Source organism: Delphinus delphis, chromosome 15 (genome assembly GCF_949987515.2).
Source record: "Delphinus delphis chromosome 15, mDelDel1.2, whole genome shotgun sequence".
Classification (NCBI taxonomy): Eukaryota; Metazoa; Chordata; class Mammalia; order Artiodactyla; family Delphinidae; genus Delphinus; species Delphinus delphis.
In genome coordinates, this window is record NC_082697.1 from 13,346,626 (window position 1) to 13,590,418 (window position 243,793).

Sequence of the window (243,793 nt, forward strand, 5' to 3'; positions counted from 1 at the left end):
AGCGATCAAATCACCAGTCACTATCACTTACATCACCAATAATGGATCAAACTGAAATTATGCGTCTTCTGATATGATGCAGTGGGGAAAATGTAACGCCCCCTCCGTAGTATTGTTGCCAAAAAACAAAAAAAGCTAACCTGAACATAACTATGAAAAAAACAATTAGGCATATCCAGAATGGTGAGGCATGCTACAAAATGCCTAGCCTGGACTTGTAAAAATATCCAAGCGTGAAAGGTGAGAACCAAATGCAGGGCTTCCCTGGTGGCGCAGTGGTTAGGAATCCACCTGCCAATGCAAGGGACATGTGTTCTAGCCTTGGCCCTGGGAAGATCCCACATGAGGCGGAGCAGCTAAGCTCGTGCACCACAACTACTGAGCCTGCGCTCTAGAGCTTGCCTGCCACAACTACTGAGCCCGCATGCCACAACTACTGAAGCCCACACGCCTAGAGCCGTTGCTACACAACAAGAGAAGCCACTGCAGTGAGAAGCCCGCACACCACAACGAAGAGAGAGAAGGCCCACGCACGTCAACAAAGACCCAAGGCAGCCAAAAATAATAATTAATTAATTCTTTTAAAAATGCAATAGGTGGGCCTTGGCTGAATCCAGGTTTTGTTTGTTTATTATAAAAAGGATTTGGGGGGAAATTTTGATATGGACTGTATACTAGATAATAATATTTAATCAGTATTAAATGTCTTGAGCATGACTAGAATAAAATAAATAACCACTTGCTAGCTCCACCACCGCCATTTCCCACCTGGACTACTGCAGTAGCCTCCTCACTGTTCTCCCTGCTTGCATTCCACTCTTTCCCCTGGAGTCTATTCTCAACATAGCAGCCAGAGGGATCCTGGTAAAAACCAAGTCACTTTATGTCTGTCTTCCAAACTCTTTGCAGTTACCTGAAGAGCCCCATACAACCTGTCTCTGCCCTCCCCTCCCCCTTCTAAGCTCATCACCTGCTTCTCATCCACTCATTACTGTATTCCAGGAACACCGGACTCCTTGGGGTCCCTCCAACATACCTAGCACACTCTGGCCTTAAAGATCTTGCATTTGCTATTTCTTCTGCCTAGCTCACTTTTTTCCAGAAAATCCAAATCACTCACCTCCCCCATGGTCATTGTCCAAATGTCACTGCTTCAGTGAGGCCTTCCCTAATTTCTCTATTTTAAATTCCCACCTACTTCAATCCCAGCTTCCCCTACCCCTCCTCCTTGCTTCATTTCTCTCTGTAGCACTTTCTATCATTGGAAACACCAGGTAATTTTGTTTATGGTGCTAATTATCTCTTTTCCTCACTAGAATGAAAGCTCCGTGAAGGTAGGGCTTTCGTGTCTTCTGTTCTCTGATATATTCTTAACACCCACAACAGAGCTTAGCAATAGTATGGATGCAGTCAATATTTGCTCATCAAACAACAGATACCAAGTACCATGTTATATGTTGAGAACCCAGAGATGAAATACTAAGACCCTGGGTGACCTTTCACCTGCACAACTGCAGCTGTCCCCCAGCTGCTCTCCTTGCTTCTCTCATTAGTCATCCTATAAGCCACTCCCCAACTCAGCAGCCAGAGGGATCTTTCAAAAACCATACATTAAATTAGGCCACTTCCAACCTGAACATGTTCCAATGGTGAAACTGCACAACACAGAATGGGACTTGAACCTAGCCAGAACCCACTCTTTTTTTTTTTCTGGACTTTTGTTGGAAGATTTTTAATTACAGCTTCAATTTCATTACTTGTGATAGGTCTGTTTATATTTTCTATTTCTTCCTGGTTCAGTCTTAGAAGGTTGTGCTTTTCTAGGAATTTGTCCATTTCTTCGTGGTTGTCCATTTTATCGGCATATAGTTGTTTGTAGTAGTCTCATAATCCTTTGTATTTCTTCCGTGTCAGTTGTTACTTCTCCTTTTTCATTTCTAATATTATTGATTTGCATCCTCTCCCTTTTTTTCTTGATGAGTCTGGCTAAGGGTTTATCAATTTTGTTTCTCAAAGAACCAGCTTTTAGTTTTACTGATCTTTGCTATTGTTTCCTTCATTTCTATTTCATTCATTTCTGCTCCAATCTTTATGATTTCTTTCCTTCTACTGACTTTGGGCTTTCTTTGTTCTTTCTCTAGTTGCTCTAGGTGTAGGGTTAGATTGTTTATTTGAGATGTTTCTTGAGAACCCACTGTCTTTTAAGTGAGATCACACACCTGGTCTCAGGACTTAATGAAGCTCAGGTTCTTTATGTCTCATCACAGAAAGAATTTAGTGAAAGACAAAGTGATAGGTAAGAAGTGGATTTATAGAGAGAAACACACTCCACAGACAGAGTGTGGGCCATCACATAAGGTGAGAGCCCCAAAATATGGGATGGTTAGTTGTTATGGGCTGGGTAATTTCATAGGCTGATGAGTGGGGGGATTATTCCACCTCTTTTGGAGAAGGGGCAGAGTTTTCAAGGAATTGGGCCACCGCCCACTTTTTGGCCTTTTATGGTTAGCCTAGGAACTGTCATGGCGCTGGTGGTTGTGTCGTTTAACATGCCAATGTATTACAATGAGCATATAATGAGGCTCAAGGTCTACTGGAAGTCAAATTTTCCACTGTCTTGGACTTAGTTGGTTCTAACCAGTTTTTGTCGTGTCCTCAATGGCTATGTCATTCTTTTAGAGGTTGTGCCCTGCCCCCTTCCCTCCTGTTTCAATGGCATCCCATGGCATTTGGGATAAAACCCAGACCCTAACTGATTTGGTCTCTGCTTCCCTCTCTGATCTCATGTAATCTATGTCTTCTTTTTTTTTTTTTTTTTGATTTTGCTTTTGTTTTGCATTTTTTTAACATCCTTATTGGAGTATAATTGCTGTACAATGGTGTGTTAGTTTCTGTTTTATAACAAAGTGAATCAGCTATACATATACATATATCCCCATATCTCTTCCCTCTTGCATCTCCCTCCCTATCCCACCCCTCTAGGTGGTCACAAAGCACTGAGCTGATCTCTCTGTGCTATGAGGCTGCTTCCCACTAGCTATAATCTATCTCTTCATATTTCTTACCCCATGCCAGACACTAACATTCTTGATGTTTCCTGAACATACCAAGCATGCCTCAGGGCCTTTCACTTGCTGTTCCCTTTGCCGTCTGGAATTTTCTTTCTTCCTGTCTTGCTCCCCATTGTCACTCAGATCTCTGCTAAAATGTCTCCTCCTCAGGTAGAACTTCTAAAGCAACACACACACACACACACACACACACACACACACACACCCCAGAGTCACATAACCTTGCCTTAATTTCTTCATTATGATTAACACTATCTGAATTTTTTTTAAGGAAATCTTTTTTTTTTAAATACATTTATTTATTTATTTATTTACTTTTGGCTGCGTTGGGTCTTCGTTGCTGCACGCGGGCTTTCTCTAGTTGCCGTGATCAGGGGCTACTCTTCGTTGCGGTCCGCAGGCTTCTCATTGCGGTGGCTTCTCTTGTGCATCACGGGCTCTAGGCGCGCAGGCTCAGTAGTTGTGGTGCACGGGCTTAGTTGCTCTGTGGCATATGGGATCTTCCTGGACCAGGGCTTGAACCCGTGTCCCCTGCATTGGCAGGCACTCTTAACCACTGTGCCACTAGGGAAGTCCCAACAGTATTTCAATTTTTTTTTAATTATCCATCTCCCTCTCTAGACTGTAAGCTCCAAGAGGGTAGGAAATTTGTCTGTTTAGTTCACTGCAATGACTCCCTTACTTAGATTAGCATCTGACGTATAGCAGGCAATTAGTAAGTGTTTGTGGGGAAAAAAAGAACGAAAGAAGAAAGGAGGGAGGAGGAAAACGATGGGAAAAAGAAAGGAAATCAACCATTTATTCTATCAATACTAATTAATATATATGTTCACAGAAAGTATAAATGACATTAACAATAAAAAAAATAAGCACAAGTTGTTTGAGAACCCAAAGACGGACCTCTAACTCAAGGGGTGTTGGAGAAGGCTTCCAGGAGGAAGTGACTTCAGTGCTGACTTTGGCAAGGTTTGGATGGAACCTGTACGTGATCCCACACTGACACCTGGGAAACACTACTATAGACTTAAAATCTAAGGCGAATGAGTGACACGCTCTAGTAAAAAGTCTGTGAAGATGGCTGCCATCATTCCTTCCTCCTTGTTTGCACAAGCCACTCCTCCATCAAGAGGTAAGTCTTATTTCCTCTTCCTTGAGTGGGATTTGCCCCATGACTGACCACTGGAAATGGTGGATGTAACATGGTAGGACTTTCAAGCCCGTGCCTTAAGATGATTGGCAGCTTTCATTTCCTTCCTCTTGGAACCCAGCCGCCATGCTGTGGGAAGCCAAGCCACATGTAGAGGCCACACGGAGGAAAACTAAGGCACTCCAGCCCACAGCCCCAGCTAAGGTCCCAGGCAAAAGCCAGTAGGAGCTGCTAGCCACGTGAGTCGGCCTTCTTGCACATTCCAGTCCCTACAGCCCCTATCAGTAAGATCTGGAAAAGAAAAACCACCCACTGAGCCCAATCGACCTACAATATCATGAGAGGTAGAACAACCATGAAATGGTTGTTCTTTAAGCCACTGAAGTGTGCCATGTTTTATCACGCAACATCGATAAGTCAAACAGTCTACACGTGTGGACTTCTGTTGAATTGTCTTTGAGAACTTTCAATAAGCAGGAAGAGTAGTCTCAGATTTTGAAATTACCCCCAATAAAATTGTTTGGCCTAGGAGACACAGAAGCATAAACTCAGTGCAAATGGGCTTAGAAGCTCATGTCGCTAAAGCCCTCCAAAAATTAAGAGATTCTCCCTACCACATTTCTGACTGCACAAAACCTCTGCTTCCATGTTCCCAGGAGGGGTGCTCACTTCCTCGAGGGCAGCAACGCCAGTCAGGTCTCCTGGGTTGCCAGCAACAACGATAGACTCTGGAATGTAGTAAAACGACACAGAGGAACTCACAGAATCAAAGGGACAACCGAAGGCCCAGGGCCAGAAATGTCAAAAACTAGGGGAAACGAAGATCCTGAACATCTTATCTGGGACCAGCAAGTAAATCTAGAGATGAATCATTTTATCCCATCTTCTCGTCACCTTGTTCTGAGATTCAAATTCAAAAGACGAATTTGTTCAATTGGCCTAGCTTGGGTCACATGTCGTATGTGCAAGTAACACATTACCAGACTGATAATAATGCTAAGTAGCCTGCCTACAACTTACTCTCAAATGATTCACATGGGAAAAAAAAAAATACACACACACACACAGACATGCACGCATGCACACACAAAGTGCATGTAAGCAAACGCAACACAATTTTATCAATTAGTAAATCTAGTTTCAGGGGTACCTAGGTGTTTATTCATTATTCTTGCAAGTTTTCTGTAGACTTGAAATTTTCCAAAATAAAAATTAAAAGTTTGGGCAGAGGGGGAGGGGGTACTTATAGCAGCAAAAAGACTGTACTAGCCAGCACTCATAGAAACCCTATACTTACCGGGCACTATTCCAAGTCCTTTACATATATTAGTTCATTTAACCTTCACAGTAACCCTAACAATGGGCTTTTATTATCTCCATTTTACAGATGAGTAAAGGGGGGAATTGAACAAGGAATTAATTTGCCCAAGAGTATGAGCACTCATTGCTAGAGTGAGGATATAAACCAGAGCTCACAAGCTCATGTTCTTAACTATTATGCTTTACTGCCTCTCCAGAGACACAAAAACAATAAAGACATTTAACTGTCATACAAACTTGTCTAAAGGTAGAGTTTCAGAGTGTGTTCATCAAGGAACAGGATATTACAACTCTTCTGCTCCACCATCTTCAGAATATTTGCTTTCTGCCCTTAGTTCACAGCCTCATGGACACAAGATGGCTGCCACAGCTGAAACATCACATCAACTCACCATCAAGTCCAAATGCAGGAAGCAGAAGAGTGAATAGATGTCAAGAGAGACGTTACATCTCTCAATTTATTTTCCTATATAAAACTCTTACCCAAAATTACTCCCTTCCCTCTCAGTGTCCCCCACCCCCCAAACAAATATCCCCTTCCACCTCATTACAGTGGAGGTATAGGCCACAGGGTCACCCTCGCTGCAAGGGAATCTGGGAACCTAAGCATTTACTACTTCAGTGACAGGCTTTAAATAATTGGATGAGTGAATGCTTCTCAGTTGTCTGGTCCAGCCAGCAGAGGCTCTGCTTCTGTCCCTGCCTTTCTCACAGTCCCCTATATTCTTCCCTCTTTCATTTTATGACCATATAGCCTAGTGGATAAGAGTGTGGGCTTTAGCAGTCACTGCCTGAATTGCTTAGCTGGTTCTGCTACTTATAAACCTGTATGCTGATGACCAGTTACTTGGACTTTCTGTGCCTCCACTTCCTAAAATGGGAACCACAATGATAATAATAATACCTATTTCATAGGACTATTATGAGGATTTAAATAAAACAATACGGTAAAAGCCCAAAGAACAGTGTCAAACACAAAGTACACCCCCAATAAAATTTTTTTAAATGTATTTTATTATTATTATGGAGTTTTTTGGCTGCGTTGGGTCTTTGTTGCGGCGTGCGGGCTTTCTCTAGTTGCGGCGAGTGGGGGCTACTCTTCGTTGCAATGCGCGGGCTTCTCATTGCGGTGGCTTCTCTTGTTGCGGAGCATGGGCTCTAGGTATGCGGGCTTCAGTAGTTGTGGCTCACGGGCTCTAGAGCGCAGGCTCAGTAGTTGTGGCGCACGGGCCCAGCTGCTCCGCGGCATGTGGGATCTTCCCGGACCAGGGATCAAACCCATGTCCCCTGCACTGACAGGCGGATTCTTAACCACTGCACCACCAGGGAAGTCCCTCAATAAACGTTAATAATGATTATGGATGGCAGTTCCAAAGTTGGGGCTTGCAGGGATTAATATCCAAAGGTTGGGAACAATTTCCTCCTTTTCTCCCCATTTTGCCTCATTATAGTGATTGCAGTCTGAAATTTCCCTGCAAGTGAAAATAGATTGCTCGGGTGGATACCTAAACACTGTACATGCCTAAAACTGTTTCAAAATACTTAATCTGAAAATGAACTGGCACTGGCCCAGGCCCCATGCCCAGACTGTACTCTGAACTACTCCTCTCTCCAGGTAGGACACATAGCTGAAGGTACAGAGAGACAGAAGAGATTTAGAGGCAATGAATGCTTTAGTGTGTTGTTTTGCTTAAAAGGGGGGAAACACCTCTGTGAAGAATCACATTTAAGGCACATTTCTGGTAGTATAGAGCTGTCCAAGCCTTTCAATCCAGAGTAAACTTATTTATGCCTCTTGCTTTAAACCAAGATCAGGGGATGGCAACCTGTGATTTTTGTGCCAGAGGTGGCACAGGAGCCCGTTGAAATTGGCACCAGAGCTGGCTGCAACAGACCTTCCCCTCCCTACAACCTGCAAATGACTTTCTACAGCTAGAAGAATTTTAAGCCCAGCTAACTCTTGGCTTTTTTTCTTTCTGAGATTTCTTTTTTTTTTTTAATATATTTTCTTGGCCATGCCGCACAGCATGTGGGATCTTAGTTCCCCAACCAGGGATGGAACCTGTGCATTTTGCATTGGAAGCACAGAATCTGAACCACTGGACCGCCAGGGAAGTCCCATCTTTCTGAGATTTACTTCTTTTTTTTTTTTCTTTTTAATATTTATTTACTTTGGCTGCACCGGGTCTTAGTTGCCACATGTGGGATCTTCATTGCCCCATGCAGGATCTTCGTTGCAGCATGTGGGATCTTTAGTTGCAGCATGCAGGAACTACTTCCCTGACCAGGGATCAAACTCGGGCGCCCTGCATTGGGAGAGCGGAGTCTTGGCCACTGGACCACCAGGGAAGTCCCTGAGATTTACTTCTTAAATGCATTTGTTCTAGGAAGAAATAATTTGCTACCCTATGCTTAAAAAACATTTTTTAAGTGTTGGCGAGGATGAAAGGATGAGGAGAAACTGGAACGTGTAGACGCTGCTGGTGGGTCTATAAAATGGTGCAGCCGTTTTGGAAAACAGTTTGGCAGTTCTTCAAAATGTGAAATGTAGTGTTGCCACATGACCCAGGAATTCCACTCCTAGGTATATACCCAAGAGGATTTCAAACATATGTCCACACAAAAACTTGTACAGAAATCTTCATAGCAACATTATTCGTAATGGCCAAAAATGGAAACAGCCCAAGTGACCATCAACTGATGAATGGTTCAGCCAAAGTGGTCTCTCCATACAGTGGAATATTATTAGGTAATAAAAAGGAACAAAGGGACTTCCCTGGTGGTCCAGTGGTAAAGAATCCGCCTTCCAGTGCAGGCAACGCAGGTTCGATCCCTGATCAGGGAACTAAGATCCCACATCCCGTGGGGCAACTAAGCCGGCGCGCCACAACTACTGAGCTTGCGCGCCTCAACTAGAGCCCACGTGCCGCCAAGAACAGAGCCCACGCACCCTGGAGCCTGCACGCCGCAACGAAAGATCCCGCATGCCTCAACGAAGATCCCGAGTGCCAGAACTAAGACCCAACGCAGCCAAAAATAAATAAATAAATAATTTTTTTAAAAAATAAAGGAACAAAGTACTGATAACATGGGTGAACCTTGAAAACATCATGCTAAGTGAAAGAAGCCAGCCTCATGCTATATGATTCCATTTAGATGAAATGTTCAAAATAGGCAACTCTACAGAACAGAAAGTAGATTATTGGTTGCTAGGGATCAGAGGATGGGGGGCTGGTGGTCAGTTGCTGGGGGCAGGGTGCTGGGTTTCTTTTTAGGCTGATGAAAATATTCTGAAATTAGAAAGTGGTGATGGTTGTGTGACTCTATGGATATGCTAAAAACACTGACGTGTACACTTTAAAAGGGTGGATTTTATGGTATGTGAATCCTATCTCAATAAAACTATTTTTTTTAAGTACCTATTGTGGTTAATGCAATTGTGAAATTTTCCTATCTTGTTTCCTATCTTGTTCAGAGATACGAAAAAGAAGAAATTTTAAATAATGGTAAAAACTCAAAAGGTATAAAAAGGTAAACAGTGGAAAGTAAGTCTCTCCCACCTGTGTTCCAGGCACACCGCTGTCACCATTTCTTACTTGTCCTTCTAGAGACAGTCTTTGCATACACACAACCTTATTATGTGTGTTGCTTCTTGTACATACAAGAGCCTACTGTCCACCATGTTTCAACACTTGTTGTATCACTTAATAATGTATCATGGAAATTGCCCCACAAGGACCTTTATGGTAAGGTTCATAGAGAGCTGTCTGGCTTTTTTTTTTTTAACAACTGTTATAAGTACGTGGATGTTACTAGTAGACATTCAGGTTGTTTCCTTTCTTTTACTCTTACAGTGAATTTCCTTGTACCTCTCACTTTAAAACAATGTTTTAATAGTTATTAGTAATCACAAAATACAAAGAAGGAAGCAAAGATCTCACTAATAAACTCTTTCTACATGACCTCAATGATGTCAAGCTTAGGAGCTTCTCAGAACCAGCAGAGGAATGGGACCAGAGCGGGGCGTGGGGAGGAGACAAGGAAGTACGTTCTTTAGCATAATGGCAGTTGGTTTTCGCTGTTGTTGTTGTTTTGCTGTTGTTTGTTTGTTTTTGGCCACACAGCATGTGGGATCCTAGTTCCTTGACCAGGGATGGAACCCGGGCCCCCTGCAGTGGAACTGCAGAGTCCTAACCACTGGACCACCAGGGAATTCCCAATGGCTGTGTTTTGGATCAAGGCGGTTCAGCGTCTCAAAATGAAAGAATCACTGAGGCTGGAGCTTTGGGGCTCACCAGTGAAAGGACGTCCTTGAAGATGGCCAAATCAGTTTCTCCAAAAGGCAATACTGGAGTTGGCTTCATGAGAACACATCATGTTTTCCAGATGGTGGGTCAAAACCCATTCTTGGGTTTGGAAATCAATGTCATGGGATTGGCCCATTATTTTTCTTTGTTTTAATAAATTTATTTATTTATTTTGGGCTGCATCGGGTCTTCATTGCTGCGCGCGGGCTTTCTCTAGCTGTGGCAAGCAGGGGCTACTCTATGTTGCGGAGCACAGGCTTTAGGTGCCCGGGCTTCAGTAGTTGTGGCACGCAGGGTCAGTATTTGTGGCACGCAGGGTCAGTAGTTGTGGCGCACGGGCTTAGTTGCTCTGCGGCATGTGGGATCTTCCCAGACCAGGGCTCGAACCTGTGTCCCCTGCATTGGCAGGAGGATTCTTAACCACTGCGCCACCAGGGAAGCCTGAGTTTCTTTTTTTTAATGAAGTTGAGTTTTAAAGTGATGACAGTAAGCTCATTTAAAAGGATTAACCCCTCTTCTAATTATTCAGTAATTACAGAGTAGGAACATCAGAGAAATGGAAGTGTTGGGGCATAAAAACAATATCTATGCCGGGGTGAAGGGATAAGCCAGTTTAAGATTCTAGCTTTAAAAAAATAACCCTCTGCCTATTATTAATCAACTGGATTGCAGAGTCTATTAAAGGTAAATGGCCATACGTACCAATCATGATACCTGCCCCACCCACAGACCCTTCTAAAGGAAGGGCAGAAGTCACTGTCCTTGGTATTACGTGACTGGACACTTCTGCTCACACCACGGCTGACGGGATCATATACGGGCCTCAGCCCCAAAGGCAGCCAACGCATGGGCTGGTGAGTGATTTCTGATGTAGCTGGGTACAAAAATCTTTGGCCAAACAGCAAACAGGTTGACTTGTCAGATTTCCATTGAAGATGACTTTAAATCAGAAACTATAAAGTGAATCAGCTAGTTAAAAAAGGACTCAAAGAAACGATATGAAGAGAAGAAAAGTGAAGGCAGTTCTTTCCCAGCAATATAGCAGATTTAGATAACCTGAAACACCCTACCCCCTACCCCCGACTACAAACACATCTGAAAATTCTGGGTAAAAGATAACAAATATTCTTTCAAATGAATAACTGAGTTCACAAGAAAGTAAGGGAAACCCCCAGAGGCCAAAAAAAAAAAAAAAAAAAATAGAACCAAACCAGTTAAGTGCGAACTGATACTATGACGGCCAGGAGAGAGAAATGTCTCAGAGAGCAAGGGTCTCGGGTTGAAATGAAAATTCGAGGACAGGAAATGAGGGGTTGGGCTCATACAATACTAAATTACAACCCACAGAAACAATCTTTGGAATCAGCACACCAAGAAAAGGTGGTATTAGACCCCGGGAACTTCAGCAGACAGGATGCTAGGATGAAAACCATGGAAGAGATAGAATATCATTATTAAAGACAGAAGAGGGGAGGGAGAAATTGGGAGATTGGGGTTTTTCGTTTGTTTCTTTTTGGCTATGCCAGGTCTTACTTGCGGCAGGCAGGATCTTTAGCTGCAGCGTGTGGGATCTAGTTTCCCGACCAGGGATCGAACCCCGTACCCCTGCATTGGGAACTCAGAGTCTCACCCACTGGACCACCAGGGAAGTCCCTGGAGATTGGGATTGACATATACACACTACCATATATAAAACAGATAACTAATAAGAATGTTCTGTAGAGCACAGGGAACTCTACTCAATACTCTGTAATGACCGACATGGGAAAAGAATCTAAAAAAGAGTGGATATATGTGTATGTATAACTGATTCACTTTGCTGTACAGCAGAAACACAACATTGTAAATGAACTATACTCCAAAAACAAATTTTTTTAATTAAAAGAATTTAAATAAAGACACAGAAGTCACCAAAATATGTGAAAAGAAATATATATATATATACACACACAACACATATGCACATATATACACATATATACATATAAATATATATATAAACATCCAGCCAGTTTGACCAGGAACCAAGCAGAGTAGAGGGTAAGGGAAGCCAGTAGAGGGTAAGGGAAACTAGTAGGTGGCAGGAAGGGAAGGAAGACAACCCCTAGACACACCAAAATAGAGAAAGAAACGGAGTTTGGCTAAGGGCAGGGCTCTAACTTTGCTAGCGGTAAGCAGTGGCCTGCGACCGTGTCGTCAGTGCCGGCAGAGCTCTCTGTAGGACCTAAGTGTCTGTGAGGCCTTCTTCATTCATCCGTCTTTTTGTCAAGTGCTTATCGAGTGCTGTATTTACTTCCTACTGCTGCTCTCACAATTTGCCACAAATGTAGTGGCTTAACACAAATATATTATCTTACATTTTTGGATGTCACGAGTTTGGAATGGGACTTATGGGGTTGAAATCGAAGGGTGCCGTCCTTCTGGAGGCTGTAGGGAAGATGCAGTTTCCTTGCCTTTCCAGCTTCTAGAAGCTGCCCACATTCTTTGCCTCATGGCCTCCTCCTGTCTTCAAAGCCAGCACTCACATCACTCCCACCTCTGCTTCTGTTGTCATATCTCTGATTCTGACCCTCCAGCTTCCCTCTTACAATGACCCTTGTGGTTACATTGGACCCACTCGGATAAGTCCAGATACTCCCTCCATGTCAGAATCCTTGACTTCATTACATCTGCCAAGTCCCTTCAAGCATGTAAGGTGACATACAGCCACTTATTCCAGGACAGAAGATGGAAGGGTGAACAAGACAGGCCTGTTTGCAGGGAGCTCAGGTTCTGGGGGTGGAGAGACCGGGCAGAGGGATGAATAATCCCCAAGTAAACATATAGATAATATAAGGAAGTGATCAATGCCATGAAATAAATAATACAGGTGATCGAACAGAGAGACTAGAGACTGGTGAGGCTACTTTAGGAAGTCAGGTCAGACTCCAGAAAGGAGATGACATTTGAGGTGACCCACAAATGATGACAAGACAGCAGCCCTCCTGCGAGGCCTCTTTATTTGACTGTTGCTGGCTTTCTATAAGGATGAAGCCACAAGTAAGATTCCTACCAATATCCTTACCACAAACCCACCCTTTCCCAAAGTCCACTGAGTGAGCTTTCATACCTTGCAACCAAAAGCTCCGAAGTAACATAAGACACAAAATATTATGAGGTACAACTTAAAGAGTGCAGCTGCTTTGGAAAACAACCTAGCCCCTAAAAAGGTTAAACTCAGAGTTACCACGTGACTCCACAATCCACTTCTAGATATCTACCCAAGAGAACTGAAAACATGTGTCCACACAAGATCTTGGCCATGAATATTCATAGCGGCACTCTTCGTAGGAGCACAAAAGTAGAAACAACCCAAATGTCCAACAACCAATGAATGTATCAATAAAATGTGGTATATCCATCAATGGAATATTATCCAGTCATAAAAAGGAATAAAGTACTTGGGCTTCCCTGGTGGCGCAGTGGTTAAGAACCTGCCTGCCAATGATGCAGGGGACACAGGTTCAAGCCCTGGCCGCGAAGATCCTACATGCCACAGAGCAACTAAGCCTGTGCGCCACAACTACTGAGCCTGCACTCTAGAGCCCACGAGTCACAACTACTGAGCCTGTGTGCCACAACTATTGAAGCCCGCGCACCTAGAGCTTGTGCTCCACAACTAGAGAAGCCACCGCAACGAGAAGCCTGTGCACCACAACGAAGAGTAGCCCCTGCTCGCCGCAACTAGAGAAAGCCCACACACAGCAACGAAGACCTAACGCAACCAAAAATAAAAAATAATAAATACATTAATTTTTAAAAAATCATTTAAAAAAAGGAATAAAGTACTGATACATGGTGAGCCTTGAAACATTATGCTAAGTGAAAGAAGCCAGTCACAAAAGGCCACATGTCGTGATTCCATTTATGAAACGTCCTGATAAGCAAAACCATAGAGACAGAAAGTAGGTTAGTGGTTACCAAAGGATAGGGGAGGGAGAGATGGAAAGTGACTGCTAGTGGGTACAGGGTTTCTTTTTGGGGCGATGAAAGTGTAGTAATATTGTGATGACAATTGCACAGCTCTGTGAATACACTATAAACCATTTTAATTTTGTAAATATATTTTTTATTTGAATTTTACACTTTCAATGGATGAATTGAATGGTATGTGAACTATATCTCAATAAAAGCTGTTATGTAAAATATGATATACAGTCCCTGCCCTCAAAGAACTGAAAGTTCAGTTAAGGACAAAAAAGATCAGATATCAGTTGCCCCGGATGTACATGGAGTCGATGATGACTGTATAAGAGAAATGTTTGTAATCGCAGACACATTTCTTGAGTAACGCTAGGTGCCAGTCCCTGCCCCAGACACATGTGGCTGCAGCCCCGATTTTTTTTTTTTTAATATTTATTTATTTATTTGGCTGCACCGGGTCTTCGTTGCCGCCTGCAGGATCTTTAGTTGTGACACTCGGGATCTCGTTCCCTGACCATAGATCGAACCCGGGTCCCCTGCATTGGGAGCGTGGAGTCTTAACCACTGGACCACCAGGAAGTCCCTGCAGCCCCTATTACCAAAGCTCACAATCCAAACCACTTGATAAATTCCCAGTGAGTGTCCTGGAGAAATTCCATTCCCCATCCTGGCCTCATTGTCTCCACGTTTGAAATGAGCTGCTTGAATTAGACATTTCCCCATGGGCAGGTGAGATGATTCTTGTAAAATATCCAGGCATCCCTAAATAGCACTGTGAGAAAATCCCCCATTTTTCAATCACCTTCCAATTCTTCCACCTTTAGTAAGAAATCTCAGTGTAATTTCCTTTTTTTTTTTACAAAGGACACACCATCTGAAATGCTAAAGTTTCCAGCAGGCAGCAGTAGCTATCTAAAATGTAATCACATGTTGTTTCACTGCTTTTATTTTTACTCTACTTTTTGTTTTGATGCAAGTTTTCTGCTTACACATTGATAGAACATTTCCTTTTGAAATAAAATGTATATAACTAAAAATAAGTGAATTGATTTCAAGAAAAATACTAACAAAAATATTATTGGTAGGGAATTCCCTGGCGGCCCAGTGGTTAGGACCCTGTGCTTTCACCGTTGGGGCCTGGGTTCGATCCCTGGTGGGGGAACTAAGATCCTGCAAGCCGAGCGGCTTGGCCAAAAAAATAAAAAAGAAGAAAATAAAAATATTATTGGTGATCCAAGGATATGGCAAAAATCCTAAAGACAGCATAAGAAAGACTGAAGCCAACTTTAATTCACTCTGCCCATTTTGCAGGCAGGAAACCTAAGGCCTGATGCGGCAAACACAATTCCGGCATTATTTTGCTGACTCTGACATGTTCAAGCAGCCACAACCACTTGGCACGGGAGTTGGCAGAGGAAGTTCGGGCATTCAAAGTGCATTACACAGTAATGAACCCCAGCAGACTCCGTCCCAACAGGTCTGGAGCTCAGGTATGCAGGTTCTGAATACCCAGGTGATTTCATACACATTCCTCCCCACCTTGCCTCCATTTTACAAGATCCATTCATTCAACAAACATTTGTGAAGTTACTACCACCCACCAGGCACTCTGCTAACCCCTGGGAAGAGAATAGTGAGCCCCAGGGAGCACATTCCCCGCTCTCAGGGGGTTTGTAATCTAGTGATGGGGGAGGCGTGAGAAATAAAAGTTGAATATAGAAGCAAGTTAGTTACAGACTACGATCAGTGCTATATAAAAGAAATACATGGGGACTTCCCTGGCAGTCCAGTGGTTCAAACTCCATGCTTCCACTGCAGGGGACACGAGTTCAATCCCTGGTGGGGGAATCCTGTATGGCACATGTTAAGGCCAAAAAAAAAGAAAAGAAAAGAAAGGAAATACATGGATTATTATGATAGGCTAGAGAGCAATCAGAGAACTACTTCTTTAGTACATTTTTTATTGTATTTATTTCAATAGATAATATATTAATGAGGTTCCCTCCCTAGAGGCAACCAGGGTTACCCATTTCTTCAAGAGAATGGTTTGGTGTGCACAGGGCCTGGAGGACTCCAGCGCAGAAGTAAGTGATAACTCCAGGCAAGGAGGCAGGGGCTGGGACATGCAGGTTCTGGCTGGTTGTAAAAGAAGTCTGCAATTTATTCTAATAGCAATAGCCACTGACGTGTTTTCAGCAGAGTGACACGATCTGACTTGCATGTTTCAAAGATCACTCGGCCGCGGAGCGGCTGGGCCCGTGAGACATGGCCGCTGAGCCTGCGCGTCCGGAGCCTGTGCTCCGCAACGACGGGAAAGGCCACAACAGTGAGGGGCCCGCATACCGCAAAAAAAAAAAGATCACTTGGGCGACTGGGGGTTGGGGGCAGGAGTGGGAGAGGACACCAGCGAGAAAGTGGCTGCAGCATTCCGGTGAGAGGGGATGTGAGCCTGGACTCGGATGGTGTAGGAGAAAGGGACAGATTTGGGGTATCTATGCACGCTAGAACAGAGAAAACTTCAAGACGGATTAGATGTGGGAAGAAGGGAAAGTAGAGGTTTTGAGCCCCTGGGAAGAGGGCATTGTCAGGTTTTGAGGGTGTTATAATGTCTGTAATTTACTTTAAAATACTTCAATCGAAGCAGCTGGATATTACTTAAACGCCAGCTTAAGCCAGTAAGCCTTTATTTATTTATTTATTTTTGGCCATGCTGCGTGGCTTGCGGGATCTTAGTTCCCCGCCCAGGGATCGAATCGGGGGCCACGGCAGTGAAAGCATTGAGTCCTAACCACTGGACCGCCAGGGAAGTCCCAGGCCAATGATCCTTTTTTTTTTTTTAATTAATTTATTTTATTTTTCATTTTTGGCTGCACTGGGTCTTTGTTGCTGCATGCGGGCTTTTCTCTAGTTGTGGCAGCAGGAGCTACTTATTCATTGCAATGCACGGGCTTCTCATTGTGGAGCATGAGTTCTAGGCACGCGGCCTTCAATATTTGTGGCACGCAGCCTCAGTAGTTGTGGCACGCGGGCTCTAGAGTGCGGGGCGCAGGCTCAGTAGTTGTGGCACATGGGCTTAGTTGCTCTGTGGCATGTGGGATCTTCCCAGAACAGGGCTCGAACCCATGTCCCCTGCATTGGCAGGCAGATTCTTAACCACTGCGCCACCAAGGAAGCCCCAATGATTCTTAAAGTATGGCTTGTGGACCAGCAGCGTCTGCATCACCTAGAATATGTTAGAAATGCACATCCTCCACCCCTCCCCAGAGCTACTGAATCAGAAATTCTGGATGTAGCACCCAGCAATTAGTGATTGAACAAGCCCTCCAGGTGGTTCTGATGCATTTTCAAGTTTTAGAACCTTTGGTTTAAGCCACGATTCTGGGGATGGTTGCTAACTGGCTCTCAAGAATGCACAACACAGGAATGACTGACTAGCATCCTCACAGAAATGGCCATTCTATCAAACTAAGAGAGAAGTGACTCTCAGAGTGGACACAGATAAGAGACAAAGGGAGTGCTCTTAGCAAAGGAACCTTATCAGTGAAAGCGAAACAATGCTGGACGTGCCTGGAACAGCTCTTATAGGTGTGGTTCCCTGAGCCCTGGGAAAAAAACAGGCCTTATCTTGAAAAGAGGAAGAATTGGATGCAAAGAAGTTTGCAGCAAACAATAGCAGTCCAAGCCCTGTTGTGCGAAAGTAATGAGGAAAAAAGGTTTTTCTTGCTGTTGCTGTTGCTGTTTTTTAAAGCAGAGTTCTGACCAAAACCAAAAAAAGTATACCATGGAGGGAGGTAAAAAGGTCCATTTCTGGGCTTCCCTGGTGGCGCAGTGGTTAAGAATCCCACCAGTGCAGGGGACACGGGTTCGAGCCCTGGTCCGGGAAGATCCCACATGCTGTGGAGCAACCAAGCCCGTGCGCCACAACTACTGAGCCTGTGCTCTAGGGCCCGTGAGCCACAACTACTGAGCCTGCATGCTGCAACTACTGAAGCCCGCATGCCTGGAGCCCGACTCCACAACAAGAGAAGCCACCGCAATGAGGAGCCCGCGCACCACAACCAAGAGTAGCCCCCCGCTCGCTGCAACTAGAGAAAGCCCGCGCGCAGAAATGAAGACCCAACACAGCCAAAAATAAAAATAAATTAAATAAATAAATAAGTCCATTTCTAAGAACAGAGAAGACAGACCAACTACATAGGTGCAGAGGGACACGGAGACCAGAATTAGAGTCTGGGTTCACCAACAAAGGAGCAGATATGATCTTGACCAAGATACTTCTCCTTTCAGTGATTTCAATATTTTCCCCTCTAAAGGGGCTGGGCTGCCAGCTCTTATAAATTTAAAAATCATTCCCAAGAAGGACACACACACCATCACCTTTGTAGTATTTTGCCAAATATCTAACCTGAATCTAAACCTGGAAAAACAATCAGACAAATTCAAATTAAGGGACATCCTGTAGAACTGGCCTAGACTCTGAAAAAATAATAATAACTGTCTTGAAAGGCAAAGGAAGGCTAGGGAGCTGGACTACATCTAGATTAAAAGAGACACAAAGGAGATATGACAATTAAATGCAATATTTGATCCTTGACTCATTTCTTTTTGTTTGTTTTTTTTTAAAGCAGCTATAAAGAATTTTATTGGGACAGCTGGGGAAATTTGAGCATGAGAGGGCGTAGTAGCAAATAGTTTTATGTTCATGATGGATTTCCTGAACACGATGATGACTATTCCATGAGGTAGGGTAGGGCCCTCTTCCTCAGGAGATAGAGGCTGGGTTACTTACAGGTGAAGAGCCTCTCTGTGTGCGTGGAGTTCTCACAATGTCCATGAAAAAAGAACAAACCAAAAGCGTCTGAAAGAATAGAAGTGTTGCTTCTTTTAATCTTTGTCTTTTCTTTTTCATTTTTTGGCCACACGGCATGTGGGATCTTAGCTTCCCCATCAGGAATCAAACGTGCACCCCCTGAATTGGAAGCATGAAGTCTTAACCACTGGACCACCAGGGAAGTCCCTAATCTTTGTCTTTTGAAATTCCCCCCTCTGGGGACTTCCCTGGTGGCGCAGTGGTTAAGAATATGTCTGCCAACGCAGGGAGCACAGGTTTGAGCCCTGGTCCGGGAAGATCCCACATGCCACGGAGCAACTAAGCCCGTGCACCGCAACTACTGAGCCTGCGCTCTACAGCCTGCGAGCCACAACTACTGAGGCTGTGTGCCACAACTACTGAGCCCGCACGCCTAGAGCCCGTGCTCCACAACAAGAGAAGCCACCGCAATGAGAAGCCCGCGCACCAGAACGAAGAGAAGCCCCCTGCTCGCCACAACTAGAGAAAGCCCACACGCAGCAATGAAGACCCAATGCAGCCAAAAATAAATGAATTAATTTTAAAAAAAAGGAAATCCCCCCTCTGCCCTCTAAATCTGGGCTGGGACTAGGGTGAACAACTCATCCCTGTCTGCCAGGGGCCTTTCCTGGTTTTAACACTTACTTGCCAGAAACCCGCCTCAATCCTGGGAAAATCAGGATAGTGTATGGCCCTAAGGGAGACCCAAATATTCTCATCTCATAATGTTATGCCCAGCTAAAATGAAGGTATTTCGGGAGCTCCCTGGCAGTCCAGTGGTTAGGAAGTTCACTGCTGGGGCCCGGGTTCGATCCCTGGTCAGGGAACTAAGATCCTGCAAGCCGCGTAGCACAGCCAAAAAATAAATAAAATAAAATGAAGGTATTTCATTTTAAACCCACCAATTAGCTTCCCCCTGGTCTCTAGGATCGGGTCTCTACTTACCTGAAAATCCTTGGGAGATAAACAAAAACAGCAACAGCTGTGCTAATTTTCCAGTTACCAATAAACCGTGGAAACCAGGTGACCAGATCTGGGGCCTAAGCCTTAGTTAAATCCTGGGAAAATGTAAGAAACCCTATATTGAATTGTTAAACTCAAATTAGTGAGAAGTTTTAGCTCTGTTCCAAGCATTATTCTCCTAAGAAAGCAAACGACCACAGGCTAAATCCTATTATCCTTTCAGCCCTCAAAGAAAAATCCCAGGTAGCTCAGCTGCTGCCTCTTTCCTGCCTGTCCTGTTTGTGTTCCCATACCTTGAGTTAAGAGAGAGGACCGGCTAAGGGGCAGCCCCCAGAGCCAGACCATCTGGGTTCAAGATCTGTCTCAACTCTGTGACCTTGAACAGATTACTTAATTTCTCTGTGCCTCAGTTTCTTCCTTTGCAAAATGAAGATTATGATCCTGACAATAGCATAGGAATGCTGTAACGGTTAAATAGGTTAATATACGTTAAGTGCTTAGAATAGTGGTTGGCAGACTTTTTCTATGAAGAGCCAGATAGTAGGGACTTCCCTGGTGGTCCAGCAGTTAAGACTCCAGGCTCCCAATGCAGGGGGGCCGGGTTCGATCCCTGGTCAGGGAACTAAGATCCCACATATCACAGCTAAGCCCATGCACCGCAACTACTGAGCCCGCGAGCTCTAGAGCCCATGTGCCGCAACTAGAGAAGCCCGAGTACCGCAACAAAGACCCAGCACAACCAAAAAAAAAAAAAAAAGAGCCAGATAGTAAATATTTCAGGCTGTAGGCCCTAGGGTCTGTGGTCTAGTCGCCTCTGGAAAGCAGCTGTAGACGATATGTAAATGAATGGGTGTGACCGTGCATCAATAAAACTGTATACAGAAACAGGAAGTGGAGCCAAAGACTGGGACCAGCCCAGATGTGCTTCAACAGGTAAAGAGTTAAACTGTGGCACATCCTTACCACTGAATACCCCTCAGCAATAAAAAGGAACAAACTACTGAGACACATGATAATTTAGATGACTCTCCTGAATGTCCAGGGAATTATGCTGAGCAGAAAAAAAAAAACCCAAAGTTACATACTCTATGGTTCCAATTGTACAACATTTACAACTTTTTTTTTTTTTTTTTTTTGCCGTACGCGGGCCTCTCACTGTTGTGGCCCCTCCTGTTGCGGAGCACAGGCTCCGGACGCACAGGCTCAGCGGCCATGGCTCACGGGCCCAGCCGCTCCGCGGCACGTGGGATCTTCCCGGACCGGGGCACGAACCCGCGTCCCCTGCATCGGCAGGCGGACTCCCAACCACTGCGCCACCAGGGAAGCCCCTGTACAACAATTTTGAAATGACATTTTTAGAAATAGAGGACAGATTAGTGGTTGCCTGTGTTTAGGGATGAGGATTGGGGCATGACCTGGGAGAGAGGTGGGTGTGGTTATAAAGGGAAACATGAAGGATCCCTGTGGTGTTGAAACTGTGTGGTATCTTGACTGTGGTGGTAGATACACAAACCACGAGTGATAAAATTGTTTAGAATTAATCCACACACATACACACACACAAATGAGTACAGCAAGTAAAATGGTGGATTGTATTAGTGTCAATGTCCTGAATGTGATGTTATACTAGAGCATTACATAATGTTATCATTTGGGGAAAATGGACAAAGTGCACAAGAGATCTCCCTGTATTATTTCTTATAACTGCATGTGAATCTACAATTAACTCAATAACATTTTCAAAAACTGGGAGTGGGCTGGATTTGGCCTGTCGGTTACAGTGCTAAAATAGCGTTAAGTCTTCACAGATATAGAGAACAGGCTTGTGGTTGCCAAGGGGAGGGGGGAGGGAAGGAATGGGAGTTTGGGGTTAGCAGATACAAACTATTACATAGAGAATGGATACACAGCAAGGTCCTACTGTATAGCACAGGGAACTAGATTCAGTATTCTGTGATAAACCATAATGGAAAAGAATATGAAAAAGAATATATATATGGATAACTGAATCACTTTGCTGTAGGCAGAAATTAATACAACGTAAATCAACTATACTTCAATAAAACATTTTTTTTAAATAGGGTAAGTCTTGGGCAAATTGAAATGAGTTGGACACCTACTTAGATAAGGCTCACCCTCTGGTAAACCCTTCAGTCCTAGGGACACCAGGACAGTTGGTCACCCCACATGTGTTACCATTATTACCACTATCATTATTTTAACAACAATCACACGTCTGCGGTATGTACCTAAACTCAGAGCTCTGCCAGCACCTTTCCTTCTAACTCCAGTACTGCCCACAAGCCCTAGCACTTGCCCATGCAGTCAGAGGCAGCAGGTAGAAAACAGCAAACAGGAGCTGTTGTCTTTAAATAAAAGGTCTGACTGAGGCCCTGAATAACTCAGCATTTGTTTAAGTTTGTCTTTCCCATGCATAACAATAGCCCCTATATACTGGGCACCTGCCGCATATACAGTACAGTACTAGGTCCCAGGGCAAAACTATTTACGTATTTTATTTAAACCTTGACCAACTCCGCAAGCTATGTACTGTACATTATTCCCATCTTACAGCTGGGGAAAAGGAGCCCCTGGCTAAGCAAACTGCCGAAGGACACACAGCTAGAAAATACCAGAACCTGATTAGAATTCAGGTCAGAGGTCCTGACCAGAATATAGAACAGGGATACTCAGTACCGACCGTAAATTAGAATCACCTGAAGCACTGGAACCCTTCCAATGCCCAGGCAATCTAGTTTTACTGCTTGGGGTAGAGCCCAAGCGTCAGTATTTTTTTTAAGTTCTCCAGTTAATTGATTTCACGTGTAGCCAGAGCAGAGCTCCACTGCGACTCATGCCCTGACTCAGTTTTCCATACATCGTGCAAAGACTCAGTAATGGGTCTTGAAAGCAATTTAATCTTTCCAATGGGTCTTTTAAAGAGTAAATTAGGACAGGATAGGATAGGATAGGATAGGAAAGAAAAGAAAATAACTACATCACAAGTAGTAAAGGAAAGGATTCTGAAAACTTTCATTTCACGAGTGTCTGTGTGTACCACCATGATATAAAATGTATTTCTTGTAGTGAATCAAGATCAAAAATGTTTGAAGCTGCTCTTTTCATTTTTGTGTCTTTGTTTGTTTATTGGCTGCAAATTTTGTAGGATCTTCCCTGACCAGGGATCGAACCTGGGCCCCCGCAGTGAAAACGCTGAATCCTAACCACTGGACCACCAGGGAATTCCTTTTTTTTTTTTGGAAGCTGCCCTTTTAGATTTGGTCAAATCTAGAACACAGACATGTTCTGTTTGGCCCATACAATTTTTTAGACTTGTTAAAAAGTCTAAATTACTTGCCAGTATTTGAATATTTATAGATTTCATATAAGGATCTGACTTGCAGTCAACTTCTGGCTTCTTTTGAGATATGTATATGAAGGTGTGGAAAAACAGGGTCTACTTTCTTGCATGGCCAATAGGAAGACCAGGAGAGGGGCATGGGCTCTCCAGTTTGCCAGGTCCCCACCATTCCCCAATGTCGCCCAGACACAGAGGCTGACGGAAGGTTATCACCTATTGTCTTCACGGGAGCCAGCTCTATCCATCACATCCCTGGCTCCTACTGTGCATTTGAGTTTGTCACTCCTACCTAGAAATTGAACTCCATCTGAACTGAGATTATTACTGTTTTGGTTTTCACTACGCCCCAACAAAAAGCAGTGCCACAGGAAGTATTCAATAAAGTTTAGGAAGGAAGGAAGGAAGGAAGGAAGGGGGGAAGGTAGGAAGGGGGGAAGGAAGGAAGGGGGGAAGGAAGGAAGGAAAGAAGGAAAGAAGAAAGGGAAGGAGGGAGGGAGGGAGGGAGGGAGGGAGGGAAGGAGAAAGCCAGCCCAGCAGAGATTTGATTTGGTCACAGCAAGCCAAAGGATTAGTATGGGTTTCTTTTTCCTCAATCTCCAGGCATAAAAGATGGAGCAAGATCGTTTTTCCTTGCTTGCTACTCAAAGTGTGGTCCATGGACATGTAAATCAATGAAGTTAGAACACACCCTCACACCATGCACAAAAATAAACTCAAAATGGCTTAAAGACTTAAACGTTAAGACATGACACCATAAAACTCCTAGAAGAGAGCATAGGCAAAACAGTCTCTGACATAAATTGTAACAATGTTTTCTTAGGTCAGTTTCCCAAGGCAATAGAAATAAAAACAAAAATAAACAAAAGGGACCTAATCAAACTTACAAGCTTTTGCACAACAAAGGAAACCATAAAAAAAAAAAAAAAGACAACCCACAGAATGGGAGAAAATATTTGCAAATGATGCGACCAACAAGGGCTTAATCTCCAAAATATATAAACAGCTCATACAACTCAACAACAACAACAAAAAACAACCCAATCGAAAAATGGGCAGAAGACCTTAATAGACATTTCTCCAGAGAAGACATACACATGGCCAGTAGGCACATGAAAAGATGCTCAACATCACTAATTATTAGAGAAATGCAAATCAGAACTACAATGAGGTATCACCTCACACCAGTCAGAATGGCCATCATTAAAAAGTGTACAAAAAAAAAAAGTCTACAAATAACAAATGCTGGAGAGGGTGTGGGGAAAGGGAACCTTTCTACACTGTTGGTGGGAATGTAAACTGGTGCAGCCACTATGGAAAACAGTACGGAGGTTCCTCAGAAAACTAAAAATAGAACTACCACATGATCCAGCAATCCAGCTCCTGGGCATATACCCAGACAAAACTATAATTTGAAAAGATACATGCACCCCTATGTTCATAGCAGCACTATTCACAACAGCCAAGACATGGAAACAACCTAAATGTCCATCAACAAATGAATGGAGGGATTTCCCTGGTGGTGCAGTGGTTAGGAGTCTGCCTCCAATGCAGGGGACACGGGTTCAAGCCCTGGCCCTGGTCCGGGAAGATTCCATGTGCCACGGAGCAACTAAGCCGTGCACCACAACTACTGAGCCTGCACTCTAGAGCCTGCGTACCACAACTACTGAAGCCTGCATGCCTAGAGCCCGTGCTCCGCAACAAGAGAAGCCACTGCAAGGAGAAGCCCGCGCACTGCAATGAAGAGTAGTCCCCGCTCACCACGATTAGATAAAGCCCACATGCAGCAATGAAGACCCAACTCAGCCAAAAATAAAAAAAATTAAAAAAACAAATGAATGGATAAAGAAGATGTGGTACATATATACTATGGAATACTACTCAGCCATGAAAAAGAATGAAATAATGCCATTTGCAGCAACATGGATGGACCTAGAGATTATCATACTGAGTGAAGTAAGTCAGAAAGAGAAAGACAAATACTGTACAGTATCACTTATATGTGGAATCTAAAATATGACACAAATGAACCTATCTACAAAACAGAAACAGACTCACAGACATAGAGAACAGACTTATGGTTGCCAAGGGGTAGGCGGGGAGGGAGAGGGATGGACTGGGAGTCTGCAGTTAGAAGATGCAAACTATTAGGTTTCGAATGGATAAAGAACAAGTTCCTACTGTATTGCACAGGGAACTATATCCAATCTCCTGGGATAAACCAGAATGGAAAAGAATATATGAAAAGAATGTATAGGGATTTCCTTAGTGGTCCAGTGGTTAAGACTCTGAGCTTCCACTGCAGGGGGCACAGGTTCGATCCCTGGTTGGGGAACTAAGATCCCACATGCAGCTCAGCACAGCCCAAAAAAAAAAAAAAAGAAGAATGTATATTTGTGTATAACTGAGTCACTCTGCTGTAAAGCAGAAATTAGCACAACATTGTAACTCAACTATGTTCAATAAAAATAAATAAATAAAAACAAAGTGTGGAAATATAGGTTCTCAGGCCCCAACTCAGACCTGCTGAATCAGAATCTGCATTTTAAAAAGATCCCCCATTATCCAGATTTAGCAGTATGTTTCTCTTAACCAGATTTAGCAACCATGTTGTAGAATAAAGATGCATTTTTTTTTCTTTGTCAGTTTTCACTTCTCACCAAATTAATCCAAATGAGGTGTGATTTTAGGGAGACACTGGTGCGAACACAGGTGACAAAAGAAACATGCTTAAACTTCCCCTCTGGGGCTGGTGGGCACTCTTCCTGCCTGTCAAACGCCTCTGAAATAAATATCTGACGCTCCAGGGGTAAATCAAAAGTAAATCCTAGGTGACATGAGCCAGAGTTCCTTGAAATTAGGTGTTTATAATGGATGAAGCAAAAGAAGAGGAAAGAGGGACACACACACACAATCTTTCCGCCACTGAGTGGGATGTAAATCCGCCTGGTGAGCAAAGGCAAACTTTCTGAAAACAAACAAGCTAGGATCTTTCCAGGCCTTAGATTCTTGATGCCTCCCTGGGTCTTGCCTGGGCTGCTAACTTTTATAACTAAGTCTGTTTGGCAAGACTTCAAAAGCCAGATGCCTTGGCCACTTGGTTCTTGCAACTGGCAGTTAGAATACAAAATGCCTTCTCTCCCAAAAATGAAGGTCTTATTTTGAAAAAAATAGCCCCCCAGGTTTAAAGAGGCCATAAATAAAAGCTGTTTGGACTTTGAAGCTCCACCTGGAGGAAGCAGCAGCTGTCTGTCTTTGAAAGATTTCTCTAGCACCAGCTTTCATGCAACGAATCTTTGCCTAGCTTGTTTCAGCCAAATACACTCCAGAAGAAAGACTGGCTCTACCAGAGTTCCCCAAATTTCAGACGGTCATGGAACGCCGTTTGGAATTTTGCCATGGCCACAAATCACTTTATTATTAATTATTTAATTTTTTTTTCTTACGTTGATTCACCTTTTAATTTAAGTTTCTTTAAAAAAGGAAAGTTCATATGATCTGCTTTTCTTCCTAACCCAGTTGGTTTCCTTTGGAAGGTGGAGATCACATCCAGGAAGCATGCTGACCCTTTGCTACTTAGAGTGTGGTCCATGGAAACATAGATTCTCGGGTTCCAACTCAGATATGCTAAATCAGAATCTGAATTTTAGGGACTTCCCCGGTGGCGCAGTGGTTAAGACTCCGTGCTCCCAATGCAGGGGGCCTGGGTTCGATCCTCTGGCTAGGGAACTAGATCCCACATGCATGCCGCAACTAAAAGTTCACATGCCACAACTAAGGAGCTGGTGAGCCGCAACTAAGACTTGGTGCTACCAAATAAATAAATAAATATTTTTTAAAAAAAGAATCTGAATTTTAAAAGAACTCCCACACCCAACCCCCAGGTGTAAGCTTTAAGAAGCACTGGCCTAAGGAAATAAGTACAGAGGAACAGAGAACAAGTCTCATCCTCAGGTAGCAATCAGTGAAGGAACCAGAGAAAGCCTGAGGAGCTTCAGAACCCTGCTGCCTTGGTGCAAAGCGCATTGGGACCAGGAGGTGCCCTTAGGGTCATTCAGTTACTCAGAGTCCAATGTAGTAGCATTTTGGCTTCTTTTCCCACATTATTAATCTGTTTGGAGATAGTGATGTCCTCGCTGGTTCAAGAGGTAAGCGCAAGATTTAGGCTTGGCCAATGAGAGCTTGGGTACAGTGACTGGTTCAAGGACAGTGTTGTGATCCAAGCCAATTCTTAAACTTTTGTTAGAACAACTGCCTAAGAGTTGCTAAGTAGGGAATAAGCTTGTAGCTTCTGGGGCCATCACTTTATTCTCATCACCTGAGAATAAAGCCAGCACTCAGGAAAACAGAGACAAGAGGTGAAAAGTGAGCAAATTTTTTTACTTAATTTTCTTAGACATCTTTTCCATACCAGAAGACTTTTCTCTTTCTAAAGACTGCAGTATACCATTTCATAGACAGACCACCATATATTCGACTAAATCCCTGGGATCGAACCCAGGCCCTTGGCAGTGAAAGCACAGAATCCTAACCACTGGACCACCAAGGAATTCCCTGTAGTCGGCCTTTCAAAAGAACTAACCTATTATTTTTATTATTTTAAAAATAACACATATTGGGACTTCCCTGGTGGTCCAGTGGGTAAGACTCCGCGCTCCCAATGCAGGGGGCCTGGGTTCGATCCCTGGTCAGGGAACTAGATCCCGCACGCATGCTGTAACTAAGAGTCCGCATGTCCCAACTAGGTAGTCTGCATGCTGCAACTAAAAAAAAAAAAAAAAAAAAGAAGACTCCACACTTTCACTGCAGGGGGTGTGGGTTCAATTCCTGGTTGGGGAGCTAAGATGCCACGTGGCACTGCCAAAATTAAATTAAATTAAATTAAAAAATAAAATACATACTCATGGGAAAATGTCAATGTTCAGAATAATAATAGTGGAAATTTGTTTGGCATTTACAGTGTGACAGGGCACTCTTCTAAATGTCTTAGAAATACCTTAACTCATTTAACTCTCAAGTAACTCCATGAAGCAGACATTATGATCATCATCATCTCCACGTGAACAGGGGGAGCATTAAATTGCAGAGGAGGGCAGTCACCTGCTCAAGCCAGCAGCCAGTCAGGGGTCAAGCCTCACTTGAGCTCAGGCCACTTGGCTCCTGAGTTTGTGCTCTGACCTTAGTTACAACTCAGCTGTATCAACTGTTTGGCCAAAGAATTAGGTGGAAACTAAAACCCTCCTTGCACCCTTCCCCTCACCCTTCCGCCCAGCCCAGGCTCCATCCCCAGAGGTAACCACCGTGAGCTCAGTCTCTGCTGTCTTTCTAGAACATTCTTTGTGTTTAGGCAGCTGGGTTATAGATAATGAGGTTCAAAGGCAGCCCACACTTAGCAATGTGACCTTGGGCACATCTCTGAACTCTCTGCAGCTACCTCATTCCTAAACTGGGCATAGTAATAATACCCATCCCACAGAGGTGTTGCAAACACCAAAGGAGTTTTTAAGTATAAAGTTAACTCCAAAGATGTTAACTTCCAGTGTCTCCTAGCCCTTTAGGAGGCAAAAAGTGATTTCACACCTCCTTCTCTCCCCACTTCGGTCCCGAATGATAATGCAAGAAAGTGGGGCCCAGGGAGGCACCCAACATTAGCAAGAGAAAGAGGTGTGGGTCATACAAAAACATTCCCCTCTGAGGACTTCAGAAAGCTGTAACCTCCTGCTAAGACAGTTCCAATTGCAATCAAGAGTGTTGCCAGTTCAAACCACAACATCCCCAAGAACCCCAAGATTGCAAGCTCCAGGCCTGAGCTGGAGTCGGGGATGGGCAGAGAGAAGAGGGACCCCCCTCCCTGATCCCATCCACAGCACAATGTGTGTGTGTGTGTGTGTGTGTGTGTGTGTGTCCTTGCTTGGTCTCCCAGCCTACTCTTCCAGGCTCTGCAGGAATAAATGACAATGTTACAAATATGTGCTGGGAAAATACATTGTTTTTATACCCAACTGAAACACAGGGCATAGCCTGTTGTTTTGTTAATATTTATTTATTTATTTATTTGGCTGTGTTGGGTCTTAGTGGCGGCAGGTGGGCTCCTTAGTTGTGGCATGCGAACTCAGTTGCAGCATGCATGTGGGGTCTAGTTCCCTGACCAGGGATAGAACCTGGCCCCCTGCATTGGGAGCACAGAGTCTTAACCACTGTGCCACCAGGGAAGTTTTGCAAATTTTATTTTTTTTCTTTTTTTCAGTACGTGAGCCTCTCACTGTTGTGGCGTCTCCTGTTGCGGAGCACAGGCTCCGGACGTGCAGGCTCAGCGGCCATGGCTCACAGGCCCAGCCGCTCCACGGCATGTGGGATCCTCCCGGACTGGGGCACGAACCTGCGTCCCCTGCATTGGCAGGCGGACTCTCAACCACTGTGCCACCAGGGAAGCCCCTTGCAAATTTTTTTACTTAATTTTCTTAGACATCTTTTCCATACCAGAAGACTTTTCTCTTTTTAAAGACTGCAGTATGCCATTTCATAGACAGACCACCATATATTCGACTAGGTGTTTCTCAAACCATCAGATGATGGATATAGGGGTTGGTTATACTATTTTCCCTCCTTTTGAATATGTTTGAAATTTTCCATAATAAGATAATAATACAATAAAGGAAAGCACCATGCTGTAATAAAATTTTTCTGTGTAAACCTGTAAAGCTGACTTCCCTATCAAAGGCACCTTCCTTCATACAGATAGAAAACTACAGTTAAAAATCTAAGCACTATATATAAAATTAGAAATTGGTGAATTAAAGCTACCCAACCATGAACTGGGTGAGATTGCTTTCACTCTTGTTCGGAGCTCATCTCGATGGCTTCCTGATTCTCTGAAGACTGCTGGATAAGGCAGAGAACAACAGCTCTCAAAAGACCATGTGGTATCTTAAGAAAGTGACTCATTGGAAACTTGAAGTCAGGCCCTGTAGATTACTTATAATAATAGTTAACTCTTGGGACTTCCCTGGTGGCGCAGTGGTTAAGAATTCACCTGCCAATGCAGGAGACACGGGTTCAAGCCCTGGTCCGGGAAGATCCCACATGTTGTGGAGCAACTAAGCCCATGTGCCTCAACTACTGAGCCTGTGCTCTGGAGCCTGCGAGCCACAACTACTGAGCCTGTACGCCACAACTACTGAAGCGCATGTGCCTAGAGCCTGTGCTCCGCAACAAGAGAAGCCACTGCAATGAGAAGCCCGCGCACAGCAACAAAGGGTAGCCCCCGCTCACCGCAACTAGAGAAAAAGCCCACGCGCAGCAATGAAGACCCAATGCAGCCAAAAATAAAAATATAAAAAATAAATAAATAAATTTAAATAATAATAATAGTTAACTCTTATATAACAGTGATGGCATACCAACCCCTCTTGTAAATACTTTACACAAGTATTAACCCATTTGATTCTTTCATCAATCTCTAGACGTATAGTCTAGTATTATGCCTATTTTACAGATGAAAAAACAAAAGCACAGAGAGTTTTGATGACTTGCCTAAGGTCTCATAGCTAGTAAGAGGTAGGGCCAGGATTTAAACTCCACAACCATACTCTTCATCCTTATTTTCCACTGCCTCTCTATTAATTTGGTAATGCATCTTTAGCAATTTACTGAATATCAGATAACAGGGAATTGGGGATAGGTTGGGGAGAACCATGAAGATCATTCTGTGCCACTCAGTGGAAATCGGAGATGTCCCCATAGCAATAATAATCATCTACATGATTTATCTCCCATGGGAAAGCTATAAAATAATAACCACCATTTAGGGAACTTCTATTGAATACTATGTACCACAGCACTAAGAGAAAAGTACACTGTGATCATCTTATTTATGTCAACAAATATTCTATGTACCAGCTCTGTTCTAGGCACTGGGGAAACATCTGTGAAAAGACTGACATGATTTTAGGAACTTCCCTGGTGGTCCAGTAGTTAGGACTCTGCGCTTCCACTATAGGGGCCCAGGTTCACTCCCTGGTCAGGGAACTAAGATCCTGCAAGCCGCACAACATGGCCATAAAAAGAAAACAAAACAACAACAAAAAACCTGACATGGTTTAAACCTACAGTGAATGGGACTTCCCCGGTGGCACAGTGGTTAAGAATCCACCTGCCAATGCAGGGGACACAGGTTCTAGCCCTGGTCCAGGAAGATCCCACATGCCATGGAGCAACTAAGCCCGTGTGCCACAACTACTGAGCCTGCGAGCCACAACTACTGAAGCCCGCACACCTAGAGCCCATGCTCTGCAACAAGAGAAGCCATGAAAATGAGAAGTCCGTGCACTGCAATGAAGAGTAGCCCCCGCTCGCCGCAACTAGAGAAAGTCCACACGCAGCAACGAAGACCCAGTGCAGCCACAAAAAAAACCCAAAAAACCCTACAGTGACGCTCACTGAAACTTGTTTCAATCAATATAATGAGTAGAATGGATACCGTAAAAGGTCTAGAGCCTAGACCTTGCAAGTCCTTGCAGCTTCTATTTGCACTCTTTTAGAACTCTGTCCTGAGTCTACCATGCCAGCAAAAGCCCTGAAGGAAAGACCACAGGGCAAGAGAAACCCAGGTATCTGGCTGTCCCAGCTGACTCGCCAGCTGAATGCAGCTGCGTGAGCAAACCCAGGTGTAAGGGACAGAAAGTCCACACATCAGCCCAAAGACTCATAAGAAAACAATGATTGTTTTAAGCAACTATGTTTTGGGGTAATTTGTTACACAGCAATAGGTAACTGTTACAGTGTAATATAATAATGAAACCGAATAAGTACTATGCAGCAAAGCTACTGGATGCTATCAACTCATATAGTAGAAGAATCTGGCTTAAGCAGGGGATGGAGGAGGGCCACACAGTAGAAAGAACATGAGTTCCTAAGCCAGACAAACCTCCGTTCACACCCAATTTCATCATTTATGTGCTGTGTGACCTTAGGCAAGTCAGATAGCCTCTCTGAGCCTCATCTACAAAATGGGGATCATCAAACTTACCCCGTTAAATGAGTGGCAAATGAGATAATGTCGATATATACATACACTGTGACACAAGAAGTGTGCATTCAATAAGTGGTGGCCATTTCTTTTATAAAACAAATCACAACACACCATTCACTATCTACCTTGTGGGAGGTCAGGGAAACCTAATTTACCTCAGATCATAGAGATTCAATCAAAGAACAAAAGAGCTGGGTTTTTTTTGGTTGGTTGGTTGGTTGGGTTTTTTTGAGCTGGGTTTTTTTTGTTTTATTTGTTTTGTTTTGTTTTTGCTAATTCATACCTGGAGCCTCAAAAGTTAATAGATGCATTAGGATTCAAAAGCCAGCTTTGTTTTTCCTGGTGCATTAGGAAAGAAAACAAAGAAGAAAAAAATTGCATTTCATCACTTGCATGGTTTAAGAAGAAAGAGACCAAATAAGTCAATTAACTTGAAAGTGAGCGTTCCAATCACTGGGCCAATGGGCCCTCAATTATGGGAGAGCAGAGTCAATATCAGGAAGGTTTCACCTGATCATTGTCAAAATGTTTAAATACACCATCACAGTGTGCAAACAGGACTTTATCTCTTTGCCACTCCTGGAAACCTCTGGTTTGATTCTAGCAGTTTAAGCTTCCAAAGGAATGTTGAATGAAGGCAGGGAGGGAGGGGCTGCTATCTACATGGTGTCCCCCAGGCAGGGCAGGTCCTCAGCTAGCAACTGGGTCCTGCTTCCAACCCTGTATGCAAAATCTCTAACACTCCCAGTATCACAAAAGACAGATTTGTTTTAGGACCAGAGATGGACCCAGGTTTAGCGGGACCTGAAGTTTATGCTATCTGGGGGAGCCTTCTTTAAAAACAAGCAAACGATGGGACTTCCCTGGCAGTCCAGTGGTTAAGACTCCATGCTTCCAATACAGGGGGTGCGGGTTCGATCCCTGGTCAGGGAACTAAGATTCCACACGCAGCACGGCGTGGCCAAAAGATTAGAAAAAAAAAAGCAAATGAACAAAATAATGAGTACAAAATTAAGTATAAAGGTGCATACTGATTTGAAGTGAGAAAATTAAAAAAAAAAAATTGTGAGGGGTTTAGTAGCCAGACTCCTTTGCCCCCTGGCTCTCACACCTTTGTATAGCTCTCCCCACACAAAGACACACATTGCAGCGGGGTGGTCTGCAAGACCAAGAGAATTCCGCAGAAGTGATGATACATCATCACTTCTGAGATTAGATTATAAAAGACACAACGGATGCTTCTGTCTTGGTTGCTTTCTCTTTTTCTTAAATCACTTGCTTAGGGCGGGAAGCCAGCTGCCCTGTCAGGAGCAAGCTTATGAAGAGGCCGGTGAGGCGAGGGACCGTACTTCCTGCCAACAACCACGTGAAAAAGCTAAAACACCATCCCCCAGCCCTAACTGAGCCTTCAGGTGACTGCAGCCCCAGATGGCAGACTGTGACCACCCAGCCAAGCCCTCCTGGATTCCTGACGCACAGAAATCCTGCGAGAAATGTTTATTGTTTTGCGCTCATAAATTTTCAGGCCATTTGTTCCACAGCAATAGATAACTAATATAGTGGCCTTCAAGAGTCATGTTCTTTTCTTCTGAGGTCTCTGCAGGTAATTTACAGTAAACGCTCACATACAAAGGCTTCCTGTTTGCAGCCTGGCTTCCACCCGCGCTAAAATCCTTCTACAACTCCAAGCGCTATTGTGTGTCCCTACTTCCTAAAAGAGTACGGGGGCACAGAGCAGAAACTCCAACTGTATTTGTCGAATAAGTGAGTAAATAAGACTCTTGCAGGAGTAATATTTCATCCTTATTTTACATGCAGGAAATGGAAGCTCAGAGATGTTAAGTTACTAGCTGAAGATCACACAGCTAGAGACGGAAGGAGTCTTGATTCCTTAATGGACAGCCTGTAGGGTCCATTTCTTTGATGTTTTCCATAGTACTGAGTCCATACTAAGTGCTTAATAAATGCAGATGGACTGAAAGGGTTAATGATATGGCCCATCTTTCTCTCATTTGCGTAACCAAGAAACTGGAACAATTCGGGGTGGTGGGGGCAGAGAAATTGATGTTGCCTTCTTTATCACAGACAGTAACGGAACAATTTAGGACTTGGTGAAGCAAAGCCTAAAAAACTAACAAAACCACTTCAAAAGTATCCAGAGGGCTTCCCTGGTGGCGCAGTGGTTGAGAGTCCGCCTGCCGATGCAGGGGACACGGGTTCGTGCCCCGGTCCGGGAAGATCCCACATGCCGCAGAGCGGCTGGGCCCGTGAGCCATGGCCGCTGAGCCTGCGCGTCCAGAGCCTGTGCTCCACAACGGGAGAGGCCACAACAGTGAGAGGCCCGCGTACCGCAAAAAAAAATAAATTAATTAAAATAAAATAAAATTCAGAAGAAAAGGGGTTTGTGCTTCATTTAACACATTGTATTCAAAAGCTGGTTCTGTTGGCCTTAAAAGATCTACGTAAAAACAATACTTTGAAGGCTGTGTGAAAACAGTTCATTAATTTATGGTTCATGTTTCACTCTTTTGAACAATTACAAAATCTCCGGATTGACACACAGAGTTAGGGGGCCAGCTCCTCAAGAGTAACCATGGGCAACGCTTGGGGAGCACTTTCTTTCCTTGAAGTGGCCACTGTAGTCGGTCAAGTTCAAAAGTCAGCCATGTGTCCTGGGAGCCTGGGGCTGGGGGGATCGTGGTGAGTCATGGGACCCCTTTGGCTTCTTCTGAAGCCTGGAATTCTCTGAAATCGCAGTGATTTAAGAGGCTTATGGATATTCTAATTAGGCCATATGTAATTTAATTTTGGAGTGGTGAAACTGTCTCCTACATTGAATAAACAGGAAGCCTTTCAAAATTAATGGACTTGTCCACTGAGTTATTATTTACAAAAATTTCTTCAGCTCCAAGCACAGTCTCTGACCCATATTTGGTGCTCAATAAAGTTGTGGACTTGAATGGGAGTTCATTAGACACCAAAAGAGAATGCAGCAGTCGTCCACAGAGCTCCATCTCTTATATCACCTCCCGGCCTCTGGACTCTCTGCTCTGCCGGATTATAGGATCAGATTCTCCTCTTTGCCAAAGATAGTTGATGTCCATTGATTTAAGCTCCCAATATCCATTCTCCTCTTCTCAGAAACAAGCACTTATTTTCTTTCTAGGGGTCTACCTCTCCCCACCCCCATCCCACGTGCTTTTGGAGGGTTGATTCCACTCCAGAGACGGGCATGTACCTGAGCCTCATCAACCAGCACGCTCAGAGTCCTGATCACACTCTGTGGGTCAGAGAGAGACACATGACCTAAGTTCATCTAGTCCGTCAAACCCTCTGTTTAGGTTGGTTTGGTTTGGTTTTTTGATAGGCTTTATTTTTTTTAGAGCAGTTTTTGATTCACAGCAAAACTGAATGGAAAGTACAGGGACTTTGCATATACCCTCCCTCCTAATACACACATACATTCCCCGCCCTCAACATCCCCCACCAGATAGTATATTTGTTACTATCAGTGAACCCACGTTGACACATCATTGTCACTCAAAGTCCATAGTTAACCTTAGGGTTCAGTCTTGGTGGTATAGATTTAGACAAACGTAGAACTGCCTGCATCCATCATCCAGAATTGCTTCATGGCCCTAAAGATGCTCCATGCTCCACCTACTCATCCCTCCTTCCCCCAAATCCCTGGCAACGACTAATTTTTTACAGTGTCCATTGTTTTACCTTTTTCAGAATTTCATATAACTGTAATCATACAGTACATAGTCTATTCATTTCCACTCAGTAATATGCATTTAAGTCTTTCCGTGACTTGGTAACTCATTTCATTTTGGTGCTAAATAATATTCCGCTGTATGGATGTACCACAGGTTATTTATCCATTCACTTAACAAAGGACATCTTGCTTGCTTCCAAGTTTTGGCAACTATAAATGTTTATGTGCAGATTCTGTGTAGATGTAAGTTTTCAAATAATTTGGGTTAAATATCAAAAGTGCAATTGCTGGATTGTATGGTAAGAGCATGTTTAATTTTGTAAGAAATTGCTGGGACTTCCCTGGTGGTGCAGTGGTTAAGAATCCACCTGCCAATGCCCGGGACATGGGTTCGAGCCCTCATCTGGGAAGATCCCACACGCTGCGGAGCAACTAAGCCCGAGCGCCACAACTACTGAAGCCCGCGCACCTACAGCCCATGCTCCGCAACAAGAGAAGCCACCACAATAAGAAGTCCATGCACCGCAATGAAGGGTAGCCCCCGCTCGCCGCAACTAGAGAAAGCCTGCACAGAGACGAGCCCAACACAGCCAAAAATAAATAAACAAATAAATTTATTAAAAAAAAGAAAGAAATCGCCAAACTCTCTTCCAAATGGCTGTACCATTTCTGCACTCCCACCAGCAGTGAATGAGATTTCCTGTTGTTCCATGGTCTCATCAGCATTTGGTATTGTCGGTGTTTTGGATTTTAGCCATTCTAATAGGTGTGTAATGGAATTTACTTATGGTTTGAGTTTGCATTTCCCTGATGACATATGATGTGGAGCATCTTTTCCTATGTTTATTCGCCATTTGGATATCTTCTTTGATGGGGTATGTGTTCAGATCCTTTGCCCATTTTGTAATTGGGTTGTTAGCTTTCTTTTTTTTTTTAATTAATTAACTAATTAATTTTTTTGGCTGTGTTGGGTCTTCGTTGCTGTGCGTGGGCTTCCTCTAGTTGAGGTGAGTGAGGGCTACTCTTCGTGGCGGTGTGCAGGCTTCTCGTTGTGGCTTCTCTTGCTGTGGAGCACAGGCTCTAGGCGCACGGGCTTCAGTAGTTGCAGCACGCGGGCTCAGTAGTTGTGGCTCACAGGCTCTAGTGCACAGGCTCAGTCGTTGTGGTCCACGGGCTTAGTTGCTCCGCGGCATGCAGGATCCTCCCGGACCAGGGCTCTGAACCCGTGTCCCCTGCATTGGCAGGCGGATTCTTAACCACTGCGCTACCAGGGAAGTCCTAGTTTTCTTACTGTTGAGTTTTAAGAGTTCTTTGTCTATTTTGGATAAGCGTGTTTTATCAGATATGTCAATTTTCAAATGTTTTCTCCCATTTATGCCTTGTCTTCTCATTCCCTTGACAATTCCTAAGCTTTTGTTGGATCATCCAGGAAAGCATTATTCTCCCTACTGAGGTTGCTGAGAAGATGAGACAGAAGCTAGGAGCAGCTAGCAGCCATTCAACAACCATAGGGAAGAGGCGGCCTGAGATTAGAGTAAGAAAAAAATGAAAACAGCTCGCAGACAAAAAAAGGGCAAATGGCTCATAAACATATAAAAATAAGATCATCTCTTGTGAGAAATGTATTTAAAGCTATAAAGTGGCATTGTTTTTTCACCTATCAGATTGGTAAAATGAAAAAAATTTTAACAATAATTTTAATAATAAATTTAAAATAACTTAAAAATTTTAATGACTTTAATCATTTTAATTTAATGATAATTTTAATACATTTTACCAATTTTTAATTGGTAACATGAAAAATTTTTTAATTTGCTGAGGGTGTGGGGAAAATGGCACTGTCAACTGAACTCAGGTTTGGATACAATAACAGAAACATGACAAACTGGTGGCTTAAGTGAGGTAGACGTTTATTTCTTCTATCATGTAAAAGGAGTCTGTAGGTCAGCGGTCTGGGGCTGGTATTGTGTGTCCGTTTGCCTAAGGAACCTGGTTTCTTTCTGTTTGCCTGCTTCATCTAGCCTGCCATTCTTAAAGTCACAGGACTCAGGATAGTGGCAGGAACTCCATCTATCACATCTGCATCCCTGGCAGCAGGAAGCAGGGAGAGAAAGAGACAGGTACACCCTTTCCTTTCTGGAAGTCCGCACTCACTTCCACTTACATCCAGTTGACCAGAACTTAGTCATGTGACTATACCAAACTGCAAGGGAAGTTGGGAAACTTAACCATTATTCTAGATGATAATATGCTATAGTAGAAGTTGGTGTTCTGTTAATATGAAGAAAGACCAAAAATGGATGTTGAGAAGTAACTAGGCATTCTCATACATTATTGGCAACAGTAGAAGTTGATATGACCTTTATCTTCTTCCCAGTTGCTTTTCAATAAATTGCTTCACTTTATTCTCCTCACACTATCACTCCTTTTTTTCAGATAAGGAAACTGAGGCAACAACAGATAACTCACCCAAGGACTGTATGAATCAGGATTCTTGACAGCAAGTGACAGAAACCCAAATCAAATTGGCTTATGAAAAGAGAATTCACAGGTTCACTGGATTGCAAAGATCACTGATAGATTGCAAAGATCACTGATAGATTGCAAAGATCAGCTTCAGGTATGGATGGATCCAGAGGCTCAAACAGTGAGATCAGGGTTCTCTCCTCATCTCTTGGTCATTTCCTTTGTGTTGGCTTCATTTTTGACAGGCTTTCCTTATATGGTGGCCCACAAAAGCCCACAGCACATACAACCCTATATCCCATCATATCATGGTAGAAAAAGAGCACCTCTTTTCCAGGATTTCTAGCAAACATCCCAGAACTGACTCTCACTGGACTGCCTTGGGTCCCATGTCCATCTCTGAGCCAATCACCGTGGCCAGAGATGAGCTATGCTAGTGTCCAGGCAGACCTGAGTCATTTGCTTATTCCTGGAGCCCGAGGGTGGGGGGCAGGGGCAGGGGGCTGGGAGGGCAGGGTCAGCCCCATTATAAGCAGAGACCAAGTGGGGAGGGGAAATTCCCTGAGGAAACCTGGAGTGAAGTTTCTAGAAGAAGGAGGAAGAGTTGCTAGGTAGACTGAACTACAAACATCTACTACAGTCATGTGGTGAATTGGGGCAGGGCCACACCAGGAGCCCAGTTTCCCAATTCCTAGTTCCCTGTGCACCATAAGTACCCCAGCTCTGTCTGTTGCCTGGGAACTCACTTTTAAGAAATCATAAAATGTAAACACAGACTAAAGGAGAAGTAATCAGAGGAGAATCATACACGAAGGGGAGAGCTTGAGAAAGCCCCCGGAAAAACGTTCAACTTTTGTTCTCTGTTATATTCACCTTGTCAAAAAGTTTTCAAAACTGATGAATTACATTCCAAAGGACTGAAATAATTTGCAGATGCTATCGAGGAAACGCTGTCAGTAATCTTTGAGATATTGTGGAAAGTGGGAACGGCTAGAAGGTTGGACTTGGGCAAATGTACACAGATTCTAAAAGCTGAATCCCAAATCCTGCAGACTGATTGGTTGGACTCTGATTCTTCATCCTCCTGTCTCTTCCTGAATTCTCTTTTTTCATTTTTTAGACAGTTTTATTGTGATATAATTTACATGCCATAAAAGCCACCCCTTTTACACATACAATTCAATAATTTTTAGTAACGTTTTATTTATTTTTTAATATTTATTTGTTTATTTTGGCTGTCCTGGGTCTTTGCTGCAGTACTTGGGATCTTCACTGAGTCATGCAAGATCTAGTTCCCTGACCAGGGATCAAATCCAGGCCCCCTGCATTGGGAGCACAGAATCTTAACCACTGGACCACCAGGGAAGTCCCACTTTTTAAATTTTAAATGTTTACTTTGTTTTCTGAACAGGTAATTTACCATGGTTCAGAATTCAAAAGGTACAAAGAAAAATACCCCCCCCCCAACCCCATCCCTGAGCTACTCAATTCCCTGTCCCAGAAATAAGCACTGGGGTCTACTTTCTTGTGGATCCTTATATAGATTGTCAATAAATATACAAAGAAATTGTTTTTACACAGGTATTTTTTTCTTACAAATCCATGTTGTTCTGAACTTGGCTTTCTTCACTTACTCTTGGAAGTCATTGTATAGCAAGACATAGAAAGCTGTCTCATTAATTTTCAGCTCATAATTGCATTATATAAGTCAGAGGCTAGCAAACTAAGGCCCATGGGCCAAATCTGGCCATCGCCTGTTTTCTGTAAATAAAGTTTTATTGGAACACAGCCACGCCCATTTGTTTATACAGTGTATGACTGCTTTTGAGCTATAGCTGCACCAGAGACCTCTTGGTCTGCAAAGACTAGAATGTTTACTTTCTAGCCCTTTACAGAAAGAGTTTGCTGACTCCTAGGGTAGTGTTTTATAGTTTGTTCATACATCACTTGACACTAACATTTAGTGTTTCCAGTCTGTTGTGATTACAAATAATACTGCAATGCATAACCTGTCTATGCGTAATTTTCCACACACATTTCTCACCTGTATCCTAGAAGTGGAACTGCTGGGTCAAAAGGTATGTGCAGGGCTTTCCTGGTGGCGCAGTGGTTGAGAGTCCGCCTGCCGATGCAGGGGACACGGGTTTGTGCCCTGGTCCGGGAAGATCCCACATGCTGCAGAGTGGCTGGGCCCGTGAGCCATGGCCGCTGAGCCTGCGCTTCCGGAGCCTGTGCTCCGCAACGAGAGAGGCCACAACAGTGAGAGGCCCGCGTACCGCAAAAATAAATAAATAAATAAGGTATGTGCATTTGTAATTTTGATAGAAATTGCCAAATTATCTCCAAAGAGATTATATCCGTTTACATATGCTCCCACCAGCAATAAATGAAAGCAATAAATTTCCCAATGCACTTGCTGACTTAGTGTGTTATCAGACTTTTTGATCTTTATCAAACTGACAGGTTAAAAATGGTGTGTCAGTGTAATTTTAATTTTCATTTCTCTCATTATGAGTGTGCGGCATTTCCTAGAGTTGCAATGACAAATTACCACAAAGTTGATGGCTTTAAACAACAGCAATGTATTGTTTCACAGTTCTGGAGACCAAAATCAAGGTGTCGGCAGGGCTGCACGCCCTTCAAAGGCTCTACGGAAGAATCCTCCCTTGCCACTTCTAGCTTCTGGATGATGCTGGCAATCCTTGCTGTTCCTTGGCTTGTAGACGCACGCCTCCAATCTTTGCCTCTGTCTTCACATGGCCGTCTCCACTGTGTGTCTGTGCCTCTATGTCCAAATTTCTCTCTTCTTATAAACACACCAGTCATATCGTATTTAGGGCCCATCCTAATCCAGTATGACCTCCTTTTAACTTGATGACATCTACAAAGACCCTATTTCCAAATCAGGTCACATTCACAGGATCTGGGCGGGCATGAATTTTTGAAGGACGCTATTCAACCCAGTAAAATTTGGAATCTGTTCACATTTTACATTGCAAATGAACTGTGTTAATCAGACATCACTATTTAGATACCATAGGCTCATCAGATAGAAGTCTTTAGTCCCCCAAGCCTACTTTCTTTCCTAGCCCAACATACAACTCAAATAAAATTAAAACAGTGGCTCCAGGGGAGCTCCCTGGTGGTCTAGTGGTTAGGAATCAGCACTTTCACTGCTGTGGCCCAGATTCAGTCCCTGGTCGGGGAACTGAGATCCCTGTAAGCCACGTGACACGGCCAAAATAAAAATAAATTAAAAATAAAAATTGATGGTGGCTTCAGCAGATTCGATTCCAAGCACAAGTTTGGGCATCTAGAAAGGACTAAACCAGGGACTTCCCAGGTGGTCCAGTGGTTAAGAATCCGCCTTCCAATGCAGGGGACTCGGGTTCGATCCCTGGTTGGGGAACTAAGATCCCACATGCCGCAGGGCAACTAAGCCCGCGTGCCGCAATTAGAGAGCCTGGGCACCGCAACTACTGAGCCCATGTGCTCTGGAGCCCGCACGCCACAACTAGAGAGAAGCCTGTGCGCCACAATGAAGAGTCCACGTGCCTCAACAAAAGATCCCGCGTGCCACAATGAAGATCCTGCGTAAAGTAACTAAGACCTGATGCAGCCAAATAAATAAATAAATAAAGACCTACCGAATGGTTGTCAGCTTGGCAAACAATCTCAGAGACAATAGTGAAGCATTCTTTAAAAAAAAAAGGACTAAACCAATATTTGATGAATTGAATTGAACTGTGAGGAAAAGAAATTTCCTTCTAAAACAATAACAGCTAATATTATTATTATTATAATCATACTATTATTATATAATATTTATGAGTGTTTACTTAGAGCCAGGCACTTTTCTAAGCCCTTTACGTGGATTAATTCAGCTAACCCTTCAAAGATAAACCGAGGCACAAGGATTTACACCTAGGAAGGGGCAGAGGCAGGATTTGGACCCAGGTGATCTGACTCCAGACCACTCAGCTAAGCTTCTTGAATAAGCAAGCCTAAAAAGGAGGCAGAGGGCTTCCCTGGTGGCGCAGTGGTTGAGAGTCCGCCTGTCGATGCAGGGGACGCAGGTTCGTGCCCTGGTCCGGGAAGATCCCACATGCCGCGGAGCGACTAGGCCCGTGAGCCATGGCCGCTGAGCCTGCGTGTCCGGAGCCTGTACTCCGCAACAGGAGAGGCCACAACAGTGAGAGGCCCGCGTACCGCAAAAAAAAAAAAAAAAAAAAAAGGAGGCAGAAGTTTTCAATTTTAGAACTAAGAGGTTTGGGTTTTTTTTTTTTCCTTCCTCTGTTAGATTTTAACTTATGAGACACAAATACACTATATCACTCGGCATGTGATTTCGAACAGTTTCTTCCTGTAAAGAACATCTAGGATAGTTATCATCCTGACCTTTTATTTCCTTTTTTCTTTCTTCTTCCTTTTTTTTCCCTATGCTCCACTTCCTCAACACTCTTCCTTTACCCTAAGTTGCTATTTCAGATCAGGAAGATTAAGAGGCCATAAATAATTTTTCTATGAATTATTCTCCAGGAAGTTCCATCTGATCAGATCCTGCTTGCCAGTGGTAAAGCACAAACAAACAAATACAAAACCCGAGTCGCAGTTTCTGAGTACAAAGATGAGCGACAAAGTCAGTCCCAGTTCTAGCTATACTCTTTCCACAGAAACAGAAAGATCCAATGCAGAAAGTGTTTGAACCACTGAGTAAATGATCAGTTCCCCTGCTTTTTACATACAATGCATGACTGGAAAAAAAAAAGTGGGACATTTCAAGGATCAGAAGTTGAATAATGTACTCATGCATTACAAGAGACTTTCCAGTTCCAATGCTTAAAAATATATCACAAATCCAAAATTATATTTTCCTTTTACGATATAATGGACAACCTGCTGTATGTATAAATAAATAAATAGATAAAATTCAAAAAAAAGATATAACGGACAGCGATCCATTTTCAGCATTTATACATGTTCCCTGATGGAACCTCGTTGACCAGCTTTAAAGAGACCCCTTTAACACAAAGACTATCCAATATTTTTACATTCAATTATTTTTTGAGCACCTACTATACACTGGGAGGGAGGGAGGAGAGGTGGGAGGGAGGGAGGAAGACAGATTTTTCCATCTCTTCCTAATAAATGTATTCAATTGAATACATGTGCTCCAAGTTGGAATCACAGCTCCTGAAAACTACGAGCAGTCAGGCAGGCTGAAGCAGCTGCACCAGTTACTAGCTGTGCGCCTCTGAGTAAATTACTTACCTTCTTTGTGCCTCAGGGTCCTCATCAGTAAGTGGGCAAAATAACAGTACTTCTTTCATAGATATATGATATGTTATACTATATAAATATTATATAATACATATAAAATACATTCTAATATAATATAGTATATATTTAATCATATATAATACATAAATATATATAAAAAGCATGTAATGCTTGGCATATAGCGATGGCTCAATTAGTGCTTATTATTATATATTTATTATTATTATTATTATTGATATAGTAAAATCTCCCATGCCGGACCATGGCACTCTAATCCTCTGTCCCACTGTCACTGAAAATGGACCATTACACGGAGGAATGACCTTGTCCCAACCATGATCTTTATAGGGGCCTTTCACCTCACATCCGTATTTTTATCCAAAGAAAAAAGTTTTCTGAACAGAAGGCCTTTATGGACTTGTTTGAAGTACTTGTAGTCGAAATGTCTACATGTTTGGACTTGCTGCCTGTCAACTAGTCAAAAGAGTTTGCAGGCAGGCACTATAAGGTATGTAGCTTAGGAACAAGAAAGAGAGCAACTGAATTCATGCCATTAGGTTTAACATTCTATGCATTTTTCTGCTCCTTCAATGAGAGAAGCACACTTGGGGTAGGCATGGGGGTGGGAAAGTCAGAGCTCACTGAGATATAGTGTCAGCGGAGCCCAGTAATAAAAAGGTCAGGAAGCTTAATGCTTCTGAGCACCATTTTGAAAGGAAGGACACAGGTTACTGTCCTAGCTCCACACCTCACATCTTAGCTCCTGCTGTGGGACCTTCTGTAAGTTGCTTAACCCCTCTGAGCCTCGATCTTGGTCTTGGATCAGTTGCCCCAGGGAACAGTTCCTGGGAGGATGATTTGCAAGTAGAATGTTTACTGGGGAGTGTTCTTGAAAACAACAGCTACAACAGTGAACAATGACACGATTGCAACGATCTCAGCCAACCCCATGAGGAGCTCTGAAGCTGGGATAACCCTCAGAGATGTTCCGAATTGAGGCTGGGGGCCAAGCCTTTGGATCCCTGCATCAACCAGGCATTGGATACAGCGGTGGTTCATAATGCAGGGATGGGGACCAATTTTTCCCCCCAGGGACACTTGGCAAGGTCTGGAGACATTTTTAGTTATTGTAATCGGAGGAGGGGTATATCTACTGGGCAGAGACCAGGGTTGCCGCTACACACCCTCCAACACACAGGACAGTCCCCACCACAAAGAAGTATTGTCCCAAAGTGTCAGCAGCTGAGGTTTCTCAAAGATAAAGGCTGCCCTTGGAGAGTTCTCTTAATCTTGGGCAAGGTAGCATCCTCCAGCTAAGGGCAGCTTCTAAAGAGGGACACATCGGAAATGTGAGTCATCAGCAGCCAATACTCCCCGCAGCTGGGAGAATAAGTGACTGGGTCCTGAACGGGGATGTGGACAGCACAGCACTACAACCTTTGTAAACGATCAGTTTTTAGCTTCGCAAGTAATATCGCATCTCCTTATAAGAAGTAAAATGTTCTAAATCAGGGTTTCGCAGCCTCAGCCCTAGTGGCATTTTGGGCTAGATAACGCTCCTCTGCTGTGGGGGACGTCCTGTGCATTGTAGGATATTTAACAGCATCCCTGGCCCCCACCCACTAGGTACCAATGGCACCCCTCACCCCCGGGACAAACAAAAATATCTGGAAACATTGCCTAATGTCCCCTGAAGGACAGAATCGCCCCTGATTGAGAAATAGTCTTCTAGATAAATCCAAAATAGCCTTTGACTAATTTGCAGTCTGAGGCCCCTCCCCAGAAGTAACTGCTAATATAGGTTTGCAGGGGTTCCTTCCAGAATTCTTCGTATTAATTTCCATAGACATATATATGCCACCATCAGAAATATATAGTATTTTTTCACATAACTGTAAAAATTTAACTATAGAAATTTAACCATAGAAAATAGATCATATTTTCTTTGGAAAATGCTTGAATTTTCATTCTCATCACCACACTGCCCTTGCACAGCCCATGTATCTTTAGGAAAGCAGAGTGTACACCCACCTCTAGGGGTGAGCACGTAGCATAGACCCAAATTAATTCACACGAGCCAATATCCTGGCTACAATTCTCAGATCAAGGGTAGGTACATAGCTCAATTTAAGCCAATGAGAATCTAGATTTTCTGGGACATCTGGGAGAGGAACACTCTTTCTCCCTCTCTGAACATGACTGAGGAATCATGTAACTACTGGAGCTGTGGCAGCCATCTTGTGATCATGCGGTTGAAAGTCAGCTTTTGCTTATAGCTGCTGCCACAGGAGGAGATCAGATAAATGGAAAGAAACCTTGTCCTTGATAACAGCATCAAGCCCACTCCAGAAATTGAACCAAACACACACGTCTCTATGGACTTTCCAGGTTTGTGAGTAACTGTCTCAATGATCCCCATATGCAGTCTGAATTAGATTTTCTGTTACACTCGACCTAACATATTCTAAATGACCCCATAATCCACAACATGGATATGCTATAATTTATATACCCATTCCCCTATTAATGGACATTTAAGTTGTCTCCAATTTAACAATGTACTTTATATATATATATATTTACTCCTAATCACTGGGTCTTTATTCTTTTTTTGTTTTTTTAATAAATTTATTTATTTATTTTTGGCTGTGTTGGGTCTTCGTTTCTGTGCGAGGGCTTTCTCTAGTTGCGGTGAGCGGGGGCCACTCTTCATCGTGGTGCGCAGGCCTTTCACTGTCGCGGCCTCTCTTGTTGCGGAGCACAGGCTCCAGACGCGCAGGCTCAGTAGTTGTGTCTCACGGGCCCAGTTGCTCCGCGGCATGTGGGATCTTCCCAGACCAGGGCTCGAACCCGTGTCCCCTGCATTGGCAGGCAGATTCTCAACCAGGGATGCCCAAAAATGTACCTTATTTTATTTTATTTATTTTTGGCTGTGTTGGGTCTTCGTTGCTGCACGCGGGCTTTTTCTCTCGTTTTGGTGAGTGGGAGCTACTCTTCGTTGCAGTGCGTGGGCTTCTCATTGCAGTGGCTTCTCTTGTTGTAGAGCACGGGCTCCAGGCGCACGGGCTTCAGTAGTTGTGGCACGTGGGCTCAGTAGTTGTGGCTCGCGGGCTCTAGAGCGCAAGCTCAGTAGTTGTGGCGCACAGGCTTAGTTGCTCCGCGGCATGTGGCATCTTCCTGGACCAGGGCTCGAACCCGTGTCCCCTGCACTGGCAGGTGGATTCTTAACCACTGTGCCACGAGGGAAGTCCCCAACAATGTACTTTTGAATTCAGACATTTTCTTTAAATTTCTTTGATTTTGGATGATAAACAGATCACTCATTTATTCCACAAATATATTATGAATACTTACTGTACACTAGATACTGAGGCTACAGAGGTGAACAATACCCAACCGCTGCCCTCAGAGAGTTCTAATTCTTGTGAGGTAGATGACAAACGAATAAATAAAATACAATATACACGTTACAAAACGTAACACTATAAAATAATACAATGTAACAACACATAAGGATACAAAAGTACATATTACATGATAATGCAGCTATGAAGTCAGTGGGGCAGAGTGGTTGGACTTTGCCCATTGTGGCGTAAACGCTCTATTTTCTAGGGGGAATTCAGTAGAGAAATCTGAGTATATATGGCCCTCTTTACATGAGGAAAATCAAACCCTCAGTTTCTTAGAGCAGCCTCCGGGGTAACGTTTCAGGATGTGATTGAAGGTCGAAAGCTCCCAAGGAGGTGAACTCTCCGTGTCAAGCCATTAGCACTTGTTAGCACTTTTCCTTTTTATGAAAGCAGCCAGGGAATGGCTTAGGAATTCCCTCTTTCATTCTTTAAAAATTTTATTTATTTATTTATTTTTTGGCTGCGTCAGGTCTTAGTCGCAGCACACAGGATCTTTTGTTGAGGCACGCGCGCTCTTCAATGCAGTGTGCAGGCTTCTCTCTAGTCGTGGCATGCGGGCTCCATGGCGCGGGGGCTCTGCAGTTGTGGTGCGCGGGCTTAGTTGCCCTGCGGCATGCGGGGTCTTAGTTCCCCGGCCAGGGATCAAACCAGCTGGTGTCCCCTGCATTTCAAGATGGATTCTTAACCAATGGACCACCAGGGAAGTCCCCCCTCTTTCATGAAGTCTGATCATCATCATTAATTAACACACTCTGGATATGTAATCAGAGCGGTTTTTGAACCACAGATTGAGACAAGTTTAAGGGAAGGCTTTCAGATCAGATGTCCCAGTGGCTAAGAATGCATAGCCCTGGTTCTGGTTAAGACAAACTGAGAATGTTAACTCCATGTGGGTACAGGTTGGAAGTGGGAAATGTTAAGCCAGGGCTCTCCACGCTGTTACGTTGAAAGGGGTTGACGTATGTCTAGGGCTGTTGCTTATTGCTTATAACATATTATATTTTTCTCCAGGCTATTTAGCTCTTGACATTAAAACAAGAGTTCAGTTTGCTCTTCTGTCTGGAAAGCAATTGTGCAATCACATCAATGACCTTTGATAGATTTTAGAAACTGTTCCTCCCTTCTCCCCATCAAAACCACCAGTGGCATTATTCAGGCCTTAACTGTTGCTGGGATTTTGGGGGTCCTAAGAAGCAAAACCCACTTCTCTCACCCAAATTCAGAATGTTGTGGTGCTATATTGTAATTTACAGGAAAAATATCTATTTGGTCATTCGATGACCAATATACATCCACAGTTCCTGGCTCACAGCCCCCAAAGCCCTTGGAAATTTCTGAAAGCTAAGAACAATGGGATAATATTTGGGCTCTGGTCCTCAGTTCCCCACTCAAGGGCAGGGGGCTGGTTGCCAGGAGCACCAACCATGTGATCAGAAGGTTGGAACTTTCAGTCTCATCCTCTGATTTCTGGGGAGGGAGAAGGGACTTGAGGTTGAACCAGGTGCCATTGGCCGATGACTTCATCAATCATGACTATGTGATGAAGCCTCCATAAAAACCCCAAAGGACAACTCTGTGGTCCTTTCTCAGAGAGCTTCCATGTAGGGAACCAGAATGCTTCCACATGCCATCGTATGGGGCCCAACACTCCACGAGGACAGAAGCTCCTTTGTTTGGGACATTGCCCCATGTATCTTTTCATCTGGCTGTTGACTTATACCCTTTAATAACCTTTTATTTATTTATTTTTAAATTTTATTTATTTTTGGCTGCGTTGGATCTTTGTTGCTGCGCGCAGGCTTTCTGTAGTTGTGGCGAGAGGGGGCTACTCTTCGTTGCGGTACACAGGCTTCTCATTGCGGTGGCTTCTCTTGTTGCAGAGCATGGGCTCTAGGCATGCGGGCTTCAGTAGTTGTGGCGCACAGGCTTCAGCAGTTGTGGCTCACAGGCTCAGTAGTTGTGGCTCGCGGGCTCTAGAGTGCAGGCTCAGTAGTTGTGGTGCACGGGCTTTGTTGCTCCCTGGCATGTGGGATCTTCCTGGACCAGGGCTCAAACCCGTGTACCCTGCATTGGCAGGCAGATTCTTAACCACTGCACCACCAGGGAAGCCCTTTAATATCCTTTTATAATAAATAGGTAATTTCATGAGTAAATGGGTTTTCCTGGCTACTTCGTGACTCAGGGGTCCATGAGTGACTGCAATTTCCAGAGCCCCCCTAGAAACCAGAGATGGACTTGGAACCTGAGCCACCGAGTTTTGGGGGTGCCTACTGCACACATCTGGGATTCTCCACCTGAGAATGTTCTCTGGCATGTGTGGACCTGGCTCTGGGCAGGCGGGAGTGCTGGGGAGGTGTCCTAGGAACAGCCCCCAGTGACTCGGATGGCGCTCACCCCTCAGGTGGAATAAAACGGTGATACAATCGGTTCTACATGCCTTGGAATCTTCCAGAAGCCCCCAGAGGGTTTTGCATCCCACTTGCTCACTGAAGTAACCTGTTCATTAACACACCTGTGGTGGCTTTCTTCCCTCCCCTGCGTTACGTCCTCATTCCTCCATGGAGCCTCGTGGAACCACCTTCCAAATCAACCACTGCACTGGCATCTTTGTTTCTGGCAAAGAGGAGGAACCCAACCCAAGACACCATCTTTCCAAAGGTCCCACCTGCGATCTCACTGGGTGGCTGACAACAGCAGCTAGAACGAGGCTGTAGAGTAGGAAGTAGGCTGGACCTTCCCAGCTAAGAAACCAGGTGCTTCCGGATCACAGGGCCCCTCAGAGGTTGTGAGGCTCCCGATGGATGGAAAAGAAAACAGAAGAAATACCAGCACAGGGTTCCCATGCTGCTCTGACTGTCAATGCTCAGCCCTGTGCGGTGAGGTCTGGAGGCTGCAGCGGGAGGCTGGGCGGGGCCCCGTGCTAAGTCCTGAGATAGTTCATATTTCTAGTCCCTGTGCAGAGGGTTTGGTCTGAGTGGTGAGAGCTTCCACGGTGGAGAGGGAGGAGTGACAGGGAAGAGGTGCTGGGCGGGGCTGCCTGGACATCACTCCTTCCCCCTCAGCATCCAGGGCCCTCCAGTTAAGCTTTTTCACCTGATTTCAGCTGATAATGGAATTGGGGCATCCTTCTCTTCCTGCCTCTGGGCTCCCAGCACCCATGTGCTTCTGTGGTTGACAGGAAGGAAGCAAGGCCCGGGCTGTGACACACGGCAGCCACTCACAAGGTTGGTTCCACGCACCAGCAAAATCATCTGTCTTGAGTGGCGTCCTTGGTCAGGAACGACCCGCTCCTGACATCTCATAATAGGAGGGGCCATTTTAACCCACCCTGAACTCACATTCGAGAACCCAGCTTACTGCTGTGTCCAGCTGCCCCTGGAGCAGCCCCTCGCTGGAGTGATAACAGACAGCAGGGTTTGGTGCCGTGGCTCTTGTTTCAGAGCTGCTGAAATTGCTGCTGTTTTCTCCCCCAGTACTGTCTCCCTTTCCAGCCCCTACTATGTGGGGACAATTCACACACTAAGAAAGAGCTGCTAGCATTTCCCAGTGCATCTGAAGAAAGAAGGGAGGGAGGGATTCTCTGTCTTGCCTGGATGTCCTTAGGGCTAAGGAGGAAGGGTGCAGGGAATTGGATGGAAAGTCACTGAGATCCCAGGAGAAAAGTGCATCTTAAATCAGAAATGTTTTGTTTTCTGGCTTTTCATGCGAAGCATGCTTTACACAAAAATGTGGTGATTTTTCCTGCTGTTAAAGGGATCGAGGGGAATTCCCTGGCAGTCCAGTGGTTAAGACTCGGAGCTTCCACTGCCATGGGCCCGGGTTCAATCCCTGGTTGGGGAACTAAGATCCCACAAGCTGCACGGCACAGCCAAAAAACAAATTTTTCTTAATAAATAAATAAATAAGAAGAACCGAGTTCACAGTCAGATGAGGCCAAACTGCCTCTTTAACCTCCACAAGTACAGTCGACAATAACGGTGGGGACTTCTTGGTTTTTTCCTAATTCTGTAGCTTTCCTTTCCTGGGAGCACGAGATGGTGGTGGTTTGGGCAATGCAGAGACAAAGCGCTGTACATTGCAACATTCCTCTGCCAGGACCAAGAAGGATTTGATTTTTCCACAGAAAAGTGGTACTTATTGTAGCAGAAATCATCCTGTGGGGATTTTCTAATATTTTGGGAAGTTATTTTATGCTTTTCCAAGCCTAAAATCGCACCCATTTTCCTGTTTGATCCCTACCACACACAGGGCAGGAATCTCTGACCTTGTGTGACACTCTTTTACGTCAGCTGTAGGCAATACTACTGTCCTAGTGGCCAGGGCATTTTGGTATTAAACCCAAATCGGTGAGCACCTTATATGATTAAGAATCCCCCCCATGGTGATCATTTTGTAATATACAGAAATATCAAATCACTCTGTTGTACACTTGGAACTAACAGTGTTGTAGGTCAATTATACTTCGATTTTTTTTTTTAAAGAATGCCCACCGGGCTTCCCTGGTGGCGCAATGGTTGACAGTCCACCTGCCGACGTAGGGGACACGGGTTCGTGCCCCGGTCCGGGAAGATCCCACATGCCACGGAGCGGCTGGGCCCGTGAGCCATGGCCGCTGAGCCTGCGCGTCCGGAGCCTGTGCTCCGCAGCGGGAGAGGCCACAGCAGTGAGAGGCCCGCGTGCCGCAAAAAAAAAAAAAAGAACGCCCACCCTCGTAGTGCCCTGGTTTTACTTCAAAGTGTCCATAGTTTGGAAGAAAAGTCAATCAGCTACCCGGACCTCAATTCCTCCCCTGACCAACAAGTGTCTCCCTTCTGGCCAAAGCTTGTTCTGATTTCTTGGTACCAATTGGCTTTGCTCTCTGACTCCTGACCTGTGGAACCCTTTAGAATACTCTTTGGAAGGAGTGCACTGGTAAACAGGCTTTCTAGGGTAAGGCACAGGGGGAACACCCTGATTTATAGCATTTGCCAATTCCCGTGGTGTAAATACTTTTGCCATTACTGAGGGCAGAGGAGAGCAAGTTCTCTTCTTATAAGGACACTAATTCCATCATGAGGACCCCACCCTCATGACCTCATCTAAACCTATTACCTCTCAAAAGCCTCATCTCCAATGCCATCACATTGGGGGTTGGGGCTTCAACGTATGAATTTGGGGGAGGAGGGGAAGGCACAATTCAGTCCATATTACAACCCCTCTCTAAGATGTTCAGAAGTGTGGTTTATGGGTTGGTGCACCAGGGACAAGGGGACCCCTTGCCTTCTGCTGGTCTTTAGCTGAGGATGGATGGGTATCCTCCAAAGAGTACTGGTTGGGTCCCATCCCAGGACTTTCTCCTGGCATCTGCTGCCCAAGTCTAGGCTGTGAGCTCAGTCCAGTGCTGGAGACCTCCGTAAGTTTCTACTACAGCCTCCCTCCAGGCCCTGCTGAGGCTGCCCATCCCCATGGCCTGACTACAGGCTCACCTCCAGCCGAGCCATAATCTACCCCGTAACAGGCAGCATGCAGGAATGTCTTGGGAGTGCCTGGTGTCTGCCTGTCCATGCCTCTGTGCTGTCTTTCATCAGCAGAGGCAGCTTTACAGAGCTCCCTCCACTCAGAGTCCAAATCAGACGTGGGCGAAGGCCCTCCTCCCCTGTGTTCCCTGCATCTCATGCCATCTCCCCTCCAGGCTTTCAGCTCTCTGTCTATTCTCCCATCACAGCCCACTAAGCCAGAAAACTGGGACTTCAGGCTTCCTCTTCCCCTCTCTTAATTGTCTTCAAGCTTTTTGGTCACTCTTTTCCCCAAGGCATTTGGAAAAATTATGCAGATACTTGGCACATAAAAAAAAAAAATCAGATTTCCCTGGTGGCGCAGCAGTTAAGAATCCATCTGCCAATGCAGAGGACATGGGTTCGATCCTTGGTCCGGGAAGATCCACATGCCACAGAGTAACTAAGCCCATGCGCCACAGCTACTGAGCCTGCGCTCTAGAGCCCACGTGCCACAACTACTGAGCCTGCGCTCTAGAGCCTGCGAGCCACAACTACTGAGCCTGCGTGCCACAACTACTGAAGCCCCCACGCTCCACAACAAAGAGTAGCCCCCATTCACTGCAACTAGAGAAAGCCCGCGTGCAGCAATGAAGAGCCAATGCAGCCAAAAATAAATAAAAATTAAAAAAGAAAAATCAGTACACCTGAAACTAATATTATAAATCAACTATACTTCAATTACAAAACCAAATTGCTAAAATAGCTGAAAAGGATGTAATGTTTGCATACCATAAGTATTGCCATCTTTTTTAAAAAAATAAGTTTATTTATTTATTTATTTTATTTTTGGCTGTGTTGGATCTTCATTGCTGCACACAGGCTTTCTCTAGTTGGGGCGAGCGGAGGCTACTCTTTGTTGTGGTGCATGGGCTTCTCATTGCGGTGGCTTCTCTTGTTGCGGAGCACAGGCTCTAGGGCGTGTGGGCTTCTGTAATTGTGGCACATGGGCTCAGTAGTTGTGGCTCACAGCTCTAGAGTGCAGGCTCAGTAGTTGTGGCGCACAGGCTTAGTTGCTCCGCAGCATGTGGGATCTTCCTGGACCAGGGCTCAAACCTGTGTTCCCTGCATTGGCAGGCAGATTCTTAACCACTGCACCACCAGGGAAGTCCAAGTATTGCCATCTTGAGACAGTTTCATCACCCTGTAATTATCCCTAAAGCATATCAATACCATAATAATTTGATTTCCACCATCATCCATTAAAAAGAAGCCACGAACAACAGAATGGAAATTTTACTTCACCCACTGTGGTTCTTTAATTTGCATTCCACTCCCTCCACAAAATTTTATCCTAATGTATTGATATTATGTTTTTGGGGGTTTTTTTGCTTTTTTTTTTTTGGCCGCACAGGGTTGGAGAGTGGCATGCGGACTTCCCCAACCAGGGATCGAACCCATGCCCTCTGAATTGGATAGGAAGCGCAAAGTCCCAACCACTGGACCACCGGGGAAGTTCAGTTTTTGCTTTAGAGTCTCTCTCTCTCTCTTTTTTTTTTTTTTTGTTTTTTTGGCCACCCTGTGGCATGTGGGATCTTAGTTCCCCAACCAGGGATCAAACTCATGCCCCCTGCAGCGGAAGCATGGAATCTTAACCACTGGACAGCTGGGGAAGCCCTTAGAGTCTTTTATTGATCACTCTTCTGTCCTTGGAAATAATGTGTTTAAGGATTGAAATTAATTTTTAAAAATTTCCTGTGATCATAAAGCGTTCACATTTAGATGTTTTAAAATTTTTGTTCTAAAGCAACTATACTCCAATAAAAATTAATTTAGAATAAAATAAAATTTAAAAAAATAAAAATAAAATAGATAAACAAGGTCCTACTGCTTAGAAAAAAAAATAAAAAATTTTTGTTGTGGATTGATTAAAGGATAATAACGGTCACCAATATTTCAAGGTGCCCTCTGGCGTGGTGCCCTGGAAGTTTTTACATCTTGGGACAATGAACCATAATAAAAGTCAGAAATGAGGAGAAGTGTGACTTTCCTTTGTAAAGGGAAAGAAAGGTTATTGTGCAGGGGCAGTAGGAAAAGAACAACTGGAGAGAAAGGTACAAAGGGAAGCTGAGGAGCTGTAAACAGATTCCCTTAAACTCTCTTCACGACTCTTTTCCACAAGGGCTCCCAGCCTCAGGCATGATCCTGCTATCAGAGGACGAAGGCTTTCTACACCTTGCAAGGGACCCTGTGACCTCATTCTCCAGGCCAGGCTCTGGATCTTGGGCCCATGGAGTGTCTAGTCCTAGGACCCAGGTATTTCTACACATTGGTTTAATATCCTCCAAACACACACACACATACAGAGTTACACTTGCACACACGTAACATATTTCAAAAGAACACACAGAAAAAGTAGGGAATGACTCTGGTCATAGGGTCTAGGACTTTTATTTTTTAATTATGTAACTTTTTGTTGCAGTTTGAATAGTTTTCATATATATGCACACTTTTTTCATGGATAAATGAAAAGAAAAGCAAGCTTATAGACATATCAAGCAAAGAAAATGTGAGCTTCCTTTTCTGTTTTGCTTTCACACTAACGTAATACACTCATAGTGTGACAGTTAATTTGATGTGTCAACTTGCCCAGGCCATGGGGTACCCAGATATTTGGTCGAACAGTATTCCAGGTGTTTCTGTGAGGGTGTTTTGAGATGACATTTAAATTGGTAGACTGAGCAAAGCAGATTGCCTGCCCTTCAAAGTGTGGGTGGGCCTCATCCAATCAGTTGAAGGTCTGAACAGAACAAAAAGCTGACTCTCTCTCTCGAGTAGGAGAGAATTCTGCCTGACAGCCTTCAAACTGTGACATCAGCTCTGCCCGGTTCTGCAACAACCTGCTGGCCTTTTGACTTGAACCGGCACATCAACTCTGCAGATTTTGGACTTGCCAGCCTCCATAATCATTCCTTATTTAAAAATACAGGGACTTCCCTGGTGGTCCACTGGGTAAGACTCTGTGCTCCCAATGTAGGGGGCCTGGGTTCAGTCCCTGGTTGGAGAACTAGTTCCCACATGCATGCCACAACTAAAGATCCTGCATGCCACAACAAAGATCTCGCGTACCACAACGAAGACCCAGCATAGCCAAAATAAATAAATATATTTTATTTTTATATATATATATATATATATATATATATATATCCTCTTTTTTAAATATATTTTTATTTTTTTGGCTGTGCCACATGGCTTGCAGGATCTTAGTTCCCTGACCAGGGATTGAACCCGATCCCTCAGCAGTGAAAGCACAGAGTCCCAACCACTGTACCACCAGAGAATTCCCTATATATATCTTCTATTGGTCTGTTTCTTCGGAAAATCCTGACAAAAACAGATATTTTTTCTTTACATTAAAAAATATATATTCTTGGGGCTTCTCTGGTGGTGCAGTGGTTGAGAGTCCACCTGCTGATGCAGGGGACACGGGTTCGTGCCCCAGTGCAGGAAGATCCCACATGCCGCGGAGCGGCTAGGCCCGGGAGCCATGGCCGCTAAGCCTGCGTGTCCAGAGCCTGTGCTCCGCAACGGGAGAGGCTACAACAGTGAGAGGCCCGCGTACCGCAAAAAAAAGAAAAAAAAAAAAAAAATATATATATATATATATATATATATATTCTTTTATTTCCTCTCTCCCCAACTTTGTTTGAGATGTAATTTACATACAATAACATTTTAAGTGTACAGTTATATGAGTTTGTGCACCTGTATCCAAGTGTATAACTACCCCCACTATCCATAAAATATTTTTTTCACTTACATATATTTTTTAAAAATCAAGCAGAGCTAGGTATCAATTTTGACTCCCTTTGGCTGAGTGACAAATGATACAAAATAACAATGGCCTAAATAACAGAGGGAGGAGTGAACTGATACTGGGGACAGTCACAGTGCCTACCCTGGACGGTTGATGTTTCAAACAGAAAGCTAATCACTCAGTCTGCCTGCTCCTGAAGCTCATTTTGGCAAAGTTTTCTCATCTTAGGAGCGTGGATATTTAATTGGCTTAAAGTATAATCAATTTCATCAGACTCTAGAGAAGACGTCCTAGATGGTCCTGAGGCACACTTCCTGGGTGACAGTGAGCACAGCTATTTTAAGGACCTTTGACTTTGGAACGTCCAACCTCATGTCTTATGAGAGATTTTCAAATGTACCCACATTTTGCATTAATTTATTATGTTGTAGAGAATTTTGACTTTATTTTGTAGTTTAAATGACTAGATTATTATTCATTGAATTTGCTGCGGGCTGCACTTCTTGGCAGTCACCACACAACACTTCGCATTCTTGCGAAGTGAGGTCATCTAACCAACAAATTGCTTTCCATATATAGGGGCATTTTTATGAAGACTGAGTTTCACAATTAATAATGCTGCTATAAAATTCTGGTTTATAGTCATATTAATTCCTATTTTATGTTTTTCTTTTTTGTAGTTTAAAGTTAATACATTTGTCTCTTTTTTTTTTTTTTTTTTTGGTCACACCATTCAGCTTGTGGAATTTTAGTTCCCCAACCAGGGATCGAACAGTGAGGGTACGGAGTCCTAACCACTGGACCGCCAGTGAATTCCCCCACCATTTTTTTTTTAAGATCTCAAACGGTCAGAAAAGACTGTAGTACATGTATTAGGAATGCACTTGGTTGCAAGTAACAGGTAGCCCAATGTACAGTGGCTTAAACAAAAGAGGGTTTATTTTTCTCCCAAGAAATTAGGAGAAGGCAGTCCAAGCCTGGTGTAGTGACTCAGTGAGGCTATCAACGTCTCATCTCAGGTTCCTGCTTTCCTGCTGCACCATCTTTAACATGTTGACTTTCATATTCTGGCTTGCAAGGTGGCCATGCACCTCTGGTCATCACATCCACATTCCAGACAAGAACAATGGGGAAGGAAAGAAGGCCACAATAGTTGCATTCGTCCCTATTTATGTTGAGGGTTCTCCAGAACCCTTCAGCAGGCTTCCTTGTACAGAGCCACCCCTAGCTTTAAGGAGAGAAGGAGCTGGAAAATGTCATTCTCAGCCTTCTGGCCTCTAGGCAAGGGAGAAGAGTTTTGAGCATGGACGTTGGGAGAGCAGCCCACCTATAGCGGCTGCCACAGAAGCTATGGGAGTGATGGCACAAAACAACCTGAATGGCTAGGTTCAGCACCAGAAAAGGATGGCAGCTTTTGTAACTAATGAGCAACTTGCTCTCATTCAAATTCTCAGCCTCTAAGAGAACAGTTTCTGAAACTGAAATACCCAATAACTTTCTATTTTATGATTCAACATTAATATTCAAACTCGGTGGTTCTCAAACTTACGTGTAGATCGGCAGGCATCACCTGGAGGCCTTGTTAAAACACAGACTGCCGGGCCCACCCAGTAGACTGAGGGTGAGAATGTGCATTTCTAACAAGTTTCCAGGTGCTACTGCTGATCTTAGAACCACATTTTGAAAGCCACAATTTTGGGGAGGGAGGGAGACGCAAAAGGGAAGAGATATGGGGATATATGTATATGTATAGCTGATTCACTTTGTTATAAAGCAGAAACTAACACACCACTGTAAAGCAATTATACTCCAATAAAGATGTTAAAAAAAAAAAAAGAAAGCCACAATTTTTGCCAGTCCCTCATTTCAGTAGACATTTGTGCCATTTTCAATCTTTTGCCTCTTGTACCAAGCTACAAAGAATAACCCTGTTGTCATGGTGGAAAGTGGGGGAAGGGTGTTGCTGGCAGAGGGAACAATATGTATAAAGGGCCCGCCATGGACAACTGTCATTTTTGCCTGCCAGCAGCCATGTTCATTCTTTGGGTAACATCACCTTGGTTTCCATTTGGGGAACTCCCTGACTGCAGTGCTTGAGTTTCAGGTGGGGCAGATTTCTCCTCCAGTTCTGGTGGGGAGGGTGGGCGGTACGAGACCCTGGGTTGGCTAATCAGTGTATCCTGATACCTATTTACCAACGAATCATCACAGCGATTGGTTCAGGGATATCACTTGACCCTGCCTGATTCAGTAAGTGTTATCCACAGGCTCTTTTCTAGAGCCACTGGGAGCAAGTGAAAGTACCACTCTTTCCACTAGGGTGGCTACTTAGGATGCAAGCTGAGTCTTCACATCCCTTTGGGAGAGACTGAGAATGAAGATAATACAGTAGAGACCAGAGGCAACCAATGGGGATGAGGCATCCACTCTTCATTCCAACCTTCTCTGGGGCTTTTCCATCGCATGAGTCAATACACTCCTTTGGGCTTAAGCCAGTTTGAATTGGGTTTCTGTCCCTTGCAACTGAAAGAATTCTGACCAACCCAGGACAAACCCGGAAAGGGCTTGGTGCAAATTTGAGGAAGTGAAAGACAGCACAGAGACCAAGGGGGAGAGCAGCGCCAGCAGAGAGGCTGAGGGCTGGGTCACAGAGGCCTTGCAGGCTACAGTATATGTTTTGCATTTTTAACTCACTGAATTAGGAAGCCACCAGATGATCTGAAGCACGAGAGTCATACAAACATGGCTTCTTCAGGGACTGAAGGCATTGAAACATGCGGTTATTGTTTTCTCAGAGCCAACAAATATTCTAGGTTTCAACATGATGAATTGAAATTCTACTTTTTTTTTAGGCTGCGCCAGGTCTTAGCTGCGGCACTCGGGATCTTCATTGCGGCATGTGGGATCTTTCAGTTGCAGCATGCATGTAGGATCTAGTTCCCCAACCAGGGATCAAACACGGGCCCCCTGCATTGGGAGCTTGGAGGCTTACCCACTGGACCACGAGGGAAGTCCCTTGAAATTCTTTTTCTTTTTTTTTTTTTAATTTTTGGCTATGTTGGGTCTTCGTTGCTGGGTGTGGGCTTTCTCTAGTTGCGGCGAGCAGGGGCTACTCTCCGTTGCGGTGCGCATGCTTCTCATTGCGGTGGCTTTTCTTGTTGGGGAGCACGGGCTCTAGGCACGCGGGCTTCAGTAGTTGTGGCATGTGGGCTCAGTAGTTGTGGCTCGCAGGCTCTAGAGCGCAGGCTCAGTAGTTGTGGCGCACTGGCTTAGTTGCTCTGTGGCATGTGGGATCTTCCTGGACCAGGGCTCAAACCCATGTCCCCTGCATTGGCAGGCGGATTCTTAACCACTGCGCCACCAAGGAAGCCCTGAAATTCTACTTTTAAGGGCACTGACTGCTAGGATTTTTGTGTCCAAACACCTGCAGTGATCTCTTTGGATATGAGCCATTGGAAAAAGGCAGGATCATATAAAAATGTTTCAGGGATAATAGCTACAGGAACAAACTGATCTCATTCTTGTCTTAAAAAAAAAAAAGGAAGGAAGGAACTGTGTCTGTGTATGTGTGTCTGCATTGATTGTATTGACTGGAAGTACCACACCAAACTGATAACTCCTGCCATGGAGGAGTGGGTTTTCTTCTTTATACATTTCTGTATATAATTTTATCTTTACAACAAGTATATATAACTTTAATAAAGCAGGGATATTCTAACTGCTGGGAAATAATTATGTCAATATCTATTAAAATTTTGAAAACACATATCCTTTTCCTTTTAGCCAGTATCCCCATAGTGGGGACTCCATCTTATGGACTAGGGGTTAGCAAACTTTCTCTGTAAAGAGCCAGAGAGTGAATATTTTAGGCTTTGTGGCCCATCCAGTTTCTGTTTCAATGACTCAGCTCTGCCAGGGTACTGGGAAAGCAGCTATAGAAATTATGTAAATAAATGAGTTTCGCTGCGTTCCAATAAAAAACTTCATTTACAAAAATAGGTGCTAGGCTGGATTTGGTCTGTGAAACTTGGTTTGCTGACCCCTGCTCTAGAAAAAGAACATATACAAATATAGGTACCAGGATGTTTATTGCAGCATGTTTGAAGCAAAAAGGGGGGGGGGGAGGAAAAATGCCTGATAACATAAACATGCATCATTCGTTCATTAGTGGAATGGTTGATAAATTTCGGTATGTTTATAGGATGGAATTTTATGCAAATGTTCAAAAGAACCAGTGAGATCTGCACCTGCTGACCTGGATGAATGTCCATAAGGCTTTAAGTGAACAAAGAAATTTCAAGAATAACATAAATAATATGTATAGTAGCTTTTCACTAACCTGTGAGCAACTAGAACCATTGCAGGGCCTCCCACTGTGGGTGGAATGCACTGCCCAGTCCCAAAGCTGAGCTTGGCCACGTGACTTGCTTTGACCAATGGAATGTTAGCAAATGTCCTGCGAGCAGAGCCTTCCATGAGTTTGACTTGGCCTCAGGAGCTCCCGTGGGCGCCTGAAAAACAACATGTCTCAAGTAGTGACTGCTCCAAAGAGGATGAGGAACACGTGGGGTGACTCAGCCCAGCACACCTTCAGCCTGCAGCAGAACTGGCCAGCTGAGCCCAGCCAAGACCTGCAGACCCATGAGCATAACAGTAAAGGCTTATTAGTCAGGCTTCCCTGGTGGCACAGTGGTTAAGAATCCGCCTGCCAATGCAGGGGACACAGGTTCAAGCCCTGGTCCGGGAAGATCTCACATGCCACAGAGCACCTAGGCCCGCGTGCTGCAACTACTGAGCCTGTGCACCTAGAGCCCGTGCTCTACAACAAGAGAAGCCACCGCAATGAGAAGCCCGCGCACCTCAACGAAGCGTAGCCCCCGCTCGCCGCAACCAGAGAAAAAACCGCGCACAGCAACAAAGACCCAACGCAGCCAAAAATTAATTTAATTAAATAATTTTTTTTTAAAAAGGCTTATTAGTCTAAGGTTTTGAGGACATTTCTTATTCAGCATTAAGGCTGCAAATGTGAACTAATACAATATGATGGATAGCTGTCATTGGACATTGGATGGACATATGTTGTTTTTGCCACTCCAGCATCTAGTCACTCCTATTCTTATAGCCACACCCTGATTTTCCTCTAAGGAACTGCCCCTTTCCCACTCTCAGTCCACATGGATTGCACGGGGTGGTTTAACTGCCTGGGCTAAGGGGCGGACATGTGACGAGCACTAGGCTTGAGCTGTCTCCAACAGGCTCACAAGAGCTGCTGGTGAAATTACAAGAGTTTTGTGAGCTAGCTGACATCACAGTGGTAACTTGAATTGGCTATGGTAGGAGTATTTACACCACAGGACTTGGCAAACACTACAAATCAAACTGTTTGTTTTCCCCAAAAGCCAGTTGTTAGACATTTATCAGCACACCACTGCATGTGATGACTCAGGTTTGGATAATCAGAGGGCCACAGCTTCCCAGCCACAGAGGGCATGTAACTCAAGTCAGGCCAGGAAAGTCAGCTCAGGTGTTAGAAAAGAGGCTTTCTCTTCTGGGGTACCTGGACCGGTAGGACTGAGCCTGGAGCTGCCAGGAGTCCTCTGTGGAACATAAAGCCAACACAGTGTGAGAAGAGCTAAAAGGTAGTGAGAACCCAAGTTCTGTTGGCATGATTCTAGGTCCTTGATCCAGCACTGCCTGAAACTGGAATTCCCCCCATAGTTCCAGTTCCACAAACCGAAATATGTATTCTCTTTATAGCTGATGCTCTCAGTGCCCCATACCAAATCCTCTGAGGTGAGCTACAACTATGGTGGACAGCACTGGCTTGCTCTCAGCCTCCCACTTCACACACCTGGGTCTCCGAGCCTGCGGACTGTCTTCAGCACAGGCTGCAGGGCAGCCCAGAAAAAGCGCCAGGGACTTGATGCCACCAGGGGTCATCCTCAACTGATGGGATACAGGAGTCAGTGGACAAGTACCCCAGCTTCTCAGTCCCCTAGAGGGACAATTCTCAGGAGGTTTAGGGTTTTTGTTTTTTTGGGTTTTTCTACTTGCATCAAAAAAGGAATCTAAGCAATACACCCATCTTGCCATACCTTCTGCAGTTCAGGGTTTTTTTAGACTGGATGAGCTGCCCTAACCCAGATACATACCAGGTTTTATGACTCAGATCTTAGTAAAACTAAGCTTTTGCATTCCATAAAACCCCAGGGCATCGTGCAAGAAACGTCCAACCTGGGGAGGATACTCTGACCGTGGTTGATTTGCCCAGGAACAAATTCAGGCTGAAAATAGCAAACTAAAGTTAGCTGAGATGTTCTGCCTCCTTCAGAAACATCCTGTCCAGAGGAGAGGATATTTAAGGAGACACGAAGCAGCACAAGTTCACCTCAGCCAAGGGACAGAGGAAGAATATCTCAAACACAAAGTGTGCTCTGGTCTTTGTTCCAAAGACAGGGAGGGTGGGACAAACAACCATGTCAACAATCAAAAATGTCTTCAGATAATGACACTACCCACCCCCCGCAGTTGAGAACCACTGCACTAGAACATTATTTTAAAGTAACTCCACATTAATGAATGTGAACTGAGGAAATAAAAGAAATAAGCACATTGTTTTAAATACAAAGAAATGATGAAGAGAAGAAAATATGCCCCAAATAGCCAGTTAGCACATTATCAACTTCCAAGGTGAAACCAGTCAGTAAAAAATTACAGTGTTGGGCTTCCCTGGTGGCGCAGTGGTTGAGAGTCCGCCTGCTGATGCAGGGTACACGGGTTCGTGCCCCAGTCCGGGAAGATCCCACATGCCGCGCAGCGGCTGGGCCCATGAGCCATGGCCGCTGAGCCTGCGCGTCCGGAGCCTGTGCTCCGCAATTGGAGAGGCCACAACAGTGAGAGGCCCGCGTACCGGAAAAAAAAAAAAAAAAATTACAGTGTTGCACAGCAGCAATATTAATAAACAGAGATCCAAGGAGAAAAAAGAGAATAGGAGACACCAACATAAAATAGTGACTTCCATTTTGTGAAAAGGAAGGGGGGTTTTTAAACAAATTTATTAAGGTAAAATTAACATACCATACAACTCATTCATTTGAAATGTACAATTCAATGGTTTTTAGTGTATTCATAGAGTTGTACAACCAGCACCATAATCCAACTTTAAATCCAACCAGGTTTTGTAGATCATTCTCTTCAAACTTCTCCTCAACATTTTTAATTTTCCTTTTGCTTATTTTTCTCTCCTTTCATTTTCACTTCGAGGCAGCCCCCTTTATGGAAACTAAGCCTCAGAGGTTGAAGCCCCTTGACTAAGGAGTGGCGGAGCTTATATTTGAACCTGAGCCCCCTTTCTGCCAGGTTGACAGGCATGTAGTGGGTGACTAATAAATACTGTACATAAATAAATGAAGGGGCTTCCCTGGTAGCACAGTGGTTAAGAATCCACCTACCAATGCAGGGCACACAGGTTCCAGCCCTGGCCTGGGAAGATCCCAGGTGCCGTGGAGCAACTAAGCCGCGCGCCACAACTACTGAGCCTGTGCTCTAGAGCCCGCGAGCCACAGCTACTAAGCCCACGAGCCTAGAGCCCGTGCTCGACAAGAAGAGAAGCCACGACAATGAGAAGCCTGAGCACTGCAACGAAGAGTAGCCCCCGCTCGCTGCAACTAGAGAAAGCCCGTGCACAGCAACAAAGACCCAACACAGCCAAAAATAAAAACAAATAAATTAATTTTAAAAAATAAAAATAAATAGTGAAGAAAGTTCCAACATGTAGAAATCTACAAGAATTCTCCACCACTTGGAATTCATCTCAACTCCCATCTACAGCAAAAAGATAGTAATATTTAATATAGCAACACTGAGAATCAGATACTGTGTTTATACCCATTTTACAGATGAGGAAACCGAGAGTCAGGAAAGTTAATTCCCCCACTAGTCCAAAGGCATGGCAATGTTTCATTTTTGTTTTTGTTTTGGCCACACAGCATGTGGGATTTTAGTTCCCCAACCGGGGATCGAACCCACACCCCTTGCAGTGGAAGCATGGAGCCTAACCACTGGACTGCCAGGGAAGTCCCGGCATGGCAATGTTTTGTTTTGTTCATACCTCCACACCTTGAGCCTGGAGGTACTCAGTAAATAGTTCTACATGCTTGATCAAACTTCTCCAAGGTCATCCAACCAGTAGGTAATAGAGATATAATTTGAACCCAGTTTTTTCTGATTTCACTGCAGGCTATAAATCACTAAGCAATAACAAAATGCTTATGGAGCTAATCTAGGTAAACTGATCAGATCTCAGAAGCACAGCTGGTCAGAGCATTTTGCTACAATGCTTTGGGGTTTATATGAGTCAGGAGTCTCATTTGTAAGAAATATAAGCCCAGCCTAAACAAGCTTAAACCGGAAGTTGGTAGGACAGCAGATGTAGTTGAATCCAGAGGCTCAAAGCTGTCAGTATTCAGTTTCTCTATCACCTCTTGGGTCTTTCTCCCCATGCTGGCTTCACTCTCCTGAAGCGCTTTCTGCACGCTGCTTCCAGGATTATCTCCCACCAGCACAGCAACCCCAATGGAAAGAGAAAACCCTTGTTGTTGTTGTTGTTTGGCCACACCGTGTGACTTGCAGGATCTTAGTTCCCTGACCAGAGATCGAACCCGGGCCCCCTGCACGGAAGCGCGGAGTCCTAACCACTGGACCGCCAGGGATGTCCCAAGAGAGAACCCTTTTGACAATAGTTCCAAGAAAAGTTCTGAGGAGGGCTCTCAGTGGTCCAGGTGAATCATTCCAAGCCAATCACTTTGGCCAGTAAGACGTGATGCTCTTATCCATCAGGCCTGGGTCACGTGCTCACTCCTGAATCCTGGGGACAGAAGGCATCTTCCCAAACCACATGGACAAAGAGTGGAGAAGGGTTGGCTTCCCAGCAGAAAACTGGGGTGCTGTTGCCAGGGGAGGACAAAAGGGATGCTGGGCAGGCAAAATGAACAGACAAGGATTTGGGGGCTTCTTGTCAGCTGGCTTCTGAATTACTGCTACTGGTCACAAAAATGTCTATAAGAAGAAACTGTCAATGAGACCAGTGTAGAGCTATCCTTTTCACTGAAAGAATTAATAAATTCCTTGAAAGTAAGTCCTGGAGAGCCTAGGAGCCATTTTACAGATGAGAAAACTGAGACCCAACATCCTTGCTTAAATGCCACCTTCTCAGAGAGGCCATCTTCATCACTTTATTTAATATAGTTCCCACACACCAGTCCACCCCTGTCTGCCCCTCATCTGCTTCGTCTCCATGACACTCACTGCTGTTAAAAGATAACTCTGGGGCTTCCCTGGTGGCACAGTGGTTGAGAGTCCACCCGCCGATGCAGGGCACACGGGTTCGTGCCCCGGTCCGGGAAGATCCCACATGCCGCAGAGCGGCTAGGCTTCTCTGGTGGGCCCGTGAGCCATGGCCGCTGAGCCTGCACGTCCGGAGCCTGTGCTCTGCAACGGGAGGGGCCGCAGCAGTGAGAGGCCCGCGTACCGCAAAAAAAAAAAAAAAAAAAAAAGTGAGTGATATATTTTGGCTTTAAATTTTTTGCATTTAATTTTTTTAATAGAAAATACATTCATAAGGTTCAAAAAGCAGAATGATCTAGAAAGGCATACCTTGGAAAAACTGACTTCCACCCATCCCTGTCCACCTAGTTCCTCTCTCTCCCCCTTACCATTGATAAACACTTTTGTTAGTTTCTTGTGAACACTTCCTGTATTTCTTTAAGCAAACATAAATATTTAGTCCCCTTGTACAAAAGGTGGCATCCTGTACAGACTTTTTCTGCACTCTGCTTTTTTCTCTTAACATTATATCTTGAAGATCATTCAATATCAAGAAAAAGAGAGCTTCCTCATGTTTTTCTTTATCACTACATACTATTCCATGTGTGGCTATGTCATTCCCTATAGATGGAAACTTTGGTTGTTTCCTCTCCTGCAATGACTAATAATGCTGCAACAAAAACTTTGTACTCACTTTCTTCTGTATGTATGCAGGTGTAATATAAATATTTAAAAGTGGAATTGCTAGGTCAAAGGGTAAATGCCAGTATACTTTTAATACAGATTGGTAAATTAACCCCATAGAAGCTGTATCACTTTGTACTATCAATGTCTGCCAGTGTCTTTTTTCCTGTAGCCTCACCCACACAGTATGTGTGAGAGACAGTTCTTATTTTAATTACTGCTGTTCAATGCTGTTTGTGCAAAAAACTTTTTTGGCCATATTTTTTCTGTAGATACAAGCATAGTCAACTCCAACTTTATTTCAAGAAGTCACCTCAGAACAAGAATTTGGAAACTAAAAATATGGTTACTGAAAAAAATTTTCTATCCGTGTGTACGCTACAAAATAGAATAAACACGCCGAACGCAAAATTAGTGTTTAGAAATAGCAGGGACCTCCCTGGTGGTCCAGTGGTTAAGAATCTGCCTTCCGGACTTCCCTGGTGGCGCAGGGGTTAAGAATCCGCCTGCCAATGCAGGGGACACGGGTTCGAGCTCTGGCCTGGGAAGATCCCACATGCCACGGAGCAACGAAGCCTGTGCATCACAACTACTGAGCCTGAGATCTAGAGCCCGCGAGCCACAACTACTGAAGCCCACTCACCTAGAGCCCGTGCTCCCCAACAAGAGAAGCCACCACAATGAGAAGCCCATGCACCGCAACAAAGAGTAGCCCCCGCTCGCTGCAACTAGAGAAAGCCTGCGCGCAGCAACGAAGACCCAACACAGCCAAAAAATAAATAACTAAAATAAAATAAAAAATAAATAAATTTAAAAAAAAATCTGCCTTCCAATGCAGCGGCCGCAGGTTTGACCCCTGGTCAGGGAACTAAGATCCCACGTGCTACGGGGCAACTAAGTCTGCGTGCCGCAACTACTGAGCCTGCATGTCACAACTACAGAGAGAAGCCCGCACACTGCAACGAAAGATCCCAAGTGCTGCAACTAAGACCTGATGCAGCCATAAATAAATAAATAAACAAACAAACAAATAAATAAATAAAAGAAATATCAGGGCAAGGAAATCCTTCAGAATACAGAGCTCAAGTTTTTAAGCAAGAAAGTGCTTTAAACCTGTATTTCCATATCCAACAAGCATAACCCTGCTAAAAAAAAGTGAATTCAAGATATACACCAGAGGGACTTCCCTGGTGGTCCAGTGGTTAAGACTTCACCTTCCAATGCAGGGGGTGCAGTTTCAATCCCTGGTTTGGGAGCTAAGACCCCACATGCCTCACGGCCAGAAAACCAAAACATAAAACAGAAGCAATATTGTAACAAATTCAGTAAAGACTTTAAAAATGGCCCACATCAAAAAAATCTTAAAAAAAAAAAAAGATATACACCAGAAAATTGAAAGTGGAAACCAGAACAAGCAGGAGACACGGTATGCAAGAGTTGGTAGAATTAACCTAAGAATGCAGGACACAAGGGCACCAGGCCCGGGAAGACATAAGAACAAGTCATTAGAACATGAAGTCAACAGGCTCTATGAAAAATGCCATCAGGAAGGAAGATTTTTTTCATACAAATTCTATTATTAAAGACCTAGATCTTCTAAAAGCAAAAAGTAAAGAAATGCATCTCTTCTTTCAACAAGTTTAATGTCTTGTTAGTGAAGGCAGAAACACTCACAGTAGGAATCTGGTGTGAGGAATTGTTACACAGATGATGGAAGATCTGAGAGGCCAAAAGGAAACCAAGAGACAGCCAGGGATTAGGGACAGGACTAAGCAGCGATGTGCTAGCAAGTGGTCAACAACTGGCTCCTGGCAGGAAGCCCTGATTTGTCTTGTTTTCCAATTTGGGATGTAAATCCTCCTACCACGGCCAATTCCGAGCTGCCAACATGAGGTCACTGAGCATGGAGTTGGGAAGAGATGTGTACGATCAGTTTCTGTGAGCTGGTGCACGTCAGCTCCAGCACACCATTGGTGGAAAGGTACGACCACACTTTGAGACAACGGGATAAGATGTTACGGGAGCCTTGGGACCAGGGCCATGTGGTAGAAGATGGTACCATAGAGGAAGTTCCATTTCCCTTTATGTCGGTCCAATAACGTTGTTCTGCAGTGGAAAATATTTACATAACCATATTCATATAGACGTTGTTTACTAAAGTTTAAGAATCAATAACCATCACAACATAATCTTATTAAGCACCCTATTATGTGCTAGGCAGGCAAGTATCCTAGGTACCGGGGAGACAGACGTGAATAAAATAAAGTCCCTAACATACCATAGTTTGTTTATTCACTCACCAAGTGACGGACATTTGAGTTGTTTCCTGGTTTTCGCTATGATGGAAAGAATTGCTCTGAACACTGTTGTCCAAGCCTGTGTGGACATATGCACTCATTTATCTCGGGTACATATTTAGGAGTGGAATTGCTCTGTTATATGTTAGATGTATGTTTAACTTGATAAGAAAACAACAAAGAGTTTTCCAAAGTTGTTTTACCATTTATACCCCCATCACAATGAGGATTTTACTCACTCTGCACCCTCACCATTGCTTGTTATTGTCAATTGTTTTCTGTCTGTTCATTTGTTAGTTTTATTTTAAAGTTGTCAGGTTTATTGAGGTCCAATTTACATACAGTAAAACTCATCCTTTTTAGTTTCGTGAGTTTTGACAAATGTATATGGTCACGTAACCACCATCACAATCAAGACACAGAATATCTAGATAGGACTGCTAAATCATATGGTATCTATATGTTTAACTTTATAAGAAAATGCCGAACTCTTTTTCAAAGTGACTGTACCATGTTGCGTTCCCACCAGCAACGAATGAGAGTTCCAGCTGCTCCATATCCTTGACACCTCTTGGTACTGTCTGTTTTGCTTTTTTTTAAGTCATTCTAATAGGTACGTAATGATATTTATGTTTTTAGTTTGCATTTCTCTGAAGATCAATGATGTTGAATATTTTTCCATGTACTTATTGGACATACATAGATTTTTTTCTGTGAAGTGTCTGTTCAAACCTTTTATCCAGTATTTTGTTGTTGTTGTTATTGGCTGCACCATGCAACTTGCAGGATCTTAGTTCCCCAACCAGGGATTGAATCCGGGCCACAGCAGTGAAAGCGCCACGTCCTAACCACTGGACTGACAGGGAATTCACATTTTATCCATTGGGTCATCTTCGTTTTATTCAATTGTAAGAGTTCTTTATATATTCTAGATACAATTCCTTTATCAAATCTATGTATTACAAATATTTTCTCTAAGTCTGTGGCTTTCCTTTTCATTTTCTTTCTTTTTTCCCTGAAGTGATTTAATTTTGTTCTCTAGTCGTCTTGACAACAATATAATTTATAATATTCTATGTACTTGAGAATCCTAAAGTTTTACAATCAAGCAGTATGATACTTATTAAACTTTTTTAATTGGCATAAAATTCACATTACATAAATTCACCATTTTAACCATTTTAAAGTATACAATTCAGTGGCCTTTTTTGTGTTCTTAACAGTGAATTATAAACAGCAGAATTTTCTTAATTTCGATAAAGTCCAATTTATAAATTTTTCCTTCTAAGGTTAGTGCTTATGATGTCCTGTCTAAGAAATCTTTGTCCATTCCAAGTGGGTCCTACATTTTCTTCTAGGAGTTTCTTATTTTTGCTTTTATGTTTAGGCCTATGATCTATCTCAAAGATTTTTCATGTATGGTGTGAGGTAGGAATCGAGTTCATTTCTTTTCAGTATGAATGTCCAATTGTTCCAGCAACATTTATTGAAAAACAAAATTATTTTTTCCCCACTGAGTTACCTTGGTGCTTTTGTTGAAAATAAGTTTGCCATGTATGTGTCAGTCTAAACTGCCTCTCTAGTCTCTTCCATTGATCTATTGGTCTATCCAGACTTCTTCTACCTTTTGAAACATGCAGATTGGCTCAGTGTTCTCTGTCATGCAAACAAATAGGACTTGTTCCTACAACAAGTATTTTCTGAGCCTAGTCTGTGCCAGTCCCTAGGAATATAACATTGCTGAAGACCCAATGCCTTCTTTTTCTTCATGACAAGTGGGATAGTGAACATCTCCTGGTTTTGCCTGCTCAGAATCCTCTCCCCTTCTTCAAGTGACAGCTTCCCAATTCTCCACTGGAGAGCTCCTGCCTGTCCACTCTCATCCCATGTGATTCAGATGGGAATCACAATCAACATCCACTTCCTAAGGTGGACATACGACCCAGGCTTGGCCAGTAAGCATCAGCACTGGGACATTTTTCTAGAACTACTGGGAAGATATAGTTTTCTTTTCTCTGTGGGTTTTAAAGTTGAGCAGCTGAAGGGGGCCACTATAGCCTGAAATTTATGTCAATGTGGAGGGCATCGGAGTTTATAGCTAGAGACAGATAGATACCCAGCGTGTGAGCACCTGGTTCCAGGCCTGACGCTCGTGAAATTCCTGGGCTTTCCAATTCTGTGAGTCAATAAATTTGTCTTCTTTTTTTTTTTTCTTAACTTAAGACTGAGTTGAGCCTACTTCCTCCTAATAAACATAAAAATCACTACAGGGGCTTCCCTGGTGGCACAGTGGTTAAGAATCCGCCTGCCAGTGCAGGGGACACAGGTTCAATCCCTACTCTGGGAAGATCCCACATGCCGCGGAGCAGCTAAGCCCGTGCGCCACAACTGAGCCTGCACTCTAGAGCCCACGAGCCACAAGTGCTGAACCTGCATGCCACAACTACTGAAGCCCGCATGCCTAGAGCCTGTGCTCCTCCACAAGAGAAGCCACCGCAATGAGAAGCCTGCGCACCTCAACGGAAAGTAGCCCCTGCTCACTGCAACTAAAGTCCGCGTGCAGCAACGAAGACCCAACACAGCCAAAAATAAATAATAAATAAAATAATTTTTTAAAAAATTACTACAAGTAACAAGGAAAAAGGCAGGGTCAACACGGGCATGTCAGGAAATTTTTCTGGTCAGTTTTGAGACAATTCGTATTGAATTCCCTCCTCTTGTATACCTCGGTCCAGCCCCTCTATCCAATCAATCAACAGGTCCCTAGAGAGGAGTATTTTTCACACTGACGATTATGACCCATGAGTGATACTGAGTCATGAAATGAAATAATGGGTTACAGCCAGCACTTAAAAAAAAAGGAAAAGAGGGCTTCCCTGGTGGCGCAGTGGTTGAGAGTCCGCCTGCCGATGCAGGGGACACGGGTTCGTGCCCCGGTCCAGGAAGATCCCACATGCCGCGGAGCGGCTGGGCCCGTGAGCCATGGCTGCTGAGCCTGCGCGTCCTGAGCCTGTGCTCTGCAACGGGAGAGGCCACAACAGTGAGAGGCCCGCGTACGGCAAAAAAAAAAAAAAAACGAAATAGAATAGAAGGAATAGAAAATATCAGAGCGCACTGCATGCCGTAAGGCTAAGTATTACTTTACAAAACTTTTATTTCTGTTGTATGTATGTGTGTAGTGTATGTAAAATGTATTTCTTGGGCTTCCCTGGTGGTGCAGTGGTTAAGAATCCGCCTGCCAATGCAGGGGTCTCAGGTTCAGAACCCTGGTCCAGGAAGATCCCACATGCCGCGGAGCAACTAAGCCCATGCGCCACAACTACTGAGCCTGCCCTCTAGAGCCTGTGAGCCACAACTACTGAGCCCATGTGCCACAATTACAGAAGCCCTCACGCCTAGAGCCTGTGCTCCACAACAAGAGAAACCACCGCAATGAGAAGCCCGCACACCACAGTGAAGAGTAGTCCCTGCTCGCTGCAACTAGAGAAAGCCCACGCGCACCAACTAAGACCCAACGCAGCCAAAAATAAATAAATAAAATAAATTTGTAAAAAAAATAAGTAAAATAAAATGTATGTCTTCCTATGGATACAGTCAAATAAGTTTGAAAAACACTACTACAGAGTAGTTTGTGGCAAAGATTGTGGGTTGCCTACCCAATAGTCACTCTCCTTTCTCCTTGCTAAGAGAACTGTGATTTTGTTCAGGAATGGAAGCAGCCTTGCGTTATAGAAGGTTGAGCTGTGTGGAGTTAAGGGTGGGAGCTAAGCCGCTTCACAGCCCAGAGGTTTGATTGATCTAAACCAGTGGTTTTCAAAGTGTGGTCCAAGAACCCCTTCTAAGGGGTCCACAAGGCCTTCCTTTTTGCAACAACGTATCTTTGTGAGGCCAGAATTTCTTCATATATTTTAAGTAAAACAACATATCACAATGAATTGAAGGCAAAAGCAGAAATTAGAATCCAGCTTCTTCTATTAAGCCAGAAAGTCAAGAGATATAGAAAAATGTAAAATGATGCCACTTTTTTCACTAATTTTTTTTCTTTGAGAAAATATAGTATTTTTTTATTTAAAAAATGTTATTTATGTTAACATGTAAAGGGTAACTTTAAATGAACTAATAAACACATATATTCAAATTTTTCAGTTTTAACTTCGAATACAGCAAATATTAATTGATCCAACCACACAAACAAAAGATCTTTGGGGTCATTAATAATTTTTAAGAGTTTGAGATCACTGACTTAAGCCACTCATGGTTGTTTCCTTCCCTTTGCCAGTGACTTTATCAGGACTGTGATACAATTCTAGAAAATGGGACTTGAAGTCTGCTGAGGACTTCTGAGAAAGTTTTCTTTCTAGATAATAAAAGAAGAGCTGTATGGGAGGAAACAGCCTCTCTTCTACACCACTGGGTTAATGTGCATGCAATGTGATGCCTGGAGCAGTGGCAGCAGTCTTGCAACTATGAGGTTACAAGGCTGAGGACAAAGTCTACACACTGAGGATGGCAGAGTGAAGAGATGGAAGGAATGTGGGTCTGTATCCACCAGCCCAAGACCACTTATCTCTGGATTTCTTGTTTTGTGAGATCATAAATCTCTCCCCACTAGATCATAAGATCCATGAGGGCAGAGTTTTGTTTTGATTTGGGGGGTTTTGTCTGTTTTAGTCTCTGCCATATCAGCAGCACCTACACAGTGCCAGGAACATAGTAGGTGATAGGGAAATGTTTGTTGAATAAATGAATGACCCCTTAAAGATAGTCCTTGTTGGATCTCATTGTTGTTGTTATTTAAAGCCAAAGAATCCTAATTGATTCAAGTGTCCTACCCTACTCCAGCTTCCATCTGTGGGGATCCTTTTCGGGGATCCTTCTCAATTAGCCTTCATCAATGGACATCCCAGCCTATGCTGAGCATGACCTAATTTATAGCCCCACAACGCCATGGGGTTATCTTTATTTTCAGCACTTGTCACATTTTTTTTTTTTTTTTTTTTTGGAACTGCCTCTTTTGTTTCTTTGTTTCTTTCACTAGAGGTGGAGGTCAGAGATTTATTAGTCTGGGTACAATCCAGGCTTCCAGTGGCTCAGACAAAATCAAGTTTATTTCTCTCTCACCTAATCGAGACTTAGGTGGTTCTAGGGTAGAAACATTGACAATTTCAACACACAACCTCTGGGCCCAAGGTTGCTGCTCTAGCTCCTGCCAACAGATCTTCATCCCAGCCAGTGGTAAAGGGGAGGGCAAAGACAGAACATATCCATTATTTAATTTATTTATTTAATTTTGGCCACAGCTTGTGGGATCTTAATTCCCTGACCAGGGATTGAACCCAGGCCCTCAGCAGTGAGAGTGCAGAGTCCTAACCACTGGACTACCAGGGAATTCCTTCTCCATATTTCAAACAGACCTGGAAGGAGCATGCATCATTTCTGCTCACATCTTACATAAGCTCACATGAACATCTCAGAACTTAATCACATGAACACTTAGATCCAAAAGAAGCTCGGAAATGTAGCCATCAACTGGACAACCATGTGCCAAATAAAACTCATGAGTTCTATTATTAAAGAAAGAAGGGAGCCTTCCCTGGTGGCGCAGCGGTTGAGAGTCCGCCTGCCGATGCAGGGGACACGGGTTCGTGCCCCGGTCCGGGAAGATCCCACATGCCACGGAGCAGCTGGGCCCGTGAGCCATGGCCGCTGAGCCTGCGCGTCCGGAGCCTGTGCTCAGCAACGGGAGAGGCCACGACAGTGAGAGGCCTGCGTATCGCAAAAAAAAAAAAAAAAGAAAGAAGGGGAGGGGACTTTCCTGGCGGTCCAGTCGTTAGGACTCCGCGCTTCCACTGCAGGGGGCACAGGTTAGATCCCAGGCCTCGTGGGACGGCCAAAATATTTAAAAAAAAAAAAAAATTTTTTTTAAATTATTTATTTGGCTGCACCAGTCCTAGATGGAGCACGAGGGATCTTTAGTTGCAGCATGTGGGATCCAGCTCCCTGACCAGGGATCGAACCTGGGCCCCCTGCACTGGGAGCACGGAGTCCCAACCACCGGACCACCGGGGAAGTCCCACAAAAAATTTTTTAAATTTAAAAGAAAAAAAGAAGGGGAAAGGGAATACTAGTGGTCAACCAGCTGTCTCTACCATGTTACTTGGTTTGATCTGTATTTGCAGAGCCTCAAACAGGGCTTGGCTATAGTAAATTTTGAGGAAATGTTTAATGAAAGAAAGAACAAAGGAAAAACAAACAGAACCCAAGATTCCTGCCCACAATAGATGTACCGTTAATCTGGAGAGACAAACGGAACCCAGATGAAGCACTGATGGATTGCAAACAACACAAAATAATACCTGGTGAGCGTTAAATCACTTAATGTTGTCTCTCTGAGGTAAGTCTGGCTCCACAAGACCCCTCAAGCTCATTTCCACAGGAGCTAACTCTCTAGACTGTGATCCACTCTAAAGGACAAAATCTCCATGGCCCACCCTTCCCTGTGTCCACTTTCTAATGGACAGAAATACTAGTGACAACACTGGAGGGTAACTGGATAGTTGTAACCCTCATGAACTCACAAAAACAGCCTTGGAGGAGTCACACGTGAGACACACAGTTCAACAGCTGAAAGTAATTAAAAAGGAATCGCATTTCCCACCCCACCCCCATCTCTCAAGAACATAAAATGAAATTCACAGCAATACTAATTAAAAGTCCCTGTCGCCCTATGCCCCTCAGCTACTCTAGTGCCTGGCTGGCCAAGCCCCTCATTCATCCCCTAGCCTATGCTCTTCTCTTCCTTCTTCCCCTCAGCCCTCTAGTTGAGAGGTTCTCAAAGTGTGGTCCGTGGACCAGCAGTATTAACATTATCTGAGAGCTTATTTGAAATGTAAATTCCTGCGCTCACCAAGACCTATTCAGTGAGAATCTCGATAGTGGGGCCCAGGTGTTCCTTATGCACACTACACTTTAAGAAGCACCTTACCTGTGTCAGTAATTCTCAACGTTGGCTGCACATCTTGGAAGTTTAGAAAAATCTGGATGTCCGGTCCACACCGCAGGCCAATTAAGTCAGAATCTGTGGTTAAGCACCAATGCTTCACTACTATGAAGCCAGGTTTGAAAACTACTGGTCTAAGTCTTAGTCCTTCATCCTTCTTCCCTTGTCTCAGGACTCCTTCCCAGAACCATAAATGAATCAAACTCAAATTGGCTAAAGAAAAAAAAAAAAAAGAAAAAGAAAAAAAAGTGGGGGACGGGGCATTCATGACTTGTAGAACTAAAATAAAATGTCCAAAGTAGTCCTATCTTCCATCACTGGCGGATCCGGGTACTCAAAGACGCCACCAGAATCTTTTACTCCCTCAGGCTCTCAGCTTCCCTCTGTCTGGGCTTCACTCTCAACGAGGCGGCTAAACACACCCGCTCTCAGTTCCAAGAAAGGAGTTTCTACGATAGTTTCAGCGTCTAGGGGAGGAAGTGAATCCTCTGATTGGTCCAGCTTGGGTCAGGTGTCCAGCCCTGAACCAATCACAGTGGCCAGATGATTAACGTCCTCTGATTGGCTAGGCCTGTGGCACAGGTTCACACCGGGACTAGAGGGTCGCAGGTGTGGACATAGAAGAACCGGATGCAATGACAAGGAGGGTGGGATCATCCTCTAACGGGAATGCTCAGCAGGTGAAAATACAGACATCTCCATAGCTCCCTCTCTGTCTTCTGGTTTGTTGTCCACATGACAAAAGTCCAGGGAAACTATGCGGCAAAGACAAATCTGCTCTCAGGGCCTCAGTTGTTGGGAAGCCAATGACTGAATGCTCTTTTCTTTGGGGGCGAGGGTGCTGTAAGAGATTATATTAATTATTTAATCACATAAATTACTGTGGAAAATTCTGGATATATGTTGGGGGTGATTCTGAATAATACATATTTGAATCATAATGCATATATATTCTAATACCAGATAAGTGGAAAATTATACACCAGAAATAATATTCATGCAAATATACATCTTTACATTCTGCACGAAGAGGGCATCATGGACTGATTGATAATGCTGAAGCCAAAGTACCAGTAATTTTAATTTTGTATTAAGTTCTGCTTAATTGATTATAATGCATTAAAAGTAAGTTTTGATTTCACTTTTTTTTTGTTTAGTTTTGGTTTTTGTTTTGTTTTTTTGGCTGCGTTGGGTCTTCATTGCTGCACGCCAGCTTTCTCTAGTTGCAGCGAGCGGGGGCTACTCTTCATTGCTGTGCACGGGCTTCTCATTGTGGTTCGTGGGCTTTCTCTAGTTGCAGTGGCTTCTCTTGTTGCGGGGCACGGGCTCTAGGCTCACGGAGCTTCAGTAGTTGTGGCTCGTGAGCTCTAGAGCATAGGCTCAGTAGTCGTGGAGCACGAGTTTAGTTGCTCTGCGGCACGTGGAATCTTCCTGGACCAGGGCTGGACACCCACCCGTGTCCCCTGCATTGGGAGGAGGATTCTTAACCACTGCGCCACCAGGGAAGCACTGATTTCACTTTTTTATGTGTGTATATACACATGTATATAATTTTACATAAAATCATAGAGGTGACCCTATTGTATATATGGAGGTGTTTCCCGTTTCTAATGAAATTTCTTCCTTTTCTCCGGTCGGCTTCTCTCTCCCCTTTTCTCCTTTTCCTCTCCACTCCTCACCTCTAGTTGATATAGTCCTATCTTTTCTTCATGCTTATGTAATTTTTTTGCAAATACATATACACATATGTATTTGCGTACATATACATATACAAGTACATATATATATACTCACACATATGTGTACTGGATACACAGGAGTTTATATAAATAGGATCATATTGTCCTCATTTTTCTGCACCCTGATTTTCTCATTTAACAGTATCACATGGAAAGCCCTCCAGGTGAGATAGCAGAGAGCCTCTTAATGGTTGTGTAGTATTCTGTGGTGTGGCTATACCATAATGTATTCACCACTCCCTTTGGATGGGTATTTACTTTGTTTGCCATTTTTGCCACTATGAACAATACTGCATAAATCTTTCATGTATATCCTTACACATTGGTTCCTAAGAGTGGAACCTATCCCATAGAAGTGTCAAAATGTTACAAGATATTGCCCAAAGGCCATTGTAACAATATACAAGTGTATACGGATTTCCTCCATATGGCCACCAGCAATAGATGTTATGACTCTTTCTTTTTCTTTCTTTCCCTCTTCTGCTTCCTCTTCCTCTTTCTCTTTCTAAATCGAGGTGAAATTCACATAACACAAAATTAACCATCATTGGTATTTAGCACAATCACAATGTTGTGTAACCATCACCTCTATCTAGTTCTAAAATATTTTCATCAGGAATTCCCTGGCAGTCCAGTGGTTAGGACTCTGTGCTTTCAATGCTGAGGGCCTCGGTTCAATCCCTGGTTGGGGAACTAAGATCCCGCAAGCTGAGCAGTGTGGCCAAAAAAAAAAACAGAACTCATAATAAAAAAAAAATTTTAATAAAACATTTTCATTACCCTAAAATTTAGGAAACTCCATACCCATTAGCACCACTCCCCATTCCTCCCTCCTTCAGCAATTGTTAATCTGCTTTCTCTATATATAGATCTACCTATTCTGATCATTTCATATCAATGGAATCACACAATAAGTGGCCTTTTGCATGTGAATTCTTTCACTTAGCATGTTTCCAGGGTTCACCCATGTTGCAGCGTGGATCAGTACTTCATTCCTTTCTGTGACTGGATAATAGTCTGTTGCATGAATATAACCCATTTTGTTTATCCATTCATCAGCTGATGGATACTTGGATTTTTCCAACTTCTTTTTCGGCTTGTGTGAATAGCGCTGCTCATTATGAACATTCCTGTCTAAGTATTTGAAAACTTGTTTTCAGTTTCCTTGGGTATGTAGTCACCCCTCAGTATCCAAAGGGGACTGGTTCCAGGACCACCAGCACCCCCGCCACCCCCTTGGATACCAAAATCCGAAGATGTTCAAGTCACTAACAGTTAGCCCTCCATATCCAAGGATACAGATCTCACTGATACGGAGGGTCAACTGTATATCCAGGAATGGAATTCCTTGGCCAGAAGGTAATTTTATGTTTAACTTTTTGAGGAAGTACCAAACTATTTTCCACAGTGGCTGCACCATTTTACAGTCACACAAACAGTGCACGAAGTTCTGTTTTCTCTTCTTTTTTTTTTTTTTTTTTTTTTTTTGCGGTACGCCAGCCTCTCACTGTTGCGGCCTCTCCCGCTGCGGAGCACAGGCTCTGGACGCACAGGCTCAGCGGCCATGGCTCACGGGGCCCAGCCGCTCCGCGGCATGTGGGATCTTCCCGGACCGGGGCACGAACCCGTGTCCCCTGCATCGGCAGGCAGCCTCTCAACCACTGTGCCACCAGGGAAGCCCCCTGTTTTCTCTTCTTTTAAAGATTCCAGTCATTGAATTAGGACCCACCCTAACGCAGTATAACCTCATCTTTATTTAATAACATCTGCAATTATCCTATTTCCAAATTAGGTCACACTTCCATGGAGGAGGGTTAGGACTTGGACATACCTTTTTGGAAGACACACTTCAACCACAATAGGGCGTAATATCTTTTTGTATACAGGAAACAGAAGCAGCTATTGAGAACCATAACTAATTCAAGATAACTCTGATAACAAAGTGTCTTTTCCTTAAACTGTAGGAATTTCAGCTATTTGTGCAAAGGCAAGGCCACCAAGCGTTGAGTGGCAGCCAAATGGATTAGGCAGAACACTGGTGTGGATAAATGGGCTTATTTTAGTTCATGAATACCGCATTTTAATAACCCTTAATAACTCATGTACTGAATTACCATTAAGTCTCCTGGGGATGTATACACACATGAAAAATTATGGCAGTGTCCATCATTTAGGTGCAAGAACTGAAGGAAAGACGAGATTTCGATATTCCAACACACTATGGCTTTTTTATGTTTCTTGTGGCAGATGTAGCCAATTGGCTGAGCCAGCTACTGTTCCCAACCTCTGATTCTTTTCTTCCTCCTATTTTAGAAGCTGGAAAGATCTTTTGCAGCTGTGGTTGCCAGCTATGCTGTTGTATTTCCAGGAATACGTTTGCTTTCCTGATAAAAGAGACAGACGAAACTGGCTCCAGCCCTTCCCTTACTTCTTCCTGCCTTGAACACTGACGTGATGCCTGGAGCTACAACAGCCATCTTGTTGCAGCATGAGAGAAAGGCCAAGATGATCACAGAGTAGCTGGCTCCGTGTCATTCACCCAGCCACAGCAGCTACCTACTTCCAGAGTCCTTGTTTTGGAAGAAAATGTTTATTTATTTATTTACTTACTTACTTAGGCTGCGCCGGGTCTTAGTTGCAGCTTGCAGGATCTTTAGTTGCGGCATGCGGACTTCTTAGTTGTGGCATGCATGTGGGATCAAGTTCCCTGACCAGGGATCAAACCCAGGCCCTCTGCATTGGGAGCCCGAAGTCTTACTCACTGGACCACCAGGGAAGTCCCCACATATTACTTTTTTATGAATAAAAAAAAAATTCAAAGACAAAAATATTCAAATTTTATTTTTAGTTCAAATCATCGTCAGATGGGTGGCACTCGGGATTTCTTACTACCTATGTCAACACACTCTTCATAAAAGTAAGCACAAAGGACAACACCCCTGGAAAGCTGTAGAAGAGAAAGTCTTGTGCCTGCTTGTCTGGTCTCCATCCCTCTAGGTGGAATGTGGCTGGGCTTTAAGTTCCCTTCGTAGTTGAATGAGGATTACTTGATTGTTTAAGAGCAAAAAGAACAAAACTGAACGCAGTGCATGAGCTTACCTATGTCTTGTTTAGCTTTATAATTTGACTTTAGCAAAAGGAATTTTTTTTAAAGTCCGTTTTCTTATTTATGGGCCTTCCCAGTAGTACTACCTCATCTGAACTCTTGGAGAGCTCACGGGGGCTGTTTTTCATGTCTTATTTATTCCCACACGTGGACTCACACATTCATTCACCAAACATTTGTTCTCTGACCCACTGTGTGCTTGGCAACAGGATGGGTAGGGCAAGGGCTGTGAGTGAATCCTTTTGGCTGTGAGTAACCTGAGCCCACTTCAAATTGGCTGCAGCAGAGAAAGAATTTATTGGCTTATGTAACTGTAAGTTTCAGTGCACATCAGTTTCAGGCATGGTCGGTTCCAGGGGCACAAGCAACAACATCAATATCTGGTCTTCATCCCTCAGCTGTGCTTTCTTCTGTGAAGGCTGCACCCCTCAAGCAGCTTCTCCCCTAAGATGGTAGCAGTGATGATTAACCAGCTTAGCCACCCCCAGGGCAGGAGAGAGCGTTTTCCCCAACAATTCCAGTGGAAGTGCTCAATTGACTCTAATTTGGCCCAGCTTGAGTCAGGTGCCTTCACTTGATTGATTGAGAGACGCAACATGCTGACTGGCCAGTGCACAGTCACATGGTCAAACCAGGAAGTGAAAGAGTAAGGTCAGTTCCATCCGAATCACATGGATTAAGATTGGAGGTAGTTCCCCAAAGGAACACTAGGGTGCAGTGACCAGAAAAAGAAGAATGGATATGGCCATTAAAAAAACAACAGATGTCCAACTACACGTATAATAAAGATGAATAAAGAACTTCTGGGGACTGTAGAAACCCCCATGGCTGCTGGTGGGAGTAGAGACCGGGAGCAGCTGTGCTGGAGAGCAACCTGGGGGTGCTTGCCGCCTGCACACCCAAGGACCTGGCGTCTCCTCTCCCGAGTATAGCACCCACAGAGCTGCTTGTTTGCTCCAGAGGGGACATGCACAAAGATGCCCATTGTGACGACATGTGTAGAGATGGAGGCAGGGATGAGGGTCCATCACTAGGACAGTGCGTTGGTAAAATGTGACGGATGCACAGAGTATGGAAAAGTACTCAGAAGGAACGGACTAGATGTTCACAGAGACATGAGTAGGTCTTAAAAACAAAGTGAAAAAAAAATGAACTCTGTTACACAAGACTGTGTAAACGCAAAACGTATGCCGACACCGTTAGTAATCAGGATAGAGTTTTCCTTGCAGAATGTGACTAGAAGGAAGCACACAGCTGCCCCTTTAAAGACTACATTTCCCAGCTCTCCTTGCAGCTAGGCATGGCCACCTGACAAAGTTCCAGCCAATGGGATGGGAACAAAAGTAATGTATGCAACTTCCTGAATCAAGACCTTAAAGAAGACAGCGCCTTACCTCTCCCTTCCCACTTGGGAGCTGAAATAGCCATTTTGCGCCATCAGGTGGAAACCACATATTGATGATACTGAGCAACAAGACAGAGCCACCCAAACAGCCATTGACTCCTTGCATATGGACTATTAAGTGAAAAATAAAAATCTATATTGTTTAGTCTCCCATTCTCTTTTGGTCTTTGTGCAGCTATAGAACCTACGTACTAATACAGTGCTTAATAAGGGTTGTGAATTTCATATTATTATTATTGCTTTCTCCTCAATTATCATCATTATTATTATTTTATTGACCTAAAGCACTTCTTAGGTACAGCTCAGTGAATTCTCTTCGAACCCTGATAGTGGAGGCTATAATCCTTAGGGTTCTTTAGTTGCAAGTGACAGAGACCACTAAATTAAGCAAAAATAGGCTAAATTAAGCAAAAAAAAAAAAGGAATGTATTGCTAGGCTGTGGGGGAGTTCATTGACTCAAAAGAAAGGCTGAAGAACCAGGCTTCTAGAAAACCAGGACCTGGGGCTAGTCCAGGAAACCAGGTGGTAGGAACTAACGAGCGCTGGAGTAGGAGATTGTGTTTTAGGGAGCAGAGAGGCGACGTTTACACAAAAGCATCCGCTGGGGAGACCACTTTAGAATGAGCACCAGGGGAGGCCTCTCAAGGAGGTGACATTTAAGCTAAGACTTGAGGATGAGAAGGAGCTGGCCGTGCGAAGACACCGGAAGAGAGTATCTCAAGGAAAACTCCCTTGGAAGGGAATCTTTGAGAAACGCGAGGTGGGGTTAGTGTAATGGAGGCGGCAGAGGATGTATGAAATGAAATCAGAGGCCAGGGCGCCATCATGCAGGATATTAGAGGCCATAGAAAAGGGTTTCCTTCTCTTTGTTATGGAAAACCAATGGAGAATTTTCTTTTTTTTTTTGCGGTACGCGGGCCTCTCACTGTTGTGGCCTCTCCCGTCGCGGAGCACAGGCTCCGGACGCGCAGGCTCAGCGGCCATTGCTCACGGGCCCAGCCGCTCCGCGGCATGTGGGATCTTCCCAGACCGGGGCATCAACCCGTGTCCCCTGCATCGGCAGGCAGAATCTCAACCACTGCGCCACCAGGGAAGCCCCAATGGAGAATTTTAAGTAGCTGTCTGGCATGATTTATTTCTTCAGATCCACCTGACTACTGGGTAGGAAACTGCAGTGGGCGAGGGTGAGGCAGGGAGACAGAAAGATGGGGAGTGGTGGGGAAGGGCATGCATGGGAGCTGGAGCCCACAGGTCTTGCTGTTCCTGGATGTGGAGTGAGAGGGAAGAGAGAACAAAGACCAGCCCTCACTTTTGTGCTTATCAAAGCCCAATGGAAGGGGGCAGTTTTCGATGGAGCAGTCAGGCGTTCAAAATAAGACAGTTGACAATGGTTGGAGATACCAGTCTGTAGATTTGGACATGCTTAGGGGACATAAATAATGGGGAAGTCATCAACATCAAGATGCCAGTTACAATCTTGGCACTAAACAAAATCCTCTAGGAGGACAGGATCCAGGACCCAAAGCCTGGGGTCATCCAAGGTCAACACACACGTGAGTCCTTCTATGTGTCTCCCACCTGGACCCCTTCCTAGATGTCATTTCCAGGGACTGCACCATTTCTCTGCTCCTTATTTGAGTAAACTTTCTTGAAGACTTGTTTATAGTTCCTATCTCCCCCTTTCTCACCCCCTGTGCTCTCCTCAACCTGCCCTGATCAGGCTGAAATAAGTATTTATGTGTTGGAATTTAGTGAAAATCATTCCACTCATAACAGGGCAAGTGGTTCCTTGATATGAAAAAATATATCCCATTCTGCCATCAAGAACTTAGTCCAAGTCCTCAAACGTACATGCTTGCCCTGCCCCAGGGCCTTTGCTCTTATTACCATTCTCTCTTCCTGGAACATTCTTTCCCCAGATATCTGCCTTTCTCTCTCTCTCTCATGTTTTTGCTTAAATGTCATCTTCTCAGTGAGGTCTCCATTCCCCCTTTTAATTTTTCTCTTTGTGTTCTATTCATTCATTCACAGATCATTCTAGGGCTTCTATCCTGTGTATTTCTGTATTGCCAGAACCTAGAATAGTGCTGGCACGTAGTGGGCACTCAAAAAATATCTGTTGAATGAATAAATGAATGAACAAATGGACCAGATCAGGAAGTGGACACTGGCCTTCAGGGAACACGCCGGACTTTGATAACAACCCTAGGAGATTTAGTACTGGAAATTCCTCAGCAGGAGTCTTGGGGAAGGTCAAAAGGTGAAAGTCCAGATTGTTCTCAGCTGTGCTTTCACTATCTTCACCATTTTACCCCAACCCCCTGAGATCCCCAGGGCCCGGTCCACCGCCCTTCCTTCACATTCCTCAGTTCTGAAGTCCCCACCCCCTTTCAACACCCGGAGTTCTTTCTGTGGATGGAATGAACTGAATCATAGTTTCCATGTTAGTAATGAGGCCCAAGAATGCCGATGACTCAGAAGACCAGAGCGCCCCGTTAGGGGAGCGGAACGCTGCTCTCCAAACAGACACCAGGGGGCGCCATTCCTCCACGCAGTTCAGCGCTGGCCTCTCCGAAAGCAGCTGAATCAGGTAAGAAGCCCGGAGGGCTTTTGCCTATTGTAGCTTTGAGTGTGCCGCGCGGATTTCGTTATGAGCTCCAGCATCTAGTGGGAGAGCTTGCCTTGATGCCTGCAAAGAAGTTGATAGCACAGGGCCTCTCCTGCCTTTAATTACATAGACCAGCGTTCAAACCCAGACTTTGGCAACTTTCCAGCTGTGTGACCCTGGCCGAGTCACTTCACATTTGGGAGCCTGGGTTACCTCTTTCATAAAATAATGATAATCATGGGACCCCATTGCTGCATGGAGGGAATGCAATACACCTTGCAGGTGCCAAGGAGTGAGCCTGAAATGGGAGATGGTGACCTGATCAGGGACTGTTTATTACCGCGGCAATGCACTCAGAGCAATGATTCTCAAAGTGTGTTCCCTGGGCCAGCACAGCTCCTGGGGACTTGCGATTCTCAGCCCCAACCAAGACGTTTTGATTATATTATGGGGTGGGTCTTTCAGTGTTTAATAAAGTCTTTAGGTGATTTTCTGATGGTACTCAAGTTGGCTCAGAGAGGTAAAGAGATTTCCCCTAAATCACAGCTGTTTGAAAAGTGGAGCTGGAATTGGAAAAAAAAATCTCTTCCTGACTGCAAAGCTTGCATGGATATGCGCACACACACACACAACGCACGAGAGGCTGAAATTCAAAATGACCTCTTGGAGTTCTCTTTAGGGATAGCTTAAAAAGCTTTTTGTTCTCAACCCTGGCTGTACATTAGAATCAGCTGGAGCTCTTTTCTTTTTTTTTTTCCTGGCTGTGCCAAGCAGCATGTGGGATCTAGTTCCCACCAGGGATCGAACCCATGCCCCCTGCATTTGAAGCACAGAGTCTTACCCACTGGACCACCAGGGAAGTCCCTGGAGCTCTTTAAAAACTGTATCAGGGCTTCCCTGGCAGCGCAGTGGTTGAGAGTCCGCCTGCCGATGCAGGGGACGCGGGTTCGTACCCCGGTCCGGGAATATCCCACATGCCGCGGAGCGGCTGGGCCCATGAGACATGGCCACTGAGCCTGTGCGTCCAGAGCCTGTGCTTCGCAACGGGAGAGGCCACAAAAAAAAAAAAAAACAAAAAAAAAACAAACCTATATCAATGCGTGGTCCTCTCCCCAGACCAATTGATTCAGAATTTCCCAGAGCACCTGTGCTTTTACAAACTCCTCAGGTAATATTGACACCAGTGAGGATTGAAAACCCCCAACCAAGAATCCCCTAACTTGCTGTTTATAATAAAGCCCCCACTCTGGGTAGTTAGGAAAGAGCTGGAGTTAGAGGGAGGCCTGGGTTCAGAGCCTGGTTTCCTCATCTGTAGAATGAGAATTGAGATGCAGCTTCTCCTGGGTTTTATGAGGAAGAAACTAGAGAAACTCCAGATGGCTCCTGGCCTGGGCCTTGGCTATAGGGGAAGCAAACAGTTAAGCGTTTGCAGTATGCAAGGCACAGTGCAAATCCCCTTACAAACACCTTCTCACCTAATCCTCACCAAGACCCTCACTCGTAGTCTAAAACCCCCGTCACTGGGCTTGGCCACCTCCTGGTCTGTCACAGAGCCAGGTCTCTATAACCCTGGACTCCGAAAAGCACGCTGGGACTGGGGTGGGGTGAGGAGGCACCCAGAAGGCAGCATTTAAGGAGGTGCTGCCACTCAGGGTCATACGAGTGCTGAGTGGGTGCCTGAGAACAAGCGCCTCCTTAAATGTGAGGCCCTGAGCCTCTCTGGTCTCCCCCAGGTCCCAGCCCTGCTCCAGAGGCAGCCTTCCTAAGTCACTAGGGTAGATCTCAGTCAGAATGAAGGACTGCGAGGAGGAGGGGTGGCCAGGCCAGGCCAGGAAAAGGCAGCCTTGTTAAAAAAGCCTACATTTTGTTACAGCAACAGAATTTTCTTCCCCTTGAGCAGAGAACAAATTAATATACAAAAATAGAAATGCACACCAGGAAGGTGAGTTAATGATTAATAATGATGTACTGTGGACTCCGCAGTGTAGCCACTGTTAGAAATTTAAATTTGGGGCCCTTAAGGCAAATTTTTCAAAGTCTACATTCTACTGTCCCTAGAATGAATGAACAAACGAACAAATAAAGGAACAGTTTACTAAGTACCTAGATGTGAGCTCCAGGAAGACCCTTTCCAGGGCCCGAGAGCGGGCTCTTGTCTAACGCTCGGAAATGAATTGTCCTAGGAGACACAGGTGCTGACAAAGCAAGAGAATTTATTGGGAAGGGGGTGCCCAGGGGGAGAGCAGGAAGGTCAGGGACCTCAGGAGAACTGCTCTGCCACGTGGCTCACAGTCTGGGGTTTTGTGGTAATGGGGTTAGTTTCTGGGTTGTCTCTGGCCAGTCATTCTGACTCAGGGTCCTTCCTGGTGGTGCATGCATCACTCAGGCAAGATGGATTCCAGCGAGGATTCTGGGAGGAATATGGACTGGACATATGGACTGGTGTCTCCTCTCTTCCTTTGACCTTTCCCGAATTCTTCCCTTGGTGGTTGCTTGTTAGTTACATGTTCCTTACCAGGACCTCCTGTCTTAAAATAACTCATGCAAATGGTTACTTTGTGCCTGACCAGGGTGGGTGGTTTCAGTCAGTTTCCCCTAACAGAGGGAGAGAACAAAGGGACCCACAGCTGATGTCTACACTCAAGAAATGGAGAGTTTCTGGTAAGGAAAGCAGATTAACTCCGAGAACTCACGTGCAGGTTGAGTGTAGTTACAGAGACAAAGTAGTGGATCCTCATTCGAAATCCCTTTAATTTACCCAAACACATAGATCCGTACACTTTACAAAGAAATCTGTGTTAAATAACATTTTATTTCTAGCTAGGTGTATTTTCTTAAACAGACAAGGGACAGTGGCACAGTGGTTAAGAATCCACCTGCCAGGACTTCCCTGGTGGTGCAGTGGTTAGGGGTCCGCCTGCCAGTACGGGGGACACGGGTTCAAGCCCTGGTCCGGGAAGAACCCACATGCTGCGGAGCAACTAAGCCCGTGCGCCACAACTACTGAGCCTGTGCCCTAGAGCCTGCGAGCCACAACTACTGAAGCCTGCACCCCTAAAGCCCGTGCTCCGCAACAAGAGAAGCAACCACAATGAGAAGCCCACACACCACAAGGAAGAGTAGACCCAGCTCACCGCAACTAGAGAAAGCCCGTGCGCAGCAACGAAGACCCAACGCAGCCAAAAATAAATAAATAAATAAATTTATTTTTTCAAAAAAATTTAAATTTTGTAGTTGAGTCTATCCACCAACCCACTGGAGCTTGGGATCTGAGGAAGGCAGTGATGGACACTTATCCCCCTGGTCCTTGGGTCAGCCTTGATTTAAGTGTGCCTCTTCCAGGGTAGCTCTGTTTTAGGGTGACCAAAGGGTCCCTGTTGGCCTGGGACCGAGGAGTTCTCGGGATGTGGGATTTTCAGTTTTAGAAAACTGGGACCAAAAACAAAAAAAAAAAGGAAAAGAAAACTGGGACAATCCCAAGCAAACCAGGAGGAGGTGGTAACCTGAGTCCACTCCGTATAGTAAGTGAGATGCTAGCCATCAAAGATGCGTATTTGCATACAGTTTACCTCTGAACAACTGCTTCATCTAGAGCCCAAAGAAACAGTTATTTTGTTCTAATGGAAGAGGGAGAGCTGTCAGGTCTGGAGTAACTGAGAGGTAGTATGGACTCTCAACAATGGTGCCAGGAAGGGCTTCCCAGGGCAATTTTACAGGATATGATTTATGCTTAATATGCTGACATCAGCATCAACTGGCCCATGTGAGTTTCCTTCTCTATCAGGCAATGAATTGATTGGCGTAAAAGTTAGATTGCTCATCAAGGGACTCCAGCGTCGGCTTCTGACTGCTCAAAATAGTCACCAAAAAGCTTGTTGTTCAAGCCAAAGCACGGTGAGAGAGTCAGTAGTATCTCAGAAGGCAGAAGGCAGGGGAGGAGACTTACAGGATCGTAGGGCCTTGAACTGGGTGATTTCTCTACGGGTCTCGTCAGACAGGGAACTAGTTAGAACTGGCAGAGTCTGACATGAGAGCTTTGGACGGGTGGGCACAACGAAGCAAGGGTGAGTCTCAACCTTGATAAGGAAGCTAATTTAGTGTGTTCAGCCTTATATTCCAGGAGCAAGGATTCCCTGGAATCAGTCAGCTCCCAGACTTACTCAGTACAGGAGCCGGGCGGGATGCTGGTTTCATGGGAGCCTGAAGGGCAGCTCAACTCCACATGGCCACTCAGGACCCTCAGTTCCTTCCGTCTCGTGGCTCCGCCATCCCCGGGGTGGTCAGGGCCAGGCCATCCCCACATCCTTGGTCCACCCTGGACACAGTCAAGCAGGAGAGCACCTTAACGCTTAGAAAGGAGTCACGCGAGTTCTCTCCTTTGCTCAGGAAAGAAGCAGCTCTGCCCTGAATCGGACAGCCCTGGATTCAAACCCAGCTCAGGCACGTTCAGGCCATGTGACCTCGGGCAAATCACTTCCCTTCTGAGCCCAGTGACTGAGGTGGCCCTACATTAGTCACATGGTCGCACCTAACTGTGCATGGACCACATGAGGGACCTGTGCCAGGCCAGGGACGCCCTGCAAAAGGATGTGAAAAAGATGTGCAGAAAGACAGGTACATTTCAGAAGTGACATCCTGGGAGGGGGAGATTGAATTCCACGAGTTTAATTAATTAATTTTATTTTTGGCTGCGTTGGATCTTCATTGCAGCGTGTGCGCTTTCTCTAGTTGCGGCGACAAGCGGGGGCTACTCTATGTTGCGGTGCGCGTGCTTCTCATCGCGGTGGCTTCTCTTGTTGCGGAGCACGGGCTCTAGGCACGCGGGCTCAGTAGTTGTGGCTCACGGGCCTAGATGCTCCGCAGCACGTGGGATCTTCCTGGACCAGGGCTCGAACCCGTGTCCCCTGCATTGGCAGGAGGACTCGGAACCACTGCGCCACCAGGGAAGCCCTGAATTCCACAAGTGATCTCCCCAATGAATCGATGCTTCCCAATGTGGTAAGCACTACGAAGGAAACAAAAAGGAGTAAAGGGAGATTCAAACTGGGATGAGGCGGGTAACTTAGCTGGGGGCGGCCAGAGCAGGCTTTTTCGGGAGAATTCTGTGGAAGTTGAGAAGCAGATGAGTCAATGCACCCTCAGGCTCAGAGGGAGGCAAAGCAGGGCATCGTTCAGAGCAGAGGAAAGAGCTGGAAGGCAGAAGCAGGGGCTCAGTTTTAGGAACTAAAACTAAAACTAAAAGTAGCCCAGCTGACATGCAGGGAAGAGAGAGAGGCCAGCAGGGCTCATAGCAGCGGCCCTAAAGTCAAGAACCAGTGGTTCACGGGCCGGAGACGCCCGTGGAGCAGCCATGTAAATTTTTGCCTGTTCCATATTTTAAAAAAATGGACTGAGCTGGGTTTTTTTTTGAGTGGTTTTCCATAAAAATCTGAATTTCCAGATTTTCTTAAAAAAACATAAGATCTGGCCATATTGGGCTCACATTTCTGAGTAGCAGCGAACAGCTGGAGCTGAGGAGGGCTGGAGATGGAGCTTTAACTTATGAAGTTAAAACGGAGTTCCTCATTGGCCTTAAAGTGTTGGACCCCTGGGCAGGGCCTTAGAGGCTATGTCAGGAATTTTGGAAGAGATCCAAAGTGCAATGAGAAGGCAGGGTTGGTTGGCTGGTTTCTGGCCACGCCACACGGTGTGCAGGATCTCAGTTCCCTGACCAGGGACCGCGCTGCAGCCCTGGCAGTGAAAGCACCGAGTCCTAACCACTGGACTGCCGGGGAAGTCCCTGAAGGCAGGGTTGTGAGGTGAGGAGAAACCCAATCCTCAGGTCACTCTAAGCATGGAGAAGGTAGTATGGTTGGGGGATAAGCATGGATGTGAGGGAACCGGGAAGGAAGCCGGACATGGAGGTCCAGGCATGAGATGATGGTGGCTCTGTCCAGAGTGGGGGCAGTGGATGAGGTAGAGGCTCGCGGAGTGTCCTTAACGCTCAGACCCCTTATATGGAGTTAGGCTGCTTTTGGTTTTGTTTGGCTCAAAACAGCAGAAATGTATTCTCTCACAGTTCTGGAGTCCAGAAGTCGAAAATCAGTGTCCCTGGGTCGAAATCAAGATGTCAGCAGAACTGGAGGCTCAAGGGGAGAATCCGTTCCCTGCCTCTTCCAGCTTCTGAGGGCTGCTGGCTTTCCTTGGCTTGTGACCACATCACTCCAGTCTTTGCCTCCCTGGTGACATGGCCGCCTCCTCTCCATCTTCAAATCTCTCACTGCCTTTCTCTTAGAGGGACGGATACGTGGGGCTGCATTCAGGGTTCACCTGGATAATCCAGGATAATCTCGCATCTCAACATCCTCCATTTAATCACATCCGCAATCACGCCTTTTCCAAACAAGGTAACATTTACAGGTTCTGATATCTTTGGGGGCCATTCATCAACCTACTACACTTCCCCTCTCTGAACCTTGATTTTCTCCTCTGTAACACTTCATACAGGGTTTTATATATTTGGAGAATAGTGACCAGACAGAACAAGACAGCATGTTTTTCTTATCCTTACCCACCCCTCAGTCTAAACTTAACTCACAGCTCCCCTACACAACCCTTCACCTCAACACACTCACTCCCCCAGGAATGGAGCAGACACATGCATTCTTTCATTCCTTCCCGGAAACGTACCAACTCTCTACAACCTGCCAGACACATCCTAGGCCCTGCACATACAGCAGTGACCAAAACAGATAGAAATCCGTGGTGCTCATGGAGCTGGTCTCCCAGTGGTGGCGGAGCAGGTGGGGAGACAGACGGGAAACAAACAGATACCGAATAGGACAGATAGTGGTTAAGTGGTTCTTTTGCTAGGGCTGCCATGACAAAGTGCCACAGACAGGGTGGCTTAAACCACAGATATGTATCGTCTCATAGTTCTACAGACGAGAAGTCCAAAATCAGTGTGTGGGCAAGGTTGTTTCCTTCTGAGTGCTATAAGGGAAGGATTTTTTCCAGGACTCTCTCCCTGGTTTGTAGATGGCCATCTTTTCCCTGCATCTGGTTCTCTTTTTTTTTTTCGGCCGTGCCTTGCAGCATGTGGGATCTTAGTTCCCCAGCCAGGGATCGAACCCGTGCCCCCTGCAAAGGAAGTGCAGAATCTTAACTACTGGACCACCGGGAAGTCCCAGCCCTGCATCTGTTTCTATCATCTTCCCTCTGTGTGAGTCTGTCTCTGTGTCCAAATTTCTTCTTCTTACAAGGACGCCAGTCCTATTAGATTATGACCCACCCTAAAGACCTCATTTTAACGTGATGACCTCTGTAAAGACCCTATCTCCTAGTAAGGTCACATTTACAGAGACTGGGGTTAGGACTCCAATATATGAATCAGGGGGTGGGGGTGACACAAATCAGCCCGTAACTATAAGTATAGGAAGAGAAACAAAGCAGGGTGAGAGGAGAATGGAATGATGGGGTGGGCTGGGGGTGCTATTTTAAACAGAATAGCCAGGGAGGTGATTCCTGGGCAACAACCTGAATGAAGGAGAGAGATGCCAAGAAGTATATGAGAAAAGAGCATTCCAAGGAGAGTGAATGGCAAGGGCAAAGGCCCTGAGGCCTGAGGATTTCAATGTGGAGAAAGAACAGGTGGAGGCGCATCACGGAAGGAATGGGGTGAGCTGCGAGGGTGGGAAGGAGAGGACACCAGAGAGATGGGGCTTGGGGGACAGATCGTGTAGAGCCTGGGGGCCTAGTTTCTTAACTCGCGCAAACTTCCTTCTCGAGCGGGCTTGTTCCCGTCTGGTCCTCTTAGAGTTACAAGTTCAGTGGCCCCCACTTCTACAGTATAGAAGCTTATTAGTGTTTTAGCTGGACGGCAGCCAGCTTTCAAAATATTTGGGCAAATAATTTATTGACGTGAAACTCGCTTAACATTAACCATTTAAAGTGAACAATTTGGGGACTTCCCTGGTAGTCCAGTAGATAAGACTCCATGCTCCCAATGCAGGGGGCCTGGGTCCAATCCCTGGTTGGAGAACTAGATCCTGCATGCATGCCGCAACTAAGAAGCCCGCATGCTCCACTGAAGATGCCGAGTGCCGCAACCAAGACCCGGCGCAGCCAAATAAAGAAATAGTTTAAAAATTAATTGCTTTCGGGCTCCCCTGGTGGCGCAGTGGTTGAGAGTCCGCCTGCCGATGCAGGGGACACGGGTTCGTGCCCCGGTCCGGGAAGATCCCACATGCCGCGGAGCGGCTGGGCCCGTGAGCCATGGCCACTGAGCCTGCGCGTCCGGAGCCTGTGCTCCGCAACGGGAGAGGCCACAGCAGTGAGAGGCCCGCGTACCGCAAACAAACAAACAAAAAAATTAATTGCTTTCTAAAAAAATATAAAGTGAACCATTCGGTGGCGCATGGTATATTCACAATGCTGTGTACCCTCCACTTCTGTCTGGTTCTAAAGCATTTCCAGCACTTTCAAGTCACGGTACAGATTCTAACTTCACAGTGGGGTGGAGCCCCAGGCAGATTCTGATCCGAAGAGGGACCTGATCTGACTGTCACCGTGTCCGGAGTGTGGAGAATGGACTGTGGCCTGAGCAGGGGCGGAAGCAGGTCCGTTGAGGCAACTGACACCCTCACCCAGGCAGGCGGGAGGTGGTGATGGTGTGGATTGTGTTATGGTGGGGAGCAGGGAGGGTGCTGAGGAGAAGCTGGACTCAGATTGATTGATTGATTTTTATTGGAGGACAGTTGATGTACAATATTGTGTTAGTTTCAGGTGTACAGCAAAGTGATCCAGTTATACATATGTATTATGTGTATATATATATATACTTTTTCAGATTCTTTTCGCTTGTAGGTTATCACAGAATATTGAGTATAGTTCCCCGTGCTATACGGTAGGTCCTTGTTGGTTATCTTTTTTTTTGGCTGTGCTGCACGTCTTGCAGGATCTTAGTTCCCCAACCAGGGATCGAACCCACGGCCCCTGCAGTGGAAGCGCAGAGCCCTAACCACTGGACCACGAGGAAGTCCCCCTTGTTGGTTATCTATTTTTCAGATTTATTTTGAAGTGAAGGGCTTAGGATCTGCTGGTGGGGTGTGTGTGTGTGTGTGTGTGTGTGTGTGTGTGTGTGCGCGCGTACATGTAAGAGAGGAGACAAGGATGATTCAGGCTTTTTTCTTTAAATTGTGGTAAATATACACAACATAGATTTACCATTTTAACCATTTTAAGTTCAGTGGCATTAAGTACATTCTCATTGTTTTTATAAAGATTATTTATTTATTTAATATTTGGCTGTATCAGGTCTTAGTTGCGGCGAGTGGGCTTCTCTCTAGTTGTGGCGTGCGGGCTCCAGGGCACATGGGCTCTGTAGTTTGCGGCACGTGGGCCCTAGCTGAGGCTCTCCAGCTCAGTAGTCGTGGCGCTTGGGCTTAGTTGCCCTGTGGCATGTGGAATCTTAGTTCCCTGACCAGGGATTGAACCCGTGTGCCCTGCATTGCAAGGCGGATTCTTTACCACTGGACCCCCAGGGAAGGCCCAAGTACATTCATATTGTTATACAACCATCGCCACCATCCATCTCCAGAACTTTTTCATCTTCCCAGAATGAAACTCCAAACTCATTCAGTGTTCACTCCCCATCCCCCATCCCCCATCCCTCCACAACTTGGTAACTACCTTTTTACCTTCTGTCTCTGTGAAGTTGCCTGTCCAGGTCCCTCTTATAAGTGGATCACACAACATTTATCCTGTTTCTGCCTTATTTCTCTCAGTGTGATGTCTCCGAGCTTCACCCACGTGCTAGCACGCACACTCCCAGGTCCTGGGCCAGGAAGTGTTTCCATCTTCTGGAGTCTAACCTCCTGAGTGTCCCCTGCCTGGCAGGGGCCTCCTGGTACTTTCTAAGTTTCGAAGTCTGACTTGTCCTTCCCAGCTCAAGCGTGACCCACTCCAGGAAGCTCTCCTTGGATGTCTTTAAAAGCAGGCCTTGAGGCTTCCCTGCTAGCGCATTGGTTAAGAATCCACCTGCCAATGCAGGGGACACGGGTTCGAGCCCTGGTCTGGGAAGATTCCACATGCTGCAGAGCAACTAAGCCCATGCGCCACAACTACTGAGCCTGTGCTCTAGAGCCTGTGAGCCACAACTACTGAGCCTGCATGCCACAACTACTGAAGCCCGCGTGCCTAGAGCCTGTGCTCCACAAGAGAAGCCACGACAATGAGAAGCCCGCACACCGCACAGCCCCCACTCGCTGCAACTAGAGAAAGCCCGCGCAGCAACGAAGACCCAACACAGCCAAAAATAAATAAATAAATAAATAAATAAATATTTATTTAAAAAAAAAAAAAAAGCCCGCGCACCACAATGAAGAGTAGCCCCCGCTCGACGCAACTAAAGAAAGCCCGCCTGCAGCAACAAAGACCCAACACAGCCAAAATAAATAAATAAATTTATTAAAAAAAAAAAAAATACCGGGACTTGGTGTCAGAAAGAACAGTGTTCACGTCCTGATTCTGCCGTTTACTTGCTGGGCACCACTGGCTGAACTTCTCTGGCCCCCAGTTTCCCCATAGCTAGCTGGAGACAACAAGCGCTCCAAGCCTAGGGGATTGTCCTGACATTTACAGGAGATGACGCCGCTTTGCCTAGCGTAGAACAAATGTCACCTGTTCCTATAAGCTTGTACATCCAAACTCACCCAATTTCTTGTCCCCAAAACCTCCAGTATTCTGTGTCTGCTACTCAGTGGATAGCAGATGTGCATCCTGGCATTCTTACTGTTCTCTAGCTTTTAATCTAATTCCCATATTAACTTTTTTTTTTTTTTTTGCGGTATGCGGGCCTCTCACCACTGCGGCCTTTTCCCGCCGCAGAGCACAGGCTCCGGACGCACAGGCCCAGCGGCCGTGGCTCACGGGCCCAGCCGCTCCGCGGCACGTGGGATCCTCCCGGACCGGGGCACGAACCTGTGTCCCCTGCATCGGCAGGCGGACTCTCAACCACTGCGCCACCAGGGAAGCCCCCATATTAACTTTTGACTTCATCTCCTTGCACTACATGCTAGGGATTTTTTTTTGTCTTTTTTTGTTTTTTGCGGAATCTCTCTTTGCATGTCCTAAGGGCTGAACTCTGAGCGTATACAGTGTGAGTTTGGTAAATATCTATTCTGCTGATATCTTCTGCTGTCTTCCCAGCAGGCCTGCCATAGTTCTATCAGAAGAAGGAGCATCTGTTCCTTAGAATGTCCAGCCCCAGGCTGTGGACTTGCTCCAGAAGTACCCAGCCTCCTCAGGTCTCAGAGATTGTCACCCCAAATCTGCCACCACCCCAATACATACAAAAGGAAACTCCTAAAACATTGCCTTCACGTACCTCTCTCATACGATCGATGAAGTAGCATGCACATTGGCAATGTGGCAAGAACATCCAATTTTCAAGGGATTTCCCTGGTGGTCCAGTGGTTAGGACTCCGTGCTTTCACTGCCAAGGGTGTGGGTTCAATCCCTGGTCAGGAACTAAGATCCTGAAAGCCAGACTTCCCTGGTGGCACAGTGGTTAAAGAATCCGTCTGCCAGTGCAGGGGACACGGGTTTGAGCCCTGGTCTCGGAAAATCCCACATGCGACGGAGCAACTAAGCCTGTGCTCCACAACTACTGAGCCCGTGAGCCACAACTACTGAGCCAGTGAACCTAGAGACCACGCTCCAGGCCACCGCAGTGAGAAGCCAGTGTGCGCTGCAACGAAGAGTAGCTCGCTGCAACTAGAGAAAGCCTGCACGCAGCAATGAAGACCCAACACACCAAAAATAAATAAATTAATATATATATAAAAAAGAATATATATGTATAACTGAGTCACTTTGCTGTACAGCAGAAATTAACACATTGTAAATCAACCATACTTCAATAAAATATTAAAAATAACTAAATAAATTATGATACAGCTGCACAATGGATACGACTCCTTAGCCATTTAAAAAGAATAAACCAGGGACTTCCCTGGTGGCGCAGTGGTTAAGAATCCACCTGCCTGGGCTTCCCTGGTGGTGCAGTGGTTAAGAATCTGCCTGCCAATGCAGGGGACACGGGTTTGAGCCCTGGTCCGGGAAGATCCCACATGCTGCAGAGCAACTAAGCCCGTGCATCACAGCTACTGAGCCTGCGCTCTACAGCCCGTGAGCCACAACTACTGAGCCCACATGCCACAACTACTGAAGCCTGCGCGCCTAGAGCCTGTGCTGCACAATGAAAGAAGCCACCACAATGAGAAGTCCACACACCACAAGGAAGAGTAGCCCCTGCTCGCCATAACTAGAGAAAGCCCACACTCAGCAATGAATACCCAATGCAGCCAAAGATAAATAAATAAATAAGTAAATAAATTTATTAAAAAAAAAAAGAGTAAACCAGGTCTCTGGCTGTGGATAGGGAGCAATTCTCCAAGACAAACTGATGAGTGCAGAAAGCAAGGAGCAGAGCAGTGCAGGGGACGTGCCACTGTTTATGTCAACAGAAAGAGGAGGGGGAGGGTCTCATGCTGGGGAAGATGCACAGGTGCTTTCTGCTAACTGGTGCTAGTCGTTGCCTCTGGGGAGGGCAACAAACGATCAGGGATGGGAGGGAGACTTAGTTTTTCCCTGGATACCTTTCTATATTTTAATTATTTGCTATTTCCCTGGATATCTTTCTATATTTTAATTCTTCACTATGTGCATTCATTTCCTATTCAAAATCATTTAGATTAATACATGCATTATATCGTTGCCAGGAAGCACGAAGGTTTTGGACCTCATGCTAACAGCATGTGCCGTTCTTGAAAGGTTGAGAATTCTGTCTGTTCTCTGCCGAATGATGTCAGCAGAAGCTGAGCGACCTTGAGCGTTGATTTCAGCGGTGGTGTCTTTACAGAAATGCTCAGTCGGCAACAATCGCTGGCCCCTGTAAGGCGTTTACAGGGCTGAGAGCCTCTTTACTTATCATGATCTCATCTACCCTGACAGTGTTGGGGGTAACTGGGGCAGGCAGGAACTTGTCCAAGGTCACACAATTAGGAAATGCCCTAGCCAGGATTGAATCCACATCTCTTTCTCTACTTCTTTTACATGGCTTGAAATGCCTGTCTTTTGAGGATGTCTCAGACTTTCCATGAACAAAGATGATATCAAGTACTCCTGTGTGATGGTCACCTGTGACCACCCCGTTGCTAAGTCCAATCAATGGTCAGTTATCAGGCCTCGGCCAACTTGCCCGATCAGGAGCATTTGATGAGTGGTGGACGCCTTCCTCCTTCAAACATTTTCCTACCTAGGGTTCTAGGAAGCCCCTCTATCCTCCCACCTCGCCGGAGGCTTCTTGGAATCTTTGTGGGCCAAATGGTCCAACCATGGAGAGCCCCAGGGATTGGCCCTTGGACCTGTTGCTTTAAATTTATTTATTTTATTTATTTTGGTCTGTGTTGGGTCTTCGTTGCTGCCCGCGGGCTTTCTGTGGTCGCAGCGAGCAGGGGCTACTCTTCGTTGCGGTGCGCGGGCTTCTCATTGCGGTGGCTTCTCTTGTTGCGGAGCACGGGCTCTAGGGCTCTAGGCGCACGGGCGTCAGTGGTTGTGGCACACAGGCTCAGTAGTTGTGGCTCGTGGGCTCTAGAGCGCAGGCTCAGTAGTTGTGGCGCACGGGCTTAGTTGCTCCGCAGCATGTGGGATCTTCCCGGACCAGGGCTCGAACCCGTGTCCCTTGCGTTGGCAGGCAGACTCTTAACCACTGCGCCACCAGAGAAGTCCCTAGACCTGTTTCTTGTCCCTTAGAACCTCCAGTTCTAGGTGATCTCATCCCCTACCATGGCTTTAAGTCCCATGTATGTGCTGATGCCTCTCTAGCCCAAACTCCCCTCCTGCACTGGGCCATCCAACTGCTTCCTCGACCTCAGCTGGGTGACTGGGAGTCCCTCCCCCCCTCTCGCTTCCTCCCACTGCCTCCCCATCTCGGCCCCTTTGACTCCACCCTCCAGCAGCTCAGGCCCCCAAACCCTGAAGTCATCCAGACCTCTCCCACCCCACACGAACCCTGTCAGCTGGACTTTCCAAGCAGATCTAGAATCTTACCCCTTCTCTCCATCTCCTCAGTCTCCACTCTGGTCTGAGCCACCTTCACCTGGGGCCTGGAATATTCCAACAGCCTCCCCAGTGGTCTCCCTCCTTCTGCCCTCGTCCCTGTCATTTTGTCTCTTTTCAGCCCCACAGCCAGAGGTGATCACTCAGGACAAGTCAGTCTGTGTCTCTTTCTCTCTGCTGACAAGCTGCCAGTGATTTCCCATCTCATCTAGAGTAAAAACTGAGCTCTTGTAAATGGCCCCAAAGGCCTTCCTGTTCCTCCCTTCCCTGGTGCCCTCTCATCTCCTCCACCACTATTTCCTCCACTGATGTAAATCCTTCCAGCAGGGCGAGCCGAGCTCCCTGCCATTCCTCCAACATCCAGCACCCAGCACCCAACACATGCAGGCGTCTCTCAGCGCGGGGCTTCCTCTTCCCTGTGCCTTTGGGCTTCCCAGCCTCATGCTCTGGACCTTTGGGGCTGGCTAATTCGCTTTGTCTTTGGGGGCTGTCCTGTGCATTGTAGGACGTCAGGGCATTCCTGGCCTCTACATACTAGCCACCCATAGCATCTCCGTATCTCCAGAAATTTCCGAGTGTCCTCTGGGGGGCAAAATCGCCAGGCTGGGAACCAGGGCCCTACCTGTAACATGCTCCCCAGACATCCCTGTGCCTCCTCTCTCATCTCCTTGGGGTCTCCACTCAGCTGTCATCTCCTTATGGAGGCCTCTGTCCACCCCAAACTCCCCGTTTCCCTTCCTGCTGTATTTTTCCCCATAGCACTCATCCCCATTTCCTGTATATTATCTGTCTCTTCTCATTAGACCTTAAATTTCAAAAAGCCAAGGATTTTTGTCTGTTGCATTCATTGCTGTATCCCCAGCACTTACAGCCAAACCTGGCACACAGTAGGCACTCAGTAAATGCTTCTGGAAGAAACAAATCCATGCCAGGCTTTGTAACAGATGCATGAACGTTAGACCTTGACCTTGAGAGACCTGCATCCCAGGGTGGGTGCTGGGAGTAAACAGACAAATGAATACATGGTGTGGTAGTAGGTGGTAGTAAGTGCAAGGAAGAAAAGAAAGCAGATATCCTGGTTTCCCAGGCTGCCGTGAACAAGGTGCCACAAACTGGGTGGCTTACAACTACAGAGATTTATTGTTTCTCTGTTCTAGAGGCTAGAAATCCGAAATCAAATTGTCGGCAAGGATATGATCCATCCATCTGAAACCTGCATGGGAATCCTTCCCGGCCTCCTCCTAGCTTCTGGTGGTTTCCCAGCTCTCTTGGGCATTTCTGGGCTTGTAGAAGTCTCAGACCAATCCTCCGTCTTCACAAGGCCTTCTCCCTGTGTGTCTTCACACCGTCTTCCCTCTGTGCATGTCTGTCCAAATGTCCCTTTTGTATAAGGGCACTACTCTTATTGGATGAGGGCCCACCCTCACGACCCCATTTTAACTTGATCTCTGTAAAGATCCTATTTCCCCAAAGGCCGCATTCTGACCTAGTGGAGGATTCATTATGCTTCTTGGTGGGGGAGACAAAGTTCAGCCCCTATCAGCAGGGCACGGGATGAGAGGGTGCTGGGAGGGCCTCTGAGTTGATGGCATTTGAGCAGAGTCCAGAATGAAGAGAGGGGGTGAGTCCTGTGGCTTTCTGGGGGAAGGGCATTCCAGGCGGAGGGAAGAGCCAGGGCAAAGCAGCATAATCAGGGTACCTACCTCACAATGCTGGGAGGATTCAATGGCTTAATATCTGAAAAAAGTTAATTCTAGCCTCACCTGGAGCACAAAAAAAAAAAAAAAAAAAAAGAAAAAAAAGAGTTAAGAGCCCTGCTGAGTATATAGTTAGCAGGCAGTTAACATGAGTTATTATTATTATTACTATTATTATTATTCATCAGAGGAATAACAGGCTCTGGCTCGGTGTCTACTCTGGACTAGGCAGCCTTCTAGGGCTGGGGATCCAGAATGAACTAGCCGGACAGCGACCTGTCTTCCTGGGGCTGAACACCTAGCTGGGGGAGACAAAGAGACCAGCAAGTCAACAAAGAACAGCCTATGGTGTGATTGCTGACAACCACAGGGCTCAATACAACAGGGTGAGGTCATAGAAGGTGATTGCTAGGTGGGGCTGGGGCAGTGCCACTAGATAAGGCAATCAAGGAAGGCCTCTTAGAGGAGGTGACCTTGGAGCTAAAGTCTCTTTCCTCCAGGGGATGTCCGTGGAGAAAGGTCCACTGGTCAGGTCTAGATCCATGACTAGGCTGCCATTGGTCAAGGGGGCGGTGCCCCAAAGGTGAGAATTTAATGAAACTAAGAAGACCTGCAAGTCACTTCAGGTTAATTACAAAGAGCATGAATGCTGCTCAAATTGGTCTCAGACTCCAGACTTCTTTTATCATGCCCCGCGGCCATCCCATCCCTACCTCCGAATAAAGAAAACATTGGTGAGAAATAGAAAATAATTCCATAAGTCAGACCCCAGTGTTTATGTCGGACTTTAGGTCCAGGCGGGAGCAGTTAAGAACAGGTACCATGGTTGCCCCTGCATACCCGTTGGTGACTCTCAAAGAGAGTTAATCCATGTGGCCATCAGGTGGTTCCATATTCTCAGTGGGCTCTCTGGGTTGAATTCAACACAGCTCCTCAGATACCCTCGCAAATCCTTTTCTCCTGAAAATTCCTTTATCCCCTAATTGTTTCAGGGCAATTTGCCACAGGTGGGAAAGTATGGGGTGTCTGATGAACGCAGAATGCAACTGTGTTGGATCACGTTCTCAGAAGTCCTTTTTTCCCAGGTAGAAAGCAACCAAGGTGGCTGTTTTGACATTCCCATGGTCATGTTTCTTTTCTTCTGAATCTGCATTTTGTCGTTTTGCTTTGTTTCAGAAAAAAACCTGAAACCTGCCTTAAGCTTAATCCCTCTCCTCTCCCCCCACCAACCCAATGTAGTTGGGGCTATGGAGAAAGTACAGAAAAGCAGACCTGGGTTCCAGGTCCACAGAATGGAGAGAGAGAGAGAGAGAGAGAGAGAGCGCGAGAGAGCGCGCGCGCAAGCACACAAGAGCGTGCACTCTCTTACGTCATGAGGACTCCGGTGGATCTGTATTCACTCATTCCACAGATATTTATGGCGCACCTCCTGAGGACCAGGCACTGTGTTAGGCTCTGGGAGTTCATCGTCAGAACCAAGATGAGTCCCTGCCTTCCTGTAGCTTACAGTTTACTGTACGTTCACATCTGACGAACAGCCAAGAAGAGCCTTCCAAAGACCGGGGACTTGGCTTCTTGGCCCTCCCACTGATTAACTGTCCTCAGTTTTCCTCTCTGTTAAATGGGTCCAGCCACTCATGCTGTGTAACACAGAAGCTTTGTGGTGAGGCCCTAGGAGATGACATCCAGTAGAAGAAGAGCCTTACTGGTTGCTCTTTATGGCATCTGTATTGGGTGCTAAGAATTGGGTAGCTCATTTTCTTGGAGTCCCACCTCCACCCTGGGTGGCTCATGCTGTTATCTTCCTTACCCAGAGGCAGAAGCAGGTCAGAGGGGCTGAGTGACTCTTCCAAGGAGGCTCAGGACTCCAAAACAGAAAGGTAAGGAAGAGAAGACCCTGCTGGGGAGAGTCTGATGGGACCAGAGAATTAGGGGTGCCGGATTAAATACAGGATGGACTTAGACTATAAGACTGTTCAAACACAGTTCCACTTTAATTGGGTGTCCTCTATTTTTGTTTGCTAACCCTGGCCACCCTACAGAGGTTCTGATGTTAGGCTGATGGAGGCCTGGGGTATGGCTGGGACAAGAAGCGCTGGGGTGAGTCAGGGCTCTTGGTCCTGGTGACCCGGGGAGGTGGGAGATGGGGAAGAGGGGTCGCAGGGGTGTGTGTGCCGGTAACAGCAGGGAGAGGGGCAAGGATGGGAACACCCAAAACCCAAGTAACTTCCAGCCCCAGGGTAACACCTTTTTGCCTGGGGGCCTTCAGCTCCTCAGCTGCTCCTTTGTTTGAGCTGCTCTCGCGTGAATTCTGAGTAGTCAGTTTAGGTTGACCTGCCCCTGCACGCAGCTCCTCCGGCCACACCCACTTTTGCTTTACCTACCAATCACTGTAGCTTCCTTTTGTAACCTGGTTACCCCCCTGGCTGAGTTCAGTTTTCCTGACTCTTAAAAGTTGAGTTTCCGAATTCTTTGACGTGAGCACTGCGGGTTCAGGCGTCCTTATGGCTGATTCGTTCAGCCAGTCCTTGTTCAACATTCACCAAATTATTTTTGAGCACCTACTGTGTGAAAGGGAGGTACAGAATTGAACAAAACAGACCCTAACTAAGAAGTCAATGATAAGAATTTATATCCAGTTATTAAACTTGTATTACGTATTCATCTATGATTGCCATAGCAGCATGAGGGCAACAAATAGCAAGGGGCAGTCTGATTTATTGGGAAGTGAGTCCACGAAGGGTACCCTGAAGAAATGGATTTTGTGTTGGGTTTTGAAGGATGAGTAGGAGTTACCTGATAACAACAGTGATAGTTAAGTGGTGCCAGACACTGTGCCAAATAAACACTATTACTAAAGGAACTAATTTACTCCTGTCAACACTAGGAGAGGCCCAGAGAGGTTACGTTACTTGCACAAGGTCACACAGTGAGTGAATGGCAGAGTCAGAATTTGAATCCAGCCAGAAGCCTAGCTGGCTTCAGAGCCTCCCAAGCTGGCTGGGGTCAGGCTGGAGCTGAGACCCAAGCTGAAGTTGGGGAAGGGAATCCTGCAGACCCCAGAAGGCCCAGTTAAGAATTAAAGACTTTGGCTTGAGAACAATGGGAAACCTTTGAAGGGTTTTTAGAGGTAGGGGGCGGGAGATGGGGGTGTGTCCTGGTCCAAATTGAAATTTCAAAAGATCCCTCTGGCTGCTGAAGGTGGGGGATGGGAGCAGACTGGGGCCTGGGGGCTGGTGGGAGGCTGTTCCCTTCCTGCCCAGATAATAGCTAATGGTGGATCTGGAGCGGGCCACTAGCTCCGCAGAATGGAGTTACGTGGCCGGAATCTACAGTGTAAGACGCTCATAAGGTAAATCCCACAGGGCTCCGGGATGTGAGGTGGGAGAGGAGAGGTCAAGGGTAATGACCAGGTTTAGGGCTTGCAGAACTGGCTGGGAAATACGAGGTTTGGTGGCCTGAGAGCATCTGAGGATTGAGTGTTGGCCAAATCGCCCAAGTCTGGGATTTCTGCTGGGGCTTTGGTGTGCTTTTTTGTTGGGAAATTGGTTTCAGATCACCTTTGAGTGTTTCCGTCTACATTAGTTCCTTTTCTCCAAAGTATTTGTTTCTTGGAATATTAGAGGCTGAGAGGGCTTAGACTTCATTTTTCTTATGAATGTCTTCCTTTTTTTTTGAATGTCTTCCTTTTTCAGACGAGTACGTTAATCTCTCTGCGCCTCAGTTTTCTCATCTGTAAAATAAGGTTAATTATAGTGCCTGACTCAGAGTTGTTGGGAGGATTAATTAAATGATACATAAATTGTGCTTTGTACAGTGCTTGGACGTGGTAAACTCAGTAGGTGCCGGCCGCTCTTCAAGGTAAAGATGCTGCTGCAGACGCTGCTATCTTATGACCAGGAGGGAGGTGGACGCAGGGGCGGTTGTAGAAGGAGGTGAAAGCCCATAGAAGTGACTCCAGGGCTTCCCTGGTGGCGCAGTGGTTGAGAGTCCGCCTGCCGATGCAGGGGACGCGGGTTCGTGCTCCGGTCCGGGAAGATCCCGCATGCCGCGGAGAGGCTGGGCCCGTGACCCACAGCCGCTGAGCCTGCACTTCCGGAGCCTGTGCTCCGCAACGGGAGAGGCCACACAGCGAGGGGCCCGCGTACAGCAAAAAAAAAAAAAAAAAAAAGAAGTTACTCCAGCTACTCAGCAAGCACATGTTAAGCATCCTTCTGTACCCAGTAACAAGCAAACTGTTTAAACAGTGTGCACAGAAGCTCAAGGAATTTATAGTCACTCAAATGAACAAACATTGAGAGAGTCCTGAGTGCTGGACCTGCTCTGGACTCTGGGGTGACAACTGTATATATGAAAACAAGTTTCCTGCCTTGAAAAGCAGACACAACACTTAACTTTAGAATGTACTAAGTGCTGGGAAGACAAACCGTTGTTTGAACGTGATGCAATGATCCCAGAGAGCTTCCTGGAGGAGGTGACATTTGGTCCTGGCTTTGAAGCAGAAGGAGCAGGCGCAAAGGTCCTGAAGGGGCTTGGAACTAGTTTGACAGGAGACAAGTGGCACATTTCCAGGACCCCAAAGTAGGTAGGGTGGCTGGAGTGCAATAAACAGTTGAAGGGGAGAACTATTTCCTTTACATTTCTATGTATTGCCATAGACGAGATTCCTGGTGGTCAACTTTATTTGTATACAAATTATAACTCCATACTGTGCAAGATGGTTCAAAATCCAAATCAGGGCCATGATTGATCTACTGAAGATCTTGTAGAGAAACTACAAGTAAGAAGAAAATGCCATTCATTGGACAAATATTTATAGAGTAACTACTATGCCCCAGGACTATGCTAGCCTGGAGAACACTAGTGAACAGATTCACAAAGCTCTTTCCTTTGTACACAGACAAAAAGTAAGTAAACGTAGAAATAAGGTGCTTATGTGTGGTGCTATGTCCTAGGAAGGAAATAACAGGTGATGCCCCAGAAATGTAAGGGAGTTGGCATCAGATAGGTAATCAGAAAAGACCTCTTGGAGCTTAGAGATTTAGGGACTAGCCTGGAGAGGGCTCTGCAGGCCTTGTTCAGAGATAGGATTTTCATCTGAAAGGGGATTTGCAGAGGTTTTCTGTAAAGGACGAGATAGTAATTGTATTAGGCTTGGAGGGCCATATACGAACTCTTGCAACTACGCGACCCTACCACTGTAGCATAAAAGCAGGCCTGGACAATAATAAGTGGGTGCCCGAGGCTGTGCTCCAATAAAACTTTACTTACGGACACTGAAACTTGAATTTCCTATAATTCATGCTTGCGGTACACGGGCCTTTCACTGTTGTGGCCTCTCCCATTGCGGAGCACAGGCTCCGGACGCCCAGGCTCAGCGGCCATGGCCCACGGGCCCAGCCGCTCCGCAGCACGCGGGATCCTCCCGGACCAGGGCACGAGCCCGTGTCCCCTGCATCGGCAGGCGGACTCTCAACCACTGCGCCACCAGGGAAGCCCCCATTTTACTTTTATTTTTATTTTTTTGGCTGCACTACGCAGCATGTGGGATCTTGGTTTCCCGACCAGGGATCGAACCCATGCCCCCTGCCTTGGGGGTTCAGAGTCTTAACCACTGGACTGCCAGGGAAGTCCCTCAACCATTTTAAAATGTAGCAAAACTTTTTTAGCTCCAGGGCCAGACAAAAATAGGTGGTGGGCTGGATTTGGCCCCTAGGCTGTACTTTGCAGACTCTTGTTCTAAAGCCGTGGGAACCCGTTGGAGGGTTTTGAGTCAGGGAATGAAAAAGTGTGATTTAAGAGGGAAAGGTATGAAGACATGGTGTGATGCCAGAAAGTGGATGTAAGGAATCCATTCCAATCGAGCAATCAGTCATTCAACAAACACTGACTTCCCATGATAGTCATGGTGCCACTGGAGAGGACCCATGATCTGTAAATCACAGTTCTACACTGTGGACTTATAACAGCAGGAGAGATGCAAGAGCAAGACAGAAATACTGAAAGAGAGACACAAAACAAAAGTTGCATTGAAAAACAGCAAGGTGGCAGACAGGTGGCTGGAGTGCAGTGAGCCAGTGGCAAATTGGTAGGAGTTGAGGGGAGGGTATGTGGAAGAGTTGTGATTTTATGCTAAGTGGGATAAAAAGCTGTGGAAAGGGGCTTCCCTGGTGGCGCAGTGGTTGAGAGTCTGCCTGCCGATGCAGGGGACACGGGTTCGTGCCCCCGTCCGGGAGGATCCCACGTGCCGCGGAGTGGCTGGGCCCGTGAGCCATGGCCGCTGGGCCTGGGCGTCCGGAGCCTGTGCTCCGCAATGGGAGAGGCCACAACAGTGAGAGGCCCGCGTACCGTAAAAAAAAAAAAAAAAAGCTGTGGAAAGTTTTTTAAGATTGTGATAAAATACATGTAATGTAAAATTTACCATTTTACCCATTTTGGAGTGTACGATCCAGTGGCGTTAAGGACTTTCACAATGCTGTGGAATCACCACTCTCTAGCTCCAGAACTTTGTCATCACCCCAAAAGGAAAAGCCCAATACCCGTTAAGCAGGCGCTTCTCATATTTCCCCTCCCCCACCCCCAGCATCCCTCAGTGTTCTTTCTGCCTCTATGGGTTTGCCTCTTCCGGGTATTTCATATAAATGGAATCATACAATCTGTGGCTTTTTGTGTCTCGGTTCTTTCACTTAGCATAGGGTTTTCATGGTTCATTCATGTGTGTATCAGTACTTCATCCCTTTTTGTAGTTGAATGATATTCTACTGTGTGGATACACTGGATTCGTTCATCCATTTGTCCGTTGATGGACTGTTGGGTTGTTTCTACCTTTTGGCTGTTGCGAACAGTGCTGTCCACGGAAAGTTCTGAGCAGGCAGGTGATATATCTTGTTAACAGGATCCCTCTGGCTGCTGTGTGGAGAAGAGCCCAGAGAGGTTAGGAGGGGAGGCTGGAGATCAATTAGAACAGGATTCCTAGTCTTGACTGCGCAGGGTGAACCTCTGGGAGGTGAAACATGCACTCCCGCCGAACTGGAGCTGAATCCCCAGGTGATTCTAAAGGGAAGAAGGCTGGAGGATTGGTAACCACTGGGAAGAAGCTGTTAGAGGTCCTGTGGGTGAGCAGGGGCGATGATGCTGATTGAGGGGATTAGGTGACAGGCAGAAGAGCCAGGTTCAGAACACACTGGCGGGAGGGCGGGGGAGGGGGGATGGGACGGGGAGGCGGGGGCGGGGGCAGAATGCCCAGGTTTCTTGCTGATGGTTTGTCTTTTTTGTTTTTTTAATTTTTGGCCGTGCGGAGGGGCATGCGGGATCTTAGTTCCCCAACCAGGAATCGAACCCGTGCCCCCTGTAGTGGAAGCGCAGATTCTTAACCACTGGACCGCCAGGGAAGTCCTCTCTTGCTGATGCTTTGGATGAGGGTGTGTGCGGAAGTGGGGAGTTGAGGGTGGGAGTTTCAAACGACCAGTGGAAGGGTGATTCTGTTGACTCGGGTGGGGAGCCTTTTGGAGGAGCGGTTTGGGAGAGTCTAGAAGATGGGCTCGCCTTGTTCACTGGGAGGTCCCAGGAGCCCCACGCTGAGGAGTCACAGGCAGGGGACGTGGGCTCTGGTGTTGGAGGAGTTGGGGAGCTGAGAAGCCTCTCAGGTGAGAAATCAGGAAAGACCCTCTGGACATGAGGTGGCGCCCAGGGTGGCTGTTATGTCAACAAGCATGGAAAACGAGCCACAGAGCTTGAAAAATAGAGAGATGAGGCGGGCAAGTCAGGTATGGAGCCAGATAAAGGGGTGCTGGTGGGAAAGTCAGGGTTGCATTTAGTTAGTGGAGAATTGTTGAGAGTTTTTGGAAAACAGCAGTGAAAAGGATCGTAGCCAACGTCTGCTTTGAATGTTTTGTTTAATGGCAGGTGTTTTCATACCCTTTATTTTTACCTTTTTTAATCAATTTTTTAGAGTTGAAGGATAGTTGATTTACAATGTTGTGTTAGTTTCTGGTTAATAACAGCAACACGATTCAGTTATACATATATATATTCTTTTTCATTATAGGTTATTACAAGACATTGAATATAGTTCCCTGTGCTATACAGTAGGACCTTGTTGTTTATGTATTTTATTTATTTTATTTGTTTCTTTTTGGCATGTGGGATCTTGGTTCCCCGACCAGTGATGGAACCCGTGCTCGCTGCAGTGAAAGCTAACCACTGGGCCACCAGGGAGGTCCCTATCTATTTTATATATAGTAGTTTGTATCTGACAATCCCAAACTCCTAATTTATCCCTTCATATCCTTTAATTCATTTACTGTTCAGTACAACTTTTTGAGATAGGAAGTACTGTTCCTGTTTTAGAGGTAGAGAGCCAGGTGTAGAGAGTTATGGAAATTACTTGGGGTTTTGTCACTAGACAGTGACAGACATAGTCCCAAGGAGCTCAGGTCCTGAGTGTACATGTTCCAGGGGTTTCTCATTTGGGGTAGACTTGGAGATGGTGTGCACAAGGTGTGGATGTGTGAGTATGTGTGGAAGGGTAAAGAGTGTTCTGGAAGATTTTGCATCTGAGTAACGGAAGGATGACAGAGGAAGCAGTGAGCCTGTGTCTCACTTCTCCATGCTCAAGTACTGCAGCCGCACTTGGACTTCTTTTGTTCCCCTGAAACACCAAGCTCCCAAGCTCAGGCCTGCCTCAGGGCCTTTTTATTTGCTGCCAGCTCCACCTGGAAGGCTCCATCTTCTTCAGCGGCTTTGTCACAGCCTCACTGGAAGCCTTCCCCCACCTGTCTAAAGCAGACCCCCCCCATCCTGTCACTTCCCTATACCCTCACCCTGCTTTGTTTTTTCTTCAGAACATTCATAATTTGATATTTTATGTTATTCATATATTTAATAGCTCATTACCTCTTCTGCTCCGCTGTCAGCTCCTTGAAGACAGGAGCAACAGACAATAGATCTTAGAGGTACAAAAAGGGCTCCCTGCATATTTGTAGACCACCTGGGTCCATAGCAAGGTGCCTGCCCCGGGGAGAGGTTGGATCTGGGTAGTCAGATTCGGAATCTCCTGTGGCAGCAGATGAAATGACTGCATGAAAAGGTCTCGAGGAAAGAAAAAACGTCTAACATTTCTTGAGCCCGCATGCTGTGCCTGTGTTAAATAATCCTCACAATGTCTCTTAGGCGAGGACTATAATCCCCACTTCACAGACTTGGAACCAGAGGCGCAAAAACATGAAATAACTTGCTCAAGTTCTGTACGTAGGAAGGGAGGAATCTCGGAATGGACCCCTCTCCCCCAACAGGCTGGCTCTGGAGCCCAGATGAGGAGCATCGTTGGCTAGAAAGACAGAGCGGAGTCTGGAGTTAGAGGTGTCAATGCAGATGGAGAGCTGGTTGCTGGGAGGAGCAGTGGTTTGTAAACTCGGAAATGTCCAGCATCAAACGTTAGCGAGAGGTCAAGTGGACCCAGTACTAACTAGGCTTGTTGAAGTAGATTCTTGGAGGTCAGTGATGACTTTTAAAAAATTACTGCTCGGGGCTTCCCTGGTGGCACAGTGGTTGAGAGTCCGCCTGCTGATGCAGGGGACACGGGTGCGTGCCCCGGCCTGGGAAGATCCCACATGCGGCGGAGCGGCTGGGCCCGTGAGCCATGGCCGCTGAGCCTGCACGTCCGGAGCCTGTGCTCCGCAACGGGAGAGGCCACAACAGTGAGAGGCCTGTGTACTGCAAAGAAAAGGAAAAAAAAAAATTACTGCTCAAAAATAATACAAATATAAAATGAACACATCAGAGATCTTGTCTCACTCATTATTAATGAGGGTACTTGTAAGGTGTTTTGATCAATTCAAAGGTGGATTCAAAGTACTGCAAGCCTAAGGTAGGAATGCTGAATTTACAAATAGATGCAAAAACTGGCAAAAACTCAGTTCAGTATCCACCAGGCAATAATCAATTGCATTCCAGGGGATTACATTTGCATTTCTATGGAGAAGAGCCATTTGCATAACTATTCATCTTCTGCAAGTTACAGAGTTGTAAATAGCTCCAGAACCCTGAACGGGTGCAGGTAACCTAATGGGGAAGCTCCCCAAGCTCCACGTTAATCTTTTTTTGCCCATTTCCCAATCTTTCACAATTTTCCTAATATTACATTTATTAATTTTTGAAGAAGTAATATATTCGCATGGCTGAAATTCAAAAGTTATAATGGTGAACACAACATTGTAAATCAACTATACTTCAATTAAGAAAAAAAAGATACGGTGAAGTTTCCTCCCCCCTCCTGACCCCCAGACACCCAGGACCCCTTAGAGGCAAACATCGCTAGCAATTTAAGTATGCTTCCGAGAGATTCTGTGCATAATAAGCAAACGTGTTAAGAAAAAGATAGATACACTAAGGTTTGTCTGTTTAAGAAAAACAAATGACATTATATTTCGTGTTCTGTTCTTGTGTTTTTTAAACTCAACAATATGTCTTAGAGATTGTTCCATAAAAGGGCTCCCAGATTCTTTTTTTAAGATTAAAAAAAACCGGGAGTTCCCTGGTGGTCCAGTGGTTAGGACTCAGCACTTTCACTGCGGTGGCCCGGCTTCAAGCCCTGGTTGAGGAACTAAGATTCCACAAGCCGTGTGGGCTGGCCAAAAAAAAAAAAAAAACCTGCCAAAAAAAAATCATTTATGATTATTTTTATTGCAGTATGGTTGACATACAATGTTTTACTAGTTTTAGATGTACAACACAGTGATTCAGCATTTATATGCGTTGTGAATTGATCATCACGGTAAGTCTAGTTACAATTTGTCACCATACAAAGTTATGGCACAATTATTGACTATATTTCCTATGCTGTATGCTACGTCTCTGTGACTTATTTTTATTTCTTATTTTTTTTTACGCGGGCCTCTCACTGTTGTGGCCTCTCCCGTTGTGGAGCACAGGCTCCGGACGCGCAGGCTCAGTGGCCATGGCTCACGAGTCCAGCCGGTCCGCGGCATGTGGGATCTTCCCGGACCAGGGCACGAACCCATGTCCCCTGCATCAGCAGGCAGACTCTCAACCACTGCGCCACCAGGGAAGCCCTCTGTGACTTATTTTATAAATAGGAGTGTGTACCTCTTAATCCCCTTCACCTGTTTTTCCAACCCCCCCATCCCCCTTCCCTCTGGCAACCACCAGTTTGCTCTCTGTATCTGAGTCTGTTTCTGTTTTGTTTTTTTGTCCCAGATTCTTTTTTCACAGCTGTATAGTATTCTGTTGTGTAGCAGGACCATGTTTATTTAATCACTCCCTTATTATCTTTGTTTTTTGGCCGTGCCATGTGGCATGTGGGGTCTTAGTTCCCTGACCAGGGCACGAACCCGTGTCCCCTGCATCAGCAGGTGGACTCTCAACCACTGCGCCACCAGGGAAGCCCTCTGTGACTTATTTTATAAATAGGAGTGTGTACCTCTTAATCCCCTTCACCTGTTTTTCCAACCCCCCCATCCCCCTTCCCTCTGGCAACCACTAGTTTGCTCTCTGTATCTGAGTCTGTTTCTGTTTTGTTTTTTTTGTCCCAGATTCTTTTTTCACAGCTGTATAGTATTCTGTTGTGTAGCAGGACCATGTTTATTTAATCACTCCCTTATTATCTTTTTTTTTTGGCCGTGCCATGTGGCATGTGGGGTCTTAGTTCCCTGACCAGGGATCGAACCCGTGGCCCCTGTATTTGAAGCACAGAGCCTTAACCACTGGACCACCAGGGAAGTCTCTAATTACTCCCTTACTGTTGGCATGGTGATTTCTGAGTAAATTGTTAATTGAAAGGCATTAAGGAGTGGTGAGTAGTGAGTCAGAAGAGACTGGAAGAGAAGTTTTCTTAGTAGAATTGTACTGTTAATAGTTCCTACCTGAGTTTCATCACCTAGCAAATGGGATTGAAATTGATCATCAATTCTAATGGTGCCCACCTTACAGAGTTCTGAAGGTAAATGGGTTAGTTCACGTAAGTTGCTTCTAACTGTACTTGACACAATACTTGGAACATGGTAGCTATCAGTATTTATCATTATCCTCCTTGGAGAGTTTTTTGTTTTTTGTTTTTTTTTAAAACCACAACTTAAAAAAAAATGTATTTCTTTATTGACTTTTGGCTGCATTGGGTCTTCGTTGGGTTGCGCGGGCTTCTCATTGCAGTGGCTTCTCTTGTTGTGGAGCACGGGCTCTAGGCTCGAGGGCTTTAGTAGTTGTGGCTCTCGGGCTCTAGAACACAGGCTCAGTTGTAGCACACGGGCTTAGTTGCTCCCTGGTATGTGGGATCTTCCCGGACCAGGGCTCGAAGCTGTGTCTCCCGCATTGGCAGGCAGATTCTTAACCACTGCGCCACCCAGGAATCCCAGATCTGACTTGTTTTACAAGGATTCCTGGCTGCCTCTGTGTGTGTGTGTGTGTGTGCGCGCGCGCACACACACACGTTTGCAAGGGCAGAAGCAGGGGACTCAGGTAGGAGAAAGGTGCAGCCACCCAGGTGGGAGATGTTTAATTGAGCTCTAATACATATCGGTCACAGTGTTAGAGGGCACAATGTGTTAGAGGGCACAATGGTGAAGGATTCAGACCAGGTTTTGCCGTGTTGAAGGTCTCAGGCTAATGCAGGGTTTCTGAGCCTCAGCCCTGGTGACATTTGGGGCTGGCTAGCTCTCTGCTGCGGGGGCCTGTCCTGTGCACGGTAGGGAATCTAGCAGCATCCCTGATTCTCACCCTCTCGATGCCAGTAGCACCCGCTAACCCCTCCTCCAGATGTGACAACCTAAAATGGCTCCAGACACCGGCACTGGTCTAGTGGGAGACAGAAACAAACAGAGCAAATAAATATGTGCGCTTCTTTCCATAATGGTAATTGCTAGGATATAAAAAGAGCAGGTCAGGGGAGGTCCCGAATCTTTTTTTTTTTTTTTGGCTGCGCCACGTAGCTCGTGGGATCTTAGTTCCCAGGCTACAGATCGAATCTGCGCCTCCTGCGGTGGAAACGCGGAGTCTTAACCACTGGACTGCCAGGGGAGTCCCTCTTCTTCCTTTTGATTTGTGTTTTCTTGCGTCACTTACATCTCTTCCCACCCACACTGCCGCCATCTGCTTGATGGTCAAGTACCATCTCCTCCCCTCTTTCCATCTGCCCTTCCTTCCCTCCCTTCTCCATTAGCGTAATCCTGCCAATCCCTCCTAGAAAGAAGAAAAAAACAAAACAAAAACAAACTTCTAGAGGACACCTCTTCTCAAGGCAGGGACGAGTCCTAACTGCCTCTTTGTGGCTGTAACATGACTCGGTCAGCTCCGTGCTCTGAAGGTGAGCCCTTCTGTCACCGTGCCCGAAGTTGGCCTGGGTTCCAACTGGCCAAAAGGAAACAAAACAAAACAAGATATTTAAGACACTTCCCGGCCTCAGTCCCGGCCGTTTCACGTAACGGACAGAGAGGCCTGTTGCTTGCTGAAGGCAGATAACTCCAAGTGTGCTTATTTTCATAGTCAGCAGAACAGACTATCTTGGGATGCAGCTTGCCGAGGCTGCCGCTCTTGCTGCTGGTCTGGCTGCGGGCCATTTCAGTGGGGCCAGGCCTCGGCCAGTAAGATGCCTGGGGAAGGGAGGCTGGGGTCAGCCCTTTGCTCTCCTTGGAGGCCAGCTTTATCGCTGAGACACTCTGTCTGGCTTCCTTCAGACAGATTCTATCCCCAGATTCTCTCTGACTCCTGGAAATATTGAGAGACACGTATTAATCTATTTTTATGAGCTCATGGCTTATTCATATCACCACGGAACCTGCTTATTTAGGCCCTGTGCTGGCTTTGCTATCCAGAGGCACAATGGTCGGATTGTTTTCCTTTCACTGAAGCCAAGGTTTCCCACCTCGGCACAGTGGACGTTTAGATCACATAATTCCTTGCTGGGGGCTGTCCCGTGTGCGGTAGGACGTTTAGCAGCATCCCAGGTCTCTACCCAGTAGGTGCCAATAGCACCTCTCCCCCCCAAGTTGTGACGACCCAAAAGTCTCCAAACATTGCCATCTATCCCCTGGGGGGGCAAAACCACCCCTGGTTGAGAATCACTGATTTCAAGGAATTTTTATATTCCTGATTTTAGAGATGGCAACGTGTCCCCCTCGACATCTTGCTGGAGGTTTGTAGGGAGAGAGGAGCTTTCTCTGGGCCTTTGAATGATCCTGATCTAAAGATCTCCCAGGTTCATCATTCAGTACTTAAAACATTGCTGAAGGAGTCCAACTCCTAAAAGAAAACACAGTTCATGCAGTTGCCGTTAGTAGATTTCAGCCTTGTTTCTGCTCTGCTGGGTTGGGCTTCTCATTTCTTTCTTTAGAGGCAGGCAAAAGTACAGGGTTTAGGGATGTGGAGTCGTCGCTGGGTTGGAAGTCTGACCTCCGGCACTGGCTTGCTGTGTGACCTTGGGCAGCTCACTTCACCTCTCTGGGCTCAGTACCAGCTCTCTAACAATACTCCCTACCTCATGGAGTCAGTCTTTGTAAAGTGCTGATTTAGCCAGTGCCAGGCACGCAGAAGCTGCTGGGACTACTCTGTGCAGCGGGGGTTCGAGAGGGGCAATCTCTAGATTGAGGCCAGCAGCATTTGGTTTTCTTTATTCCCTGCTTATCAGCCACATTCCATCAAACCCAGGATTGGCCCTTAGTAGGCCTGCCTTGGGCAGCCTTTTTCAATCCGTGTCCCTCCCAGGATTCCATCTGCCACCATACCTTTGTCTCTGTCCCCAGCCGAATTGCTGTTTTCTAGATAACCTCAGACCTACCCGAATGCCAACAGCATTCCTCAAACAGAGCAGAGCTGCCAGAATAAGCCGCCAGCTTCCTGCTCTTTGCCCCAGAAAACATTTCAAGTGATCAAGTGATCAGGGGGAGGGGAAGAGGGAGGGGGAGGATGCTGCAGTTGCTTATGCAACCGGCTTTAATCTGGGGCTAAAATCCAACACGCCAACCAGCGCCGTATTTTATTTCCTCGTGGGCTTGGTCAGGTAGTTGTACACGAGATCCGCCACAAACTCATGCTATTTGTCCTCCCCAAAGCAGCACCAACAGACACAAACAGTATCCCTTATAGGATGGTGGTGCCGGGCCGCTGCCCCGCACTGCCGGGAGGGAGAGCGCGGTCTGATTAACTCTGACCTCCTGTCCCCCGTTTGGTCTCCCCGTACACGGTTCCACCCCCAGGAAGAGGAGGCCCCCTCCCTCTGGTGAGGCCCAGGCCTGTTGTCCTGAATGCTGGACCCCTGTCAGGCCACCGAGTGTCCCTCCCTGCGTCCCGGCCTCCTCAGCCGAAAATTCAGCAACAGCGGCTACAGAATCCTCTGCCTTTTCCTAGAGCCTGGGCCCTGCCCCTGCGGTACAGTGTGCTTGCATTCCTGCGTTGCTCCTGTTTGATACAAGTTCCCAGCCAGGAGGAATTTATGTACACACTGTGGGCATCTGTCGTCCACGTGGGGGTGGGCAGGGTGAGCAGGGCCTCAGCTCCACCGTTTTCTTTGTGGCTTCTTTGTGGCAACGAACCGTGTGGGATGAGAAAGCCCACGAGTCCTAATTTTAGGAGGAGAAGGGGAGACTTTATTGGGCCATAGTTTTACCTCCTGGCATATGGCCGTGTCACCTCTGGAAGCTTTCTCCAGCCTCTAAAGAATGGTGTTTTATTTAGCTTCTGTTGTTCCCGCTTGCTGTTTTTTAAAAAAACCTTGCTAATTAAGCACCTTGTCTTTAAAAAAAAAAAAAAAAAAGCATCAGCAAGTGAGCACGGATGCTTTAAGATCCTTCTGGATTTGCTTTTTCTTTCTCAGGCTACAGACCCACAACCAAGGCAGCCTGACGGAGGAAACAGGCAAAGACCTCCTAATACTATTGAAATGGGTGGAATTATAAGCAGTTCTGCAACAGTAGTTAATATTTTACTGGGGAGCAGTGCCAGAGAGATGGGGGTGGGGTAGAGCTGTGTGTGAAATAGCTGTTCCACCTGCCTTTGGGGACCCGAAGAAGCCGTTCTCTGTGGAAATAAATTTAAGCAAGAGTCCTTACAAAGCTCATGGGATTTTCTGCCACCGAGGGCCCAGTTTCCCAGGAACATCCTTACAGGGCTGGTTGTGTGGCAGGAAGGTCTAAGCAGTGGGTGTAGGCCTGACTAATAATGGGGGTTCTTGTTCCCTGGCTGAGTTTGACATCTTTCTTTCTCCCTCTGGATTTAAATGGCTTCTCAGCCCGAGAGGCACTGCCTGTGCCCTGGATTCAGAAGGTACACGCCTCCTTGGGAAGCCAAGGCGAGAGACAGCGGCTCTCTCTCTCTCTCTCTCTCTCTCTCTCTCTTTCTGCATCTGCCGGGAGAGCTGCCGCTGGTATTTTTCCACAGGCCTTTTCTGCGCTCTCAGGGCCTAGTTTTTCCCAGCCAGGCCCAGAGTCTGAGAGAGGGTTAATAGGCAGGAAGCTGAAGCCATCGCAGACTAATACGGAAGTCAGATTTTTGTTTAACTGACAGGTTTAGCAGGCCTCAGCGCTGGGGGAGGGGGCTGGGAGGGGAAGGGAAGTTTGTAGAGCTAGGCATGTGGCCTGCTAGGAGCGCCTTTGGCTTTTCTTAGGGTAAGGATGGGGAGGGGGGCCCCCTGGCATCCTGGCAGGGAGGCAGGAACCCATTTTGCTTTCCTCTGAGCTCTGGCTGGGGGTGGTGGGGTGACGACAGGTTCGAGTCTGGGCTGGGGCAGGCAAGTGGCTGTCTGGTCTGCTTTGTCCAGGAGGCATTTTGATAATGACGATGCAAACTTGACCACTGGGTTCCCCTCCTCCCCTCTCAGCCCGAGTGCTCTGTCCTCTGGGAAGCCAGGGCTGCCCTGGAGTGACTTGGGGGGCTCGCCTGGCCCGTCCGGTTTGCCTCAGAGGCCTGGCTCCAGCTTCTTCTTTCTCTTGCCCCCTGGGCTGTTTTCCCGGGCCTCCCTGCTCTTTGGCTTCACTTCCCCGCCCCCCGCGGGTGGTGGGGAGAACATTCTGCTGGATTGTTCTAGAAAAGAGCCAGCCTTCCTCCCAGCGAGAGGGCCGTTTCCGTGGGGGCAGATGAGGGTGAGCCCTTGCAGCTCACCCCCAAAACTCTCTTGCCTGTGGCCTCTGGGCCTCAGTCTTTGCTGGAGCAGGTCAGGCTGGCTGCACTGGTTTGCTCGTGCCGCGAAATCTAGCCAGGGTGTGGGAGAAGGGCGACTGCAGGCCCCTTTCGTAAGTTTTTCTTGCTGCAAAAGGCCTAGCTTAGCCTGTCTTTTTCTATGCACAGGATGGCTCTTGCTCACCAGAGCCTCACAAAGATAATCGCTCAGGAAGTGTTTCAGCCAATCCGGGGCCGCCTTACACTCCGATTTGCCGGGGCAGCCAATCGGGGATGAGCTTTTATTAGGCGGCCAGATCATCAAGCCGAAGTGCCAAACCCTTTTTCTGTGAGAACTAGGAGCCTGTCCTCCATGTTTTATAAGTATTGACATTACACAGTGTTAACAATGCATCCACAGAGGTAAGCTCGACTTTTTAACCATCTTTTCTCCCCCTCCCTCTGAGACATCCGCATTGTGGGCGAGCAGTGTGATTTCTCTGTGGCTGTCTGTGCCACAGTCACCCCTACAGCACTTAGGTTAACTTGGAACTGTTTAGAGAGATTTTTTTTTTTTTTTTTTTGCTTTCTTGGGTCACATGGCTAAGTAGCCATTAGCCAGAGCTCGGTTTTGCAAACTGGTAAGGGCCTGGCACACCTTTTCTTCCACCAGGACATGGTGTTTCTAGAAGAGTGTGAAGCTAGATCCTGGTATTGCCAAAAAAGAAGCTTTTTTTTTTTCTCCCCCCTCCTTCCTCTCTCTTTTTCTCTCCCTCTCTCTCTCTTTCTCTGAGCAGTTCCCCCCCCCTCCCCCTTGCACTCTTGTCTTCTCTTGTGTCACATGCCTGCTGGGGGAAGAAAATGGAAGGTAAGCAAGCAGGCTCCCTTCCAAGGAGAGCTCATGGCAGACAGCAAAGCAGGCAAGTTCACCTCTCCAAAGAGGTGCTGGGAAGGCTGGACTCAGTTCTGACCAGAGAGGACGTGTGTTTGCAAAAGAACCAAGCCCTCAGCAGAGCAGTGCTAAGGACAGATCCTAGCTCCTGGGGCCTAGGTGGGTGGTGGTGACTCCCCATGGTCTTTTCTCTTCCTACAGGGTTTCTTCACTTGAAACTACATTGTTCAGCCTTTTTTCCTGACTTCTATTGATACAGAGTGTTCTTCTGCAAAGCCAGCCTGCAGCCAGCAAATGTTTCTGAAAGTGTTTTCTAGGCTTTGGAGGAAGTTTTTGGAGTAGGGATGGGGATGGGGGGCGGGGGGGGGGGAGTGTAGGAGGGGGGGTGGGGGAGAGATGTTGGACAACATCCTGCAATAAATCTGAGGAGTCTTTTTTTGAATCCCTTAGTTTTCTCCTCTTGCATGGTTTTCAGTGGACTCATGTATCTTTTCTCCTTGTTTTCATTTTCCTTTCCCTTTTTTTTTTACATTGTGTCATCCTCTGTCCTCCTGTGTGATAGAGTGCAGAGGAAATAAAATCACGTCTGTGGCTCATGACAGCATTCCATATTCAGTGGTTGGGTTGTGTTGTTGTTGTGTGTGTGTTTTTAATAATCCCGTGTAACTGTTTAAAAAAATTTCCTTTTTGATCAAGTCCCAAATCTGCCAGCCTGTTCTCTCTTCTTAACTGTGGAAAAATGAGACGGTTGCTTGAACATTTGTTGGGTAAGTAAAGCAATCCATTTCTGTGACCATGTATAAAGAGTTTGGCGAACATTTGGGGTCTGTTTGTAACAGGGGGTCTTGGCTCCAGCCGTTGGGGGCTTTTTATGAGCAGGAACCCAAGGAGGGCTTTTTCATAGTGTCTTGATTTTAGGTGACTGTTTGAATCCACTGTTTTTCCTGATAACCTAGGGCTAGGATTGAAGATTATACTTCCTGTTTACCCTCAGGGAAGAAACGTTCAGTTCATTGTGACTTGACTGGAGACCTTGAATTGGGATTGTTTGGATATTAGATAGAAAACTCTGGGTAGGTGATCTGCTTGTGAAATGTAAGGAAACTGCTTGGTCTTAAGAGTCACAGAGCCTTAAACATGGGGGTGGGGAGGAGCTGGGGGTGGTGGTGTGAGTCCTTATGTTTTAAGATACTTACATGTCTGTAAAAATCCCACCCACCACCAAACTTGGTCTTGATTCAGGGCTCATACACAACAGACCCGGCCTTTTTCCAAGCCTGACCCACACATCTGTATGTGCACACTTACCTTTACTTCTGATTTATTTCTCACTTTTTACATTTCTCCTGATCTCTTAAGGCTGCAGCTAGAACTTCAGAGTGAAAAAAGTAGCTTCTTGTTTAGCATTTGCTTCAGCATTTCCCTAGAAGTTCACTGCATAAATTTCCAGCCTGGAGACCAATCCAGCAGGACTGTAAATGCTGGAAGTATATTCGGTTGCTGTGTTATGCCAACTTGATGGAGTCAATAATCTTTCTTCTTTTAAACTGGTGTCCAGCAACCCACCTTTGAGAACCAATTGGAAAAAGGGCTCATTTAATAATGAGGAATGTACCCAATTCTAAGCTGAGAAGTCTTTGCAAGACAGGCCAGCTTCTTAGAGTAAAGGGACAGGCCGTTAATGATGTAACATACTTAGAACTGAGCTGCTTGCCTGCTACTACCCCACACAAGAAAGTTCAGAGGCTTAGCTTTGTTTCTTTGTTCTTATCTCCTGGCTGTAAATGGAAATTACATATTGAGGTTCTTGTGGCCTCCTTGGAAGCAATATCTAATCACAAGACTCCTGCTTTGGTGCTGTCAGTGTTTGCATAATGGTGCATTTGTTGGGCTGGAAGGAAACCTAAGGGCAAGGCATTTGTCCTCCAAAAGCTTGCATTAAAATGGCTCCCACAGGTTTGCAAAGCCAAGATCTGTTTTCACATGTGCAGCCCCAGCAAGTTCTCAGCCCTGGAGCAAGCCAGCCACTTGCCTGTGGTCCTGGGGGCACCACCAAACATGAGTCTGTAAAAGTTAATGGCTCTCAAGGTAGCATTGTTTTCCAGTTTCACTCAGGGGGAAAAAAAATAAATGTCTGCATTGCAGCAGGACTAGCTAGGGACAGCAGTGCAGGCTCACGGTGCAGCCCAATGGGGTTTCTCTCTCCAGCTTTTGAACCAATAGACTTGGAGGAAAGGTTACAGATTGACAATGGCAGTGGCTGGACCGAGAGCGGGCCTTCTGGAAATTTCTACCATCTTTGTTCCTTTTAGGAAAAGCACATCCGTGGAGCTGAAGCGTCTCCCTACGTTCCATGCCTAGGGCATCTCCCCCCCCCCCTTTTTTTTTACATCAAGGTAGATGGTCCTCTCTCTGCCATGTTTGTAAATTGCAGAGGGAGGAACAGAACATTGGGCTGTTTTCCTTTTTCCTTCTGCCTCTTCAGCCCCCAAAGAGGATGCACAGCTGCAAGGAACAAACGCAGACACACTGGAGCTTTTGATTCCTCTCCTTTTTTTTTTTTTTTCCCTTGAAGCCCCTCCAGGATGGATTCACTTTCTGCTTTGGGAAATTAAGTGGCATTCCTGTGGGGCAGCAGGAGGAACTGCTTTTATTAGTGCCAGAAAATGGTCAGTGTTCCGGCTGTAACTAGGAATTAATTATATATAATCACTCAGTAAACTTTCTACAGAGTTTTTCTAATTGCTGCTCAGGAACGTGGTTTGCCTTCTGGAGCTGAGTCCAGTTACTTTTATAATTAACAGCTCAAAGATTTGAGTCAGAAGGAAAGAAACAATGGGGCCTCCTGGATTATAAATTAGGGATGAAAACAATAGCTTTTTTTTTTTCTTTTCCTTTCTTTCTTTCTTGTTACCCCTTTTCTTTTAAACAAAACATTCCCCCTTTCCTTTCCCCGGGAGAACAGTGGGGAAATGGCTTCAGGTCTTAAATAGGAGGCGGGGGGGGGAATGAGTCACCATTTCAAAAAGGGGAGGGGGTGACAGCAGCCCAGAAAACCCTGAAGGCAAAGGTAGGTTTTTCTTTTTTTCCAAAGTCCAGCCACTTCACGTGTGTGATCTCTTTGTTTCTTTTGCCTCCTTTCCCCCCCTTCTCTCTCCTGGGCAGAGGCCACAAACATTTTTCAGCTGGGAAGCCCTAGGTCTGGCTTTGCCTCTGGTTTGACCCTGAAAAGAAAGATACGTGCAAAAGTGCCTTGGCCACCGCACAGCCGAGGAGGAGGAAGGGAATCTGTGTAGCAGCCCTGCTCTTGATCTCAAAGGCAGAAACAAGGAAGGATTCACCCTTGGCTTCAGGTTGCTAAGGCTATGGACGCCCTTCCCCCTCCACCCCACTCTGCTTACTGATAAACAAGCAGGCAGGAGCCATTTCAGCACTGCAGCAAGCTGGGCTGCCAGCCTGTCCCTCGTCATCAAGATTACCTACCTACCGGCCGGCCGGGAGCCAGACGCCCGTCCTTGCCCTGGTGCAGCCTTGGGCACTCTGCCCTCCTTTCTCTCCTGAAGCTCACAGTCACCTTGAAACTCTCCACCCGCAGCACCAGGAGAGTTCTGAGGCCATGCGCAGACCTGTAACAGTAAATTACATTATCCACTATGAGGCTCTTAGCTTGGCCTGTGAAAGCGGGTTTTGCCAAACCCATGGTTAATTTTGAGGGCTCTGTTGGGGGTGGACAAAAATCTAATTTGTGAGTATCCTGCGCCTTGGCTGAGGGCGACGTTTTCCTGTTGTTTCTTCTCTGCAGACTCGGATTATCTTTCCTTGAGGTTAACTGTCTTAGGACTGGCTGGGTGTTTGGTGGCCGTTTTCAGGCTTATTAAACAGCCTTTTTATTTGACTTTGGCCTCAGGCTGGGGTGCAGCCCTTCAGATGCCTGCTGCCCTGGAAGCACTTTTCATTTTCCCTGGCTACTCTTTGGTAGGGATGCAGAGCTGGTTTCTCATCTACTAGAAAGGGGGAATGGGCTTCCTACCCCCCCCCCCCCCCAGCCTGCACCCTTTTAACAGTTTGGTGGTTTGCACAGACACCTGTCTGTCTGCACTTTATGCCAGAGGGCTGCCTAATTCCTCACCTTCCACCCACCTAATTCGAGGGCAAGGGGGCCTCGTTTTAGAGCCTCACGTTGACGGCTCAGGATCTGAAAGGGAAGGGTTTTCCTTAGGAACCTGTGACTTAACAAACTCCCCCTGTCACTGCAGATTTTTTTTTTTCCAGCTTCTAAACGTTGGGTTGTTGGTGTCCTTTGGTTGAGCTTTTCCTAGTTCTGATATTTAGGAAGGTGGCTTTGAAACTAGCAGGGCTGCTTAAGCAAGAGCTACAGCTATTGAACAAACTGCTACCATTTTAGCTTCAATACAGGAATGAGGCAGTGTTGCCAGACGCCATTTTAAGAATCCTGCATAAATAGCTTAGCTACCGATGACTCTGCCTGTTTTAGGTGAGTGCTTATATAAAGCTGCTAACCATTCCCTCCCCTCCCCCCAATTTTTAAAGAAATTAATTGCAGATTTAGGGCAGCATGGTGTTTTGATTTTAATGTTCACTATTTTGTGATCTAGAAAGAGGAAAGATGTTTGTGTCTTGGGGATGAAATATTTCTTACAGCCTGGACCACTTTGGTATTTTGAATGAAAGTAAAAAGCTGAAGGGAAAGTCCTTTTGAACGATTGCATGATTCTTGAATTGCTGTGTGATCATCCTCAGCTGTAGACCCAGACTCTTGTGCATGCTGGTTATATATTCTAGAGGGGTTAGATATTCTTGGTTAACAGTCAAGTAGGGGCACTTGGGGAAAAGAAATATCTGGGCATTGTGTTTCCAGGCAGTTTTGTGTCCAAACTAGATGTTTTCTCTTTTCTCTCTCTCCTGGAAGTGTTGAGGGGATGGGATTCCTGGGAATTTACGGACCAGCCTTGAGTCTTCAGAATTAAAAATCAGAAGGCTTAAAACATCCTGGAGGTGCAGTTCATCTGCAACTTTTAATTGCTCTTTTCCAGTGCATGCAGGTGAAGAAGTAAGCAGAGGTTTTCTTGCTCAGGCATTGGGGGAGAAATCTTTTCTTCTTTCTGGGACGCATGGGATGGTCTTGGTTGTATGTGCAGGCGGGTGCCTGTTATTTCTTCTTTAATTGCCTGAAATGTATCAGTTTGTGAAATCCAGGGGCAAGTGACTTAGGGGAACCCGTGAGTGCAAGAGGTGACGGGTGGTGGGAACATACAACGTATACAACTAGTAGATGGTGTATCGTCCTGTTGGGGTGAGATTTTTTAGCTAATTTTACCCTTTCCTTTAGCGGGCCCCAGCCTCCCCAGCTGACCTTAAAAAAAAAAAAAAGTAATGTCAGTTTGAAACAAGGGCTGCTTGTTCCATTGTTTTGGATTTAAATAATTGGGGTTGCTGGAAGCTAGCAGATATGGAAGGAAAAATGCTGTGTATTTTCTAATAGACTTTAATGTGTTAATGAGGAGAGTTCAAAGTCTTTTCTTCAGACGCAGCTGCTTTTTCTTTTTAACAATTATTATTTGACTGTTTTTTTTTTTTTCCCTCCAAATGACTGAACAGTTCTTAACCTAAATTGACCAAGATCTGTGGGGCATTCAGACAGGTACAAATCTTTTCTCACCACCACTTTTGATGTAATATTCATAGTTTTTTTTTTTCCCCTTAATAACATACTAGTACTTAACACTAAACCAGAAAAGAAAAAAAATGAGATCAGTGGTGTAGAAAAAAGGAAGTCCCTTTAGATGTGGCTATTCAAAATGACTAATTTTGCATTCTGGTCTTTGCTTTTGTAAATGAAGTTTTAAAAAATTTTTTTCCTCTAGATGCATAGACATTGCAATTTCCTTTAGTCAAATACAAGTTATTGTGTGTGTGTGTGTGTGTGTGTGTGTATGTATGTGTGCATGCATGTGCATGCATGGGTTCCCTTTGAAAGGGTGGCTTGCTGATCTGTGAAAAAGATGGGTTTTCTGAAATTGTTGTCCTTCAAATCCTTGGCTAAATCCTAGTGGTGCTATTGCTAAAGTTAGGTGATTATGGTGCCCGCTTTGTAATACTTGGAAAGATAAAACAGCTTAACTTTCTTTTCCTTCTTTTCTGCTCCAGAATTATCTTAAACTCAGCAGCATATAGCCACCCCATAGCTAGTTTGCATTTTCTTAGCCTCTCAGCAGCTTTCCTGCCTGAAGTATTCAGCCTCCTCTAGGCTGTTACAAGCCAAATAATTGTTCTCTTGAATGCAGCCCAACTCCATGATCTATACACCTTTGAATGTTTTCAGCGCTGCAGAAATCCTTCAAGTGGGTTTGGGGGAGTCTGTAATGCATAATTGTTTCTTTTCACTACCAAACATTTTGGTTGGATCCCAGATTAGCGTTTTCTCCATCACTCAAAATATGGGATCGGTTTCAAGAAGTTTAGGGTTTCACATACTTCATGCTAGAGAGGGGAGCAGAATTCTAGTTGCTGGAAAGATCAGGGTTGCTGTTTGTCCTTTTGAAGCTGACCATCTCCCCCTCTTTGAAGGGGCTGCATGGGGCTTTCTGTTAAAATTTATTTCCAGTCACCCCAAGCAAAAAACCATCAGCGGTATCCATTTGGACAGTCTGGGTAAGTTGCAGGCAGGGTGTGTTTCTGAGTTGAGCTTGTTTGCCTCTTAAGTTGGAGTAAAAAGTATCAGTGCCACAAATCACGGTTGTATTAGTGCACGTTAGCGACATGTTTAAATTTCAGAAGCAATGTCTTCTGATGAAAACCATTTGTGACAACATGTCTGTTGTTTCTTTGGTGATTTGTGTCCCAGGCTTTCTCTACAAAGGCAGTGTGGATGAAATTGTCAACGGGGTTCAATATCAGAGACCTAAATGTGTTAACATTCTGATTTAAAAGCACACTGCCTTTCTGTTTCTTCTCTCTGCTGGGACCAGTGAAGTTGGAGGCCTTTAAGTTCTTCTAACTTAATTGTCAGCTCTCATCTCTTCCTTTCTATCTAGTCCCATCAAATACGGAATTCTCCTAAATGCAGCTCCATCTGACCCTGAGGTTCCAGGACTTTTGGGACTTACCTTTTGTCTAGTCACAGTCCCAGACCACAAAACACAGAAGGGACATTCTAATCCTTCCTGCCTTAGGCAGCGTCCCCCCTGTCCTGGTTTTTGAGTCTTCCAGGTGGAAGATTTCAGCCATCTCAGTTGGAGATGCACCCATTTCTTCTTGTTGAACCACAGTCCGATGGAATTGCATCTAGAATAATTGCTCAGGTTCTTATCACTTCGTCGTCAGCCTAATGCCTGGAAAGTTCCAGCACCTCAAACTGTTGGCACTTAGAAAAGCAGAACTTTTCCTGGCTTGGCCTGAGAGGTGTGTGTATGTCCGTGGGGAAGATAGGGAATGGCCTGTACCCTGTTCAGCGGGGAGTTCCAGCCGAGAGAGCGAGAGAAGATTCTGGTGGCTGGCCCAGCGGAGGGCCCTGCTTTCCCTGCTTCTTATCCCAACCCCCAACTCTCATCCTGTCTTTTAAATAATCCTTCCTCATTCCACTTTTGTGGTGGGGGTAATTAGTCACAGCTCAAAAGAGTGCTGAATGCTTTCTCTAAGCCATGCCTGCTACAGGGAGGAAGTATCCCAGGGGTTGGGAGTGTGGAGACCCCAATCCTAATTCCTGGGCTAAGTGCTGCTGGTTTGAATGTTTTGAGACCAGGCCTTTTGCTTCTAGCCTGAGCATATTTTTTACTTTGTAGCTTAACCTATATATTTTTTCATGTTCCTGCCTCGTCGGGAAATAGTAAGATTTAGCCAGGAGGTCTGGGAAAATACTCTTTGCCTTGCAGAATTCAGAGATCTGAACTCCAGGTACCCCGAAAACCACCTCCAACCTGAGCCCGGTGTTAACAATGAGAAACTGATTTACTTGAAGCCTGGGGTTTCATTGGTCCATGGGGGTAGATGGTAATTGTGTGTCTTAAAAAAGCCTTTTGCATCTTCCAATAGCATGACAACTGGAATAGTAATTTGACTTCAAGAACAAGCTAGTGTTTAAAAACACTCCTATAGGACTCTTAACACTTTGTTTGATATCAAGGTGTGGGTTCCTTTCCCCCTACCCTTGGAAGATTGTCTGAAAAATGTGGGTTTGTTGTTAGAACTTCTAAATAACCGCCCCCATGGGGCAAATTCTCAGTCTACCTAAACGTGAACGTAATTTGCTCTGTTTCAGCTTGGCTGAAGAGGAAATAAAAACAGAACAGGAGGTGGTGGAGGGCATGGATATCTCTACTCGCTCCAAAGGTAAGTAAAAATCTCGGATTATCTATCCAGGGCACAGGAGGAAATTGGAATTTCTTTTTCTTGTTGTTCCAGTGCAGTGAAGTGTGGCTTACGAGACGAGGCTCTAACACTCCTCCGATTTTGAGAGGTTGGCACCTTTGATGAGTGAACCTCATTTATACAGAAATCTTTTGATTTGCTTTCCCTTGGCGTGTCTGTGTCGGTGTTCCAACCTGTCGGAAATTGTCCCGACAGTAAATTTTACATGTGAGTGTCATGACGGAGGGCGGCTGGCTAGCTCTCTGCAGGGTGACTTTCGGGAATCAATTTAAATAAAGCATGTTCTAGAAGCAACTGGAGTCTCCAGCCGCTGCTGGGTTTCTGATTTCAGTAACAGGCCTCTTTGGAAACGCAGAGGTGGAACGAAGGTGACCCACTTCCTTGGTAAACGTTGGTCTTGGTTAGAGATTAAAGGGAAACGTTAGATTAAGTGGAATGCTGGGGCCAGTGTTTGCGTGTAGGACAGAATTGTGCAAATCAGAGTAAACATGGTATGTGCTTCTATTCAGAATCCTGTGTTAGAGCTCCTCAGGGATCTTCTAATTGAGTCATTGGTACTTTCTGATTGGTCTGTGTGAGATTTCGCGAGGTTTCCCACAAGGAAGCAGTTATTCACATTTTGCCTTCAGGGTGCTTTTAGAAATGAGCTGCAGGAACATTTCTCACCTCTTTGGTTGATGAAAATGCTCATCTCCAAACTTAGTTGTTGTACCTCGGTGGTATTCTTTCAACAAGTCGCTTAGTACCTGTGCTGGGGTCTGCGGGGGGAGGCGGGAAGGACTAGACACAGGGTGAGTACAGACTCGGCCTTGAAAGACTCCAATCCAGCCCAAGAGCTTTTTGAGGATTTTGATAAGACAGCGTGTCGCTGTGGGCAAAGACGAGGGTCAGAGAGTGGTGGCATGGTGGTGACCTGGGAAGCAGGGGCTGGCCGTTGTTGCTGCCTGACTTGCCTGATGGGGGCCTGGGCCTGGTTCAGAGAGGAGGGGGGAGGCCCCTCAGGTGGACAGGCCAGGCTGTCCGGGTGGGTGGTCGGTGCCTGGGGTGCGGGGGGGGGCAGTCGGAGGGCTGCTCCCCTTCACCAGACCCCCACCCCCACCCCCCTGCCCAGGCTGGGCCCGCAGCACCTCTGATGGTGAGGAGAGCCACAGGGGAGTCTGAAAAGAGGTGTTTGGAGACAGTTGCTGATGGGGAAGGCTGTCTCAGTCCCCCCACTTTGGGGTCAGAATTGAGTGTGGAGAAGGGAGCCCAGAGAACGAGAGCTGGGAGCCGGGCTCGCGGTCCTTGCTCTGCTGCTCACTTGGCCATGTTCTGGTTCTGCCCCTGTTTTCTTATCTGTAAAATGGGCTGTCAGATGAGATTCTAAGATTCCTTCCACCTTGGGCTTACTCTTGTAAAGGTAATACTTGCTCTGGGATTTATGAAGGCTGTGCTTGTAGGGTCCAGGAGCCTTTTCTTACCTGCCAAGAGATGGGAGGTGGTGTTCCCATTTTGCCGTTGAGGAAACCGAGGCTCCGAGTGGTAATGTCTCCCAGGTAGAAAGTGCAGGATGGGCTCGAACTGAACCGAGGCTCGGACTCCAAGGAGGTGCTTCTTTCCTGAGCCCTCGGTGCCTGGAAGGCCCTGGAGCCCCGTTGTGGAGACTTCTCCAAAAGGGTCAGAATCGGGGACCGTCAGCCAGAGCAGGAGGCCTGTTCAGCTCAGGCCCTTTTCTCTGCGTGTGGAGACCCCTCTTCTCTTCCCCTTGAGCGTGGAGACCCCGCTTCTTGTCTTCTTTCAGACCCCCAGGTGCTCCTAGCCCTTCACCTTCTGTGTCTGGGCCGTCCGAGGTGTGACCACTCTGGGGTCATCATAATCCCTTATCCGCCCCACCGCATCCTCTCCCGACAGCAGGCAGGGCGATCTTGGAAAAACACCCCCATCAGGTACATCTCATCTTGCTGAGTCCCTCCACTGACCTTCCAGCGCCCTCGGGCTCCAGTCTGAAGTGACGGTGACCAACCTGCCTTGGCCTGACCCCTCCAGCTTCCTTCACTTTTGTTTACCTTGTGACAGACACTCTGTGCACCTGACCCCACTTGAGCTCCCCAGCCTCCCTCCCCTCCGTCCTCTCCTGGGGGCCCTTTGCCGGGAACGCCGCCCTGGGTCCTGCTGTCTGGTTCTCGTCTCAGCTTCTTCTCAGACGTCAGCTCCTGAGGGAGGCCTTCAGTGGCCACCCTGTCCACAGGAGAGCCATTCCATCGTTTTCTGTTATGTTTTTAAAAATAAACTTCTAATTTGAGAGCAGTTTTAGATTTAGATTTCCAGGTAAGTTGTGAAGCTAGTGCAGAGTGTTCCCATACCCCCCCCCCCCCCCCCCCCCCGACGCACACACACATAGTTACAGTTTTTGCCCTGTGTTAACACCATACATTGGTCTGGTCCATTTGTCACAGTTAATGAATCGGTGTGTTACTACCAACTAAAGTGGATGCTTTGTTCAGGTTTCCGTAGTTTTTCCACTAAGATCCCTTTTCCCTTCCAGCACCCCACCCAGGAGCCCACATGACATGTAGCTGTCGTGTCTCCTTAGAATCCTCATGGCTGTGCCAGTTTGTTAGACTTCCCTTGTTTTCCATGGCCTTCCTAGTTTGGAGGAAAACTGCTCAGGTATTTTGTAGGATGACCCTCATTTGGGGTTTATGTTTTTCTGATGTTTATGTTCTGATGTTTTTCTCATGGTTGGATTCGAGTAGGCCGGAATTACGGGTTTTTGAGAGGAAGACCTTAAAGGGCCGTTTCCATCACATCATATCAAGGGTATATATTATGAACATGATTTATCACTGGTGGTGTTGACCTTGATCACTTGGCCAAGGGAGCGTTTGTCAGGTTTCTCCCCTTCCTCTTTGGAAGGAAGTCACAGTGCCCGGCCCACACTTACGAAGTGTGGGAAGCCATGCTCCAGCTTCCGAAGGCCAGAGTATGTACATAAATTATTTCATGTTGTTCTATATGGGAGATTTGTCTTGTTTCTCCCATTTATTTGTTCAACCATTTATTTATATCAGCAAGGACTCAACTGTTTCATACTTTGGGTTTTGTATTACTTATTTTGTTGCTCAAATGGTTCTAGCTTTGGCCACTGGGAGCACTTTCAGTCGGCTCCTGTGTCCCTTTGACGTCATTGTCGGTTGACTGATTGATTGAACACTTTCTTAATTTCTGGCACTGCAGGATGCTCTAGGCTCATCTTGTATATTTTCCCCGAGGCCCCTGGTTGTTATTGGAGAATGGCCTTAGAAACCAAGATCTGGGTACTGGATGTGCTCATTGCTGCTGAGGTGATCCCACATGCCGCGGAGCAGCTGGGCCCATGGGCCACGGCCGCTGAGCCTGCGTGTCTGGAGCCTGTGCTCCGCAACGGGAGAGGCCGCAACAGTGAGAGGCCCGTGTACCGAAAAAAAAAAAAAAAGAAAACCTGGCTTCTGGAGTCAGACTCCCTGGGTTTGCATTCTGCCTGCCCTCTGCCTAGCTGTATTTGTGGTGCAGTTTCCCCTTGTACATGGAGATGATAAAAATGGAGGATTATGGTTGAGATTAAACTTGCTCACATGTGCAAAGCACCCAGAACAGTGCTGGGACATGGCGAGTGCTCAGAAATGTTAGCCACGATTAGAATCAGTTGAGCAGGGATGAGCTCGTGTTGATAAGCCTATCAGGTGGAAACCCTACTCACCAAGTTCTGCTTCTTTCCCTGCTTCCAGCCTCCAGGAAGAGGGCATGGAGGTAGTTAATGAAGAATTGTATAATCCAAAATATATAAAGTTTATATAACTGAATATCAAAAAAACAAACAACCCAATCAAAAAACGGGCCGAAGACCTGAATAGACATTTTCCCAAAGAAGACATACAGATGGCCAACAGGCACCTGGAAATATGCTCAACATTGCTAATCATCAGAGAAGTGCAAATCAGAACAACAGTGAGATATCACCTCACACCTGTCTGAATGGCTATCATCAAAAAGTCTACAAATAATGAGTGTTGGTGAGGATGTGGAGAAAAGGGAACCCCTGTGCACTGTTGGTGGGAAGGTAAATTGGTGCAGCCACTACGGAAAACAGTATGGAGGTCCCTCAAAAAACTAAAAATAGAACTACCATGTTATAGCAGTTCCACTCCTGGTTGTATATATATGAAAAAAAGAAAAGTAATTTGGAAAGACACGTGCACCCCAATGTTTGTAGCAGCACTATTTACGATACCTAAGACATGGAAGCAACCCGTGTCCATCAGCAGATGAAGGGTTAAAGAAGATATATGTGTATACGTGCGCACGCACACACACACACAGTGGAATATTGCTCAGCTATAAAAAACAATGAAATTCTGCCATTTGCAGCAACATGGATGGACCTAGAGAATATTAGGCTTGGTGAGATAAGTCAAAGACAATTACTGCATGATACCACTTACATGTGGAGTCTAAAAAAATAAAACAACTGAATGTATATAGCAAAAGAAATAGGCTCACAGATATAGAAAACAAACTAGTGATTTTCAGTGGGGAGATGGAAGCAGGGAGGGCGCAAGGTAGGGGTATGGGATTAAGAGATACAAACTCCTATGGGTAAAATACAATAGATAAGCAATAGGGATATATTGTACAGCACAGGGAATTGCAGTCATTATTTTGTAATAACTTACTGGAGTATAATCTACAAAAACACTGAATCGCCATGCTATACACCTAAAACTAATATAATACTGCAAATCAGTAAAAAAAAATTGAGCAGGGCACCCCAGCAGGCAGGTTCGGAACTGGCATCCTGTCCGCTGAGGCGTTTGAAGAAATCCAGTCGGCAGCCTTTTGGACTGATTTTCTCAGGGCCTTTGTGGAGCCCCTGTTCTGGTGGGGAATTGTGAGGGGGATGGCGTCACCTGGTTTCGAGGGAGACCTTCCTCTCTCTCCCCAGGGATTGTGTTGGATGGCTTTCTTTGTGTGGAAGTGAGTTCCTATCCTCCAGGGTCACCGTATGGCCAGGTGACTGGCTGCTCCTGTGTCCTGCGAACCTTTCTGATAGAACCTCTCCGGTTAGGTGAGGAAATCGCATAAGCAAAGAAAGGCCTGGAGTTATGCTACGGCGTGGCTGGGGTTCTGAGAGCTGAGGTCAGCCTGGTCCAAATGTGACCAGTGAGCAAAAGCTGGGGTGAAGGCTTATTTCTCTTTCAGTCCTGATTCTTCAAAATCCGCCTTGTGATGGTGAGGGCTCTGTGAACACAGACTTGTTTCTCTAGCCTGCTTTTCTCATGCTTTGGGACATTCAGTGCTTCAGCTCCCACCTGGTACCGTCTCATCAGGGTTCTTTGGTTGTGAGCAACGGAATCCGGTTCTGGTTAATTGGAGCAGGAAGGGGATGGACTGGAAGGTGGTCGGTTGGCTCATGGGCTTGAGGGAATGGGTGGAGGCCCAGGGCTGCTCTGGGGAGCGGAGCTAGTATGCAGCTTCCTCAGGGTCAATAGGGCAAAGTCCCTAGGGAGCGTCCCTTACCTAGTGTCATGTTTCTGCCCTTTGGCTGGGGAAGGGCCGGTATCTAGACATCTGGACCCCCCCCAACGTTGCCCCCACTGGGAAAGAGGTAATCCTCAAAAGAGGATGAGGTGACCACCAGGCTTCTTGGGAAACTGGCAACATCATTCCCTGCTTGTGGGTGGAGAAGAGGCCCCGAACTGTACTATACTTGAGAAACTTAGAAACTCTGACAATAATTGGCGCAGAGTTCTTTAATTCTGTTCCTACGCCTAGTTTGTGCGACCTTTCAGGTTCTCTAACTAAATTTCAATTTGTACACCCTCTTACCCCTGACACATACTCACTTATTAACTGAGTAATTCCCAAGCCAGGCATTGCCATAATGCCAGCCTTGACATTTACCGGGGCGTTTTAGCTCTCGGGAGACAGAGCGCTCACACTTTCGAGATGTCAGGTTGACATTTGTGTCTGGGGGTAATGATCTGCTGAAAGATGCTGAAGCAGAGCTCAGAAACACCGTCTAGGTGCCAAGTGTGTTGGCCTCGCTGATGTTTTCTGAGTACTTACTAGGTGCCAGGTATTCTATGCAAATTACTTCATTCGAGTCTCATAATAACGCTGTGTAACAGGTGTTTTTATTCCCATTGTATAGTTCCGGAAACTGAGGCTGAGAGAGATTCATGAAGTGCCAAAGTGGAGAACTGGGGTCAGGTTTTATCTCTGATTTTAAACCTTTGTACTCGGTCGTGAGCTCTACCCCAACGATCCCAGGTGTGATGTCTGCAGGGGCCCGCAGGTGGACCAGTGAGTGTAGCTGGCATCCAGGGGTGCTGGGGCCTTTGGTGAGTTGGAGAGTATCTGTCCTAAAGGGGGAGGGTGCCTCCATTTGATGACTGCTGAGCTGGAGCAGGAATATGGCTCACTGGGTGTCACCACCTGGGAGTTATTTTTTTGCCCCTGTAAAAACGCCTGGTTTAGCAACGTGATCCGTATAGCCCAGTTTCTGAAAGACCATGCATGAACCCAACAAAACACATCTCTGGGCCACAAGTGGTGGAGGGTTGTGGGTTTGCTTTCTCTGCGTGAGACTGGACACAGCACTGTTCATTGCAGGATTTTGGCCACACGATGCAGGAGGTCAGAACAAGCTCCTCCAAGGCCAGGGACTTAAAGTCTGAAAAATGATGGATGCTGGGAGCTCACATCTCCGTACAAAGGCTCCCCTGTTCGGGCTGCTTGCATCTTGATCCTACTGTGTGTGCATTTTGCAGTAATGATTGTGGTGTATGGATGCCAGGCTGCCAGAGCTGAAACCATTTTTAAAAATGTCTGTGTAATGTCACCCGCACAAGGGAACGAGCCACTTGGAAACCATGCACAGATGCAGCGGAAGCCCAGGATATTAAAATCTTGAACAGTATCATTCTTGCTGAGATTTGCCTGGGTATGGATGTTTTCCGAGACAGGATGCTGGAGGATATACAATTAACAGCAATTTGCTAACCAGCCCCAGACCTCAATTAGTACAGGATCCTCGTTCTCACTGTTGTATGTAAATTAAGACTGTTTCACCAAGGGATTGTTTATGAGGATGGCTATGAGATAGAGACCTTCTATCATTTTTTTTTCGCCCCAAGCAAACTGTTTAAGAAAATAAAACCGTAAACACTCTTAAATCACAGCACGATACGGAAGTGCTGAGAATTTTTCTTTTCAAAAATGAGCATCAGTATTTTTAACTCTGTTTTGGCTCTTCTACATCTCCAGCCCAGGAAGTACCATCCATGTACTGTGCAATGGAAGGAATTGATTTGCGAGTTAGGTAACTACCAGATTGTTCCTCTCCCAACAAGGTCTAAAATATCGCGGAACTCTGAGGATGTTGGCTACGGCTTTCCAAATGAGAAACCTTCTACTTTCTCTTCGCCAGCCTAGCATCCGTGCGTCTGTTCACGGAATCCTGTCGGCACATCTGTGCAATTTATCTTTGTGGTTTACTTGTGGAAAACCTTGCGTTTGCCCCAGTTTTGAAGCGTGACCCCACGTTACATGTTTATGTGACTACTGTTATGCCGGAAGACTGTGATCTACAATGGACCGTTTTCAACCATAGTTTCAAAGAACCGCCTCTTCTTTTTCCTCCTCCAAATGCCTCTAGAGTTAACTTCCTAGGTCTGAGGCCTTTTAGAGATCCTGGCACTTTTTTTTTTTTTTTTTTGCCTGAAAGTTTCCAAGAGTAGTTATTTCATTTTGCTCCACTGATGGGGGCCCCTTTACTGTTGGCTTGAGGGGAGAGAGTTTGGCAAGGCCACATCTCACAGTGGGGGTGTGCGCAGTATTACATATTCCAGGCCCTCCCCGTGCTCCCGTCCCTCCCCCTCCACATTCCCTCCACCTGTTTCCAGTTTTCTTGGAGCCCAGAGATCCAGCATTTCAAAGTGAACAGTGACATGTTTGTTTTTTTTAAAAATGTTGATCATCTTTATGTGTTTTTAAAAAATATTGTTTATTTGGTTCCGCCGGGTCTTAGTTGCCGCACGTGGGTTCCTTAGTTGTGGCATGGGAAGTCTTAGTTGCGACATGTGGGATCTAGTTCCCTGACCAGGGATGGAACCCGTGCCTCCTGCATTGGGAGCGCGGAGTTTTAACCACTATGCCACCAGGGAAGTCCCAAAAGTAACATGGTTTTTATTTATATTTTTAAAATTTTATTCGTTTGTTTTTTTGGCCATGCCGTGCGGCCTGCAGGATCTTAGGGATAGAACCTGTGCCCTTGTGTGGGAGCGTGGAGTCCGAACCACTGGATCGCCGTGGAATTCCCAGTAACATGGTTTTTAATCCGTTCACAGAATTGTGCAGTGATCACCACGGTCAATTTTAGAACATTTAACAATCACTCCCCATTCATTGTCCCTTTACCCTGACAACCACTAGTCTGCTCTCTCCCTCTCTGGATTTGCTTATCTTGAACATTTCACGTAAATGGGATCATTCAGTACATGAACTTCTGTGTCTGACTTCTTTCACGTAGAATAATGTTTTTGAGGCTCATCCACGTTGTAGCACACGTCACTTGATTCCTTTTTATGGATGAATAATGTTCCATCGGGTTATTCCATTGTCATATTTTGTTTTATCCATTCATCTGTTGATGGACGTTTGAGTTGTTTCCTCTTCTAGGCTGTTACGGAGAACAGTGCTGTGAATGTTCGTGAATGAGTTTTTGTGTGGATGTATGTTCATTTCTCTTGGGTGTAGACCTAGGAGTGTGGTTGTGGAGTCATGGGGGTTAGCTCTGTGTTTAACCTTTGGAGGAATGTACAGACATTTGCTTTTATTTTTATTTATTTTATTTTTTAATAGTTTTTTGGCTGTGCTGTGCAGCATGTGGGATCTTAGCTCCCCAACCAGGGATCGAACCCGTGGCCCCCTGCAGTGGAAGCGCAGAGTCTTAACCACTGGACCGCCCGGGAAGTTCCCTGTACAGACTGCTGTGAACATACTCAGGTCTCTTCCACATTTCCTCTCTTGACCTTGCGTCTTTCCTATTAGCAGTTCTGCTATTTCTGGCCCCTTCAAAGCCAGACTTCTTAAGAGGAGTGTCTGTACTCACGTCTTGGTTTCCTCACCTCCTGCTTTGTCCTGCCAGCTCCACCCAGACCCTCCATGTTAACAGTTATCACTGGGCTTCCTGTAGACTCCAGAGGATGGTGTCAGTACTCCCGTGTCTTGATCTCACAGAGGCATTGGATTATTTTTCTTGCTGATCACTTTTCTCCTGGAAACTGTCGCTTCCAGTGTTTTTCCTTCGATTTCCCTGGCTCCTTCTCTTCTCCATTAAATGTGGGAGTTGCTGAAAGTACTCACCTTGCCCAGCACGTTCTTTTCCTGGGTGATCTTGCCCACAGCTGTGGCTTTATGACTCACAAATATTTTAATTCCAGCCTGGATTTCTCTGAGTCATGATGCAGAAGGCCAGCTGCCCACCTGACTGCCCTGCCTGTTGTTCATGGGTGTCTCAGACTCAACGTGTCCAAAACCGATTTCACTGTCCACCTTCCCTCCTGCACCCCCCCCCCCCCCCCGCCCCCGAGCACCTGCTTCTCCACTATGATCAGTAAGCCAGGACTCTGCCAGTTGGCTAGGCCAGGGATGTGCGACTGATCCTGGATTCTTCTGTCCTTTGCCTTTTTGTGTCGTTTACTTAAAATAATATATCGTAAACATCACTCTTCTTCAGGTTATCACCAGTGAACTGCAGTAGTCTCTTTTTAAAAATAAATTTATTTATTTTATTTATTTTTATTTTTGGCTGCGTTGGGTCTTTGTTGCTGCGCGCGGGCTTTCTCTAGTTGCGGCGAGCGGAGGCCGCTCTTCGTTGTGGTGTGCGGGCTTCTCATTGAGGTGACTTCTCTTGTTGTGCCGTACGGGCTCTAGGCGCATGGGCTCCAGTAGTTGTGGCTTGCGGACTCTAGAGCACAGGCTCAGTAGTTGTGGCGCACGGGCTTAGTTGCTCTGCGGCATGTGGGATCTTCCCGGACCAGGGCTTGAACCCGTGTCCTCGGCATTAGCAGGTGGATTCTTAACCACTGTGCCACCAGGGAAGCCCCTGCAGTAGTCTTTTAATTGGTCTCTCATCTCTCTCCACCCCACCTCCTGATCTTTCTAAAAGGAATCTCTCTTCCGGCTACTACCTCCTACTTTAAACTCTTAGGGGCTTGCTTTTGGTTTTAGGATGATCAAAGTCCTAAAATTCTCATGTGCGGGCCTTGCCCGCCTTTCCAGCCTCCTGCCTCCAGGGCCCCCTTTCTCTCCACTCCAGCCACACTGATCTTCCAGGTCCTAAAAAGGAAGATACTCCTTTCTCTCCTAAGCTCCTACCCCCCTGGATGCGAAGGCTACAAATGAGGGTGGATCCTGCCTTTCGTTTTTGCACATCTCATTTTCTCCTTTTACTACCACTGTGCCTGTTCTACGTCTTTTGAATGAACGAGTGAATGATTTGACTTTGTCTACCAGATGGACAGAACTTTTTAAAAAAATTAATTTTATTTTTGGCTGCGCTGTGTCTGTTGCTGCGCGCGGGCTTTCTGTAGTTGCGGTGAGTGGGGGCTACTCTTTGTTGTGGTACGTGGGCTTCTCATTGTGGTGGCTTCTCTTGTTGCGGAGCATGGGCCCTAGGCGCGCGGGCTTCAGTAGTTGTGGCAGACGGGCTCAGTAGTTGTGGCTCGCGAGCTCTAGAGCGCAGGCTCAGTAGTTGTGGTGCGTGGGCTTAGTTGCTCTGTGGCATGTGGGATCTTCCTGGACCAGGGATCGAACCCGTGTCCCCTAACCACTGTGCCACCAGGGAAGTCCGGACAGAACTTTTCTCCTGGAGAAGGATGTAAAAGTAGCCTTTCAGCCAGAGTGGATGGCTCTGTTTCCAGCATCATTGGTGCGTGGAAGTAATTACCCAAGCTCAAATGTCTGCTCTCTGAAACGATTGTTGGCTTGTCTGTCTCCCCCCGCCCCACCCAGGGACACAGTACTCTTTGAAATGGCCCCCTTCCCTCTGATTTCTTTCCTTCCCCCGGTATTAAGACCACTTAAAAAAAATTAATTATTTGGCTGCGCCGGGTCTTAGTTGCGGCATGTGGGATCTTTAGTTTTGGCATGCAGGATCCAGTTACCTGACCAGGGCTGGAACCTGGGCCCCCTGCATTGGGAGCGTGGAGTCGCAGCCACTGGACCACCGGGGACGTCCCTAAGACCATTTGTGATGGGCCCTTTTCCCAAACACAAGTGCGATTGTTTTGCTCGCCTGCTTTGCGTTGCCAGTGGCTCCTGAAGACGACCCCAGTCCTGAGCAGAGATTCAAGCCCCTGCTCCATCTGTCCTTCCTGGCAGAAGCTGCCCTCCTGTTCAGCCTGCCGGGCCCGCATGTTGGTCCTGTGATGTGCCAGGTTCCTTCCTGCTCCTCGCCGGGTCGCACCTTTGTAGATCCTTCCAGGCTTCTCTCCCTGAGGACCTGCCTTTCCCCTGGCTTCTCCACATCCTTGGGGATCCAGGCTCCCCTCTTTCAGAGCCTTCATTTATACCTCCTACAGTGGAGTTCTTTAGCTTCCAAAGTTGAAATCGCCCCGGGGGAATTCCCTGGTGGTCCAGTGGTTAGGACTCCGCGCTTTCACTGCCGAGGGCTCGGGGTTCAATCCCTGGTTGGGGAACTAAGATCCTGCAAGCTGCGTGGCATTGCCAAACAAAACAAAACAGTAATCACCCGGAAAGTCCCTTAAATTGCCCAGGAAAGGACAGTAATCAGCTCTGATCAGACATTCTCATGCATCCTAGAGGTCTGAGTATTTCCAAGCTAGGCTAAAGGTGGCAAGTCCACGTACACATTTCTAGAGAGCAAATCATTACGCCTTGAAGATCCCTCCAGTAGGGGTGGGTGGAGGATTCTGAAGGGTGCTCCTTGCCTGCTAGGCTTCCTCCCTTGTCTGTTATATATTGAGCTTCTATAGCTATGCTTGTCTGATAAGGTAGCCTCTAGCAGTATGTGGCTGTTTTAATTTACGGTAATTAAAAAAAAAAAATGCCTTCCTCAGTTGCACTGGCCACTTTGCAAGTGCCCAGAGGCTGCACAGATATTAGACAGCACAGATACAGAATGCTGCCATCATTATAGAAAGTTCTTTTGGACAGCACTGCACTACAGCTTTCATATATTAATATGTCATGCTGGATGCAGTAGGTGGAAACACCTAGCCACGGATTGGCACAGCATAGAACATGCTCAAAAAATTACTGTATTGGTGTCTTAAGTTTCACTTGATTAGATTCTCCTGGGCCTGCTCTTTCTTTGAAAAGTTATGTAAAGAGAGAACACAGCTATCTTCCCATCTTCCCAAGTTGGCATTTCTTATCCAGGCCACACTGAACCTCCTTTCTGCCGGGCCCTTTGGCATCTTGGCACATTGGCTGGGGGAAAATAACCCAGAATGTGCTGGGCAGCCCTCTCCCCAGCCTTCAAAATGTTCTGCTGTCGAATTCATTTCCCTGTGTGTCTCCTCGCCTAAACTGGTAAGGGGACCAGGTCTCTCTGACCTTTTTAATGTGAGGCAAGTGATTTGTAAGTAGCTGCTCAGTAAATGCTTTTTGAATAAAGACTGTCTCCCAAGAAATAGAAACTAATTAAGGGAAGAAAATGGTTTATTGGATTTTCCTTTCCAATGATAAAATCAGTGCATCTCCTGGCAACAAACTAAACAAAGTATACAAAAAAAGGCTAAAAATTCTCTGCCAGGTAACCTATGTTAACAGTTTGATATACTTTTCCCCTCTCTCTTAGAAAAATATAAACAAACGTATATACCGTGTTGGGCTTGAACTGTCTAGATCTTGGCCATTCTAGCGAAGTATCCTTTATCTGTTATCCCTCTGTTTACCCTCGTGCCCTTCTATGCTTTACTCTGCCTTGAAGGGGTTTTCAAGGTTTAATTATCTTGACAGTTAAGAATGATGGAAACCTTGGCAAATGGGGAATTTCATGTTCCATCCTAAGGGTGGGGGAAACAGCCTGGAGGATGTACTATGTGGAAATGGGGACCTTGTGTGCCTGGATCTTGATTGTTTGTTTGTTTGTTTGTTTGTTTGTTTTTTGTTTAAGAGAAGCTAGTAATCTGGTTTTCCAGATGCAGTTTCTCCTAATTTTTAAATATTAACAACTAACTTAAATTTAATTAATTAATTAATAATAATTATTATTTTTGCGGTACGCGGGCCTCTCACTGTTGTGGCCTCTCCTGTTGCAGAGCGCAGGCTCCGGACGTGCAGGCTCAGTGGCCATGGCTCACGGGCCTAGCCGCTCCGCGGCATTTGGGATCTTCCCGACCGGGGCACGAACCCGTGTCCCCTGCATCGGCAGGCGGACTCTCAACCACTGCACCACCAGGGAAGCCCTATTATTATTTTTAAATAAACTTATTTATTTTTATTTTTGGCTCTGTTGGGTCTTTGTTGCTGTGCGCGGGCTTTCTCTGGTTGCGGCGAGCAGGGGCTACTCTTCGTTGTGGTGCGCAGGCTTCTCATTGCAGTGGCCTCTCTTGCTGCGGAGCACGGGCTCTAGGTGCACAGGCTTCAGTAGTTGTGGCGTGCGGGCTCAGTAGTTGTGGCTCATGGGCTCTAGAGTGCAGGCTCAATAGTTGTGGCGCACGGGCCCAGTTGCTCCGTGGCATGTGGGATCCTCCTGGACCAGGGATCGAACCCGTGTCCCCTGCATTGGCAGGCGGATTCTTTTTTTTTTCATCTGCAACCTTGGGTAGTTTTATTTTATTTTATTTATTTATTTATTTATTATTATTACTTTTTAACATCTTTATTGGGGTATAATTGCTTTGGCAGGCGGATTCTTAACCACTGCGCCACCAGGGAAGCCCTAACTTAAATTTTAAAAGAATTACCCAGCTGTGGGTGGACTGGATTCAGTCTGGGGTCCTTCAGTGGGCCACCTCCGGCCCAGGCCATGGCTGTCAGTTTCCCTAGATGATTTCCGGGCACTTGCTTCCCTTCTAGATCACTGGTTCATCTCATCGGCTGTTACTCGGGCCCTCTTCCTAATAAGGCTGACCTGGTTTTGTCTTTCACCTCCTTAACCAGCCTCTAGTAACTCCGCATCACCATACAGGAATGTGGGGACCGTCTTTCAAACCAGGCTGCTATTTCTTGGGTTGGGACCAGATATACTAGTAGTTGCTGAGAGTTGCTTGACAGATCTTTCAGTTCTAGACTCTCAAGCCTGGTGAGATGCTTCCCTCTGAGAAGCCTGAGGGAACAAGGATGGAGACAAGAAAGAGCAGATTTAATTTCTCTGGACGCTCGCCTTGTGAGTGGGACAGAGGGAAGATGAACTTGAAATGCCATTTTTTACTTTCCCTTTTTGAGGCTGAACCCATATTGCTGGCTTCACATGGATAAGTACCTGCGTGATGGGCCTCTTGCTTTATCCTGCTGCGGCAGCGCTGGGCAATCCAGGCAAGCATTAAGGGAGGTGTGGAAAAGAGAACCCCAGCCTTAAAAGGGTCTGATGAGAAAAAGGGCAAAGATGCGGACTTCCCTGGTGGCGCAGTGGGTATGACTCTGCGCTCCCAATGCAGGAGGCCTGGGTTTCGATTCCTGGTCAGGGAACGAGATCCCACATGCATGCTGCAACTAAGAGTTTGCATGCCACAACTGAGGAGCCTGCCTGCTGCAACTAAGACCCGGCGCAACCAAATAATAAATAAATAAATACAGTTGTGTTGCTAAAGAATTTAAAAAAACCCCAAAACTTAAAACTTAAAAAAAAAAAAGGGCAAAGAATCTGGACTAAAAGATTTGGTTAAATGGTCATCACAGTAGGGGGTCTCCCAGTGGGGAGAGCGTTTTCCCTGGAGAAAGTCATTCCTCTTTTCTAACGCTAAATCATTCTGCAACAGTAGCTCTCCCCAAGAAGACTGGGGAAGAGAGTTAGGAAATGAGTGGCCTGAGAAAACCCTCTCCTGAGTTTTCCCCCTTTGGTTTCTCAGTAATTGCGTTTAGCTGCAAGGCCCCATCACATTCAGGATATAAATCCTCACTTAATCGCCTACTTTGGCGGAAATGAGCTCTTTAGGCCAGAAACGAGGATGGCTGAGTACCTGTTGAAAAGGCAGTTTCCTCCTCTAGTTTCTTGCTGACCCTGGAACGGCCAGGCTCCCTTTTGTGTAATCTTCCCTGTCCACGTCACGACCCTACGGCTGTCTTGGTTTGCCCATCTTGGTTTGCTGGGACAAATTCTTAGACCTGGGAGGAAAAACTGGATTTTCCAGTGATCACACTCTCATTTAGCTGATCAGAGGTCTATTTGGGGGCTGCCTCTGAGCCAGACTGTGTGTCAGGCATTGGGCTACAGCAAAGAAAGTCAGAAAAACTGAGATCAAGGTCACATGCTGGAGGAGACCCAATGAACAAACGAACCAGCAAAAAAGAAAATAAGTCGCAACAATTTTCAGCTGGAGATGACCACAATGAAGGGGGAAAGAATCCTACTTTAAGATGATACCGTAAGAGGGCTGGAGACTTGGGGTGGCCACGGAAGGCTTCTCTGGGGAAGTGACATTTAAGCCAAAAGTTGAAGTTGTCAACTATGGGAAAGTTGGGCATACAGCATGTTCTAGATGGAAGAGTCAGCAAGGACAAATGAACTTGGCTCGTTAGAGGCTGTTTGTGGTTAGGGTTGAGTGAAAGGAGGAGAAAAGGTGGGCGGGGCCAGGTCCCTGGAGGCTTGGTAGATACTGATAAGATGCTGGGTGTCTACAGTAAGCCCCTCGGCGGGTTTTTAAAATTAATTAATTATTATTTATTTCGCTAGCTGCACTGGGTCTTAGTTGTGGCACGCGGGATCTTCGTTGTAGCATGTGGGATCTTTAGTTGCAGCATGTGGGATCTAGTTCCCTGAGCGGGGGTCGAACCTGGGCCCCCTGCCTTGGGAGCACAGAGTCTTAGCCACTGAACCACCAGGGAAGTCCTCGCAGGTTTTAAGTAGGGGACTACTTATTTTATTTAGGTTTGAAGAAGGCTGCTAGCAAGGGCAAGTGAATAGTCCCAGGGCTTGGATCAAGGTGGCAACTGTGAAGGGTGGACTGAACGGGAACAGGCAGAAGTGAGGGTGGGCAGGGGAGGAACAGCTCTCTGCAGAGCGCTTGCTATGTGCCAGATACCACGTAGGCACTTCCATGCCTCCGTCCTGACCCTGCCGGGTTCAGCATTCTTCACGCACGTTGCAGATTATGGGGATTCTGAGGCCTCCTCTCTCCCAGGCTTCCTGAGCCTCATTTGAGTAAGGAGGAGAGGGCATTAGGAGGCGTCCTGGGGTGGAAGGTCAATCAGCAAGGGTAGGGCTGGGTCTGTGGGCCACCACCTGGTGCTTGTGCTTTGATCTGGGAGGAAATCCTAAGCCCTGAGGGGATTTTGAGGCTGGCTTGGGTTGAACTGGTGCCAGCCTGGGAGGACTTACTGTGAAAGTTTGTATTTCCCATCAGTGAACCCCTTTCAGAAGCCGGTTGAGAAGGGCTGATCGGGCGCAAATCGGGGTGAAGATGCATAATGATTTGGGGAAACTGGTTTGAGATTTCTGGGTTAATGTCTTTTCTCTGCCCTGGTGCCTCCTTCCCCTAAAGGAGAATTACCTACCAGTTATAACTGGTGGTGCTTTGATGAGCTGTTCACTGTGAGTGCATTGCCTCCTTTATTCTTAACAGCCCTTTAAAGAAGAGTCAGTTACAGCTCTAAGAGTTACAGCTGAATTGACTGAGGCACAGAGAGGCTAAGTAACTTGCCGAAGAACACACAGCAGGCAGGTGACAGGGCTTGGATTCAGAGCTGGTGGCTTGGCTCCAGAGCCCACACCCTGAACGACAGCATTGTGTTGACAGTGGCCGGCACCAAACATGCCCTTAGTGATGGAGAATTACAAGGTGGCATCCCGGAACTCAGGGAAGTCACTTGACTGGTTTGGAGGGCTTTGGAGTGGGACCCAGCTGTGATGGAGCCCCCAGCATGCTGCTTTGACCTGCATGCCTCAAGGCCACGAAGATTTTGCCTCTCTGAGCCTCACCTATGAAATCGGTACAAAAACACCATCCTTGGACTTCCCTGGTGGTCCAGTGGTTAAGACTCCACGCTTCCACTGCAGGGGGCACGGGTTCGATCCCTGGTCGGGGAAGTTCTGCATGCCACGCGACGTGGCCAAAACAGGAACAAGACCCCATCCTTACGTCGTGGGATTTTGGGGAGGATTTGTAAGGTAGCTTCTTAATAAACGTTAGCTGTGAATCGCATGAGCCCAGTTTGAGAAGGAAAGAGGAGAGAGAATTTCCTGGCTCCCCCTCTCCCTAATGTGTATTCACAAATTCCCGGAATTTGTCCTGCTCAGCTTTTTGTCCATCTGTAATCAGTTTCTTATTCAGTATTTCTAGATTGAACAAATTCTGTATTCATCCTGTATTTACCAGCCACTTCCTCATGGGCTTGTTTCTCTCTGGGCCTCAGTTTCCTCGTCAGTGAAATGAGCAGTCTGTGGTCCTACCTCCTCCTCGAACTGTGGTGAGGAGCAAGTCCATTGACATTTGTATCGGGAACAGTGTCTCACAGGTGATAAGTGGTCAACAAAAGGTAGCTGTTATTACTATTATTTGTTCCTGGCTGCCCTCCCACGGCGGGCAAGGGCCCTTCCCGGGAGCCCAGATGTCTAGGAGTTGTTCAGTGACTATTTGTTGACTGACTGGTCCCATTGTTTTCTTCTTTTTGAAATCTGAAGTCAGGGCCGCCAGGTGAAACATAAGGCACTATTTTTCTCTTAATGGTTGCAGACGTCTCTGTGGGTGGTGTATTGACAGAAGGGTAGACCTGATGGCAGCTCGCTGGAAGTTTCTTTTCTCCCATGCACCGTGGGGGTGTTTAGCAGCATCCCTGGACTCTGCCCGGTAGATGCCAGGAGCAACCCCTCTCTCTTTGCCTAGGGGTGACAACCGGAAGTGTCTCCAGACATTGCCAAGTGTCCCCTGGGGGGGGGGGGACCGGCTTGAGAACCACTGTTTTTCACCGTTCTAGACACCTGAGCCCCTTAAAAGCACCTGATTGATGCTGGGGCGGGGTGGGAGGATGTGCTGAATTCCTGCTTGCTGGGGGCTGGGGATACAGACGTGGTCCCTGGCGTGTAGTGAGAGTCCCATAAATCTTGTTGCTGTCATCCATTTCTCCCCATAGTCATTTAAACATACCTTAAATAGTTAAATACGTGACAGGGATCAGAAAGAATTCAAAGAGGAGTTCAGTGTTGGCTGATTTCCTGGATGTTACTCCAGGCCTTTGCAAACCCAGAACCCATGCAGCTCTCACCCAGGTTCTATTTCTGGCCTTTTTACACTTGAATTTTGCCCCAGGCCAGTAAATAAAGACGTGATTCCTTCTCTGTTTCATTTTATGGCTGCATGTCAGTCCCCTATGGATGACATTGAAGTTACTTCTCCTCTTTGGCTTCCATCTCAGGTGTGTTGCAAGGGCTGTGATCATCCATCCTTCCTGCACTCTTAAGCCTGGGGACCTCCGTATCCAGGTGACGTTAAGCATCCTTTTGACCAGGGTAATTCTGGGCCTGAACATCTTTGCTTCCTCAAAAAAAGGCCATGAGGCGACTAGAGGGCCGGTCCCTTCTTCCCTGGTGTCTTTTTCTTAGTCTTCGTTAAGGTGACTCTTAGAGAGGCCCCGCCCAGGGCGTGTGGGGAACGTTGCCTGGTTATGAGCGGCAGCACCTCTTCCTCCATCTGCCCCCTTCCTTGCAGCCTCTTCATCCCCCTTTCTTCTCCAGCCCGCTTTGCTGCTTCAGCTGCTGCTGGCAGTCTTTTTGTTTTTGAACTGTCCCTCTGATGCTGTAACTCCCCATTGCAATTTGAAAGCCACCCACCAGCACCTGAACTTTCCAGAACCTGAGCTGAGTCCCTGCAGCCTAGATAATAATGCGCAGGGGCTTCAGCCACTAGAACCAGGGCCTCCTGCGAGCTTGCTCCTCCGCCAGCTACCGTAAAGGCCAAAGGCAACTGGTTTCTCCACATTTTCTTTGCGGTGATTCGGCAGAGTTCTCAGGGCCTCAAATATGTACACAACGTCGGATGCAAGCCTTCTGGGCCTGGACCTGCTGAACGGGTGGGTGGGGTGCAGCAGTTTTTCTTGTAGGGAGTTAGGCCCGGCCTCCCCCCCTCTGTGAAGACCGAAAGAGCTTGGCATTCTGGAACCAGGAAATTCCTGTTGAGATGTCGTCGTTTTTTCCAGAGGGCTTCATCCCAGCTGAGGGAGGTGCGGGGAGAAAGGGCTACGTGGTGGCAATTGCCTCTAGATGTTGAGGCCTAAACAGTGAATTCATTTGTAAATCAGCCTCTTCTCCCTCGTTGGAAGCAATTTCTGTCTTGCCTGGAGGGTTTGGAAGTTTATCTTTTACATATGAATGTGCCCATTAATCACCACTTCTGCATTATTGGGAGGGAGGGAGGGAGAGAGAGTGAGAGAGAGAGAAAAGTGGAGGGAGGCGGAGAGAGAGAGGGAGGGAGGGAGGAGAGAGGAGAGGGATGGGGAGGGGGAGGGGGAGAAGAAGGGGGAGGGGGAGGGGAGAGGGAGATTGAGTTTGTGTGTGTACAGTGGGAAGACGGTTGAGTTTGTGTGTGTACGGTGGGAAGATGGTTTTCTCATTTCTGGGAGAGGCACATCAGAACTAAAGATAATTGGAAACAATTATTTCAAAACACCTTCAAAATGCAAGCCATCCCAACTTCATCCCCCTGCCTCCACCCGCCTTCTGATATGTGCACTCCAGCGAGTAGAACCACTGCAGCTTGTTGTGTTTATCCACATCAGCGAAATAAATGGCTCTTCGGTGCTCGCGCTGAAGATTTTCAGCTCAGCCGAGCTGCCGTCTGCCGAGGGTGGTAAATTAGAGCCGAAAGCCCAGGGACGCGAAGGCACGTCGCCGGGCCTCGGGCTGCCTGATTGCAGGGAGGTGAGGCTGTCCTGGCCGCGCTGGTCAGCCTGGTAAGTGGTGACTCTTAGCCTGTCGGCAGTGCTGCTTCCTCCTCCCCCTGGGAGAGGCTGCTGAGGATCCGGAAGCAGGAATGTGTGCCGTGTGGGAGCCTCAGTTCTGTTTAAAAGAGAGGCTAGGCCCTCAGAACAGCAGAGCTTTCTCGATGGCAGGTAAGCACCCCATCCCAGGGTTACCTGCCCCTCGCTTGCTTGGCCTCTGCGGTACCCGGCTTCCTGGTACAGTGACATTTCCCCCAAGTTGAGAGTGACCCTCTTCTTCCCACTGCCTCATCTCCATTCCAGCCCTTCTTTTCCTGATCTGGAAGTTCACAGTCACATGCGGGAGACCTTTTAGGAGCCCAGCTTAGGCCAGTGCAGCTTTTTCCCCGGGGAGGCCCAGGCGGCGGCCCCGTCTTCCAGAGTCTGTGGGTCCAGCAGATGCTCCAAGTCAGCAAACTATTCTGAGAGTTTCTGTCGCTTACGTGTTCCTTGTGGCTTGGACATTGTCTGTGGCAAGAAAAATGATGTGCCCTCCCTGTCCCCATGCTTTGCTCCCGATTCCCCTCCTTTTCTGGTCCCGGGCCTGGAGGACATTCCGGGCTTTTGTTTCATTAGGATGTAATTACTGGCTGGAGAGGGCCCTACGATTCCTGGGGAGGGAGGTCTGTTAAGGTACCCGCTCTGTGTCTTTGGGAAACGCCTTGAAATGATGCACTGCGCTAGGCTCTGCTGCTCCTGGAGAGCAGCGTGTGGTCACATTTGGGGGAGGCCGTGGCGAGGGCTGGCAGTTACCCCGTGTCCTCGTGGCTGAGCCCGCACGGGCCTCTGCCCCTGCGCCTGCCTTGGCCGTTACAGGAGGAAACCTGGACTTTGCGCGGTCCTGTGGACGTGGAGAAATCGTGCCCTGGGCTGATTCCCGGCTCCACTTTATATAGGCTGGCGTTTCCGTAGCTGAAGGTGTAGCATTGATTTAACATGCTCCTCGGAGAACTCAGCTCTGCTTTTGGAGAGGGATGGTGGTGGAGGAGGCAGAGGGGAAAGAGGAGGCAGAGGAATGTGTGTGGCTTTAAAAAAAAAAACAGCTGCTGTTTATTGAGTGCTTCCTCTCTGCCAGGTATTACACTAAGAGCATCACATGAATTAACCCGTTTAATCTGTGGATAACTCCACGGGGTACCACCATCTCCATGTGACGGAAGGAAGAGCAGAGGCACAGAGAGGTTGAGGAGCTTGCAGGGTGGCAGCAGGACTAGGTCCTGACCACTCTGTATCCTCTGCACCCGGCCTGACTTCACTGTAGGGTGACCACTTGACTGTCCATCTTCAGCCAACCAGTGGTTGGTCACCCCACTTCCGTGGCCTTGGCTGCTGGTTCGGGCCTGTTGACCGAGAGTCTTTCATTCAGCCCCTGTCCATGTTGCCATTGAGCTCATCAAGGAAATTTAACACCCACAAAAACACAGCACAGGGCCGGTCCTCCAGGCCCTGGAGTCCAGGGGAAGCGCCCGGCCTTCAGCTGGGGCCTGTGCTCTCTCCGGAGGAGACAATTCCCTGTAACTGGTGTGTCATTTCCTAGACTCTGGAGAAGGGCGAGCGCTGTGACTCAGGCGCCGGATGTGAGTGGGGGTGGGGTGTGACTGGCCTGGATGGATGGACACTGGGAAGAAGTTTTGGAGGAGGGGAGATGGCCGTGCAGCCCCCCAGCCTGTTTTGTGGTGTAGACCAGCCTGTGGTACCACCAGTGAGGGTCGGGTGGTGAATCTGCTTCCTGGGAAGCGCCTTTGGGAGAACGACTTGCATCATCAGCAAGTGACACACCATGATTTTCCACTTTTCTCCCGGTTCCTGGAGCTCTCCAATCCCCCCAGCCCACCGTCTGCAGCTGGAAAGGAAAAAAGCAAAATGAGAGTGTACTCTTAAAACATTTTGAGACCCTGAATTAGGAAGTCTTTGGGCTGCAGAGCTGAGACAAACCTCTCCCTGGGGTGAGGCCACCCATTGGGCCTTCCGAGCCGCACTGCCTGGGGTCAAATCCCAGCCCGGCTACTTGTGTGATCTTGGGTGGGTGACTTAGAGGGAAGGGCGTGAAAGGCATTTTGAACAGGGTCTGGTTCATTGTGTGCAATACAAGAACATCCTAGCTGTTAATACCCGCGGCTCAGGGAAGCTAAGAGGCTGGGTTATCTTGAAGGAAGGCGTCCCTTAGGTCAAGGGACATCTAGGAAGGCCTGAGCGGGATTATTTCTGGCCTATCACAAGACACAGGTTCAGGGAGGATGTCGTCACACGCTTGGTTCCTAAATACTCAGTAGACCTCGCCCTATTATTAAGATTTCAGTGAATTGGCACAGGAGGGGAAAATTCTGCTGCTTCCTGCTCCATGCCAAGCTGTTTCCCTGAGTCACTGCTCTGGCCTTTTCTTCTAGACCGCTCTACTCCCTCGCCCACGTTAACTCCTTCAGAACCAGACTTATTTTGGGATGGAGGGGGTGGGCCAGCCCTGTAAGAATCCCAGGTCCTGCTACTTGCCAGGAAGGTCTTTCAGATCAAGGGTGAACCGTTTCCCTGGTGATTCACTGTCCAGCGGCTGTGTGTCATCATTCATGATTACACATGAAATGCGTGTAGAAATATGTCCCTGTCAGAATTAAATCATTAAAGAGGGGAGGGAAACCCCCCCCACAAAACCTTTGACTCAGCTTTCTAGAAAAGGTCCTCAAGGCAGCTTGTTACCGTGACTACAGCAAGGTTCCCACCCACCATTCTATCACCAGCAGGGGCCTAGCCTCCATTGGAGTGGGTAGGTTTTTAAGTGAGAATGCTGGCCCGCTGTCTCATATCTGGGAAGGACACTGAATCCAGCCAGCATTTCTCAATTTTTCTCCCTAAGAGGCTTCAGTGAAAGCCTCTGCTGTTGACAGATGTGTCTGTTGTGTGGAATCTATTAAATTTCTACCCCTTGGATACAGCCACTGAATGCTCATTAACTCTGGAGGGAGTCGGTGTGTTTGCAACCAGGAATGGAATTGGGGATTTTCTCTTTTGCTCAGACTAGAGGGTTGGGGATCCTCTTGGGTATGGGCAGCCTTGGGGCAGACTCCTCCTCTCACTGTGTTAGGCCCTGCTGCCCTTTCGTTTCCCGGTGGCCTCAGGCAAAACTGTCTCCTTGGCGCTCAGTGGCTTCTGAGTATATTCATTTCTAGGGATTCCCCCCGCCCCGCTTTCACACGGAATTAAAGAATTGCAAAGTTAAAATAGACTTTACGATCCTCTGGCCCTGTAGTTTTTTAATCTTTAGAGTTGATGTCTCCTGTGAGAAGGTGAAGTAGGCTATGGCCCCTCTTCCCAAGAAACTGTCTCCACGTACGGAACCTTGGCACGCGGATCATGGGGCCCTGAAGCATTTTCGTGGGCTCCGGGTAAGAACTGTTCTGTTCCTTTTCTCCGTCTCTCCTCCCATTTTACAGGTGTGTCCCTGAGGCCCTGAGAAGTATGGGGAGTCGCCTGGGGTCATGTGTTTAGCTGTTCTCATTCTTTCTCCTTGGCTCCTTGCTTGGCTTTCACTTCCTGGGTTCTGAACCAACCCTACAGGTAGCGCGATGAGGAAGGAGAGGAGATCAGCAGGAATCTCTAGGCTGGAGAACTCACACTCCATCCCCCAAACATACAACCTAGAGCATCTCGAATTAGCGTGCACCTTAATCCTCCAGAAGGCTGGTTAAACCCCCTGATCACTGGGCCCTATTCCAGTTTCTGACGCTGTAGATCTGGCGTGGGGCCTGAGAATGTGCATTTCTAGCAAATTCGTAGGTGTTGGCTGCTGCAGCTTGCGTGAGGACAGCACTTGGGGAACCATCATCCTAGATCTCAGCCACAGGTGAATGACTGCAGTGGGAGGAGCTGGAGAGCTTTCTGGCCCCAGGGGTCGACCAGGTGTGGGCTGGGCTGTGGGTTTCGTCCACTGTGCCCCATGCTCCAGCTCTGCGGTGCTCCAGGAGGCTAGTGCCACTCCTGGGAGGGATTGGGAGGTATGTGAGGCGCTTTTGGTTGTCACAGTGTTTGGGAGCATCAATGGCAGTGGGTGGGAGGGGGCTGAGGTTGTCCTGACAAGGAGGAGGAGCCGTCCCTGCCAAAATCCATTAGTGCTCTGTTGAGAAACATCGACAACACTACAGTTGACCCTTGAAGAAGATGTGTTGGAACTGCTCTGGTCCACTGACACGTGGATTTTTTTCAGTAAATAGAGTACCTGTGTTTTCATTTGACCGATCTTTAAGTGTAGGGGAAAGTTGGTGTTTGACTACAGACCACAGTATGTGGAATCACAAAAAAACTAGGGTTTGAGTCTTGATTCTGTCCAGACTGCTTGGCTTTCCACCCTTGGGTGAGTCCTTCATCAGTTCTTTTGCTTTTGAGGCAGAGATAGCAGTACGTGGATTTTCGACTGTGTGGAGGTCGAAGCCCAAACCCCTGTGTTGTTCAAGGGTCAGCATTACTTGTTTTTTCCCTGAATTTGTTCCTAGCTTTCCACTGGCCTGACGTTGCTCACGTGCTCTCTTTCAAAATCTGTCCATAAACGGAATAATACATGCGAAATCAAAACCTTGGCCCAATGGCTTTCCCTTTTTGCCTGGCTAGGGTGCCATTTCTTCTGGGACACATCTCCTTTGAGCCCCCAAAACGCTTTTCTTAAACGCCCATCCTCTGACACTTGAGCAGAGTTATCTGGGTTTATTAGATCCGCGTAGAACAAATCCCAAACTCCTTCCTGGGGTCTGCACGCTCAGCTGATCAGCCCCAAGTTTGTCCATTTGGCGACATTTTTTATCCTGAATCGGGTCTCTGTCATTTGCTCATTACTGGCTTTGGTTTGCACCTGCTGCTTTTTTATGTGATGCTGAACCTGCTAAATATTTCCTTTTTAATTTTCCTTACTTTGATAAAGTAGTCCAGGCACATGATAAATAAGGGCACATGGTGGAAAATAATCTCTGCCCCACACTTTGCAAGCTCTCCTCCCCTGAGGCAACCACCAGTCTCCGTTAAGAGCTTGTATTTCTTGTGTTCAACCAGGAATATTTTAGGCTTATGTAAATTATGAATATATATAAAACATCTTTTTCAAAAAAAATTTTAAAAAGGAAAAAATAGAAGACAAAATAGAAAGATAAAGACAAAAAAGAGAAAGACAAAACCCCCATATTTCTTGGGCTGTGTGTGTTAGTCTGTTAATGGTGCTAGACATGCATTGCTTTTTCTTTTTTGTTTTTGATAAATTTATTTATTTCTGGCTGCGTTGGGTCTTCACTGCTGCACGCAGGCTTTCTCTAGTTGCGGCGAGCGGGGGCTACCCTTCATTGTGGTGTGTGGGCTCCTCATTGCGGTGGCTTCTTTTTGTTTCGGAGCACGGGCTCTAGGCACGTGGGCTCAGTAGTTGTGGCTCGCAGGCTCTAGAGCACAGACTCAGTAGTTGTGATACACGGACTTAGTTGCTCCGTGGCATGTGGGATCTTCCCAGACCAGGGCTCGAACCCGTGTCCCCTGCGTTGGCAGGCGGATTGTTAACCACTGTGCCACCAGCGAAGTCCCAATACCATACTGTTTTGATTACTGTGGCTTTGTAGTATAATCTGAAGTCAGGGAGCATGATTCCTCCAGCGCTGTTCTTTCTTAAGATCGTTTTGGCTATTCGGGGTCTTTTGTGTTCCCATACAAATTTTAAAATTATTTGTTCTAGTTTTGTGAAGAATGCCATTGGTATTTTCATGTGTTGCTCTTTTAACCTGATGCAGAAGCTTGGAGATTGTCATACGTCAGTTTGTCTAAAGGTGCCTCATTCTTCTTCATGGCTGTATCCCGCAGTATGTTATCAGGCCAGCTCCCAGTTTGTGGACACGTAAGTCCAACACACAGTGCTGCAGTTGAATCATCTTGCATGTGCTTTGCTGCCCTGTGACCATGTCTATAGAACGTGCTTCTAGGAGGAGATGCTTGGGTCAAAGACCCTATAGAGAAAGTGAGAGTTTTTACGTACGGTGGGGAAGTGGGGTGAGGATCCCTGTGGGAATGAGAGGAGGTGCTCTCTGGGGAAGCTTGCCAATCCCAGGCTGCATCTTTTTAGTGCATTTTCCCACTAACTAGCTGTTGTGTGCTGCTGGGCCAACCCTTTGGGTTCTCCAGGCCGCTGTTTTGATGTCTGTGGGATGGTCCCCTGATTCTGGGGTCTCTTCTCCCTCAAGGTGTCTGTGGTTAGCATTTAATTTCCTCTCGGGGCTGTGTCTCAGTGCAGCAACCTGAACATTTGTTCAGGATTTTCCTGCAGTCTGCGTGGTGAGCCTGGGGAATTCCCTTGTGTAGTTTGGATTTTGCAGAAGTGGTCCATTGTCTTTATGAGCCTGCTGGAGGATGCTCCAGCTTTCACTCAAAAGTAAGCCACTAGGAGGCCTTGCATGTGGCCATTTTGGACCCTGTTGATCTTGCCCCAGCAGCTCCTGTCCAGACAAAGGGCTATGACACACAGCACAGCCTGTGTGCTGGGACTTGCCTGAGAGGTAACCCTGGACGGGGAACGTCATCAGGCCATCTTTGTGGATAGTCATCTTTCCGGACTCCGTGTCCTGTCTCATCACCTGTGCTCTCGGCATAGCTTTCTTCTCTTCTGGTGCCTGTAGCTTTCATTCCTCAAGGATAGAAGGTGCCCCTGGGCATTCCATTGTATCCTCCCTAAGCTAACAGGACAGCCATCTGGCATGGAATGGATTAAAATCTTCGCAGGTGAAGATTGGATGGTGGTGGAAGTGTGTTTTTTTTTAATTGCAATAATCTATATTTTTTGTTTTTTATCAATTTATTTACTTATTTATATTTGGCTGCATTGGGTCTTCGCTGCTGCGCACGGGCTTTCTCTAGTTGCGGTGAGCGGGGGCTACTCTTCTTTGCGGTGTGTGTGCTTCTCATTGCAGTGGCTTCTCTTGTGGAGCATGGGCTCTAGGCACGTGGGCTTCAGTAGTTGTGGCACGCGGGCTCAGTAGTTGGGCTTGCGGGCTCTAGAGCGCAGGCTCAGTAGCTGTGGCACACAGGCTTAGTTGCCCTGAGGCATGTGGGATCTTCCTGGACCAGGGCTCAAACCTGTGTCCCCTGCATTGATTGGCAGGAGGATTCTTAACCACTGTGCCACCAGGGAAGTCCCAAGTGTATGTGTTTTAATGAGATGCTGGGAGAATAAAAATAGAAAGGAATGGATTGACAAGGGTGGGGTTGGCATTTTTCAGATGAGAATCGGGTGAGAATGTAGTTTGCGTTGATCTCTTTGGAGGAGAGTCGCAAACATGATGCCTACTGGTGACTGGGCCACGGGGACTCTGGTGGGCGGGGTATATTTTTTTTTGCACAGTTATACTTTTTTTAACCTGCTAAATATGAATAAATGTTGTCTTCCACCACAAAGTACATTTGCCTTCATTTTCTTGAAGTGTGTGGCCTTCTTTTCTTGGTCTGTCTCTTATGGTTTCCTGCTTTTGCCATCAGACATGGGTGTGTGACGGCTCACGGCAGCTGGGTCATGGCCTCGTCAACAGGGAACAGTAGGGAAGGGTGGGGACTGTGACAAAATGGGGGGTATTTTCCCATCTAAAAAGTGGCTGGTATTCAGCTCTATCTGGTCCCATATGGCCCTGCAGACCCTGATTTTTTTTTTTAAATAGAAGCCCCCAATCTAGGATATTATGTGATGTTTCTTAATTTTTATATTTTGGCAGCGAATTAAAACTTTTACAGAAATGTTATGTCGGCTAAAGAAAGACCAACTGACCTCTGAGACAGGCAGTGAAGATGGGGGGTGTGGGGGGAGTATATTCTAGGAGGAAGGTCACTAAAATGGCATTAGGTTTGGGGACAAAATGGGTTATGTCCCTAACACCCCCTTCCCGTGGGGCCTGGTCCTCCCCGATCGCTTTAAAATATGTGGTCCTGTGTGTCTCTTTCAGATCCTGGCTCCACAGAGAGAACAGCCCAGAAAAGAAAGTTCCCCAGCCCTCCGCATTCCTCCAATGGCCACTCGCCACAGGACACATCAACAAGCCCCATTAAAAAGAAAAAGAAACCCGGCTTACTGAACAATAACAATAAAGAACAGGTAAAAGGCCGGTGGGAATGGCGTCCACACCCGGGGGACAAAGGCTGTCGTTTTTTCTCACGCCGTGTGCTTGGCATTTAGCAAGCTGCCTTGCTGCGGCTGTCATTTGCATAGGACAAGAAGGGCAGTTCAAAGGGGGCCTGTGCAGAAATTTCCAGTGGGTTTTTCAGATCTCTTTGGGGGACAAGGGCAGTGACCCAGATAGGATACTGTGCTCTAGGATTTGGGGATTTTCCTTGGATTTCTTTTCCCACACGTTAGGACCGTTTGCCCCTGTGGCCTGAGGGTGTTGCCCTCCTAGGCTGTTGCCCGTAGGACAGTGCCGAGCTCTGCCTGCAGGTGGTTGTGTGGCTGAGGCATGCTCCCTTCTGGTCTCAATTTTCTCATCTGTAAAAGAATGGTTTTAGGTCTGTGGTGAGAGACAGCTGCCCTCCTACCCACTGCCCACTGTGACTTGGGTAGTTGGTCACTATGCACCCTTTTCAGAGTGCACAGTCTCTGGCAGACTCCGCCCTCCCTCAGCAGCCAGGACCAGCTAACTAGATGCAAAAATCGATGCCATCTTGGATCTTGTCTCAGGAACCTTCTAGCTCTAAAATTCTCTGCTGCAGCCTAGCTACTCTTCTGACTTAAAAAAATGAGAGGTGTTTTAGTGGACCGTGAGCTCAAGTCTCCTAGCGGTGGAGGAAACAGGATGCCCAGCAGGTCTGATGCCATTTCAGCGAGGATTCATGGGCATGTATTCATCGATTTGTGCAGATGATGGATGCCGAAGTGTGGGCCCGGGGGACTTGAGGTTGAATAAAACAAGACTATTGCTTTCACGGGAAGAAACCTAGCAATGGTTAAATGACCAGGACTGTGAGAGGGGGACGTTTCTGTGCGTGAATCTATTTTCTCTCTCAGAATTACATAGGGAAGTGCCAGCTCTCCTGTTGCCTTGAGGCTGTGGGCAAGTTAACCTCTTTGTGCCTTGTCTTCTCATTTACTGAAATGGGAATAATGATCTTAGTGCTACCAAACTGGCAGGGCTGTCGTGAAGAGGAATTGATCTAAGTGACATAAATACTAATAAGCCAGGGCTTCCCTGCTGGTGCTGTGGTTGAGAATCCGTCTGCCAATGCAGGGGACATGGGTTCAAGCCCTGGTCTGGGAAGATCCCACAAGCCACGGAGAAACTAAGCCCGTGAGCCACAACTACTGAGCCCGTGAGCCACAACTACTGAGCCCATCTTCCACAACTACTGAGCCCACATGCCACAACTGCTGAAGCCCACGCGCCTAGAGCCTGTGCTCCACAGTGAGAGAAACCACCGCAATGAGAAGCCCGCGCACCACAATGAAGAGCAGCCCCCACTCGCCACAACTAGCGAAAGCCTGCACACAGCAACGAAGACCCAATGCAGCCAGAAATAAAATAAGTAAATTAAAAAAAAAAAAAAAGAAGTTAAAGAAGTTAAGCCAGAGTCTACATTAAGGGGAATAGTCGCCCAGACTATCCATGAAATAATTAAACAACAGCTGTGGAAATGTTCTGGGCCTGCACTGTACAGTGGGATAGTCACAAGCCATGTGTGGCCACTGAGCATTTGCAAAAGTGGCAGATGTGCCTGAGGAACTGAATTTTTAATAAATTTAAGTGGCCACCTCTGGTTCGTAGCTTCTGCGTTGAATAGCCCAGATGTAATGAATTGGGAATCCTATTATAGGAGGAAAAACTGGTGAGTTCTAAGTAAACTTCTGGGAGGAATTACAATTTGAACAAACATGTATAATAATAGTGTTGGTGAGAATAATACTAAAAGCAGAACTTACAGTGTGCCCATCCTGTTGTAAGCCTTTTTTTGTGTGTTAATGTTTATAATGATGCTGTGAGGAAGGGCTGCAGTTGTGTCCATTTTACTGATGAAAACACAGAGGTTCAGAGAGGTTAAGTCACCTCCCCAAGGCCTCACAGTAAGGAGTAAGAAGCTTACATCTGCCTGGCTGGCTTGAAGCTGGTGACCACCCACCCCTGTCACCCGGGAGCCATCCCATAGCTGTCGAGCTTGAAGACTAAGAAAGAAACATGAAGGCTATAAATAATCCTCAAACCTTAATTTACGGCAAACCCTCGCATACCAGTTGCCGTAAGTCATGAAGCAGATATTGTCCCCCTTGGACAGAGACAGTCTCCGAGTGGCTCCTCTGCGTGTGTGCACACATGTACCCGTGCTTTGTGACTTCCTCCTGTCCTTTTAAGAATTGGCTCACATTAAAAAAAAAAAAGAAAAAGATAAAAGACATGAAGAAAAACAAAGGATTGGCTCACATCTCTCTCTCTCGAAACTGATCAACTCTTTGGCAGATCACACGTTTTCTTCTCTCTCTTCCTCATCCACGTGTTCATACCACTTCTATGACACTTAAGCCTCGTGACCACAATGGTGTGTTTGTAAATCTCTGTCCCCCTCTGGTAGGAGCCTCAGAAAGTGGTCAGTGTCCAGTGGCTGCTTTCGCCCCAGCGTTGGACACAGGGCGGGAGCTCATGAACACAGAATGCACTGTGGACGTGGAACAGAGCAGGGGTGACCGGTCACAGGGCACCGTCATGCTTCTGAAGATGATTCTCCTATCTGCAGTACTGATAGAAGAGTTAACGGAGCCATTGGTCTGGAGGGAAGGGCTCCAGACCTGGAGACCTGACTCCTTCCTGTCCCACTGCATCTGGGAAACTCACTGTGGGACCTTGTCAGTTGCTTTCCCACTTCTGAGCTTCAGTTACCTTGTAAAATAGGGTTTGTACTAGGAACATTCTAAGGTTGATTGTAGGTTTTTGTTTTTCACATCTAAAACTCCCTGGGGCTGAATGGCCAGGAGTTGGCAAAGGAGAAATTACCTTAACTGTAAAGAAAAGAAATTCCTGACCTTTGACCCCATAATTCATTCCAGCTTGTAGTGTTTGCATAGAAGGGGACACTCTCCCTCAAGCACAGTCTGTTTTCCTAAGAGGAACTGAAATCTTAAAAAAAAATTCTTCTGTGCATGTTTTTCTTCTCTTCCCTTTCCCTTTTCTTTCCTCTTTTAGAGTATAGAATTGAAAAAAATTATGGAATTAAAAGCAAAATGTACACCTGCATATGCCGGGTTTTAGCAACATAATTTCTGTTAGTCACCAACGTTTGAAGATCATGAGATTTCAAATAACAACTTGTATTTCTGAGTTCCTATAAAAACTCAGAAAAATCCAGCAATAGCAGGAGCTGAGTAGAGCCTGCTCTATAGACACGGGGCCTGTGTGCTCGTTTTCCGCACTCCCCACCCCTCCCTTATGTGGCATACCCTGCCAGCTTTGCTCATGCCTTCTGCCTCTGGTCTTAGGCGTTCAGGTTCTTTTGCTTTTTGGCATACATCAAGAGTCTCCACCCTCTTGTTTTTCTTTATACTGAGGTTGTTCTAGTGTTCTAAAAAGAAAGCCATTCTAGCATAATAATCCCCCCGCCCCACCCTGTATTTTTCCATTTTTGGTAGAGACGTTTTATTATGAAGTGGAGATACAGGTTTTTTTTTTTTTTTTTTTTTTTTACTCACATCACTGTTATTGGTCAAATCAGTCATACAATCAACTGGGTCATTCCATCATTGGATGACTTGAATAATTTTTTTTTAATACAGCAGGTTCTTATTAGTCATGCATTTTATACACATCAGTGTATACATGTCAATCCCGATCGCCCAATTCATCACCCCCCACCCCCACCCCCTGCTGCTTTCCCCTTGGTGACCATGTTTGTTCTCTACATCTATGTCTCTTATTTCTGCCTTGCAAACCGGTTCATCTGTACCATTTTTCTAGGTTCCACATATATGCGTTAATATACGATATTTGTTTTTCTCCTTCTGACTTCACTCTGTATGACAGTCTCTAGATCCATCCGCATCTCTACAAATGACCCAATTTCGTTCCTTTTTATGGCTGAGTAATATTCCATTGAATATATGTACCACATCTTCTTTATCCATTCATCTGTTGATGGGCATTTAGGTTGCTTCCATGACCTGGCTATTGTAAATAGTGCTGCAGTGAACATTGGGGTGCATGTGTCTTTTTGAATTATGGTTTTCTCTGGGTATATGCCCAGTAGTGGGATTGCTGGATCATATGGTAATCCTATTTTTAGTTTTTTAAGGAACCTCCATACTGTTCTCCATAGTGGCTGTATCAATTTACATTCCCACCAACAGTGCAAGAGGGTTCCCTTTTCTCCACACCCTCTCCAGCATTTGTTGTTTGTAGATTTTCTGGTGATGCCCATTCTAACTGGTGTGAGGTGATACCTTATTGTAGTTTTGATTTGCCTTTCTCTAATAATTAGTGATGCTGAGCAGCTTTTCATGTGCTTCTTGGCCATCTGTATGTCTTCTTTGGAGAAATGTCTGTTTAGGTCTTCCCATTTTTGGATTGGGTTGTTTGTTTTTTTAATAGTGAGCTGCATGAGCTGTTTCTATATTTTGGAGATGAATCCTTTGTTGACTTAAGGTTTCACCCATTTTTCATATATTAGGAATTTGTTACTTTCAGGGGAATTTTAAGAAGAGGTTTAGAGCGCACTTTATTTTTAGGGGAAAGAATATTCTGAGGTTTATAATTAATTTTTTTTAAATTATTTATTTATTTTTGGCTGTGTTGGGTCTTCGTTGTTACACGTGGGCTTTCTCTAGTTGCAGCGTGCGGGGGCTACTCTAAGCTGCAGTGTGCGGGTGTCTCATTGCGGTGGTTTCTCTTGTTGCTCTAGGCACGCGGGCTTCAGTAGTTGTGGCGCAAAGGCTTAGTTGCTCCGCGGCATATGGGATCTTCCCGGACCAGGGCTCGAACCCATGTCCCCTGCATTGGCAGGCGGATTCTTCTTTTTTTTTTTTTTGTGGTACGCGGGCCTCTCACTGATGTGGCCTCTCTCGTCACGGAGCACAGGCTCCGGACGCGCAGGCTCACGGGCCTAGCCGCTCCGTGGCATGTGGGATCTTCCCAGACCGGGGCACGAACCCGTGTCCCCTGCATCGGCAGGCGGACTCTCAACCACTGTGCCACCAGGGAAGCCCTATAATTAATTTTTTACATCCTTTTTGTCTAGTGATTTTACCTCTTAGGAAAGGTTTGAAAACATATAGGTGTTTTTTTCTTGGGACTGCCGGTGGGGGACATCCCAAAGCCTGGAAGGCTGCTTCTGGCGTTGTGAGGAGGAGGATCAGGTTGCTAAATGTCCTACGGTAGATGCGGCAAGAAATACCTTGTCCCAAGTGATATTGGCCCTTTACTGTAAAATACCAATCTAATCTGTAGTTCTTGGGACATTTTGAGTTTGAGTCCTTTCGGGAGGTTCCCCTTCCCCTCCCCTCCCCTCCCCTCCCTCCTTCCATCCCTGTTTTCTTTACTTCTTTTCTTTTCTTTCCTTTTCTGTCTCATTAAAGGATTGAACAGTAATCTGCTAACAGATTTGTGCAAAATGGCCTTAGGTGCACCTTTGATGGAAAATGGCACAGAAATCACAGGGCCCCTCTTGTCTCCTCTGAGTACAGGGCTATACGTATTATAAAGAGGTGGGCCAGGACTTATTTTGCTGGGCCCATGCATTGTCTTAAAAACTGGGACATTTCACAGAAGTTCCTTGTTGGGTGGGGGCAGTGTATTAACAGCTGAGACAGGTCAGGGGACAGACAGCAGGATTGCCTGCTTTTTCCTGCGGCCAGGCAGCCCCTGGTGTGTGTGTCTGCCTGGCGGCCTTGATCACTGGAGCTGAGAGCCCTGAAGACGGGCACGTGCTCTGCCCCTCCCGCCGTCTCGCCAGCACTGGGGCTGAGTGTCGCATCATCCTCACAGTCCAGGGCTAAGCAGTCTCTTTATTTTGCAGTCCTTGTGCTTTTATCAAATGCAGGAGAATACAGGCCAGAACTAGGACTGTTTTCATTCATCTGTGTTCCCTGTGTGGCCCCAGCAGGAATTGGAGTCTGTGGTCCTCTCCCCCCAGCCCCTGGCCCCCCAGACATGTACCCTGTGCTCACACACAGCCCCAGAACCCATCCTCTGGTTTTCGCAGACCAGGTGCGGCCCAGAGCCTGTTTCTGTAAATAAAGTTTACCTGAACAAAGCCACGTCCTCTCAGTGACATCTCGTCTGCAGTCGGTTCTGCTTTCCTTTGACAAGAGTTGAGTCATTGCAGTAGAGACCACACGACCTGCAAAGCTTCAACAGTTTACTTACTATCTTTATAGAAGCCTTTTATAGAGAAAGTTTGCTGGCTCCTGGTGTAGACTGAGGTGTTCCAGAAGTGAATGAACAAGCCTGTCTATTTCTTGTTAAGCTGGCCTGTGGAAGAAGCAGGGAATGTGAACATGTGTGCTCACGGCCGGCAGTTAATCTCATAGCAACACGGGTTGTAACCTGCTTGCCTTACTAGCAGGCTGGGAACGCACCTTGTGCAAGTGAGGGAGAAAAATCATGAACTCATTCTACCTGAAATGATTTGCCTTTCCTTTTTTAAATGTTCCGTATTTGTTATCAGATTATTTTTACGGAGCAGGAAACACAAGCAGCAGATAAGGCAGGTGTCTGATGGACAAGGCTGTCACCAGGCAGCTAGTTCTCAGCAACAGCTGCTGTTTCGGGAAAGGATGAAACTCCTGAAAAGAGTAGGGGGCAACCTGGCCCTCCCTCCTCATGGTCCTCCCAGGAACGCCTACCTCTGGCCAGGTGAGGGTAGGGTCAGGGACAGGGGGCGGGGGAAGCTTCTCAAGTGGCAATATCCCGGCTTCTATTAGATGCAAAGGACTTAGGTTGCCGGCTAGGGAGCTGAGCTGTCATATTCGATTCTTCTAGTTTCATTTAGGGCTTAATGACTCTTCCTATCCTATTATTAACTTACTGAAAGGAAGTTGGGCCCTGAAATACAGCTTACAGCTATCTTGCAAAAGCCACAAAGCATCCTGGAAGACCCCACTCAGGTTAGAAATAGTTCTGCTTGCTTGATATGTACAGTTTATCTTTCAGTGGGCGTTCCTCCCCCTCCCCCTGCCCCCCCTCCAACACTCTCCCCCATAGAAACTCAAACAACCATTTTCCTAGGCAGATAGCACATCCTCTACATGGATGGCTGTCAACTGAGGGCAGTTGTGACCCCGCCCAGGGACACTGGGCAATGTCTGGAGACATTTTTGGTTGTCATAATTTTGTGCATGGTGGGTGGGGGGGCTGCTACCGGCATCTAGCCAAGGATGATGCTACACATCCTACAGTGCACAGGACAGCTCCCTGCAACAAAGAATTTTCTGGCCCAAGATGTCATATGAATTGAGAACTCCTTACTCTAGATGCTGTTATCTTTTTATGTTCCCTCTATTATGTTTTTAGCTGTCTTCTGAATTTTCAGATTTGTATTTTCCTCTCCAGCTTTTTGCATTAAGCAGAAGTTATTATTATTTTTAGAAAAGTTTTATCGGAGGATAGTTGATTTACAATGTTGTGTTAGTTTCAGGTGTACAGCAAAGTGAATCAGTTCTGCATATATATATATCCACTCTTTTTTAGATTCTTTTCCCATATAGGCCATTACGGAGTATTGGGTAGAGTTCCCTGTGCTATACAGTAGGTCCTTATTAGTTATCTATTTTATATATAGTAGTGTGTATATGTCAATCCCAATCTCCCAATTTATCCCCTTGCCCCCCATACCCCCTGGTAACTGTAAGTTTGTTTAAGCAGAAGTTATTTTGGATAACTTCTGAATGTTCTGTGAGGGTTCACTTAATCATCAGAATCTCTTCTGCATCCAGCATCATCTTCTGTGGGGCACAGGGATGAGAGAAAGTGCTTGGAGACCTGGGTGGGAGTCGTTGCTCTGGGCTTGGGGGTCAGATAAGTCTTTTTAACCTAGTTTTCTCATCTGTCTAGTAAGACTAAGTGGTGTCTCCCCTGAGTACCTCTCTTGGTGATGGTGAGGACAAAATGAAGATGGTGTGCGTGACAGTATGTTGAAAAATGTAACGTGGAAGGAATAGCGTAACGATGATGTTAATTCTCTGGAAACCAAGGAGAGCACTCTATTTTAAATGTTGAACTGAAACAGGGCAATAACCACGCTCACGAATTATGCAATTGCCCTTATAAGTCATAGCTGTTTTCTTAGTAGAAATGAGAGTCGGGAGGCTTAGAAGGATTGGTTTACAAATAACTGCTAAAGAAGCGTCTGTGGGGCTCTTTATCAAGGAAGGTGGAAGTAGCAGGCATTTTGAGAACATCAAAACTTCATAATAAAAACCAGGAGCGAGACGGGTGCCTGCAATCCTGGTTACTCTTCCTTGTTATCCTGGGGGTCCTAGTCAGTAAAATAAGGAAAGCAGAAAAGTGATGTAAAAATATTAGACACGGACAGACAAAACTAATGTTACTTAGAGATGGTAAGATTTTTAATCAGTACACTACCAGAACTGTTTATATATGAGGTCAGTCTTAAAAATCTATATACCAGCGCTTCTATATACCAACGATAACTATTTAGAAACTGTAATTGGAAAAGGTCCTATTCACAGCAGCAACAAGAATTATGCAGCCCGTAACCAATATATGAGATCTTTATGGAGGAAACTGTAATGTCTTACTGAAAGACAGGAGAAAGCTTGTTATACAAGGAGGTTTATTCAGAGGTAGGCCCTGTGGTTGTGGCTGAGCTGTTGCCCATGGAATCAAGGCTGAAGTGGGTTGAGTAGCTTTCTCAAGGTCACACAGCCAGTTACCAGGTCATTTTGACACTTACCACCAGACTTTCTCATACTTCCTAAACAGGATTTCTTATTGGTTTCCAGTAGGCATCTTCCTAACGAGTTTCTTCCGAGTGGTTGCGTGAGTTCGGCGAGTGGCTCTGCTGGATTCTATAATACATCACTAGGGGACCATTTCTCTTGCTATTTTGGCCATGAATTGGCCACCCCCCTCTCTCATCTTTCTGCCATTCTTGTTCGTTCTCAGTAGGAGATGTGGCTTCTCTGCAAACACCAGGACTTACCATGCTGGAGAATCATGGTTTTAGGAGAGCCTCTTGTTGGCTATTAAGTACTTTATGCATTGGGGGGTAGACTTAAAAAAATGAATGATCATTTTTGGTGACTCATTTCCAATGGATCTATTCGACGAAGGCCTGTTGTTGAAAGACTCCCAGGGAAAACGGCCGTACTTTTCTTGGCTTTGTACGTTTAGACTTCCATTTGTTGGACTTTTAACCGTATGAGCAACATTTGTAATGGCGGCGCTGTGTTAAATGCATGCATTATACGATCCCATTTAATTCCAGCCACGATACAGTGATGTTAGTTATTATCATCCCCATTTTACAGATGAGAAAATTGAAGCTGAGGGGTTAAGAGACTTGCCCTGGGTCATGCAGCTGGTAGAGCTAAATTTGAACCCAGGTGTGCCTGGGTTGTAACCGTTGTACTATCCTGCTAGGGCTGCCTGTTAACTCTTAGACACCAGCTTTTCAATCCATGGCCTCTTAAAATACAAGAAAGAAAAATAAATCTTAATATCTAACGACCCGCAAGCTCAGGTAGAGTCACCCAGGATAGCTTTTTAATGAATGTGTGAAATGCTCTAATTTTCTTCTGTTGTTATTGATGTATTTGTTCAAATTCCTTTTGAGAATGCACATTTGTTTTGAAACCAAACCTGTCTTTCTTGCCTACATTTCAGTCAGAACTAAGACATGGTCCGTTTTACTATATGAAGCAGCCACTCACCACAGACCCTGTTGATGTTGTACCGCAGGATGGACGAAATGATTTCTACTGCTGGGTTTGTCACCGGGAAGGCCAAGTCCTTTGCTGTGAGCTCTGTCCCCGGGTTTATCACGCTAAGTGTCTGAGACTGACATCGGAACCAGAGGGGGACTGGTTTTGTCCTGAATGTGAGGTTAGTTCCTGCTGAATGAATGCATTGTCTGCCTCGTTTCCTCTCCTTTCTTTTCTTCCTTTTATTTCAAAATTTTCAAATAATCCAAACACAAAGAAAAGAGAAGTTTCTTGCCTTCCATCTGCTCTATCCTGGTCACCCCCTTTTTTGGACCAACATAGGCAACGGCCTTAGCACTGCAGCTCTTGGAAAGACAATTGCACTGATTTTTTTCTTTTTTGGCCTCACTGCGTGGCTTGTGGGATCTTAGTTCCCCTAGCAGGGATCGAACCCGCGCCCCTGGCAATGGGAGTGTGGAGTCTTAACCACTGGACCGCCAGGAAGGTCCCCTGCACTGAATATTGATTTTGATTCTTCATGGGTCTTTGGATCACTTTGAGATCTGCAACCTTCTCTGATTCTCCTGTAATGAACATTCCAGAAGTTATAAACTTCTGACAAGTTTGTATGTTTTGAAGAGATCCCACGCTATTTTCTTCCTTCTTGGATGTCGTCTCCTGCTGCATCATTGAATCATCGGCAGTAGCTAAGCTGGGAAGACCAGTGTTGGTTGTATGTCCCACGTGGTTGCCATCTGATGCTTTTATTCACGCGACAACTGTTCCTCCCATGCCTGTTAGGTACTAGGGGTTCAACAGTGAACAAAAAGAGGCCTGAATCCCATTCTTTTCAGGAGAAAAGGACAAAAACCACAATAAAGTTGTATACCGTGTGTTAGAAGAAGAATGTTCTAGAGAAAATGAATTGAAAGTGAGGAATAGGGAGTGAGGGGGGTGCAGAGTGTCTCCATTTTAAATGATGAAGTCCAGGAAGTCCTTTTAAGATTTAGGAAAGACTTGAAGAAGGGAAGGAGTGAGCCGTGGGGCAATGGGGGGACGGCCTTCCAGGCTGAGGGGGCTGCAGGTACAGAACCCAAGGGAGAAGCACACGGGCATAGTGAAGGGAACGTGCGTATTTCATTTGTAGCAAAGCCTAAACGCTCTTCATGAAAACAATTATCATGGTTTCCACTTTTCTGAGGTGTTTTCTAGTCTCAGCAACTTCCAACTATGATGCTTTTTCAAAATGCTGAAAATAAGAATGTCATCTAGAAAACAAAAACAAATTAAAAACAAAAACAGAGCTTCCCTGGTGGCGCAATGGTTAAGGATCCGCCTGCCAATGCAGGGGACGCACATTCGAGCCCTGGTGCGGGAAGATCCCTCATGCCGTGGAGCAGCTAAGCCCGTGCGCCACAACTACTGAGCCTGCGCTCTAGAGCCCGCGAGCCTGAGCCTGCGTGCCACAACTACTGAGCCCGCACACCTAGAGTCTGTGCTCCTCAACAAGAAAAGCAACTGCAGTGAGAAGCCCGCGCAGCACAACGAAGAGTAGCCCCCACTAACCGCAACTAGAGGAAGCCCCTGCGCGGCAACGAAGACCCAATGCAGTCATAAATAAATAAATAGATTTATTAAAAAAACCCAAATAATGTCATCTACAAAATCCTTTAATATGGAATGTCACCTGGATTCAAAGGTATATTGGCATTAGGTCTCAAACGCGAGGACGCTTTCTGTGTAGGAATTGGAAAGCTCTCCCAGCTGTTGATAGTGGGGAAAAAAGCAAGCTTTAGGACAGTGTCAGTAGTACTGCTTTTGGGTAGTGGATGGAGTAAAAATCTGTGGAAAGAAAGTAGAGGCCAGGTCAGTATGATGATGACATTTTAATGGTGTTCTGCCTCTAAAATTGCAAAAGATGGTCACTGGTTTTCTTTGGGTTCCTATAGACGGAGACATTGCTCAGCAGTGCCCTCCTGTTCAGAGCCTGAACTCATCCTGCATTTAATGTGGGAACTGGAACCTTCATTTATTTTCTTTTGTCTTGATCTTCCCTTCCCAATTGTTTAATAATTTCGCAGAGAAGATAGTGGCTCAGATAGGATGCTTTTGCTGTAAATAATCTTGTTGAAAGGCAGCTGAAACCAGAGAGATTTATTATTGTGTGTAGAAAGAACCCAGAGGCAGGGCCAGGCCAGCGTTTGTTCAGAGCCAGACTCTTTGCGTTTCATTGTTGAGGCAGTGTGTCCCTCATGGCCGTAAGGTGGCTGCTGGGGGTTTTATCACGCGTGACTAGATAACAGTCCCCCTGAGTGGAGTGTCTCTTCTCAATCCTTTTGTTATCAAGCAGAAGACTTTGCCCATCAGCCTCCAGCTGACACGCCCTTGAGCTCATTGGTCAGGATTGGACCACCAGTCCCCACGCAGAAAAGGCTCAAAAATGTTTGTTTGGTACTTTCAGTCTGTATCGTGGGAACCGGCCATTGCCAACCAGGAGGACGTGGCCAGGGCTGTGGGAGAAGAGGTGAATGACAGTTGAGCGGGCGACCCAAGTATTGAGTGTGGATAGTTACCTGGAAATGAACTGGAATTCAGACAGACAGGTGTTCTATGTCTAAAATTGAGAGTCCTGAATTTCTTCTAGTGGTGAACTGGTGAGGTGGTCAACTGGGAAGACTTGCTATTACGGCTCTGGTAGCTAAGGAATGAGATCCGTGCGTCGCGGACTGATGTCAGCTTATGAGCGCCTCTTGTGTTGCCCTTTTTCTCAACAACCAACCAGACACGCCTGGAAGTTCCTTTTGGAGGATCCGGAGATCTGAAGAAGGGAAATGAAATCCAGATTAATTGGAGAAAACTTTTCTCAGCTCTGCCTACACAGATGGTTCAAGAGTGTTTCCTGATAGTATCTGAATTTACCGTTTTTGTTGTTCCTGCTACCTGAGGATTCCGAAGCTCTTAGATCAAGTACAGATTTACATAGCAGAGTCTGGTATCAGACATGTCTTTGATGGGAATTTCTCTTACAAAGTGACACTTATTTCCTACAGAGATAGACAGCTAGACTGCTCTGTGGGTAATTTGCCAGAAGGTCCTGAGTGGGTTCACATCAGTGGTGACGGAGAATGAAGTCATTTTTATTATTACTTCACTACCATCCCTTGGATTCTTTCTGCAGGAAAGATTGTCACTTTCCAACCATGATGTCATTGAATTAATTCCTTGTCAGTTTCCTGAAGGATAGCCCAGCACCTTAAGAGGATCAAGGAAAGTGGCTGATTCGTTGTGTGAAGAGATTACCCTGAAACCATCAGTGGCCTTTCATGTCCTATTCTTGAAACCCGAGGTTATAGCAATGACGATTTTTCAGGTCCTTGCCTACCCCACCCTTTTTTTCAGATTATATTGTCTACATGAGCTAAAAGCGGTTCTTAGTTAATCGACGGATCGGTGTGCTTCTTAATTTTTATCCACTGATCCAGCACCCGTGTCAAGTAGATTGGAGTGCTCGTCAAGCGAAACAACTGGTCTCATGTAGATGGGAATTATTTTTTGCGTGTGAACTTACTGGAAAATTAGGAGGAAAGGGAAATGAGTACATGGGATCGTAATTTTTTTTTTTCTAACTGGATATTTGTGTGATTTTGATTTGTAGAAGATTACAGTAGCAGAATGCATCGAGACTCAGAGTAAAGCCATGACCATGCTCACCATTGAACAGTTATCCTACCTGCTCAAGTTTGCCATTCAGAAAATGAAACAGCCAGGGGTAAGATGACACTTCCTCTTGTTATAAGTGTGAATGAGAATAGTGACCTTTGTTCTGTTAACATTTTTGTTCCTTGTAGTTGCCTGAGCTTTTCAGACACCTGTGCTTATTATTACTCTTTGGGTCTTGTGTGCCCAGATTCAGCGACCTGTAAATTAAATTTGACAACGGCATTAAGTTAATTCTCAAAAGTGAGCCCTTTGTGAGACCAAGGAGTTTAATCAGGAAATGACATATATTAGAAAGCTGGTGGGGATTTAAAATTCTGAGTGGTTGAGAAGTGAAACCTCAGACCGCATCGGGTAAGGGGGAGTCAGTAGAATTCCATTTCAGTGAGAGCTGAGTACAACCCAGTTTCTTTGTAATCAAGGCCTAATGGTGGAACCTTCAGGTAAAAGTCCACCAGTGAGATTCCTGTAAAGGGTGAGAATTTTGAAAGGGGATTTGATGTACAGCCTTTGCCCTTTAAGGAAAATCTGTCTGCGAAAGCAGCCCTGCCGCGTTCAGCTGGCAAGCGGTGTACTTCTCCGTGGTTTCCCTCCCAGAAGTCCCAGTCATATCATAGCTGTGATGGTGGTTTTGTAGTTTTTTGTGACAGGTTTCAGAAAGATGGCAGTAAAATACCTTGTCTTTAAAGATGATATGTTATGGGCTTCCCTGGTGGCGCAGTGGTTGAGAGTCCGCCTGCCGATGCGGGGGACACGGGTTCGTGTCCTGGTCCGGGAAGATCCCACATGCCGCGGAGCGGCTGGGCCCATGAGCCATGGCCGCTGAGCCTGTGCGTCTGGAGCCTGTGCTCCGCACCGGAAGAGGCCACAACAGTGAGAGGCCCGCATACCGCCAAAAAACAAAACAAAACGTTATGACAAGATAATCAACATATTATGACATTTTTCCTATGGAAACTTGGGTTCTTGGGTAAGGTTCTTTTCTGATTTACACAAAGGCACCATATGGGCTAGTGGTGACCCTTTGTGAAACTCTTCAGAGTTTGCTTTCTAAGTCAAATAAATGTATGAAATGTAGATTCTGAGTGCTTTTAGTAACCATTGTGGTTTAATTTCTTTAAAAAAAGTAGAAGCTTTAGTTTTGAGATTATATTCTGAAATTTGATATCATGATGAAAAAATTAAGAGCCTGCCAGTTGGGGGTTGCTAAATTGAGAACCTGTCTCTTTCACAAAATCTCTGTCAATGGAAGCAAAAGTATATAGCCTAAGTTTTGCAAAAAAACAAACTTTGACAAGGAGAATTGATTCATGTAGATTTGTCAACACTGTGGAATTAATTATAAACCAAAAAGAAAAATCAAAGAAGGTGTGAATTTCTTATGTAAATTGTTTGTTACAAAATCAGAACAGAAAGTTGCTGATTTTTGTGGAAGCATCCTTTTAACTTAAAATGGCCAAACTGATTCTGGATGAGAGAGAGCTTGGATGACTGCAAATGGTAATCCGTTCAGATGCCTTGCTTGAGCATAATTTGGTGTTTAATGAAATCTTTTAGATTTTTTTTTATTGATAAGCAAATAGTACCCATCAACAAACCAGGCCTTGCATTTTGAACTGATTCTTATTACTCCATAAGAAAGTGGATCAAGATACAAAACCTTTACACAGTCCCTGCTTTGTTTTGTTTCTGGTTTTTTTTTTTTTTTTTGCTGTGACACGTGGCCTGTGGGATCTTAGTTCCCTGACCAGGGATCGAATGCGTGCCCACTGCATTGGAAGCGCAGAGTCTTAAACCACTGGACCGCCAGGGAAGTCCCCACACAGTCCCTGCTTTGAAAGTAATTTGGCCCCTCAAAGGAGGAGCAAAACCTCACTAAAATTTCCGCCCATGTGTAAGATATCTGTTGGCACTTTAGGGGAACTTTATTTGGTGTGTCATCTCTAGGTGTAGCCAGATTTCACCCCCAGTCAGGTTTGATTATGGGCATTTTCAGTGTATAGATAAGCCTCCTTCAGAATTCAGGTCTCAAGTAATGATAGCGTGTTCTTGTCCGTCTTAATTGAAGAGGCCTGGACCTGTTACTTGAGTCTGTACTGAAAACAAAACAAATGACAAAACTGGAACCCAGCTGGGCCCATGATTATGGATAACCGGGCAGAATTTGAAGGTGAACCAGTTTGGAGCTTCTCAAGGGCCTATCTTGTAGAAAGTTTTAGAACTGTATGTTCTGGAAAGTTGTCTCGGGTTTAAAGTACATTGCTGGTATGAATGCTTGGTCTTCCATAGCAGTGATGGGTTTGTGTCTGTGTCTGTGCATCTTTTCTTTTATAGACAGATGCATTCCAGAAGCCCGTTCCGTTGGAACAGCATCCCGACTATGCGGAATACATCTTCCATCCCATGGACCTTTGTACATTGGAAAAGGTTGGCTTCCATCGAAAAGCCAATTGTCAAGATGATTCGAGATCCTCCCTCACTTCCCGTGCCCCACCTCGAGTTAGATGGTTCTGTGCCATTTTTATTTGGATGGAAGAACTCTCATTCCCCTAACTTCTGTAACATTTTCCCAAGGATTGCAGTGGGTGTTGAAATCCACTGCTTAGCTCCCAATAGTATTATACTTCTGCTGGTGATTCTAGCTTTTTATATGAGAAAGTCACAGCTTCTAAGAATTAGTGATTTGGTTGATTTGAGCCTTACCCTTCTTTTTCTTTTGGAGGTGCTAATAAGAGCAGCAGGAAGGAAGAAGAGAAAATTAAGTGTCTGGGAGACCTTCATGTTAGCCGTGAATAAGTGGCTTCTTAGATCTTGACTTATTTCACTGATAAGAGTATTTCTTTAATGCCTGAAAGCGTTTTTAAAGGTTCAAACTAAAATTCCATGCTGAAAAATTACACAGGTAACATTTTAGGTTGCGTATGTCATCCTGGTGCTGATTTTCAAATTGCCAGCACCAAAGTATGGTTAAAGAAAAGCGTGGATGAGGAGAAAACATGACTTTATATTGTATGCATTGATGATCCCCAAAACAGTAAATCCAGCCTGCTTTGGAAAATTGTACACACCCTTACGGTATTTAACAAAAGAAGGAATTCCAAAAAGACAAGGTTGGAATCCTGGCTTCCTAAATTATTAGCTTTGGAACTTTGAGTAGTTCCTTTAACATTACCATACCTCAGTTTCCCTGTCTGTAAAATGGGGATAGTGACTGCTTCCTTGAGTTTTCAGTTATGAGGCTTATGCGAGGCTGTACAATTAATAATAAATGTGTAAATATGCAAAATACCCTGGTTTGGCGGAAGAAGCTGCTTGATAAATGGCAGTGCTCTAAGATGAGAAAATTCGAGTTAGTGTGGTGAATTCAGGGAATGCATTTCTATAGAGTTATAGATCCCAACTATAATAGCATCTTGGGAAGTGAGTAGAAGCATTAATTAATTTGGCAGATGACTGCGAAGAAAATTATGTGGGGACGCAGGTGTTACTGATTGTGGCTTATAGAGACTCACTGGTGATTATTTTCTGTGGCTTTTCTTCCCAGAACGCTAAAAAGAAAATGTATGGCTGCACAGAAGCCTTCCTGGCTGATGCAAAATGGATTTTGCACAACTGCATCATTTATAATGGGGGTGAGTGGATTAGATGGCTCTTAAGAGTGAGAGTGTGCTGTGTGTGTTGCCCGTTCTCCTGCCCTTCATAAAAAATCAGGCTCTTTTTTCATGCATCAGGGCCAATAGCTGAGAATACTGGTGTATAGATTGCTGACGTGTGTGAACAGGGGGCAGTGACTACCTGCATTTTAAGGTATGAGCTGATGTCCACAGTGGCTTGTGATATAAGATGCTTTTACCTGTCCTTAAAAAAAAACCTTATTTTAATCGAGGAATAATTACATAAAATAAAAAGCACAGATTTTACAGGTGCATTCCATGAATTTGACAAATGTGTCACCACCTCTGTAACTACAACCCCAAATAAGATCCTAGAACATTTCTGTCACCCCATTATATTCCCAGTTGCCCCTCTCCAGTAAATCCACCCTCCTGAAAAGGAACTGTTCTGTTTTCTGTAACTAGAGATTCGTTTTATTCTAGAATATTCTAGAATTTCATACCAGTGGAGCCAGAGTGCCCGCTTTTATGCCTGGCTACGATGACACAGTGTAATATTTTGGGGATTCATTCATGTTGTGTCTATCAGTGGTTTGTTTCTTTTTATCGCTGAGTGGTATCAATATATATATAGTTTTTATAAATTATTTTATTTATTTTTGGCTGCGCTATGTCTGTTGCTGCGCACGGGCTTTCTCTAGTTGTGGCGAGCGGGGGCTACTCTTCGTTGCAGTGCGCGGGCTTCTCATTGTGGCGGCTTCTCTGGTTGTGGAGCACGGACTCTGGGCGCGTGGCCTTCAGTAGTTGTGGCATGTGGGCTCAGTAGTTGTGGCTCGCGGTCTCTAGAGCGCAGGCTCAGTAGTTGTGGCGCACGGGCTTAGTTGCTCCACGGCATGTGGGATCTTCCCGGACCAGGGCTCAAACCCGTGTCTCCTGCATTGGCAGGCGGATTCTTAACCACTGCGCCACCAGGGAAGTCCAGTAACAATATTGTATCAACATACAATTTATTCATCCATTCCCTTTGTTGATGTTGATGGATATTTGAATTGTTTTCAGTTTTTGGCTGTTGTGAATAACGCCACTGTGAACATTCTTATACAAGTCTTTGTATGGACACATGCTTTCATTTCTCTTGGATAAATACCCAAGACTGGTATTGCTAGATCATTGAGTAGGTTTAAATTTATAAGAAATTTTACCAAACTGTTTTGCAAATTGGTTGTATTATTTTACATTCCTTCTAGCGAGTATATGAGAATCTTTGTTGCTCCACATCATTGTCAACATTTGGTATTATCTGTTTTTAATTTTGCCTGTTCTTGAAGGCATGACATATTATGTCATGGTGGTTTTGCCTGTCTCTAATGACTAATGGTACTGAGTATCTTTTCATGTGCTTATCAGTCATTTGTATATCATTTGTTGGTGAAACATCTATTCAGATCTTTTGCTCATTTCAAAAATTGGGTTGTTTGTTTTTTATTATTGAGTTTTAGGAGTTCTTTATATTCTGGTTAAAGTTTTGTCAGTTGCATTTTTGTGGGTTAAGCCTTCTGGACAGAGTGGAGGAGAGCTCCCATTAAAATCTCCTCAATGGGCACCTTTCCCATTGTCCTGCCCTCTCCCACAATCCTCTCTGTCTACCTTCTGGCCAGGTAGATCTTTCAGGGTCCTGCCCTGTTCTCTTCTTCCTGTCCCCTGCTGGAACACTCTTCCCCTCTTTGCTTTGATGAGTTTTCCTTATCCTTCAGTCTCAGCCTCTCAGTCCTCTGAGGAGCCTTCCTTCATGACCTAGACCGTACTATGTGCTCTTGTTAAGGGCTCTCACAGTACCTGTACTTCCCCACGGCAGTATTTTGTCACACTTTCTGGATGGTGCTTTTTTTCATTTGAGTTGCTCACCAGGATGTAAGCCCTTTAAGGGCAGATGCCAAACTTGTTTCCTGTATACCCTTGGGCCTAGCGTAGACTGTTGTTAGCTGATGTTTGAGCAAAGACATATGAATGGATGGCTATCTGCTTAAAGTACGTGTTTTGCATTATTAACTCAGTAGCAGGGTTGGGGTGCAGGGAGGAGAGAAAGAGAGGTACCCTAGACATTGAGAATTTGTGTAAAGGTTATAAACTCAAATATATAGAAAGGGCAGTAAGATCGTATAAACAAGTGAATGAGCTCAGGTAGCAGAAAAATAACATAAGCCAGGGTGGCCACTGGCCATGGGGAGAGCGAGTGGCTGCGGAGAACAGGGAACTCCCGCCTGGTCTGGAGGGGTATCTCCCCTGGACACTCCAGTGCTTTATTGGATACAGAGTTCTTAGCTCTTCTGAGTTTTCAAGGCAGGCCAGAAATCTAGGTATTTGTGTGTGTGCGTATGAAATCTTTTTGCCACCAAATTCACAATTTCTAAAAATTGTCATAAGGTTCTAAGAAAACACGGCTTTTTGGCCATCTTGTTCTCTGGTTTCGTGTAAAGGCTCAGGGTTAAGAGTTAGACCTGGGGCCATATCCTCAACTCGTTAGCTAAATGGTCTCATATAAGTGATGACTCCTGAGCCTTGGTTTACTCTTCGGTGAAATGAGAACATTCATGCCTGCTTCCTAATAAGGCTTTTTGAAGAGTTAACAAGAAAATGTATTTCAGAGCACCAGGAACAGTAGAGTTACTCAATTAAATGTCTTCTTTCTCCTGTACTATTCTTGGGTTGGCGTCTGGGACAATGGACAGAAGAAGGCTCCTTTTCACTAATTGGAGCCTTGAGAATATAAAAGCATCTTTCAAATATTAATTCATGAGCTGTCGGAAACCAACACAAATTGTTATGTTTCAGAGAAGATGACATCTAAGCACCAAAGATTGGTTCATGGGAAAAGTCACCTAATCTGAACTGATGTTAGAAGCCAGAAATGTATGGTTTTTAACCTTTAAAAGGTTAATCCTGGAAGAAAGCAAGTTAAAATGTTGTAAGTGGAGGTATAATCCCAAGGCTGGGTATTTCTGTGTTTCCATTTGAATTAATCTTGTTTTCTTATTCCCTCAGGAAATCACAAATTGACGCAAATAGCGAAAGTAGTCATCAAAATCTGTGAGCATGAGGTATGTGTTTCCTGCTGTCCCCTTTTAAGTATACCTAGAATGAAGGCATGGGGTGATTGAAGTTTCCATTTGCGGAATCTCCCAGTGGGTAGCTCTGGTAATTTTGGAATTTGTTGAGGTACAGATAGCGCCCCTCTCTTCAAGGAAAGTAAAAGCAACAGATATGCCACAATATGTTATAAATCAACACCCTCATCTTAGCTCTAAGAGAGATGGGAGTTTTCAGCCTTGAGTCGTGGTCCAGCACTGCACATCCTGAGTTTTCGGGGTCAAATAGAGTTTATGATTGCTTTGCCCCACAGTCTGTGGCATCCCCTCAGGTCCCTTTCAGTCTTCTTGCAGAAGGTATTTGGGTTTTGACATTATTTGCAGGAAAGGTCTTGAGTTTCTCTGAGAGTGGCCCAGGTGTCCTGGAAAAATACCCCCTAGTTTTGATGGTGTGGATGAAATGAAGCTCCTGGGCTGGGTGCCCTGAGGCTCTAGTGGTTGCAGGACAGGCTGATGGCAGAAATGGTACAGGGGAGCCTTTCTTTGTTAGATCCCTGTTGTGAGCACAAAAAACTGAGATGCAATGGCCTTCAGCCTGTCTGCACTCTCATCTATCCATCCGTTCATTTGTAAAGAAAACGTTTGGATATCTTAGGATATGTCCATATCTATATATTTGTATAGAGAGAGTTTTATAATGTACATTTTTCACTCTGAGTGTTTTCCTAGGTAATTAAACAGGGAGGAAGAATAGAATTTATCATGGCTGTTCTGATGATTTATTTCCTTAGTGTAATTGTTAGAAATGCAACTACTAGGTCTGAGGCTGTCAGCATGGCTTTGGGTAGATATCTCTTGATTGTTTTCTGGAAATGCTACAGCGCTACTTACACAATGAACTGGAATGAACAAATGTGGTGGTTTTTCTGTGTCGTTGGCAACGTTGGAAGTTCCAGTTTGAAAACTGTTTGTATATATGTTTTTGCCCCAGTGTGATCAGTAAAAAACAGTGGCATCTCACTGTGATTGTGATTTTGATTTCTTTGATGCAAGTGGTGATGGACTGGTTTTTGATATGCTTGTTGGCGACTTGGAGTTGTCTCGGGGTGAGTTGTTCAGTTGTTTTCCCCTTGAGGATTCGTTTCCCTTGATGTAGGTGCTGAAGCCTAGACTTTTCATTGGTGGGTGGTCATAATGTAGCATTTATTGAACCCAGATGCTCTTTGTCTGGCAATTCTGAACCTACCTGTTGGCAACACAGTGCTGCTTCGTGGGCTCCATGCCAGGGCTGTCCTGGACTTGATGTTGCCGCTTTGTTCTACCCAGTACCTTTGGAATAGCTCAGAAGGCGAGTGGGTAGAAGGAAGAAATATGGTCCACCATTCACTCATTCATTCATTTACTCATTTATTCATTGCCCTCAATCGGTCAGTCCATTATAATTAGTAATCACTATAAAGTTATTAATTAATAATCATTAGTTGAGCACCTGCTATGTGTCTGGCACCTTGTCACTTGAAGTGCTTTACATTTATCTCATCTAATTTTTATAATAATTCTGTTTGGTAGGTACTGCTTTCACCCCCATTCTATGAGGTGAGGAAATGGACGCTCAGACAGTATAAGCAACTTTTCCTAAAGTTCTAGAGCTAGGATGTAGTGGAGTCTGAATTTAGATCCAAGAAGGGAGCTTCCAGGGCCTTTAGTTCTAAGTCATGACGGTTCTCTGGGGGGAATGCACTTTCTCAAGAGAGAGGACGGTCAGTTACAGAATTTTCAGTTATCCGTGGAAATAAAATAGAGTAACGTGGTATTAATTAATTGCTGTGCATGGTGTGATTAGAGATATATAGAATTGAGCATGGCAAGCAGAGGCCAGAGTTGAGGGAAGGGATTGGGGAGCTGAGACAGGTAGACTGAGGCCAGACCACGCATGGCCTTGAAGGAACTGACCAGGTGTTTATTTATTTATCTAAATTTATTTATTTATTTATTTTTGACTGCATTGGGTCTTCGTTGCTGCGCATGGGCTTTCTCTAGTTGCGGCGAGCGGGGACTACTCTTCCTTGCGGCGCGTGGGCTTCTCATTGCTGTGGCTTCCCTTGTTGCGGAGCACGGGCTCTAGGCGCGTGGGCTTCAGTAGTTGTGGCACTCAGGCTCAGTAGTTGTGGCTTGTGGGCTCTAGAGCGCAGGCTCAGCAGTTGTGGTACACGGGCTTAGTTGCTCCATGGCATGTGGGATCCTCCTGGACCAGGGCTGGAACCCACCTCTCCTGCATTGGCAGGCGGATTCGCAACCACTGCGCCACCAGGGAAGCCCTGACCAGGTGTTTAGATTTCATTGTTAGTTTCTCAACCTTGGCACTACTGACATTTGAGGCCAGAGACATCTTTGTTGCAGGAGCTGTCCTTGTACCATCATAGACTCCAGTCTCAACTGTCCACCCCCAGTTGTGATCACCGATGACCGACAATATCTCCAGTTATGCCAAGTGTCCCTGGAAGGGTTAAACTGTCCCAGTAGAGAACCACTGGTCTAAGGAGAGGGACCAGATGGGACCTGTGTTTGTAGAAGGTGGCTCTGGCTGCTCTGTCTGTGTGGGGAATGGACCAAGCTTAGGAAGCTGGGAGACATGGTCCAGCGAGAGATTATGGCTGCTGGGGCTAGGTGGGCCAGTCGGGGCTGGTGAGAAACAGTTGGACTGATGTCCAGGGTGTTCCCCACTGTGGGACTTAGGTTAGCTAATCTCACCTGCCAATATCATCATGCATTTCTTGAGGGCCTGCAGATACAAGACCCCTGGGAATGACACATTCTAACACATTTTTGCTTTACAGATGAATGAAATCGAAGTTTGTCCAGAGTGTTATCTAGCTGCTTGCCAAAAACGAGATAACTGGTTTTGTGAGCCTTGTGTAAGTTGGATTTCCTTTCCTTTCTTTGTTTTCTGAACTCTATGCCTTGGGTGACCCAGGACAGCTTTCTGCAGGTGGCTTATTGGATGAAACTTTGCATAAAGTTTTAAAATAATTTTCTTACTGAAAATTAAGTTACGGCAGAATGGGAGTAATCCAGGTGGGATAAACCTCTTTGGCTGCAAGGTCATGTGCCAGAGGTAGTGTCACGATTTACTGGGTTTATTAGCCCTCGAAAACAGCAGGATGCAGAGTGAAAAGAAGTTCATCAGAGAGGAGAGACATGCCAAAGTCACGCAGATGACGAGCCGAGTCGTGTTAAATGAGTGTGTTACTTACAAATCACGTTGGGTCTATTTTAAGAGGTTTGGAAATCCCTCCCAGGGTTAACTCCATGGTCTCTCCAAACCGTGGTTCTTGAGGCTGGGATTGGGGTGGGGAGAGAAAGTCACCCCAGTTGTCCCCATGGATCTGTATTTTCCAAACTGCTGTTCCGCAGAGCAGTGTGTCGTTGGGGTGAGCTGGGAGGATGGGGGTGCGGGGGGAGGGTATTGGGCCGCAAGATTGGGCAAGTAGAGTTGAGAATCCAAACATGGTTTGTCTTTTCCTGCATTTCGAGATGGACATCTGAATCGTTAAGGCCCTGAGTAGCTCTCGGTAAAGAATAAAGTTAGCTAATGCCGTCCCTTATTATATGCTGGATGTAAGGTGCCTTTAACCCTCCAGCTTAATAGAGGGTGTAGGTATAACTGTCCCTGTGTTGCCCAGAAAGGTACAGTCTCTTGTTCGCTCGCACCCGGGCAAGAGCGGCACAGCCAGAGTTGAAGCCTCGTTTTGGTCAGTGCTCGCTGCTTTTTGGTTTCCCCATTGAACCCCATTCCCAGCCTTGCCCGGGGAATGCCGCACATGTGGTGACTGCCACCTGGGGAGACCCTGCTGGAAGTTGTTTGCTTTCATTCTGTGGCCTGTATCAACTCTGCCTTAGCTTCCCCTCACCCACCGAGCTCTACGTGTGCATCTTGCCGTCGAACACATACAAACTCTGGCTTTTGTTTTTCTTTTCCTAGAGCAATCCACATCCTTTGGTTTGGGCAAAACTGAAGGGGTTTCCATTCTGGCCTGCGAAAGCTCTGAGGGATAAAGATGGGCAGGTTGATGCCCGTTTCTTTGGACAACACGACAGGTGGGAGTTAAACACAGGCTTCAAACGCGTAGCTGTGACTGAACCTTTGATCCTGTCAGTGAATACAAGAAGGGGCGGTGGGTACGGCTATTATTTTATTGTCTCGATACCAGCCAGTGAAGTTGCACTTTAAAAATCCTGTTCTGGGCTGTGTTAATGAGCCTGATTGCACAGGCTTCAGTGTTCTCAGGTGTGTTGGAAAAGAATCTTGCTTTCGTGGTTTTGTGGACGCAGCCGGCATCGGCATAGGTTCCACGGTTATTTTAAGTGCTGCTGTTCTTTTCTGGGTTTTTCCGCAGTAAATGAAATCACCGCACAAATTGCTTTTCAAAATAATGCTTTCAGGGATCAGAAGCATTTCCCCAGATTGCCGGTAAAATGAATCTCCCATCGTTGTGCTGGGTAGTCCCTTTTCTGTGGAGCTAAAATGGGAAATTACAAGGGCTTGCTGTTTTGACAGGTGTGAGCCCTCCCTGCCAGCCTTCCTGCCCTCCCCTCTCCCTCTCTCAGCGACGTGAATTATTCCAGCTAATAGCACTTCTCTGTGGAGTGCAGCCCCCTGCGTGCTTCAGAACAACAGGTAGACAGAGATGAGCGGCGGGTAATTTCTTGGTTCTCTTTTAGCAAGAGTTACATTGTGAGTAAATGAGGCAAAAACCCTCCCGAAACCCTACCAAGCAGTCTGAGAAAGCACGCGTGCGCGCGTGTGTGTGTAGGGGAGAATATTTAACAGACATAGTTTGAAAATTATACCCACTCACAGAATGTACAGAAAATACACTTCCTCATTTTAAACAACACCAGAATTTGAAATATTGCTCTTTGTTAAATTTTGCTTCTCATCTTGCCAAAAAAAAAAAGAATATCAAAGTAATCTGAAATCATTTACCAGGAACCCCGGCAATCCATTGATAGGAGACAAAATGGAAATCAGCTGAGATGGTTCTAGGTTTGATAGGAAGTATTATACTTTGATTTTGACTATTTTTGGGGAAGTTTTTCTAAAATTCCTTTATTCGTTCATTCAAAGAAACATGTCTTTGGTGCCTGCTGTGTGCCACGCTGAGTACTAGATGCTGGGATACAGGAGTGAGCAGGCAGACACTGCCCGTCGGAAGTGGGGAAGGCAGATGACATACAAGTGGGGAATAGGCAGTATGATCTCAGGTCAGGAGGTAGTGGTGGGACCGGGTGAAGATCTGGGTAGAGGGACCAGAGAGAGCAGGGACTCAGGTAGGGAAAGGGCAGGCCAAGGCTGAGTTAATTGCTCAGGGAAATCCATGAACACAGTGTGGTTTGAACAGGATAAGGGAGGAGAGGGTGGGTAAGATGTGGGATCAGAGGGCTGGGCTGGGCCTGGGTCACCAGGGTGGCTTTGGTCAGAAGTCTGGCTTTTATTTGAAGAGCAAGAGATATAGCGGGTTGTACATCTTCCTGCCTCTTCATTAGAGCATGGCAAGTGTTAATGAACCATCCTGATGATTTGGGATTATTCTATAGTGTAACTCAGTGGGGATAATACTTAGGATATCCATGGCGGGCGGCAAGCATTGCTGTCCCCCAAGCACCAAATATTCCCAGAGCCTTAAGAGTCATGGATTCTCCAGCTGTGCCCACTCTGCATGGACCTCTTAATCCTGCCTGCCTGACAGCCACTGAAGGTGGCTTAGGGGCCATGAGCTTCACCGGCCCTGTTTCCAGAGGCTGTTTCCCTTGAACTTGCAGGTGTAGGTTGGTTCTGGGTGGGAGCTGTCCTGGAAGCCGGTCCCCCTACATTTGGGGGGGGACAAATTTGGGGGGGACTTGGACAGCTGCCCAAGTCTGATGCCCCACGAGATTTCCTTAACCCTCCCTCCGTGGTGTCTCCTGTCCCCTTGGAGGGGACCTGTCGAACTGTCGGGCTCATTTTGGGTGCAGGCTGCACATTGGGGGAGTCATTAAGGATATCCCGGTGGTGGAGGGACTGTAGGTAGGAGTTGTAGGGAGGTTTCAGTTGGCCTTGGGCAGGGAGTCCCTGACAGCTGTAGTGGAAGCCACTTCTAAAAGGATGGACGTCCCTGCCTTCCCAGGATGTTTTTAAAGCAGAATGGGGCAGGCTTGTCGACAGCCTGCTCTGGGTCTGACCCAGAAACAGGACACGGACTCAGGGGAGGCTGCAAGGGTTGTGATGTGCTGTCCCTTCTCGGGGAGCTCACTTCGAGGTTGCAGAGCCAAATCATAAGCCTGGACCAGGGGTGAGCAAAATGAGGCGGGCAGCAGAATAAGAAATAGCACAGACCACTGCATGTTCATTGTCATGTTTTTTTTTGGCCGCTCTGTGTGGCTTATGGGATCTTAGTTCCCCAGCCGGGGATTGAACCTGGGCCCTTGGTAGTGAAAGCCGGGAGTCCTAACCCGTGGATCGCCAGCGAATTCCCCCATTGTCAAGTTAATAAATGTTAGCGAGAGAGAGCCCCTGGAGGCTTTTGTTCTGAAGAGTCTCATCATGGGCTTTTTGTCCTTTTAAAAGATTTTGCCTTTTTTTTTTCGGTTTTATTTCACAGACACTATTACATACAAATGTAGAAAATATTTTATCAAATGCCTGCAAAGCTTAAAAAAATAGCTTTTTTTGGGGGGGGGGGCTTCCCTGGTGGTGCAGTGGTTGAGAGTCCGCCTGCCGATGCAGGGGACGCGGGTTCGTGCCCCGGTCCGGGAAGATCCCACATGCCGCGGAGCGGCTGGGCCCGTGAGCCATGGCCGCTGAGCCTGCGCATCCGGAGCCTGTGCTCCGCAACGGGAGAGGCCACAACAGTGAGAGGCCCGCGTACCACAAAAAAAAAAAAAAAGCTTTTTTTTTTTAACTGTGTTAAAATGCTGAGTTTATTTCACATGTATATTTTTGTCTCCTCGCCATCTCCATTTGTCTGACCACTACTACTACTATGTTCTATCATAACATTCCATACATACTTAAAACCAAGCAAAGGGTGGAGTTCCATCTTTAAAAACTAAACAGGCATTTTGGACAACACATTCTTGGCAATGGAACCTGGACAACATTTATTGGACACGGTAGGGAAAGTTCTCACTCTGTGTTGTAAAAAGGACAGCCAGATATCAACTGTTACAGAAATGAACTAAGACAGAAGAGTTTAACAAACGGTTTAAACTATTTTCTTAAAGAGACTTCCTCCACTACCAGAGATCTTGAATAGCCTCCTGGTCAGTCATCGGAAACAGTTATTCACATAATTGACGAATTTGGCTTCCGCTTTGGGAACGGAACCACCTTTTTCTATACTTGCTTGCATTTTTGCTTTAATGTCTTCTACAGGGCTAGGTCCTTTTTGGTGTTTTAGGAGGTTTTTTTTTTTCTGTTTTTTGAAGGATTCTTGACCTTTTGATTTTGGTGTTGATGGTTTGAGGCTTTTTCATTCTGGTTTGATTTTTGTGCACTTTTGGCTGGAGTATCCGTACAGGTTTCTTTACTGGAGCTTTTTCTTCAGCTTCCTCAGCATCAAAGTCGTCACCATCATCATTTTCATCATCATCATCGTCATCTTCATCAGCAGCAAGTTTTACTTTTTTCTGTGGAACCTTGCTACCACTTCCAGGAGCAGTTTTAAAAGAGAAAAGAAAGTGCTTTATGTCTGAGTGCAGGAGAATGAGATTTGGGGGATAATTCTCTTTTCAGAGGTGTAGTCTAGGATGCAGACTGTTTTCTTACTCGCTACCAACCCAGAGCCAAAGGGGATTTATTACTGTTCTAGTGGATTAAAATGACTAAGCTATTGAGCCTTTGAATGTCGTAGCTGAGTTTCGTGTCACGTGTGGTCCTTGTGACAGAACGTGCCTGTTGAATGGATCGTTAACTAACCACTCAAACCAAGTCATTTGAAAAAAAAGGAATATGTATTTAAGAATCTTGGAAAATCCACTAGGCTGATTTGGTTTGCATTAAGGAAAAAAAAAAACAATTCTGGAAACAACCTAAATGACCATCGAGAGAGATCAATGGATAGAGAAAATGTGGTCTGTACATACAGTGGAATAATGTTCAGCCTCAAGAAGTATGTGGCGTCATGGCTGAACCTGGAGGACTTCAGGCTAAGTGGGGTAATACGCCAGTCCCAGAAACACAGATACCACATGACTCCATTTGTACGAGCTATCTAAAATAGTCAAATTCATACAATCAAAGAGTGGAACGGTGGTTGCCAGGGGCTGGGAGCAGGGAGAAATGGGGAGTACTAATCAACAGGTGTAAAGTTTCAGTTAAACAAAATGAATAAGCTCTAGAGAGCTGCTGTACCAACATATACCTATAATCAGCTGTTGGAAAAAAAGTGTTGCCTGCCCTCTCAATAAACAAAGGATATTGCAGCCATCAAGCCAGTAAAAGACCCTGGATGGTGAGCCCTGAGGGAACTCAGGCTGGAGACAAACAGGTAGCCCGCTGCCCCACCCTCAGCCACTGTAGCCACCCTAAGCGGTGCACCCTGAGGACACTCGGGATGGGAAGGCACAGGCTCCTGTCCTTGACAGCTAAAGTGCATATCAAAGGAATGATGTCAGTGAGCCCTGATGCTTACATCTTCCCACACATGGGAAAAAATGCTAAATTCTTTAACTTGAGATGCTTGGTTTTCTTTAATTAACGATAATCTTTGAAGTTCCCACTACCTGGTCTTTGTTGCAAAATCTCCTGTATATACTGGCTCCTCCCTGACCTCTTGGGAGCAGTCCCTCAGCGTGATCTGAGAGGCTGCGTCCAGGCTTAAGTCCTTTTTTAAAAAAAAAAAAAAAAAATTAATTATTATCTTTGGCTGCGTTGGGTCTTTGTTGCTGCATGCAGGCTTTCTCTAGTTGCGGTGAGCAGGGGCTGCTCTTCGTTGCGGTGTGTGGGCTTCTCATTGCAGTGGCTTCTCTGTTGCGGAACACGGGCTCTAGGTGCGCAGGCTTCAGTAGTTATGGCTCCCGGGCTCTAGAGCACAGACTCAATAGTTGCGGCGCTTAACCACTGCGCCACCAGGGAAGTCCAAGTCCTCAGTTTTGTCCGCCAAATAAATAATTCTCAACTTTTAGGTTGTGCTTTGTTTTTCAGTTGATACGGCAGTTATGCGTGATTCACTTAAACGTTTCTTCAGAGGGTAGAACTCATGTTAAGTGTTCTTGCACAATAAATTGTAAAAAACTTAAGAATCTTGGAAATGACCACAGTTGACTTAAACTCCCTTTCTCTTTTGCACTCCCAGGGCCTGGGTTCCAATAAATAATTGCTACCTCATGTCTAAAGAGATTCCTTTTTCTGTGAAAAAGACCAAAAGCATCTTCAACAGTGCAATGCAAGAGATGGAGGTTTACGTGGAGAACATCCGCCGGAAGTTTGGGGTCTTTAATTACTCTCCATTCAGGACGCCCTACACGCCCAACAGCCAGTACCAAATGCTGCTCGACCCCTCCAACCCCAGCGCTGGTGCTGCCAAGATAGACAAGCAGGAGAAGGTCAAGCTCAACTTTGACATGACGGCGTCGCCCAAGATCCTGATGAGCAAGCCGATGCTGAGCGGGGGCACAGGCCGCAGGATCTCCTTGTCGGACATGCCACGCTCCCCCATGAGCACCAACTCCTCCGTGCACACAGGCTCCGACGTGGAGCAGGACGCCGAGAAGAAGGCCACGTCCAGCCACTTCAGCGCGAGTGAGGAGTCCATAGACTTCCTGGACAAGAGCACAGGTCAGCCCCAGGTGGGAGAGGGTACAGGGGCCCCCTGGGACACAGGGGCGCTCCCATCGGGGCCACACCTGTCTGGCCCTACCTGGTGAGCATCACAGAGTCAAAGAGAGCTGCGTGGCGTTTCATCCCAGTGGAGCAAGTTTTAATTTTTAACTGAGTAACCCATTGGGATTCTTGCTGTTAGGGACCCAAAAAATGAGAAAAGTGTTCCCCAAAGGCCAGCTGGAGGTCGTTCCTAGAAGTGGGCAGAGGTGGCCAGAAATCCTTCAGAGTTCTGTTCAAATGCCTCCTGAGATGAATCACAACTTCCTACAACAGTTTTTTTCTTTCTCAAGAATTTTATTTTAATTGAAACATTTTTCTATCAAAACCAGATATTCACATTACTTAAGGCTCGAATATTAGAGGAACATGTAAGGGAAACAAGCATATTCTCTCCCCAGAGCAGTCCCACTTCTTAAAGGTCCACCCGTTTAACGGTTGTGTTGCACTTTGGAGCCTTGCTGCTGTAGCAGTGGTGACGAATGAGGATGCTGGTCTCAGATGAGATCCCAGCTCTGCTACTCACTAGCCCTGTGGCTTTAGGCAAGGTACCTAATGCCTCCGTGGCTTGGTTTCCTTACCGGTAACACGACCATAATGATAGGACCTACCTCAGGTTCTTGTGAGGATAAATGAACCACCATACATAAAGGGTTTAGGACAGTGCCTGGAACAGTAAGTGCTACAAAAATGTTGGCTACTCTATTATTTCTTCTGGTAGTTGCTCATCCCATGCCTGTGTGGATTCAGAGAGGTGTTACAAATGAGGGATGCTGGCTGAGTGTACGAAAGCAAGGGTGACTTAAATTGAATTCTTTCTATCCAGACAGTTTGGTTGCATATTAAAACCTTTAAGAACTCTGTTTCCACAAGGAAATGGGTGTACTCTCATTTTTCTTGAAACACGGCCTTTACTCTTTTGTTCTTTCTTGTTGTATCTTGGAGAAGCATGGGTAGAAGGTAGCTCCACACTGAACTTGGTAACGGAGGCAGCTGGCCCTGAGGCTCTGGGTTGGGGAGACTTTTGATGAACCCCAGGACACACGCCCTATTCTCAAGGGTTTCAGCCCATGGAATGTCCACAGGAATGTGGACTTAACTGTTTTCACATCTTAACATTCTTCCAGAGAAATGGGAAATCTGCATTTTAATATAGAATCTCCAGTTATGAAATGTCAGCTCAAAATGTCTTAAGATATTTTCCAGAATGAATAAAGCACATCTACAAGTTGGACCAGTATTAGACCTCTGGCCAGAGCATTACCCTTGGAGAGCCTTTCAGACACCACCCTCCCAATTCTTTCCTTCACGTAAGAACTCTTTAAGGAGCAGGTGTCCGGAATTCCCTGGTGGTCCAGTGGTTAGGACTCCATGCTCTCACTGCTGAGGGCCTGGGTTTGATCCCTGGTCGGGGAACTAAGATCCCACTAGCTGCATGGTGCAGCCAAAAAAAAAAAAAAGAAAAGAAAAGAAAAGGAGCAGGCATCAGTTAAGAGACCACCAATGTCCCCGGAAGATAAAATGATGGGGACTTAGTGTTAAACTCAAAGAATTCCACTCATTTCGGTTCGTGTTGTTGCTTCTTTCTGGTTTGCTTATTTCAAGTACTGCTTGTCGCTGCTCTCCAGATGACTATAGGTGGAGTAGAGAGTTAATTACCAACAGCTTTTGATTCTTCAGAATAAAGGCTGCAGTCTTTCTCCAGGTCTGATCCAGCCATGTGGTCGAGGGACTCACAGTTGAGTTATAGAGCTTCGTTCTGATGACATAACTTTTGTTCACCAGCCTCAGAAAAAACTTCCGTTTTGCCCCCTGGTTTCTGAGCAGAGTCCTTAAAAGCTTACTTTTATTCCATGACATGATTCCATTTAAGCCAAGTTAACATGGTATGTAATCACACAAACTCCTCAGCCTTTTAGTTCTCATAGAGATCATGCTTTTGAGAAAGAGTTTTAACTCGGCAGCAATCCCATGAATTACTGTTGCCTGAACTTTGACTGCTACGATATTTTGCCATAATCTTAAGTACTACCTATTTTATTACATTCTTAAATATTAAATCTGCAATTTATAAGTTGCAGACGCAGTTTATAAATGCTAAGCTAAATAAAGTATATAAGTTCATGTGTTTAAACTTTTTGCTGTGCTTTTTCCTGATATACGTGAAATTAGCACATAACTTGTAAAATAAAACATGTTGGTCTCTGAACCACTATTGATGTTCCAGCACCATATTTCAGGAAACATAGTTTTAGAGGAATAAGAAGAACACGTGTAATGGGTTTAATTAAGCTTCTCTTTCCTCAAGAGGTTCAGAGGTTGAAATGACGTCAGAATTCCTGACAAAACTCCTTATTACATGAGTGACTTTTGAGGTGGTAAGTTTGCAGATACCCCATTTCAGTAGAATTTAAAGCCGTTTCCCAAAATATAACTGCTTACTAGTATGTGCCTGGGTTATTTTGCTGATCGTGAGTTAGGCAGCCAGTGAATAGTGTAGGGAGAGAAGGTATTTATTAAAAATTGTTTTAGTCTTAGAAATTGCCCTCTTTCCTGTAAGGAGCTAGACAGTAAATATTTTAGGCTTTGTAGAGCTCTTGTTACAACAGTGCAACTCTTCAATACCTTGGTTGTGTTACTAAAACACCCATAGGCAGTATGTGGCTGAGACACTGAAATTTGAACTCCATATAATTTGTATGTTCCATGAACTACTAATCCCCCCCCCCCCCAACAAACCATTTAAAAATGGTAGATACTCTTCTTAGCTTACAGGCCATACAAGAATGGGTGGTATGCCAGATTTGGCCCATGGATGGGTTTGCCAGTTTCTGTTATAGACTAAGAGAAACTCCGAGTCAGTCTCCCCATTTTACAGAAGGCAAGTTGAAGTCCCTGCGGAGAGTGCGGGGGTGCTGAAGTTCCCACAGCCAGATCCTGAATCTGGATGGGCCTTCTTTGCACTGCACACCACTGCCCTCTGCTGTTGGCAGCGATAATAGCACTTTGTGGAAGGAGAAGTGGGTTATTTATTGAAATGCCCCAACAATCAGAGAGAGTATAATTGAGACAAGACCGCGCTTTATCCAAAAGTGTGTTTAAAAAAAAAAAAAAAAAGATTGTCATAGAAAGACCTAAGAAAAACCTTATTAGTTTCAGCAGGGAAAAATTTGTAGCCAGCCACATAAGACTACACATTGAAATAAGTTATTAGATAAAATTTTTATGAGAGTTTAGAAACCCTCCTTTTGTTTGGGGGATTGAGGAGCTCAGAATCATGTGTCTATAACCCTTAGGGCTGGATTTAGCTCTCTGAGGAGCCCTTTGCTCAGCCAGACTCCTTTTACTCCTGGAATCTTGTTGTGTTAAGGGTCAGAGTGGTTTATATTCTCCATGATTTGTCTGATTCCTCCTTTATCTAGACCTCCTGGCCAGATTGATGCCTTTGCCAGTATTTGCTTGCGGGATCCTGATTTAAGTCATTAATATGTATTAGGGTAAGAGTCCTGGGGCCTGGCTTTCACCACTCTCAATAGTGGTCCTTTGGTCTTGCAGCCCCATGTGGGTTCCTTCAGGGAGAAGGGAAGACGGTTTCAGATACTCTTTTTGTCCTGTGAAATCAATACATGTTTGTCTTAAAACAAGTGCTAGTTACAAAAACTAAAGTCAGGGATAATGCCACCTCCCACAGTCAGCCCTTAGAAATTGTTTCCTGGACTCTTTTTTTTTTTTTTTTCCCGCTGCACTGAGTGGCTTGCAGGATCTTAGTTGCCCAACCAGGGATTGAACCTGCACCCTTGTCAGTGAAAGCGCGGATCGCCAGGGAATTCCCATCCTGGACTACTTTGTGTTGGTTTATACATCATATTATCAAGTTGAAAATTCAAATACTTCCAGGGATCAGGCAGATATGGAAATGAGTGAGTTTTGGAAGTGATAAGGACTGGGGTGAACTAAAGCAGAAATCCGCTCGTCTTCGTGACTGTTGACGCACTCATGGGCGCTTGTGTGTGTAACACTTTCCGAAGCAGTACTTACTCTTCCCATACGTGTGTGCTGAGCTAGAGAGGTATGCTTTTTTAAAGGGCGCTGGGGACCAGATCCCTCTGCTGGTTCTAGCCAAGTGGGGATGTGGCTCAGTGTTGCCAGATTTCTGGCTGTTCAAGAGAATTCTCAAATATTTTTAAAATGCAAACTACCCCAACTTTTACACATTGGCTCAAATTAAAAAAAAAACTATAGGGACTTCCCTGGCGGTCCAGTGGGTTAAGACTCCGCGCTCCCAATGCACGGGGGCACAGGTTCGATCCCTGGTTGAGGAACTAAGATCCGGCATGCTGTGTGGCTGAAAAAAAAAACACAACAAAACAAACAAAACCTATAGAGCGCATCAAATGCATCTGTGAACTACCGGCTTCATGGATCACCTGTTTGGTGTAGACTGTTGAGGGTTTTCTTTTTTAACTTAACCTTGTGTTCTGAATACTTTTCCATGAACTAAATAACCATTCAGGACAGCATTTCTGTCCTGTCCTAGACCATCCAGTGATTCTATGCTGTGGAGCTCATTTGTTCATGCCACCAAGAGTGGTGCAAGATGCTGCCAGCCCTTTGATTGTGTAGGTTGCTGCCAGGGCTTTGTAAGTAGAGGAACTTCAGTGTGAGTCATTAAATCCTCCACTGCCGCCTCCCCCAGGGGGCTGGGGTGCGTGGGAGGGAAGGGGCCTTTTTTCCTAATTTTTTTTTTTTTCTTTTTTTCTAATTTAATCCTACCACTCCTGTTTCATGTAGTCAGAAGGGCACTTAGCACAGTCTGGGGGTTTTGTAAACGTAGATAATAAATGATGCGTTTTAGCCCTTGCTTGTGAATTGCACATCAGAGTGTAAAATCTGATTAAATTATTTGTGACTTCAAAGGCAATTAGATCTTCCTTTGGGCAAGATTTATGACTTTATAAAGAAGGATTGGCATCTGTTTCAAGGCCTAATTGAAACGTGCATCTCCAATTGTCTTTTTGCTTTCAGAAATGTCTGTAGGGTGATTTAAAACAGGGTTTCTCAACCTCAGCAGTACTGACATTTTGGGCCGGATGATTCTCTGTGGTGTCCTGTGCCCTGTAGGGTGTTTAGCAGTGTCCCTGGCCTCTACCCACTAGATGCCAGTAGCACACCCCTGCCCACAATTATCACAGCCAAAAACATCTCCAGACATTGTCACGTGTCCCCTGGGGGGCATGGCCACCACTCCAGTTCTCATTGAGAGCCATAGATTTATGGACCGTGCTTTTGAATTTCAGCCCTGATAAAACTCTGCTTAACCTTCAACTTTGAAGCTCTCCAATATTTACATTTCATTTTACATCATTTTCCCCTGAATATAAGATATGCCTTTCAAATGTTAATATTATAGAATAAATAGTCCATAATTTCACGCTGAGAGGTGACAACTATTAAGAATTGGGTGGCTAAAATTTTTTAATGTATATAATCACAGTGATGATGACAGTAATAATTTGTGTGTGTGTGTGTGATGGAATGGGATTGTACTAAACGTTTTGCTTCTTTCAACTTAGCAGTGTTTCTTTGACGTCTTTCTACTTGAGTGCACATATTCTCATCATCAGTAGTAGGTAGATTTTATGAAGTCGTGAATGCAGATGTTTTAAACAGATACATTGATTTGTTTTCTTAATGTCTGTAATGTATATATGTGTGTCTAGAGCGATTTCAAACAGGGTTTCTCAACTCATCACTACTGACATGTATATGTTAATTATGTATTTATATCTCTCTCTATATGGTCCTTGCTCACTTTCTAACCCCCAGTGCTGTAGACATTTTGGCCAGCTTAATATTTTCCATGTTTCTCTAGATGGTCATGAATAAAAGTCTTCAAGAACATATCAGTGATTGAACTTCGCCGGAGTCACGCAATTACAGAATTCCTCTCCCTTCATTACATTTTTTATATTAACAAATACATTTTTGCACCTGTTTTAAAGTTTTTTCCCCCAACAAAACCACAGTAAAAGCAAAAGCATTTTTAAAAGCGCAAAGTGGCTCATAATCTAAATGCCTCTAGTTGACCCTTTTTTTCTTTTTAAACGATGAAAGGACTACACGCACATGGTTAGAATTAAAACAACAAAATGAAACCCAGCAATATTAGAGCGGTATAGAAGGGTATAAAGGAAAAGCTAAAGTTTTTAATTTTTTTATCCCCACTTCTGGGCTCCAGTTTTTCTCCAAAGTTTCCATGATTATGGGATGTGCTGCTAGAAAAAAAAAATTTTACGTTCATTTAAAGATGTGGGCATGCTTTTCAGAAACATTTACACATACGGGGACATTTCTATGCACACTTGATTTTACCTTTTTCTCTTTTTCCCACACATATTCTTGTCAGGATGTAGAGATCTGAGTCTTTCTTTTTAAGGGTTGTGTGGTATGTATTCCATTATTTATTTAGCCAGTCTCTAATGAACAGGCGTTTATAAGCCATCTTCCATTCTTTTGCTATTATAAATACTGTTGCAGTGAACCTTCTCGTGCATATCCAGTATCAGGGGCACTTTTATATCTATGGGGTGAATTCATAGCAATGGAACTTCGGGTCCGTGTGTTACGTATACTTTAATTTTTTTTTATATTTAAAAAAATTAAAAAAAATTTTTTGCCACACCACGCAGCTTGTGGGTTGTTAGTTCCCCGACCAGGGATTGTACCCATGCCCTCGGCAATGAAAGCATGGAGTCTTAACCACTGGACTGCCAGGGAATTCCCTGTACACTTTAATTTATTTTTTATTTTTAATTTTTTTTAGTGTTCAAGCATCTACTTTTTATTTATTTTTTTAAACATCTTTATTGGAGTGTAATTGCTTTACAATGTTGTGTTAGTTTCTGCTGTATAACAGTGAATCAGCTCCACGTATTCATATATCCCCATATCCCCTCCCTCTTGTGTCTCCCTCCCACCCTCCCTATCCCACCCCTCTAGGTGGTCACAGAGCACCGAGCTGATCTCCCTGTGCTATGCAGCTGCTTCCCACTAGCTATCTATTTTACATTTGGTATACTTTAATTTTAATATCATTATCACCTAACTGCTCTCCTGAATAGTTTTTTTTTTTTTTTTTTACTTTTTTTTAAAATATAAATTTATTTATTTATTTTTGGCTGCGTTGGATCTTCGTTGCTGTGTGCGGGCTTTCTTTAGCTGTGGCGAGCGGGGGCTACTCTTCATTGTGGTGTGCGGGCTTCTCACTGTGGTGGCTTCCCTTGTTGCAGAGCACGTCCCCCAGGCACACGGGCTTCGGTAGTTCTGGTGCACGGGCTTAGTTGCCCCGCAGCATGTGGGATCTTCCTGGACCAGGGCTCGAACCCATGTCCCCTGCATTGGCAGGCGGATTCTTCACCACTGCACCGCCAGGGAAGCCTCTGAATAGTTTTTTGATGCCTGTGAGTGTACCTCTTTCCTCACCTACCCTGAACACTAGGTGTTATTTTTGAAACAAGTGTACCATGCAGGTGAAAAGTATGTAGGTTGGAGATTTATCTGTATATCTCCATATGCCTTACCTGAGTTTACATTTATTTATGTCGAGCTCAGGGTGCTTCTTGACCATTTGTATTTTTCTGTGAGCTGCTTATCCATGTGTTTTCCTTGGTTGCCTAATCACTCAGCATGCCTTTAGTAGCTGCAGAATATCGAGGAGATGGTGTAAGTTGGCACCTTTGTAATGGAGAGGTTTTATTGGTTGTCATTATCATTTCTTTATTGCTTATTGTGACCACAGTCATGAGAAGAGGAACGGAGAATTCATTCTTCAGTTAATCATCTCATGTATCTGCTCATGTTGTAAATGTCTCAGGCAGCGTCAGTGGCTGGCAAGGAGCCTGTTCTGGAGCTGATATTCTCAAGGCAAAAGGGGCACCTGGACCAGCTTAGATGGGGCTGGCAGGGGAGGGCTCTGAGGAGGTGGTATTGGACCCAAATGTTGAGGACGGCCGGCCAGTATGATCTGGGTGGGAGTGGTGGGTTGGGTGGGTGGGGTGTCTTTCCTCGGAAATTCCAAGTGTAAAGGCTTGAGTTGGGAGCGGACTTGATCTTGGAGGGACCAAGCACAAGGGGCCACGTGGCTGGAGATTCCAGAATGAGGCAAGGAAAGGTCAGCTGTCTCATTGGTTTTTTTTTATTCTGGGGAACTGGACGCCCCTGGATGGTTTTAGGTGGAGGAGTGATGTTTGCTTTCCTCGTTTAAGGCGCTGTCCCGGCTGCTGGGGGGAGGTGCCCTGGGAGGGGGTGCTGTGGCAGGTGGTAGGGGACCTGCGGGGAGCTCTTACAGGGTCTTCGTGGGAACTGATGTGTTAGGGCAGTGTTTCCCAAACCTTTTCTTCACCATCACCCCCGAAGGAGCCCTTTTAGACACTTTCTTCTTCTTTTTTTTTTTTTTTTTTGCGGTACGCAAGCCTCTCACTGCTGTGGCCTCTCCCGTTGCGAAGCACAGGCTCCGGACGCGCAGGCTCAGCGGCCATGGCTCACGGGCCCAGCCGCTCCGTGGCATGTGGGATCTTCCCAGACCGGGGCACGAACCCGTGTCCCCTGCCTCGGCAGGCGGCCTCTCAACCACTGCGCCACCAGGGAAGCCCCTAGACACTTTCTTCTTAATTGTCCTCCCGTGAATATTTTTTAAAATGGAGGTGAGAGCCACATAACAGAAAATTAATCATTTCAAAGTAGACAGTTCAGTGGCATTCAGTACAGCCACAACACTGTGCGTCCACCACTCTTACCTAGTTCCAGGACATTTCCATCACCCCGGAACAAAACCCTGTACCCGCCAAGCAGCCACTTCTCACCCCTGCCCCCTCTCCCACCCCTGTCCCTTTGCTCCATCACTGACCCCTGGCAGCCATCGATCTGCGTTCTGTTTGTATGGACGTGCTCAGCATGGATATTTCATTTCAGTGAAATTCTATAAAACATGACCTTCGTATCTGGCTCCTTTCACTTAGTGTGGCGTTCTCAAGGCCACCTGCATTGCAGCGTGCATCAGAACCTCATTCCTTTATACCAGGGCTTGTCTGTGTGTTGGTGGACACTTGGGTTGTTTCCATCTTTGCATTACTGTGCATAGTGCTGTTTTGAGGATTTGAGTATAGGTTTTCACTTCTTTGGCGTCTGTACTTGAGTGGACCCTCATGAACTTTAAACGTATTGTATGTCCTTTTACGTACGGCATGTGTGCTTTATTTATAAAAAGAGTAAGATTTTTTTCACCCTCTAATATCTACTTTCTGCCCCTTGAGGGTGATAGCCCTGGAGATTGGGATGGAGGTGAGTGCGAAGATTTGGGTGTATTTTGGAAGTGGTGTGCAGAGGACTCGCTGAAGGGCTGGGTAGGCTGAGGCGGGAGAGCAGAGGAGGAATTGAGACAGTGTAGACGTGTTTGGCCTTGAACAACTGGGTGAGTGGTTGTGGGGAGGTCAAGACGGACACAGGTGTTTCACAAATTGGGGAGGTGGGGTAGGTGGCAGCCAGGGATGGGCACTGGCCATCACTTTCTCAGAGGCGAGTTCTGCAGCGTGGGTTGCTAGGTGACCCCGAGGTGCTGTCCTGGTCCTGATTACGTGAAGCACTGCAGTACCAGACGCCAGTGAGGGTGGCCCCTGCCCTTTGCTGGCCGGGTGGAAAGTGAACCAGACCCATCTCCATGGGAAACCGGTGTTCACGTATCCAAGTGCTGTATTTCAAATTTTTTAAAAATTTAGAACGTGTCTCTTGAACCTTCAATACTTAAATTTTATTAACAAAGGAAACGTTATATGTCTATGAAATTGAAGGCTTGTTGTTCCAGTTATTATTATTATTATTTTTTTGCGGTACGCAGGCCTCTCACTGTTGTGGCCTCTCCCGTTGCGGAGCACAGGCTCCAGACGCGCAGGCTCAGAGGCCATGGCTCACGGGCACAGCCGCTCCGCGGCATGTGGGATCTTCCCGGACCGGGGCATGAACCCGCGTCCCCTGCATCAGCAGGCGGACTCTCAACCACTGCGCCACCAGGGAAGCCTCCAGTTATTATTTTTTAACTATACAAACATATATATATATATAAGAAAACTAATGAGTCTCCCTGTGTTCTTGGTAAATTCCCTGCAGGCCCACAGCGGGGGGTAGGGCTCTGCTAGACCACCTGCCAGCCTCTCCTTCTTACTATGTAACTTGAACTGTTAAATAGGGGAACGTGGACTCCCTTGCTTGAGTTCTCTGTGTGACCCCGCACCTTTGTGTGGTTTTGGTTCCCGCTACCCTTTAGGGTTAGTCTTCCTTGTCAAAGTTCCCTGCAGCCCCAAGCAGTGCTTCTGCTAGTATGCTAAGACCCTCCCTGCGAGACCCACTTGCTAGTTTGCTTAAGGGAATACAATTAGAAAGACTCTGGTCTTTAATCCTTGTGGAGGGAATACACTGCACTGATCTTTTCAGCCACTGCAGATCTCTTTTGGAAACAGAACATAAATGAATGAATAATAATTAAAAATCCTAATACTAAGGATTTTATTGGTGATACTTAAATCTTTTGAAACACCTTTATTTTTCTATTTATCTTTCTATTTATTTATCTTTCTATTTATTTGTTGGCTGCGTTGGGTTTTTGTTGCTGTGCGCGGGCTTTCTCTAGTTGCGGCGAGTGGGGGCTGCTCTTCGTTGCGGTGCGCGGGCTTCTCGTTGCAGTGGCTTCTCGTGTTGTAAAGCATGGGCTCTAGGTGCACAGGCTTCAGTGGTTGTGGCACGCGGGCTTCAGTAGTTGTGGCTCACGGACTCTAGAGCTCAGGCTCCGTAGTTGTGGCACATGGGCTTAGTTGCCGCACGGCACATGGGATCTTCCCGGACCAGGGCTGGAACCCGTGTCCCCTGCATTGGCAGGTGGATTCTTAACCACTGCGCCACCGGGGAAGTCTCATGAGTTAGGTACTTTAATCAATCCTTTTGTATTATATTATTAGTATCCCTCTTTGTAGCTATCAGGAAAGGAGATTCAGAGACATCAGGTCACTTGCCCAAGGTCACACAGCACGTCCACAGAGCTGGGATTTGAACCTCTCTTTTGGCTCCTGATCCATGCTTTAATCCACTTCTCCCTACATCTAGAGTCTTTCCCACTCTGTTGCATTAAAAATAGTGTTGGCAGGTCCTGGCGCTGGAGCTGAGGCTAGCTCATGTATGTTGACTAGTAGAGCTGGTGTAGAGTTTAACCCATTGAATCCTGACTCTGAGGATCCCCATTTGGCAGATGAGGAAACCAAGGCAAGAACGCAGCAGCGTGTCCAAGCACTTGTGAAGTCCCTGCGATGTCGCGAGTCTAACCCCATCACCATAAACAGCTTTCTTGAGGTTTCTTGCACATCTGAGGGGAGCTGGCCATTTGAATGCCTGTCACACGTTTATGGTAACAGGACAGCCCAATAATACAGAGCCACTTCAGCAAAGGGGCAGGATCTAAAAGGTCTTTGGGAGGCCCCAGTTGGCCCATCTGAACACTTTGTTTTGTTAAATGGTTTGGTTTCTGTTCTCTCTTCCCCCACCTGCTCAGGGGAGCAGGAAGTTGGGAGTTTTAAGGTATTTTTAAGACTCAGGCATAGGTACGACTCTATCCTCCTATAAAAGTTTGAAACCCAGTAAGGAGGGAGGTAATTTACCAACAGCACCCTCACTCCATCTGTTGTGGAGTTTGGCTTCGTTCAGCATTGCAGGACCTTTGAAATGAGAAGCCTGCGAGCTCCCAAGGGGTGGAGCTGGCCCCTGGCAGGTGCAGTGGCTGGGTGAACTGGCCCCTGCGTCTCCCACAAATGGACAACATGCCATTTGTAAGCTTGGCTCTGGTCTCTGCATCTGGACCGAGGCGGGGGCTGGTTTAATCGCTGTTTGTTTTGAGATTTACACCCGTGAATGGGCCAAACCAATTTCAGTGGCAGCTTAGCCGATTTGTCTTAGAGCTTTGTGTTTAATAGAATGACTGGGGCGGCCTTCTTCCTTCGTGGCTTTAACATCGAGTTAAAGCCCTTTGCTTGAATTACATAGCCAGCCCTTCCTGCTCCAACCCCCTCTGTTGCTCTGGCGGCCTGGTTGAAATCAAATAGAATTTCTGTACTCTCCTCCCTGCCCCACACCTACAAGCTTTATATGTTTCTTTATTTGTAAATCTCTCTTTTAACGAGTAACTTACTTTTTCAGCTTCACCAGCCTCCACCAAGACAGGACAAGCGGGGAGTTTATCTGGCAGCCCGAAACCTTTCTCTCCTCAAGTATCAACACCAATCACGACGAAAACAGACAAGACGTCCACCACGGGAAGCATCCTGAATCTTAACCTGGGTCAGTTGGAATTTTGGGAAGCCTCTTTCCGTAGCAGCTATGAGTATTTCTGCAAGTTGTAATGTCCTCTTTTGTGTGTGGTTCTTTTTTTTTTTTTTAAAAAAAGATTGGTATTTTAATTTTTTTTGGCCGCACGACATGTGGGATCCTAGTTCCCTGACCGGGGATCGAACCTGTGTCCTCTGCGTTGGAAGTGTGGAGTCTTAACCACTGAACCTCCAGGGAAGTCCCTGTGTGTGGTTCTTGAACCCTGAACTCTTTTCTGTGTACAAAATTTTGAAAAGGTACAGTGGATGGAGATGAAGAGAGATCAGTACGAGGAACTAGCAAGGGATTTCCCAGAGCTTGTTGACATGCAAGGCTGTTTTATCTTGAAATACCTTAGGCCAGTGTTTACAGCCTTGGACCACAGTAACACAGTTCTTATATTTGTAAATACGTATATTTAAAGTTATATATATATGTGTGTATACACACACACACACACAGACACACACACACAGACACACACGGTATATATTGTTTTATGATTCAGTATTTATTTTTCTTATGTATAGTGCGTTCTGACATGTTGTTTTAATTCTTTTTTTTTTTTTTAATGCTAGTCTTCATCCTTGATGTAGTAGTTTTTTTGTTTTTTTTTTAAACTCATTGAGTTTCAGTTGGTTCTTTTGAAAGCATTACCTTAGGCCAAAGTCTTTAACAAAAATTAGCACCAGAAATGCTAAACACCCAACTAGGAAGCTATTTTATTAAGCCATTCAGTCATGAGCCCTGATTTTTATTGAGCATCTGTTATGTGCTGTGCACTGTTTTAGACCTGGGGCGGACAGTGGTGAGTGAGGGCCCTGCTCTCTTACACAGCTTGGTTCTAGAGAGGGAGAAATAATAATCAAGCTAAAAAAACTAAGAGAGGTCAGGTCATCATGGAAGGTAAAAGGTATTCATATGACAGGGAGAGAGCTGGGCAGGATGGGGGTGGGAGGAGCAAGAGGCAGTGGTTAGGGAAGGCCTCTGAGGAGGTGATACCTGGCCAAGGATTTGCATGACAAGAAAACCCAGCCATGTCGGTGTTCAGAGGAAGAACATTCTAGAAGGAACAGGAAATCCAAGGCCTTAGGGTCAGGATGAACTTGGTGTGTTATAGGAATGGCAAGGAAGCCCGGGTGACGTGTCCTAGTGGGTGAAGGGGAGATGAGGTCAGAGAACACAGGGACCTCATGGACCTTGGTGTGGGACCATTTGAGCAGAGGAGGGATGTGAACTGACTGGGCATTTTGGAAGGACCTCTCAGGGTGTTGTGTTGGGAAGAGCCTGTGTCAGCCATTCTTAACCAGGGGCAGTTCCCCCGACCCCCCAGAGGATACTTAGCAGTGTCCAGAGACATTTTCGGTTGTTACAACGTGGGGGTGGGGTGGGCTCTCACCACTAGCATCTAGTACAGGCCCCCCCAGCAGAGATTTACTGGGTTGCGCCTGTGTTGACAGATTTGGTTATGGCAGGAGAATGGGAGCCAAGAGTTCAGCTTTCGATTCTGTAAGTTTGAGATGCCAGCTAAATTCCTAGGTGGAGAGGTCATGAAGGCAATTGGAGGCTGAGTCAGGCCAGGTCAGGGCAGGAGGTGTAATTCTGGGAATCTTGATTTATACGTGGGATTGGGTTCAAGCAGTAGTTCTCATAACTCAGGGGAGGCGGAGAGTGGGGGACGCTGCTGGCATTCCTTTAGTGGTTGCAGACCAAGGATGCTGCTAAACTTCCTACAACGCGTGGGACAGAGCCCACCACGACAGAGGATTATCCAGCCGCAGTGGCAACAGTGCTGAGGCTGAGAGACCCTGGTCCAGAGCATAAAGAAGGAGTGAGGGGCCTGGGCCGCTTGCACATGTTAGACCTCAGGAAAAGTGAGCAGAGGAGGCTGAGAAAGCGCAGGGGAACGAGGAGAAAGCAACACTCGGGGAGTGTGGCCTACTCCGGAGGCCTTGAGTATACCGGGTTTCAGGAAGGGAGGGGCGGCCACCCTTGTGGAGTGATGCTCCGGCCTGAATCCACAGCCTCTGGTGGTCACAGCCCTCTGGGTTCATCTTGTCCTGAGATGTCATTTTCAGATGGAGAAACAGAGCACTGGAGAGGCGACCCTAGGATCTGGGATTACAGAGCCAGAGGTGGCCGGGCTGGAGGGAGCCTGTGTTTCCATGGAGGCTGGGGCCTCATTTACACAGGTCACCAGGTCGTGCAGCCCGGAAGTGATGGGACAGTCCGGGTGGTGGCTTGAGGGGCTCCAGCTCAGGTTGGCTGGTGGGAATTCTTCACTTGAACCCACGGGGACCCATCCGTTCCCCTGGGGAACACTCATCGTTCTCAGCAGTGTGGTTTGCTTTCTCACACCCTCCTCCCACCTCTGCACCCCCGAAAAGAAAGCTGTACAGAGACGTTCTCACAGTCATGCTTCCTCTCTGCCAGTCATGTGTGGCAGGAGTAGCTCCTTCCGTAAACCGGGCTGTCCTTGGGCGTCTGTGTGATGCTCTGGGTTTTTCCATTTGGCTTGACCCACGCGTGGGAGTGAAAGGTTTTTTTCGTGGGTTGTGTATTGGAGGTGGGCACGGCAGAGTACAAGGCTCTCCTGTGCAGAAGCTCCCCGCCAGCTCTTTCCATTCCTGGGACCAATGCCTCGTTTTGTCAGCGGAAACAAATGCATAGGGAATGTGGCGTTTTATGGGTAGGAATTTCAGTTACCCAGTGGCAAGAGGATCAGGTAGGGATTGGTGAAAAGTGCCGTGGATGGGTAGAAAAATAAGAAAGTGGAGGGAAATGCTGAATACTTCTCATGGGACTTGATGTCTGGCATCCATGTAACTGCTTTGAACAGACAGAAATGAGACAGTGCTAGGGATCATAATGACATCATTGTATCTAACAAAACAGTGTTTCATTAAAAAAAATAACTGGAAAAGGCAAAATTACTGAGATGGAAGAAAGATCAGTGCTTGCTGGGAGTTGGGGAGGGTTTGACTACACATCACAAAGGGATTCTTTGGTAGATGGAATTGTTCTGCATTCTGTTTGTGCTGGTGGCTACTCGCATCTATTGCAGGTGTTAAAAGTCATATATTCTCCAAAAGGTGAATTTTACTTTCTGTAAGTTAAAAGTATTAAAAAAAAATACAGCGACCTTCAAGGTAAGGTAATAACCCCATTGCACAGAGAAGCAAAGTTACCTACCCAGGATCAACACGTGGTTTGTGGTTGAGTTTGGCCTTTAGACTCGGGCTTGTCTGTGTGTATCTCGGACTTTTAACTGAGATACGAGGACTGAAATGCTGCAGGACAAGGGCGTGTTTTGATTTTCATGGGCCCTCGCCACTGTGCCTCTTTGTGCTGCTGGGTTAGTCTGCCCAGCTGTAGGGTCAGGGGTCAGGTGAAGGTTTGGATGGACGGTCGCATGAAGGACAAAGTGCCTTTCTAAAGGAAGCAGCTCCCACAAGTTGAACCTGTGCTGTCCAACTCTGAATTTTCAAGAAAAAACAGCAATCCAGATTTTTTATGTGAACTCTTCTAGGTTTTAAAAGTTGACCGTCAGTTTCATTAAAAACCTCTATTTGGGGGCTTCCCTGGTGGCGCAGTGGTTGAGAGTCCGCCTGCCGATGCAGGGGACACGGGTTCGCACCCCTGTCCGGGAAGATCCCACATGCCGCGGAGCGGCTGGGCCCGTGAGCCATGGCCACTGAGCCTGCGCGTCCGGAGCCTGTGCTCCGCAACGGGAGAGGCCACAACAGTGAGAGGCCCGCGTTCCGCAAAAAACAAAAAACAAAAAACCACCTCTATTTGGAATTCCCTGGCGGTCCAGTGGTTAGGACTCGGTGCTTTCACTGCTGAGGGTGCGGGTTCGATCCCTGATAGGGGAACTAAGATCCCGCAAGGTGCGGGATCAAAAATAAAAAGTAAAAATAAAAATCTCTATTTAGGCCGAAGAAACAAGTACAACCAAAAATACAACCACCAGCCCGTGGGCTTTTCTCTTACAATTTATTTTGCTGCATGACGGAGGGGAAGGCCCTGCACGCCAACACACCGGGCCTCATTTGCTGTCTTGGGCCCCTTCTCTCTGCTCTAAAATAAGGAGCCAGGCCAGGTTCCAGCCCCCTTCTGTGCGTCTACGGCAGTTACAAAATAAGTCCCGAATAAGAATGAGTTTATGGCGCAGGGGGAGAGGGGACCAGAGTGGCTCTTTCCTTCCTCTAGACTCCTGTGTGCTTTCTCTGGGAATCCTCTCTCCTCTCGCACACGGTGTTTGCTTTTGGCTCAACAAACGCAGCAGTTGAGTCGTCCTGTTAGTGACAGAAATGTGCCTTGATGCTCCGTCAGAGATGCCGACGATGGAACGTAGTCAGACCTGAAGGCTTTCTGCTTGTTTATTCTTCCACTGTTGCTGTTGTCAGGCCTGCTTTCTTTTCTCTGCAGAAAGTGAGACTTTGAGGACGTGGATGCAGGGCTGGGTACCCCGGTTGCCCAGATGTTGTCTTGATATTTTTTTTAAAAATAGTGAACGAGGTGGGGAAGGTCTCTGCTTGACTGATGGATAAGAGCGTCTGCCAGGGTCTCTCGTCTGAAGGACGTTGTTCCCTTGACGGAGCTGCTGTTTTGTGCCTCCTAGAAGACCATTCGTTATAGTCTGCCTACACCTTTTGAATAAAGGAGATTTTTTTTTTTTAAACTAAAAAAAAAGAAGTGCTTATAGTTTTCTTTTTTTATTATTATTGTTATTTTTTTTGTGTGTGTGGTACGTGGGCCTCTCACAGCTGTGGCCTCTCCCGTTGCGGAGCACAGGCTCCGGACGCGCAGGCTCAGCGGCCATGGCTCGTGGGCCCAGCCGCTCCGCGGCATGTGGGATCTTCCCGGACCGGGGCACGAACCTGTGTCCCCTGCATCGGCAGGCGGACTCTCAACCACTGCGCCACCAGGGAAGCCCTAAAGGAGATTTTTTTTTTAAACTAAAAACAAGAAGTGCTTATAGTTTTCTTTTAAAACATTTTGTTTTGATGGCTGTTGCTCTCACCTCATAGTGGCTTGTCTTCCGTCAGGGCACCGTGGCGATGGCTCGGCTGTCCGTTAGGGCCTTCTGATTTTTGTGGAGTCACACGATTGAAGAAAAAAAGTTTTGTTTTTATAAGTAATGAATGCACACGGTAAGAGAAATTTCAAAGTACAGAAAGATGTCTACTGAAAAGCCAGTCTACCTGTAACCTCTGATCACCTGTTTCTGTGACCCCCTTATTCACCCCCAAAAAAAGGGTGACCACTGTTGGGTCTTTTTTTTTGTTTTGTCATCCTCTGACTCTGTTGGCTCTTTTTTAGTCTCCTTGGGGAGCGCTTCTAGACATCAGCCTGGGTGATTTGGTCCCCATTTGGCAATGTCTAGACACCTGTTTATTATCCCAACTGGGATATGGGTGCTACTGGCATCTAGTGGGTGGAGGCCAGGGTTGCTCTCAAACATCCTACAGTGCCCAGGACAGCTCCCGGCCCTTACCCTGACCTCCCCACCCCGCAAAAGAAAGACTTATCCAGCTCCACATGTCAGCGTTGAGAAGCCCCAAGAACACATATATTTGTATCTCTGTATTCCCTTTCCTTCTTTTCTCCCACACACCAATGCTAATGTCCTTTACTGATTATTTTCCTTTTCCTTAAACAGATGGGCTTTCCGTATCACCACGTAGAGAGCTCTGCCCCTGTGTTATTTTAGCAGCTGTATTTTTTTCCGTTTAAAGGTAAACTGTAACTTATTTATCCAGGCACCTTATTTATTGAGTAGTTTTCCATTTTTTGCTGTTGGAAATAGCTGCAGTGAAGACCCTTGTGCCCACGTGGGAGTGAATCCGCAGGATACATTCCTAGAAGTGGAACCTGACGGTCAGAGGCCATGTGCTGTTGACATTTGGAGAGAGGCTGCTAGATCGCCCTCTAAAGGGTGGCTCTGATTCACGCTCCCTCCAGCAATGGAAGATCGTGCCTCTTTTCTCTAGTGCGGGTATTTTTTTTTTTATCCCCGGTTTCCACTTATAGCCTCAGCTGTCTTCATATCAGCTGAAAAGTTCACAATGTTGGCAGCAAGGGTGGATTCCGCAGATATTCCCGATATAGAAGGGCAGAGGTGGAAGGAGTCCTGATAAGCTGCTAGGAGCTAAATGAGAAAGAGAAGCTCTTCTTTTCTCCTTGCGGAGGAGAGTCGAGTTCACACACAGCTGAAAGTTGGAGAAAGATAATTACATTTGGCTAAACTCCTAAAAGTCTGCTCCCAGGGACCTGATGATTAGCCCCCTCCCAGGCTTTCGGTGGTTTCTTCTTAGAATAAACGTTACGGTGGCTCATTGACCCGAGAAACCTTATTTTGTGAAATGAAATGCTTCACCTTCTTTTCATTCCTCTTGATTATGAATATTCAGGCTTTAGGCTAAAGTTAAGAGATTGCATTTACTGCAGACCCACACCGGTACACACGCGTGTGCACACACACACTCGGTTATTCTGGTGATGTGTAGATCTATTTTTATGATCCCCGAGGTTTAGGTACACAAGGGTTAAGGCAAATCATGAGGCATTTCCTTTACTCACAGACAGGATTGGTCCAGTACAGGGGCTCACAGCCTAACCTGCCAATTAGAATACCTGGGGAACTTTTAAAGGGCCAATACTCAGGCCTCCCCCTCGCCAGTGAATTCAGTCTCTGGGGGTGGGGCTGAGGCATCAGGATTTTTTTCTTTAAAGCTCCGGGCTGGGAGGGGGGCGGTCTCAGTGTGCAGCTAAGGTTAGCAGTCACTGGACTAGTACAGGGGCTGGCAAAATTTCCAGCCTGTGGACCAAGTCTGGCCTCCGACTTGTTTTTGTAAATAAAGTTTTATTGGAACATAGCCACATCCATTTATTTAGCACATCATTTTATGGTTGCTTTTGCAGCAGAGCCTGTACACCTGCAAAGCCTAATTTAATTTACTCTCCAGCCCTTTATGGAAAAAGTTGGCTGACCCCTGCCTGGTAACTGCTGTGTGGAATCTAACCACATGGGAGTGTTATTGAGGACAGAGTGTCCTCCTGTCACGTGGGCAGCACTGCCATCTCCTGCTACCCCCCTTCATGGGAAGTATTTTTGTGAGATACTTCTTTTCCAGCTTGATGCTTGAAAAGGCTGCCTTTTCCCTCCAGAATGCAGTGTGCTTCCTCATTTCTGAGAGCAGAAATGACCAGACGGGCCTCCTGTCTTTCCCCTTCTACTGTCATGTTTGCAGCTCAGGTGTTGAAGTCCGTAAGTCCTGATCATACTGCTGTTTAATTGGATCTTCCCTTTTTTCTTTCTATGTTCCCCAGTCCTTCTCCTCTTCCTCCTGTTTTTGCTGTTCTATCCCTGTTTCACTCTCTCTGTTCTCTTTGTAAGGTGCTTCTCCAGTAAAATTGAATATTCTTCCCTCGTCTGAAATAGTTGTGCATTCAACCGTCCCCCCCGCAAGCATCTTCAATGCTGGCCTTGATAGGTTCTCTGAAGAGTCCCCGATCAACACATGCACACACACCAGACAAACACATGCATGCACATGCGCACACACGGGGATGTTTTTAAGAGCCATTTCTTTAATGACAAGGATGGTGTCCCTGTTTGCTTTGAAAGCTCACTTTTGGTCTCCCTGGTGACGAACCGCAAGTGTGTTTTGGGGACAGGGCCCTTTCTCATCTTACCTCATTATGGTGATGAATGAAATGGGAGCGATTTGTGGCTCCAATCACCTACGAGTGAGTTGGGTGGGGCTTTGGGGAGACCTCTGATCCCCTTAAAGGAATGAATCTCCGGCATGCGTTGTGAGAGCACGCGTCCCTTCCTGGGTGTAGGGCAGGGTGCGAGGGTCAGGTCGAGCGGGGAGAGCGCAGGCTTTGGAGGGCCTTTGCAATCCAGCTCTCAGTCTGCATCTCGGTCTCTGTAACAGCCTGATGGTTTGGGGTGGAGGGTAGCAGGGGGGTGGAGAGAAGTCAGGGAGTGAGCTCACAGCTGGTAGAACCAGCTCACAGGTGGCTTATCTTTGCCCTTGGTGGATGCCACATCCTTTCGGACCTGCTTTCTCGGATTGGCCAGGGTAGGTTGGACACCCGCATTCTCTGCTCGAGGGTGTGTTGGAGGGGATGCCAGGGCGAAAGACAGTCTCTCATTGCTTTCTGAGCCTTTGCAGTCACCACCATTTGGTCCCCTTTTTATGTTTTGGGGGCCACTAGAGGAGGCAGCAGAGGAGGTGGGGAAGGAATTCAAGAAGTGCAAGCTCACGGACCCTTTGGAACCTGGGCCAGTTTGGTCGTGCAAAGAACCCATGGCAGAAGTAGCGGAAGTAGGACCTCTGGGCCTGAGTCATTAGGCAGAGACCTTTGCCTGGGGTTAGAGTGAAGCAAGAAGACACAGGTTCATATCCAAGGCTAATCTGTTGCCCATTCCTCAGATAGATGCTGTGAGCCAAAGGGAGGTACAGCACACTGGCTGGAGGGTCTGCCTATCTTGTGTGTTCTCTTTCTTTCTAATTTGAGCTCCAGACTGAGTCGACTAAGAATGAAGATTGAAGTCTCCATGGTGAACAAGGAGCTGGTTCTCTCTCTTATCAATGTGTTCTCTCTGCGAGGCTCGGCGCCTCTCTCGGATACAGGCCCTCTCTGATCTGGGCCTGGAATTCAAAGCAAACTGGCCAGACTCAGTGTCACTTTATCTGCTGCTGTTGAGATGGAACATATTACTGTAACCTTTGGCTTTGGAGGATCCATAATGATGCTGAGGGTCACAGACAACCAGCCTTCTGGCTGGGATTGTGCATTTTCACCATGGAGAGCAACCCAGGCGATGGTTCAGTAGAAACCTGCCAAATGTTCTCTCAGGCTCTTATCTCCAAGTGAGCCCAGGCCGTCCAGCAGATGATATCGTTGGGACGAATGACAAAAACGTCTTAGGTTTTTTTTCCTCTCGGGCTCCTAAGGGTGTTTTTGAGGAGGAAGCTAAGTGATGAGCATTGTCTGCTATTCCCTCCAGTGCCTGGTCTTACGAGGGTGTGATGGTGTCTTCCAGATCGAAGCAAGGCCGAGATGGATCTGAAGGAGCTGAGTGAGTCGGTCCAGCAGCAGTCGGCCCCTGTGCCTCTCATCTCTCCCAAGCGGCAGATTCGCAGCAGATTCCAGCTAAATCTTGATAAGACGATAGAGAGTTGCAAAGCACAATTAGGTATGTCTCTCGGTTTGCTTACCTCATCATCACCATCATTACTCTTTTTAGGGAAACCACCCGGATGAAATTAAAGCCCCATCCTGGCTGCCTTTTTCGCAGCTGGTTTAACCTTGAGTTGTTTGTTCAACAAAAATAGATTTCTACTCATGGCAGAATATTTCAGATTTGCTAGTTAATTGTTCAGAAGGGCTTTTTGAATTCCTCAGAGTGTATTCTTTGTGGCGGCCTGCCAACTCGAGGTGCAGGTTGTAAGAAAGTTTGGAAGCAGAAAGAGCCTCCTGAGCTTGCCTTTGTGCTTCCTCTCTGCTCACGTCAGTGTCTCCACTTCAGGGTCAAGTGTATCCCACAAGTGTCCAACACAAACCCTCCCCCTCCAGGCTAGGCCGCTTCCCCCTCGGCACATCCATCCTGCTTCTGTATCTGTCGTCTCCTTTCCTCTTCCCTGTGCTGCTGCTTTCTTACACTGCCTACCTGAATCCTGTCCCAAAGGCTGAGCTCGGGCATCACCTCCTCCAGGAAGTCTCCCCTGACTGCCCTCCCCATCTGCCCTCCTTTGCTACCTTATGTCTCTGAAACATCAGTGGTTCCTTTGTGTGGTGGTATCCCTCCCAAACTGGACTGGAAGCTCCTTGAGGGCAGGGAGGTTGCCTTATAAGGATTTGCCTTCTCCAAGGTGTACTTGGTCTTATACACATAGTAATGCTCTGGAATATTTGTTGAATAGGTAAATAAAGCCAGGAAGGTATTTATAAAGAAGTAGGGGCCAGCTGGGTCTCAGGAGAGAAAGCCAGTCCAAGGTGAGGTTTACATGTCAGTGGTTTCTCTGGACCTTTGGGTGAGAAAAGAGTTATAGTTGGGAGTCATCCAGGCTGTCAGAGGAAAGCATTCCTTGCTGGGTTGCTTGTTTGGATGAAATTTTGTAGGCCATTTAGACACCCCTCTTGGGTCCTTCCGTGCAGCTGGTCTAACTCCTTGGTTTATTACCGTTAATAAGAATTTTAATATTTCCATTTACCGAGGGCTTCCTATGCCACATGCACTGTGCATAGATTGTCCTGGGAGGTCGATACTATTATCAACACCATTTTCAGGTGAAGAAACTGAGTCTCAGGTAGTTCATTCGTTCAGGGTCACACAGCTAATAAAAGCAGAGGAGCAAGATTTGAATTCATATCCTTTGGGCTCCAGTACCCAAGCTTTTCCTATCACATGTGTGGTCATGCTTGTCCTGGCATCCGACCATTAGTTAACAGTCGCATAAACCCTAGGATCCAGAAGTTAAACCAGATCTGGGTTTTTGTGTTTTGATTCTTTCAGTTTTGACTGAGCCCTGGAGGAAGTGGGTATAATTCACTCATGATCCTGCGGGGCTGTTCGTGGCTCTTACCCTTTTAAGAGTTTCCCTTCCGTGTGTCTGGGTCAGGATAGTGACCCCACTCACGATAACCGTTGCTCTAGAATGAGGGAAACACAGAGTTGATGAGGATTTCCTCTTCAAAATTTTAGGGTGTAGCATTATTTACCTACAGACGGAGGACACCCATTCCCGAGAGCAGGAAGCATAAATGGGTTAAATGGAACTGTTGTTAGAAATATACTTTTGCCCATTTTTGTCTGTATATGTATGAAAGTCCTGCCGTTTTATCTTTTTCCCTTTTGATAGAGACATGGAAATGGATGGCTTTCCTCTTGACTCCATTGCATGTAGAAAAACAATGCAAACACAGTGACAGTTGACTCTGCCTCAGTTCAGGGAGCAAGATGGGGACCGGGCAGCTGGGTCACCTGTAGGCAGTGCTCCCCCACCTGAAGGGGCCAGTGGCTCTCAGCCCCAGCGAGCCTTGCAGGCCTGTGACCCAGAGAGGCCAGATCTGCTGCTGTTTCAGCACAAGCCCGCCATCTTGATTTCTGTGAGATCTCCTGATTTGTGAACTGGCCAGCAAGTTCTAAGTTTAAAAAAAAAAGCCAGCAAATAACAAAATACCCAAAAGCATTGGGTCAAACCATTGCTTCCTAAATAACACGTCTGCTCGCCAGATGTGGCTCATGGGCTATGAGTTTGCAACCTCCGCTTTAAGGCTTTGGTTTATTTCTTTGAGTCCTGGACACAAAGGGTAAAGGACTTTAACGCTTTGGGAATTTGTGGGAAGAGTGTTGGTGGCGAGTCAGGAGCCCAGGGTTCTGGCCTCGCTTCTCTGTCTTGGTTTTCTTTGTGTCCTAGAACAAGTGATTTCTCTGGGTCTCTATTTTCTAATCCGTAAAATGGATCTGTTTTAACAGCGCAGGTCTGGCATTCCTTCCCTTCCATCCCTCCCCTTGTCAGTGTCCCAGTGAGTTATCCATAATGCAAAGATTGAACTCTGGATAACTTCGAAATTCATGTTGTTTGGTCCCATGTCATCTTTGAATGTCAATAACTAAAACCCTTTGCAGACAAGTTCCATTTGTCGGCTGTCGTCAGCTGCAGCTTGAGCGCACTGCTAACCCCACCAGGCCAGTGTGATGCGATTTGAAATGTTTTTTTTTTTTTTATTCCAGCGTTGGGCGTGGAAAATGGTTGTGATTTTTTGGTCCTGCTCTTTATTTTGTGAGTACGCCACATGCTGGGTTTTCTTTTTGAATTTAGGCATAAATGAAATCTCAGAAGATGTTTATACGGCTGTAGAACACAGCGATTCTGAGGATTCCGAGAAGTCAGATAGTAGCGGTAGTGACTCTATCAGTGATGAGGAGCAGAGGTCCAAGAATGAGCCGGAAGATGCCGAAGACAAAGAGGATGCTCAGATGGACAAAGAGCCATCTGCTGTCAAAAAAAAGCCCAAACTGGCAAACCCCATGGAGACAAAAGAGGAGCTGAAAGTCAGCACGTCGCCAGCCAGCGAGAAAGCAGACCCAGGCTTGGCCAAGGAGAAGACTAGCCCTCAGCCCGACAAGGACTTTTCAGACAAAGCAAAACCCTTGCCTCATCCCACAAAGGATAAGCTGAAGGGAAAAGATGAGACGGATTCCCCAACAGTGCATTTGGGCCTGGACTCCGATTCAGAGAGCGAACTTGTCATAGATTTAGGAGAAGACCATTCTGGGCGGGAGGGTCGAAAAAATAAGAAGGAACCCAAAGAACCGTCTCCCAAGCAGGAGGGTAAGTGATTGTACCCGTTTCTGGTTTCTTGATTTGGTTTTAGAATGCCACCTTGCAATTTGTGTTATCTCAAGTCAGGTGACCCTCTCCCATCACAAAGGGTGGCGTAGCAAAGCTTGGATTGGCTCCAGGTCACCCAGCTAGTTACTGAGCTGGACCAGGACTTAAACTAAGCCTGCGCACCTTTCACCTGCTCAGTACCCGATGTGGCTGATTTTGAGCACAGAAAAATAAGTCTCTTAGAAAGTAGTTGCTTCTAGCTGTTAGGTCATTTTTAGCCTCAGCAGCTTCTTTTCCAGTAGGCTCGCTCATTTCCCTAAAGTGTTTGTCAACATTTAGACATTTGACAAGGCTGAAATTGTTAGAAGTGTTCAGTTGGAAAATCTTGATAAGTTTAGCCTCCCTTACCTCTCCTCACGCTGCCCAGGCATCTCCAAGTGCTTTTTCTTACCAGAACACAAGACCATTTGGGTAGGTGGCACCAGAACGCTGAGTTCTTGAGCCACTAGAAATCAGACGGGCATTGTAGGATGCTGCCTGAGTTGGTGTTCCGCCCTATTTGCGATTAACTGACATGGGCCCAGGGTTTCTCAGCCTTGGCGCTGTTGACATTTTGTGCTGGATAATTCTTTGTCCTGTGCACTGGAGGGCGTTTGGCAGCATCCCTGGCCTCTTCTTACTGGATGCTGGTAGCACTTGCCCAGTGGTGGCCATCAGAAATGTCTTGACATGGCCGGATGTCCCCTCGGGGGCAGAATCTCCCCCAGTTGAGAACCCCACTGCCTGAGCTCAGCAGTTCTCTGCCGCTGAACCAGTAGTGGCTGCCCTCAAAGCTGCTGCAGCCCAGGCATGTCGGCAAACCCTCCAGCAGGAACTTGGGAATGAGTTGAAGGATGTCCCTCCCACTGAAGAAGCAGTCAGCACATTTTTCAACTGGTTTGGCTAGTGGGGGGTGAGGGGATTCCCACAGGCCTGAGAAAGATAATGAAGAATTAATTAAGGGCTAGGAGAAACATGGCCCGAGGACACATTAGAGGTTGTAGCCATAAAACCTCATGGACTTCGTGAGTTACTTAAGGGAGTAGCCAGGTTTCATTTTTGACTATGCTTAACTTCTGACAGGAGCTAATGTCTGAGTTCTATATCCCCTGGGGATTTCTTAGGCTGGCTTGCTTAAAGCAAGAGGGGGATGGGCTTTGAGAATCTTTCCTCTGTGTTTGTATCAACGTGACCTGTTCTGGAACCTCAATTCCTGCAGTTCATCAAAAGAGGATGGAATGTCTCTCAATGGTACAAGGGAGGAAGAGAGAGAGGCAGTTGGGTGGGACAGGAAGGATGGCCCACCACACCATCCTTTAGAATTATGAATGGCATCTGAAAAATCCGATTCTTTTGTGGATTGGGGTTTGAGGGACAACCTCAAGTGTTGCAGAAAACAATAGGAGTAGCATTTATTCCACGAGGTTTGTGGGAATATTGGGGCACAGATGGTAGTGTTCCTGTGAATGATACATTTATGCTATTCCTCTCTTTCTGGAGTGGATCTTTTTTTTTTTTGCGGTACGCGGGCCTCTCACTGTTGTGGCCTCTACCGTTGCAGAGCACAGGCTCCGGACACACAGGCTCAGCGGCCATGGCTCGCGGGCCCAGCTGCTCCGCGGCATGTGGGATCTTCCCGGACCAGGGCACGAACCCGTGGCCCCTGCATCGGCAGGTGGACTCTCAACCACTGAGCCACCAGGGAAGCCCTGGAGTAGATCTTTTGATTGGTTGTGGGTTTTTGCCCCTTCCAGAAGGAATTTGTGACAGATTGATAAGAAACGAAATGAAAATCAAGAAATTAGTGTAAAAGATGAAGGTAGAATAGTGAGAGGTCTGGGGAAAATTTGTATACAAAAATACATACTGTTCCAGCCTTCAGAGTTAGCAAAGTTGGGCTTCCATTTTGACTCTGAGCTCCCTAGCAGTCAAAGCAAAAAGGGAAACATATGAGTCCCTTGAAAGATCTCATGTTTTCCTCCAAAATAAAAAGCATTCCAGTTGATTAAATGAAAGTGAGCTCTTCCTCCCACTGGTATCTGCAGGAAGTTTCTCCAGGAGTCCCCGAGTGTGTGGTGGACTTTTAAGCTGAAGATGTCTCTGAAACATAATTCAGGGTGGCTTCCCACGGGTTGGGGCAAGACTGCTTAGTCTGAAATCCAGAGCCCCCCTGATGGTGGTTTGGGTTTTGAAGAATCAGCTTCGTGTCAGTGATGTACTTTCACTTATGAGTTTACTAAGTGAAGGGCGTTTTGGAGAGTGCTTGGTGACCTCCAACTGACCTTCAGTTAGGAATGCGGCTTCTGCACAGTATATGAATCCTCAGATAGCAAAATGGCTTTTCTAGCTAGTGCTCTGAGAACAGAGGCCAAAGGAGCTCGCTTAACAACCTTTACTATGCTTACCCTGTAACATCAGTCATTTCCATCCTTCTCTTAAAAGTCGTTTTTTTAAGGTACAAGACTGTGACCAAAGTCTGGAATAAGTAGGTTAGTTTGATGGGGCCGCTTTTGGAGTGTTGGCCTTTAAGAAATTCACCCTTTTTGAGGCTACAGGTGATTATACACTCCCAATTTCTAGGACAATTGGAATTTTCCGTGGCCTTTACCCCGCCTCCATAAACCATCAGAATCCTCCAGAAATTAAAATGTTTTCGTGTCTAAATGACCCCCCCCCCCACCCAGAGTGCTTCGAGCCTGGAAACTTTTCAGACTGCACACTCCTGTGTTTTTATTTGGGAAAGAGCTCCAGCCGTGACTCGTGCAGGCTGGTTACCCATCTGCAAAGCCACCTGTTTGCTTTTGCAAGACAGGAGAGAGAAAAGGACCTTTTTGCGGTTGCCCTTTGCCCAAGGAGGGACCAGGCTAGTTAATCAACCAAGACAATATATTTTTTGGTCACATGGCAGAAAAGGGAGGCATTAAAGTTGCTTCTGCAGGTTAGAAGCCCTGCCTGGGGGGACCCTCCCAGTGTGGGGCTTTTAGAAGGGCCAAGTTCAAAGCCACCTCTGCCCCTGGAAGGGGCAGGGGCTATATCCGGTATCTGGCAGGTCATCCTGGGGAAGGATGGGGGCTCCTCACTGCAGGTAGAGCTCTTCTCCCAGCCCACCCTGTGTTCCTGCCCATGAACTTGGCTGGACTCTTCCCCAGAGGAGCAGGAGAGCCAGCCAGGTGTGATAACCACCAAGAAGACACCCCCTCCCTCTGCCCCCCGAGTCAGAAAAGTCAGCCTGTCTTTTCCTCTCACACTCCTTGGTTTCCCCAAACCCCCAGTTTACTGAAAATCCCCCCTAGAATAATCAAGCCCATGCCTTTCCTGGGTGATAGAAATCTAAAAAAGACAGGTGTAATCCTTATTAAAGAGTTTGATGTCGAGGCACATTGTCAAGATCAAGGGTGCTGATTTGCACCCGTGTTTTGTGTGTGAACCCCAGGGAATCCTCTCTGGGGGCAGGTTCACCTCTCCAGTGCCAGGGGCTGCTGCAGTGATTACTGACCACACACCCCTTTTACAGATGAGCACTCACGAGGTCACACACCCTTCTACGCTGCTCAGTGCTTTTGGCTCTAACCTGCCTTCTTGCCAGCCCTCCTCACTGCCTGCCCTCACTTACCAAAATGCTGTCTATTCCTGAGCATGTCTTGGCTAAAGCTGTCCCCCTCCAAATTCTCCCTGCTGCCTGTTGAAATCCTACGCTCCACCCCCATAGCCCAGCTCCTCCCAGGAGACATACTCTGAAAGGCAGCTTTTTTCAAACTTGAGTCCCTCGCATTCATTATTTTTGCCATTCCTAAGTCCTGCCTGTATAATTACGGACTTAATATTTTTATATGAAACAACAGCTCTTTAAAAAAAAAATAAAACTCAATTTTAGACTTAAACTTGACCACCACACAGTAGGTAAAACAGTATAGTGTGCTCTACATAAAAGACGCAACAGGAATAACTACAATCAAAACAAAAGCAAGGCATCTAAATTCTAGATAAATACCATTGTGCTGAGGAAGGTTCTGCCCTTGGGGTGGAATTCCCTTTAGTGTTAGGTGTCAAGGCTACCAGGACCACACCGAGACTGTTCTGAAGGGAATCAGAAGAGATTAAAGAAGATACTCTTCTTTTTGGGTCACTTACTGTTATTCAGTGCTTTGGCCTATGGGAAGCCGTCTGGTTCTTTGGGGTACATGCTTTCTAGGTTCCCTGGCCAAAGAAAGCGTTTCTCTTAATCTCCGGATTGACTTTGGCTGGGTCTTTCTCAAAGTGCTTACCCAACTTTAACTTTGTAAAACAAGATACTTGCAGTGATTCTGTTCATCCACTGCGTTGTCTACTAGTAGGTGAGCAACTTGAGGGCAGGGGCTGGGTCAGGTTGGCCTCAGTCCCCCAGACGCCTTGACATAGACGTCTCAGATGTGAGCAAGTGCACGGAACACAAGGGGGCTGATGTTTTAAGATACGGCATGCTGCCGAAGTGGCCTGAGCGTATTGTGTAAGTGCCCATTCACTGGGGGTCTTTGGCATGCTAGCCTCTGATGGTCACCCAGAACTTGGTGGTGTAGAGACCCTGCAGGCCAGCCCGAGTCAAATCCACTTTTTGTTTGTTTGTTTTTTCACGCATTGGCTTTAGTCGTAGGTAAAGCTCCACCATCCACGACGGCGGGCAGCCAGTCTCCCCCCGAAACGCCGGTCCTCACCCGCTCTTCTGCCCAAACTCCCACGGCTGGTGTCACGGCCACCACCAGCACCACATCCACGGTCACGGCCCCGGCCGCCGCTGCCACAGGAAGCCCAGTGAAAAAGCAGAGGCCGCTTTTACCGAAGGAGACTGCCCCGGCCGTGCAGCGGGTCGTGTGGAACTCCTCAAGTAAGTTTCAAACGTCCTCCCAAAAGTGGCACATGCAGAAGATGCAGCGCCAGCAGCAGCAGCAAAACCAGCAGCAAAACCAGCAGCAAAACCAGCAGCCTCAGTCTTCCCAGGGGACGAGATATCAGACCAGACAGGCCGTGAAAGGTACCGAGCCTCCCCTTCTGCTCTCCGTGGCGCCCGGTCCCTTTTTGGCCACATGGACAGGAGAAAAATAATCGTTTTATTTTTTCAGTTCCCCTTGGTTTCCTGGTTACTGTATCCTGGAGGCCTCACACATTCCATTTGGCATTATTTTTAAAAATTGTTTTCCAACTTGCTTTGTACTTTTCTTTTTTCTTTTTTTTCTCATTTTATAAATACATGCATATGTTCTTCTTAGAAAGGGGTGAAGTAGACACATAGACACAAAAACGTGTTGTCCTGATTGATTTGCCATTTCATTCTCCACCCTTTCTCAGAGGCCGCTGTTAACCGTAAGGTCTTTTTTATGCATGTATGCATATATATTTATGTATATATGTGACTTCATAAAATATTACTTTTTTTTCTTTTTTCTTTTTTAAAACGTGAAAATGGTACCATACTTGCTTTTTTTTCCGTGCCCCCCCTCCCCCCATCAGCATGTTTTGGAGGTCCGTCCATGTCAGTACATACAGCTATACCTTATTCTTTTGGACTGCTGCATAGTATTCCACAGCTTATTTAAAGTATTCCCCTACTGATGGACATATAGGTTGCTTCCAGTTTTTTTTCCTGTTGTAAGTAGTGCTGCAATGAATACCTTTGTTTAAGTTTCCTTGTGCACATCCATGAACCCCTGGACATTGTTTTGGAAAGAGTACAGTGTGAGAAGTTGGTAGCAAAGGTTACCTTAATAACTAGCGATTAGCCTCACACACAAGAGGAGCAAGCGTCAAGAACCAGTTGCTGAAGTGCGGGATCATAGCTCCCGGCAGGAGGCTCCCTCTGGAGCTGATGGAAAGCTGAACCGTCTGATGGGTACCAGTTGGCCCAACTCTTGTGAGCACTGATGTAGAATCTTGTTCCCCTGGGAAACCTGCATCGAGATCCTTGAAGGTTGGGCTCCTTGATTGAAACTCTCACATGCTGAGTGCACCCCTGTGAGTAGGACTATTAAAAGAGTCGCAGCAGGACGTGGGGTTGAAGAGTAGCCAGTTCTTGAATTGGCTCCCGTTGAAACCCTTCAAAGATCGAGGGGAGGGCAGACTGAAAGATTGGACTCGCAGCATTGAAGTACAGCTGGATTGATCTCGCTGTTTGAAGAGTCGTTGGGACAGAACCGAGTCTAGGATATTTCATGTTGGGGTGACCAGTTCCGGTCTTCTGAATTCATCCCCCTTAAGCATAGTGAGCCTTCCCCAGGGGAATTTAGGTGCTGGCAAGAAGGAGCTCATTGATGGTGTGATTCTTAAATCCCAGATTATCTTGTCAGGGATGAGCAAAGCTGGCCACTAGTTAAAGTAGTAAAGACAGATTTCAATCAGCTCTTTACTATTGCAATAGGGCAAAAAGTCCAGTGTGAACTAAACATGTACACAGGGGACTGGGCGTTTTAAAGGGAGAATTCGGGAAAAGGGATGGGGGTGGGCAGAGGCTCTGAAGAGTCAGAAAGTGAAAATTTACATAAAGTGGGAAGGGGGTGTTGGTCCATTTGAAACATCTGGGTTTGCTAACTGGTACCTATTGAAGGTAGGCTCCGACCCTCCCACAGAGACTGGGAGATGGGCCCCATCATTAGGTGTTGGCTGGAATATATAGTCAGTTCATTCGGCAGCCTTGTGTTTTCTCAGTCAGGGACCTTAAGGGGGCAAGGGTCATCCTAGGGATGCAGCCTTGAGCTGTTAAAAAGTATATTCGTCTTTATAAACCAAGGTGGAAGCCTCGTTGAGGAAGAGCTCAGAGGAGCCTGGCTAGGGTTTGGCCAAGGAGAGAGTCTTTGTCACTTGAAAATAGAGAAACTCGCAGGGCGTTTGTCAGAGGCTCTGCTCCCCACCACAGTTTCCTACTGGGATGGCCTTCCCGTGGCAGTGGGATGACCAGGACCCTTTGCTTTCCTAGCTGTCCAGCAGAAGGAGATCACGCAGAGCCCGTCCACCTCCACCATCACCCTGGTGACTAGCACCCAGTCGTCGCCCCTGGTTACCAGCTCGGGGTCCACGAGCACCCTCGCCTCTTCAGTAAGCGCAGACCTGCCCATCGCCACCGCCTCAGCAGATGTTGCCGCGGACATCGCCAAGTACACTAGCAAAGTGAGTGCCGGCGGGACGTGGGAGGGTTGGCTTCCCAACAGGAACCACTTGGGTCATGACCTTGCAGGTTTTAGAGGGTGCTTGGGAGGGAAAACCCTGCTTTTACTGAGGATCTCTCAGACCAGACTCTTCCATTTGGGGCTGATGTGGGGTGTAAGCAGAGAAATATAGAAAGGACTGACCCTTCCTCTGAGAGGACTTAGATTCTAAGAGGAAAATGACATAGAATCGAAATTACCCTTCGGCATTCAAGTCACTCATTAGGAACAGATTTTCCTTAAGCTGCTGAAGCAGATGACTGTCCTTCAGTTCACAACCGACCAAGGGGTTAGTTTGCATTTAGAAGCCGTGTGGGACAAAAGTGACAGAGGCTTAAACGCAAGCCTTGCAAGGTTCCATGCCTGCACTTAGATCTTTCCAGCAACCAGGGTGGACCGGGGAGTGATGGATTCCCTCCCGGACTCATGCACACTTCGGGCACATTCCTTGTCGAGCAGTGTGGTGAGCAGGCTCGCCTGCCGTCTGTTCACTCACGGGCACCCTCTCGGCGCAGGCTCGCTCTTCTTCTCTCTCTCTCTCTCTCTCTCTCTCTCTTAAAGTTTATTTTATTGAGGTATACTTGATTTACAATGTTGTGTTAATTTTTACTCTATAGCAAAGTGATTCAGTTATTCTTTTCCATTATGGTGTATCACAGGGTATTGATTATAGTTCCCTATGCTGTACAGTAAGACCTTGTTGTTTATTCTATATATTTATAACAGTTTGCATCTGCTAATCCCAAACTCCAGTCCATTCCTTCCCTGCTCCCTCTCTCTTAATTTGCCAAGTGCTTTTATGCTTACCGTTGAATTCAGGTGAATAAAAAGCCTGTAGCTCTCGGACTTCCCTGGCAGTCCAGTGGTTAAGACTCTGCGCTTCCACTGCAGGCCGTGTGGGTTCGATCCCTCGTTGGGGAGCTAAGATCCCTCATACTGCACCGTGCAGCCAAAAAGTAGGGGGGAAAAGAAAAGGTTTCAGTTCTCCTTGCTGTCAAATGAGAGTGCTCTGGAGTGATGTGCAGGTTCATGTCAGTAGACCACCTGGTAGTAAGAATAACCACCAGAAAGGCAGCTCCCTGGGAACAGGGTTTTATCTGTTCTGCTCATTGCTGGGGCTTAGCACAGTGTCTGGCACACAGCAGATGCTTGATACATAGTCGTCAAATGAAAGCATGTTGCTGCCTAACTAATTCTCATTATTGGGCTTCTTAGTATCATTAACTCTTTTTTTAAAAAAATTATTATTAGTTATCTATTTTATACATATTAGTGTATACATGTCAATCCCAATCTTCCAGTTCATCACCCCCCCAACCCCCACTTTCCCCCCTTGGTGTCCATACGTTTGTTCTCTACATCTGTGTCTCAATTTCTGCCCTGCAAACTAGTTCATCTGTACCATTTTTCTAGGTTCCACATATATGCGTTAATATACGATATTTGTTTTTCTCTTTCTGACTTACTTCACTCTCTATGACAGTCTGTAGATCCATTATATCTGTACAAATGACACTATTTAGTTCCTTTTTATGGCTGAGTAATATTCCATTGTACTACATCTTCTTTTTCCATTCGTCTGTTGATGGGCATTTAAGTTGCTTTCATGACCTGGCTATTGTAAATAGTGCTGCCATGAACATTGGGGTGCATGTGTCTTTTTGAACTGTGGTTTTCTCTGGGTATATGCCCAGTAATGGGATTGCTGGGTCATATGGTAATTTCTATTTTTAGTTTTTTGAGGAACCTCCATATTGTTCTCCATAGTGGCTGTATCAATTTACATTCCCACCAACAGTGCAAGAGGGTTCCCTTTTCTCCACACCTTCCCTCTACAGCATTGGTTGTTTGTAGATTTTCTGGTTATGCCCTTTCTAACTGGTGTGAGGTGATACCTTATTGTAGTTTTGATTTGCATTTCTCTAATAATTAGTGATGTTGAGCAGCTTTTCATGTGCTTCCTGGCCATCTGTATGTCTTCTTTGGAGAAATGTCTATTTAGGTCTTCTGCCCATTTTTGGATTGTGTTGTTTGTTTTTTTAATATTGAGCTGCATGAGCTGTTTATATATTTTGGAGATTGATCCTTTGTCCGTTGATTCGTTTGCAAATATTTTCTCCCATTCTGAGGGATGTCTTTTCGTCTTGTTTGTAGTTTCCTTTGCTGTGCAAAAGCTTTTAGGTTTCATTAGGTCCCATTTGTTTATTTTTGTTTTAATTTCCATTACTCTAGGAGGTGGATCAAAAAAGATCTTGCAGTGATTTATGTCAGAGTGTTCTTCGTATGTTTTCCTCTAAAAGCTTTATAGTGTCCAGTCTTACATTTAGGTCTCTAATCCATTTTGAGTTTATTTTTGTGTATGGTGTTAGGGAGTGTTCTAATTTCATTCTTTTACATGTAGCTGTCCAGTTTTCCCAGCACCACTTATTGAAGAGACTGTCTTTTCTCCATTGTATATCCTTGCCTCCTTTGTCATAGATTAGTTGATCATAGGTGTGTGGGTTTATCTCTGGGCTTTCTGTCCTGTTCCATTGATCTATATTTGTTTTTGTACCAGTACCGTACTATCTTGATAACTGTAGCTTTGTAGTATAGTCTTGAGGGTCAGGGAGTCTGATTCCCCCAGTTCCGTTTTTTTCCCTCAAGGCCGCTTTGGCTATGTGGGGTCTTCTGTGTCCCCATACAAATTTTAAGATTTTTTGTTTTACTTCTGTAAAAAATGCGATTGGTAATTTGATAGGGATTGCATTGAATCTGTAGATTGCTTTGGGTAGTATAGTCATTTTTACAATATTGATTCTTCCAATCCAAGAACATGGTATATTTCTCCATCTGTTTGTATCATCTTTAATTTCCTTCATCAGTGTCTTATAGTGTTCTGCATACAGGTCTTTTGTCTCCCTAGGTAGGTTTATTCCTAGGTATTTTATTCTTTTCGTTGCAATGGTAAATAGTGTTACTTTAATTTCTCATACAGGTTTTTCATCATTAGTGTATAGGAAAGCAAGAGATATCTGTGCTTGAATTTTGTGTCCTGCAACTTTACCAAACTCATTGATTATCTCTAGTAGTTTTCTGGTGGCATCTTTAGGATTCTGTATGTATAGCATCATGTCATCTGCAAACAGTGACAGTTTTACTTCTTCTTTTCCAGTTTGTATTCCTTTTATTTCTTTTTCTTCTCTGATTGCCGTGGCTAGGACTTCCAAAACTATGTTGAATAATAGTGGTGAGAGTGGACATCCTTGTCTTTTTCCTGATCTTAGAGGAAATGCTTTCAGTTTTTCACCATTGAGAATGATGTTTGCTGTGGGTTTGCTGTATATGACCTTTATTATGTTGAAGTAGTTTCCCTCTATGCCCACTTTCTGGAGAGTTTTTATCATAAATGGGTGTTGAATTTTGTCCAAAGCTTTCCTCCATCTATTGAGATGATCATATGGTTTTTATTTTCCAGTTTGTTAATATGGTGTATCACATTGATTGATTTACGTATATAGAAGAATCCTTGCATCCCTGGGTTAAATCCCACTTGATCATGGTGTATGATCCTTTTAATGTGGTGTTGGATTCTGTTTGCTAGTATTTTGTTGAGGATTTTTGCATCTGTATTCATCAGTGATATTGGTCTGTAATTTTCTTTTTTGGTAGTATCTTTTTCTGGTTTTGGTATCAGGGTGATGGTGGCCTCATAGATTGAGTTTGGGAGTGTTCCTTCCTCTGCAATATTTTGGAAGAGTGTGAGAAGGATGGGTGTTAGCTCTTCTTTAAATGTTTGATAGAATTCACCTGTGAAGCCATCCGGTCCTGGACTTTTGTTTGTTGGAAGATTTTTAATTACAGTTTCAATTTCATTACTTGTGATTGCTCTGTTCACATATTCTCTTTCTTCCTGGTTCAGTCTTGGAAGGTTATACCTTTGTAAGAATTTGTCCATTTCTTCTAGGTTGTCCATTTTATTGGCATAGAGTTGCTTGTAGTAGTCTCTTAGGATGCATTGTATTTCTGAGGTGTCTGTTGTAACTTCTCCTTTTTCACTTCTAATTTTATTGATTTGAGTCCTCTCCTTTCTCTTGATGAGTCTAATGGTTTATCAATTTTGTTTATCTTCTCAAAGAACCAGCTTTTAGTTTTATTGATCTTTGCTATTGTTTTCTTTGTTTCTATTTCATTTATTTCTGCTCTGCTCTTTATGATTTCTTTCCTTCTTCTAACTTTGGGTTTTGTGTGTTCTTCTTTCTCTAGTTCCTTTAGGTGTAAGGTTAGGTTGTTTATTTGAGATTTTTCTTGTTTCTTGAGGTAGGCTTGTATAGCTATAAACTTCCCTCTTAGAACTGCTTTTGCTGCATCCCATAGATTTTTTTTTTTTTTTTTAATGCGGTACGTGGGCCTCTCACTGTTGTGGCCTCTCCCATTGCGGAGCACAGGCTCCGGATGCGCAGGCTCAGCGGCCATGGCTCACGGGCCCAGCCGCTCCACGGCATGTGGGATCTTCCCAGACTGGGGCACGAACCTGTGTCCCCTGCTTCGGCAGGCGGACTCTCAACCACTGCGACACCAGGGAAGCCCCATCCCATAGATTTCGGATTGTTGTCTTTTCGTTGTCATTTGTCTCTAGGTATTTTTTTATTTCCTCTTTGATTTCTTCAGTAATCTCTTGGTTATTTGGTAATGTATTGTTTAGCCTCCATGTGTTTGTGTTTTTTATGTTTTTTTTCCTGTAATTGATTTGTAATCTCATAGCGTTGTGGTCAGAAAAGATGTTTGATATGATTTAAACTTTCTTAAATTTACTGAGGCTTGATTTGTGACCCAAGATGTGATATGTCCTGGAGAATGTTCCATGTGCACTTGATAAGAAAGTGTAATCTGCTGTTTTTGAATGGAATGTCCTCTAAATATCAATTAAATCTATCTGGTCTATTGTGTCATTTAAAGCTTGTGTTTCCTTAGTAATTTTCTGTTTGGATGATGTGTCCATTGGTGTAAGTGAGGTGTTAAAGTCCCCCACTATTATTGTGTTACTGTCGATTTCCTCTTTTAGAGCTGTTAGCAGTTGCCTTATGTATTGAGGTGCTCCTATGTTGGGTGCATATATATTTATAATTGTTATATTTTCTTCTTGGATTGATCCTGTGATCATTATGTAGTGTCCTTCCTTGTGTCTTGTAATATTCTTTATTTTAAAGTCTATTTTATCTGATATGAGTATTGCTCCTCCAGCTTTCTTTGGATATCCATTTGCTTGGAATATCTTTTTCCATCCCCTCACTTTCAGTCTGTATGTGTCCCTAGCTCTGAAGTGGGTCTCTTGTAGACAGCATATATATGGGTCTTGTTTTTGTATCCATTCAGCGAGCCTGTGTCTTTTGGTTGGAGCATTTAATCCATTCACGTTTAAGGTAATTATTGATGTGTATGTTCCTATTACCATTTTCTTAATTGTTGCGGGTATGTTTTTGTAGGTCCTTTTCTTCTCTTGTGTTTCCCATTTAGAGAAGTTCCTTTAGCATTTGTTGTAGAGCTGGTTTGGTGGTGCTAAATTCACTTAAGTTTTGCTTGTCTGTAAAGCTTTTGATTTCTGCATCGAATCTGAATGAGATCCTTGCTGGATAGAGTAATCTTGGTTGTAGGTTCTTCCCTTTCATCACTTTAAATATGTCATGCCACTCCCTTCTGGCTTGTAGAGTTTCTGCTGAGAAATCAGCTGTTAACCTTATGGGAGTTCCCTTGTATGTTATTTGTCGTTTTTCCCTTGCTGCTTTCAATAATTTTTCTCTATCTTTAATTTTTGCCAATTTGATTACTGTGTCTTGGCATGTTTCTCCTTGGGTTTATCCTGTATAGGATTCTCTGTGCTTCCTGTACCTGGGTGGCTGTTGCCTTTCCCATGTTAGGGAAGTTTTCGACTCTAATCTCTTCAAATATTTTCTCGGGTCCTTTCTTCTGCGACTCCTATAATGCGAATGTTGTTACCCAGAGGTCTCTTAGGCTGTCTTCATTTCTTTTCATTCTTTTTATTCTGTTCCGCAGCAATGAATTCCACCATTCTGTCTTCCAGGTCACTTATCCGTTCTTCTGCCTCAGTTATTCTGCTATTGATTCCTTCTAGGTATTTTTCATTTCAGTTATTGTATTGTTCATCTCTGTTTGTTTTGTTCTTTAATTCTTCTAGGTGTTTGTTCTTTAATTCTTCTAGGTCTTTGTTAAACATTTCTTGCATCTTCTCGATCTTTGCCTCCATTCTTTTTCCGAGGTCCTGGATCATCTTCACTATCATTATTCTGAATTCTTTTTCTGGAAGGTTGCCTATCTCCACTTCATTTAGTTGTTTTTCTGGTGTTTTATCTTGTTCCTTCATCTGGTACATAGCCCTGTACCTTTTCATCTTGTCTATCTTTGTGTGAATGTGGCTTTTGTTCCACAGGCTGCAGGGTTGTAGTTCTTGCTTCTGCTGTCTGCCCTCTGGTGGATGAGGCTATCTAAGAGGCTTGTGCAAGTTTCCTGATGGGAGGAACTGGTGGTGGGTAGAGCTGGCTCTTGCTCTGGTGGGCAGAGCTACTTAAATCTTTAATCCACTTGTCTGCTGATGGGTGGGGTGGGTTCCCTCCCTGTTGGTTGTTTGGCCTGAGGCGACCCAACACTGGAGCCTACCTGGCTCTTTGGTGGGGCTAATGGTGGAGTCTGGGAGGGCTCACGCCAAGGAATATTTTCCAGAACTTCTGCTGCCAGTGTCCTTGTCCTCACGGTAAGACACAGCCACCTCCTGCCTCTGCAGGAGACCCTCCATCACTAGCAGGTAGGTCATGTTCAGTCTCCTATGGGATCACTGCTCCTTGCCCTGGGTTCCGATGCGCACACTACTTTGTGTGTGCCCTCCAAGAGTGGAGTCTCTGTTTCCCCCGGTCCTGTCGAAGTCCTGCAGTCAAATCCCGCTAGCTTTCAAAGTCTGATTCTCTAGGAATTCCTCCTCCCGTTGCCAGACCCCCAGGTTGGGAAGCCTGACGTGGGGCTCAGAACCTTCACTCCAGTGGGTAGAGTTCTGTGGTATAAGCGTTCTCCAGTTTGTGAGTCACCCACCCAGCAGTTACGGGATTTGATTTTATTGTGATAGCGCTCCTCCTACCGTCTCACTGTGGCTTCTCCTTTGTCTTTGGATGTGGGGTATCTGTTTTGGTGAGTTCCAGTGTCTTTCTATCCTCAGTAACTCTTAATAGTAGCTGATGACAATAATCTAAGAGTATTTAGTAAGTTACTAAGTAGGCAATAATAATACTTGACTCTTTAGTAATGAGTAAATTACTAATTAGTTACCAGTGGGTAAACTATTCAAGTTGATAGAATGGGTGACAAGAGTTGAGGATAGTTATTTCTAGACTTCTTGAAGTCTCATGATAGGAGTTGCTTTATTATTGAGTGTGAAAGGTAGAATCTTTTCTTTTAGTTCTAGATGGCGAGAGTGGTATATATAATTTTCTACTCATGAATTTCTGTTGGTCATTTTCTTTTTATTCTATCTAAGTGTATTATCTGTTGCTACATAACAAATCACTACAAAACTTAGCAACTTAAAACCACACACATTCAACTCACAGTTTCTGTGGGTGTCGAGTCCAGGCTTGGCTGGGCTGGGTCCCCTGTTTCAGGACCTCTGGCAGGCTGCCTCCAAGGTGTCTGCTGGGGTTGGGGTTTCATCTGAAGATGAAGTGGGGAAGGATCCACTTCCAAGCTCACTTAGGTGGTTGTGGGCAGGATTCACTCCCTTGAGGGCTCTTGGACTGGGGGCCTCAGTTCCCGGCTGGCCGTTGGCTGGCGTCTACCCTCAGTCCCTTTCCCTGTGGCCTGCCCAGCGTGGCGGCTTGCTTCATGACAGCAAGGGGTAGAGAAAGCCTGCTAGCAAGATGGAAGTCACAGTCTTATGTAGGTGATCACGGAAGTGACGGACTGTTACCTCTGCCATGTTCCGGGGGTTAGAAGCAGGTCACTAGGCCAGCCCGTGCTTGGAGGGGATTACAGCAGGGCACAAAGGCCGGAGGGCTGAGGTCACGGGGGGCCTTCTCAGAGTGTCTGTCACACTAGGTAGGATGATACTAGCAGGAGCCAGTGTCTGCATGGCATTGACTCTGGCCCAGACACTGTCCCAAGCACGTTTTATATGTTCCTTACTCAATGTTTATGACAGGTTGATGAGGACCGTGCCGTTAAGCACACCTATTTTATAGATGAGAAAACTAAGACCTGGCGAGGCCACACAGCTTGTCCGGGGTCACATAATCAATGAATGTGCAAGCTGGCGTTGGATGGTCGCCGCCAGGATCTAGTGAGTGTGCTCTTAACCTGCCTTTGAGCTGACTTGTGAATTCACACCAAGCCTGCTGAGCACAGCCGTCCAGTGTCCACACATTGATTGTCCTTACATGTGGCTTTTTCAAGCAACTCCGCTTCTTGGGGGTGACTTTGTCTCTTATTTAGTATTTCTGCCCCCTTTTGAATAAAACACGAGAATTGTTACAGAGTCCCCGAGTTTCAGAACAGGAAGGATTCAAGTATTAGTTACTTATTACCATCCTCAGCGTTTCTTACCTGTTCATCACCTTGAACTAGTATCGACTTAGTATTCTTATTTAAATTGACTTAACTAGTTGAAATAAAATGAAGTCTATTGTTATAAAGCAGAAACTAACACACCCTTGTAAAGCAATTATACCCCAATAAAGATGTTAAAAAAAAATGTAACTCAAATAAAGATGATAAAACACACACACACACAAAAATGAAGTCTAACCTCACCAGATCCTATTCTTTGTCAAGGCTTGAAGCTTAAGTCCATCTTCCTTTTTTTAAAGAGAGAGATTATGAGGAAAGTGTTAAAGACATAATGGCACCAAACGGAGCCTTTCTTCCTAATGTGATCTGTTGTAGGATTGCAAGAAAATTGAAACGGGGTAATTTTTAAAATTACTGATTTAAGAAAATGTCTGGTATTGCCCAAATGGCTTCTTGTTCTGCTTGCAATTGATTTGACTTTTTGTATCACCTTCCATTGATTTGGTCCAAGTTGTCTATTTACAGAAGAGAAAACTGAGGATGCTTTGCGGCTCTGGCTAGTGGTTTGCAGCAAACCAGTGTTCTCAGCTCCTGCAGCCACTTCTGTTCCATCCCCTACTGTTGCCCCCTTCACTCTTAGAGCAAAATTGAAGAATGAACTTTTTGACAGACGTTTTCTTTGCAGCTAAGAAAATGAACACAGTGACATAGTTTTGTAGCTGATGAACTTTCTTGTGTCTGAGGTGACCCAGAGTTGAAGACCCAGATTTGTGTGTTTTGGCAGAAGGGCTCTTTGTTGGCTTCTTTGCTATATTTGGAAGTAAGAATGAAGGTCAGTCCCCAAATTCATGATTTCTTTAAAATGGAATGTAACTATGGCATTAGTAAAGGATTGAATTTCATCCACTTTCTGAAGTTTTCTTGTAAAGCAATTTTGTTTTAATATTTTAAATGGATGTGGGTAAGGAGGCCCATACAGAGTGACTGACCATAAAGCACAAAGTGTTTTTTTTGTGTGTGTGTGGTACGCGGGCCTCTCACTGTTGCGGCCTCTCCCGTTGCGGAGCACAGGCTCCGGACGCGCAGGCTCAGCGGCCATGGCTCACGGGCCCAGCCGCTCCGTGGCATGTGGGATCTTCCTGGACCGGGGCATGAACCTGTGTCCCCCGCATCGGCAGGCGGACTCTCAACCACTGCCCCACCAGGGAAGCCCAAGCACAAAGTGTTTTTAATGGCAGGGTCCCCCTGTGGCACCTGCAACAAGCTGGGGGCGGAAATCTCAACAGATAATTTATTCATTTTCCTCCCATTTTGGGGTGAATTGGGGGTTACTCTTTTGGGGGTTGGGAACAGTTTTGCAATTACATGTTCACGTGAATTAATTTTTCTGTGAAAATGAGACAAACAGGTATTTCTTTAGGAACCACACTGAATTGTGGTTCAGAACCTGCCCACTCTTCCTCAGCAGGTACCGAACCACAGTCTTCTTGTGGTTTTCTCATTTAATCCTTTTGCGTACCTACAAGGGGGGCACTGTTATTATCCTTGTTTTATGCATGAGGAAACCGAGGCTCAGAGTTGTGGATGAGAAGATGTAACGGTGAGAACAGATCTCGGGCATCAGATGTGAAGGTGCTGTTTGTCCTGCCTTCTTACTGAATTGGAACAAACTAAAGCACAGGGGGTCCTCGGCAGCGGCCAGGCCAGATCTGAGACCTAGTTTCGTCCCCTGTCCCCTCCTCTTCCTCCTGTGATGTGGGAGGTCAGTGGCCAAGTGGCAGATAGAAGAGAAACCCACCCTGCAAACACATTCCGTCAGCAGCCACCTGGGTGCCTGCTGCGTGGACGTGAGCTGTTGCCACAGACTTGCTGATGCCCTTAGGGGTCAAATAGTTAAAGAAAAGGAAGATGGGAAAGAAACTGGAAAGGCAGTGGATGCCCCGACCAAAAGCATTAAAATAGCAAACCAGCTAGATCTACACAGTGGACCATATCATTCATCCCTAAAAAGGAATACAGCACAGACAGATCTTGAAAACTTTCTGCGAAGTCGAAGGCAGTCACAGAGGACCAAGTATTGTGTGAGTCCCACATATATGAAATGATCTAGATTCTATCTAGAGACAGAAAAGCAGATTTGTGGTTATCAGAGGCTGGGGGGTGGTAATGTGGTTATTGCGGGGTGAAGGCTCACGGGGAGCAGAGTTTCTTCTTGGGGTAATGAAGAGGTTCTGAAATTGATTGTGGTCATGGATGTACAACACCGAATGGACTAAAAGCCATTAAATTGTACATAGTAAATGGGTGAATTGTATGGTATATGAATATCTCAGTAAAATGATAGTTTTTTTAAGGAGAAACAGTTTTAAAAAACCAACAGCAACAAAACAGTCTCTCCCTTGAGCCCACTGTGCTGGCCAACCATCTTGGGGCCAAATTCCTCCTCCCCACTTTAACCTGTGGCTATACACTAGCTTTATGGCTGTGAACTACTCCCATGATACGGCACAGGGAACTCGTGGGTGATTCCTACCCTGCCTGGTTCGTACCAGGCTCTCAACCTTGGCACTAGGGACACGTGGGGCTGGATAACTTTGTTGCACGGGCCCTTCTGAGCACGGTAGGGTGTTTTGAGCATCCCTAGCTTCCACCTCCTCGATGCCATCAGCACCCCTCTCCCCCTCCCCCACCAGCCATGACAACCAAAAATGCTCAGTGTCCCAGGATGGACAAAATCACCCCCAGCGGAGAAACCACTGCTTTATGCAGATAAATTTTAGATGTATGTCATCTAGAAAAAGCCTCAGGGAAGCGATCACCTGAATCATTTCTGTTTTTATCTTTCAGATGATGGATGCAATAAAAGGCACAATGACGGAAATATATAACGACCTTTCTAAAAACACTACTGGAAGCACAATAGCCGAGGTCAGAGATGACACATTCAGTTCCCTATTTGCTAAGAGTGTTTTATGGGCTGCTGTAGGGGCACCGTGAAGAAGCGTCTCTGGAAATCCCTCTCGGGTCCTGTCTCTGGTCACAGGCTCGCTCTGCTGATGGGGGTTTGTGGTGAGGGTATTTCTTCACTTTGCTAGGAAGCTGGCGCTCTGCAGACACACCCTGCTCTGTGCAATCACTTCACTTCTACTCATACAGCCAAAACCAGAGCTTGAGTTGTTATTCCGCTGGTGAGACTGGACAGTAGTGCTTTTGACCCCATGTAAAATTGGATCCTTCATCTTCTCCCAAAGTTTGGACTTTTTTGTACAGGTGATCCCTGTTGTCCAGGAATGTGTATCCCCAGCCTCCTTAATTTAGGCGATTGCTTAGAGAAGAGCGTGGTTAAAACTTTGAAATGTCCACTTAGGAAGTGACCATTTATTTAAAAAAAAAAAGCCTCCCTGAATTTCCCTCCCAGGCTAATTCCCTGCAAGCCCGATGCAAACAGGTCACCACGGGAAATGACAATGGCAGGACTTCTAGAGGTCATTGAAAGTCATGATGGAAAACTGGGGGGAGTCACAGGCAGAGCCATTGACGACCTGGCAGGGTGAGGCTGGCACCCAGACGAAGAGGAAAAAATCTCCAGGAAGGTGTCCCTATAGGCCTTCAACAGAGAACCGCACGAATGTAAAGGTTTCAGGGAGGTCCCAAGAGAAATGGTGAATCTCCTGGGGTATTTTTGCTAATGTGACCCTCCTGATGATTGTGCTGGGACGTCAAACAAGAACTTAGAAAAACTTCCCCATCCTCACCCCCACCTGCTACCATACTTCGTCCCTTTTTGTTCATTTTAACTGGCGTGGAGTGGAAAGTATTGGATCCGTAATGTCTCACCTGAAACCTTGGGTCCAGATATGTGCCAGAATTTTCCAGATTTTAATGAGGTAATATGCAGCCCCCTCCCACGATTAGATACAGTGTTTTCTGCAGTGAAACAGTAATTGTTCCCACCGTGTTTGATAAATGAGGATTTCTCAACTTGACGTTTGTGCTTCGCTGTGGTGAGGGCTGTCCTGTCCATCTGGGACGTTTAGCAGCATCTCTGGCCTCTACCCCCCGGGATGCCAGAAACAACCTATAATGTCTCCAGTCACTGCAGTGTCATGGAGGGAGGGAGGGGGGCAAAAATCATCCCAGTTGAGAACCTGTCAACAGCCTTGTATCAGTTCACATTGGGTTTACATTTCCCTTCCTCCAAACGAATTTGGCTCCCAATTTACTCCTACCCCCCAAAATGCCCTGTGGTTTCCAGAAATGTTAAGCTCTGGACTTTGAAGAGGATGATCATGCCACCCCTGTGCCCAAAATCTTAGGTAAGAGATACAGTAAAGCTTGTTTTCATTTGTTTTTGTTTCATGTTTTAGACCAAAATCCTCCTCAAACCTGTGGCATACTATTTATCATGAAGACCTGGTCTTCTTTTCTTACTTTAAGTGGCTTTTCCTAGAGCATTTCTTGGAAAAGACAGCCGACCCATATTTGGCTTTTTGGAGCAGAAGTTCTCCCGAATTTGGGTTAACCCACCGGCGCCCACCTCTCTTACTGCAGCTGTGGGGAGGCCAGCACAGGCTGCTCTCTCTTTGCCTCGGCACATGACGTTAACCCTGTAATGAGAGCTGGAGCTTCCGAGCCCTGTTGGTAAAAGGCAGCCAGGTGCACTTTGTAAGAAGTCTTTCTCTCTCCTTACAGATTCGCAGGCTGAGGATTGAGATAGAGAAGCTCCAGTGGCTGCACCAGCAGGAGCTCTCGGAAATGAAACACAACTTGGGTAAGTCCTGCTGACTTGGTCTGCACTGTGGAAGGTTCTGGATGTGAGCTTCTTGGCACCTCTGCCGTTTGACCCAGATGTGAATTGAATCAAAAGTAGGGCAGGGGGATGCACCACTGGTGGGGAGACCACAGCATCCTGGAGAGTCTGACCTGGAGAAACCAGATATGAAGGATGGAGCTGGAGGGCACCCTCCTTTTCCTCTTTTCAGAATACCAACACCAGCAACAAGGTCATCACGACAGCCTTGGTAGCAGCTCCTGCGTATGAGCTCTGACCTTGTTCCAGCAACCGGCTGAAGTTTTCACGAATGAGCTAGTTCTCACAGAGACCCTTCTGATAAAAAGGGGTCTGTTATTTCCAGCAGAAACTGAGGCACAGACACGTGCAAACTCACACCGCTGTAGTTCACGTCTGGGCGCTGTGACTCCAGACTTTCCTCCTCGTAACCACCGACCGTCAGGCATCTTAAAGTTTCGGATGCTTCCTGTGTGCCCCACGTCATGGCGAGGGCGTTGGTCCATGGATTGTAGATAAGATTGATGTTTCGCTTACTGCGCTGTGGGTATATTGTAAAAGGGTCTCCCCTCAAAGGCAGAGCAGTTTCTTTCAGACCCTTGAGTAGTACCAGCCTCAGAGTCAGAACGCTGGCAACCGGGAGGTTCTGTTAGGGAGGCGGACCCGGGGGGTGGGGTGGGGGGGCGGTGCCCACCTGCTTGCAGGTGATACTTGTTTAAATCACGCAAACTCCAGTCCTTTGGAAGCCTACCAGGAAAGCCCCCACCCTGCTCCTTCCCTTGTTGCCAGGAGGGAAGTTTATTGGAATGTTGTCACTTCTTCCTGTTTTTCTTGTAAAGTCAAGGAATCTATTTTTATGCAGAATCGTTTCATTTAAAAATAGTGGCCACACAGTTGAAAAAATACATGTGGGCTGGACAGAGCTTGTCATGGTTGGCAGGCTCCTAGTTGGAAATGTTGTGTCTGGATACAAGTGCTTTTTATCTTTACCAGGGGTTAATTTTCTTTATTGGTGGTTTTTTGGAGGGTGTTTTTTTTTTTGTTTTTTTTTTTAATTTCAGGAAGAAGATTTTAAGGAATCGAGGAACCATTGATTTTTCTTTTATTCCAGTGTGCAAGTTGCTCCCAGGTGTTGCACTTGTTGTCTGATATAAAATTGAGAGAAATCTCAGTAGTGTGAGCAGTTTGATAGTTGTTTTATTAGCCTAATGGTCAGTCACGATGCCCTGTCTGGTAGGTTAGAGTCACACACCAAGGAGACAGCATGTCCAAGTTGTAGCCCCACCTCTGCCCTTATTAGCTCTGTGCCTCAGTTTCCTCATCTGTGAAAGGGGTATTATAGTAATGCTTACCTAATAGGATTAGTAGTATAAAGGATTAAAGGAGTTCATGTTTATAAAGTGCTTACAACAGTGCCTACAGATAGTAGGTGCTATGTAAGTATTTGATAGAAAAAAAGCCTTAAACTAATGATAAAATTCAAAGTGAGTTTAGTGGAAATCATTTCAAGGGTTTATTTGAGGGTTTCCTGCAGAATCCCCATGCGGCCCCCTTATCTGCATCCTTGGCACCTGACGTTCATTATCACAAGCAGCTCTGTTGGTCAGCATGATGGATGCCCATCTTACAGATGTAGACACTGGGGCTCGGGCAGGATGGGTGACTCACCCAGGGGGTATCACACAGCCAGGGCATCTCCAAGCCAGGATCCACACCCGAGTCTATTGGAATCCATGTTCTGACCTGGTGTGAATGACCCCACGGCCTGGGCCGGGGGACAGTTGATGAAGCTGGCATCTGCTCCTCTCCCCTCCTGTCCTCCCCTCCCTCCCCTCCCCTCCCCTCCCCCTCCCCTCCCCCCTCCCCTCCCCTCCCCTCCCCTCCCCCTCCTCCCCTCCCCTCCCCTCCCCCTCCCCTCCCCTCCCCCTCCCCCCTCCCCTCCCCCTCCCCCCTCCCCTCCCCCTCCCCCCTCCCCTCCCCCTCCCCTCCCCTCCCCCCTCCCCTCCCCTCCCCCCTCCCCCCTCCCCTCCCCTCCCCCCTCCCCCTCCCCTCCCCCCTCCCCCTCCCCTCCCCTCCCCTCCCCCTCCTCCCCTCCCCTCCCCTCCCCTGGCAGAGCTGACCATGGCTGAGATGCGGCAGAGCCTAGAGCAGGAGCGGGACCGGCTCATTGCCGAGGTGAAGAAGCAGCTGGAGCTGGAGAAGCAGCAGGCGGTGGACGAGACCAAGAAGAAGCAGTGGTGCGCCAACTGCAAGAAGGAGGCCATCTTCTACTGCTGCTGGAACACCAGCTATTGCGACTACCCCTGCCAGCAGGCCCACTGGCCTGAGCACATGAAGTCCTGCACCCAGTCAGGTAGGGCCCTGGGGGCACCTCCTGGCCCAGGCTGCGGAGGGTGGGCTATTGGCTCCCCCTGGACCACAGGGCCCTCATCATGCTCGCTCACCACCTGTGTGACTCTTAACACACGCGAGAGCAGCACACAGACATGGAGCCGGGACTCCAGACACAGGGGTTTTGAACCTCTGGTCTCCTTGGCCGCAGTGTTGCTTGCCACAGTGCGGGGCTTGTGAGGATCACTTTAGTTTCATGTGAGTTGCCGTGGTTGGTTCTCCACCGGGGGCAGTTTTTGTCTCTGTCCCCTCTCCAAAGACACTGGCAATGACTGCAGACGTTCGTGGTTGTCATAACTGAGGGGGGTGCCGCTGGCATCGAGAGGGCAGGGGCCAGGGATACTGCTACACACCCTGCAAAATGCACAGGAGAGCCCCCTACAATGGAGCCCATCCTGGACTCATAGTGTTAAATAAGGGATCCCAGTGCTCATGTGAAGGAAAAAGTGTTGGTTTGGAACTAATCAGTCTTTGAAATCTCTTTCTATAAATTTATTTATTTATTTTATTCTTGGCTGTGTTGGGTCTTCGTTGCTGCGCGTGGGCTTTCTCTAGTTGTGGTGAGCAGGGGCTACTCTTCATTGCAGTGCGAGGGCTTCTCATTGCGGTGGCTTCTCTTGTTGCAGAGCACGGGCTCTGGGCACGCACGCAGGCTTCAGTAGTTGTGGCTAGCAGGCTTCAGTAGTTGTGGCTCGCGGGCTCTAGAGCGCAGGCTCAGTCGTTGTGGCGCACTGTGGGGACTTCAGGGAAGTCCCCTGAAATCTCTTTCTAATACAGAGCAAGCAGATGCCAGGCTAGGAGACTCCAGCAGGAAACACTGTCTAGTTAGAATTTATTAATAGTATTTATTAGTGATTATTTTACAATTAGCATTTATTTATGGTTAATGTTAGATTTCTATGCTTAGAAATAAAAGTCTCCATTTCAAATAATTTATTTAAATACAGATAACAGGGCTTCCCTGGTGGCACAGTGGTTAAGAATCCGCCTGCCAATGCAGGGGACACGGGTTTGAGCCCTGGTCCGGGAAGATCCCACATGCTGCAGAGCAACTAAGCCCATGCGCCACAACTACTGAGCCTGCGCTCTAGAGCCCACGAGCCACAGCTGCTGGCACCCACGCGCCTGGAGCCTGTGCTCCACAACGAGAGAGGCCACTGCAACGAGAAGCCCGCACACTGCAACTAGGAGTAGCCTCCACTCGCTGCAACTAGAGAAAAGCCTGCGTGCAGCAGCGAAGACCCAACACACCCAAAAATAAATAAAGTAAATAAGTTAAATACAAGTAACATAAATAATATGATAAGGGACTATATCTGCAGATTGACAAGTTTTTCAAAGGTGATACACGCATGACCCAAATTTGAGAAGCTCTGGAGCAGGAGTTGGTAAGCTTTTTTTAATGAAGGTCCAGAGAGTAAATATTTCAGGATTTGTGGCCTGGGTGGTCTGTCAGAAGCGCTCAGCTCTGCTGTTATAGGGTAAAACATGGGATGAAAACTGGTCTAAAATTAGAAATGATGAAATGAGTAATTGGAACAGCAGTTTACAGGGTGTTTGTTTCACGAACATTCTTTCTCTCCAGAATGATTTAATGAAACTTGAATCACAGACTCTTAGAAATGAACATATTTTCACGCACAGTCTGGAATTCCCGCGTCTGGAAAGCTTTGGTCCAGCCACCCTGGGCCTGTGCTTGTGCCCTGAGTGGGCCTGGGTGGCAGCTGCGTCTCTCACAGGTGTTGGTTTGCGCAGGACGGGCTTCCCCGTGGGCCCGGGAGCCGTCACGCTTGGCTTATACTTGGCTTCTGTCCCCTTCTCCCCTCAGCGACCGCGCCTCAGCAGGAAGCAGACGCCGAGGTGAACACAGAAACACTAAACAAGTCATCCCAGGGGACCTCCTCCAACACGCAGGCAGCCCCCCCGGAAACCAGCAGCTCGAAAGAGAAGGAGGCGCCAGCCGAGAAAAGCAAGGACAGTGGCTCGGTGAGTCTCCTTCCCACATGCCTTTGGGCCATGCAGAGTCTCAGACCCGCCCCCATGCCCGCCACCCCGGCGAGTCCTGTGCTGTAGGGAGGTTTGTCTGTCTTCAGGCTGCAGATGGGGGTGACAGTCTTAGCAGGGCTCCTTTCACAAGGTGCATGTGTAGGGCGGCGTTGTCCACAAAACCTTCTGAGATGATGGGAATGTTCTGTATCTGCTCTGCCCAGTGTGGGAGCCACTAGCCGCGTGTAGCTGTTGAGCGATTGAACCGTGGCTAGTGTGACTGAGGACCTGGATTTTAAATCTTATTGAATTATAATGAATTTCAATACAGGTAGTCGCAGGAGGCTGGTGGCTGCTCTCCTGGACACACAGGTTCCACCTCCTACTTGCCCAGTGTGTGGTATATGTAATTGCACGCAAACGTTATTTTAGGTGGCGCCTTGGTCATTTTTTTACATTTGTAGTCATTATGTATTTATTTCCTGTCTATTAGGAAAAAAGCAAGTCATCCCAGCAGTTAAAACCCTTTGATTTCATTGATATTATTGCCTAGTAAGAGGTTAAGGTGAAAGAAAAGTGAACTGATATAATTTGATGTAATATGCAGTCAGCCCTCCGTATCCGTGGGTTTCTCGCAACCAACCGAAATTCCATCCATGTTTGGTTGAATCCACGTATTCGATATCCTCGGATACAGGGGGCCCGCTGTATTCACCATACGAGGCCTTTTTTGTGTGTAAGGAGCTGGAACATCCCCAGATGTTGGTACCCTCGGGGACTCCTGGAACCATCCCGCTTTGGGTACCGAGGGACGGCTGTGCTTCCTTTTGGGATGTGGCAGAAATCTGGGGTGGGCGTTAGGTCAGAGAGGGGAGCTGAGGACCAGTGTTCTTGAAGCCACAGCTCTAGAGTTGAGTGAGGAGCCCCCAGTGCTGTGTTTTGGGGAGGTAGAGCAGAAAAGGGCCCAGGTGCAGGGCCCCCCTGCTGACCTGGCCTCTCCCGCCTGAGCACGCCAGGCAGAGGGCACGAGGGTGCTGTAGGGGCCGTGATGAGTGCCCCCATGGATCCCTGGGCTTCCCTGGGGGGGCTGCATTGGCCCCAGTGCCTTGCCTCCATGTCTCTCTTTTTGTATTTCTAGACCCTCGACCTTTCTGGCTCCAGGGAGACGCCCTCCTCCATTCTCTTAGGCTCCAACCAAGGCTCTGGTATGTTGCCCCCTGGTGGGCGAATGGTGCTCTCACGGTCCACACGGGCAGAGGGGAGCCATGTCCCCAGGGAGAAGCTGAAGGGTATAGGGCTGTGATTTTCAAACTGGGGGTCCTTGGGGGTCCTTGGGGGTGCCCTGGGCGGGTCAGCGGATCAGGATTTACCTGTACTTGTTTGATTTCTTGGGGTACCACATCAAAGACCTAGGGTTCCGTTGCTGACCTGGGGTGGCGTGGAAGATGCATTTGGGTTGGGCAGTTCTTCTGCCCTCAGAGAAATGACCACAGGAAATGAAACTGTGAAACTATCCCCGAGGTCCCAATGCCCGCATTTAGTGGATGAGGGTACTTGAGCATTCGGAGGAAAAAAGAAAATTTTTAGGTAGATGATCTTTCTGTAAAACTCTTTCTACTTGAGGGATAACCTGGTAGGCTGTTCTGGGGGATTTTCTGACACTGACTTTTGGTTTTCCCCTTCTGTGCAGTTTGAGCTGTCCTCTTTTCTAGCCCAAAGGGTCTTTCCCCTGCACCCTCCTAAACCGGTTTGAGGGCATTCCAGAAGGGTTCAAAGAAGGTGTCTTCAGTGAGGACAGTTCTGCTTAATTCAAGGTCCTTCAGCTCTAGGATCTTTCTCTCTGCCGGGTCCTTCTCTTCAACTGAAAACCAAACATTTTCTTTTAGTGCATAGAGGAAGAAGGGATGTCCTTTGTTAGGGTGGCTGGAGAAAGTTTCCTGAAGGGCTGGAAAGTGGAGTTCAGGTTCGGGGTGCACCAGGGGGAATGACACGATCTGACTTCACGAACTTGGCATTAAATACGATTGAACCACCTGTTGAAAAAACTCACTTCTCACTCCTCCTTCAGTCCTCTGGTTACATCTCTGAGAACAAGTTCAGTTTGGTGCTGAGGTATCTTCTTCATCCCTTTGATTTCTTCTTCTTTTTTTTTTTTTGATATCTGTCTTTTTAACTTCAGCAGCGTGGCGCCCACCTAGAACTTTCTACTACAGTTTGGTTTTCATTATGTTGATCTATGTATGGCAGGTATTATTGCTTTCCTGCTTTTTGGTGATGATATAAGAGTTTCTGTTTGACTTAAGTTGAAAATGAGTTTAAAATAACAGCACGAACTGAGTGGACGTGTCACAATTGCAAAGGGGGAGTGAGAAGGGCTCAAGGTGGAAATACTGCTGCAGACAGGGGGTGCTGTTGAGGTTTTGGAGCAGCAAAGTGGTACGATCTATGTGGGAAGATTAACGGGCCTTGGGAAGATGAGTGATGCCCTGGGAGTATGGAATCTGTTGGGACAGGGAAGCGTGCGTGCAGGAAGGTGGTTGGGAGATGCATCGTACCTCAGTTCCGAGGTGGATGAGATGTTACCTCGCCCAGGGGTTGGCAGACTTTCTGTAAAGGACCAGAGAGTAAATTTTTTTTTTTTTTTTTTTTGCGGTACGCGGGCCTCTCACTCCCGTGGCCTCTCCCGTTGCGGAGCGCAGGCTCCGGACACGCAGGCACAGTGGCCATGGCTCACGGGCCCAGCCGCTCCGTGGCATGTGGGATCTTCCCAGACCGGGTCACGAACCCATGTCCCCTGCATCGGCAGGCAGACTCTCAACCACTACCCCACCAGGGAAGCCCTAGAGAGTAAATATTTTAAGCTTCGAGGGCCACACAGTTTCTGTCAGAACTGCTCGACTGCCGTTGTCGGATGAAAGTAGCCACAGATGACACACAGAGAGATGGGCGGGCCTGTGCTCCCGTGAACCTGTACTTGGAAAAACAGGCACTGGCCTGGATTTGGCCCACGGGCCGTTGTTGGCTGGCCTCCCCATCCTTCTTGACCTGAAGCACCCTGGTGTCCGAGGGGGTAGAAAGGGGAGTTGGAGGGAGGGAGCCAGGAGCCTGGAAGACGCTGGTGACTTGGCGCCGGGGTTGGGGAGTGGGGAGAATATCGTCCAGAGGAGGCTAATGATGAGATGGGGGAAAGCAGGGAGGGAGGGAAAGGTCCCACATTGTCAGCAGCTGGAGGAAAAAACATTTTCAGGCAGTGCTGCCGTGTTTGGAGTGTGGGCCGAAGGGAACCGAGCGGGAGGTCACTGGAGGCCAGGTCAGGACAGCGAGCTCCAGACTTCTCACTTTCCCCTGTTTACTCACCAAAGCACCCTGGGTGATGGTTGGCGGCAGAGCAGACAGACTGGCTGGTTTTCTGATTCCTCTTACGTCTAATGGTTTCTGCTAGCGCTCACTGCTTGCTGACAGCGTAGATGGAATCTTGTGGAGGAACGTGGGCTTTACAAAGGTTTACAAACACTGAGGTTTCTGAGCTCTTTATAGACTTCTGGAACTAGGCTGGTTAAGATGAGGGTCTAGTCGGGAGGGAGGAAGGTTTAGTAGGGGGTAGGAGCTGCCTCGAGGTGGGCGTGGGCCTTTCCTGTTCACTTGTCTCTTCATTTTAAGATTGTAAAGCAATGCACGCATATCCAGTTGACCCTTGAAGGGGTTTCAACTGCACGGGTCCACGTATACATGGATCTTTTCCCATAGTCAGCACGGTTCTGCAGGATCTGTGGTTCGTTGAATCCGTGGATTTGGAGATGGAGGGCCGACCGTGAGACTTAAGTGTCCACGGGATTTAGTATCTGTGGTGGGTCCTGGAACCAATCCCCTGTGCGATCCCTGACACCAAGGGATGACTATAGTTAGAGAAACTAAAACTGTACTGGGAAAAACAGTTCCTGCTCTCAGTCTCCATGGCTGTCTTTGGGTACATCTGGCACTTAACCTCCTTATTTGTGAATAACGTGTTTCCCCATACTTCTATTGCTGGACTTTATCTAGACGTTGCTTGTTGACTTCTGGCTTTAAAAGATGAGAATTGGGGTCTTTTATCACCTCTCTACTCGCCCTCCTCCCAAACTACCTATGTCACTGTTTGATGTGCCTGTGGGTTACCTTGGTCAAGTAAAGCACTTGCTCCTTAGTTCTTGTTCTGTCAGCTGGGGACGGTATCTCTTGCCCCCTCTCTTGGTGCCCACCACCTCCCTCACCTCTCCTGCCCCTGTCATATCCAGACTTGCCATCTTCCCACTTTGACTCTCCCGTCACCAAGGTGGAGGACATGTGCGTCTCTCGTGTAACTTCAGTTGGGTCTTCTCGCTTTCGGCTGTTGGTTGAGGCTAAAAAATTGACGTAGGATAATCTGTGTTTCCATCGTTCTGGTCGTGCCATTTGTTGCGGATGTGCACTGCAATTACATTTCCACCTTTGTATATAGCCTTGCTTTTTCCCTGGAGTTTCTGTTTTTTTTTTTTCTTTTTAATGTTTCCTTTATCATACCTTCAATGATTTCCCCCAAATTCTTCACTAGGACAGTTATTTTATTGAGACACTTTCCCTATCACACATTTTAGACTCTTTCCATCTCAGATATTATTTGTTGGTGTCCTTCCGTCATGGCTGGGGAGTGGCCCACTGATAACTCATCTGTAGCCTCTTCCTCAATCCTTCTCACCACATGCACCTCCGTCGCCCTCTCTTCCCTGTTCTGTCATCAGCCTTGGCAGTAGATGAGTGATTACTTGCCCTGAAGAATCTGGATTCCTTGGGTGGAGGTTTCCACCTAAATTGTGGTGCTGGTGCCTCCCCTCGCCCTGGCTGCATTAAGCTCTTGGCAGAGCTAGTGGTTCCTAGAATTTTGCCTTCAAAATTCTGCGAATTTATGGCTTTACGTAGTTGCTTTTATGTCCTTGTACGCCGTATTTCCCACCTGTAATGCCGTGCTGTGTCCCGTGATCCTGTTCATGGTTTAATATGCATTTTTAAAAGCCTTAGTCTCCTGTGAATGCGTTAAGTTGGAAAATGGGGACATCAACAAAGCAGCCACCCAGCGCTAAGACCAGTGTAGCCTGTTGCTGAGCAGAGTAGCGAGGCCTTGGGGTTGTGCGGATCTGAGCCCTCTACCAGACTCTGAGGCTGCCTGTGCTATCTCTTCAGTTAGCAACAGGTGTGACAAGCAACCCGCCTCTGTCCCAACCAGCACAGACCACCAGCCGCACCCCAGCTACCCAGCCCAGAAGTGTAAGTATGACCCCGCCTCACGGAAGCTGCTGGGGAACGTTTCCTGGCGCGCGGAAGGCTCGTTTTGTGTGTGTCTGTGTGTGTTTTTCTTTGTGGGTGTGTCTTCTCCCGTTCTCCTGAGTGATGGGTCTTGCTTTGCCTTGTTTCTTCTTAGCTTTGCCTCTGGTGGCCATCGGAAACCCCAGTAGGAAAAGAGGTTTTTTTGGGGCCACGCCGCTCAGCTTGTGGGATCTTAGCTCCCCGACCAGGGATCGAACCCACACCCTTGGCAATGAAAGCGTGGAGTCCTAACCACTGGACTGTCAGGGAAGTCCCCGGTCTGGCTTCTTGAAGGGGCCTCATCCTCGCTCTTTCCAGAAAGGATCCTAGACTAACACCCATTGTCCTCTGCAGTGATGGGTCGAATCAGCCACGGCCCCATGTCCGGTCCGTGGGAGGAGTCAGGCTCTGCAGTTACTCAGGTGACCAGCCTTGCTCTGGGATGCAGCTTCTGTGCTGAGCTCAGCCCTGCTCCCGTTTCTTCTAAGTGGCCCAGCTGGTCTCCGCCTTCAGCAGAGCTGGGGAGACTCGGTGTGACTTGATTGCATTGTTGTAGGATTTTCTCCTTGTGGTGATAACCAGCTGTATCACTGACCTTCCAGAGAACTACGGTGTAGGCATCACGAGTAGGGAAGAACGCTTAAGAAGCGGTGGATTCAGGTTCCGTAAGACAGCTCCACCCTGGCGCCCCTCTGCCCCCACCCGCCTCTGCCCACCACAATACAATATTGCCCCCTTCTGGTCACCGATGCAAGCGACTAAGAAGAGTTCTCTCCTGAATGAATATGTTACTTGGGAGCTCCTTTGATCATTCTCTTCACTACTTATCTTGCAGAAACAGACCTCAGGACCACGTACATGCCTGCCGTATCACCAGAAAGGTCACTCCCTAGGCGATGATACGGTCCCTTGTTCCCTCACTCCAATTCTGTCTCTGAGCTTGACAGCCGACTTCTCTCAATCAAATATTCTCACCCCACCTCAAGAAGTTAAAAAAGTTTTGTCCCAGTCTGTCTGAACTGGGTAAATGATCTAAGATATGATGGGGTCTTAGTGATGTGCTGGTGGGTCTCTTAGAGTCAGCCGTCCCGCTGAGCCTGCAGGCTGGGGCCGTCACAGTGGGACGGACACCTCACTTGGCTCTTCCTTCAGTGTCCTCGTATCTTACTCAGCCACGATGCAGCTCCTTGTGGCGCACGTGTCCTTGAAGCTCCCGTAGGTCTTACTCTGGTTCTTGCATCCTTCAGTGACCCTTAAGCTTGTCCTTACTGGGAGCCAGTGGGTCTTCACCATTAAGCCCAGCTGGGCTTAACCATTCTGGTCCTCACTCCTCTGCTTCGGGTGGTTTGGTTCTAAGTCTGTTTTTCAAGTTGCCTATACACTGATGAAAGAAACTCCATTAACAGAAGTAAGTAGATCGAATGCCAAATTTCAGTGCCTTTTTTAGTGGCCAAGGTAGGACACAAGGGCATGGGGTGCTTGGTGTGTGGTCGTGTAGGAGGGGTGCCTGGTCCTAGGTGCCACACAAGAAGTACCTTCCTCGATAACTTAGTACCTGTCCCCACTCACCTTGATTCTCTCGAGCATGATTCCCTCCTGTTTTTCCAATCAGCTCTTGTTAAATCCTAAAAAAACAAGTTCTGCCCGTGTACGCCACAGACCCGCAAATCCAGGGCGGTAAATGGTGGCAGGATTTTGACCGTGTGTGTTGTGTGGAGTCGGGCGGGGAAGGTGGTACCAGGAAGCAGGTGCAGATCACACACAGGGATGGTTCTGATTCACTGGAAGTGGGCAGGAATGCTAAAAACCTGCCTTCCGGTTGACTTCCCCCCAACCCAGACCATTCCCGGAGCAGTAAGTCCAGTTGCTGGAGCGGCAGCGATGAGAAACGGGGATCGGCACGCTCTGAGCACAACGCCAGCACCAGTTCGAAGAGCCTCATCCCGAAAGAGTCTCGGCTGGACACCTTCTGGGACTAGGGACACGTTGGGGCACAAGTCACCCATCCCATGGAGGAAAAAAAAACCAGACACCAGGAAAACTGGAAACAGCAAAGAAATGTGAGGCAGGAGAATCGCCACCCTCAGACTGGAGGATTCCAACCATTCAGACTTGGTCTTTGCACCTGGCACGGAGGGCAGCCCACACTACGTCACGTCCAGCATTAGCCTTGACAGAGGAGTGTTCCACCCACATGAAACCTGTGCTTTAGATGTAAATAATGTACAATTTGTGGATGTCATTGAGCCTAGAGTACCTTCCCCTTTTTATATTTGTATTGACTTTAACTTATAAAAAAAAAAGAGAGAGGGAAAAACAATTTAAAAAAAAGAAACACACCCAACAACAAAAGGAATGTTTGAATGTTGGAGAAGGGATGGTCAGCCAGCCCACCTGTCACAGTGGTATGGAGAGGGCGTGGGGATCACCGTGGCCCACAGGTCCTCATCCTGGGATGCCCAGGGGAAAGTGAGCCGTTTCCATTCTTATGTCTGTACACAGCACATTGGGATCAGGAGTTTCCGGCACAGATTCGGTGCTGTCGTGGGCACGTCACATCCAACCATTGGCCCTTTTCAAATGCTGTGTTATCATGCTTTAAAAGACAAGCTCTCTGGACCAGAAGGACATGTGGAGGAGCTCGTTTATTTTATGTGATTTCCATGATGACTCTACTCCTATAAAAGGGAAAAAAAAAACCAATGTCCTTGTTTACAGAATATCAACTAGAAACAAGCCCTGCTCAGCTCAGTTGCAGAAGGGAAGAACTTAGAGAGCGTTCAAGTCAGAAGCTCTGAAACAGATCTTTTCTTTGCTTTGTGGTTCCTTTAAAGACACTCACACCCACCTGGTAGGAGACGGGCCGTGCTTTGCGGAAGTGAGAAGTCAAAGGCGAGACGCACGCGGAGGACATTTCAGTCTGGGATGAAGCATGTATGTATTATTTATGTTTTTATGTCAGCATGAAACAAAGGCAGTGTGAGAAGACGCAGGACACCGCCGTGCTGTCTGTTACACTACGTATGCTGTAGTACCATTTTGTATGTTGTGTAAAACAAGAAGCATTGAACAAAGCAAAAAGGTGATGTATGTATATGAGAAAAATTAATTGTACGATATCATTCCAGTACCTTCTGTTGTACATTTTAGTCTCGTTTCCTTTCTCTTCATTGTTGATAAGAGGATGCGAACTGTACAGTTTCCAGCTAGTTACCCATATTAGAGAAGAAATAAAAAGAGAGTATTAGAAGAAAACAGGAGAGAAAGAACATTTGTGAATTGCAGTTGTCAAAAAAAAAAAAAAATAGCCTAGCTGGCCTTATTTGTGAAGCATAATTGCTTTTAGCATATGGAAGTATTTTTTCACATTTTCTTTGTATAAAATTTGTATTAAACTTAAATATCTTTTTTGATGATGGTGTTTCTTTGTGACTGAGCCAGTGGACTCACACGGTATGCTCTTTTGGGTTCCCCCACCCCCCAATTTTTTCAGATTCTTCACCTTTTTTTAATTAAACTGTTTTGGAAAAATGGCTTGGTCGTCCTCGATGCAGTTTTCCATTTGGTCAGGATGGCCGTGTCACGTTTGCCCGACCAGACACAGGGGACGGGGCCATGAGAGGTTGGGGACAACAGCTCCATGGGTGGCGGGCGCATTATAAATAAGGGCCCCTCGTGGTGCTTTCCTGGGAAGTCCAGTTCCTGGGAATTTACTGACAGAGATGTAGAACAGAAGGGAAATCCTGGGTCAGTCTTGGAAAAACAGTGGCAGGGGAGTGAATTGCCTTTCCGTGGCCAGGATGGGGGCCTGAGCTCCTACGAGTTCCGTGGGCAGCGTGGGGCCTTGTCTCTGCCCAGGCACACCCTGGTCATTTCATCTTCATGTGTCACAAAATTAGATTTTTTTTTTCCAATCATTTAAACATGTTAAACACTTCTCAGCCCTCCTCAAGGCTGGACAAAAGCAGGGCAGGGACTGGATTTGGCCCGCAGGCCATCCCTGACTGGTGCTGTGAAAGG

The 243,793-nt window shown here is 46.2% G+C and overlaps 1 protein-coding gene and 1 non-coding gene across 14 annotated transcripts; one reads left to right on the top strand and one right to left on the bottom strand.

Moving 5' to 3' along the window:
* Positions 1-73,800: 73,800 nt before the first annotated feature.
* Positions 73,801-73,873, bottom strand: TRNAE-CUC (transfer RNA glutamic acid (anticodon CUC)). The gene has a single exon. It is a non-coding gene; the product is annotated as a tRNA-Glu (tRNA).
* Positions 73,874-116,690: 42,817 nt separating this feature from the next.
* ZMYND8 (zinc finger MYND-type containing 8) lies at positions 116,691-243,301 on the top strand. 13 transcript variants are annotated; one of them, XM_060030677.1, is made up of 24 exons: positions 116,691-116,754; positions 117,434-117,667; positions 126,415-126,485; positions 154,592-154,740; positions 164,459-164,677; positions 168,152-168,265; positions 170,548-170,640; positions 171,758-171,845; positions 174,870-174,925; positions 177,751-177,828; positions 178,896-179,011; positions 184,249-184,730; positions 197,007-197,147; positions 206,236-206,388; positions 209,018-209,530; positions 214,194-214,577; positions 216,513-216,703; positions 228,136-228,216; positions 229,981-230,059; positions 232,191-232,430; positions 234,297-234,454; positions 235,593-235,659; positions 239,651-239,734; positions 241,613-243,301. In XM_060030677.1, exons 2-24 carry the CDS (start codon positions 117,654-117,656, stop codon positions 241,750-241,752), a joined length of 3,711 nt encoding a protein of 1,236 aa, XP_059886660.1. In that variant the 5' UTR covers positions 116,691-116,754; positions 117,434-117,653; the 3' UTR covers positions 241,753-243,301. The 13 variants fall into 13 exon arrangements, with proteins under 13 accessions (XP_059886660.1, XP_069397566.1, XP_069397564.1 ...); XM_069541465.1 differs by having other exon boundaries at positions 214,194-214,430; XM_069541463.1 differs by having other exon boundaries at positions 164,534-164,677.
* Positions 243,302-243,793: the final 492 nt, after the last annotated feature.

Bases quoted from the DNA above. Each gene is read 5' to 3' on its own strand.
- ZMYND8 (XM_060030676.1), top strand. From the start codon at position 121,790: ATGAGGCTCTTAGCTTGGCCTGTGAAAGCGGGTTTTGCCAAACCCATG. The intron at 126,486-154,591 runs GTAAGTAAAAAT...TGTCTCTTTCAG, and splicing joins TATCTCTACTCGCTCCAAAG to ATCCTGGCTCCACAGAGAGA. The intron at 230,060-232,190 runs GTAAGTCCTGCT...CTCCCCTGGCAG, and splicing joins GGAAATGAAACACAACTTGG to AGCTGACCATGGCTGAGATG.